The sequence below is a fragment of the Poecilia mexicana genome, unplaced genomic scaffold, assembly GCF_051168715.1.
Source record: "Poecilia mexicana isolate PSO_F unplaced genomic scaffold, ASM5116871v1 scaffold_22, whole genome shotgun sequence".
Classification (NCBI taxonomy): domain Eukaryota; kingdom Metazoa; phylum Chordata; class Actinopteri; order Cyprinodontiformes; family Poeciliidae; genus Poecilia; species Poecilia mexicana.
Window position 1 is genome coordinate 21,694,392 of NW_028263391.1, and position 288,358 is coordinate 21,982,749.

At 36.9% G+C, this 288,358-nt stretch overlaps 13 protein-coding genes and 2 long non-coding RNA genes across 26 annotated transcripts; 3 read left to right on the forward strand and 12 right to left on the reverse strand.

Annotated features, from left to right (window-relative positions):
- Positions 1–5,443: 5,443 nt before the first annotated feature.
- Positions 5,444–36,140, reverse strand: bahd1 (bromo adjacent homology domain containing 1). Of its 2 annotated transcripts, none has more exons than XM_014987850.2 (7): positions 35,738–36,140; positions 16,421–17,991; positions 12,173–12,573; positions 10,853–11,012; positions 10,702–10,781; positions 10,453–10,544; positions 5,444–9,733 (listed from the first exon to the last, which is right to left on the reverse strand). In XM_014987850.2, the coding sequence occupies exons 2-7, from the start codon at positions 17,910–17,912 to the stop codon at positions 9,541–9,543; spliced, it is 2,418 nt and encodes an 805-aa protein (XP_014843336.2). In that variant the 5' UTR covers positions 17,913–17,991; positions 35,738–36,140; the 3' UTR covers positions 5,444–9,540. The 2 variants fall into 2 exon arrangements, with proteins under 2 accessions (XP_014843336.2, XP_014843337.2); XM_014987851.2 differs by lacking the exon at positions 35,738–36,140 and adding an exon at positions 22,812–24,060.
- Positions 36,141–39,926: 3,786 nt separating this feature from the next.
- ivd (isovaleryl-CoA dehydrogenase) lies at positions 39,927–47,183 on the reverse strand. Its single transcript, XM_014987849.2, has 12 exons — positions 46,920–47,183; positions 45,439–45,528; positions 45,239–45,290; positions 44,336–44,505; positions 44,154–44,247; positions 42,476–42,606; positions 42,282–42,378; positions 41,640–41,733; positions 41,297–41,378; positions 41,110–41,214; positions 40,774–40,846; positions 39,927–40,504 (listed from the first exon to the last, which is right to left on the reverse strand). The coding sequence occupies exons 1-12, from the start codon at positions 47,073–47,075 to the stop codon at positions 40,371–40,373; spliced, it is 1,278 nt and encodes a 425-aa protein (XP_014843335.2). The 5' UTR covers positions 47,076–47,183; the 3' UTR covers positions 39,927–40,370.
- A 1,932-nt stretch (positions 47,184–49,115) lies between these two features.
- itpka (inositol-trisphosphate 3-kinase A) lies at positions 49,116–67,743 on the forward strand. Of its 2 annotated transcripts, none has more exons than XM_014987847.2 (7): positions 49,116–49,845; positions 61,033–61,129; positions 61,670–61,883; positions 63,834–64,038; positions 64,650–64,751; positions 65,179–65,250; positions 66,024–67,743. In XM_014987847.2, exons 1-7 carry the CDS (start codon positions 49,429–49,431, stop codon positions 66,273–66,275), a joined length of 1,359 nt encoding a protein of 452 aa, XP_014843333.1. In that variant the 5' UTR covers positions 49,116–49,428; the 3' UTR covers positions 66,276–67,743. The 2 variants fall into 2 exon arrangements, with proteins under 2 accessions (XP_014843333.1, XP_014843334.1); XM_014987848.2 differs by having other exon boundaries at positions 49,117–49,836.
- Positions 67,744–70,788: 3,045 nt separating this feature from the next.
- On the reverse strand, positions 70,789–142,102 carry ltk (leukocyte receptor tyrosine kinase). Its single transcript, XM_088002853.1, has 30 exons — positions 141,967–142,102; positions 136,291–136,391; positions 113,492–113,624; positions 110,546–110,695; positions 109,193–109,409; positions 105,339–105,478; positions 103,085–103,222; positions 98,826–98,975; positions 97,773–97,873; positions 97,511–97,671; positions 96,050–96,144; positions 94,922–94,987; positions 93,859–94,033; positions 92,651–92,801; positions 92,432–92,560; positions 91,359–91,515; positions 89,453–89,638; positions 88,388–88,486; positions 83,795–83,956; positions 83,470–83,589; positions 78,975–79,161; positions 77,372–77,462; positions 77,054–77,118; positions 75,631–75,760; positions 75,464–75,561; positions 74,206–74,298; positions 73,908–74,009; positions 72,824–72,958; positions 72,412–72,502; positions 70,789–71,817 (listed from the first exon to the last, which is right to left on the reverse strand). Exons 1-30 carry the CDS (start codon positions 142,100–142,102, stop codon positions 70,837–70,839), a joined length of 4,740 nt encoding a protein of 1,579 aa, XP_087858979.1. The 3' UTR covers positions 70,789–70,836.
- Positions 142,103–144,210: 2,108 nt separating this feature from the next.
- LOC106907598 (uncharacterized) lies at positions 144,211–167,315 on the reverse strand. The gene is made up of 3 exons (XR_001415639.2): positions 166,889–167,315; positions 166,754–166,802; positions 144,211–144,600 (listed from the first exon to the last, which is right to left on the reverse strand). It is a non-coding gene; the product is annotated as an uncharacterized LOC106907598 (long non-coding RNA).
- A 3,407-nt stretch (positions 167,316–170,722) lies between these two features.
- On the reverse strand, positions 170,723–191,735 carry rpap1 (RNA polymerase II associated protein 1). Of its 2 annotated transcripts, none has more exons than XM_014973399.2 (27): positions 191,646–191,735; positions 190,544–190,734; positions 190,317–190,465; positions 189,906–189,998; positions 189,286–189,418; positions 188,429–188,575; positions 188,100–188,330; positions 187,338–187,453; positions 186,431–186,529; positions 186,255–186,356; positions 186,009–186,176; positions 185,180–185,359; positions 184,970–185,104; positions 184,724–184,894; positions 183,976–184,133; positions 182,859–183,020; positions 182,577–182,772; positions 181,881–181,990; positions 181,607–181,802; positions 180,674–180,820; positions 180,403–180,545; positions 179,312–179,741; positions 178,538–178,656; positions 177,856–178,087; positions 177,606–177,782; positions 174,295–174,351; positions 170,723–171,345 (listed from the first exon to the last, which is right to left on the reverse strand). In XM_014973399.2, the coding sequence occupies exons 2-27, from the start codon at positions 190,728–190,730 to the stop codon at positions 171,205–171,207; spliced, it is 4,179 nt and encodes a 1,392-aa protein (XP_014828885.2). In that variant the 5' UTR covers positions 190,731–190,734; positions 191,646–191,735; the 3' UTR covers positions 170,723–171,204. The 2 variants fall into 2 exon arrangements, with proteins under 2 accessions (XP_014828885.2, XP_014828886.2); XM_014973400.2 differs by having other exon boundaries at positions 190,544–190,731; positions 191,646–191,726.
- Positions 191,736–192,361: 626 nt separating this feature from the next.
- iah1 (isoamyl acetate hydrolyzing esterase 1 (putative)) lies at positions 192,362–195,490 on the forward strand. 2 transcript variants are annotated; one of them, XR_015762005.1, is made up of 7 exons: positions 192,362–192,479; positions 192,581–192,633; positions 193,505–193,656; positions 193,745–193,906; positions 193,984–194,105; positions 194,244–194,355; positions 194,514–194,745. XR_015762005.1 is itself a non-coding variant. In XM_088002799.1 (6 exons), the coding sequence occupies exons 1-6, from the start codon at positions 192,417–192,419 to the stop codon at positions 194,688–194,690; spliced, it is 729 nt and encodes a 242-aa protein (XP_087858925.1). In that variant the 5' UTR covers positions 192,362–192,416; the 3' UTR covers positions 194,691–195,490. The 2 variants fall into 2 exon arrangements, 1 of the variants encoding a protein (XP_087858925.1); XM_088002799.1 differs by lacking the exon at positions 194,244–194,355 and having other exon boundaries at positions 194,514–195,490.
- A 49-nt stretch (positions 195,491–195,539) lies between these two features.
- adam17a (ADAM metallopeptidase domain 17a) lies at positions 195,540–224,916 on the reverse strand. Of its 2 annotated transcripts, XM_015002051.2 has the most exons (20): positions 224,680–224,916; positions 224,309–224,441; positions 222,958–223,091; positions 222,747–222,835; positions 221,984–222,170; positions 218,977–219,104; positions 218,132–218,218; positions 217,043–217,165; positions 204,925–205,069; positions 204,743–204,834; positions 204,104–204,253; positions 202,654–202,853; positions 202,480–202,583; positions 202,236–202,370; positions 201,754–201,881; positions 200,503–200,581; positions 200,307–200,395; positions 200,158–200,214; positions 198,932–198,968; positions 195,540–197,414 (listed from the first exon to the last, which is right to left on the reverse strand). In XM_015002051.2, the coding sequence occupies exons 1-20, from the start codon at positions 224,783–224,785 to the stop codon at positions 197,017–197,019; spliced, it is 2,601 nt and encodes an 866-aa protein (XP_014857537.2). In that variant the 5' UTR covers positions 224,786–224,916; the 3' UTR covers positions 195,540–197,016. The 2 variants fall into 2 exon arrangements, with proteins under 2 accessions (XP_014857537.2, XP_014857539.2); XM_015002053.2 differs by lacking the exon at positions 198,932–198,968 and having other exon boundaries at positions 224,680–224,914.
- Positions 207,414–208,233, reverse strand: LOC148152845 (uncharacterized). Its single transcript, XR_015761961.1, has 3 exons — positions 207,999–208,233; positions 207,535–207,753; positions 207,414–207,461 (listed from the first exon to the last, which is right to left on the reverse strand). It is a non-coding gene; the product is annotated as an uncharacterized LOC148152845 (long non-coding RNA).
- LOC106917376 (uncharacterized) lies at positions 208,237–215,598 on the reverse strand (the record flags this gene model as incomplete). Its single annotated transcript, XM_088002810.1, has 7 exons — positions 215,067–215,598; positions 214,818–214,980; positions 214,535–214,727; positions 213,893–213,982; positions 210,344–210,449; positions 210,156–210,214; positions 208,237–210,075 (listed from the first exon to the last, which is right to left on the reverse strand). Coding segments are annotated over exons 1-7 (2,556 nt in total), but the record flags the coding sequence as incomplete, so codon positions are not given.
- Positions 224,917–225,889: 973 nt separating the features above from the next.
- ywhaqb (tyrosine 3-monooxygenase/tryptophan 5-monooxygenase activation protein, theta polypeptide b) lies at positions 225,890–236,004 on the reverse strand. 2 transcript variants are annotated; one of them, XM_015002054.2, is made up of 6 exons: positions 235,898–236,004; positions 235,112–235,495; positions 228,733–228,856; positions 228,453–228,616; positions 228,275–228,370; positions 225,890–226,778 (listed from the first exon to the last, which is right to left on the reverse strand). In XM_015002054.2, exons 2-6 carry the CDS (start codon positions 235,403–235,405, stop codon positions 226,707–226,709), a joined length of 750 nt encoding a protein of 249 aa, XP_014857540.2. In that variant the 5' UTR covers positions 235,406–235,495; positions 235,898–236,004; the 3' UTR covers positions 225,890–226,706. The 2 variants fall into 2 exon arrangements, with proteins under 2 accessions (XP_014857540.2, XP_014857541.2); XM_015002055.2 differs by having other exon boundaries at positions 235,112–235,428; positions 235,898–235,980.
- A 3,263-nt stretch (positions 236,005–239,267) lies between these two features.
- lrr1 (leucine rich repeat protein 1) lies at positions 239,268–245,527 on the forward strand. 4 transcript variants are annotated; one of them, XM_015002048.2, is made up of 6 exons: positions 239,268–239,628; positions 239,759–239,953; positions 240,950–241,048; positions 242,077–242,329; positions 243,205–243,679; positions 244,505–245,527. In XM_015002048.2, exons 2-6 carry the CDS (start codon positions 239,771–239,773, stop codon positions 244,758–244,760), a joined length of 1,266 nt encoding a protein of 421 aa, XP_014857534.1. In that variant the 5' UTR covers positions 239,268–239,628; positions 239,759–239,770; the 3' UTR covers positions 244,761–245,527. The 4 variants fall into 4 exon arrangements, with proteins under 4 accessions (XP_014857534.1, XP_014857536.1, XP_014857533.1 ...); XM_015002050.2 differs by having other exon boundaries at positions 239,268–239,621; XM_015002047.2 differs by having other exon boundaries at positions 239,269–239,628; positions 239,712–239,953.
- A 1,279-nt stretch (positions 245,528–246,806) lies between these two features.
- On the reverse strand, positions 246,807–249,677 carry dnaaf2 (dynein axonemal assembly factor 2). The gene is made up of 2 exons (XM_015002042.2): positions 247,946–249,677; positions 246,807–247,312 (listed from the first exon to the last, which is right to left on the reverse strand). Exons 1-2 carry the CDS (start codon positions 249,593–249,595, stop codon positions 246,947–246,949), a joined length of 2,016 nt encoding a protein of 671 aa, XP_014857528.2. The 5' UTR covers positions 249,596–249,677; the 3' UTR covers positions 246,807–246,946.
- Positions 249,678–251,299: 1,622 nt separating this feature from the next.
- klf11b (Kruppel-like factor 11b) lies at positions 251,300–256,896 on the reverse strand. The gene is made up of 4 exons (XM_015002045.2): positions 256,716–256,896; positions 255,751–256,047; positions 253,513–254,446; positions 251,300–252,912 (listed from the first exon to the last, which is right to left on the reverse strand). The coding sequence occupies exons 1-4, from the start codon at positions 256,728–256,730 to the stop codon at positions 252,611–252,613; spliced, it is 1,548 nt and encodes a 515-aa protein (XP_014857531.1). The 5' UTR covers positions 256,731–256,896; the 3' UTR covers positions 251,300–252,610.
- Positions 256,897–266,494: 9,598 nt separating this feature from the next.
- On the reverse strand, positions 266,495–287,198 carry grhl1 (grainyhead-like transcription factor 1). 3 transcript variants are annotated; one of them, XM_015002057.2, is made up of 16 exons: positions 287,020–287,198; positions 283,874–284,063; positions 283,632–283,699; positions 282,351–282,487; positions 280,879–281,114; positions 280,278–280,360; positions 278,951–279,104; positions 278,730–278,841; positions 277,809–277,903; positions 275,682–275,925; positions 274,228–274,355; positions 271,291–271,319; positions 271,102–271,187; positions 269,137–269,222; positions 268,624–268,688; positions 266,495–267,662 (listed from the first exon to the last, which is right to left on the reverse strand). In XM_015002057.2, the coding sequence occupies exons 1-16, from the start codon at positions 287,037–287,039 to the stop codon at positions 267,548–267,550; spliced, it is 1,848 nt and encodes a 615-aa protein (XP_014857543.1). In that variant the 5' UTR covers positions 287,040–287,198; the 3' UTR covers positions 266,495–267,547. The 3 variants fall into 3 exon arrangements, with proteins under 3 accessions (XP_014857543.1, XP_014857542.1, XP_087858476.1); XM_015002056.2 differs by having other exon boundaries at positions 271,102–271,190; XM_088002350.1 differs by lacking the exon at positions 287,020–287,198 and adding an exon at positions 286,771–286,992 and having other exon boundaries at positions 271,102–271,190.
- Between the last annotated feature and the right edge of the window lie 1,160 nt (positions 287,199–288,358).

A 288,358-nucleotide genomic window follows, 5' to 3' on the forward strand; every position in this document is an offset into this window, starting at 1 on the left:
TACTTGGAATTTAAATTCCCCAAGTCAAACTCTAGTGTAATTTATTTAGTATGGAGCTACATTTGAGCCATAAAGTTTGTTCAAAAGAAAAAAAAAATGAAACTAGGAAAAAAAAAAAAAGATTTGAAACAGACAAAAAATAATTAAAAACAATTTTTCAGCTTCAAGGTTTTTTTAGGCTTGATGACAAAACATGTCAGATTATTTAATTTACAAGACATTTCTCCCATATTACAAGTGAAATAATCTGCCAGTAGGATTAACGCATTTTCATCAATAGTAAGGATTTATTAATTAAATTAAGCTTCCATGTCTTGCTGAAAAGTTACTTATAAGTTAATTTTGTCTTATTTCAAGTTTACTAAGATAGTTCCTCTAAAAACTAGGCTAAAAATTAAAAATACACAAAATAAGATTTTGTGTTTTTGAAGTGAAGTAGCAGTTTGTATCAAATTAGGATTAGGGTTAGCAGCTATGTTCTGTTGTTCAGATTTACAGAATACACCGGAGCAGAAACAGATTGCTGAATAAAGTTAATAATGTGATTCAGTATCAGAATAAAACAGAAAGCTCAGTTTACCAAATTAATATAGGAGATTCTGGGTAAATATAACCAGATGAGTAAGTCTTAGCAAAGCTTTCATTGCATTTTATTACAGCAGGGTTTAATTCAAATATGAATTTTACCAATATGGGAAAGTTGCATCTGTGTGAAGCTGATACTGCAGTTTGGATGAGAGTTTACATCAGAAGAAGATTAAAAAAGACGACTGCTGTATCATATTATAAAGTGGAGCTGCTGTCGCTTCAGTGGAAGATGAAACTGAAACCGGCCAGGCATAAAGCATTGTTTGCAAATCTCCCTCCATCTTGATATCCAGACATCCGATGGCAGCGTGAGCATCCGTGATGAAAATAAAAATGCAGCTATGTTCTGGTTCAGCGGTCTCAGTGAGCAGATGTCATCGCAGTGGCATTTCTGTACAATTTCCGCAGAGATGATGACGCTCTCAGCAGAGAAGCTCTTACTGCTGCTGCTCTGAACTCTAAGAATAAGTGATCCTTAACTGCAGATAGATGATGGATGGGAAGGATGACATAAGAAAGGCAGTGAAAAGAGCTGAAGGAGTGACTAACGCTCTGAAGTCTGTGCTTAACGGTGAACTATTATGCTTCCTTGACCAGGTTAGGTTAGGTTTATGGGCGATACAAAACATGTTCCTTTCAGCTTTTTCCACAAAACCATTCTTAGAAAATGAGGTTTTAGTTGCAGTTCTGTCTATTTTGAGCTGTTTTAGGGCATCTTGTCACTTTACATTGAAATAAGCTGCTGGTGGCCACACCCCCAACTCAATGTTTACACTATCACCTGAAAATGACTGCAAACAGATGCCCAATTATGCAACCATACAACTTTGAAAAGCAGAAGTAGAACCTCCTGCACAACCAACAGGAATGCAAAGAGTTTTAAGTCAACAACAAAACACTTGACTTTTCCAGCAGCCATTGTACAATGCATACAGCAATAAAAACCAGCTAACCAAATGTGCTGCAGCTCAGCTTGGGTTGCTAGGTGACAGGATGTGCTTTTGTGGTTGCTAGGTAACAGCACAGTGCCCTTCGAATGTGATTCCAAAATCAGGAGGTTTTTGAAACAACTCATTTTCCAAACAACAATAAACAATTTTCTGCCAAAAACCCTGGGCTTATGGGGTTTTTTATGCTTACAATGTTTTTAGAAGCAGTAGAGACCAAAAATGAAAATATAAAACCAGGCAAAATGAGAATTTTGCATAATAGGTCCCCTTTAAATAAAATAGGCCTCCTGCAAAATCAGCAAGAATGCAGCAAGTGGTTTCTGGATAGTAAATCAACAACGAAACACTTATCTTTTCCAGCAGCCGTTGTACAGTGAATACTGCGGTAAAACCAGCTGACCAAATGTGCTGGAACTTGGCTAGTGTATCTAGGTAATGGTGCATTCTGATTCGTTTTCTAGACTCCAAAAAGCATGAACATTTTGCCAAAAATCTATTGGATGTTTTTTTTAAAGTGTTTTGGCTTTGTTTGTTAGAAGAAGTAGAAACCCAAATGGAAATATAAAAACATGCAAAATGTGAAATTAATATAGATCCTCTTTAATGTACAAAGACACACAAAAAAGAAACAAAAATAAAACTTTTCTAACAAATTTTCAGGTTATTTAGAAGGGAAGAAGACATTTGACAGACGTTTGCACTCTGTGCCGCTGTTTTTTTTACTTTGTTCCAGCAAACTGGAACCTCCTGTGGTGGAGTCACAGCTGCACAGACTGATGGCCTGAGGGAAGAGTTTGGGAAATAATTACCAAACATCTTCACAAAGCAATCACAAACATCAGGGATACTTCTCCTGAAAATTCATTGAAAAAATGAACTCTTCTAATATATAAATCTAAAAATAATAACGGCAAATAAATATGCTCTGCTGTCTGTGATTCATCGGTGTGTGATAGCATGCTGAGAGCAGGAAACAAGAAGAAACAGGAGAACCGCTAGCTCAGAATCAGTCAGTAGATGAAAGGTGAAAGGCCTTATAAGTGTGCAATTTAGACGCCTCAGGACCTCCACTGGGACACACCTGTGGCCGCCACCCTTCGTGTTTAGAGCTGAAGAGCAAGAAAGAAAGGAAATCCCATTTGTAGCCATTTCTTCACCTCCCAGGCAGTTCTGACACGTGGAAACTCTCCAGTTGGAAAGAAAAAAATCATGTATATTCACAGATTTTAACCATAAATGTAATGTGCACTGTAAAACCACAAAATCTTACGAAGTATTTTGGTCTAGTTTCTAGTGTAAATATCTTATTACACTTGAAATAAGATAAAACAAATTTACAAATAACTTTTCAGCAAGATAGAGGAGCTTGTTTTAAGTGAATAATTCCTTAATATTCGTGAAAAAGTAAAATAATCTGCCTGCGGAACTAGAGCAGGGTTGCTAGGTAACGGGTAGGGCTTGGCTGGGGTTGCTAGGTAACAGCGCAATGGAATATTCTACCAGCTGAACTAGAACTTTTTCACCAACATTAAGGAATTACTTACTTAAAGCAAGCTCCTATTTCTTGCTGAAAAAGTTAATTTTAACTTATTTCAAATGTAATAAGATATTTTCACTAGAAACTACAAAAAAATACTGTATTTTGCTTAAGTATTCACACCTTTACAACTTCACATTTTCACACATAAATCAAACTGTTTTATATTACAAACCAACATAAAGTGGGGCATAATTGTGGCAAATGATGCATGGTTCTCTCTCGTTGAACATCAACTTTTTTGTTCTTTAAAAAACATTTAGACATTTTCACATTTCTCCATTTTTACACAACGTTACACTGCAAAAACATAAAATATTACCAAGTATTTTCGTTTAGTTTCTAGTATAGATATCTTGGAACATTTGAAATAAGACCAAACAAATGTACAAGTAACTTTTCAACAAGAAATGGCAGCTTATTTTATGTTAATAATCCCTTAATATTAATGAAAACATATTAGTTCCACTTATTTCTCTTATAAGATGGGAAAAATGTCTTGTTCTAAATTAATTCATCTGTAATGTAACAAGAACAAGTACCGATTTTTCTCAGATTTTTTGACAGTTTATTTACAAAATAAAGTACCAGTTTACAATTAAAACATACACATTGTTATAAAACTATGCAGTCAAGCTCAGTCCGTTTTTCCCACTAGTAAAAAAAAAATCTACTACATATGAAAAACCAGCTGATTACAGAGATTCCCTGATTTCGCAGCAACCCGTCTTCCTAAACCGGCATGTGGCAAGAGTGGTTGGTTGATTGCAGCAACGCGTCACACTGGGCATCCACGTGTCGACAGTGGAAAGAAAAACACGCATTTAACAGGAGGAAGCCTGGAGGAAAACATTAAATCCAAGACTAGTTTCTGTTTTTTAGTCTTTTAGTGACTTAATTTTGGAGAGAAACAGCTATAACATGTAAACTAGTGACAAAATCTTGTTCTTGAAAAACTTTTTAGTGAATATTAAGAAATTATTTACTTAAAACAAGCTGCTAAATATTGCTAACATCCTACTTATAAGTTAGTTTTGACTTATTTCAAGTTCTGAGATGTTTGCATTAGAAATACTTGGTACGATTTTATGTTTTTGCAGTGTAAGGGCACTTCAACCTTCCTGCAAACTGAAAAAAATGAATAACTTCACTGTGCCAAATAAACACAGGAAAAACAGCAACAGGAATCTATCAGGTGATGAAGAAAAGACTAGGAAGTGGGACAAAAAGAAAAGCCTTCACTAAACCTAACATGAAATATTAATGTTCTAATAAGAAGAAACTAAATAAAATAATGCAAAATGGTCTGCTGGAGTGAAACATTGCTGCAGTAGAAAGATCTTAGCAGTTAAAGCAGCAAACTCACAAATTCATTAAATGAATGTCATAGATAAGCTACTCTGGAAACCGATGTACACGGATAATCAAAACAGCCGATGCTCTGAAGAGACTCTCTCTGCCTCTTAACCCAAACACTTACATCATTTTGTCACCACTTATAAACTTCAGAGTCTGATTGAACAGCACCTGAAACTTCGTACATAATCACAAAACCTTGATTGTCGACGGAGGCCTCCTTCTTTAATTTTTCAAGATGCTCCACCTCTCGTCTTTGCTGCTTTGAATTAGAACTGCTAACGGCTCACAGCCAGCTGTGTGTGGTGGGTAGCCAGGTAGGTGGGTGACTAGTGGGTTGGTTGGAAGGTTGGTAGATGAGTGGGAGGATGGGTTGGTTGGTTAGTTCACTGGTGGGTTGGATGGTGGGTTGGTTGGTTGCTGCTTTGAGTTAACACTGGTAACGCCTCATAGTCAGTCGAATCAGGAGTTTTTCTGCTGTTTAAGCTCATCAAGTAGCAAGAAGAAGCACATTTTGCAGCAAAAACACATTGAGGTATCCACAGCTGTGGTGAAATCTCATCACAGCATCTCAAAGTCTGAACTTTGAGTGGGCCACTGTAGCCAAGTCATTCTGTTGGTGCCGATATAAATATGCCGTTTACATTTCTTTAAACATGCTGATGTTTGCAAATATCTCAGTAAATTTCAAATAAGATCAAACTAACTCATAAGTAGCTTTTCAGAAAGATATGCAAGCTTGTTTTAAGTCAATAATTCTTGAATATAGATTTTAAAAATAAAGTTACTCATTCCACTAGCAAACATTTTTTATATTTTGAAAGAAAAAAATTCTGTCATTTTAATGTTCTTTTTGTACCTATTTTAAAAATGATTGACTTAAAAAAAGCTCTTATTTCAAGTGTATTGTTGAGCTTCTTTAAATCTCTGTCCGATAGCGCCCTCATGTGGACAACATTGATTCCTGCAGCTGAAGACAACCACACGAACAACGAAAAGATGAGATACAAAGTTTGAACTCATATATTATTTATTACAATATCTTATATCTAATGTTACAGAAGTTCATTTGAATCCATACAAATAATCTGTGATGTGATTAATATTTCCAAGATATTTCCATGCAAAGAATACAAAGGAAGATCCACACAAGGACTAACATTCAGGTATTTCTACACCTGGGAATGAGTTCCACTCTCGTCTATTTATTTGGTGCAAACATTTCTTTGATTCAAGATCAGACCAGGGTCTTTCAACAAACAAAGAAGGCATTTGGGAAACTACTCAGACGACACGTCCTTCTCCTCAGTAAACTCCTGGAATAGGAAGTTAATGGAAACAGGCACAGAGAGCCAAGTGAGACAGAAAATCTCATAATTCCTTATTACAGATTATCTGTGAGTTTGCTTTCTGTCATTTTGCAGAGTTAACCTTTCTCAAAATATGAATAATGGAAGAAAAAAAGGTAAAAACAGAAGTTTAACAGCAACTTAAAGGTGAAATATGGATTCTTACACAGTCTTATTTCCCCTTCAGGTCGTTACTGTGGCAACACACGCTTAAAATTTCACATGAGAATTTATAGAGACCACCTCAGTTTTCAGTGTAAATAACTTCAGATTCAGAAGAAAACTAAGCTGTGTCTATGTAAAGAGAAGAAGCCGAGTTACCTGCTGCAGGTAAGCTACTGACCCATCATGCTCTCTCAACAGAACCCCACTTCCAAAAATATGAAGAATCCCTTTAAATTTGTGTCTGATTAAATGAATGAATAAACATGAGTGTTGATAGGAGGAAGGGTCTCAGAAAAACACTGATTAAATGCAGTGAAACTATATTATACCATCAGAATTACACAAGAAGATAAATAAATTGTTAAATTAACTTTTCGTTTAATAATTTGCTGAGATGCATCTTCGTTAACGTTGTAGATTAATAGTGCAGGGTGCCGTTTTGCAGTGTCGTCAAACTTTAAGTCCTTATTTTATTTCTAAATCATAAATGTCCTTAAAGGGCTGGTTGTGACAGATTATACTGATACAAAACTCATTCAAAAAAGGCTAAAATATTAATAAATAGTTTTAAGTACTTCTTGGAATTAAATATTCTTTAACATCTTTTCACTTTGATCAGTCCATTCAGGATTTTCAGATTGTTTTTGTTATAATTTGTAACTAAAAATTACAAATTTTGCAACATTTGCTTAAAAGTGACTTTTTGTTACTCGGAGCAATAATCATGGATTATAACTTGACATCAAGTAAAGCTGAGGCAGCAGTTCCGTAAAAGTAAGAAATACTGCCACCTAGAGGTGAGAGTTAGCATCACTCAAACTAAATGTTTTTAAACATTTTAGTGGAAATTTTCCATTAACTCGTTTAAGTTTTCGCTGACAGCCAATTTATTAGCAACACCTGAAATACACGCGGCTTCCAAAACTTTCTGTTGAGACTCGTTTTCACTCCAAATCATGTTTTTGCCATCACATATAGTCGAGTTATTAAAATTGTGCTCAATTTGGTCTAGATTCCAGTGCAAATATTTTAGGACAGATGAAATAAGACAAAACTAACTTACAAGTAACTTTTTAGCAAGATATAGGAGCTTGTTTTCAGTCAATAATATTGGTGAAAAAGTGCTAGTTCAAATGCTAGAATATTCCGCGGCGCCGTTACCTAGCAACCCCAGCCAAGCGCTACTTGTTACTTAGCAACCCAGGTCAAGTTCCGCTGGCAGATTATTTTACTAATAAGAGTAAATGTTCTAAGTGAAATAATCTGCCAGTGGAACTAGTGCTTTTTCATCTATATTTAGGAATTATTTACTTAAAACAAGCTGCAACATCTTGCTGAAAAGTTACTTGTAAGTTAGTTTACATGAAATTAGACAAAACTAAGGTATTTACACTACAAACTAGACCAAAATACTTGGTAAGATTTTGTGTTTTTGCAGTGTGGCAGAGGCAAAAATCATCAATGTTAGAAATGAACTGTTACTCCACTGGAGCCTGAAGCACTAGAAGCGTTTGGAAAGCAACTCAGATTAAGACGAGCTCATCTTCCTCAGCGAAAGGCTGGGAATAAGGCAGCGGGCTGAAGGGCACAGGAAAACGATAAGGTGGGTTTAAAATCATTGTAGCATTCAGGTGAAGAGGAAAAAAGTTTCTTCTGTAAAGGAGAATGAAACCAAAGTACATTTTGGTCCTGCAGGTTCATCTTCTGACTTTAACATGTCGACAAAAAATCCTTAGAGGCTCATTTTGCAACTCAAACAATGAAAGCCGTATCATCTAAAAGTCTAAAAGAAGTTAGATTTTGGCCGTACAGAAATAAATACACGTCTTAAATTTGTCTTCATCACATATTTAAATGAGACACAGAATATATCAGCTCACTGAACGACGCTGTGAGGAGGCAGAAATGGCCGAACGATAATCGGCTTTAAGTAAAATACCTCATTGTAGATATGATGGAAAAACTTTCATCTTTTGTTGCATTTCTACTTTATAGTTGTTGTTGAAAACTCAGGTGAGTTCAGGTTACATCCACAGCAACAGCTTCCTAATAAAACTGAATTTCTCTCATTTTCAGGTTAAATTAATTGGTCAATTTTTAATTAGTAAAATAAATAAAAAAAGAAAGATCCAAAAACCAATTGGAAGACTTTTGTTGAAACTTTTTAAATTAAACTCTTAAATCTGCTGACTGATGATGTTTTTCTGGGAATAAATGTTTGACCGGGTCACTTTGCATCCATTCATGTTCAGACTTTGTGCTGCTGTCCAAATTAAATAAATAAAACATTTTCAACTTATTTGTGTAGATTGGAGCCTCAAAGTACCATAAAAACATGAGATTGCACCATTATTATTAAATTATGTTGCAGCCAAGCAGTTGTTTCTGCTTGATTTGTTCTGTAGCTAATGTAAATGGATAAATAAATCAAATTTTATGCCATAAAGAGTGATTTATTATTTACTTAATTTATATATTCATTAAGTTAAAATGTTTAGTCTACATGATTGTTCAATAAAAACAACCTTATAGCCCTCCCTCATTGTTTATTTCCAGCTCACGTCAATTTTAAAAAAATGTAAATAATAAGAGCTTGATTATATATATTTTATATGCTAGAGCTGGAACTTTATAGAAAAAGATTCTATTTTAACTTTTTAAAATGTTAACATATTTTACATTATGCAAAAGTTTGTTTTATAGAAAAAGCTAATAAAATTAAATAAATTGGAGGACAATAAGTCCATCTCTATGTGCGATCAAGTGTCACTCATCAATCAACTAATTGCAAAATTTATTTGATTAATTAGAAAAGAAAATGAAGGTTCCCCCCACTATTTTCATATTGGGGGGAAATATTAGAGAGGAGACTAGAGATGTGGAGTCGTTATAAAGGTTTGTTAATGTTTGATCGATTTATTTTCTCTGTTGTGACTTTGAAAATCTTTTTGAGTTTTTCTCACTAAGTTTACATCAGGAGGTTCTAATATGCTCCATATGTGTTAAAACAGCAGAAGGCAGATTTATTTAAATGAAACTGTCCTTGTGGATGCGTCCTGACCTGAAAACAACTTTTCTGTGATGTCCAACTACAGCAGCAAGTTTTAACTCCGCAAGTTGACTGCTAGCAGCTTAAAGCTAAATAATTAGCTATAACTCAAAGCAGACTTTTAAGACAAGCCAGTAAAATCCACTCTTGGATTCTGTGATATTTAGCATATTCAAATCAGAGGGAAATCAGATGAGATGCGGTAAAAATGATCAAAGCTGTCCGATATCCCCCAGGCAGACGACAGCAACACTCACAGGAAACATCAGCTGCAGGTCTGTCAAACGTCACATTTCTAAGAGCTACAGTAGCGTTTTTTTTTTTACAGCAGAGTAACTTCCATGTTCTTCAGACAGCTGCTACATCACCACAGGCCGTTCACACCGCCATGTAACTGATGCATCACGTCAGATGACTGCCGAGCAAAATGCAAGGTGTTCAAACATAAACAGTTCAAAGCTATTTAAATTCCCCGTAAGAAGTCGATTAAAACTCATGGAGGATGACAGTAAGGTCACACGATCCGCTCCTGTGCAGCGCCGCGTACTACTGCAGGTTCTTCAGGAGGCGTCCGTAGCGGAAGTCGTAGACGTGTCGACAGAACAGAACCAGCTCTGGGTCGACGTCATCGGGCACACAGTGGTGGGTGGGCATGGCGTTGCTGAGAACGGGCGGCACAACGAGGGAGGCGGCGCTGTCGCAGACGCCCTCCCTGCGGCGTTTTACCAAGGCACAAAATCTGCACACAACAAACACAGGAAGGTTTCAGTGCACTGTAAAAACACAACATGTTACGTATTTTTGTCCAGTTTCTACTTAGTTTAGAAATTAACTACAAAGTTACTTTAGTTTCAACTTTAGAAACTAATTTCTAGTTTCTAATCTAATTTCTAGCTAGGAAATTGTTTCTAGATAGTGTAGAAACTAAACAAAGTTAGTTTTGTGTTTAAAACTGAAACAAGTTTCTAGTTTCTAAACTAGTTCCTGGCTAGTTTTGTGCTAGAAACTAGCTAGTTTCTAGTTAGTGTAGAAGCTAACTAGAAAGTTAGTTTTGTTTCTAGTTTAAAACCGAAACTAGTTTCTAATACTAGAAACTAGTTTGGAAACTCTTTTATCCACAGTTTCTGTTTTTTATTTTGTGGTGAAACTTTAAACTGCTGCTGTGCAAATTACTCAGCAGGGTGTTGCTAGGTAACCACCAGTTACTCTACAAGTTGTTGCTAAGTAACCACCAGTTACTCTACAAGTTGTTGCTAGGTAACCAAAGAGTGAGCGAGTTAGTTGATTCCATAAATTTTCCTTAACTGGCTGAGAGAGGTTGATCCTTTCATCTGCCTAAATCTCCTATATCGTTATTGATTTATTGTCCAGTGCTTCAGAAAATGTTATTTTTTAATCAGCAGAACGTCTGAAATAATAAAAAAAAAATACTAAAACACAAAAAGATGCCCTTCTTACCGACAATACTGTGCCAATGTTAGGACATAGCATTTGTCTTCAATACAGGCCACACTGCTGACATCCTGGTGACGGGAGGCAAAGATCTCATTCTGCAGAGAGACGCTCAGTTAGCACAAAAGAAGAAAAGTCCAGCTTTTCCTTTTAGTTCCTACTTTCTGCATAGCCAGAGTGACTTCTTCTGTCACGCAGTCATGCTCATTTTAGCTGGTTTTATTTAGTGTAACTGTAAACATGGCAGCCGATTACCTCACAGTGCAAGGTGGGGTTGCGCCCTCCCTGCGTGTGTTCTGGACGATAATACCAAAACAAGCTCATCATCAGCTCTCCTGAGGAAACACAGACTGGTCAGTTCTCCCTCACCAGTTCAGCTTCCTTCACCTGTGTGATGGAAACGTACCTGACTCCGGCTCCTCCCACAGCGCAGACACCTTGGCCACGTAAGGCAGAGACTTCTTTCTGGGCCCAGACTTCAGCAGAACCGTGTCTCTGACGCGAATCTCGTCGCCATCCCTGCGGATTCCCTCAAAGCATTTCCTTAACACCGGAGCCTCCTCTCCCTGAAAACACAGGGAGCAGAAAATACCCATGAACACAAACACAGTGAGACCTTAGAGGCAAGCTGCTGGAGAAATTTCTTTTGTCTTTTAAAGAAACATTCGGATAAACATTCGGTTTATTTAAAGAGGAACTGTTTACATTTTGCATGTTTTTGTACTTTTATTTGGATCTCAACTGTTTCTCAAAATAACTCAGAAAAACCCATCCAGCCATTTTATGGCAATAAATTAATGTTTTTTGGTGCCATTCCAAAAACCTTCTGATTGTTCAGTCACATTCCACAGGCGATGCGTCGTTACCTAGCAACCCCAGAAGCCCAGGCCTGTTACCTAGCAACCCAACTGGGACCCCAGCATGTTTGTTCAGCTGGTTTTACTGCTGCATGCGCTGTACAATGGCTGCTGGAAAAGACAAATGTTTTGTTACTATCCTTAAACCACTTGCTGCATTCTTGGTGGTTAAGCAGCATGTTCCACTTCTGCTTTTCAAAGATGTGCAGTTGTGTAATTGTGCATCTGCTTGCAGTTATTTTCACACGCAAGTGTAAACATCGAGTTTCGGGGGTGGCCAGCTGAAGCTTATTTTGATTTAAAGTGACAGAGACCCTAAAACAGCTCAAAACAGGCAGAATTGACTAAAATCTCATTATCTAAGAATAATTTAGTGCAAAAAAATGTAATGAACACGTTTGTATAGCATGTAAACTTATCCTAAATTGTTGAAGTATGAAAGGCAACCTTTAAACAATCATGAAAAATATTTTGATTGAAAATACCCAGACAAAAATAAAATAATCTCTTCATTCCTTCTTAAAAATAAAAGACAGCCCTCTAATCAGAAAGAACTAGTAGTTTTTCATCAATATTAAAAAAGTATTTACTTAAAACAAGCATGTAAATCTGGCTGAAAAGTCACCTACAAGTCAGTTTTGTCTTATTTCAAACATCCTAAGATATTTGCAAGAGAAACTAAACCAAAAATACTTGGTAAGATTTTGTGTTTTTGCAGTGTCCAGGCTAATTTGTGAGTGGATACAAAACTGATCCGACTTATTTTACCAACATTTTTCCTCCAGCTGGAAGAAAGAAAGTGAATTTGAATCTAATAGAGAATGTTTGAAGGATGCTAAAAGACTTTTGGCACGACTGTCTCTACTTACAACAACAAAGACCTCCTTCTCAAAGGGCTGGCCCAGCGACCTCCAGCCGTTGGTGGATTTCTGCCGGCTGTTCTTTGGCTGCTTGGGAACCGTTTGCCCTCCAACTGAGGCAGCGCTGAGCCTCTGGTTCTTGTCCCGGTTCAGAGGCGGGACGGCCAGGCCGCCGCGGGCTCCGGACCTCGAGCCGCTGCTGGGCGGCTTGGCACTCTGCGGACACTCCTTCGCCACCTGCAGCGGCGGCTGGGGTCGGCTGGGGTCGGAGGGCGGCGTCTGGACGTGGGGCACTGATTGGCCGGCTGGAGGCACAGTGGGAACGGGGCAGCCAGTCAGGACTCTGGGGCTGGGACACATGGGGATGAAGGATGGGCCGTGGTGATCGCCGAGGCTCGGTGAGTATTCTTCTGCAGGGAGGAGCAGGAAACGATTAATGGTTGGCAAAATACCTAAATTTGGTACTCAACTAACAGGAGCACTACTTCAACATATTTTTACTCAAACGTAAAAAGTAGCCGTCCAAGAAATTACTCGAGTAAAAAAGTATTGAATATTATATCAGATATATTATCGATTGATATTGATCATGTCTGAATCACAATATATATCGTTATTGTTTTATTGCCCAGCCCAAATTCATTGTGATGAATGAATTTTTGAAATAATCTATAATGATTAATTGCTAACTGGAACATGTAGACTCAAAAGGTGCCATCTGCTGTAAAAACCACACTCAGAGCGGTAATTCAGCCAAAATTGTACAAATCCTTACGTTTTGATTTATTTATAGACAAATAATTATGTTCTACCCAGAAGAAAAGCTGGTTTTTCAGAATAAAATTTTCAACATTTGCATTCATGCAAGGAATTAAAACAAAAAGCTTTTTATTCATGCAAAGCGTCCAGAGGTGCCACAAAACTGACAGGAGAGTTAAAGAGACACAAACCAAATCTGTAAAACATCTCCCAGAAAAGTTAGAATAAGCGGCAGTAAAGTGACACCGCAGCGTGGGCGGACCGCCGGCTACGTCCACAGCAGACGTGTCAGAATATGAAAAGAAAAGGAATTACTAATGACATTTAAATATCACCTTTTCCATTTCTGTGCCCCAGTGTGACAGCAAGCCAACAGACTCGACAGCGTGAAAATTTGCTGCATAAAGCTCAGGCATCATTACCTTTATTATTGCTCACACCTGTTCTTTCCAGTGTTTAAGCGTCTCATGAGAACAGGGCCAGAGATTTCCACTGAGATTAAAGTCGGGCCCTGCGGTAGACGACAGCGCGAGCGTTCACACACCGAGCCGCAGAAAGTGACAAACGACTTCAGTGTTCAGAGGAAATAAGCCTGTTTTTTTTTGTTTTTTTAAATGGAGGTCACATTCAGGTGCTTTAACACACAAACGTTCATGTACACATCCACTGTTTCTGTTCTGACTAATTTCTCGACTTGAGCTCATTCAGTCGGCTCACCAGGTTTCGGTTCAGTCTGCAGCCGCATGCATTCAATCTGAGACAAAAGAGGTCCTGCCCCGTTTCTGATTTTTTACTTTTTTCTGTCTCTCTCACCAACTTCCCATTTGACTGACATTCTATGAAGGGTCAGATAAGGCAGCTATTCTTGGCGCACTGCACCGCTTTGGCTGCCCAAACAGGAAATGCATTCAAAGTAACCTTGCAATTAAAACATGCAACATAAAAGCACAATCCAACTGCGATGGGAATGTTTTCTAAATGACTACTGGCTCACTTTTAAGAGCTTTTAAAGCACTTACACTGACTTTATCCCCTGATTTTTTATCAATTATAAATAACCAGCGAAGTTTAAGTTGTCAAAGGTGGAATAACTGCACCGAATTAAAGAGATAAAAACGCACAAAAGCATCATGACATGAGCTGCAGCACCTTTCTACCTCAGAGTTCAGTTTCACACATTTACATTTGCCACCATGAATCATAATGTTCAACCACAACCAAGGTGCTTAAAAAACATTGTAAACAGAATATTTCAGAGGCAGATAAGGAATGAGGGAGTGAGGAGTTTAATTTGTAAAAATGAAATTAGTTTATCCACTCCTAACAATCTGTGGTACACATAATTTGTCTTATATGCAAATTATTAGAAAAAATCTTTTTCTGCAAGCGTAAAACAATAAAACATGAGGAATGTGGGGAGAAAGAATCAAATTATAACTTTAATTTATTTTAAAAATGTGGAATACCAATTGCTCAATGTAGTTATAAACTACATTAAAATGAGTCACAAGAAATACTGTAAATAATACTGTAAAGTAAAAGTGCATCTTTTTAGTAGGTGTAGATCAGGGGTCCCCAAACTACGGCCCGCGGGCCGGATCCGGCCCGCCTCCTCATTTGGTCCGGCCCCCTGAACAATACCAGAGAGCATTCAGTGTTTTATTTCATATATATGTGGATTTTTCTTCAACCACCAGGGGGCTCTTGAGCAGATATGAAACTTAGTTTCCCTCAATGGAATATATACTAGTCAGTACCAGTCACCGTTTCGCTCACGGTTTTTTTCCATTTGCATTCTGGGTAAAAATCTATCTACAAACGCAAATATGTCGTCTGAAGTAATCCAGCCCCCCCGTCAACAAAAGTTTTCTAAGGTTTCTTTCTCGAAAAACTAAGACCGGCCCCCGACCAGAAAAGGGAACAGTTATGTGGCCCTCGCAGGAAAAAGTTTGGGGACCCCTGGTGTAGATGGATAAATGGTTTTCTTGTAATTGTAAATAGTTTTTCCACCATTAGCACACATTGAGCAGCGCAAACCAGAGATGGATTGGCAGCACTAAGACCCGCCTCCTGGCTCTGATTGGTTGTTGCAGACAGCAGCAGCAGCAGTGGGGGGAGGATCTCTGACTCATATTCGGTCACGACATGAAGACAGTTTTAATAAGTATGGGAAAAAACCCATATTTTTGTAAAAGTTACATGAACAGAAACCAGATTAAATCATATTAGGGAAATGTATTTTTGGGGAAATAGGAAACATTGCAGAGTGACGTCTAAGTCTGTCACAATAAATTTTGCTGGACGATAAAGTTATTGTGATAAACAATAATATTGTAATATTGATTCAACTGGTTCGAATCGTCCTTAAAGAGCAGGCATTTCTTTAAGTTGGTAATTTTTCTTCCAAGCGGACATAAGTCACATGTGGTGTTCCCCAAGGCTCAGTCCCTGGACCCCTCTTGTTCAATATCTATTTGATCCCACTGCCTCAGGTCATAACAGGAAATAAGATCAGCTACCATAACTATGAAGATGATACACAGCTCTACATCACGATGTCACCAGGTGACCTTTGAACCCATCCAATCACTGAACAGATGCTTAGAACAGATAAATGTGTGGATGTGCCAAAACTTTCTCCAGCTGAACAGAAACAAAATTGAAGTTATTATCTTTGGACCTAAAGAGGAGCGAACTAGAGTCAATGCGCAGCTTCAGTTATTACAACTGAAAACCAGCGATCAGCCCGAAACCTGGGAGTAGTGATGGACTCTGACCTGAACCTTCAGAGCCACATTAAGACAGTCACAAAGTCGGCCTTCTATCACCTGAAGTACATCTCCAGGATTAGAGGACTAATGTCTCAGCACGATCTAGAGAAACTCATCCATGCGTTTATCTTTAGCCACATTGATTACTGCAACACCGTCTTCACAGGTCTGACTAATAAATCAATCAAACAGCTGCAGCTGATCCAGAAGCTGCTGCTGTTCTCACTAAAACCAGGAAGATAGAGCACATAACACCAGTTTTAAAGTCCCTACACTGGCTCCCTGTAGCTCAGAGGATAGACTTTAAAATACTGTTAGTTTATAAATCACTGAACAGCTTAAAGATCTGCTGTTGTCATAGCAACCTTCCAGACCCCTCAGGTCTTCAGGTTCTGGTTCTGCTCTGCATCCCCAGAACCAGAACCAAACGAGGAGAAGCAACAATCAGCTTTTATGCACCACGAATCTGGAACAAACTTCAAGAAAACGGTAAAACAGCTGAAATACTGAGTTCCTTTAAATCCAGACTAAAACCCTCCTGCTCAGAGTTGCTTTTGAAACAATCAATGAAAGGACAAAATGTAAAGTTTAAATTTTTAATTGTTTCTATGACTTTGTATTTTTATGATGTAAAGCAGCTTTAACTGCCTTGTTGCTGAAATGTGCTCTACAAACAAAACGTTAGCGATTTTGATAATGCATTATTGACATCCTGATGTCTGCCTACCTCTTTTGATGCCTTGGTTGCATTTGGCGCAGTCTTTGGGGGTGTAAGGGCACCCCCCTCTGGTGATGGCAGGAATCACACTGGGATAGGAGAAGCCGTTGATTCTGCAGGGCTCTCCGTAGCACGCCTCCACGGAAGTGCAGCAGTAAACTGGATGTCTGATCCCTGAGGGTTGTGGGCCGGCGCTGGGGTGCAGCTTCGGCCTCTTGCTGCTCCTCGGGCACAAAGCCATCGGCGACGGCGGGCCGTCCGGATGGGTGAAGTGGACGTAGTAGCCCGGGAAGCAAGTGTACGTGTGCGGGCTGATGGTAATGGCGGCGGGGTGGGCGACAGAATGGGGCGACTGGAGGTGGTGGTGGTGGTGGTGATGATGGTGATGGTGGTGGTGGTGGTGGTGGAACACGTCGGACATTGAGCCGTCCTCCGGCTCCTGAAAGGTCTTGTCCTCCAGGAAGAGGGCCAGTCTGTGACAGTACTCCACACATCTCTCTTGGGAGCAGCAAAAGCAGGAAGTGACTTCTGCCTCCATCTGCTCCTCTTTGATTGTTTTTAAGGGGAATCCCAGCGACGAGCCGCGCTGGAAGCCGTGCCCCGCCGCGGCGCCCGGCTGACACAGACCGCAGCAGCAGCTCATTTTGGACTGAGCCGGGAACTCTGCGTCCGGTTGTCTGTGCTTCAGCGGCTCGTCTGATTTGGCGTGCGGTCTTCTCGTTTTGGTCTGCGTTGTTCCTCCATAGACAGGGTCAACGTTTGAGCCGCCCTGACCGGTCTTCTTCTGCCGTTTGGTTTTGTACTGGGAACCGGTGAGTTTGAGCAGCGTGGCGGCGGTGAGGCCTGCTTGACGTCGTGGCGTCGGTGCTAACAAACTCAACCAGTCGATGCTCTCCGCCTGATCCTTCTGTTTTTTGGCTCTTTTCCCTCCTCCAGAAACATTTTTGGCTTTTGGATCCCCGTCTGCGTTTTCGCCTGACGGCTGAGATTTCTTTGTGAGGTTGGCCATCATGGAGCCGTCTCTGTAGAGCAGCAAACTGTTGACGGCCTCGGCGTTCAGGGAGGCCATTCTCCGCCTGCGAGGCTCGACAACCGGGGAACCTAGCATGAGTAAGGCGTCCTCTTGGTTGGTTTTTGGTTCTGGAGTTTGCTGATTGGCGGTGGAAGTTGACACAAGTCCAGATTTTGTCGATCTTGAAACGGAGAGCTTTTTCTTTTTGACTTTGACGCTCTTTTGCAGATTATATTTTGCATTCTTTTCCTTGTTGACTGGTTTCTCATCCAGACGGGTCAGCAGAACGCAACAGGAGAAGGAATCTCCTTTACCGAATCCTCCAGTCGTCTTCCCGTGATAAAAACCTCTTACGTCCCTCTTTCGTTTTTCAATAATCTCATTCTTTCCCACATTTCCCTTCTGTTTGAGTTCCCCTTTCTTATGGCAAGCATTCTTCTTCTGCAGTTTCCCGCGCTGCAGCGGCTGGCTCTGTTGAGCTTTCACCATGATCTCAGCATCAGCAGCAGATGTGCCGAAATCTCGTCATCCACAGGTTGGCAGCAGATGGTTTCAGGTCGGCATTAATCTGTGGAGAGACACAGCACACGTTCAACCGAGAGCAATCAGTCACATGAAGTGAGCCTTTCCAGTTAGAGTAGAACATTAAATTACCAAAATGCCATCAGAATTATAAAAACATGTAAAACAGAAAATTTAGTACAACTAGCTTCTTCCAGGTTGTGTGTGATGGATGGATGGAAAACAAGACGGACAAATAGAAAAATGGATGGATTAAAAATATGTGCAGGAGAAAAAAGGATGGAAAAATAGAAGATGGATGGATAGATGGACTAAAAAAGGACAGATGGAGGAAAATATAAGAGGACAGAGGGATGATGGATGAATAAATAAGGAAAAGAGAGGACAAATGAATAAAAAAAACAATGGATGGATGGATGTTTTAGAAAGCGGGATTTGAGATCAAATCTGGAAAAATAGTTTCCATGTTTTTTTTCTGTCCTTAATCAGCCACAGAAAAAAATCTTAAATCAAATTCCATATTTTTCCAAAAAATGAAATTATCGGTAATCTGAATCATCCTGATGTTCAAATTAAAAACATTCAGCCTCTCAGTGTTTCATCAAAGGCGAAGGGTTTAATGTTCACACATAAACATGTTTAATCAGACTCTTTTCATCACAGATTTGTGGATCATTTATCTAGAATTCAGCAGATTTTTAGATGATTCTCTGCCATTTTGGAACTTGAGCAGCAAATCTGCACCATTGGAAGCAAAAACAAGCCAGAAGCTCATTTATACAAAAACTGGTGGCAGAAACGCTCGTCAGCGCAGCGGCCGCCTCGGTTTCCATGTCAACAAGCTGCTGTGGCGCACATCAAACCGTCTCTGGCAACTCCAGAGGAGAAAGCGCTCCACCAAGCTCTTGATGCAATGCACTCATCTATCTGAGATCACAAAGGAACCCAACGTGCCAACCCGAAGGCCTTCGCAGCTCCTGATGTTTCAGCTGTTGCTGACTTTTCTGTGTGGCAGCAGCAGGAGGAGACAAATCGCTCTTCCTGCCGCGGAGCAACACAATTATCCTGCTTGACCTCCGAGAAGTCAGTCAACATGCTCGTCTTTTAATATGAAGAGGCTCTTTAGCTGGAAAAGCACCAAAATTTCACAATAATGCTTTAGATTCAAGATGGAGAAAACTTAAAGGTGATCTGGTTCCTTGAACAGGTTATGATCAGTCTGTGAGAGGAACAGAACTTCAGTTCTTAAAGCTACAGGCACTTCATTATGCCTGCAGTTGTACGGAAGATGATTACTGCCACCGATAAAAGGAATTTGGATTTTTGTCTTAGAGAAAAAAAAGAGAAAATTATTTTTAAAAAGTCAGAATTCTTATAGTCAGAATTCTGAGAAAAAGTCAAAATTATGTGGAAAAAGAAATTTGTAGAAAAAAGTCAAAATTCTGAAAAATGAGTTCTGAGAAAAAAGTTAGAATCCTTAAAGTCAGAATTCTGCCAAAAAAAACATTCTGAGAAAAATAATTTTGACAAAAAAAGTGAAAATTCTGAGAAAAGAAGTTAAAATCCTGAGACAAAAATAATTCTTAGAATAATGTGAGAATTATGAAAAAAGTCAAAACTCTTAGAAAGAATTTTGAGAAAGAAAAAAGTCATAATTTATTTTTTCAGTAGCCCTAATCTACTTTCATTAATCTGATCTCTTTCAGAATGAGCAGTTTTAGGGTCTCTTGTCACTTTAAATCCAAATAGGCAGCTTTACACTCGCACATGAAAATGTACGTCTTTGAAAAGCAGAAGTGGAACCTTCTGCACAACCAACAAGAGTGCAGCGGTTTGTTTCTGGATGGCAAGTCAACAGCAAAACACCTGTTGTTACAGCAGTGCATACAGCGGTAAAACCTGCTGACCAAACTTGCTGGAACTCTACTTGGGTTGCTAGGTAACGCAGTTGGGCTTGGCTGGGGTTACTAGGCAACACCGTAATGCCCATGGAATGTGACTTAGCAATTTGGAGATTTTTGATACAGCTCATTTTCCAGACACCAAAAAACATTCATTTATTGCTGAAAAACTTTTGGGTGTTTCTTTTAAGCACTTCGGCTGTTTTTAGAAGCAGCAGAGACTCAAATGGACGTACAAAAACGTGCAAAAAGTGGATTTTGCTTAAGTTGCTGTTGTCATTGTCGACTTTTTCTGCTTTATCACTTCAGTGTTTACCTTCAGCACTTAAGCCTTTCCGTATTTGCAGCGGAACATGCCCCATAAAAATGGATAATGTCAGGTTATTGCTGAAAACCTGTTGCTGTGACGCATAAAAACACATCTGACAGCCAGCGAGCGAATTCAAGTGTCACACCACTTCATTTACCGACCAACTAAGCAGCAAATTGCTGTATTTTTATGATGACAGCTTGCAGTCAGGCGACACTAAATGAAGGGTTTGAAAACCAAAAATGAGCATAGGCTTTGCCCTGAGAGTTTTTAAGATTACAGAACAGACAGCAGATATTTTCTCTCCCTCACAGTGGAAAATGCTGAGACTTTCTCACTTGAAAGCAGCGGCCTGTTTCAATAAACATTATTCCCGATCACACACAGAGACACACATGTAAACAAACGCAAACCCGTTTTAACTGCCTGTGGTGGACATTTCCAAACAATCTCACTGGCCCGTCTTCAGCCCTTACTGCCGAATAACTCGGTGAACCATGAAACACAATCTATGAGGGCGAAATTTAATTTCCACATAATAAGCACACAGAAGGAGCCTCGCATTGAGTTTCTGTCTGCGGATATCAAATCAAGTTGCTCCATTTGAATAGGACAAGCGTGCAGCTGAAGGACAGGAGCTCAGGGAGAGACCAACCAGAAACAGCAACTACAGATTTTTAATTTCTACAAATTCCACATTCACATTTTGGGATATTTGCTTTTGTTTTATGCATATAAAAGAAAATATATTGCACAACAGTAAAACCTGCAGCTTTTTGCACTAAACCACACTCCATAACATTAACCACTAGTGGTGTGGTTAATTAATTAGCCTGTCAAAATTAGCAAAAAGTCAGTTAATTGCATGATAAATTAAAACAAGCTCAAGAATTTCCATTTTCATGATTTATTGTTTTTCTCTTTCCCTTCTCTTTCTACCAAAAACTGGAGACTTAATAATTTATTTTATTTGTTGTTTTTTATATTTAAAATGTCTTTCAGTAGCAGTGTTTAATGTTCATTAAAGTTTGAACTTTATTAATCCTGAAAATGTTCTTCAGGTGAGAGAAGGCTGACTTTGTAACTGTCTTTATGTGGCTCTGAAGGTTCAAGTCCATCATGATCAATGATGGACTTGAACCTTCAGAGCCACATTTCTAGCTGTACTTTCTAGTGAAGTTCTGTTTTATTGGTGCATATTTGTTTAAGGAATCTAATTTAATTTATTAATATTGCAGCAGTTGACAACAAATGAATCCAGCTGAACAGAAACTAAACCTAAAGAGGAACGATCACACACCGGCATATTAGGGCAATTGTAAATAGAAAAAAAAGTAAAAAGGAGGAGTAAATTTCAGCCAAAAAAATTTAAAGTTTGAGATTTGAAAGATTTCCTAGAAAAGCTAAAAAATGTTGATATTAATCTCAAATATTTTCTAAAAAAAAAAAAAAAAAGTATATTTCTGGGTTTGAAAACTCAAAAATTTACTAGAAAAAAAATTTGAAATTTCCCAGAAAGAAAAACTTGGGAATTTTTTCAGTTTGAAAAGTCAAAGAAATTTCACTTCTGAAATTCAGAAATGTTCCAGCTTTTTCGGATTCTCAAATTCCTTCGTTCTTCTATTCAATGTTTCAAGTTTTTTTGCTAGAAATTTTTCAACTTTTCAAACACAGAAATCTCTTTGTTTTTCTAGGAAATTTCTGAGATTAATCTAAAAATTTCTGAACATTTTCTTGCAAATTTTCCTCTTTTCAAACTGAGAAATTTTTTTATTTTTCCAGAAAATTTATGACGTTAATCTCAAAATTTCTTAATTTCCTTGGCAGAAATTTCCTCCTCCTTTCTTTTCTCATCTAATGGTCCTAATACACCTTTGTCAGTAGAGTCAGCACAAAGCTTCAGTTATTTAAAAAATTATATTTACATGCATTTTTTTTAAATTTAGCATCACATTTTAACCATTTGTAACAAATGGGTTCTCTTATTAGGGACGGAAAGCAAATTGCAACCGCTAAATGCTCATGATTGAGCTCTTCCTTGGGTGATTAACCCTCAAGCTGAGAGCAACTGTAAGTAAATAAAGCCCCAATGACAGATGAATTAGGTGGCGCTCGGTCTCTCTCCTGTTGATGGCGTATTAAACTGGCTGTAGCTTCATCTCCAGGAGGAAGAGGATGGAAGGGAGGACATGGTGTAGAGCTGTCACCATGAGAGCAGAAAGCCCCGAGGCTGGAGCTCTCCTGCAGGAATCCGAGCCGATATCTCCACTTTTCTGGAGCGGATCAGCAGTTCAGCAACACCAACCGCCATCCTCCACGCTCCAGCCAGTCACAAACACACCCACATCCACGCAGGAATCCGAATCACACCGAGCAAAACGTTTAAATCACAAGCTTGAGACCATAAAGAAATAAAGAGACTCGCCTCGGAAGAGCGTGTAGTTTTCAATCTGACAGCATGCAGGACGTTACAGGAGAAGTATCAGAAAAGCAGAAAGGGGGGTAAAACACCCGAAACATCTCGGTTCCGACGGACTTGACGGAGTAAACCGCTCGGTACTAGCGGAACCAACAGCAGCAGCAGCTCGGATTACAGCAGAGTTGTTGCAGCAGACCGCGATCATCTCCAGCTGGGACTGAATTCAAGCCGATTACCTCCTGCGTCCCGCCGGGTGACCCAGCCCGTCTTCAGTTCCGAACCTCGGCTCGGACCCGGAGCGAGGCGGACGGCAATCCACGGAGCGAGCAGCCCGCAGCAGCTGCAGACATGGTGCACGGATCGGCGGAGCGGTGACCTACTTCCGAAGCGGCATGCTGGAGATAATATTCATGCGCTGTTTGCGTTCACATGCGTGCGCCGGGACATCCCTCCGAACCCCGCGTACTGGTCCCTCTGGACCGAGCCGTCACCCACGGATTTCACTATCAGCAGCACATTTTCAGAGAGTGAGTTTGCTGATCTGCTGGAATGGGTCTATTTTAAGCCAGCAGTCAGCAAACTTTCCGCTAGGAAGTGATCACATGAGAAACAAGAAGTCCGTAGCTACGTTTCATAAAATTGCAAAAATGAAAATTGAGAAAATAAATTCTTTAAATTGAAGCACAAAAAAATCAAAAGTTTTTCGAGCTTCCATTGCAGTTTTATTTCGAAACACTTTCAGCCTTATAGGAGTCACGTGATCAACAGCTGGACGTTACTACTGGCGAAAACGCAAAAGAAGACAACAGGAAGTAGTAGGAGGAAAACAGATTGTTTTCTTATGGGTTTTTCTTCAGACAGTTTATAAAAAGTTGTGTGGAAACTGTAATCGCTGACTACAGTTTCCCAAGTATAAGTGTTTTGAATACACCTGAATAAAATCCTAGCGTCTTCTCTGATGGCTGATAGATGATGAGCATTAGTATCTATGAACAAGTTTATTCACATGTAATTTCATTTCATTTCTTATTTAGCAGAAATGTTGCAGTTGCAAAATTTTGTTTTTTCTACATTTGCAGGACAGAAAAAAAGATTTGTGCACATTTGTAATGGAAAATGTTTCTGTTTGTCCCTACAGCAACAATAAAATATATGAAAAAACAAACAAACAAAAAAACAAGTAAAACAGCAGAAACACAGTTCTCAGATTAAATATTATATCTTCATACATGTCCAGGGCCAGCCCAAGCCTTTTCTGGACCCTGAGCAGATTTTCATTTGGGCCCCTCCACACCATCAAGTCAACACCATTTGCTTCATCATTGCTGCTATCATTACCATCATTTGTAATTAGCTTCCATTTTATCTGTGTTATTGTGGATATGGATTTTAACCTCACAGCAGGTGCAGAAAACTAAAATTATTTGGATTTTAAAATGCAGAGTGGTATTTAAGTGCCATATTATTTTAACTATTTGAAAGTAAGATAAACACTGAATTTACAATACACAAGTTAACGAGCCTAACATCTTAGTTATACTATATCTTATATTTATGAAAGATAAAAATAAAAAAGTTGAAAACTGAGATGCATTGAACTGCTTTCTGTCTTCTTTAGGAGCTTGTCAATTTCAGGGATGAGAAACCATTAAAAACTTAAAGAAAACTCTTATTTGCGGGCGGCTTTTGCATTCAACTTGTCGAAAACGACGTTTTGTTAACAGCAGTAAGACATCCACACCCAGGCCTGGCACTAGCAGCATCCTGCCATTTCCCTCACGTTCGGTGGAGAAACAACAGATGTTGCAAAAACTGACTTAGCAACGCAGAAAGTGCCAACTCTGCACACAGGAGCTCTTCAATGAACGTTTTCCTGCCTAAACTTAGGCAGTAAGGAGCTTGTAAAGTTCAAACCGCGCCGCGTGTGCAGCTGCTCCTCGGCTGATTATAGGTGCTGCTCCTGAAGCTTCCCCGGTTAATTAGCAGCTGTTTATTTGCTCCTAACGAGCATTACTAATTAGCAGCTTTGTTTCCTTCATTCCTGCCAACAACCTCATCTCTGTCTACTTCACTAGTAGTGAGATAAATATATGTAGAGACAATCACTAATAATCTCATGTCGCTGACAGCAGAACATGGAGAGATGTGTCCCTTTGGATTAGGCTCATTTACTGCATCCTCTGCTCCTAATGACACATTTAGTCCAATTATTCTTCTATTTTCTGATATTTTTCCACAAAACATATAAAACCCAGTGCTATTGAGGAACATAGCGTTGATAAAACTCTCAGCTCATTGACTCACTCAAGCTGTTTAAATAGTTTCACCACTTAAAGGTCACTTTTTTCCACTTAAAACACACTGATGTAGTCAGTGGCGCCATGTTGGCGTGCCATCAGAATTGAGCTTAATTGGTGTAAACGCTGATTGCCCTTATCAATATGAGCTTTACGATGTGTAATTAACAGCAGTAAAGGAGCCGAGTGTGTTGAGTTAATGAGGCGTGAACGCTGGGGGAGCGAGAGGAAAGGACAGGCTGCCGAGGGCTGACCTGCGCTGCAACAAACACACGGCCACACGCTACTGGAAGCTGCAGGAAGCTGCAGAACTATACAGGAATGTGCAGGAAGCTGCTGAAAGCTTTAGAAAGCTGCATGAAGCTACGGGAAGCTGTAGAAAGCTGAGGAAAGTTGTAGAAAGCTGCAGGAAACTACAGGAATCTGCTGAAAGCTTCTAAAAGGGAGCTGTTGAAAGCTGCACAAAGCTGCAGAAAGTTGTAAAAAGATGTAGAAAGCTGTTGAAAGCTGCAGAAAGTCGTAAAGAGCTGGAGGAAGCTGCAGAAAAGTTTTAGAAAACAACAAGAAGCTGATCTTCCTGCTGGCTGTAGCTCACAATAATGATGCAAATGATCTGCTCAGGATCAGAAAGTTCAAATGGAAACTGACTTTAGCTGAGAGTTTAACATTTTCAATGGATTGGTGGATAGGTGGTTTAAAAGAAGAAGATGGATGGGTGAAAAAAGAGGAGTGATAGAAGAACAGATGTATAAATAGATCATGAAATGCTGCAAAGGGCTGGAAATGTGGAAACTCCTACAAAACTTTACTGGTTTCCAACGTTCCCATTAAAGAGACCAGATAGTTTTCTAGCAGCTCTTATTTCAGAGGAACGACTCTGAAATAAAAAGAGTAAAAGAAGTAAAACTGATCCCAGATCTGACCTTTATTTCTGGAAATAACATTTTCCTTTTGAGCGCTGTCTATTTGTTTTCAAGGCTGTGACTTTGTTCAGGTGAATTTCCTCTGATTATGAGCTAAACTCCACAGAGACTCCCCACCTAAAGAAAACACCGATGAAACTGCGTTTTGTAATAACTGACATCAGATATCTCCAAAATGTCCTGCATTTATCTTCTGTTTGTATCTGACAAGTCCTTTCCCCCAGAAACTCTGATGTGAGGAGATGTTTACTGACGATGATGAATTTTGTATTTCGGAGGTGGAGAGATAACATCAGACAGAGAGAAATAACGCCAGGTTATTTTATTGATCTTCCTCTCGGCTCATTGCTGCCTGAAAAGTCAGCACTTTGGTTCTTTCAGTCCAAACAACTTCAGGTCTCGACAGATCAAAATAAGGGAAAGAATAAAAACATAAGTAAATACATGCATAGTTTGGGACTTTTTTAGCTGAATAGGAAGTTTTAAATGTGCGGTGTCAATGCTTTATTAGAAAAATAATAGTTGATTGGAGATATGAATGAAAATTCAGACTTTTTTGGTAAATTTGATCAGATTTTAAATGAAAAATCTGATCTCCTTGTACTTTTGACTTCTCAAACTAAGAATTTTTTGTTTTTTTCTGGAAAATTTCTGAGAGTTTTTTGGCAGAAATTTAATAATTGTTTTTCCAATATGTACAATGGTCCCAATACTTGGATGTACGTTTATAAACCTGTTCCCCCCCTGGCCTGTGGTGGCGCTGCACCAAGAATGACTGAAGAAAATGACATTAAAACCTCTGTAGGTAAGACATGAGATCAACTTCCTCCTCTACAAAATGTAAACAAAAATGGAGTGGAGTCAAATCAGATTTCTGATTTGTCTTTAGTAAAAGACAAATCAGAAATTCTACCAATGTTTTTTTTAACCGTTATAGACAGAAAAAGATAAAAGGAAGAATAAACTGCCACCAAAAAACTCAGAAAACTTTAGATTAATCTCAGAAATTTTCTAGAAAAACATGAAAATGTCACGTTCTAGCAAAATTTAGACTTTTAAACTAATAAATGTCCTTATTTTTTTTCTCAAAAATTTTTCTGGGATTTTTGGCAGAAATTTACTAACACTAATATGCTGTTTCCCCTCCTGACCTGTGGTGGCGCTGCACTAAGAACCACTTAAGGAAATGACAGAAAAACCCTAGAAGAAGACACTGAACGTAACTTCCTTCTTCACGAAATGTAAACGTCAGATTTTAGGATTTCTAGGTTTTCTCTTGCCAGCGATAGACTGGCACATTTGTTTTGGTTGTTTTTACCCAGAATGCCCTGCGCTGTAGTCCACTTCCTGCTTTTGGAGGGGTCTTACCCGAGGTTTTTAGGCGGACCAGAGTTTAATTTCGCATTCACACCTCCCCAAACGAACCATACTGTCTAGGAAGATGAACTAGAGTTTGATTAAAACAAACTGAACAGCACCATTAAGACTTTGTGAGGATTTAAAAATCAAACCGTTTTTATTCTGCAGCTGTTCTGCTTGCTGCAGTGTAAAACTAATCTTCAGACAGAAGCCAGCGGGGTTTCAACAAAAGGCCATGAACTCATTTTAAGTCATAAAAGCAGCGTGTTTGTAGGTTGATGAATCATTCAGCAGTAAACAACTTAATCCCATAAAGTCGGGGTGTGAGTCTTTATCGCCTTCAGCTGCATGTCATGAAGCTGCAGTGAACCTGCGTCTTCACATACGTCTCAAGTGACCACTAGTGATGAGATATCATTAACCAGTGACTCGGCCCCCGGCAGCTTATAAAAACTGGATTATCATCCTTTACGCTTTTTACTTAAGTAGAGGGAAAACATGAAATCATAAAGCCAAAAAAACAAAAACAAAACATTACGAGTGCTTTTATATTTGGAGAGGGCCTATATGTTTTATTAGGATCGCACCAATTAAACATTCAAGCATCAGATTGAGGAAATGAGACTGTTCATAAAAGTTTTTAACATATCCCAAAGGCGCTCCAAAGTATTTCAAGTTAGGTAATGATGGACACAGATTTAAATGCTGTGAGGTTTTTATGAACCACAGCAGCCAAAGAGAAAACAGCCATTAGAAAACACAAAGCCAACGTTTGAGTATTTTTAAAGCTGCTAAATGAGATTTTTGAAGATATATCAGCTACACTTTCATATAAATAAATGTTTACGAGATTACTTAGACACTCCATTAACTTTGTGCTGCCGACCTTATAAAATTAAGTCGATCCATTTTAACTGGGGCTTGCCATAGCAACGCATAGGAGGAAACATGGTAGACGCTCCACATGATAGCCCTCATGCTAACATTAGCCTTACAACTAAACTAAGTATTTTAGTTAATTTGTTGTGTATTAGCTTCATGTAGCATGCTAAATGCAGTAAGTCAATGTTAACATCCTATTGGTAGTGTCAACATGTTAGTCGCTCTACATGCTTATGATAGCCATCATGCTAACCTTAGTCTTAAAGTTAAAATAAGCATTTTAGTACATTTTTGTGTATTAGCAACATTTAGCATGCTGAATGGAGTAAGTCAATGTACATCAGCATGCTTGTGATGACCCACGTCCTACTGGTTCTGGTCAACATGCTAGTTTTTGACACAACAGCTAGCATGTTGTGTCAATGTGATAGCATTAGTCTTGTAGTTAAAATAAGCATTTCAGCTAATATTTGAAATGATAGCTAAGTTTGCCATCCTGAATGGAGTAAGTCAATGTTACGCAACATGCTACTGATGACATTTTAGCTAAACTTGGTTAGGATTGCTGCAAATTGCAAGTGCTATTACATTTTGAACAACAGGTTCTCTTTGGAGTTGCACTCAAATAAACTCACAACTTGAATATTCAGATATTTCTACATATTTTCTAAATTCAGAAACATTAAGAACTTAATGTTATATTTTTCTGTGTAAAGTGACGTCATCAGAGGCGTATCTGCTACAATGTTAACTAAATCTGAAGTGAAGTTGATTGATTTTAGCAGCTGGTCTGTTCTCTTAACAGATGGTCTGTTGCAGCACATTTTTGCTGAGAAACGTCACAATCAGTTTTTGATCCAGCATCCACCTCTATCTGTTCATTCCTGGTTTAATTACCCGTATGGATGTTAACATCAGGTGTAAACATGTCTCTGTTGGTCTCCACACAGTTTGCTCCTAACCGTTTGAAGGTTAATTATACTGTGCTTGTTTAAACGACAAGTAGCATTTAAAAAAGAAACAAATCACATTTACTGCACCAATGTAGAATTAACTCACGATAATACAATGGCATAATAGGGGAAAGAAACAAAGGAGGAGTAAATTTATGGCAACAATCTCAAGAATGTTCTTGAAAATTAGTTAGAAATTAACAAAAATTATAAATTAATGGCTTAATAAATTAATAAAAAAATAATTTTCTCATTTGAACACTAGCAAGAAAAACAACAGAAATAAATTTTCTAGAAAAAAAAATTGGAAACTTTTTTGTTTCAAGTTCCAGATTTGCTATAAAAACTAAAGTTTTCTAGAAAAAAACAGGACATTTCTGTGTCTGAAAAGTCAAACATTTGCTACAAATTTCTGAGTTCCAAAAGTTGCATTCGTCTTAAATTTTGAAGCTCTGAAATGTTCTTTTTTTTTCCAAAAAAAATTCTGACAATCTAAAAATTTCAGGGGGGTTTTTTCAATTAGGTTTTGACTTTTGAATCTCAGAAATTTTTGTGGATAATTTCTGACATCTAAAAATTTCTGAGGTTTTTGATTGAAATTCACTCCTTATTTCTCCTTTTTTTTCTACGATGGCTGTAACAGACCGTTGTATGTTCAGGTGATGATCAACACTAGAGACAGGAGGTCTAATTATCTGCTTCCTGATGCCAGACAACCTCAATAACAACAGAAGATGTAAGAGGAGAAAAGCATCTACAGATGATGTCTGAAAGCATCTGAATTCAGGAAAATCTAAGGGAGATTTTCTTTTCCACATTCAGCCTCCTGTTTTTCCTTCAGAGCGCGAACCAGAAAAACAGGAAGGATTTGTGAGAAACAGCAACACAAAGGAGGAAAAGATAGAAGATGTAGCTTCTGCTGAACTGAAGGACACCTGGTGAAGGATGTTTCTCCGTCACACTGAAAGCTTCTGTTCCGTCACAGCCAGAAACAACACATAAAACACACACTCTCTCTCTCTTGCAGAGCCCCAGTGTGTGTGTGTGTGTGTGTGTGTGTGTGTGTGTGAGAAGTGAGAAAGACCCCAGCTCTGAATGCGCTGCTGCAGCTGTGGAGCGGCGGACAGCTGACGCCAGTCTGTGGGTCTCCTTGTCTCTCCTACAGAACAAGCCCTGCCTCCTCTCTTCTCCTGTGATTCCACGAACCAGACCTGCAAGTTTCCACAGCTGCGTCAGAAACACAGTGCAGCTTTTCCTGCCCTGATCCACACTGCCTGCCTCCCAGTCTGACCAAATGTTTGGAAAACTTTCTCCGGTATCACAAAAGCTGAAAGTAAAATGTTTGTTTGGATGTTTTAGTCTTTACGTTTTCACACCTGATAGTCCGTAGACCGGACCAAAATTGCAACATTTGTTTCATTTTAAGCTGTTCATTTTCAAACCGCACTGAATCAAACAAACCAAACGATTGAAAAACATGTTCTCCTCCTCGCCTGCGGGGGCGCTACACCAACGACACAAGAACCTCTGAAGAAGACATGAACGCAACTTTCTGCTTCACAAAACGTTAACAAAAATGAGTAGAGTCAGATTTTAGCGGTTGTAGAATATTTGTTTTATCTTTGATAAAACATCACAAGTTATTTTTCCTGCTAGCGCTAGATTAGCATGTTTGTTTTGGTTGTATTTACCCAGAATGCCCTGCGCTGTAGTTCGCTTCCTGCTTTTGTACCAGAGTTCGCTGTCTCCCTCAAACGAACCAAAATCTAGTTTGTTTTTCTATGCAAATGAATTCGATTTTGATTAAAGTGGAATAAACAGGGCTGGTGTGAATGCAGGCTTAGTTTCATCAAATTTCAAAAAAGACATTCTTAATGTTTTGAGAGATTTAAAAAACAAAAATCAGTTAAAATATGAACTGTCTCAGTCTGTATCAAACGCCTGCAGCCTTAAGGAGTGAATCTGAAATGGCTAGCAGGTAACTCAGAACTCCAGTCATCAACATCCACTTTGTTAAAGCCATAAAAATTATAGGTTGCTAAATTATGAAGTGTAGCCACTAAGAGTTACTTGCTCTTTTAGTACAATGAATGTATTTGGCTTTATGAGAGTCACAGACAAAGAGGCATGCAAATCCAGCCTGGTGAGTTAAACTGGAGCTGCTGCGTCAACATGCGGCCTGATAAAACAAATTATCATAATAATAATAATAATAATAATAATAATAATAATAATAATAATAATAACCAGACAGTAAAAATAACAAAAAACAATCATGATGAGTTGTTAGTTTCTGTTGGGGAATCGCTTTAATTAAGTTTGTTTCGCAGTAAAAATGGTCACAGGTGCTGCACGGTCGGCTGCACAAACAGACATGGACACAAATCAAACTTGTCAGTTTATTGTATAACTTTTAATGAGGAAAGATACGGCAGCAGCCAGCAGCGTTAATCATAATGACTGTCAGCCCTCGGTGTAACCGCTGATTTGCAGTGAACTCTTTTCACAAGGTAAGAAGATTAACGTTCATATACTTTATAAGTAAGTATTATTAGAAACATGTAAAATGTCATATTATGGCGAAGGTGCGCGTCAGTAACCATGGAAACAGTGCCCCACCGTCATGTAGCCTAGCTTAAAAAAGCCGGCTATCGTCTCGTCTTTTGTACGTTTTGAAGGCTGCTCCGGTGTAAGCGGAACCGCAGTTTATGACGAAGAGATTTAAATCATGTGGTGTGAATTCATGCAAGTAGGTAATTTGATCAAGACATCAGGAGGGAGAAGATATGGGTCGGTTTCTAAGCTAGTTATATCAAGCTTCGGTAAATACCGCCGTCTGTGAGCCTCGACCAAGTGAGTTACACTCAAAGAGAAATTAGCTTGACTCAGAACAAGCAGAAGCCTTGAATAAACTGACAAAAACAACTTTGGAAAACAATTTCAGTCGTTCTGTTCAACACTCCCGATCCTCACCTCCGACGTCCATCATGATTTAGTGATGTAGTGGCTAACGGTCAATTAAAGAGCACCTCCCAGATTTTTCCTGAAAACTGGACATCTCGTGTCGTCCCTTCCTCTGGGGACAGCTGGGAGGTCATTGTGTGTCTCCTTATCCCTCTGAATGTGTGTGTGGCCACAGAGGAGAGCAGTTCATCAGGAATAATGGGATTATGTCCAGGATTGATAACCTGCTTTATCTCTCATGTGTGGGCGGTGTGTCTCTGTTTAGCAAGCCGCATTCGGTCTGCTGCTCCAAGGAACTGATGGATTCATTGTATTATGAGCGAAAAGGTCAACTCCAGTGTTTTATTTATACATTTTAAGCCTTAAATGGGGGCTTGGGGTCAGGGTTCCCACTGAATGTCATGAAACAATTTAAAAACTGACCACTTTTGACACATTCTGCTAGAATAACAAGATAATATTTACAAATACATTAAAAATAATATACTAGCTGCTTCTTTTCTGAGGCATTCTGAGGCAACTTTTACCATTTTAGATCATTTTCCATTCTGAGGATTAATATTTTTTGAAGGGCAATTTTGTTTACAGAGACATCACAATCCATTTTACTTAGGGTTTCAGTTATTTATTGTTTTTGGTTGTGTTTTATTTTGGGTATTTAAAATAGCTTCAAGTTCCACTGTAGAGATTATGTGCGAAATTGAGAGGGCAAACTTGCATATTCAATATGAATATATAATTTGAAAATGGTCTCAAAACAGCAATATTATCATTCATCACAATCATTTCTTGAGTAATTTATCGTACTGCAATATTTGTTCTTTGAAACTGCTATAAAGCTAGACACAAAACAACTTAACATAATGGCTAGCCCTAACCCTACCCAAAAACCACAGCAAGCATTAAATATCTTTGTACTCAGGATCAGAGTGTTTGCTTCAACACCACAATTAACCAAATGTTGACATGACTGTGAAAAACAGAGTGTTTCTGCTTCATTTTGCTCTCAAAATTATTATATTTACGTTTTCCTGCTTCTCTTCACTGCAAAAATACAAAATCTTACCAAGTATTTTCAGTCTAGTTTAAAGTGCAAATATATCAGTACACCATTACACTGAAATATGATGTGTGTGTTTGTTCATTCATTCTGCTAAATGATGTAATCACAATAAAACTTCTGGTTTGACACCAAAGCGACTCAGAAGCACAGAAGCAGAACGGTGACGTCAAACAGCTATTTGTAGTGGCTAACGGTCAAACAGTTTCACGGTGGAAACAGTTATTCAGCAATAGGAACCAACAGTATTGTCACAAGAGCATAAACTAATAAAAATAAAGCACAACTACCAGCAACAACCTTCTGTAGAGAAGATGTGTAGACGGAAGTGGAGAGATCGTGAAGTCAGGCGCTTTAGTGATGCAGATTTCTTACATAATTTAATAATGATAATTTTCAGCCATTGTTTATGTTCAGATTTATCATATCTGGCTTCTTCTGGTGCATAATTATGATAAAATGCAGCATGACTGTTCAGATTGCAGATGATATGAAATCTGATTAAGTATGGAGATATGGAAGTACCAAAAATCTGATTTTTTAGCAGGTTTTTCAGCTTAAAAACAGGCTGTACAGAATGAAATGAAAAAGTTAGATATGTGTTAAAAAAGGGAAAAAACTGATTTTGGTCTAATTTGTCTGCTGTATGAACTTAAAGGAGGGTGCATAAAAATTTCATCCATCATTATGCTGAAGAGACTAAAGTAATTGGTTTTGCTCCAAAAATAAAGGTTAAAGAGCCTCAATTAGCCTCAATAAGGCTAAAAGTAGGAGTGTGCAAGAAACAACACTGTGGTTATGAGCTCAGATCTAAAAGAATAAATGGTTTCCTTTTGAAACAGGATAAAAAGAATCAATTGGGCTCATCCCAGAGGCCTGACCAACACCAGTGGGTCAGATCAGGTCACAAATCGCTGCACTGGCTTCTTGTTTGATCAAAATATATATAGATATTTCACATTTGAGAGTTTTAACCAAACATTTATCATTAATAAAACTTAGTTTCTATGGTTTTCAGTCCTGAAACCCAAGATCTTCAGAAAGTGTTGGCTCCTCCAAATAAAGACAAAAAAAACAATACTGTTTAGCTTTCCAACAATATTTCTGGTCAAAAAGTCTTCATAAAGCATTGCCAACCAAACAAAACAATTCAAATCCCAAGCAATTATATGGCCACAAAGCATAAAGACCACAAAAACAACACATGTACAGCTTAGCATCTCTGCTAACTTTACCATTTCAAGCGAAAGGTGGAGGCTAGCCTGCTGACTGACCCACAAAAACTGGAAAGCCAAAGAACGGCAGGACAAAAAGTCAAAGTCATACAGCATGTTTTAACTTTGCTGTTTTGTGGTTAAGATTCAGTCAGACTCTAAATCGAGATCCATTTCAGCTTTTCCACTATGACTCTACTGTAGTTTCACAAATGAATAACAAAAAAGCTGCTAGTTTTCATAAAAAAATGAGAGGATTTTAGACATTTTAAGTTTTATTTTTGTGTTTTGCTGAGTAATAAATGGCATAGGTTACCAATAATAAAAATAACAATAGGAAACTTCTGTTGTATGGTCTTATTTGAATTAGAAAAAGAACAAACTAAAACTTAGAATAACAACATAATCATAGATTTTATTGACAGATTTTCCATTAAGTGTTAAAGGCCAAATGCCATAAACAGAGCCAAAATGTTTCCAAATGGCATGTTTTCTTTTGTTCCTCGTAGAAATAGCTAACATATCTGCAGACTACACACATCCTGGACACAAATTGTTCAGATTTTTACCATTGGGTTGGAGCTACAGTGAAAACCAGCATCTACAGAGACAGTTTCTTCCTGTCTCTTTGATCAACACAATGAACATTACCTGCCTGGTCAGATATTCAACTGGGAAACAAAATAAAAACAGCAAAAAAAATCTAACTTTTGTTTTTTGTTTATAACTAAAAATACATGCACACACTGGTATCCTTTAATTTAGAAACCAAAGTCACAACCTGAAGCTGAAAAGCGCCGTTTAGGACAGAAATAGTTTAGAAATTAACCAAAACTGCCTGAGATCCAAGGATATAAACCACTAAATAATAAAAACACTGCAAAAACACAAAATCTTACCATATATTTTGGTCTAGTTTCTGCTGCAAAATTCGTAGTACACTTGAAATAAGACAAAACTCATAGCTAAGTGAAATAATCTACCAATAAAACTAGGATTTTTTCATAAATATTAAGGAATTATTGGCTTACAATAAGCTCCTATATTTTACTGGTATGATAGTTTTCTTTTATTTGAAGCATACTAAGACATTTGCACCAACAATACTTTGTAAGATTTTGTGTTTTTGCAGTGAGGTGATTCAACTTGCGTCCGATCCGAATTAAAACGAAACAAATACATTTAAACCATTAATAGTCTTGGTTTAGACAGAGAGAAGCTCTCGGAGTGAACTTGGTAAGTCCAGCTGAAGCTACTGAAGCTGGAGTGACATTTTCAGCGATCATGAGCCGGAGGATCAGCCGAAGCTCTGCCCACCGATCAGGCGACAAACCTGCGGAGGAAACCCTCCGGAGCTGTCCGAAAGTTGGACCCGAACTGACAAATACTGACGGATTGTCGTTATTTACAACAATTATCGTTATTCCAGCTGTCTGGACGCTCGATCGTCGCTCCTGTCCTGCTCGACACTTTCAGTTTTACAGATAAAGAGTTGTTGTTGTTGTCTTACCGCTTCGCAGCTCCGGAACACGCAGGAAAAGAGCGGATTGATCCTTTAAAAATAAAACCACGATCGGTTCCAGGGGAAGAGGGGGACGGACGGAGATGCGTCAGGTGTATGAGCTCCCCACAAACGAAGGAGGAAAACCGAGCCGAGGGCGACTCATGTTGAGCTGAGCTTATCTGAAGCAGGCTGTTTTATTTCCTCCAAACTCCACGCTGCGAGGAATGGGGAAAAAATACCAATAAATCCACCCGTGACGCTTCGAGCTGCAGCAGATGAGTTTAGAAAGCAGCCGAGGCCCTGAACGCAGATCCTGCAAACTCCGGCTGACTTTGGCATGTTTTACATAACAGCATCATCCGCTTTTTATGTTGACGCATCATGAAGCGAAAACATGGAGCGCCTTAAAGGGCCACGCCGCAGCGCAGAGGCACACGTCCCCCGTCCCCCAGCAGCAACAGCAGCGGCCCCGCTGGGCTGACAGATGGCTCCTGCACACATTATTACGTCTTTAAGACCCTTTTATTCTGACACTGGAGATAAATGTGACAGCAGAGGAGCAGGAACTCAGCGTTTCACCTCTGGATGAAGACTACAGCGCCCGCTTCAGAAAACTAAACTTTGACTCATCTGGTCATTAAAAAGTTTATTTATTTAAGCAATTTACCTCAAAATGTCAAATTTATGTATGTGATAGAATATAGAAATCCATAATCCAGTTTTTCATAACGTTAGAGCAAGTTTGATTATAACATTTTATGGTAAAAGTGGGGATACAAACTATTGCTTTTTACTTAGCTGTATGGTTGTAGTAAATATGTTTCAACAACTTATTTGTTGATGTATGTATTGCGTTATATTTTGGATTTACTTATTGCGATTTGTACTAGTGTTGCTTTTTTTTTTTTAATCTCAAGAGGTTATCCCTGAAACAAATAAATATTCCACTCATGTAAAACAAACAAAAACAAAACAAAAAAAAAACACAATTTTGCAATTACAATGTCTCCATTAATGCAATTAAAATGAAACATATGTTTTATTTTTTTTATCAAGTTATTAAAAATTATGCTTCTTTGCCATCGCCCTCCTTCCACTTCCTGTTTCGTCTTCTTTGTGGTTTACGCCAGTTGTTGATCATGTGACTCCCTTTTACCCACTGACAGGATCAGTGGGTAAAAATTACAAATTAAATTATCCAGAAATAAAACCAAAGCCAAATTGAGCAATATCAACTTCTTTTTTTAATAGAAATATACTTTAAAATAAATGAATGGAGGATTTTGAAACTCAAGAAGCTGCATCCTTCTCGTGAAAAGAAAACATTACATTTTAGGATAGTTTGATGATTTTATAGATTTTTTTTAGAGATCTCAGCTGCAACACAACCCCCTCCACACCTATTGAAAGCCCTGGTGAAAAGACCCTTAAATCAATAAATCAATACCTTTTTAGGTCTAGCTTTTAGTGTAAACATCTTATTTCATTTGAAATAAGAAAAACTAACTTACAAGTAACTTACAAGTCAGTAAGTTTGTTTTATGCCACTAATTTCTTAATATTAAATTTAAAAAAGTTATAGTACTGGCAGATTATTTAACGTATAGTCAGACATTTTTCCCATGTTATAAGTGAAATAATTTGTTAAAGAGTTACTTGAAAGTAATTCTTGTCTAATTTCAAGATATTTGCACAAAAAAATTGACCAAAACACTCAACATTTTTGAAAATATTATGTTAGGCAGTGATTATCTATATAATCATCAGTGCAACTTGAAATTAGAATAACACTTAAGTTTTTTATAACCTATAAATTAAAATTTAATTGCAGTAACAAAGTATTTCTTTAGTGAACACTTGTAGCAAAGTTTGCATCTGCAGGTAAAAAATACTTCTAGCATCAACATGTGAAAACTCAGCTCTCATCTTTGATTAACAGATCAATAATTGGATAGCAAAAGATGCTTAAGAGAAGATTTTTTTAAACATAATTTGAACCAGGTGAAGCTAAAACTGCAATTTGAGGAGTTAACAGATTTACATTTGTATTTAATCTTAAAAGTAAATGTTTATTTATTTATTTTTTTGCTTAATTACTGCACTGAATATTATGTCGTTTCAGAAAATATAATTATTTTATTGTCTCTATGCTTCAGTTAATTAAGTTAATTGACAATTATTTAAAAATCGATTAATCTGATTAATTGTTTCAGCCGTTGTTTATATTACTCGAGCCCTGAACAAAAAATTCATGACAAGCAGGAAGTTTAAGGCTGTGTTCACACTGCCGTCAAAGTGATCCAATTCAGATTTTTTTTGGTCAAAATTGGACCTGTATCTGACCTTCTTTTTATGAAGGTCTGAACAACACAGCCCGGATTTTTTCCGAATACGACCCAGGCCACTTTTAAGATATCCGATACGTATCTGATCGTTTCAGATGAGACCTGAATCCTAACGGTCAAGTCCTGAACGTCATTGATGCTCGACAAACGTCACTATTCTGCGTCCTGACGCGCAAGCGGGAAGAAAAACAACAACAATGGCGGTAATGAGGATTAAGTTGTTAAAGTGCTGGCTGCGGTCGGACAACAACTTCAAAATCGCAAGCTATGCTCCACCGTTAGCATCCATGTTTACTTCCGCAAACACTGAGCACGCTCTCTATGTGTGACGTCATCGCGCCCTCTACTGCGCCTGCAGGACATTTTCATGTCATTTGCAGTCCACATACGGGTCGCATGTATTTGTAAGTGTGAACGACCACACCAAAAAAATCCGATTTGACCAAAAAAAATCAAAAAAATCAAAAAAATCATCGGATTTGGGTCACTTCAGGCTGCAGTGTAAACGTAGCCCATTATGTCATGTCTCCCTGATAAAGCTGCTGATGTTACGGTTTGCAGCACCTTCAATCATTTTAACTCGCTCTGCCAGCTGCAACATTTCAGTGATTTTACCGTCTGAACCTCATTTGTTGGCTTCCCAGCCTGAAACTGAGTTCCCATGTATTATTCAAATGTGCTGGGATGGTTCCACTATTGTCTGGACTGCTGTCTCCTCTCTCGTCTGCAAACAAGAGGCTGAGTGTTCAGCACTCACTGAGGCGTCATGAGCACGTTCTTATTACTTTCTATTTCCAATGCAGGGAGGCTTTTGCGTTTCAGAGACTGTTTTTCCTTTAATCAGAACCAAAACTTTACTCTTTCATTTCTGGGTTTCGGATTAAACATAAAGGCGGGGTTAAACTTTCAGTTTCCGTCACAGAAAACTGAGCGGCCAAGAAACAGCTGATGGATAGAAACTACTTTAATGCTTGTTTAAAACTACAGAGTCTTTTAATGTGTTTTATTATTATTACTCTTATCGGGAGAATTTCAAGAGCAAATTTTTTTCCCCATTCCTCTCCACCACATTCACTTAGCAGCTATGATTCACTTTTATGTGCGTGTAATTTAGGCTTTAGTCCATAAAAAAAATCCAGTATTAACCAGAGTGAGGTCAAGACATATTTGGAATCAAATAAAACTTGGTAACTGGTCTAGTATTACATTTTACACTGCAAAAACACTAAATCTTATTCTATTAGCTCCACTGGCTGATTATTTCACTTATAACGAGACGTTTTCCCTAAATTTTAAGTGAAATAATCTAAGTAACATCCAAATGGGAAGGAAATGGTAACAGATTTTTTTTATATAGTTTATGATTCTTTCCTTTCAAATTTCATTTTTAAAAACTATTACTCTGCAAAAACAAACTCTTACCAAGTATTTTCTGGTGCAAATGTATCAGTACAAACTCAGAACTCCTCAACTAGAGGTTATTCTACCCACAAATAAAACAGTGGTTTGGTTAAGTAGTAGTTTATCCATCAGATCGAAGTTTTTATCAGTATGCTGCTACATCTATCAGTCCCTGCAGTTTTTGGTGCTAATGCATAATTGAGAGTTTATTGCAATTTTCCAACAATAGTGACAAACATTATGTTTATGTAATGCTACCTCCCACCTGCAGGTGGCAGTATGTCTCACTTCTGCTACTCTGCTGCCTCAGCCTTATTTTCAAAACTTGACAGTTATTTGTTAATATTTTAACAGTTTGTAAATGAATCAATGTTTCAGGAACAAACATTCATTATCTTAATTTACCCCAAAATGAATGAATCTGTGTTGCAGCATTACACAGACAAATGTTAGAAACTTATTGATTTATTTATTGCAAACCTGGTATAGTTCATACATTTCTACATAATGATGACACCTACAATCAAGAACAGACAAAATATTCACAGAAAAATATGTTAAAGATATTTGACAGTGTTTTGTTTACAGAAGAATATTCATTAACAGAATGAGTTTAGGGAAAACCTTCGATAATCTGTCAAAGATGATTTTATCCAAATCGTTTTGAGTAAGAGTTTAAGCTTGAAATCCAGAAATCTGTTCATTACATTATTATCATCTACCTCCAGCTAACAGGCAGCTAGCATAGCAAAACTTCAAGGCTGCTCGGCGAGGATCAATATGTAATTTGTTCATTTATCAGCTTATTGTCTGAATGGAAACAACAACAACTCATCCATTAAGGTCCTGGGTGTGAGAAACGATGCAAACAACAAACCGAGCGACTGCTGCGTCTATCTGAACATGGAGTTGAAGGCTCGGCCGATGATGATCCGGCGGACTTCGCTGGTTCCCGCCCCGATTTCGTACAGCTTCGCGTCTCGCAGGAATCTCCCCACCGGATAGTCGTTGATGTAGCCGTTCCCGCCTGAGGGTAGCGCCAAAAGTTTCAGTTTCAAACCAAATCAGACAACTTATTCAGGAAAAAACAATACACTGCAAAAACACAAACTTACCAAGTAGATTTTAGTGAAAATATCTTTGTTTTATCTCATTTAAAGTGTACTAGCTTAAAAATAACTTTTCAGCAAGATATAGGTGCTTAATTTAACTAAATAATTCCTTAATATTGATGAAAAAGTATCTTATAACACTAGAAAAATGTCTTGCCAACAAAACTAGCACTTTTTCACTCACCTAAACACTGAATGCCATCCAAGGCAACCTGAGTGGCATTCTCAGCGCAGTAGAGAATCACTCCAGCACAATCCTAGAAAAAAACAACATATTTTTACCACATAGCCTTAATATTCAAATTATGTAAAAAAACACAAACTCAGCATCACAGAATGGATTATAGGCTGGTTAACTAGGAGAAAACAAAACTATTCAGGTCTTTAACATGAGAAATAAACAAAAATCTGACTTAAATGCTGAACAGGTTCCTTGTAAACATATGTTTTAAGTATATACAGGCAGCCAAATTGATTTTCTAAATAAGAAAATGGATTAAAGAGTACTAAATGTTCCAACCTTTGCACTGAAATGCCCTTTGTCACAAGCTCTGGCGACGTTGTAGAGGTACTGCCGACAGGAGCTCAGTCTGGTGTACATGTCGGCCATCTTGCCCTGCATCAGCTGTGGAAAAAGTTTACATTTCACCAGATTAGGATCTGTCAGCTGTTGAGAGCTTTGTCCAGGTGAAAATCAGCAGTCAGACCTGAAAGTGTCCAATCTTCTGTCCAAACGCTTCTCTCACATGTAGGTAGGGGATAGCAGCATCCAGAACGGACTGCATTATGCTGAAAAACAAGATTTAGCACCAGCATGCAGCTTCCTTTATGTTTATTTTTACAACTTCACAGCAGAGTTTTAACAAGATTTAACAGAATCTCTAACAATCACATTTAATTTTAATCTCAAATCCTTAAAATGAGACCAAGATTAATACACGAGCATATTATGCTAGCTTCTTCCCTTTACATTGTTCTTTAAACTTCTCCTGACTTTTAATGTAGCTATTGTTAGCCTGAAGAATAAAATCTGTTATTTAAGAACCTCACCCAACAGGTCCAGCAGCCAACACCAGCCTCTCCAGGTCTAAGCCGCTCATCATCACATAAACTCCTTTATTCAGCGAACCCAGAATGTTCTTCTCTGTCAAACAGGACAAATTCACAGGAAAACAATCAGTCCGAGTACCAGCACTGCAAAAACATAAAATATTAAAGTTGTTTATAGTGCAAAGACTTAAAATAAGACAAAAGTATCTTACAAGTAGCTCTTTAGCAACCTAACAGAGTTTATCCTTTAATATTAATGAAAAAGTACTGAGATTATTTCACTTATATTTTCCCCACATTATAAGTTAAATAATCAGCCAGTGGGACTTTTTCATAAATTTTCAAAAACTTCTGACTTTAAAATTGACTTGCTAAAAATTACTTGTAAATTAGTAGTTTTTGCTTAACTTGTACTATAAACTAGAGAAAAATACTTGGTAAGATTTTGTATTTTTGCAGCATAAACAACCAAATTTGATTGTTTTAATTTAGATTCAAGCTAAACGGAAGCAAATTCAGCCTTTTGGAGAAAAACAACATAAATTCAATTCAAAATGACTTTTAGTTTTTTATAATATGTTATCAGTGGTTCAGCCTTACATGGATTTAAAGGTGAAATTAAATCTTTAAAACTCTTCATACCTGGAATTTTACAGTCTTCAAAGATCAGTTCACAGGTGTTGGATCCCCTCATTCCCAGTTTGTCAAGTTTCTGCGCTGTGGAAAATCCCGGCATTCCCTGTAGGAGGGGAAAATAAAAACATTTTCAGGTTATCTTTTCTGCAAAACCGTGAACAGAGCTGACCCACCGACAGGAAAAGACGAGTTAGATTCACCTTTTCCACGATAAAAGCCGTGATTCCCTTCTGATGCGCCTCCGGGTCGGTCTTGGCGTACACGATGAGGACATCGGCGTCCGGCCCGTTGGTGATCCAGAACTTGTTGCCGTTTAGAACGTAATAATCACCTGGTGAAAAAATAAATAAAAAAAATTACAGAAAGCAGGAAGCGCAGAGGATCACAAACAGAACAGATACCTCAGATGTTTTGTTTAAAACTGAACGGAAAGGAAGAAATAAAAGCAGCTCAGAGTGGAAGAAGATCACAGATAATTTTAAACTTCTGTGGAAACCAAAACATTTAAACTTTCTGCTTTGATTTCTGAACTGATTAGATTACTGTCCTCTGTTCACTGCTTCATGTTTATCTACAAACTCATTATTCTTTTCCATCGGCTTTCATAAACAGATTCCTTTTTTAAATGGTATGTTTATGATTTATTTCTGATTTTAACATCGAATGCAGACATTGTTTGAGTCATACTTAGAATATTTTGGAGAATAAATACAAACCAATAAATGACAAAACAAAAACCAAAAATAAATCAAAGCACACAAAAAAATCTAAATAGTGATAAACTTATAAAGTTGGCATGTTAAACTAACACTATATTAAGATAAAGTGTCAGTTAAAAGTCAAAACAAAAAACTAAAGATTAATAGACACATTTTAAAAAGAAAATTGTAGAAAAATGAACTTTTGTCATTAATAACAGAACCTGGAAAATGGGAAAAAGAGAATTATTCTAAACTTTTGTTTTTCTGTTCATTGTTTTTTTCTCATGTTTTCTGACTTCGTAGAAGAAAAAATAAAAACTGTACAAATAGAGAAAAAAAATGCAGTCATGTAGATTCTAGAACAGAACCAAATAATTCAAAAAGGAAATTTATCAAGATCTGAAGGATTATTTTGAACAAAAAAAGTTCAAATGTAAGAAATTTGTCAGACAAATGACTAACTGTGTTCATAACTTTTTTCTCCTGAAAGCTCGTTTCCTTATCAGAGCTTGTAATCGCATCAACATAAAATCAGACGCCACAGTTTGGTTTTTAAAACTCCTCCTGCTCAGATTTACAACTCTACAAACGTAGCTGGAAACTTTCTCTAAGTTATTTTTAAAAGCTGACAGCAGCAGGAACTTTGTCATTAATAATCCATGACTTCCGTTTCCAGGGGTTTAAATATGATGTGACACAGAGATTTAAGTCACGTTTGAACAACTGGACTTCTTAAACATACGGAAAAAAATTCTGGGAAAAACAGGGCGACTGGTAAAAAAACTAAACGAATCTGACTTTTGATCTCAGAAGATAAAAGTCGGGACTTTGAGAAAAGTCCCGACTGAAATAAAAGTCAGAATTTGGAGGGGGGAAAAATCAAAATTCAGAAGAAAAAAAGTCAATTCAGAAAAAAACATCAGAATGAATTTAATACTTTTTAAAGATGTACAGATGCACATCTTTTAAAAATAAAAGGACAAATAGAAGCCATACAAGAGTTTTCCGAGACGTTTCTGTAGAAAATCGGAAAGGAAAATGAAGAAAACATTGAAAAAAACAACTAAAAAAAACAGTGTTCTCCATACTTGCTAAGAAGATGTCATTAGTTTAACTTTTTTATGCTTTCGCATAAATTTTATTTCAAACTTTTGCCTTTGTAATTACTTTATACTACCTTTCTTAACAGCTTTGAGTTTCATGGAGACGACATCAGATCCAGCGTTAGGTTCACTCATGGCCAGCGCTCCAATGTGTTCACCTGTCAGTAACTACCAAAAACAAAATAAGATAAAAAAAATAAATCAACTTCATGCTTTAAAATGATAATTTTCCTCTTTCACGCTGTGCAGCCCTGACCTTTGGCATGTACTTCTCCTTCTGCTTCGGGTTGGCGTGACGCACCATCTGGTTGACACAGAGATTGGAGTGGGCGCCATAACTGAGAGCGATGGCTGCCGACACCCGAGACATTTCCTCCATCACGATGACGTGGTCCAGGTAGCCCAGTCCCGTTCCCCCGTCTTCCACTGACCGGAGCAAACGCAGGGCGAAGCGGTTCAGATAAAGATTAAAACTCTACACATGGATTTATTCAGTCACATTTAAATGTTTCAGATTGGCGAATTAATTTGCAACTAATGGTTTATTAGATTAAATTTAATACCAATTGATTAATAAAGTCCAATTACTCTTCTAGTGTTTAGTTTGGCTCCAGCAGAGGGCGCCACTTGCCATTCCTAAGCAGAGTTGATACAGAAACAAAGATGGCAGTGGTGTGCCAGGATGGTCCAAACATAGTTAGTTTTGATTTATTTCAAGTTTACTGAGATATTTGCACAAGAAATTGTGTTTTTGCAGTGTATATTTTATGCACTGGAACAAAATATAATAATAAAAGTTCCACTTGATGTTTTCTACCAAATGTGAGACAGTCTTTGTGTTATCTGTGGTTGTGATCTTTTAACTTTTGCATGGAGGCCATCTTTTCCTTAATTTAATCGTGAACTTTGACCTTTAATAAGACAAGTGAGGCTTTCAGAGCTATAAATGTTGGTCTGGATTATTCTGTATATTGGAGTAATGTTGGTAGGTTGGCCAAATCTGAAAAGTTTCATCACTGTTCCATGTTTCCTCCATTTGAAATGAAAATACTTACACAGCACTGCATGGTTCAAGCAAGAACATATAACTGTAAGCCCCCCCCCAAAAAACAAAACAACAACAAACAAACAAAAAAACACTTTAGCTTCATAGTTATACCTGGAGCAGTAATGCCCAGCAGTCCCATCTCGCCCATTGCTTTGTAGTAATCCTGGTAAAACAACAACATTCCTCTCATTACCCAGAGTTAATTTTTACCTAAAAAACATACAAATGGTTTGGTATTAACCATGTTTAATTAAACACTACTGCACGAGTTGTATATAGGCAAATCATTCACTGAGTGGGTTTCAACTCACCCGCAGTCCTGGGAACTCATTTTTCTTGTCAATCTCATCAGCATAAGGTGCAAGTTTCTCTGCACAGAATTTACGAACTGTGTGCCTAAGCTGTGGAAAAAACAAAACAAACAAACAAAAAAAACAGATATCATCAACATAATGATATCTGGATAAAAATTTGGATAAAATTTTTGGTAGACTATTAAAAATGTTCTAAAAGGTGTAAACTTCTCACTCCTTTTCGAACAGGAACTGTAGCTAAAATGATTGGTTCTCATGTTACTAAACATTATTTTTGTGTATGTTTTAAATGCATATACATGCAGAGATGGACAATCAATCAATAATACACATCTCAAAACACGTGATCAATATGAATAGATATATCTGATAGAGTATTCAATAAATTCACCGAATTCAACCTCACGGCTTCAACTAACTCACTCGCTCTTTGGTTGCCTAGCAACAACCTGCAGTTTTAAGTTTGAGTGTTCTTTACAAAATTCAAGATTATTGGTGTTTGAGAGCGTGAACTTGCATTATTATTATTATTATTATTATTATTATTATCAACATATTGCTTGAAAATGATCTCCAAACAACAACATGACAGATTCAGTCATGAGTTCAAAGACACCAAAACTGATCGTTTAAGCGTACCGATTAAAGACAAAATGCATCTGCATTCCCAGTGAACAATAATCGATTAAAAGTGACCCACAGAAGGAACTGTGACGAACTGGAGAAAGGCTCATGGGTGGCCTCATCTGGTGGATGCAGCCCAGTGCAACAGATGATGTGGTGGAGAGGCATCAGGACACAATATGTTGGTTTTTATACAAGAAACATGTTCTGAAAAACACGTCAGATCCATATTATAGCTTCTAGTACCTAACAGGATCATCACCAATCCAATGGATCCTATAGAGTCAACAAAGAGGAAATTAACCCACTAACAACCAAGTGGTCATAATGTTATGCTGGTACTAAATCACGAGGAAGAACCTTTTGTCCAATCAAATAGCCTACATGAGACCCACCTCCTCCTCTATTTGTCGGTTCTTATATAAAATATCAGTGAAACTGCTGCAGAAAGCTTAACAATAACATATTAATTTATGAATGTGATCTTTTACAAACCGTTATTGTTGCAGTAAAATCAGCTTTAAATCAAAAGTTTAGCCATAAAAACTGATTGTTGCACGAATTTTGTGTTTTAATGTTTACGGAAGTGTTTAGACACAACTTACCTGAATCAATAAACACTAATATTTATGTTTTGTTTACGTATTCCCTGCCAGTTAGCTAATGTTATGTCATCACGCCATGTCAGTTACGACCTTTCACCGACATCTTCTGAGTGGAAAAGACTCATCTTCTGAGTCTCAATTTGGTGCACAATGCAGTTCGTTTCCACGTGATTATTGTTGAATTATTTCTAACAGTTGTTCCTGTTTGCACCCCAAGTTAACCTGTGATCGTAGCTGCAGCTAGCTAACCTGTATCTGCTCCTCTGTGAGTCCGTTCACCACGTCATCCACCTGGATAGCAGCACCGGAACATCCCCTCCGCGCCACGGCGGGGACGGATAACCTGGAGCCGAGGCGGAGAGCGTTTCTGACCGCAAACATGACGCTGCTAGCGGGTGAAAACATAAAGCTGGGCTTCAGATGTGTTGGTGGGACTGTCCTTTGTCCCAGGGCAAAGAAGAGGTCTCACTCTGATATTAATTTGACGGAAAGACGAGGTCTCACTCTGATGGACTTTCACAATACCGAAGCATCCACCATTTTGTGTGTGGCAAGCTCCCAGTGAAACCAACAAATTTGCTTGGAAGCTTTATTTTTCAATGAAAGAAAGTTTACGATCAACTAATATTAATAAAAAATTTTTTTGCATGAATAAGATATTAATTTTAGTATTCAAAATGATTGAATGTTTTTTTAAGTAATGCATTTAAAAATGACAAAACACAAGCGATAAGGAAATTGTATCGAATTAACGTACTATTTTTGAGTTTAATAACAGGACCCTGATTAATATATCAATGTCATGGTATAATGCCAATTATGATACAAAACCACTCAAATATGTGTAGACATAGCATAATCAGAATAATCAATATACAATTTGTAACATACTAAAAGCTAGTTATTGTCCATAAGAAGTGGTTAATTTGCTGTAAAACCCATAAAAATGCTACACTTCATAATATAAAATAAAAATATGACATGTCATATGCCACTAATAACATGGCGGTGATATTGACGTACGACGTAGAAACGTGTTTGACGTCGACTCTTTTTCTTCTTCTATGAATTTTCGTCAGTGAAACGTCTCTTTTTCTTTGGTAAGTTGGTTGTTAGCACCATCTGTTGGTGGAAACTGGTAAAGCAACGCATTTCAAAACTTCAAAATACATTATTTATTCAAATTTCAACGCTAAATTCACATATAGTTCCGCTGAATATTAAAATGTGCTTCTATATAAAATTATGACGTTTATTGTGTGTGGCTGCATTTTTTTTTACTGGAATATTTCCTGCACTGCTGAACCTCATGGAGCAAACAAGACCTTTGAAGCATTTAATTAAATCTGCTTATTTGCTTAAATCAGATCAGTGAGCTTTTGGTGTTTTACAATGGCTTGTTTTATTAAATACAATTTACATTCCTTTTTAATTCCTATTTGTTTCAGAAGTCATTTGATTATCTGTTGCGGATTTATAAGAAAATGTGGTGTGTAAAAAATGTTTTAGTGGAGTACAATGTGTTTCCCAGTTCAACTCCAGGTTTTATTGACATGGAAGAAAATAGATTACAAATTTTTCACCTTGACTTAACTGTAAAAAGGGAACCAAAAATTGTTTTCTATAAAGCCGTTACACCATGATTGCACAGATGTCCACTTCTTTAAATATGAACTTTCGATATATTTTTAATCATTCAGTCGTCCTTGGTAGGCGTCCATCTTGGATTATGAGGATGGGACTTGTCTGAAAAGTTACTTGTAAGTTAATTTTGTCTTATTACAAGAGTACTAAGATATTTACACTAGAAATTAGACTAAAATTACTTGGTAAGAGTTTGTGTGTTTGCAGAGTAGCACTACTTCAACTTGTGTTTACTCAAGTAAAAGTAAAAAGGCGTCTCAGGTGCAGCTGATCAAAACATAACAAATATTTGCTGCTGTTCCAAAACTTTACATTTTTGGTACATGATGCTGCCACCACCATCTCTTGGTATTTTTTTCTGACCAGTTTCTGTATTTTCTCTATTTTTAGAGAAACATCCAATTTATTTAATATCACTGATGTTTTATACCATTTATAGCTTTTCTGCTAAAATATGGCTTTAGCTAAATGATACATATATGCAAATTGTATGTAAGCTGAAGTCTGTTTCATCAGTTTGATGTGTAAACAAGAGGACTAAATGTTAAAAGCTAGAAACAACTTCCCCAAAACAATGTAGGTCGATTATGCTCACAGATTATGCATGCAGAATAAATGTTTCATGGATTAATTTAGCTGGAAAATGTTTTAAAGTGATTAAAAATTTGACAATTTGACTCCTGGGATCCAGTGCAAATTGTAGCAGACAAGCAGCTGAAGGAGTGGAGTTTTTAGCTGAAGTGAGGCGACAGAGAGCCTGAAACTATGTCAGCAGCTCTAAACTGTTCAGTCAGGAAGCGAGAGCGGCAATGCGGAAGATAATAAACAGCGGCAGTGTGTGTGAGCGTGTGTGAGAGAGTGTAAAACCGCGCAGAAGGGCGAGCCACGCCACTAAAGAGGGGTTCCCCTTACCGACAGAGTCAAAGAGTGCACAGGCTGCCAGAGGCGTTTCCCAGCTCAGAGTAACCAGCGGAGGACCCGGGGAGGATCGGCAGGACTCCCGGAGTACCGGGGAGACTCCGTGGGAACTCTCACAGTGAAATGACCAGATTTGAAGCCTGAGCCGAAGCGGAGTTTCGCTTCTCGTCATTGCGCCTCTACAGCCAGATCTCAAATGCCTAAAGAGTGCCGGAGAAAGTCCTCCAAGGACTTCGGGTTTTCTGGGACTGGGATAAGCGATGGAGGCCGTGTAGAGAGAAGGGCGGCCGGGAGATCTCCACAGATCTGTGCGGAGCTCATCCAGAAAGCAGCAATCGTCGCCGCGCCGCCCGCCGCGCCGGCGCTCATGGATGCGCCCTTGGTGCCGCAGGTCACCATCACTTCGGATGCAGGCGGCACCTCCAGGGAGATCCAGGAGGAAGACCTGGATGGGGCTGTGGACGGAACCCTGCGCAGGAAGTTGTCCAACTCGTCCATCTCCTCCAACGGATCCTCCGCGGTGGAGTCTGAGGATGATCTGCTGAGCGACACCGAGACTCAGAGCAAAGGCCTCGTCACTCTGGAGCACCTGGTGTGCGCAGAGGTGAGCGAGGTGAGAAGCCTCTTTGGTTTTTACCCCGCAGTTATCTTCAGAGGTGGAAGGGTACCCCAAAACCTGTACTTAAGTAAGAGTAGCACTGCAAAAATACTAAATCTCACCTGGTTTTTGGTTCAAATATCTTGGCAGACTTGAAAAATGACAAAACTAACACGTAACTTTTCAGCAAGAAAAAGGAGCTCGTTTTAAGGCAGTAATTACTTAATATTGATGAAAAATTGTTGGATCTGTTGGCAGATTATTTCTCTTGCAGCATTGGAAAAATGCTCTTTGTTCAAAGTTAATTAATCTGCCAGTTTTCAAAAAGCAGAGTAAGCATTAAATATCTTTGTGCCCAGGATCAGTGTTAGGGTTTTGAACAATGAACCAAATGTTAACTTGAGCGTGAAAATCAGACAGGGTTTCTGCTTCATTTGCTCTCAAAATTATTACATTTACTTTCTTCTGCTTTTGTTCACTGCAAAAACACAAAATCTTACCAAGTATTTTTAGTTTAGTTTCTGGTGCAAATATCTTAGTTCACTTGAAATAAGACAAAACTAAGATATTTCACTAGAAACTAAACAAAAGTTGTTAATATTTTGTATGTTTGCAGCGTAGCTGTACTTCAACATATTTTTATTCAAGTAAAGGTAAAAATTTAGCCAAATTACTCAAGCAAGAGTGAAAAAGTATTTGATATTAAGGCTACTCAAGTAAACAGTCTTGTATTTAAAAACTGCATCATCAGACAGACCAAAATATAAAGTTGTGTGGAAACGTTGGTGTTTAAAATAAAAGAAAATCAGGCAAAACAAGCAAATCAGTTTCTTTTAGTTTAAAACTTATAGAATGTGTGAATATTTGATTGAAGCAAGTTCAGCCTAAATCGATGTCAGATTGTAGTCCATGATTTATACAGCGAATAATAAAAAGTCACATTTACCGTCGTAAATAAGTAATATTGCAAATATTTCCAAATTCGTCCACAAACACTTTTTTATCATGAAACTGAAAAGATGTTCACTAATATTTAATTTTAAGAATTCATTGATATTTTAAGTTTGTGAAGAAGTTTTATCAACACATTCTGGCACAGCCGGCCCTTTAAGAGCCTTCATGAACTTGATTTGGCCCAAAGCGAAAATGAGTTTGACCCCCCCTGACCTAGAGCTTGGCTCTCCTTTCTTTAGCTGAACTTTATTGAACTTAGTTTAGCCAACAATGACCTAATCTTGTAAGATAAAAAGCATAATTTCCTGACTTTGAAAGATGTTTTATTAATGTTGAAATGAAAACTTCCTGTAACTGATTTGGACTTTCTCATATGAGGTCAAACAAGGTGGGGGTCTTATTTCCTGAATATTGTGTGTTTGTGGAAAAGTTTCTTATCTAGTTTTAGTTAGGATGAAATCAAGTTTGTGAATGTTTTCGCCATTAGAGAGGAAGAACTCTGTTATCTTAGAATAATTTTAAAATACTGGCTGAGTAATAACACACAGTTTCTCTCTCTTTATGATCTCTTTATTGATATGTTAACCACAGGCATTGAACTCAGAGAACACTGCAAAAACACAAAATCTAACCACATATTATCATAGTACACTAGAAATAAGACACTCCTAACTTAAAAGTAACTTTTCAGCATAGTATAGGTAGGAGCTTGTTTTAAGTATTTCATTAATATTGCTGAAATATTTCTAGTTCCACCGATTATTTCACTTATAACATGGGAAACGTGTTGCTGCCAATGGAACAAGTACTTTTTCACCAATACTAAGGACATTTTTACTTAAATCAAGCTCCTAAACCTTACTGAAAAGTCAGTTTTGTCTTGGATTCAGCTGTACTAAGACATTTGCACTAGAAACTAGACCAAAATACTTGGTAAGATTCTGTGTTTTTGTTGTGAAAGCTTTCACACTTTGCTGTATTATGACGATTGAGGAAAAAAAAGGAGGATTCAATTTCCACCAAAAAACTCAGGCTTGAAGAAACTTGGAAATTTCTGAGTTTCAAAACCTTAAATGTTTCGATTTTTGTAACTCAGAAGCTTCTGAGATTAATCTCAACATTTCTGAGTTTTTTTCTAGCAAATCTCCGACTTTTTAAGTAAATAAAATGCCAGTTGGCATTATATTCACCACTGGCTCACCATGCCAAATTACATGGATTTTGTACAAAAAAGCTCATCACTACTACATAAAATATGCAATTTTCTTTTGTACATTTCTGCCTCAAAGTCTTCAATTCTAGTTGACTAAACCAGCAGAACCCCTGAATGATTTTTATGTTTTTAATCAACTTAATTCCCAAAAGAAAAGATTGTTAGTTTTTATCTCCAATAAATTATGGGCAGCTAAGACAAAGAAGCAAGTTTGAATTTCTTTAGGTTGCTAATAATCTGTTTACAATAGTGGATTATTATTAAAAGTGATTTTCTATTCCTTCTTTAAAGCTAAAAATGAAAAAAAAAACTGTTAAAGGAGACATATTTTGCAAACTTCATATTTTATAAGTTTTTGTACTCCATTTGGGTTTCTACTGCTTCTAAAAATCAGCCCAAGTGCTTAAAAAAACACACCCCACTGTTTGTTGGCAATAAGTTAATGTTTTTTGGTTTGTGGAATTCAGAAAACTCCAGAGTGCACCGTTACCTAGCAACCCCAGCTGGCCCAGCCCGTTACCTAGCAACACAAGCAGAGCTCTAACACATTTGGTCAGTTGTTTTGCCACTGAATGTGCAACAGCTGCTGGAAAACAAATCCAAGAATGATTTTGTGTGACAAATGAATGAACATATGCCTATCCTAAGCAAGTCACTTTAAAAACTAACTGGAATGGCGTGAATTCGTCCCTTACATTAATAAAATGTTACTGATAAGCTGGTCTTTTGGTAACCACGAGGTTGTTTAGTCGACGGACATTAAAGGTTGTTTAAAATTGCAGAGAGTTGGAGCTTTCTGTCACAGGAAGGAGCTGATTTTTAGAGCAGAAGCAGCTCTTAAACATCAGCCAGCAACGCGTTTCCTGACAGAAGACCTCTGGGAATTACCGGAGAATTACTGCAGACAAGACACAACTACAGAGCGATAACAGATTTCCCTTTAAACCGTTCAGTTCATCTTCCATTAACTGATAAGTTCAGCTCACAGCAAGCACTTCTCATGGGGATGAGTCATTTTGGCAGCTCAGGAGTTATTTTGGGAGCTTTTGAATGAGAAGGGCTCTGGAAGATTTCACATGAGATTATGTTCCCGTCACACAAGTGTTGGGTTTTTCTCTCACTTTCAAAGCTATTTCTCAAATAAAAAAAGGAAAAAGGAAAACCTGTTTTATAAAGCTTGGAGAGCTTGTCAGAGGAAGGATGATACCCAGAACATCTGATTCTCCTCCCTGAAATAATAACATTTTTTAACATCATCTTTACGACATTTAAAATGTTTAATGGTTGTAAGTTTGTGTGTGCAACTAAAGTGTTAAACATTATAATCACAAACCTTACTGCATTTGAATCTGATTTTGTCTGACTAACATAAAGTAGCACCATCATCACTATCATCATGCTTCTTTCATGGTGTGTCATGGTGTTTGAACCATGACACACGTCTGCATGAAATGAAATCGGAGTGAATGGAAAATAACGGGTTACGTAATCATGTGTCATTTTGCTTTTACATTTAAATTGAAGATATTTTGCCTCATATTTCCGATGCTTTTCTTGAGTTATCCTCCAGTGTGAGATGAGTTCACATTAAAAACATTTTTACCTTTCTGCTGAAAGACCTGAGCTGAAAGGATGAATTGACTAAGGGTGGAAACATGCGATTACTTTCTGTCTGATGCAGCTCAGCTCTGCAGGAGAGGCTTAAAGGTGTGGCAGAAAAGTATTTTCCCCCGTATTCCTTCTATGTACATGAAACGCCTTCAAATATTTTTTATTTATTAAAAAAACCCAGCAATCCACGCCAACATGAAATATGCCGATGGGTTAAACATGTTGCAATCAATAAATTTGATAACAGATAATAAAGCCATCTGCTGATCTAGAAGTTTCTGCTAAGGATGAGAAGTACGGACTCAAAGTTCTGTCATGATATTTTGTTCTACAATTGTGATAACAATAGATAGACGTGACAGTAAGAGCTATTTATTACTTCTTTTTTAAGCAACGAGACATTTTTCAAATATTATAAGTGAAATAATCCAATGGTACTAGAACTTTTTCATGAGTATTAAGGAATTATTGGCTTAAAACAAGCTCATAATTGTTGCTGAAAATTTACTTGTGAGTTAGTTTTGTCTTATTTCAAGTGTACTGAGGTATTTGCACTATAAAATATGCGAAAAATACTTGGTAAGATTTTGTGTTTACAGTGTAACTGGTAGAACCATAAATTCTGCTCTCCCGCTGAACGTCCTGAAGTGCAATGTTACATTTCACTCATTTTTATTCTCAACTGCTTCTAAAAACAACTCAAGTGCAAAAAAACAACAACAAAAAAACAGCTGTGTTTTTGCAATAAGTTGATGTTTTTGGTTGTGTGGAAAATGAGCTGTTTCAAACACCTTCTGAATATTAAGGGGCAATGCGCTGTTACCTAGCAACCCAAGCAGAGCTTTAGTACATTTGATTGGTTAGTTTTACCACTGTATGTGTTGTACAATGGCTGCTGGAAAAGACAAGTGATCATTTTTTGGCAAGAAGTTATTGTTTTTTGGTGTCTGGAAAGCGAGTCACTTTAAAAACCTCCCGAATGGTTTTCAATCAACTGTTGATTGTGACTGTTGAGTCACAAGCAATAGGCGCTGAGCTGTTACCGAGCAACTGTATTCGCTGCACAATGGCTGCTGGGAAAGACAAGTGTTTTGTTGTTGACTCACCATCCAGGAACCACTTGCTGTTTTCTTGTCGGTTGTACAGAAGGCTCTACTAATGCTTTTCAAAGATGTACAGTTGTGTAATTGTGCCATTTTCATATGTGAGTGTAAACGTTGAGTTGGGGGGCGTGGCCAGATGAAGCTTGTTTGGATTTAAAGTGACAGAGACCCTAAAACGGCTCAATAGGCAGAACCGACCAGACTGAAATCTCATTATCCAAGAATGAGTTTGTGCAAAAAATGTAATTAACATGTTTTGTATAGACCAGAGACCGAACCTAACCTGTTCAAGATATGGCCTTTGAAAAAACAAAATAAAATTCTGGAGTGGCTTAGTGAAAGCAAGAACTTAAACTCAACTGAGATGCCGTGGTGCCGTGACCTCTGAACTAATTATTCATGCTCTAAAACCCTCCAAGTGGGTGAAGTAAGACAATTCTGCCAAGAAGAGTGGGTCAAAACTCCTCCGCAGACCCTTTGAAAGCCCAACCAGTCAGTTTTTGGAAGAACTGAAACATTTAATTGACAAGAAAGCAAAAGCAGAAGAAAGATTGAAGGAGCCGACAGGGTTTCTTGAGCCTCGTTCTGTGTAAGCTGTAGGGAAGTTGAGCTTAATCACAGTGAGTCACCTGCAGGTTTCTGCCTCCGTCTGCACCGTCAGACCGATTCTGCCACAAGGCCCACCACTTCTCCATGTCTGGAGCCGACGCCGTTTAAACTCCCTCAACAGGCACACTGTAAAACATCTGAGACACATTTAGTTGTGTTTACCATCTTCTACTCTTTAAGTCAAGTACATTTAGTGAATTTCAGATTTTGAGCTTAAATGTACGTTTGTGAAAGATAAACTTGCAGCAGTAAGTTGTGTTAACTTTTATTCATTTTGTCAAACCTCTAAGAGTTTTAGGTTAGCACTTTAAAAAAACTGACAGAAGGAAAAGACAGGAGTGGGAACTATTTCCCAGAATGCTTAGCGGCATGTATCCTGAGATGGAAGTGCGTTACATTAATCTGTCTCGTGTTTATTTCTATGTCCTGTTCTCACTAAATGTTTCAACAGAATTTATTGTGATGTTTAATAAAATTCATTATCAGATCAGAAATGTTGTTCATGTAATCTGAAACAAGAATTTAAATTATTTTAAAGTAAAATAACTTGTTTTAACTTAGCATTGTGAGTGAAACAATAGAGAAATGTGACTCTTTAACTGGCAGTTTTTTCTTGCATATTGTGAAATAATTATTTGCTTTAAGTTAAAACTCACAAATCAAGATTAATGAACTTACAAAACAATGTTTAGACAACTTGTTTCTGGCTTTTAAATCAACTTCATGAACTTTAATTTCTGAGTTAAAACCAAAACAATTTTCTTGTTGACTTAAGTTGCATTTTCCAGGCAGCAGGTGGACTTTCATTTTCAAGTTAAACCACCTTCAAATGTTTTACAGTGCAGAACACAATGTTTCCTGACAGGCGCGGCGTTTAGCAGACGCTACCCAGGCCGATCTTTCAGCGGTTTTTCTCTCATTGAATCAATTCCAAGTTGGAAAGGAAACAAGACGATCATGTCAAAATACGCACCTTGATGCTCTGACGGAAAACAAGCAAACAAGAAAACAGAAAACCCACACAGAGCTCAGCACATGCTCACATGTTCTTGTGTAATCATGTTTTCTTTTGCGGTCGGTTTCCAGTTTTAGTCTTGGCCTTTGACATTTAACAAAGAACTGCTTCAGGAAGTCAGACACTTGACAGACTCCGCTTTAGCCTTTTTCTCATTGACGCTCCGGCTGTGTCGAACAGCCGAATCAAAGACGTTTTCAGAGAAACACAGACAGAGAAGCATGCAGAAAACGGGTTGGCTGCAGGAAAGAGTTTCTAGCTTATTAATTATCACCGTCAGCCTGAAAATTTGGCTTCAGTCTGCGTGTGGTTGCTACGGTAACTGTTCAGATCAGCGCGTCGATGTCTCCGTTGTACAGCACGTCTCATGCTTCAAAATAAAGCAGCGTCAAAATCCACAAATCAGCAGAGGGCACAAAGCCGTCTGATAAAGTCAAAGTTCAGATTTAACACATGATTTACTCTCACACTGATTTGATCTGCTAGTTTGCTACAGAGGGATTTTACGAGCACAGTCCGTAACCATCCGAATGTGACAAAGAAACAATTTATGTCCTTGTTAAAACAAGGTCTGCTATTTATCAGTTTCAAATTATGTTCTCTGAAAATATAATGCTTGAAAATTCTCACCCTTTAAACCGTTTTTCATGTTATGACTATAAAAATCAGCTGAATTTAAAAACATATGAGCAAATTCTTGTTGTTAAATATAATTTGTTTGTGTTTAGTGAACAAATGCAAAATAAAGTTCACTGAATGTTTGCTTTGTCAGACTAACAAAAAAATTAATAACTACATAGTAAAAGGATATTAATCACAGAATTTGAACCAGGTGAAGCTAAACTGGGAACTTGATAGAAAAAAATAACAAAAAAAGCTTTTTTCTTATCTTAAATGCAAAATATATATGTTTTTGTTGAATTTTAGCTTTATCACTGCTCTGAATATGTTGTGTTTTCACCAAATGCCCTATTTTTGAGTCCAGTTAACGATTAATCGATTACTAAATTAGTTTATGATTATTTTAACTCATCATAATTAATCCGATTAATCATTTCAGCCCTAAAGGGAAATTTAATTGAAATAATCTTAAGTAAACATGATCAGGAAACATCTATTGAGCTAATATTTAAATATTAGTCTTGAAATTACTGGTTTTAAAAGTATTCACACCCCTGAACTTTTCCACATCTCGTCCCATGAAAGCAAATGTGTGAAATTTAAACTCGAAGTCTTTGTGTTTATCTTTAGTTGCATTGATTACTGCAGCAGCGTCTTCACACATCTGATTAAAGTCAGTCAGACTCCTGATAGACTTTTTAATCAGAAACGCAGATTTCAGTTTTTATTCTCCTCCAGAAAACTGCAAAACTGCTGAAACACTGAAAACCAAAAGTGAAAACTTACCTATGTAATTTAAATAATGTAAATTTGCAGAATGTGCCAATTTTTTTATCCCAATTAATCAATTAATCGTTACTAAAATAATCGTTAGTTACAGCCCTACACTCAAAGAAATGAATCATTGACTTAACATATTGTTTTTATTTCAACAGATTCCACATGATTTTATTTTGTTAATTTAAAGCAAAACAGATATAATAATCTGACGATATAACCTTATTTTTAACTAAGATAAAAAATTAAGTATAACGTATAAAAAAGCTAGATTGGTCAATAACTAAAGTTATTTATTATCACCATTAAAGCTGCACCAGACAGAAACAACAGCAGCAGCTCAGTAAATGTGAAAACCTGCAGTGTGAAAACACTGGCGAAGGTCTGCCGCCTTTGGCAGAGCGATGCCGTCAGTAAGCAAGCAAGTGAAGCGAATCATCTGACATTTAGGAGAAACCCGGTTCTGCTCTTACTGACGGCCATGAAGAGTGATGAAGTGTTGCCTCACCGCGATCAGAGTCCCCGTTTCATTTCCTGTTTTACTCAGAAAATGACCGCTGTGAAGCCCGGAGGGGACAGAAGAAACACTCTCCCATGACGCACAATCTAGTTTTCAGATCATCGGCTTTATGGCTGATGAGCTTTCTTCTTTAGCGAAAACAGAACATTTTACCAAGTATTTTTGGTCTCGTTTCTAGTACACTTGACATAAGTCAAAAGTAAAAGTACTAATTACACTGGCAGATTATTTAATTTATAACATGGAAAAATGTCTTGTTATAAATTAAACAATTCATGAATTTTTCCATGAATATTAAGGAATTGTTTACTTAAAACAAGCTCCTATATCTGTCTGAAAAGTTACCTGCAAGTTAGTTTTGTCTTATTTCAAGTGTACTAAAATATTTGCACAAGAAACTAGACAAAATGTTTTGGTAAGATTTTGCATTTTTGCAGTGCACAACTAAAACATACATACAATACTATTATTATATACTAGCATACAATAATAGTATTGTATTATTGTACAATAGTATGGTATTATACAATAGTATTGTACAATACTATTGATGTTAATTTTTATCAACAGTTTATTGGTTCATAAGAAGTCCAAAGTGTTTTAGAGCCTAGAATTAGGTTAAAGTTTGTCTAAAAGGGGTAAGACTAGAAAAAGGAAGATACATTTAATTGGATTGGATCCATTTTGTAACATCAGAACCAAATAAGGCCAAAAATACTTGGTAAGATTTTGAGTTTTTGCAGTGTATGTGTGCCTATTCTTTTGCGTTTTATTGGTTCATCTCAGTAAAACAGAATACCAGTATATAAATTAAATCCATACTGACTGACATTAAAACAGTTTTGAATAGAGAACTGATACGCTTCGCCATGTCGCTGTGATGTAATCGCTTACACCACCATGCGGAGGATCGCTGACTCGGCAAACAGTCACTTTTACCCAGAGCCACAAAAACTATTACCAAACTGTTTGGGCTGCATGATAAGAGGAAAACATGTTGGTGAATAAAATATGCTAATTCTTAGCTAAACAGTTCTACTTTAGATTATTTGTTACTTTTATATCCACAAATCTGGAATAAACTTCCAGAAAACTACAAAACAGCTGAAATACTGAGGCTAAAAAGCAACCTGCTTAGAGTTGGCTTTGATTCATAATAACTGGAATAATGGCCAACATCTATGATGTATAATGCTAGGCCTGTTGCAATGAGGAGTAAATCAATTAATCACATGATAAATAAAACAAACTCAATCATTTTTATTTTTTCCTGATTTATCATTTCTGTTTGGTGCTTTGGTCTCAACCATCAACTTTCTTTGAAGGACAGTTTTATTTGCAGACTCAGTTAATTTTATTTGTTGTTTTGTTTATTTATTTTAGATATTTAAAGAGTTTTCCAGTTCCAGTGTTAAATGTTCATTAGAAATTACACTTTACTGATCTTTGAGAATGTGTTCTTGCATTATTATTACCATTATATTACTTTAAAATAGTCTCCGAAGAACAATATTATCATTTATCTGGGATAATTTATCATCCAGAAACATTTGTTATTATGACAGGCCTATATATTGCTTGATGATTTTGATAATATCTCATAAAATGTAATTTTTAATGGTCTGTTTCACAGTTGGTGACTGTATGACGTTTTTATGATGTGAAGCACTTTGAGCTGCCTTTGTTGCTGAAATATACAATACAAATAAACTTGACTTACACTCATGCTACCTTTGCTTAAGGTGGAGAACTCGGTGTTTGTGATAATAAAAACGGACGAGCTCAGCAGGCCACATGGAGATGTTGAACACAGATAGGAGTTTCCACAGAAATGGCATTTAGCTGACCCAGATTGGAAGCTTCACATCGGGGAAAACAGAAAGCCTGGCATCAGATTGGCTGGCCAGGCCTGCCGATGTGATCAGATTTCCATTCAGATGCTGCAAAAAGGCCCCGAAGCTGTTTCCAACTATCGTACACTGCCTGCGAAAACACAAAGTATATTTGTTATATATATATAGTTTCTAGTGTAAATATCCTATTACATTTGAAATAAGACAAAACGAACAAAAGTAACTTTTCAGCAAGTTGTAAGAGCTGGTTTCATGCAAATAATTCCTAAATGTTGATGAAAAAATTTTAGTTCCACTGGTAGGATATTCCACTGTGCCGTTACCTAGCAACACCAGCCAAGCCCAGCCCGTCGCCTAGCAACCTAGTTCCAATTCCACTGGCAGATTGACATTTTTTTTATGTTATGAGTGAAATAACCTGACAGAGGAACTAGTACATCCTTTTTAATAAATATTAAGGAATTATTGTCTTAAATCAAACTCCTATGTCTTACTTGGAAGTTACACTGCAAAAACACAAAATTTTACTAAGTATTTTTGATCTAGTCTTTAGCGCAAATATTTTATTACACTTGAAATAAGACAAAACTAACTTACAAGGAACTTTTCTGCAAGTTGTAAGAGTTTGTTGTATGTAAATAATTCCTAAATATTGATTAAATGAGTACTAACTCCACTGGTAGATTATTTCACTTTTAATTTCTATTAATATTAAGGAATTATTTACATAAAACAAGCTCTTATAGCTTGCAGAAAAGTTACTTCTAAGTTAGTTTTGTCTTATTTCAAGTCTACTGAGATATTTGGACAAGAAACTAGAGCATACTTGGCAAGGTTTTGTATGTTTGCAATATTTTTCTTGATGTTGAAGAAATAACAATTTATCTTTACAACATTTTAAAGTTTGTTTTCTATGTTTTCAACAGAGTAAAGCTTGGAAGAAGCTGAAGACGTACATCCGCTGGCCCTTGCAAGCTTCCCAAAAGAAGAAAGTAAACTGGGTCCAGCTAGCTGGGCATAAGGGTGATTATAATTTATTAAAAACAAAAATTTTGCAGCAATAATAAGATGAAAAAAGAGCAAAGAAAACATCCATTTCATGATTTCTAATGGAAATCCTCCCCTGTCACGCTAAGGAACATTTCCAGGATTCCACCTTTATTTTTCTTGAACATCTGCCAAGAACAAGAGCAACATTAACCAAGCATTTCTCTTTTCTATTCTTCACAAGAAGTCAAAACAACCTGAGAGATGTTTCTCTAATGAAAAACCTCGAGCATGGAAGCAACACTTTGTTCACATTCCTCAGAATGAACTTGGTGTCTATAAGGAAGCTGAGCTACTGAAAGCAATAAAAAAGCTTTGATGAAAATGGAGTCATCTGTTATGGATGACAGAAAGAAGGCTTGTTGCTTTCCTTCATGGTCTACTTGTCTCAGCCTTGCAACATGTTTCAGGAATTCACATTCAACTCTATTCAGCGATTGTACTTTGCTCCATTCCTATGCAGGTATGTTCTTTGTCTAACATGAAGAATGAGAAACCATCTTTCTCTTGTCTCAGGAAACTTCAAAGCTGCAGAAGAGGGCACCATCCTGAAAAAGCTATCAGAGAACGAGAAGAAGTGTTTTGAGGATCTGCAAAACGACGCGCTGGTCCATTTTGTGCCGCGCTACCAAGGAATTGTGGAAAACGACGGAGAGTTCTTCGTGCAGATGACCGACCTGCTGGCTGGCTTCAACCATCCAAATGTGATGGACTGCAAAATGGGACTGAGGTGAGAAACTAGGCCTTTCAATCTGCAAACACTGGTTTTTCAGTTTTTAATCATTAATTATTCGTCATTTTAAGGTGTAGATGAATTACAAAAGCAGAGATAGGCCACAGCACAAGCTGCCTGTCTCGGCTTGCCTCTTTAAGGGAACACCTGTTGTAACTGCAGGCTGTATGCTTGGCTTCCTGCCACAGCGGGTGGAGGGCCTCACTGTTAGTCTGCACAACTCTACACATTCATATACGCATGAATGCATGCATTAATTCATGCATGCATGCATGCCTTTTTTGCATGCACAGACATGCGGATGCATGTGCAGCATCTGACCAGACAGGTGAACGCTCATGCACAAACCTGCAGCAAAGCTAGGGGCAGGCGAGCGATCAAGTACGTGCAACAGCGTTACAAATGTACTTTACCACAGGCATGAACTATTTGTTTTACTTATCTACCTCTGTGAAAGTTGGTCTGTACATCTGAGATGTTTATACACACACATTTGCACGCTCAGGGTGTCCCTGGAGACTCCCCTTTGTCAAAAACGCTCTCAACCACAAAGTTGCAAAACCACCAACTTGCACAAACACACACTCAGGCTTTCACACAGCGACGTGCTGCACACAGGAGTCTCCTCGTAGCTTCCCTCTTTAGCACAGAGGAAGTGGAGCTAGCAAACTGAAACTGAAATTCACATCTGTTTGCTCAGAACTGTTTGCTGTGAATATAAAGACGGTGAGTGCAAAACCTGTCATTGACAGGGTGACTCCAAACATTGAAGATCATTTTGTATGGTGTCGTTTTCTGACCTGCGTAAAGCAGCATCAACCTCAAAAACCTTTTGACTTTTGTGCAGCAAATGTAGAAATGAGTTCATTTAAATGTCTCTGTAGAAATTCAGGAAGCACAGCTCTGGTTGACCTTCCGAATTTATGTCGCACTCAAAGGTTTCACATCAACAGACACATTTTAAAATCAGAAGAAAGATAAGTTGAGTCATTAAAAGGTGACCCGGTCCAAATTAGGGGACATTTTGATGGGAGGAGGATGTTGACGCATCGGTTTGACACCTTCAGCTGAAACGTGCTAAAGAGGTTTAAACAAAACTAAATAAAGGTTTGGAATGGATTTAAATCTGAGACACTGTTGCATGACGTTAGACAGGATATTTGTCATTGAATCCCCTCAAAAAATCTAAACAGAAGAGTAGGCCAAAATCCTTCAACTGAGGTGTAAGATTTCTGTTTAAGACAATGTTAGATGCAAGTTGTCTGTGAATCCAGAAAAAGTTTTAAATTAATGTAACTAAAACAAAAACATCTTAAATTCATCAGAAGAAATGTAACATGGCCTCAAATACTTACATTTTAGCTTTTTTTTCTGATATGTGTGGTTTTCTAACAAGCAACATTTTGAAGAGCTAGCCGCTAGCTAGCCGCTAGCATTTTAAACCTTTTGAAAATACTTGTCTGTTATTGGTTCTCACAAGTGCTGACTATTTGAAGTGTTTTATGTTTTCACGATCTAAAATACTGAAATGTGCTGTACAGGTAGACTTGACTGATTTGTTGACCTGCAGTTGAGTAGCAGAAACAGCAAACATTTCACAGTATCATCTTCCACCCATTTACTATATTTATTGTTTTATGTCTTAAACTTAATTCAAGGTGGCATTAAAAAAGTTTTACTTGCTGAAACCTGCAGAAACTCTGTTTCTGGGTGTTGCTGCCTGTAAGGCTAGAACAACCGGTTTAAAGGATTGTTGCCTTTTCACAACTGGGCAGAATGGTTTGCATAGATTTACCCTTGTTATCCTAAATTACCATTTGGAAAATTTACAGGTTTTACAGGTTATTTTGGTCCATAATTAACTTATTTGATGATTTGAAGCATCTAAATGTGGAAAGACAGCTGAAGAAAACTTTCATTTTATGACTTTTTCACCCTGTGTTGAAGGACGTACCTGGAGGAGGAGCTTGTCCGGGCAAGAGAGCGGCCCAAGCTTCGGGAGGACCTGTACAAGAAGATGATGGAGGTGGACAGGGAAGGCCCAAGTCCTCAGGAGCATTTCCAGCGCGGCATCACCAAACCTTGCTACATGCAGTGGAGGGACAGCATGAGCTCCACCAACACGCTGGGCTTCAGGATAGAAGGCATCAAGGTGACGCGTTACTCACGTCTTTACTGCAACAGACAGGAAAACGAGGCGGCTACAACAATGGCTGGGTTAATTAAACAGGATTAACAGGACGGACATGAGGGACGAGTCAAACTCAACGGCCAGCGGCCAAATCCAGATTTTCCAAAAATTAAATCTTCAAAAACCAAAAAAATTGATTTATCACACAGCCCTACTTTTACACTTACTGAGTAATTTTAATCTAGTTTCTAGTGCAATTATCTTCGGACACTTGAGATAAGATTATACTAACAATTAACTTTTCAACAAGACATAAAAGCTTGTTTTAAGTCAATGTTTTCTTAATATTGATCAAAAATTACTTGTTACTTGGCAGGTTAGGTTTCCCATGTTAGACAAACAATCTGCCAGTGGATCATCAATATTAAGGAATTATTTACTTAAAAAGGTTCTTTGCTGAAAAGTAAGTTAGTTTTCAAGTGCACTAGAAACTAGACCAAAAATACTTGGTATGACTTTGTTTTTGCAGTGTAACTGATGTTGTTGAGGCCTTAACGTGTAAGCAGGACGCTCAGACTGATTTAATCCGACCGCTCGGTAATATCGTCCTTCTGCTTCTCTGCCCTCTTCAGAAATACGACGGCACGTGTCGGACTGACTTCAAGAAAACCAGATCGAAGCAGGACATCATCAAACTGTTCAAGGAATTCGTCGAAGAGGACGTCAGCATCATTGTACGTGGCAGTCATTTAACTTCCTGTGAATTCAGTCATGCGAAGACACAGGCGAACCTTCTTTGCACTTCTGTGCACATCCAAATAAACACTGGAAATGTCGCAGTAGGCGTCACCTTAATGTCCGTCTTCACCCACGCAGAGCACACAAGCTGTGCAAGCGTTTACATCCGTGTTCAGAGTTTGAACAGTGATGGGAAGAATCACTTTGTTGTCTCTGTGCTCACATTTCAGACCAGCTTACGATAAATTTGTAAAGAAAACACATTCAAAGTGTTTAAATTGCAAGAAGAGAATGTAAATATTCACACTGTGAATCTGTTTGAGTTTTGGTTCAGAAATGGTTTCTGCCCCGCCTTGGTGTACAGTAGCTGTTTAAGTGATAAATTCAAACATTGTTTCCTGCTTTTTTCTCGTTGAAATGCAGAAGTCTTACCTGGAGAGGCTGAGGGAGATCCGGGAAGCGCTGCGAATATCCGACTTCTTCAAGAAACACGAGGTGACGACCGATTTTTACTCTGAAAATCATAGACAGTTTGATGGAAACAAGAAAAGTCCTGCAAAAAAATTAACCAAAGTCTGTTTGGACTGCCTGGTTGCTGAAATGTGCTGTACAAATAATATTTTAGAAAAGTTAAAAAGTGTAATTTATGATCATAAGGTGGTTGCACACAATGCAATACACCTTGTAAAGCTTCATATTACAAATATTGTCATCTTTAACTTTATATTTCATTTAATTAAACTTTATTTAACCTAAAGTAACTTATATATAAGTTTTCAGCAAGATAATAGAAGTTTGTTTTAAGTCAATTAGGCCATAGTATTGATTTTTAAAAAGTAGTTTCACTGGCAGATTATTTCACTTATAACTAGTATGTTTTCCTCAATATTAAGGAATTATTTACATAAAACTTGCTGAAAAGTTATTTGTAAGTTAGTTTTGTCTTATTTCAAGTCTACTAAGATATTTACAGTCGAAACGAGCCAAAATACTTGGTAGGAGTTTGTGTTTTTGCCATGCAGGACCAAAATGATCCTTTTCTGAACTACAAAAACACAAAATATCAAGTATTTTAGTCTAGTTAACAACAAATATTACTACTATTAAATCGTACTTAATCAAAATTAAGGCTTGATTGACTTAAAATAAGCTCTTATATCTTTCTGAAAAGTTCATTGTAAGTCAGTTTTGTCTTATTTGAAGTGAAGATTCAGTTTTTTTGCAGTGAAGCCTCATTTTAACTTCTCTGTTGTTGTTTTCCCCACCAGGTCATCGGCAGCTCTCTCCTCTTCATCCATGTCTGCGGCCGTGCCAACGTCTGGATGATTGACTTTGGGAAGACTTCAGCTCTGCCTGAAGGTCAGACTTTACGGCACGACGTTCCCTGGCAGGAAGGCAACCGAGAGGACGGATACCTGCTGGGTTTGGAAAACCTCATCCTCACGCTGGAGGCTGCTTACAACGAAGGGAGCGGAGAAGAAACCAAAAACAACAGCCTAACTACAGACAGGGACTTTTAAAGGTGGAGGGAACTTCGGTTATTTTAAATGGACGCCACAAAACGACTCTTCGGGTGGGGTTGCATGCCTTGATTTGCTTATATTGAGCCTTTGCACGTGACGTCACGGTCTTCAGAAATCCGCCCGCTCCGCCATGATGGACGTCGAACAACCTATACGCAGTAAACAGACATCTGAGGTCTAATATCGCTTTTATCTAGTTGATCACACTTTAAAATGGTCGCTGTCGGCTGTACAGACAAGCGTGAAAACCTAACTTGACATTTTATTTATAACTTTTAATGAGGGCGGTCACGGCAGCGATGGGAAGCCCCTAACCCTAATCATAACGTCCGACTGCTCGGTGTAATCGCCAAGCTAGTTGTAAGTATACTAAAATATTTACAGTCGAAACGAGCTGTTCATATAGTTTATAAGTAAGTATGATTAGAAAGATGATATGCAATGTCGCATTACGGAGAAAGTACGGTAACCATGGAAACAGTGCCGCGCCGTCATGTAGCCTAGCATGTATGGGGAAAAAACTGGCTAGCATCTCGTCTTTTCTACGTTTGTAAGACTTCTTCGGTGTTAAGACAAACGCCGTTCATGACGTAGTGACATAAATCGTCAGGCAAAGTCGACATGAAATTTGATCAGCACGTCAAAGGAAGGTGCAGTCGGTTTCTATGTTACAACTTTTATTGGGAATTGGCGTTACGTTTGGTTACGCCTGGTTACATAAGCAGACACGCCAAACGCTTGGTTTGGCGTTACGTCTGACGCCAAACAGACAAATTAGTTGCTTGCCATAAAAAAGAAGACAAATTAGCCTTACTCGAACAAGTAGAAACCACTGGCAAAAACAATCTGGGAAAACAATTCCAGTCGCTCTGTTCAATACTCCCATCTCTCACTTCCGACGTCCATCATGGCGGCTCGAATCATGTAGTGACGCAGTTGCAAACGGTCCTGTGCCGATTGGGCTGCTACCGCAGCAGAACTCGCTAAGTACAGACACTGACAGAAACGGGCACAATAGACGCAGAACAGAGAGGAGCAGAAATATTATTAAAATAAGTTAATTATTCCTCCAATGCACTGACACTAATTCATCATCCTGTGACGTGAAAGCGCGGATTTCCTGCTTTCACTTTAACGGGATGAAAGGGAGAAAATCCAGACGAGAACCGGAGGAAAACGTTTGCCACCACGCACCGCAAAAGCCTTACGTGTAACATGAACTACTGACAGACCTCACAGTTACTACAGCATTACAGCACAGGGAGGCACCGAGTAGCTCATGAGTTGTCTTTTCGAACTCTTTTTACATTTAATTCAATTTTGTAATAAGACTCCATCACTGGATACATCACCACATGTTGCAGCACATGGTTCATTTAACAAAATAATAATAATAATAATAATAATAAAAGTATATAATTGTTGTGGAAATAAAATAAATCAGTATATATTAGAAATAAAAAAATGACTTGGTTTGTTTTCTTGAAAATAAAACCAGCAGGTTGAATCCACTTTATATTTTATATTAGGATCAAACTTACATTAAAGATAATGTTTTACATAGTTAAATGTCTATTTAACAGTTTTTTTAAAAGAAAAATATGGAGATTTTTGATGCCTATAGGTGATTTAGAGTCCATTAAAAATAGGTTTTATTAAAGCTAATACACATCACAGTGGTCCTTTCTGACCAGGACATTTCAAACTTTGCAAGAAATAAAATGCAGAACTATTGAGAAGTTTGTCTACTGCAGCATTTCTATATAATAGCTGTCATAAACTGCACAAAAACAAAGTTCAGCCCACTGAATGATGTTTATTCCTGCAGCCGTGATGGAAATAACATGGTTTTCTGTTTGTAGTCGCCTTTTATTCTCCGAAATCTACTTTTAGATTTTGTGTCGGTTGTGCAGCAGCACCAAAGCTGATATGTTCTTGTGCTTTTCAACAGAAAATGATCCAGATGGACTCTGGATTAGCTCTAAAAACTGCAGAATTAATCAAATTTGCACTTTATAGAAAGGGATTTACTGGCACATTTACAGATTCTTAAAGACTTTATTTATGAGTCAGCAGCTGGAAATTAAGACACTAATATTAGCAAGCCTGAGCACAATTTATACAAAAGATCCAACAAACCTCAAAATTCAACAAATTATAACATATATGAGAGAAACAGTTGAGGTTATAAATGATAAAACTAAGTAATTTGCCACATAAAACAAAAAAAAATTCAAAATGTAAATGGCAGTGATTCACTACAGAGTCAACATTAACAATAAAACGACGTACAAAATGTAAAGGGTTAGTCCAGTGTACAGACGTGAGTATAAAAATAAAGATTTTCACAGCTGCATTAAGCCAACTAGAGACGCCTACTGGCCAAGACTAGGAAAAAAACATTCAAAATATTTTTATTATAAGTAAATTAATCTCTGCTCAGTTGCAGCATTCTTTGTTTTCAGGGTTTTTGTTTATAATAATTAAAAAATTACAATGAGGCATCCGGAACTGGTGTGAAAATGCATCTTAGAAAAATAGGTGAACATGAAATAAAATCTTATTTAAAACAAAATTAAGATTTTACTAAGTTAGATTTTGTTTTTAGATAGAATTTGAAACAGTTTTGAATATTTTATAATAAAAATAGTCAACAAAAACTACAGCAGTTTACAGTTAAAATATGGTACAAAAAAGATAAACAGAATAAAAATAAAATTACTGACGTCATGTTAACGTATGAACACCTGCCGCCCCCTGCTGGATGAACGCAGGTATCACACCCTCCACATTTCTAATGGCAGGAATTAAAACGTTCACAGCTGCAAAGTCCTAGTCAAAGTCCAGTGATTCATTTGTAAATCAGAGAAGTAAACAGTGAGCCAAGAAGGAGGAGCTCATTTCATTAATGGCTGAATAAATTCGTTATTTTTAAATTGTTTGAGTATTTATAATGTTGACTTGTCATTCTCTCAAGGCACCAGTAAAACCGGCAGTGGCACAGTCCCACAGAATAATACTACCACTACCATGGTTGACCATTTTCAGGGTGTACTAAGCTTTTAAATATCAACTTTAACTTTTTTTCTTTTTTAAAATAATCACAGTTTCATGTCATGTCAGAAATTAAAAGCTCAGAATTAGCTGGACATCCCTGATGACAACAAGTGGATGTAAACTTCTGACTGGAGGTGAAAAAAGGTTTCAACAGGAGGAAAAGCACCGAAATATAAAGCCAGGTGCAGATCTAAGTAGAGTTACTTTCATAAACCTTATTCTTTTTGATTATAACATCATCTGAAACATTAGTGGATCAAAAAATTAGAAAAAAATCAGGGAAAGAGTGAAAAATGTGATTGCAGTCATTAAAAGTTCACATTATGCAAGCGAAAGGAGGTGAGAGGGAAGCTTGTAATTTATATAACGTAAAAAAAAGAAGAAGAAATTAAGTTTGTGTTCATGTTAATTAAAATTAAACATAAAAAATAAATTATTTTCTCCTCACTAAGTACTTTAAGGTAGCAAAATGAAGGAATAGAAAAAAAGAAAGCAAAGTTTCATTTTTACTAGAATCTATTTGGTAAAAAATCAAAATAAAATAAAAAAATATTTTTCTTTTCATGATACTGCTACTTTTTTGTATTTGAATATTTTTATTTCTGTTCAGATTAAAATCAATCAAAGTTGGGGCTAGATTGCAGCAATCTCCTTTTTGGCCACTAGATGTCAGTATTTCCCAAAACAAATCGTTACAAACTCCTTTGCTTGAGGTTAAACATATATTAATATGAACACACTTCTGTCAAAGCATTCATGGAACTACAGCAGGATAAAAAGATAACTAGGTAGCAGTGAAAATATCTCAGCATCAGTGTTTGGCTACCTCTGCACCAGAAGCCCAGGACGGGGCGCTAAGCACACATCGGACTCTGTATGAAAGGTGACCTATTATGCTAACTTTATTTTTTTCATGTTTTTACACTTTTGTTTGCTTCTAAGCACTTAAAAAAAAACACAGAGCCATTTAAAAAAAAAAAAAGTTGTTATTTTTTGGTATCTGGGAAGTGAGTTGTTTCAAAAACCTCCCGAATGTCGAGTCACAATCGACAGGCACTGAGCTGTTACCTAGCAACTGTATGGGTTGTATAATGGCTGCTGGAAAAGACAAGAAGTGTTTTGTCGTTGACTTACCGTCCAGAAACCGCTTGCCGCATTCTTGTTGGTTGTGCAGGAAGCTCCACTTCTGCTTTTCAAAGATGTACGGTTGTGTAATTGTGCATCTGTTTGCAGCCATTTTCATATCATTCTTAGAATCTAAGACTGATTTGGTGCAATAAATATAATGAACAGGTTTTGTATAGGCCATAGACCAATCCTAGCCTGTTCAAGGAAGCATAATAGGTCACCTTTAAGGTACAGTGACGTGTTTGTGTGAATGTCAGCATTTCATTGGGTTTTCCAGCATATCAGGAGCTGCATTCGTTTGATCTTTGCAGAGCTCATCGTCCAGCTGATGGATTTGATCAGATTCAAAGTCTCTGTTGCCACATGCTGACTTCTAGATGTGAGCGACGCTCAGGTCCTCGGACAGAGAAAAGCCAGAGTCCCGGTCGCGGCTGAGCTTCTCTGCTTTGGCGTGCCTTCTGACGTCCTCGTGTCCGTAGCTGGCATGGCGTTTCAGCAGAAGTTTGGGCATACAGGCTGAGGCGGTGCTGAATCCCAGTGCCAGACCCAGGCTGGTTCCCGCTGAGACGCTCGGCGGGCCGATGCTGCATGTGATGGCTTCTGAGGCTTTGGGCTTCACCAGCGGCAGGCTCTCCGCCTCGTAGCTCTGCTCATCATAGGCAAAGTTGACGTTCCCGCAGGGGAAGCTGTGAAGTTTAGCCAGGTCCACCCCGGCTTTGGAGCTGCCTCCTGTCAAGGCCTTGTGGGCGGACGCGGTTGGGGCAGCTTGGACCTGACAAGCTGGGCTGAGGTAGGTGCTGCTGGTTCCGTCGCAAACAACTTTGTTGTTCTCCTCAGTCGAGTTGCAAGAGAGCGGCATGGACCGAGTGTGAGCCAGTGTCTTCTTTGCCCGGAAGCTTTCGAGGACCCAGGAGCCGTATGTTGGGTTCCAGAGGTTCTTGGTCTTGTTTTTCAGCCTCTGGCTCCCCGAGGAGGAGCTGTTTCTGGAGCAGGGCCGGTGATGAGGAGGTTCCGGATGCAGAGAGTTTGCTACGGATGACAAACCAGGAGCAGGAACGGTCTCAGCCCAGGACGGCTCCAGCATTTCACAGCAGGACGTCACTTCCTGGTGGACCGGTTGGGTTCTCTGTAGCAGAAGGCGAGGTTTGGTGGGCTGCGGTGGAGGGACTGGGGGACTGAAGCCCTTGGGGGAGAAACCAAGCTGGGAGGGTGAGTCCTTGCAAACAGGGCGGGACACCAGTAAAGGAGTGAGACTGGTGGAGTTGGGGGCAGTGGGACGCATCACCGTTCCGCCATCATCCTCTGTGTTGGGGCCATATTCAACAGGCAGAGGGGTATTTACCACATCAGGGTCCTGAGTGAAAAATTACACATGCAGATATAATTATTTCATCTAACTATCCATCCATCTATCTATCTATCTAATAATGAGTCTAGCTAGCCAGATAGCTCGCTAATTTGATAGATGAAGCAGATCTTCAAATGCATATTTATGCATGCTCTACTGCAGGGATGCCCAAGTCCAGTCCTCGAGAGCTACCATCCTGCAACTTTCAGATGCATCCCTGCTTCAACACACCTGAATCAAATGAATGGCTCGTTATTAGGCCTCTGTAGAGCTGATCCCGGTCTATTGGAGTAAGGATACTTCTAAAACTTGCAGGATGGTAGCTCTCGAGGACTGGACTTGGGCACCCCTGCTCTACTGGAACCAACAGTGATAGTTGGAGAAAGGTTCCTGCCCACTTCATCTACGTCACTCTGGCTAGCTGACTAGACAGACAGCTGCATAGCTAAATAGCCATCTAGCTAGCTATGTACTGAGCTAGATAGAGTGATATATGTCAGCTACATCACTCTAGCTAGTCTGAGTGGCTTTGCCCTATGACCTCAGATCAGACAAATGAAAAGAAACTAACAAGCGATGTGCTTAGAAGAAGAGATGTACCTGAGTGCAGTAGTTAATTCTCTCCAGGATTGTGGCGAAATTGGGCCGGTGGTCCGGACAGTGCTGCCAACACTGGGTCATCAGCCGGTAGCTAAAAAACAAAAGACGCCAACTGATCAACTAAACTCAAAATGTTTCATTCTTATCATTTTATGATTCTAAACTTCTGTTTCCTGATACCGAGATCTTCAGAATATGCAGTGCTGTTAAAAAGTAAAATGTTTCTTCTGTTTTCACATTTAAGAATTTCAATCCATCCAAACCAAACAAAATTTGACATTTTTTATGAACTAAGGTTGAATTAAAACAAAAACCGTCAAACGTTGTTGAACTTGAGGCTTTTTCAGAGGAAAACTGAACTAAAATTGTAACCAAGATATTTAATAATCATGTGGAAGGATGTTAAACTCACACAGGGCCTGGACAGCCCTTTGGTGGATCCATTCTGCCTCCGCTGGTGACAAACTCCAGAACCTCCTGGTTGGTTTTACAGGGGTAAGGCATGTAGCCCAGAGACAGGATTTCCCAGAGCAGTACTCCGAATGACCTGCAGGGGGAGACACAGATCGTCAAGCGGGAGGATTGTTTTGATTTCAGAAACTTTTCCAGCTTCACTCCTCATTTAGACGTTAAAGAAATCAGAAGTAAGTTTGAGTAGCTTATAAAAATCGTCACTTCTTATGCCAGAATAAAAGGTTCAATCAGGAAACAACATAATGAGAATCATTACCAATGAATCTAAGCCACTTTCTAAACTTAGAAGTACAGCCAGCACTCATGATGGCAAATAAAAATAATTTTCAAAGCTTAAAACTGCAGTGTGTAACTTTAAATAATTTTATAAAACTACTTCTTTTTACACATTTGTTAAAACCTTTACTGTGTCTGACAGCATGGTAAACAAAAAAAGCTCCTCTGCGAACTAAAATCAACCAATCAGAGTCAGGAGGAGGGTCTTATCACTGTCAATCATGCTTGTTTACATGCCGCTCCCCGTCCCATACCCACTTCCTCTCTGCTTTCTGCTACAGCTTCTTCCTGTTAGCAGAGCCTACCATGAATGCTAATCTTAGTTAGCATGGCAGACAAACTGTTTTTCTGGACTGGTAAGTTGTTTCTCCGTTGTTAGTACATTTAGCAGTGCGTTCACAAGGTTGATTGACAGCGCTAAGACCCTCCTCCTGGCTCTGATTGGTTGTTTTTGCAAGGAAGTGGAAGAGCTTGATCTTTTCACAGATTATCTGTTTCATTTTGTCACGACACAGTGACACTTAAATAATAAAAAAAAACATACTGCAGCTTTAAGGAATTAAATTTATTTAAATAATCCTGTTAGATCAATAATACATGTTTGCAAACTTTGGATAATAAATATAAGAGAATTATCCAAAACATAATTGCAACATGGTTTAAAATAATTCACGTACTTAGTTTTCAGCTTTGGTAACCTAATCAAACTGACATAAAGCTGTGTTGCTCAGTGGATTCCTGCCTACCAGGTGTCGGTCTTGCAGGTGAAGATTCCCTCCATGAAGGCCTCTGGTGGCATCCATTTGACTGGCAGCATGGCTCGGCCGCCTTTCCTGTAGTAACTCGCCCTGAGAAAAACAGATTTCTCTGTTTAGCATAATTTTGAAGCACAAGGTCATGAACTCCACGTTTGGCCCAATTGTGGGAAAATTAGATTTAGTTTCAAATTATTCCAACAAGGCCCCCATCAGACTAATTCTTGCTCCCAGGAGATACATGATGGTGCTTTGCTGCATAATCAGAGTGGATCCTGCAGGTCCAAACCTGTAAATGTCTCGGGCCATGCCGAAGTCTCCGATCTTAGCCACTCTGTCTGGTCCGGCGCAGGTAAGCAGGCAATTCCTGGCAGCGATGTCTCTGAAAAAACAAGTGCAGTCAGAAGTTTAACACTAACTCTAGATTACTTGCATTTAATGATTAATTTGAACAGTTTCCTTGCTGGAAAATGAGTGTTTGTGTACTTTACTTTTTAAGATCAAGAAATTAGGATTAATTAATTCCTGAACACAGATTTCCTTCCTTCTAAAACTCAGACAGACTAGTTTCTGGGATAGATTAAGCAGGCTAACACTTAGCTTCAATTTAAAAGCCAAGTCTTTATTAAGAACTCTTATTTTGACAGGTTCTGATAACGTTTTGCTTGGTTTTGGTAAATCTCAAGATGACCACTAAAGTTAGGAACAGATTTGACTGACTTGAACCAACAAAACTTATATTTGACATGTAATCTCCAAATAATTACATAAAACAGTTTTAAACACAATAGCCACTTAATATTTCTGGCATTTCAAGTAGCATTTTGCTTTTACCCTTAAAAATCCAAAATCAAAGGCATTTTAATGAAAAATATAATGTAGCAAAGCAATTATGTTGCAAATCATCTTTAAAGTTTTGTGGGTCATAACATTTTTTCATAAATTACAATAAAAAGAGAAATGTTTGATGGATTTGACCCAAGTCATGCAGTTTAAAACGGTTCTAAATGGTTCTGACCAAATTTATGCAAACCTTTGAATTTATGGAAAGTCACAAATAAAAATTCTCACTAAAAAATGAAAAATGTTCTCATTAATTTTATATAATTTTCTGACTGACCTCAAACAAGAAAAGTTTGGTTTAACTTCAGAGAGAGAAAAAAACAACTTTCATTGGTAGATTATTTCACTTATAAAACATTTTGTTAAAAGTGAAATAATCTGCCAATGGAAGTAATAATTTTTAATCAATATTGAGGAATTATCGACTTAAAACCGGCTCATTTTTCTTGCTGAAATGTTACTTTTAAGTTAGTTTTGTCTTATTTCAAACACTAAAAACTAAACAAAAACTACTTTTTTTTGTAAAATTGCTTATACAAAGAACGATTTAGATGAATCTAAAAATTAATCAGATATTTAGATAAAAACTTCTGACAAGACTCATTACTCCTCTGCAACCTTCCTCATCTGTTTTATCAAATTATGATAGAACATGATAATTTTATTGGTTTGAGTTTTCACTCTGACTGATCATGAGTCTGGACCTGTGGATGAACTGGTTCTCCTCCAGGTACCGACAGCCGCAGGCGATGTCTCTGGCCATCTGCAGCAGATCCCGCATGGTGAGAGAAAAGGTCTGGCCCTGGAAACGGCACAGCTCCGATCAGCAGGGGCCAAACGTAAAGATACAAACCATGCAGAGCTGCTGTACCACTCGCGGCCTGTTCTGCCTCAGGAAGCTTTTCATGTCTCCGCCGGTCATCAGCTCCAGCAGAATGAAGCGAGGCAGGATGTTTAGACTGACGCCGACGCAGCGCACGATGTTCAGGTGGCTGAACTTACTGAGAGGAGAAAAAAGGCGTTTGGTTGAGAAGAGGAAAGTGCGGGAAGAGGCTTTTTTAAGGATGATATAAATGATTTTGCTGTAAAATATACATTTCTGATGTTTAAAAAATGAGACTAAGATGAAAAATGTGTTTAACATGTAACCTTTACAACTTTTTAAAATCTGTAAAGGGGAAAATATAATATATGTGGATGAGCACACTGAGCTAACTTGTGGTGAGATCAGAATAAATCACCACATTCAAGCGGCTCCGGTCCGTTTCCCAGGAGTTTGGACCTGCGGACCAAAGGTGTTCAAAAGTACGGAAGAGCATTAGTGCCACTAAAATATAATAACAATAAAAAAAGAATTCTGATGTCTGATCTCAGGAGATTAAAGTCAAAATTCAAAAATTTAAATAAGAATTCTGAGAAAATTTTCCCAGAATTTTTTTCGGTCATAATGGTCACTTTTCATTTGAAAACTATGAGGGCCGTTTATGAGGGGTTTTTGCCAAAAAACTACCTAAATTTTGAGATTAATCTCAGAATTTTTCTAGAAATAACGTGGAAATGTGGAAAGGTTCAAAAATAAAAAAAATCTGAGTTTCTTTCTCATGAATGTTTGACTTTTGGAGCTCAGAAATTTCCACTTTTTTTCTTGAAAATTTCTGAGATTAAACTCAAATTTTCTAAGATTTTTTGGTGGATATCTCTTCCTGTTTTCAATCTACAATGGCCCTTACATGCTGTCACAGAAAACACTTCCTGTGCTTAGTCGAAGTCTATTAAAGTAATTAAAAGAAGACTTTTGTTAATTTGAGTAAAAGTCATTGGATAGATCTGGTTATACTTACTATGAAATAGTTTTTTTTCCCCAACATGTACAAAAATTACAGTATAACGTCAAACTTTTGTTTTACATATTCAAGAAAACGCAAAAACATTTTCACTGCAATAATATTTCAATTTGTAAGGTTTTGTCTTAATTAAAATAAAATCTGTAACTCTGGAAAAGTAAATAATGTCAACGAGTCGGAAAAGAACAGATTCCCTTAATAAAACAGAAAGATGCTTCCACATTATTTCATTTAGCTGAATTTAATAAAATGATGCTAGCTATTGGTCAGATTAAATCAGCGATCTATCATTGTCGTGATTATATTTTACAAGGCCGTCTACACTTTGTATTAGAATCATAGTTAGTTGATGATTTCTGGTCATAATATTAATAAGACAGAATCTGTGCACTGTAAAAAGGAGCATTAAGAGGCAGCGGCGCAGTGTGGGTACCGTTCTGCTGGGCTCACCTCATAATCAGAGCCTCCATCAGGAAGTCCATTTCGTCCTGCTCGGAGCAGATCTCTGGAAGCGTCTGCAGCCGACAGAATCAGAGCAGCATTATCGCTATTGTCAAAGGAGTCCGGAAAACAGAACCTAATCAGCAGAAAGGCTGGCAGAGACCAACCTCCCACTGCTGTGGACCTGAGTGGATATCTTGACAAATATTCACTCAGTTGGTGCACAACTGGGATTTTTTTTAACACAATTCTTCCTAAAACCTTGTTTTTTTTATGGAGCAGGTCCATGTGGTTTTATGAAAGGTTTATCCTTCGGTTTGAGCTGACCTTTATTGCCACCTGCATGGGGCTGCCATCGGCGCTCAATCCCAGAATTTGTCCCTCGTAGACTTCACCGAAGGCGCCGTGGCCGAGAGCCCTGAGAAAACAAGACAAAAACTTTTAGAAGAAACTGAAACTAAAAATAGACAGGTGGTACCAGAGTACCTGCCTTATTTCCTCTGGAGGAAAAAGAAAGGCCTATTTTGATTTTTTTTTACAATGTGTGTGTGCCCCACATTTTTGTAATTTTGCCAACAGTTTTACCTTCAATCTGTATTAATTTTAAATTTGGCTTTTTCCCCTTTGGTTCTCATGTCCCCGAAGCCCTTAGTATTTATTATGTGGTACATTTATATCTCTAGGTTTAAGTTAATTGTTCTCATCTGTTTTATTTGAAAAGTCTGTTTTTTTAAAGGTAACCTGACCAGATTATGACGGGTCTACAGTCTGTACAAGACCTGTTCAGTACAAGTTTTTGCACAAAATTATTCTTAGACAATGAGATTTTAATCTGCTCAATTCTGCCTATTTTATGCTGTTTTATGGTATCTTGTAACTTTAAATCCAAATAAGCTGCAGCTACGTTACTAACATTGTACAGTGAAGAAGGAAATTATCACAAATATGAGTTTTTCCTTCCTTTCTTCTGTGTTACTGTTACAATTATTCAGGGTTTCACCCAGAAAACTTGCTAAGCCCGGTGGTACCAAGGCGATCCATTAGTGATCCACCATGTTTTTATATTAAAAGATGTTATGTAAAAATATCACTGGGTAATTAGATGTTACGGTAAAATATCTCCTGTGAAACGCTATTTAATCCACTATAGAATCTTAAAAACAACAAATAAAAAAAAAAAAATACAGTTAAAATTAATGTCAGTTATGTGCACTTCTCTTTAATCCAGATTAAATCAGCAGCTCCACCAGGGCCTCAGGGCCCCATAAATAATATTTTAACACAAACCACAGATACATGAATGCAGCATTTGTTTGTTGAGATTATCAATGCTGCTAAATTTGATTTTACATGGTTTCAACAAAGAATTTAAATTGTTTAACATTTAAATTCAGAGGCTTCGGCTGTGATTGGTCCGCTCTGCCGGCTTTAAGTGCATAAAGTATAAAGTATCTGCTATAAACCTATAATTTAGGAATAAATATGCTCCGCCAGTGAAACGCTCAGAGCAACAGAGAAGTTTGCAGTCTGGCTTGATTAAGAAAAAAAAAATTAAGATTTTTTTTTTCATTATTATTTTCTTTAAAAAAAACAAACAAGCAACGCTCATCCTGGCGGGCCGCCAGGCTTATAATACACTCGTATTATAAACCCCGATAAAGGGTCTTAATCTGTACATCACTGCTTTCTAAGAGTATATATTATTATTACTAAGCAGCCAGTGAAGGAGAATATATATATATATATATATATATATATATATATATATATATATATATATATATATATATATATATATATATATATATATATATATATATATATATATATATATATATTTTGCAGTGACATTAAGTCAGTTGTCCAGAAGTAACAGTCAAATTTCCCACTTGAGCACCTGTCGCCTAAACGTCTGTGTGTGGATCAGAACCTGAGCAGGGTGATGTTCTTGCGTGGAACCTCCTTCAGGTCGCTGAGCGACGCGGCCTTGCCTGCAAAGCAGTAGTTGGGGTTGTAGTCGGTCATGATGGTGGAGGAGCGGATCTTGCTCAGCTTGTACTCTGGGCTCTGCAGACGCCGTCGTACTGCGTGCAGGTCGTTCTTCCTGCGGTACCACACTGCAGACAGAAGCAGAACCAGACGATAAACGGTGTTGCTTTTACTTCTGAGCTTTTAGAAAAGTCCAAACCTGGACTTTCTCAGGGAGCCCAGAGCTGCAGAGGCAGCCTCTGATCTGCCCGGGTAGGAGTGTTAACGCAAGGAGAGACCAAGCCACGTCGTAGAGTCACAGCAGGGCATCAAGCCAATTTAACATCAAGTACACTGCAAAAACACAAAATGCTGCCAGGCTTTGTTGTTCAGATTTTAGTGCAAATGTCTTATTTACACTTGAAATAAAAGCAAAACTAACTTACAAGTAACTTTTCAGCAAGACATAGGAGCTTTTTAAGTTAGATTAGTTCAGGAGTGTCAAAAAAAACTAATTTCCGTTTTGGGCCAAATCAAGATCATGAATGCTCTTAAAGGGCCGGTGGTGCCAGAATGTATTGATAAAACCTGTCCACAAACTGATAAAATATAAATGATTTCTGAAAATTAAATATTATTATTGAACATCTTTTCAGTCCCTCCAGGATTTCGTGATTGTTTTTGTGATTTTTTGTAATAAAAATCAAAGTGTTGTGGGACTAATTTGGAAATATTTGCAATATTTGCGCTTATTTATGATGGTAAATGTGACTTTTTATCATCTACTGTGTAGATCATGGACTATAATCTGAGTATGAGGCTGAGGCAGCTGTTTAGTACAAGTAATGTTTTTGACAATTTTTGAGAAAAATCTGCAATAAATTCCCAATGATGTATTAGCGCCAAAAAGTGCAGGGATTTGGTGATTTTGTGTGACTTTCTACGATAATTCACAAGAAACTGGAGGGACTGATTGATATAGCTTCACAGTAAACAGATAAAAACTAAAATTTAAGTACACTTTGTGTTTAGAGGGCCATATAAAGCAACGGCAGGCCAGATTTGGCCCACAGGCCTCGAGTTTGACACGTGGTTTAGATATTTCTGCTAGAATAAACCAAATATTTTGTTGATATTTTGTGTTTTTGCAGTGTAGGGAGCATTAGAGCTGCTGATGTGGGATGGTTTCTCCTCGGTTAGCGCTCCTAGTCGCCCTTGTCCCTGTGAGGTTGGACTCACCCGCCGTGGAGGGGCAGCCCACGTCCCCGATGCAGGTGGGTAGTCTGCCAGGGAGGGGGAGTGGCGTGCGGGGAAGGAGGAGCCGTCGAGCCATCGCCCGGTGCAGATGCTGGGGACTCGGGAGGAGGGTGGAGGTAAGGACGGGCAGGAGGTGAAATGAGGAGGAAAAGGCAGGACGGGAGGAAGAGGAGGAGGAGGAGGAGGAGGATGAGGAGGAGGAGGAGCACCCAGGGCACAGACTACCTCCCTGCATGGGGGAGAGCTCAGGTGGAGAGACACCATTAGGCTGAAGGGAACGTGAGGATTTCATGCTGCTTTTACAGCCACTGATTCACAAAACGGCTCAAAACTTTAAAGAAATATCTGTCATTTATTCTCTGCTTTATTTACTTACAGGCGCGCAGATTTACCCACAATGCAGCTGGTTAAAAACATCACTCAGACACTCAGTTTTCTCTCAAACACCTCTTTCTTCAACCCATTTTTTATTTTAATTTCCAATTGTTCCAGTTTTAACTGAGCAAAATGAAGGATGAGTTTCTTTTTATTCATAACATGATTTTTCTAAACTGATTGGACTAATTTTAAAAAAGACCTTGCTCTGGTAATTCTTAGTTTGCCGTGTTACAAACGCAAACTTCTGTGTATTTTACAGAAAATTTTGTTGTGCATTATGTTTTTTTCTTTTTTTTGCAAAATAAAAACAGAAAAATGTGATGTGCTTTGCCCCTCAAGCCAATTTTAATCCTTTAACATCTGCAAGTTGTTATGTTAAACTCCACTAAAAATATATATTATCTGGATTAAATCTCACTGTTTTGCTTTGCGACGTACATGCAGTATTTAATCTGTTGTCTTTATTTGATTTAAATGTAACTTATAAGATCTTATGTGAACACTGCAAAAATACAAAATCTTAAAATCTTGAAGTAGAGCTACTCTTACTTGAGTACAATGTTGGGCTACAAGCAACTTTAATAAGATGTAGGAACTTCTTTAAGGTAATAATTCCTATTAAAAATTACAGTTATATGCGAAAATAATCTGCTAGCAGAACAAGACATTTTAACTTATTATATGGGAAAAATATATAGTTTCATTGACAGATTATTTCACTTATAACAAGTACTTTTTAAATTAATTTTAAGGAATTGCTGACGTAAACTAAGCTTAAATATCTTGCTGAAAAGTTACTTGTAAGTTAGTTTTCCTTTATTTTAAGTGCACTGAAGTATTCTAGAAACTAGATCAGAAATACTTTGTGTTTTTACAGTGTAGGCTGTAAGTTTAAGTAAAACAGACAGAAAGACGTTTCCCCAGCAGAGCTGCTTAAAATTCACCCAGGTTGTTAGTAGAGAACCTGCTTTTCATGCAACCTGAAAATTACTCCTCTGAGAATCAGACGAGTCAAACTTCAGGCTCTGCCTTCCCAGTTTCATGTTGCAGCTGTCAGAAAGTTGGTCTTATTTTCCCAATAATCCTTCACTGTCCTATTTTACTGCACATGCAGTTCTGTGCACAGCTGAATCTGCACTTAATAAAGGTTTCTACTGTGTAGCGGCTTATGAAATCAGTTCAGAGTCTTCAGGTCCGTGTCATGATGAATATTCACAGTGATATGCAAATGTATTCAGGTCCTTTGAGCTTTGGCACATTTTGCTACAATCCAGCTGTAAAAATAATCATATTTTCAATGGATTTTGTGTGATAGATCCACACAAAGTAATGTATAATTATAAGGTGAAAGAAAAACAGTCTTTTATAAATAAAAACCTGGGAAGCATGTCATGCATTTCAATATTTAAGAACCACCTTTTGCTTCAGTTTTGACAGGTTTTGCTTTTTCATCCACATGATTTTCTCATTTTTCTTTGGAAAAGCTCAGATTGGATGGAGAATGTCTATAAACTTTTTATTTCTGGGGTTTGACTAGGACATATCCTGATGCATGTTTCGGGTTGTTGTCCTGTTAGAACAGGAGTGTTCAACTTCTACACTCTAAATAATCATTTTTACTTCCAGGTCGGCCAAATAAAACTCGTTTAGAGCCGCAAAGGTCAAAACTTAGGAAAAAAAAAAGACAACTCACAGCTCTTAAAATGTATCTACTATCCAAACTGTGTTATTTTTAAAGATATATCACCTTTTCAGATTTTTATGATTTAAAATAAAGAAAAACAGAAAATTTAGCTACAACAGGATAGATCTTATTTTACTGCAGGACAGAAAAGTACAAGAAGAACAGATGTAAAAGGAAATTCAATGTAACTTCTGAGTTAGTTTCGTCTTAGTGTGCTAAGCAGAATTATTTTGTAATATTTTGTGTTTTTGCAGTGCATGATGCTGGATATGGATGCATCTCATATTTTTTGGACTTCATGCACTTCCATTTGTTGGCTTAGTCACATAAAATCCCCCCCAAAATCAAATTTCTGGTTGTAATCTGAAAAAGTTCAAAATACAGGAAAATATTTGCAGATTTATGTTATGAAAAACACAATTTTATGCAATTTTTGAATACATTCTACTGCCTAACTGGACCGGATATAACCTCCAACATAAAAATATATATTTTAAATATTCTGGCACTCCCTCTTCTAAATCCTACATCACAATGTGCAATTAGTGCTGTTCTGTATGGCATTTGCAGGTTTCAGTTTCGTTCTCCTTGTCCCAAAACAAGTGAGAGGTCAGCCATGACTCTTTGGTTTTAATCTTTACGTTCTGATAATCATGATTATTTTCTCCACTGAATCGTGGGGGATGACATTTGCTGCTGTTTATTTTCAGGTTGTACGTAACCAGGAAGTGGTTTGCAGTTAAATGTCAAAGCTTTCTGCTCTAAAGACATTTATAGCATGTCATGCTTTCATCAGAACAATCGCTAAACTACAGGCACTAAATAAGACTTTGGTTTCTAATCACCACCCTTTAATCTGCCGTTTACTCCTCCGTTCTCTTTGGATTGTATTTACATTGAGTCGACATAAAAGAGAGCATCAGCAGACTGACATGCTGTAATAAAAAGGTTCAGACTGTTGGCAACCTTTAACTCAGAGCAAATGCTTTCCGCTCCTTTAATCTTCTGGCCGCTGAAAGGGTTATTTTCAAAGTTTCTCAGCCCTTCCAGTGGTTAGTAGAGTCTGAAAGCTCAGGCGCTCACAGCCGGTGGAAGGAGGAGGGAACCGACTGAACGCAGAGCTGCAGGAGTCTCTTACTGAGGATGACGCCGGCGCAGACCAAAGCGACGCCGCTGACGACGATGGAGGCGACGACGGCCAGGATCAGCGACATGGGCAGCTGGCCTGGAGGGACGGGGCTCGGCGGGGCTGGAGAAACTGAAATAGAAAGGCTTGGTTTGTCAGTTTGTAGGTTTATTTTGAGCCAAACTCAATAAAAAGTAACAGGTAAAATATATATGCACACAGTTAGTTGCTTAAAAGTTACTTGTCTGTTAGTTTTGTCTTATTTTAAGTGTACTAAGATGTTTGCAGTAGAAACCAGATAACTTTTTTAGTGTGTGCTTGCGGCGTAAAAACTCACCTGCCGCACCAACACACGTTACGTTGTCGCTGGCCAGGAATTCATCGTCGTCGCAGAGACAGATGACGAGGTGAGTGTCCTCTTCCCGTTTGCAGCTCTGCGTCCGACAATGGCTGCAGTTCAGCTCCACCTTGATCTCACACTCACCGTGACCCTCCATGGCTGTAAGGAGCAAAAACGGCACAGATCAAATACCTGAGCAAAAACGGTAAAATTAAACTCCCGAGCAAAAACGGCACAGATTAAACACCTGAACAAAAACAGCACAGATTAAACACCTGAGCAAAAACAGCACAGATTAAATACCTGAACAAAAACAGCACAGATTAAATACCTGAACAAAAACAGCACAGATTAAATACCTGAACAAAAACAGCACAGATTAAATACCTGAACAAAAACAGCACAGATTAAACACCTGCTCGTATTTGGAACGATGAATAAACAACCTGAAGCAGTCCGGACGACGGAGTATTAAGGTTGGGATAAGAAAAATAAAACGAAAATATGAGAATAAAGTTAGGATATTACCAGAATAAAGTTGTAACATTGTGAGAACGCTGGCATATCGTACAACTGTGGTAAAATGAGGAATGTTGAGCATCTTGTGAAGTTATACTTTGGTATCTGTTTTACAAATAAGTAAATACATAATCTGTAAACACAACAGATTAAGTATTTACTGATGTGTTTACTACAACTTTATTCTGGCAATATCACATCATTATTCTTAAAATATTATAACTTTATTCTCTTATTATTTTGACTTTATTCTCGTATTATTTCTACAACTTTATTCTGGTAATATTACAATTATTCTCAAAATATTATGACTTTATTCTTGAAATATTGACTTTGTTCTCATATTATTCCGACTTTATTTTCATAATTTTACAATATAATTTTATTTATTTTATCTATTTTCCTTAGCCTGGCCCTAACAGTCCGTCATAAAAACCAGACCTGAACCAAAACAAAAGCAGTTTGAAGAAACTTTGCTGCGTTTTGACAAACTGTGACGTTATTATGAGCTAAACTGGGTGCAAAGTGAGTGGAAACCAGGGATAAAGATGGATGTTAGTGTGTTTAATCTTAACTGCCTTGGACAGGAAAACTGCTGCTGAAGTCTGATTTAAAGGCGGACAGAGAGAAACCGTGTTCCTGTTTCTCCAGAATATGCTTGGTGGTTTCAGCTGCATGTTGTTTTCATTGTTTCTCTTCTGGTTTTCCATTTTTATCTCAGATGTTGCTCGTTTCTCCGATTGTTTCCTTAACATGATGACAGACGCTCTGAGGTCCAGTGGTTTGGAGTTCCTGCATGAGGTTTTTCCACTCCACAGTCGGCTCAAAAATGAAAACAGTCCAAAAAAACAAAAACAAGATAAATAAACGAGTGGTGAACATGGTTTGTGGGAGCTGCAGCAGCGATCAGGTTGCAGAACATCTGAAAACGCTTAAAAACCGCCATGACAGCCTGGTTCAAACAGGGAACAATAGTTATGTACAAGGATATCAAGCAGCTTAAATAACAATCTATTTAGTTTTCTTATCCATTAAAAAATTAACCATTTCAATATGTAAATTGTAGCATTCATAACTTTGCTGTTACCTTTGGATTGTTGTTTTTTTAATATTTTCTTAGCAAATATTTACAAAATTCTTGAGAAAATCATTTTTGACTCACTTTAAACATAATTATGTGCACATAAAATAAAGATTATACTTTAATCTGAAGAATATGTTGAAATCTTACTGCTTAATTTGGGATTAAATTTATTTAATTGGAAATGATTTGATATTTTATTTTACTGACTGGTTTAAATAGAATAATATAGTTGTGTTGTCATAAAAAACACTGATTATTATGTTTTATATACAAATGGTGACATATTAATGACTAATATTTTTTAGCTCTTTTATACATGAATTTATCAGTGAATTTATTTTTTGTAAGCTATACACTGTAAAAAAAAAAGTCTGTAATTTACTGTAAAAAATTGGCAAATACGGTAAAATCCGTATAAATAGGTAAAATTCTGGTGATCACAGATGCAGGTATTTTACCGTAGATTAGAGACTTTTTTTCTTTTTTTAAACAGTGTTCTCACTCATTTTAGCGTTTTTGGCGTTTTAGCATCTTGCGGTCTGCTTTTGGGGTAAATTTATCTTCAGGGTCTTGCAGGGGCATGTTTGTGATTTTAAAAAAATATTTTCTACTTCTAGACTATTTTCTGCACAGTTATAAGCTGCAGCAATCTCCTTTCTGAAGGCTTCAGTCAGCTCTTTTATTCTCCACATGGCGAACTCAACTGTAATTTTTTTACATTTCTAATGTGAATAAATGTGTTTGTCTTAAAATGTTAAAATTTACGACGCCCTTTGATTGCAACTGCAACTTTTTAAGTCTTATTTTGTACCTAATCTTATTATCTATTTTAATTTTATGTCTGTTTTTATGTTAAATTATGTAAGGTGACGTTGAATGTCGAGAAAGGCGCCTACAAGTAAAACATATTGTTTATTGTTATTATTTAAATGTTTTTATTCTCTTCTCTAATTTTACATACGTCTGTTTGTTAATAATGTTTTTTGTATGCACTAATTTTTAAATTAATAATAGTAATAATTTTAAAAATTTTAATCAAATATCCATGTGTCCATTTATTTGATAAAATAAACAAGATTTACAGAGTTTCTGAATATATTTCACCTCCTGCTGAACTTTATAACTAGTCATTTCTTTAAAAATCAATTTCCTCTGAAGGTTAAACTACTAATTGTTTGCGTTGCCTTTATTTGCCATTCAGCCCCAGTGACATGCATTCATAGCCATTTTAAATCTAAAATTACAACAAAACAGAGCTTTGTTGTTTCTCCACCAACAGAGGGGAATATCATCTTGTGTCTTGTGTCGTATAATAAACTTCACCCTAAATTACAGACAAGAGGACAACTGAAGCACATGACAGATAAACATATTGGCTTCCAAATTGAATTATCATGATAACGACCCGCTTTTTTTCATAGCAGGCGTTTTATGTTGCTGATCCAGTCGTTGTGTTTGGGAGCAGCGCTCAGCAGAACAATAACGTCTTTCAGGGGAGGAAGGACGTCCGTCTGTCTGCCGGCGCCGGGGGCAACCGGCTGCATAAGGCCGCGAATTAGCCGACTGTTTTCCTGTTCCTCAGCCGGACTTAATGAGAATCAGATGGCCGCCGATCTCAACATAAACAACGGAGAACGCCATACATCCAGGCTGCTGGGCGCTTCGGAGTTTACTGACCAAATGAGTTTAGTTTTACAGGAAAATCTTCTGGAAGGATAAACTTCATATACAAAGTTTATTTTCACATGTTGGGACATACAGTGTAAAACATTTGAGCTGCATTTAGTTGTGTCTGCCATCTTCTACTCTTTAAGTTAAATAAATTTACACAGAAGACACAGAAGAACAGGCACACAAACACTGCAAAAACACAAAATCTTACCAAGTACTTTTGGTTTAATTTGGTTCCAATGTTACAGAAGGGATCAAAGTTGGCTCAGATAATTAGATTTGTCTTTCTTTTTCTAGTCTTACCCCTTTTAAACAAACTTTAAGTGCAATAACTCCTTATTCTAGGTTCTAAAACGCCTTGGACTTCTTATTAACCAATAAACTGTTGATTAAAATTAAAGTTTATTCAGTTTACATGATAACTTTTTAATTTTATCCCTCAAATATCATGTTTAAGCTGCACACTGCAAAAACACAAAACCTTACCAAAACATCTGTCTACACTGTAAAACATTTGAGCCGCATTTAGTTGTGTCTACTATCTTCTACTCTTTAAGTCAAATATATTTAGCGAGTTTTAGATTTTTAACCAAAACGTGAAAGATAAACTTACAGCAGTAAATTGTTTTAACTTTTTATTAATTTTAGTCGAATAAACTAGAGATTTTAGGTTAGCACTTAAAAAACTGACAGAAGAAAAAGACAGGAGTTGGAACTATTTCCCAGGATGCTTAGCGGCATTGAATACTAAATAAAAATGTATTTTAACAAGACATTTTTCTTGTTTTAAGTGAAAAAATCTGCCAGTGGAGCTAGTTTTTTATTTCAAGAATTATTGACTGAAAACACGTTCTTATATCTCTCTGGACAGTCATGAACATTTTTTATTATCTCGCAGCATTTCTGACTGAGCTGCTCTGCAGCTCTGCACTTATCGGAGAACGTTGGCATAGTTACAGCTGTAATCACAGAAGCTACGGTCGCCCGCAGTGCCACACAATTTTTATTTAATTTACCCGCTGTGACATTCTTTAACCTGCTGCCTTTTATGCCAGCTTTGCCTCTGTTTCCACTTATTAATATTTGCAATCTAAGTGTTTCCAGGAAACTTCGGTGAATAAGTGCACTCAACGTCAACTTATCGCTGCAAGGTGTCGTTAATATTTAGATATGCATCGACTTTAGTGCTTTTTATGAGTCCGACTCTTCAGTTTTGCTTTAAGACAGACAAAAAGAACATAATAGAGAAATAAAACAGAAGGCACACTAATTATTGTAATTCTTAGACAGTTGCAGGATGTCAGTTTGAGTCTCACCTGCCAGAGGTTGTAAGAAAATCTCTCCCATCGGATGAATGAAGGAAACGCCGTTCTGGCCGTCGGCGTTGATGTCATCTGTCAGCGCAGCGTCGCCTCCTGTGAAGAAGAAAGTTCCGACAATGTGAGGCTGTTGGATTTAAAATGTCAGTCCAGAAGGTTCAAATCTCCTCACAAAGCTGTCATAATAATTAAACGTCCAACTTCCATTTCACAACCCGCTTTTGTTTTTTTAATTGTCCCTCTGAGTCTCATTTTCTTACAACCACAAACATTTTCACCTCTGACCTCTTGGCACATGAATCATTCAGAGTTTCAGTTTCTCTGCTTCCATCTGTTTTATTGCTTTGATGAATTTTTTTGCACTCCTTAAACTTTTCCACGTTTTATGACGATGCAGTCAGTAACTTTAATCTCTGATTGTGACATGGAAGGACAGTTTAAAGGTGATCTATTATGCTTCTATGGCCAATACAAAACATGTTCAATACATTTTTTGATCAAAATCCTTCTTAGATAACAAGATTTCTCTCTTCTCCGTTCCGCATTTTGAGCTGTTTTAGCGCATCTTGTTGCTTTAAATCCAATTAAGATGTAGCTGACCACACACATATACACTTCTATATGAAAATGGCTGCAAACAGATGCACTATTATACAACTGTACATCTTTGAAAAGCATTAGTAGAGCCTCCTGCACAACCAACGAAAACGCAGCAAGTGGTTTATGGATGGTAAGTCAATAACAAAACACTTCTCTTTTCCAGCAGCCATTGTACAGCGTATACAGAAACCAGCTGACTAAACAAGCTGGTGCTCAGGTTGGGTTGCTAGGTAGCAGGCGGAACTCTGATGAGGTTGCTAGGTAACAACAACAATTGGGAGGTTTTTTTGGAATGACTCAGACACCAAAAGCCATTCACTGCTTGCCAAAAAATGGCTGGGTGTTTTTTTTTTTTTCTTAGGTTTGTTTTTTAGGGATTTGGGATGTTTTTATTCATCCGGATGAAAAACGGACAAAAAAACAAAAACAAAAAAAAACAACTCAAATAGAGGTTCTGCTCACCTCTGTATCCGCCGCCGCCGCCTCCTGCTGTGCAGGCTCCTCCTCCTCCTCCAAACCCGCCATACGTTGACCAGCTGAGCTTTGACAGAGCCAGCGGACAGGAAGTCCCGCCCACTGCTCCTTCCACCAGTGATCTGCCGGCGCTCTGATGAAGACTGAGGGTGTCCTTCCAACCACCTCCTCCACCTTTCAGGAAACAAAAACCCCTCATGACTCAACGAGTATACCCAAAACACTTACTCAAGTAAGAGTAGCAGTACTTCAACATATTTTTACTCAAGTAAAAAGTAAAAAGTAGCCAAGGGTAAAATAGAAATTCAGGTACCAAATAACTAAACAAAACATGTCAATTAATGTTTAAAGATTACATCAAACAAAGCAAAATGTGTGAAAATGTTTGTATTTTAGAGAAAATAATTTATATAAATAACAGCTATGAAATAAATTTTCAAAATCAGTTTCTTTCAATACAAAACTTATGAAACTTTAACAGAAACTGCAGGTGTGTCTGGTGAATTTTTGTTTAAAATATCATATTTATTAATTCAGTGAAGTTCCTCACAGTAACTGAACTCAAGTAAGTGAAGCGATAAATCATGGTAAAATTACTCAACAATAAAAAAGTAGCAAATACATTTTTTACATTTTTATACTTTATCAAACAACAAAAATCTAATATTCAAAAGTTAGATTTTTAAATATCTATTTTAAAAAATCTACAAAATAAACAACAATAAATAAAAAACAAGTAAAAAATATTGTTGTTCATTTAGTGAAGTTACTGACAGTGATGTAGAAATTTTACTCAAGCAAAAGTAAAATGTACAGCGAAATAAAAACAAAGCAAAATGATAGTTTTTACAAAAAAGTGGAAGTAACTGAGTAGTTCCAGCTCTGAAGGTTTTTTTCATATTCGCCTCTTTGTCACTTTCCTCTCCCACGGTCAGTGAATGTTTACCGAATCAGAGTGAAAGCTTCGTCTCACTGAGGAATCTGCTTCTTTGTGCTTTAAACGGTTGAATGAACATGTCATAAGAGGAAATTATATTTTGATATAAAAGAAGCAATCATCTTTTCTGAATATATTTCAGCAAAATGTGACCATAAGTTACGGAGTCAGAGCTTTAAAGTTTTTCTCTTTTTGTTTGTTTATGTGTGACGACAAAAAAGCATCCCTCACTATTTTCTAACTAGAAACCAAAAACTTTATTTTGTCGATGCATTAAAGAAAAAGTATTTAGCTGTAGCCTTTTTAATAAAGTGTAAAAACTTACTAGAGTGCAGTAATATTAAGAAATATCCACTAGATTAGGCACAAAAAAAATGTTTCTCCTTTTTGTTTTCTGCTAACTACCAGTTTACATCAAGCAAACACGTTATTTAAATTACTGAAGTGGATTAAAACTGTTTTGTTTGATAAAACTCTGGAAAGGAAGATTGGAATCAAAAGAAAAAAACAGCAGGAAAATAATTTATGGGGTCATAAACTTCAGAACATGTCAAAAAACAGCAGAGCCTGTAGCAATATTTAATAATTTAGGCTGTAGCATTCAGTCATGCATGATGCAATGACAGCCCAGGATAATGAGACCAAACAGCTGCACAGCCTTGAGAAAAGCACACAACATCAAAACAAACTGATAAAGTTCAGAGATTGAAATAGAAATTTTTGATGTTGTGCTGAAACGAAATGTAGGAAGGAAGTGGTTGGTCTCTTCTTTGTTCAATATTAGATCCTGGTTGTTTACATTTCAGGTGATCAGAAACACTCAGGACAAACGCAGTAAATGGTTGGTTTTGACCCAATGCAGGTTTGTTATCACTGCGGTTTTTCCCTTTTTTTTTTTGTTTTTCATAACATTAAATGCTATTAAAGGTATAAAACTCAGATTAATTGGCGGCCTACCTGCGGCTCCACTCTGACCGTTGGTGCCGCGGGCCGCGGTGCTGTTCTCAAACTGCTCCGGAGGCATCTGGTCCAGACTGGACTCCGGGTCCTCCAGGTAGGCGTTTCCTCCCCCACCAGCTGCAATCAGCAAAGGAACCAGCTCACCACCCTCCATCTGGAACAACAAACCGGTAAGTCTACACCTATTCTGCACTGAAAAACATTTCAAGGTGGTTTAACTTGAAAATGAAAGTCCACCTGCTGCCTGGAAAATAACGTTTAAGTCAACAAGAAAATTGTTTTGGTTTTAACTCAGAAATTAAAGTTCATGAAGTTGATTTAACAACAAGAAACAAGTTGTCTAAACATTGATTTTTAAGTTCATTAATCTTGATTTGTGAGTTTTAACTTAAAACTAATAATTATTTCACAATATGCAAGAAAAAACTGCCAGTTAAAGAGCTACATTTCTCCATTGTTTTCAATCACAATATCAAGTTAAAATATCTACTTATTTTACTTTAGAATAATTTAAATTCTTGTTTCAAATTGCAGTAACAAAATTTCTGATCTGACAATGAATTTTATTAAACATCACAATGAATTCAGCTCAAAAACATTTAGTGTGAACAGGACTTAAATATAAACATTTATCTTAATAAAACACAAGAGTCAGATTAATGTTACGCACTTCCATCTCAGAACACAAAAACACGCCGCTAAGCATTCTGGGAAATAGTTCCCACTCATGTCTTTTTTTCTTTCAGTTTTTTTAAAGTGCTGACATAAAAACTCTAGTTTATTCAACTAAAATTAATAAAAAGTTAACACAACTTACAGCTGTAAGTTTATCTTTCACAAACTCACATTTAGGTTCAAAATCTAAAGCTCGTTAAATTTATTTGGCTTAAAGAGCAGAAGACAGCAGACACAACTAGATGCAGCTCAGATGTTTTACAGTGTAACTGCAGGACAAACCAATTTATAATAAAGAAGAAAAGTTGATTTGCCTGCATGATCAACAAAATGTGTGAGAGTCTTTTATTATTACAAACAATCACAACCAGAGAGAGCAAAGTGATTTGTGCCACCTTGAAGATGTAGGTGGCTCCTCCGCCGCCGCCGCCTCCACCTGCACGCTCCATGCCCGTCTCAGATCTGCGGTTGTCTTCGATCACAGACGACTCTCCCAGACATATTTTTTGTGTAAGTGGATTTCTCTGGCGTAGGAAGATGAGAATCAGACTTAAGGAGAAGGCGTTGTATCTGGGTCAGCCTCTGAACGGACGCATGTCAGCTTTTCCACTCACCCCGGGGCAGGCGTCCTCTCCCTGGTGTCCCACCAAAATGTGAAGTATTTCTCCTTTTTCCAGGGGAAATATGGCGGAGATAAACACCCCGTGGTTTCGTTTGTTGTGGTTTTTGGCTCCTTTTCCGCCTGCAGCACCGTACGCTGAGATACTGAGGGAGATCGCAGCAACACAACGGGATTAAACTCAGAAAGAAATTACACTTTGGCTCAAACCTCAGCGAACAGCTGTGCAGTCGATTTCTTTCACAGATACAAAATAAAGAATATTTTACCCTGAGGATCTTCCTAACCTTTTTACCTACAAATACAGAGCATGGGGATTGTGTAATGTAACCTACAAACCTTTTCTGTTCCCTTACCTCATGCTTCCTCTGATGAAGATAAGTCTTGACTGACAAATTAGATTTAATAGAAAAACAGTTAATTATACTGAGTATGAGCAATAGGATCACAGTCTTTGACCTTTAGGTCATTAATAACAAATATAAATGGTAAAGACAGAGTAGAAATCTAACTTTTACTAATATCAGTCTTCCATATTAATGAAGAAAAGAAGTTTGTGAACTTTTCGGTGACTAACAGCAGTAAATCTGGGGGTAAAATGTGCAGTACTGTTAGGCCACTTTTTAGTACTACAATTATTTTGTTTAAAAATCTCATGAAAAAATGAAAAGATCACGGGTAAAATGGGTTATAAAATGTAAACGTATTTAATAGGAATTGAGGTGCAGCACTGATTCTTATTAAAGTATTTTTTTCTATTTTTTTAGACTGGTTAGACCAAAAAAAGTGTATCCATATTCTCTTGAATTTATATTTTAGAGATTGAATTTCAGGATTTCAGAGCATCCACTTGGAGAAAAGTGGAAAATTCTTCACACACTCATGTATCTACACAGCAGGAAACCAGTGATATTTTTTCTTTGTTTTATCTCTCTAAAAGCACAAAAACATGTTAAAAAATGTTTATTATGTCACGTCTTTCTTTACTGGATCATCTGAAATAAACCCAGAATAACTCAATCTTTGCCACAAATGAACTCTTAGCCTTAATTTAGGCTAATTTTGTTATGCACATTATTCTACAAAGGTAAATTCTGTTGGACTTCAGATTTAAATAAAGTATGTGACGTGTTTCCAATACTAGGAACCAAGTGTTTTTGTGTCTAATAAAAAGGTAAATGTTTGTGTTTCATTTTCACTCACTGGTATCGATTGGTAGCAGGAACCTTCCACATCTGGACTCCTTTCAGGGGGCCCTCCTTCCCCACAGTGACACTGACGTTTTTGTTCCTGTAGGTGCTGTCGCACTGGGCTTGGGTCGGGCCGTGGGGGCCGCTGGCACCGCACGAGTTAAACCACCACGTCATCAGAGAGACTTCTGTCCATATGGAGAAGATAAACAGTTGGAATCAACTGGAATATTAAGGACATGATGTGAAAAAGACAGCGGGAGACTTTGGTAAGGTTTTCAGAGAGAATGCAGTGGCGCCCATAAAGGGGGAGCAGAGGGGGGCATGGCCACCACTGGAAAATAAAAATAATAAATATTTATTCTAAACCACCCTGAGTCTAGTCTGGCCAACCCTAAGAAGATTAAATGTTGACCAAATATCTTAAAAAATTAAAAAATTTAAAGTTGTAAAGTTGTAAAGATGTAACTTATAAAAAATATAGATTTTTTTACTAATTTGTCCAAAATGTCATGACAGTATGGCTTGAGGCAGATAATCTATGAAAATAATTCAGCTCCTTGCCTTCGCTCAGTTATATCTAGAAACAACCAATTTGAGCCAGGGGGCGGGTCTTAGCGTTGTCAATCAGGAGGGAAAGCGGCGGTGCTCATTCCCTCCTTTTCTCTCTGCTACGCTGCAGCTTCTTCCAGACAGCAGAGCCTGACATGAATGCTCAGGCTATTTAGCTTGGCCAACAATAACAGCGGATAAATAGTTTTCTTGTAACGATAAGTTGTTTCTCCACCACAGCACATTTAGCAACACATTTATGAGGTTGATTGACAGCGCTAAGACCCTCCTCCTGGATCTGATTGGTTGTTTTTGTTTGGGTGCTTTTAACAGAGGAGGAAGAGATCGACCTGTTCATTTGTCTTGTACTGTTTTAACAAACATGTAGAAAACATATCTTTAATAAAAGCTACATAATGCAGCTTTAAGTAGAATTATCTGAAATGTGAGTTCTGTATGCATTATTCAATATTTAAGCTAAAATATTAGACTTTGTGAATTCTCCAGGTGTTTCCTGTACATACCTGTGACTGACGGCTCAGGAAGCGGACTCAGGAAATCAAAGTCAATTTGCTGCAGCGAGTTGAGATCTGAGGACACACAGAAACATTCAATTCTGACTGGACAATCGTCCAAAAGAATACGACCTTATTAAAACAAGTGTAGAATAATAAGAAAAGATGAAAAAGAGAGATTTTCTTAGCAGGAAAACAACGTGGATGGCTGTTTGATTGTCCTCCGGTCTGCTTTGCATGCTGGCTTAGAAATCTGCCCACTTAGTAGCGGGAATGTTTGTGATGGGCTCAGCCAAGCTTTTCCCTCAAACCAATTTTGTGTTTTTAAATTCGATTAGGAAAACGAGGGCTTCAGATACAAAAGCACGGTGTTGTCGAGCACAGAGCAGCACAAATGTTCAGTTTAGCATTATTCAGATTTACTCAGAGGTGGTAGAGTTCCTAAAAGTAGCACTGCTTCAACATATTTTTACCCAAGTAAAAAGTAAAAAGTCAGTTCAAGTACTGAATAAATGATCAAAACAATCATTTAATATTTAAAAATTACATCAGAAAGACCAAAATATAAAGTTAAGGGGATGTGAAACTTATGAAACCTTAACAGAAACTGCAGAAACTTTACTCAGGTGAGAGTAACGAAACTTCAAAATAAAATTACTCAAGTAAAAATAAAAAGTACAGTGTAGTAAAAATAGTAATTTTTCCCCTAAAAAGTTACTCAAGTAAATGTAACTGAGTTAATGTTACTACCAAACTCTGCATATCCTTACTGAGGAAAATAAAGACTCTTATTTTCCGCTGTCGTATAATCAGTTGTCTCTTTTAAGGTTTTATCTGCATTTCTCTTAAATTATGCCTAAGCAACACCAGCTCCTTCACAGCTGAGCATAAAAAGGTTTTGTAAGTGTGGGAATTTAAACCCGGAGTGCGAAAACTCTCAGAGAGAAGAATGCTGGCACTGACTGCTGCCATACTGCGGTGAACGATTCATAGCAAATCATTTGAGCGCTGGTGTCACAGCCAATCATGAAAACAAGGCGTCATACAGGAGACCAAACACATCACACTGTCTTTATGAAGCACATTTATCATTTCTGAAAGTTTATGCTTTGACAACGGCGGCGTGTTTACGCCTACCTGTTTTGAAGCAGGCCGCGCCGATGGCGATGTTATCAAACGCGAGGTCAGCGTTGGAGTTTCGTCCCCACGCGGCTTTGACGTGGACGTGGAACCTGAAGGGAAGCAGAAATCAGAAAGCAATAGAAGCTCTTACAAAGGAATAACTGTAACATGAGCAATGATAGACCAGAAAACAGAAACAGATGACATTTTGTCAGATCCCTAGTACTTTGTTGTGTTTTATTATGATTGTGTGTGACAGTTCAGAACAGAGAACTGCGGCTGACAACTGGTGGGAAAATGAGATGTTGTCTCTACAAGCTTTGAGGATCTAAAGATTCAAGTTTTTCTCTGTTTTTCTTTGCAAAAAAGCTTAAAGGTGACCTTTAATGCTTCCTTGAACAGGTTAGGAGAAGTCTCTGGGCGATACAAAACATTTTCTTTACATTTTTTACAAAACTATTCTTAGATAATGAGATTTTAGTACTTCAGAGCTGCTTTAGGGCCTCTTGTCACTTTAAATCCAAATAAGCTGCTGCTGGGCACAAGAAAATAGCTGCAAACAGATGCACAATCATACAACCACACATCTTTGAATAGCACAAGTGGAGCCTCCTGCACAACAAACAAGAATGAAGAAAGTGATTTCTCAATGGTAAGTCAACAACAAAACACTTTTTTTCCAGCAGCCGTTGTACAGTGCATACAGCTGTAAACAAGCTGACCAAACATGTTGGAGCTCTGCTTGGGTTGCTAGGTAACGGTTCTGGGCTCAGCTAAAGTTGCTAGGTAGCTATTGAATGTGACTTAATAATTGGGAGGTTCATGAAACGCCTCACCAAAAAGTAAAAGAAAAAAAAAATTAAAAACATCTGGTTGGGTGCTTTTAAGCACTTGAACTGTTTTTAGATGCAGTTGAGACCCAAATGAAAGTATAAAAATGTACAAAATGTGAATTTGAAAACAGAACAAAACAAAACTCCAGACAGAATTTCAGTCAATAATCCATCAAAAAAATCAAACATGTCTATTAGATGTGATTTCTTTCTATTAGCTTCCTTCTTGTTGTTATGATCTTTTGGCGATACAATCAGCTCTCAATGCTGAATAAACATTCATTATTAATACCAGGGTTTCCCTCCGTGTATTATAAGCCTGGCGGGCCACCAGGCTTAGCATTGTTAATTTATCTTAGGTTTTATTTATCTTAGGTTTTTGCCTCTTTTTAAGTCTTTATAGTTGGTGTTTAGGTATTAATCTTTCAAATATGCATAATTATTAAGAAATATTTATACATGAACATCTCCATCCATTATTACTTCCATAAACAGTGCGCTGTTAACCTGCTGAAAATGTGGGTCGTTTCAGACACAAAACACTAAAAAATCATAATTAGATTTTAAATTGAGCATCAAGACCGACGACTTGAACACCTGAATTTAATGATTTGGTGAGTCACCAAATACTTTTTCTACATACCCATGACTGAGGTCAGTCACTTCCAGTGCAACTGCTTTCCAGTCGTCCGTCGACTGGCCTTGTGTCTCCCAGATGAGAGGCGTATAGCCGGTCCCCTTTTCCTCAATGGCAACTTGCAACGAGCCGTTAAACAACCCGTACAAGTAGAGAGAGAAACGCATCTGCACAACCACAACCAGAAGGTGTTTCAGAAATTAGTTACAATAACAAAAGAAACAGAAAATAAATGCATGTGACTGGATGACTTTATGGATGTACTGACCTGGCATGCAGAAGTAGAGATCGGCGGAGGGAAGAAGGAGCTGTGAAACGACGCTTCTTTAAGGGAGCTGCTCCCTCTAACCTGCAGGTACAAGAAGTGTCCTGCAGACGTACAACAAAACGTCACAATGTGGAATCTTTACCATTTATTCATTTATTTATTTACAAACTGCACAGTTCAAGCAGAAAATATAAACACTGCAAAAACACAAAATCCTACCAGGTACTTTTTGGTCTAATTTCTAGTGTAAATATCTTAAAACACTTGAAATAAGACAAACTAACTCAAAAGTAGTTTTAAGCAAGATATAAAGGCTTGTTTTAAGGAAATAATTCCTAATTTTTGATGAAAATGTACTTTAGTTCTATTGGCAGATTATTTCACTTACAACTTCCCATGTTATAAATTAATTTATCAGCCAGTGGAACTAGAACTTTTTCATCAATAATAAGGAATTATTTACTTAAAAAAATAATCTACATCTTATTGAAAAGTTACTTTTAAGTTAGTTTGTCTTATTTCAGGTACATTAAGATATTTGCATTAGAAATTAGACCAAAATTACTTGGTATGATTTTGTGTTTTTACAGTGTTGACAATAAACAATCACCAAAAAAAGTAAGAGTCTAGGGCTACCCAGAATGAATTACTTATTTAATTATCACTGTTGTATTAATGTTTCTAAATAGACATGAATCAAATATGAAATTTACAAAAAATAGTTTGACCTCTTTTAATAAACCTGTACCTTCCAGCTTGAGTTAAGCGTTAGATAAATCCTTAAAAATAGTTAAAACTTGTCAAAGAAATGTTTTGTATTCTGACAAAAAGAGGAGTGAACGGTGGAGAGGAAACTGGGTCATTTTTGACCGATTTCCTCGGTGCAGTGATTAGTTTTAATAGCAGAGGCGCAACGGAGTCCTCCTAAAACCAGGCTGTAAATCACATACGCAGAACACACACACACACACACGCACACACACACACACACACACACACACACACGCACACACACACACACACACACGCACACACACATACACACACACACACCTGGTGTGCGCTGAAGAGTGACGCCCTGCATGTCTTGTTTCTGCAGAAGCTCATCTCCAGCGACTCTCCTCCATCCCGAGTGCTGACTGGACCCGGCCCAACCGCATGAATCCGACTCAAACGAGCAGTAAGAGCCAAAGGGAAGAGCGTCTGCCAGGGAAGCAGATTATTATATTTCACCGAGACGCCGAACACAGCTGCAAGAACATCCACAGCACAAGATACAGTTTTACTAACGCAACTAAATCTAAGTAGGACTTTTGGCCAGGCAGGCAAAACTAAACGAACTGCTGCGACTAATTAAACACAAAAACATTTTTATTGGATAATGTTCTTATTTTTACCTGATTGACAATAAACCATGGCATATTTTCTGTAAAAGAGTCATTTATTAATAACTGCAAATCTAAGAATTAAAGGAATCTTGAATGTTTGCCTAACAATACAGCTCTGGCAAAAACAAATCAGTACTGCTGTTTCTAAATGAATATGATTGTTTTCTTTGCATTATCTGAGGTCTGAAAGCAATGCATCTTTTTCGTTATTTTGATCATTTCTCATTTTCTGCAAATAAAAACTAAATTTCTGCTTGGAATTTCAGAGGCATGTTGTCAGTAGTTCATAGAATAAAAGAAAAATGTTCATTTTACTCAAACATAAACCTATAAAACGTAAAATCAGAGAAACTGATCATTTTAAGTGATCTTAGTTTTTTCTAGAGCTGTAGCTGCATTTCCACTGACCATATAATTCCTCATAATTGCACAATTTAACATTTTGAAAATAAATTTGTTTAATGAAAACAGGCCAAAACGTTTTTGGGCTTGGATAATGGTATTGAAATTGGTTTATTTTGCAAAATTGCAATAGAAACACTTTATTCAGATCACATGAGTCACATGATCAACAACCGAATGTTGCCACTGGCAAAACCCACGAAGAAGACGACGACAGGAAGTAGTTGGAGGATCGTGGTGCAGGTTTTTAATGACTTATCGGGTGACCAAACTGATCCCCGTTTGAATTTAGTTGCATTTCTAATTTAATGGAAACACCACAATTGTGTCATTTTTTGACATTAGTAGAATATTGACAAACTTTTGTAATGTAAAACGCTCTGAAATCTTTGTATCAATTTTTTTTTCTGTCAACAAGAACAAAATAGAAAGGCGTTTTTTTTTTTAAAGAATGGATGCACTCAAGTCTGCTTTGGAGAAAAAGTTGTTGGATATTTGTCGTCTTATTTATAAGCAAAAAACACATTTAGTATTAAATGACAGGGCTGTCCAAAGTACAGCCAAGTGGCCGTTTTCAGCTCCTTGATTGAGTTTTAAGGCTCCTGACAGAAATTAAAGAATCCTACAAATTTTGTGCACCACTTTTGTTGAGTTAATTAAACTTGGTTAACCACAGCGAGAATTTCTACAGAAAGAGTGAACCAAATCCTGTAATCAGGGCTGAAAATAAACTTCATTTGTAACATTTTGTAACAAGGCACAACAGTTTTTATCAAGCTCAAAGCCTTTTTTTTAAAGTTTTGGCTCTATGATGAGTTACAAAATCCTTTCCTACAAAAAAGTCTGACTATATTTGTTTAAATAAAATATCGTAAACGTAGTTTGCTGTTGGGCAGGTGAAATATTTACATGTTTTTGGCTTTATTTTCAACTTACAAGTCAAGACAAAAATTAAATGTAGGAAATAGTAAGTCCCCACATGTAATAATAAATCTAACAGGCAGCTAAATTAATAAAACAGATATTGGTAAATAATGAAACCTGTGATTACATGTAGATTAGCAACTGCTGCATATTCACCATGTGTTTTTAATTTTCTGTCTTGCATGTTTTTTTCATTATGTCATTTATTATTGTTTGCAGAAAAAGGACACTGCATGGATGAACAATTTGAATGACAATTACAGACGAGGCTGGCTGCCATTGTTTGTTTGCCAGATGGTGCAGGCTAAAAAAACTTAACAACAATAAAACAAGCATTCAAGCTAAAAACAAACACACACAAATAAAGAACTTAAATTTACATAACAAAGGGGGTACATGACATTGCTTTATTTTTCAGTGTTTTGTAACTTAATCATGTGATTTATGTTTTAATCTTGTTTTTTAGCAGCAACTTGTCGAGAGCTGCAGCTGAATTTAGTAAAACAGACTGAAGCGCTCACCTTAAACAACATGGTCCCTTTTAAACAAATAAATAATCCTTTCCATTTTATAAAAATTAAATTAAATTTGCCCTGAATCTCATCTGAAAGGGCCCCGTTGCTTGAAACTTCACCTGAAATGAATTCACAGACATAATCTGTACTTTTCTCAAATTATGGTCACTTGAAATAAAGATTTATGTGAGAAATTTATGGGCATAACTCTGGGAGAGATGAGGAAGTGGAGTGAGAGGGAGTTTCCATCTTAAATGGAGACCAAAGCATTTGCATCAGATCACAACCTAAAGGAGTAATGCTGCTCTTAGAGCACCAGAAACACCAGGGGAGAAATCAAAACAGAGAAGTGAGTCCAGTAATCTTGTAAATATGGGTGGGATTAATTTCAGTAAATTAACTACATAGATTTTAATTTTAGAAGTAGTTCATTGCTGTCTTTTCCAAAGCTGGAACCTTTGTTGTGTTTCTGGTACGACGGTAAATCTGACGGACAAGCTACATCCGCAAAGCCGTGGATGAAAAAGCCTTTCGTTTGGGGAACTCGGGTTAATTATTGCTTCAAAAACGATCTGAAGGGACTGTTGTTGTGTTCATGTTCTGCTTAAAGGAGTTAGCATATCAGCGAAGCTATTCAAGCCTAAAATAGCATCTCAATGCTAACCATGGTGTAGCAGCGCAAACGTCCTAAACAAACTAATCCACACTTCTATGTAATTTTAAATTAAGTTAAAATTTATTGTCAACATTCAAAAACTGAAAACTTTGCACCAATCTGACGTTTGAATAACAGAAACTGTTTGTTGTTGCGCTCACATGTCTATTCATTCAATAATTTGGCAGTAAAAAGCTTTTCTGATTCAAATATATGGTGTACAATTAAAATCTGTTTAACTTAAACAGGTTAAAAACAAATATAATTGTTGCTCAGCTTGTGTGTCTATTCAGTAATTTAGCAGTAAAAACGGGTTTTAAATTATAATTGCTTATTTTGTCGAGAAATTGTTTTCAGTTAAGAACTACACACCCTGCAATTAGTATACTCTAATACTCATGCTCACGCTGTCAATTGTTCTAATTTATTCTCTTCTCAGCTGGACATTTTCTTGAATCTCAGTAAATTATTTTTATGAACAGCACAATGTATTTTTTTATGCTGTTAATTTGCCTTTACTGTCTTTTCACAGACTATTTTTATATTTTTACATCTGTGTGAATCCACATGCTTTGGCTTTTCTTTCATTTTGCTGCTGGCACACTTGAATTTTTCCTTGAGGAATAATAAATGTTATTTCTAATCTATTCTTGGTACCTTTTGACCTTTGCAGGTGTGGGTAAAGGTGGGATATTCAACAAGTTTAGGATATAGTAAGGGTGCACCGATTGCAGTTTTCCGGCTGATTACAGATCTTTTAAAAAGCCTGACCTGCCGATTCCAATTTTGGCAAATAGCATTTTTTTTTGTCTAAAATGTTGCTCAATATAGCAAGAAATAATAATAAAACATAGCACGTTATTTTTCTGTTTCTTGCTGTAGTCTTGAGAATTTACTTTTCTTACTACGAGCACAAAATATTCTCTTCTGATTTACCTTAAAGTATATATTAAAATGAACAAAACAAACCCTTTACCTCCCATTTCGCCTGGAAAAGGTGGTGTAGAGTCAGTACTGAAAAGCCGGAGTTTATTATAATCACTTACAGGAAGTAAAATAAAAGGATTGCTCAGCACGGTGACCCGGTTCCTTCCCTCTGGGACAAACAGCCCAAGGAGCTCTGAGTGCTTCGGCTTCATTACTGCCTTTTGAGTCACAGCAGGGTAAAAATGTTTCTTTACACGGCATGATTGATGTTTTCAAATCTAAGAGTCGATATGTTTCTTAGGAGGTAAAAAGTAGCAATGAATCTTTAGGAAAGTTGTTTTGAAACTTCCTTTATTTACTAGGAGTTCGATATCTTAATATTAGGCAATGCTAACTAATCATTATTAGCTTTATTTGTCAAGATTGTAAGATTTGCCACAAACAAGGAATTTAACTTAAGATGACATTTAAAATGAGTATAGAGAAGGAAGTGGCGCTCACCGCAGATCAACCCCTCGTCTTCTCCTAGCGGACAGTCGGTGTGGAAGTTACACACTTGGCTCTGATCGATGCAAACATCCGAGTTCACGCAGTGGAAAGATTTTCCACACATGCGGTTCAGGTCCAGGGCCTCATCACCTGCAGTCACACAACAACTCCATGATTACTCAGCTTTCAAGATGAACAAGGAAACCTGTCTGTAGGTAAATGTGATCTAAAATACAAGCGCTAACTCTCACCACTGAGATTATATTTGACCGCATTTTATTAAACTTTAAGGTGGAAAAGAGAAGTTAGTCCTTCACACTAGATGAACAGACTTAAAGCTACATCATGCAACTTTTATTAAAAAATGTTTTTTTACATATATTTATAAAGACTGTCACCATGTCGTGACAGTATGGTTTGAGACAAATAATGCAATGCACCACTCCCAGTCAGAAGTAACCAATCAGAGCCAGGAGGCGGGTCTTAGTGCTGTTAATCATCTTACTGTATGCTGCTCAATGTGCTAACAGTGGAAAAACAACTTAAATGCTATGCTAACTAGCATTAGCATTTATGGCTGTAGCAAAGCAGAGAAGAAGGGGAGGGGGGAGCATGAGGATGATTGGCAACGCTAAAACCCGCCTCCTGGCTCTGATTGGTTGTTTCTGACTGAGTGGTGTATTTCTGCAGTTATTACTGGGAGAAGACATAATGACAAACATGATGATAATTTTAACAATTATGTTTTATAAAAGTTACATACTGCATCTTTAAATCATGATGAATAATAAAATATTCTTTCTAAATAATTGAGAATAGTTATACAGATTAAGACATAAAGTCCCTCTGCAGGTGTTTTCGTCTTGCCAACACAGCAAAAGATTAACAGACTGAACTCTGGAGGTCAGGTAATGCTTTGGTCCTGATCTTAAAATATGCACCGACGACTTAAAGCAGCGTCTCAAATTCAGAAAGCACTCCAGATCTGGTCCCGACAGTGAGGAAATATAATCCCTGGCAACAAGATTTTAGAGCAGTGATGTGAAGCAGATGTTTAAAGAAACTGGGCAGGGAACATCCTATAGACGGGGAACTTGAAGAATTTAGTAATTTATGGATTTGTTCTTTTAAGTGAGGGTAAGACTCAAGGTAGAGAGAGATTTGGAGATTTTAATTTGATGTTTGAGCACCAGATGATTTGCAAAAACACAAAATCTTACCAAGTAATTTTGGTGTAGATTAGTGTAAATATTTTAGTACACTTGAAAAAAGACAAAACTAACTTACAAGTAACTTTGCAGCAAAACACAGGAGCTTTTTTAAGTAAATAATTCCTTAGAATTGATTAGAAAGTACTAGTTGGAAAAATGTCTTGTTATAAGTGGAGCTACTACTTTCTCAGCAATTTTTAGAAATTATTTAATAATAAAAAATCCTAAATTTTCTCAAAATTTACTTGTAAGTTAATTTTGTCTTATTTCAAGAGTTCTAAGATATTTGCACTAGAAACCAAAAACAGTTGGTAAGATTTTGTGTTTTTGCAGTGTAGGGAGTCAAAAAAGCAAAAAGATTTAAAAAAAAATTATGTTGAAGAAGAAATTTCAGAAATCTTGTTTTTAGGGAAACACTGATTTTAAAATTTGAGTCAATAACCAATATTTCCAGCTGTTATACACAGGTCTGTAAAAAAAAGTAAGAGACCACTTAAAATAATTTGTTTCTCTGATTTCACTTTTTCTAGGTTTATGTTTGAGTAAAATGAACTTTGTTCTTTTATTCTATGAACTACTGACAACATGTCTCTGAAATTCAAAGCAGAAATGTAGTTTTTATTTGCAGAAAATGAGAAATGGAAAAATAACAAAAAAGACACAGTGCTTTCAGAGCTCAAATAATGCAAAGAAAACAATTTCATATTCATTTAGAAACAACAATATTAATGTTTTAACTCGGTTAGAGTTCAGAAATCAATATTTGGTGGAAGAACCAGGAGGTTCAGTGCAGTGGGCTCTTAGTTTTTTTTCCATAGATGTACATTTTCCAGCTTTTAAACAGTGAAAATAAACTTAATTGATGCATAATAATGTATATTTGCTGGTTGAACCATTAAATTAAGCTGCAATAACTGTTTTTAGAGGATGTTGCAAGTATTTGTGCATGACTGAGTTTAAATAAGCAGGAAAAAGAAAACTATAATGAAATTATTAAACATTTTGAACAAGGTTGCATAAAAAACAAACTGAGCTGCAGAATAAACACAAATCACCTGAGCCACAGTCGATGAAATCCAGAGAGTCCAGAGCCACAGTGGCTTCCCCTTCACCCACAGAGGAAGTGTAGAGCAGCGTCACTTGAATCGGTTCATCCATCTGACCAATCACAGCTTTATAAAGCTGCCATTCATTCCTGGTCAAAGGAAGCAGAGAAAGGATTTTAGTAATTCATTACTAGAAACTTCTGTAGTTGTAAACATAAAAATATAACTTACATTTTCATTGTCCTGTTTTCAATCAGTTAGGATTACCAACATTTATTATGTTTACCAAATGGCAGAATAATAACATTTCTTAGAGGTTTTCTCAATAGTTTGCTGGAATCTTTAATAAACAGCAAGAAATGGGAAACAGGAAATATAAACAAAACAAAAACCCTGAAACTAACATAAACAGAAAAAAAAGAAATGTTACTCAAAGGAAATCATTTTAAAACTCAAAATATGATAATTACAAATGGTCTAATACACATGTGTCTGGGGTCTGAACGCACTTCCTCCTGGTTCCCATCTGCAGAAAAATTTGCGCTAATTCATCAGCCAGTTGGATCTGTCTGATCCAAACAGATCAACTGAACTCTGTGAGTGTTTTACCCTGCGCAGTCCGGTGTGTGCTTTTACCAGGATTTTTATTTTTTTAATTTTTTTTTTGGTGGTTTCCTTTCTCCAAAACGGACAGATGTTACGTCTGCAGCTCCTCCAGAGCGCCGCTCTCCTGGGTAACATGAACCCAGAAGGCTCCGTTTGTTAAAGCCGCTGGATGAGTTACTTCCAGCGGTTTCTAATTCTTCGCAGTCCGCAGTGGTTGAGCAGCGGACTGCGCATGTTACAGTCTAATTAACTTTTGCATCGTCATTTATTTCCTCAAGATAAACTGCCTGCTCCTCAAATGGATTAACACAACGTTACATTCTCTTTAGTTTTCTCTGGTCTATAATGGAGACTTGAATTTAACGCGCCATTTCAACCAAAGGTTTGCAATGGTGCTTCCTAACCATTTTTTATTTGTAAGTATTGATTTTATTTTTTAGCCATGTCTCTGTAGAACCATTTGTCTCTGCTAATGACATCTTCAATACATTTTTTGATCCCAGGCTTAGTTTATGGACTGAACAGACAGAAACAGTTACCATCATACAGTTTGAATGGTTGATTTTATTTTTGAACCATTTTTAATTTTGAGATGTTAATTTTATTTTTGAACCATTTTTTATTTTAAAGTGTTGATTTTATTTTTGAACCCTTATTTATTGTAAAGTGTTGATTGTATTTTTGAAACCTTATTTATTTTGAAGTGTTGATTTTATTTTTGAAACCTTATGTATTGTAAAGTGTTGATTTTATTTTTGAACCCTTATTTATTGTAGAGTGTTGATATTATTTTTGAACCCTTATTTATTTTGAAGTGTTGATTGTCTGAAAGACCTTACACACATGAATTGCCCCATACGGGGTTTGAACCGACGACCTCAATGTTTCCAGCGAGGTGCTCTAACCTGCTGAGCTAACTCACCTACCTTACAAACTGTTGAGTTTAGATGGATTTAAGAAGAACTCACATAATCTTGCCACAATGAAGATTTGATAAAAGTGCTTATATTCTAATGTTTTTCAAAACAACATACATAATATTTTTTTTCCAGAGATTTTGTATTTTGAAGTGTTGATTGTATTTTTGAACCATTATTTATTTTGAAGTGTTGATATTATTTTTGAACCATTTTTAATTTTCAAGTGTTGATTGTATTTCACAGATATTTTTAATTTTAATGTGTTAATTGTATTTTTGAACCATTTTTTATTTGTAAGTATTGATTTTATTTTATAGCCATTTAGCCAAGTCTCTGTAGAACCATTTGTCTCTGCTAATGACATCTTCAATACAATTGTTTGATCCCAGGCTTAGTTTATGGACTGTAATGTGAAATTAGGCACAAGTCTGACAGTTTGTTCACCAAGTTACTGTGCTCTCTGAGAGGATCTGTGGTTTAAGTATTTGACATTGTTCCATGCCCATCGTTGACATTAGTCTCTAACAAAATGTGGATCATCTACCAGGAACACTGTAAAGAGCCTGAGTTTCCGTAGTGTAGTGGTTATCACGTTTGCTCTACATGCAAAAGGTCTCTGGTTCGAAACCAGACAGAAACAGATTTTGCATGTTCTGTTAATCACAGGTGTTTACTAAAGGTCAACAAGGATCTGTGGTGTCATGTTCTGTACTCTGAATCCAGGCATCTGAGTGCAAGCCTCAGTTGAAATTTTCATGCGTTGCATCTCACATCATCAACTTTGGAACCTCAAACTGAATCAAAGCAGAGAAGTTCAGTTCCTGTAGTGTAGTGGTTATCACGTTTGCTTTACATGCAATTGGTCTCTGGTTTGATACCAGACAGAAACAGTTTTTGTAGGTTATGCATCTCTTGGGGTGCAATGAGACAACAAGAGCCTTCCTCTTTGGTGATGATTCATTTGCCAATCGACTTCAATGTAAGCTTCTTTGAAATCCAAGCTACTTTACTTCAATTACCAATTGGCAGTTCTATGGTGTAAAGCACATGTGTCAAACTCAAGGCCTGCAGGCCACATGTGGCCCCCGAGCATTTTATAGGCCATGGAAACTCAAATGTAATATTTAAAACTTCAATACATAAAATCAGTTATTTAACAATATGAGGTGTTTAATTTATTTTTAACATTGTATTTTATACATTTATGCTAGAGCTGCCCAAGTCTAGTTTTCCAGAGCTACCATCTGCAGCTTTAGATGCATTCCTTTTCTAACACACCTGGACCATTGACTCATTATAAGCCTCTACAGAACTGAATGAGGGAAGTCAACCTTTTGTCTGGGGTGCACTCCTGATTTGTACCGTCAATGTGGCCCATTGAGGGGGGCCAATATGCTGAAGTGGCCCTTGGTGAAACTGAGTTTGACACCCCTGGTCTAATACAAGGAAAAGATTAAATCAACAAGATCAAAACACCCACATCTGTCACCACGGTACGCTGTGTGAAGCTTTTTCCACCAAAACACTGATTACTAGCAGAAAAACTTCAAGATTTTTGACCCTGAGTGCATTTTTAAATTGTAACCTGGTTTTTAATGTCGCTTACTGAGTGACGGCTTCTTCCTCGTTGAGTGGCATTTCAGGCCATGTCAGTGTCTTTTTACATATGAAGTCTGGAAATGTTTACCTATTTGAGCAAATAAAAGTTTCACCTTCAGGTTTCTGGAAATTTACATTTTGCTGATTTCCTTACATTTTTCCATTTACCTTAAATTCTGTGAAAAAGTGTTTAAAAAGTTTCAGTAAGCGACGTCTGCTCACTTCTTCTGTACGACATGAATGACGAGCTGAATAAATGGAAACGCTGTGCGCGCGTGTGTGTGTGTGTGTTTCATAATGAAATTGCAAAGTCCATTACCGCAGAGATATTAATAAAGCCAGCGTACCGACTTACTGTACATGCCCATCCATCCTCTCTTCTGTCCTCACCAATTACATCTAAATAAATCTCCGGCCCACATCCAGAGACACGAATGCTTTTAGCTGGTCTAAAAATGGCTGCACTTCAGCATCGCATCAATAGGAAATACCTGCCCACGGTTTCCAAACAATACTCAAGGGTCAGTCTGTTGTTCCACAATACACAGTTCTGCCTCAAATTAAATCTTCATTTTCTTAGCTCTGCTAGCATGTTGACCTTGCTCTCTCTGGAGGAATGTCACCTTTCTTTGTTTGAATCTGGACGTTGTTTACTTTCATTTTACTAGAGAAACACAAAACAAACTAATGAGCTCAGAACAACATTATTGAGACAAAGACGGACTTGTTCATGGCTACCTGTGGGTGTCTGGTCTCCTCTGGTTGAGAACCTCGGAGTGAACGATCAAATCTGACAGAAGAGGTTTGATCAAGACCGTGAGGTTGCCCAAAGTCGGACCGGATTCATAGAGAGCAACCTGCAGAATGCACTGTTTGTTGCTCCCAGGCAAGACCGGACTTATTATTTGGTGCTCACATTTCTCTGCATCAGATGGACTCAGAAGAAGAAAATGCCCTGAGGGGACAAAACAAAGAAGCATCTATTTAGATGTATTTTAAACAGGAACTATGATGCAAAATTTAGCATGTATTTGTACTTCCATTTGGGTTTCTACTTTGCAAAAATACAAAATTTTACCAACCACTATTGTCTTGTTTCTAGTACTCTTGAAATAAGACAAACTACAAAACTTCTCAGCAAGAAAAGGAGGCTTGTTTTAGGTCAATAATGCTTTAATATTTATGAAACACTCAAAGTAAAAAGGGAGATTTTAATTTTGATGTTTGATTTAGATTTAGAGTAACTACACTGAAAAAACACAAAATATTACCAAGTAATTTTGGTCTTGATTAGTGCAAATTTTTAACATACTTGAAATAAGACAGAACTTAACTATTTCAGCAAGACATAGGAGCTTGTTTTGAGGCGATAATTCTTTAATATTGATGGAAAAGTACCAGCTCCACTATTATTTCACTTATAATAAGATATTTTTCCTATAACATAAATAATCTGGCAATGGAACTAGCACTTTTTCATCAATGTTGAGGAATTGTTTACTTAAAATAATACCCTATATCTTGCTGAAAATTTACTTATAAGTTAGTTTTGTCTTTTTTCAAGCGTACTAAGATATTTGCTCTAGAAACTAGACCAAAAATATTTGGTAATAATTTGTGTTTTTGCAGTGCTTCTTAAAACAACCCAAACACTTAAATAAAAGCACCCAGCTGGTTTCTTGGCAGTAATTTCACGTTTTTCTGGCGTCTGGAAAATGAGATGCTTCAAAAACCTTCCAAATGTAACGGCACAAATCAGCAGGCCCAGCCTGTTACCTAGCAACCCCAGTGGAACTCTGCCCTGCTACCTAGCAACCCCAGCGAACTCTGCCCTGTTACCCAGCAACCCTAGCAACAAAAGATTTAAAGTGACAAGAGACCCTAAAACAGCTCATTATGAAATGAACTCAAAATGAGACTAAAATATAATTATGTAAGAATGATTATGTGTAAAAATGTTAAGAACATGTTAGTCCTATCCTAACCTGTTCAAGGAAGCATAATAGGTCACCTTTAAAACATCTTGGATCTCACATTTGGTCAAACTAAAATTAGTGAAATGCAAATCGATAATTCATCAGTGAGTCTCACCATCAGATCGGCCCAGAGAGTGATCGATTTCAGGCGTCGTCCTGGCCCCAGTGCCTTTGAGCTGCTGAGGTGAAACCACTGACCAGTCGCTGTGAGTGTTGTTGTATGTGAAAGTCCAGTAGCACAACGACTCAAAATCACAAGAGGTAACTGCAACATAATCAGGGGTTAGTCATCTTCAGCATGAAATGCTTTCAACAAACCTTTAATTTTCAGAGAGGAGTGATTATGCAATGAAAAACTGTGATAAAAAACAAACAAAAAAAGATTTTCTGCCTGAAACAGAGGATCTAAAACACATGTGTCAAATTCAAGGCCTGGGGGCCAAATCTGGCCCACCGTAGCTTCTTATGTGACCAAATTACATCAATAAGTCCCTCCAGCTTTTCACAAATCTGCAAGATTCACGCAAATTTCACACAAAATCAACAGAGCCCCACATTTTTTCTGATTTTACTGCAAATTTTTCTCAAAATCGGTCAGAAACATTGGATTTAAGTCACAGCTGCCTCAGCCTTACTTGATGTCAAATTATAGTCTGTGACTAAAAAGTCACATTTAGCATCATACATTAGCGCAAATATCAGAAAAAATTCCTTGCAAGATTAAATTTCTAAATTAGCACCACAACATCTGTGATTCAGAAGGCAAAACAACACAACAAGAATAAAAACCCACACGGGATTGATCAATGAGAAAAGATGTTCAATTTTATTTAACTTTAAGAAACGGTTATTGATTGATGAAACAAACAGCTATTTATTAATATTTTAACATTTTAATGGGTGTCAATACATTTTGGTACAACTTGCCCTTTAAGAACATTCAGATTATTGATTAAATGAAAATGAGTTTGACTCCTGTGACCTAAAGTATCTTTGGGTTTGGTCAACAAGTAACAAAAGGATAAAGCAGGAGAGGAACGGAATAATTGAGGCAAAGTCTGCAGTATAATGGGGAATATTTTGGTATGTTATGCTAAAAACAAAATAGTTAAAAGGATAAAAAAAACACTTTACAACCCCCAACTGCTAGACAAAGATGTGTGTTTATTTGAGCCTGTATGTATAATTCTGACCCTGTTTGGTTTAGAGAAAATCTACAATAAATTCAAACTGAAGCACCCAGTTTTTTGTTTTAAAAATGTTTTCTCTCTTTCATCACTTAGCTCTGGAGAAAGGAAGATCTAAATAATTTATAATCATCAAATTAGCTCGACATCTGTGCCTCTGATGAGTGAATGTAAACCTTTGACCAAATCTGTAGCTAAACTAAAAACAGAGAAAAGCACAAAAAGCAGAAGCAGAAGCAAAACAGAGGTAAAATCTATGTTGGCAAAAGCAAAATAGCAAATAAAAAACAACTTGGTCCAACTCCACAGTACTTAAAAACATCAAAACATGTCAAAAACCTCATGATTAACTAATGGTTTACATAAGCTGTGCGGTTTCACCCGACTTAAACTCAGTTTATGGCAGGCAGGCAGGCAGACAGGTCGGTTGTAAAGGCTGAGTGATTGTGAGTCTGTGGGGGGCTGATGAACAGGATCAGAGGAGGAACTCATTCAAGATGTCATGTGATTAATGAAGAGGAAACAGCCACCATAAAACTAATAACACTAAATCCCTCTGGTTCCAAAAAACCACAGAAATACGAGGCGTATCATTAAACTGTTGCTTCAGATGCCCTCTGTCAACACTTGAAGCGTCCTAAAAATATCCGCCCTCTGATTGAAAGTGTTTCTCTCTCTGCTGAGCTACTTCCATGCTGAGTTTTCACGTAACAAAGAAGAAATGACACATTAACTTTTAATTCAGACCATGTATGTTTCATTTCGGTTTCTAGTCCCCAGAAACGCATTTGGAAGTTATTTCAATGTTTTATCTCTTCATTTTATGAAGGAGGTCCCTGAATTTCAGGTCCCTTTTCATTGCATAAAGCACAAAAACGCCCTTCTAAAGGTAATATATTACCCTTATTTATTTATTTCTTTGGTCAAATGCATTGATTCTTGATTTTTCTGAAATTTAAATTTTCCATTGATACCAAGTTAAGTTAAAGTCTAAAAAGATTCTGCAGATTTCTCCCCAAATATGCAAAATTGACATTTTAAGTATTTGTTTTTCGGTTTCAAAACTGGAGTAAACTTAGATAATTCAAATCCATTTCTGTTTTTTTTTTTATTTTATTTAGTTTTTGAAATGAATATACAATATTTATGTTGTAAATTACATTGTGAATTTCACAGTTTGACATTAAATCAGAATAAATTGAGAGTCATATCAATAAATTTGAATATATATCCCTGAGTCTTGTTTTTCAGATTAAAAATACCTTAAAATAACAACAGTTAAGCAGGTATTAAATACTCTTTTTATCAAGCCCACATTTCTGTAATAAAATGTTATTTTTTTAATTGATTTGATGTATTATTTTTATTTTAAAAGTCATGTTTTCATTAAATGTAAGGGGGAAAAAAAATCAAAATTAACAGAAATAAAGGCTTTCAAACATTTATCGGTGTGTAAATAATGTATATGATATGTTTTATTTAGTGATTAAGTTCTTGAAATAAATTGACTTTTCAATAATATTTTAATTTATTGGATGTGTCTGTATGGAACAATCTAGTTTCAACACTATCCCAAATATTATGCATGTTGTGGCAAAAAACATAAAAGATCAAATAAAAATGTACATAAAAAACAATAAAAAGACATTAATTAGAAACACTGAAGAGTCAACATAACAAAAAAATAGAAATATTGATAAAAGAAAATGTAAAATCTACTAATATTAAAACAACCAAAGTTATAAAAAATAAAACAAGAAAAGACTAAAACGGTGCCGGAGCCTGGGGTCAAAACGCTCAGATTCACATTCATTTAATTATCTCAAATCATCGTCAAAATATTCAGTTGAACTGTGTGAACACATCAGTCTTACTCTGGGTGTCGTCCTCCAGGTGAGGCAGAAACTCATCTGAGAAGTTCTCGTCAAACGTGAAAGAAAACGTCTGCCAGGCGTTGCTCACTGCGAACAGACAAACAGAGAGGAAGAGATTTTTTCCACCGTTTGGCTTTGGTTAAAAAGACAAACAACATTCTGCCTGGTTGAAGGAGAAAATACTCAAGTCAGATAAAGACTGAAGAGACGGCGCATCGAAAAACATTTATTAGCTGAATGTATGCACAAACAGACTGAGCGCAGGGTCAGCCTTCCTTCTTCACTACTTCCATTTCCTGCCAGTAAACAAAACCTTTCGTACCGTTCATCCTCAATGTTTGTGTATCACTTTATTTTCCTCTGTAAAGTTTTACTCAGATTTCTGGTTTAATTGAAGTTTATTTCAGCTCTTAGAATGAGTTTGTGTGGTCCCTGAAAAATGGTTCAAATTTGGCCTCTGGCATATGGAGCCGATGCTGATGACACTTTTTAAAACTGTTTTAGGGGGAGATTTCCATGGCAAGTTTACATCTTACAACATGAATATTTTCTCTTTCATTAGCAGATGATAGCATGCAACAAACATCCAACAACTTTTCACTCAGAAATTAAAGTTTTAAAAGAAAATCCTCATTTTTTACTGCTGGAAATGAACCAAAAACAATTTATAGACCAAGAAAGAAAATGGTAAATATTTGGCTAAAAAAGCTAAATAAATGTAAGCATTACTGCTAATTTCATATCAATGTTGGTTTCAGTTAAAGAAAAAAAAGTAACTTTTTCAGTTTATTGTTGTGCAGGTAAAGGAGAAACAACATGATTTTTGCATGTTTTAATGGAGAGAAAAGGATAATTTTGTCCCCTGAAGATTTTCAACTTGGGGATTTTGGCCCTTGATACAAAAGTTTGGACATCACTGTCTTAAAGTTAAATACTATTTAACAACTTTTCATTTGGCAGAATGTAAAGAAATAAACACAACTATTTATGTGTCTCTCTACAGCCTAAAAGGCCAAATAACAAGTTGAGTTTGAACTAAAATAGACATTTCAATCATTTAATGTGCATAAATAGAGATACAAACTTATCTCGCAGATTAAATCTTTCCTGCTAGGCTGGTTAGGATTCCTAAAATGAATATTTTACATGCTGTTTAGCAAATTATATATTATAAACCCTCAAAAATGAGAAAAGCTTTGAGCTGCTGACTGAGAGTGACGGACTGGGCTTTGGACACGTGATGTGACTTCGTCATGCTAACTAGCATGACGAATGGACCAAAGAGGACAGAGAGGATTACATCTCTGCCACTTCAATCTGGCGCTGATCTTTGAATAGTAGCATGACTGTTTCTCTGCTGCCTGTAAGGCGAAGGTCAAACAAGTCAAGCAGAACAAACTGAGGTTTTCGAGAACAGCGGTTTTCCTTTTTATCCTAATCGGTTAGAGACGTTAATGACAAGGAGGTGAAAGGCGGCCGAGCTATTCATTGACAAATATGGAATGAAAGCTGCCTTACACAGACTGCTGAATATCGTAAAAATAAACTGGAAAATGTCAAAGATCTAAAAAAAGAGGGTTAAACATTGACAGACTTTTATTGCCATAAATCCCTTTAGCAGTGAAGCTGCTCTACAACTTCTTTCTTTTCTACCAATTCAGTAGAAAAAAACACTTTTATACAAAGATATCATTTACAACAGCAACAAATGTGATGAGAACTCAAGGCTTTTGGAAAGTGAGCGAACATCCAGCTCTTTGATCAGAAACACTGAAACATTTGAAGATGGTTTAACTTGAAAATGAAAGTTTACCTGCTGCCTTGGAAATAAAAGTTAAGTCAACAAGAAAATTGTTTTGGTTTTAACTCAGAAATTAAAGTTCATAAAGTTGATTTAATCGATCAATCAATCAAATTTTATTTGTATAGCTGCACATTTCGGCAACAAGGAGAAACAAGTTGTCTAACCATTGTTTTGTAAGTTCGTTAATCTTGATTTGTGTTTTAACTTAACCATGTAATTATTTCACAACATGCAAGAAAAATCTGCCCTCTACCAGTTAACGAGCCACACTTCTGTTATTTTTACTCGCAATATCAAGTTAAAATAACGACTTATTTTACTTTATAATAATTTAAAGTCTTGTTTCGAATTGCATGAACAACATTTCTGATCTGATTAAACGTCATGATGAATTCAGCTCAGAAACATTAAGTTTGAACAGGACATGGAAATAAACACAGGAGTCAGATCAATGTAACGTACTTCCATCTCAGGATACAGAAACATGCCACTAAGCATTCTGGGAAATAGTTCCCACTCCTGTCTTTTTCTTCTTTTAGTGTTTTTTAAGTGCTAACCAAAAACTCTTGGATGTTTGACGAAATTGATAAAAAGTTAACACAACTTACTGCTGTAAGTTTATCTTTCATAAACTCAGATTTAGGCTCAAAATCTAAAACTCACTGAATTTATTTGACTTTAAAGAGAAGACAGTAGACACAACTAAATGCGGCTCAAATGTTTTACAGTCAAAGAGTAAACTTTGCAATTAGTTGCTTAAAAGCAGAGATAAAACTAAGCAACTTCTAATAATATTCCACTTCCTCGTTCTGTTAGTGCCATTTGTTCTATAAAAGGTAAGACTGTCTGAATAGCTTCATCAGTTTCATTCAGCCATGAAAGGACAGATTCACAACCTCTGTGTGTCTCACACATCCCTGATTTATCAAATCCACTTTCTCTGCACACGCAAGTGGTAAATAGATACAAACACAGATGTGTTTTCAGCTGAATGATGCAGAAAGAACAGAAAATCAGAGGATCACGCCATGCACTGCTCATGTTCACAGCAGATTATGTCACTTATAAAATGCAAAAATGTCTTGTAATAAGTGAAATAATCTGCCAATGGAACAAATACTTTTTATAAATAGAAACTATTTATTGTTGAAAAGTTATTTTTGTCTTGTTGTAAGTGTACTAAGATATTTGCTCTGTGAACTAGACATAAAAACTTCGTTTTTATTGGGTTTTCTCAGCTGTTGTATCTTGTTCTGTTATTCTGCATCTATAATGTATGAAGGAGAATTAAAAACATTGTAGATAAAAGAAGAAATGGTCACAGAGAATACATTTCTACCAAAAGGTTTAGAAAATATAACCAAACTAGTTCCATTCATACTTTTTCCTTCAATATTATTGACTTAAACAAGCTCCCATTTCTTGCTAAAAACTTAGTTTTGTCTTATTTCAAGTGTAGAAAGACACTTGAGATTTTGTATTTTTGCAGTGCTGTAATTTTAACATTTTTCATCGCCATTGGTGGGTTTTGTTTTTTAAAGATAACCCATCCTACCATGACTCAGGACTTAAACATGAAATGCTTGAATTCCTCTGCTTGAGGCATAAACTGACCCCCTAGAGAGAGAAAACAATGGCCTCAGACTTAGAGGAGCTCACTCTCCACCCAGCATCTTCACACTCAAAAGGTCACAATTCATTTCTCCACCATATAGCATCTAAAATCTGTTCCTTTCGCTCATCCTTTCTGCTGACATTTCTCGGCCACAGCAGGGCTACCCGCTTTATCTCAGAAAGCAGAGTTTTCCATAAATGGTTTCAGACGGTCTACGTTTCAAAGAATTATTCTTGTACTTTCTGCCTGTGGTCCAGATGTCTAAAATATTGCAGTTTCAGATAGAAAAAAAAGCAGTTTAGTTCTTAAAGATGAAGAGTTTCAGTTTTTGTCCTGGATCCATTATAAGGCACAACCTTACACAAGTTCCACAATTGACTTTTAACTTTTTTAATGTGAAAAGTAGCTAAAAGATGTAAAATAAACTGAGACTCGGTCATGGCGTAGAGCCGTTCAAAGGAATCAAATCGCTCATGAATGACTCACCAATGCTCTCAACAAATATTTCTTGACTTCCTCCAATCATATAACCTTTAAGTGATTTGCTTTCCACCAGCATCTTCTGCTTTTCTTTTGAGTGACCCGGTTTTAAGCCACTTATCTATTATTTTTTAAGCTAGCTTTAGCGTTGCTTGTTGAGCTGATGTCACGGCTAATAAACAGTCGTTTCCTTGCAGTACCTAGCGGTGCACGCTTAGCACTGGTTATGTCTGTTTTTACAGCTGCAGAAACAAATCTGGAATCCTGAGACTGGTTTTGTTTTGACTCCAATGTTTGATGGACCAGCCAGAGAAAATTATTATGTTTGACTCCTTATCCAGCACTTCAGACAAAAAAATAGCAAAATCCGTAATTTATGCACCATCACTTTTAATCTAATAACACTATTTCGACATGATTCCTTCACTCAGATGTTATTCTTCAAGGTCAGGGCATGGAGTGTTCTGATAATGAAAATAATATTCAAAGATTTTGTTTTTAATCACTTTGCTGTATTACTGTGTTTGTGGCTGCAGAAAGATAGATTCCCTGAGTGCCAGTTTGTTAGGTATCCAGGCTGCCATCTCTGATTGATGGCAGCCTGGAGGCCGTCCTGACTTCCTGTGTCATCTGTGGTTTATTATTAGCATGACAGCAAACATATTGAACACAACCACGTCTAGACGGTGGTTGGAGTTAATCTGTTATAATCAGTGTGCACCAGATTCACCAGCTCTTCACAGTCTGTGGTTTCCTACATGGAGTGTGTGGTAACTGGCTGCATGTAGACACACCCGGTATGCATATAACAAGTCTCTCTGTTCCCTACGGGGCTGCCCACAATCTCACGAAGTCCAGCAGGAGAGGAGTCCAGAGCAACATAATTGAATTTACCAGAAATTTTAAAGAAGGCCGCAGGTTTTTAAATCTGCTGCCCTGCCGTGACTGTGTGCATGTTCTCACAGGCAGTGTCTGCATAAGTATGTAAATACAGACGGAAATAATGCTGCTGAACTTCTTTGGGAGATAATACGGCCACAGAGATATAGGTACCAGTTCAAAATCTGGGCAACACATATCCATGTTTTCACAGAGATTTAGAAGCCAAAAGCTTTTAAAATACATGAGTTACTCTGTAGTTCCTGCAAGCTTTTTTACCCTTAAATATGATGAATCCATGCAACCTGAAGCAATTAATCGTGATTAATTGATAATTTAAATAATCGTCAAATAATTTAGTAATCGATTAATCGTGAACTGGAGGGTAGACTCAAAAAAGAGTCATTTGCTGAACGAACAACATATTCAGAGTTGTAATTAAGCCAAAACTGTACAAAGCACTATATGCACACACATTTTTAATTTAAAATAAAAAGTAACCCTTGCCTGTAAATGTGTTCTAAATAAAAGTCCTCAGGTGGAAGTTTTAGCTTCATCTAGTCCAAATTATGTAAAAATTATTCTATTAAGCACATTTTTCTATCCAATTATTAATCTATTAATCCAACAATAGTCAAAAGATCAGCCCTTCACTATAATGGTGTTAGCTTTCACATGTTTTAGCTGCAGATTCTTCCTCTGGTGTTAATTAATGCTGTTGTTGCATTTTAGGCAATAGCATTTTTATTTTCTTATTTTCGAAAGGAATTGAATTATTTGCTTATTTGCATATTTTAGTGTATTTCTAATACTGTATGGAGGGATTATTTGTTTGTAAACACAGTGGATGCGCACGCAACTTGACTGCAGGAAGAGCCGGCCCGCCTTTAAACGCTCGCTCGTTGCCATGGTTACACGCATTCATCTTGCCGTTGTAACATTAGTTAGCTTTTCGTCGCAGCGTTATAAAATACGTTGTGCTACTAAATTCACATTATTCAATGACAGAGTGTTGAGGACCGTAAGCATTAAGGGCAGGTGAGTCAATAAATGACGAGAGAAAAAGCCACAAACGTCGGAAATTAGCTAGCTAGCTATTTTGTAAAAACTGGGTAAAGTAACTCGGTGCAGATTGTCTGGAAAGGCTGCAGCATCTACAGCCGGTGGATGTGAATCTGAGCCTCTAGAAGTGATTGCAACTGTGGAGATATGAGCAAATTAAAGCTCTCTTGTGAGTATTCATTCCAGTTATAACTCTGAAGAGCTCAGCTTCTGTTTTTTTTCTGATCAAAGAGCCACTTTAGAACTACGGAAAGACACCAGTGTCAATTTCTGTAGTAAGGAAATTGTGTTTGTGTCCAGTCAGCATTAATGAGTCTGCTAGTGCAGCAGGGGAAAAGTGAAACAGAGGAGGAGTTGTATTGTATTTTATGTGCCTTTATGTAATCAGTTTTCTGTTTTCTTTGCTCTCATTTGTCTGTTCTGCTTCCCTCAGAGTATTACCATAAGTACACATGTCGGATGTAAAGAAAACAATGCATAAGGTCAACATATTAGGCAGCTGAAATGAAAACAAGATGTCTCCAGGAATCAAATCAGGGTGTTAAATGTTTCCCAACACACAGAAAACTAACATCAGTCTTTGCTGAAGTAGCTGTTTGATGTTTCTGTAGTTCATTTTCAATTCTGATATATTTGAAAACTGTTTCTTGCTTTTTAAAAACTTTTATGAATGTGGAAAATAAAAAATCAGAATATAAACCTTATGGTTGTGGAATGATGCAACAAATTACATGAATTGTGAATTTAAGAAATAAATCCCAAATCCAATTCAGTATTTTTTATTTGTTTTAAAGGTATTTGGAAAAAATAAAAATATATAATTTGAAAAGAAATATATACAATCAGTTCAATCTAATCATGTTGTCTGATTCCAATTTTTTCCTAGCTATAAAAAGCTTGTGCAACATATATCAGTCTTTTATTAAAATTTCTAAAACATTTCCAATCAGCCAAGCGGACAGCAATGAATCACTGATTTTAGAGCAATCACAGCTGCTGACCGAGTTTGTTGCGTCAGTGGAAAACGATTACATTAAGTTATTAATTTTGCAGCAATCTGTCATACTGAGCATAACAAAAATCCTCATTTTACATAACAAAAATATTCATATTTATTTAATTTAACCCCTTAAAAGTTGGTTTAAGCAATTAATGTTTCTTTAAAATAAACAAACTATATGAAAAAATACAAGTTAGTTTGTATCCACATAATCACAAATAATCCTGAAGGGATAATAATCATTTTATTTAGTTTAAGAACTAAAATTCAATAAAATGACAATGAAAAACTTAAAATTCACCCCAAATACAAAATCTGGTCAACAGCCAAAGTAATGCAAAGATAAAATAAAATTCAAAAAGAACCCAGAAGATAAAAAAGCAACATTTTTCTTCTGTTTCTTTGAATTGTATCTGAAAGATGCAAAAATATGTGCATTTGTCCTTTCCGCTTTGTGTTACACAGCTTTACAGTTTCATTACCACTCCGTTACCAATGTCCCACTCATTGTGTCCTGAATGAGCGGGACATTTCAGCATATAGTGAAGAAAATAACATTCAGTTTCTAGGAATCTTTGTTCTGCCTCATCTTACATACCCTTTTGTAAAGAAAGAAAAAAAAATCCAATGCAAGCAGGAATGAATCATGCGCTAAATGCACAACAAGATGCATTTTCTTCACAGCTGGAACATGTACAGCTGTGCTGAGAGCATGTCGATAACCCTCGTCACCTCCATTCAAGCGTGAGTCACTGTGTGATCAGTTCATGGTGTTTATTCCCCTGCAGAAAGATGCATGAGTGGACCAGAGCTGTAATTCTGTGTAATCATAAAAGCTGTTCCTGTCAGATCTGAAAAGAAAATGCAACAAACCTTGAAAGTAGGAGCAAAAACGAAGAAATGTGAATAGCTTGACAGGTAAAACAGAGGTGATGCTCCACACTAATTAATTTTGAATATAAATTTTAAGGAGTATGCTTGGGAAAGTAATTCACCTACAGCACTCCCAGCACTTCAGCCTGAATACATTTTCAAATTAGTTCCTTGCTATAGACATTATGCAAGACGTTCATGAACATGTCGCAGTGTGTGCCACTGTGGAAAAGCATTTATTGGCCTGATTACTACCAGACCTGTGTAATAATAATAATAGTTAAAAAACATCAAAGTAAAACCTGTTTGACACCATAAAGTCGGGTAAAATATATCTAAAACAAACTCATTATTTTTCAATTAAAAATTGTTGATACCTAGCAGTTTTGTGACTTCAGAAAACAACAGTTGATGCATTTCCATTGACCCTATAATTTCACAAATTGGAATTACGAAAATAAATTAGCTTAATGAAAACACGACAATTTAAAAAAAAAATTGTGTTTCAAAGTTTTGTTTTTCGGATGTATCAAAGTGAGTTTAGTTTGCAAAACTGCAAATGAAAACCTTTTTTTTTTACATCACACGAGTCGTAATCAACAACAGGATGTTACTACTGGTGGAAATGACAAAGAAGACAACAGGAAGTGGTAGGATGATGGCACTGCATATTTTTTAATGACTTATTGCATGAATAAACTTATTCCCCTGTGATTTTATTTGTATTTCTTATTTAATTGATACATCGCAATCATGAAACCGTGTTTTTTCAACACAAAGTCTGGCACACACTAGCAAGTAAAAGGAATAATCAAATTTTACTGAAGATCTCAAAATGTTTTTTGCAGGAAAAAAAGAAAATTGTTACTGTTTAGTATCACATATGATTTCATCTCACAGATTCAGCTTAAAAAGGGCGCTAAGGCATTGTAGTGATTGGTCAGAAAGGAATGATATGCAGAAAACATTGGGGTGATTGGTCAAGTTTGCAGCAAAGTTGTGAAATGTGAGAATGACGACAGAGTCTGCAACTTCCTGGAGGGACTGAATAGAGGTGAAGAATCAACCAAAAAGGGGCAGTTGTACCTAAATTACTCAGAGAGTAACAATGAACCACCCAGAAGGTCAGAAAGGAACAACACTTGCCTCTGGTAAGGTCAAAGTTCAAGATTCAACATCTAGAATTCATGTCAAAACCACTGCAAGCCAAAATCACACAAACTCCATTCCACCTGGGCCAACATGGAGGTCTAATGAAATAAAAGTGAAAAAGTTAATCTAGATTCATGACAACAATGTGTCCTTTTGAGTGGGAAGATAAAAGTATGGTCTGAATTTTAGGAAATTTAGGACATCTCACTTATCTCATAACGGATTTAGGCACCGAGCCCCCACACAACTCTGCAGGGAAAAGCAAGTATAGACAGTAGGTGGATGGATGTTGTTAATAAAGGATTATATAAGGGTCTTATAAGTTTAAATTTCTGTGTAGGAGAACTAAAAGCATCTTTTCAACTCTCGAAAGGCCTCGACAACACTGATGACATTAAACGGAAAGGTCACTATCAGTAATTATGTTCCTGAGATGAAGGAGAGTCGGTGCGTAACGCTGCCATCTTCATCTGCTCCCCAAACGTCTTCCTCAGTGATGTCAGCTTCACCCACACGGGAAAACTAATAGCACCCATCACATGACGGCAGAAAATTGACCTTTTCTGAGCTCCATCTGATGCCAAAACTAAAGCTAAACTTAATATTCAATAAAATGCACCTTGCTCTAAATTACATTAAATGCTAAGTTACTGAGAGAAGAAGTCCAGAAATGCATTTTTCATAATGTACTGATGATTGATACAAGAATTCAGCCAATTATAAGGCTGAGTCCTTTTAACATTCCTGCTGTGTCTCTGAGCAGCAAAGGCTCTTCTTACTTAGTGTCTGAATAGATTTTTGCATGAGGATTTCCAGATAGTCGCCTTACAGTAAAACTCCATTTGTGTTCATTACTTGAAATAAAACCTTCATTTGTCAAGTTTTATAGGAGGAGTTTATGGTGGAAACCTAAAACTGGTTTGATGCTTATCCAATCAAATAAAAAGTAAAAACCAGACAAGGTTTTATCAGACTCCCAGTTCACTCTTTTTCCATAACTCAGATGTATTTTGAAAGCGTCAAACATTTGAACTCTTTTGAACAAATACAAAAGTAACTGGAAGGCAACTGTACATACCAGCACAAACATGAGCCATAAATATACTGTGCATCTTTAATTTTCTGCCAGCCAGCTGTAGACTTGTTAGTGATTAGAGGCATTCGAACACAACCACACAAAGTGAGAAATCCACAAAATGCTTTTAAGCCGTCCTTAATGAGGTCATTCACACAACGTGGGAACGATTACTGACAGCTTTTGTTAAGTCGGGAGGACACAAAGTTCTTGGCTTCTGCTCAAAGGCAAGTTCACACTTATTTTATAGACCTGCAGACCTCCAACTTTTATATATTAGCTGCAGAGGATTATCAGTAAAGTCTCACTCGTAAAATATTTTATTACTAGTTTCAGTTTGGCTCTTCAGCTCTTTTGCTTTGACCTGTGCGGTTTTCTACATGCAGCAAAGGGGAACATGAACACATCAGATTTGACCTTTAACCTACAAAGTTTTCTTCACCCACATATGAACTGAGCTGTCAGTTTTTAACCCATAGGGAATTAAATCTGCCCATCTTTTTCAGCTATAACAACTTCTGGAACAGCTTTCCGTAACGTTTTGTATGGATATAGGTTAATATATGTTCAAGTTGTCTCTTGAAAGTCCTGAACGCATTATTTCATGGTTAGTGGTTGGAAAGAGGCTAATAAGGGATTAGCCAACCCATTTAAAGGACATCCAGCATGCCCACATCTGGCTAAGGAAGTTCACCCTAAAAGCAGACCACAATATGCTGAGGAAAGTCCAAGGCTCAAACAGTCATTTTTAGGAGTGAATTTACAGAAAAGTATATTTATAAGATTAACTTTCACAGCATGTTTGAAAGAAGGAACCTTTTGATCCACAAAAACATAAAGATCAGACTTAAAGGTGACCTACACCTTTAAGTCCTAATTCAACAGATTAGGATAGGTCTATTGACTATACAAAACATGTTTGTTACATGTTTTTCTTACACAAAATCATTCTTGATAATAAGAATTTACTCTGCACAGTTTTGTCTATTTTGAGCTATTTCAGGGCGTTTTGTACCTTTAAATCCAGGTAAGCTGTTGTTGGCCACGCCCCCAAATCAACATTTAAACTCGTACGTGAAAATGGCTGCAAGCAATTATACAACTGTAAATGTTTGAAAAGCAGAAGTGGAGCCTCCTGCACAAGCAAGAAGAATGCAGCAAGTGGTTTCTAAATGGCAAGTCAACAACAAAACATGTGTCTTTTCCAGCAGTCATTGTACAGCGGTAAAAACAGCTGACCAAACTTGCTGGAGCTTTACTTGGGCTGATAGGTCACGGTTTTGCCAGGGTTGCTAGGTAACATTGTAGCATCTGCTGATTTGTGAAGTTACATTCTGGAGGTTTTTGAAATGACTCATTTTCCAGACACCAAAAAACATTTTGCCAAAAACCAGCTGGGCTTTTTCTACTGCTTTTTTTAGAAGCAGTAGAAACACAAATGGAAGAACAAAAACGTGCAAGATGTTAATTTTGTCAGAGAAAAGTTGACAAATACAGCCTTTAGGGTTATCCATATGACAAACTGGTGGTGAAATCTTCATGGTTTGGGAAGCTTTGGACGTTACCATAAGATCCACCATGTATTTGAGAAAAATGTGAAGTCATCTGCAAGAAAATTAAAGCTAAGACTCAACTCTGCAACCTGACAGAGAGATGGATGACATGGAAGAAGATCCATCAAAGACTTGGTGGGAAAAAAGAAAGTCCTGGACAAAGATAAAGCCCAGATATTTATCTCACTAAGATGCTGTGGAGTGAGTTGAAACAGGCTGTAAATTCAAGAAACTCCTCAAACATCTCACAGCTAAGATAAAAGAGAAACTTTCCAAAGGCCAAAGAAGCATCTTCCTGATGGTTTTTCAAAAAAGCAACAAAACACATTTTTAATCCTCCAGTGCAGAGAGAAATTATTTATCCCTCCGACTGACTGATTGTTTACAACCTCAAACAACGTTAGAGAAAAAACGTAAAGATTTTTGAAGCATCAAAAGAAAGTTCAACTTGATACTAAGATTTTATCCGCCTAGGAGATGAACTTTTACGTGGATCAGATCCTTAAGTGCTCCTGGAACAAATCCATTTGAATGTGAAGCTCACACACTCCCACAGTTAAAGCGTAAAACATTTTAGAAAAGACGTTTGACCTTGTTCTGTCAATATCTACAACTAAGCTAACAGCAACAGCAGCATAGACTTTCAGTTTTGATCACACTGTTCATTTTATGGCATAAAATGTTTGTAAAGTTTATACACACTTTAGACACATTTTTAAAACTAGAAATTTGCTTCTCAGAAGCTTCTACTCTTGAAAAAACAGCCTCAGAAAATAAGATGCATTTAGTTCACATTAATGCAATAAAACGGCAAAAATTCCCCAACAGTTGGTCCCATGAGAAACTACAACAATTCTTTAAGTATTGCAGAAATATCCTCTGGTAATTCAATTTAAATATTTATTTCCCAGGTTACAAAAACGCTTACCTGAAGATTTCAAGATCTGACTGATTCCCATAACATTTTCAAAATGGAGGCTCACATTTTGGATCTTGCATTTTTAGTTACTACTGCTGATTAAATGCATGTTAAACTCAGTTTCAACACTAAAAACTTGTTTCTTTTTGGAAAAGAGTGACCTCTTTTCTCATGACCTATCAAAAATCAATCACTGACATTATTAATTAAAAAGTGACACTAAACTAAAGCTTTATGTTTTGTATTGAGTGATCGCTATCAAGACTGGGAAACTTTTGTAGATTTCTCTGTTGTTATTATTATCAATATTATTATTCAGACTAACATATATTGTCTATTATCAACTGATTAGATTTATTAAAAACAATCACTCATCTGAAGGACCACCCTGACTACAGCACTTAGTACTCAAAATATTAAAGAAAAGGATTAAATTTTAAGATTTATTTAGTTTATTGCTCTCTCAGGACTCTAAGGAAAGAAGTTTGTTTCTAAGTTTTGTCTTTAATCTGAGGTTTGACAATAAAATGAAGAATAAATTCAAAGTCTCCACCTACGATTCGACAGCTTATAAAACCAGAACCTCCAGGGACAGAACTGGAAAAAGTACCAGTTAATGTCCTCCATGACTTGTTCCTTATTATGCATTGAAAATTGAAACCAGGTGATGTTTAAAGCACAAATCTCAGGTGTTGAGCAAAACAAAAAACCTACACCAATAGAACATTTTAGGATAAGTAAGAAAATAATTTTGTGCACAAAAGGAAAGTTTTATAAATCCCACTGTGCTTATAAGACTTTGTAAAACAGTAGTATTTTAACTACTCAAGATATTAAGTCATTTTTTTGAGTGTATTTAAAAATTGAGTTGCGACAACGTCAAATATTTGTGCTCAATTTTGAAGTTAAATTTATGTTATCCTATTAATGGTTGGTAAAAAGTGTTTTCCACTTTTACATAAAAGCTTAACCTTGCACTAAAATGTGGTATTTTTTCCACCTCAAAGTCCAATATGGCTGCCTCAGTAGAGCTAAGTGAAGTAAAAAACAAGTTTATTTGGAGTGCCTAACTACAACAGTTTGAAAAAGAATGATTTAGACCAATGTAGCATGGTACATGATGCAAACAAACAAAAAACAAAGAAAAACTGCAACCGGAGTTATTGGGGAAGGAGACATCAGGAGGGGCTGATCAGCCAATCAGAGGCAGACATGAGTTAATACTAGAACTGTGTAATTTTGATTACAGAGTGGAAATATTTATTCTATTAATTCTAATAATGATTTCATAACAAGCTCCTTAGACTAGAGAGAGACCAACAAGGTCAGTCTGTTACTCTTCAGAGGGCAACTGCATAATTTTCACATTCAAGGTTTCATTCCGGTGAATAAAAAACAGGCTATTTTTTTTAAACATACAAAGTTATAACTACTCACTGACTATTTGAATACTTTCTAAGTTCCTATTGCTGAGTTTGGTAGAACATTTAACAGAAAATCAACCTGCATAAACAGTTAAATTTATTTGTGTGCACATTTTATATTTGACCATCTATATTCTCTTTATACATATATAAAAAACTTATTTCCTTCATACATTTAAATATCTTCACTGAGTGAAGTGGCGCAAAAGTCAAATTTCTTGTTTTTGCACAAAAATTTGATGATGAAAGTTGATTCTGACTGTTTTCGTCTAAAATAAAACCAGCTTCAAAATGATTGTGCCCAACTTTTTATAATTAAAATATAATTATATTTGGAAATATTTCTCTTTTCCAATCACTTTGTTGTGAACTAAATCCAATTTAAACTTATTTTTGTTCTTGAACGCCACCTTTTTGGCAGAATAAAGGTTTAAAAATACGAATGTTTTACAACCAAGTGTAAATGAATGTAATTTTCCACTCCGATTCATTAAATGTGGGATGTTTTTGTACTTTCTAATTGATTTTGCTCTAACAAAAAATGTGTTGGTGACATAATTGGCTCTTTATTAAGGTTTTTAATTAGTTTCAAAATAATCCATCCATTTTTTACTTATTTTTTTTCCACACAAAAACAGTTTTACTATTGTTTGCAGCCAGATGCAGATCTAAAGACGCGTTCATGCGCTGTGAATCAGGCTTCCAGCATTTAACAATTAAGCCCCATAATTCAATTTATAGTTTAATTGGTTGCAGCTTGGCTCCATTTAACTGGTTTACTGTAAGAGACGCACAAACATGTCACCCTTTCACAGAAAAAAGAGTTTTTAAAACATACCATTCAGTTTTCTCCTTTTCATAGACAAGAAAATACAAAAACAGGGCTTTGAAGGCAACGTCCATGACTTTTACATAACATATGAATTCAATATTGTCACAATTCAGCTGACATAAAGAAAAAAATGTGATTTTCATAAGAAATGTTCTGACTGAATGGCTTTTAACACTGAAATGTTTTCACTTTGAAAGAAGATGGTGGCAAACTTAATGTGTTTTCACATAATGGGTTGCAAAATACATGTTTAGAAATGTACTTTTATTTTCTCGCTGCAAATATAGAACATACAAGTGTCACGATCCGTGTTTCTGTGTGTTATTTTTGAGTTTATTTTGTGTGTAGTCCTGTTCCCTATGAGTCTCTGTCCTGTCCTTCCCGTTGATTGTTCCCAGGTGTGTCTCGTTCCCTTGATTACCCCTGTGTGTATTTAGTCCCACCTGTTGTCTATGTTCTTCGTGGGGTCCTTGTCTATTGTCAAGTGTTTGCCGCTGCTGTCCGTCGTCTCAGTTGAACTGATCAAGTCCTGGTCGGCGTTAGCTCAAGTATTGTCAGTCTTTGTATTCAGTGCTACCGGCTATAGCTGTGCGCTTATCTGGACTGCTCCGAGCTTCTTCATTAAACTCATCAAATTCATAATTTCACCTGGGTCTCAGCGTCATCCCCTCACCTCACCAAAACCACTTCATGACAAGTAGTTTTCATTATTGGGTTGAAGACAGTCTATTACACTTTTACAGTCGACTGTAGCTACATTTCTTACATGGTATATTGAAATTTAAAGCCTAATAAAATAGATCTAAATAAAAATAATTGGTACTTTGAGGAATTATTAATGAAAAAACTGAAAAATAGCCAAAACCTGCATTTATTTATATATATTTTATTAAAAATTAATTTGTTTCTTTATCATTTTTAGTCAAAGTTTTAAGAGCCATTGTGGAAGGTCAGAATGTTGCAGGTTGTAGAGCCGTCATACAATAACTAATGACTTGAGTGACTTATTCAAATTCATTTACCCAATTAGAAAACTCTTGTCACTGGAAATCACCAATTAAACTAAATGCATGTACTAAGCTCACATCTAATGCACACATTATCGTGAAGCTCAACAGCACTTCTAAACCGTGAACCCGTTATTTTGTGGAACAAACAGGAAAATGGAAAATGCACCGAATCAGAAACTTGGTGAATTTTCTGACCTGCAGAGTTCATCCTCACCGTGACTCACCACTTTACTGCAGCTAAGTGGAATCGGCTGTCCTGCGACTTCACAGAGATTACTGCTGACATAGTGCTAATTTAATACTTCCTGAAATATGGGGAAAATTAAAAACACAAGGATGACTCGGTAACGGTTGCTTTGAGAGTTGTTTGTTCTCTTCCTCTATCAGGACTGTTCCAACATGTTATTGTTTTTGCACTCTGACGGGATCTCCACCCTCTGCTATTGGAAACGATCTGTGCAAACAGAAAGGACATGTTTCGTATTTCAAACTAACAGTTGGCAAGAGACGTTACTTAGAGAAACACTTTACTGCCAAAAGTATTCGCTGACCTGCCTTAACTCACACATGAGCTTAAGTGACGTCCCATTCCTAATCCATGGGGTTCATTCAGTATGACACTGGTCCACCCTTAGCAGCTTGAACAGCTTTTACTCTTCTGGGAGGCTCTCCTCGAGGTTTAGGAGTGTTTATGGGGATTTCTGACCATTCTCCCAGAAGCACATTTGTGAAGTCACACACTGATATTGGACGAGAAGGCCTGGCTCTCAGACTCTGCTCTAATTCATCCTAAAGGTGTTGAGGTCAGGACTCTGTGCAGGCCAGTCAAGTTCATCCACACCAGGCTCTACCATCCATGTCTGTATGGACCTGCTTTGTGCTCTGGTGAGCAGCCATGTTGGAAGAGGAAGCGGTTACCTCCAAACTGTTCCCACAAAGTTGGGGGCTTGGAATTGTCCAAAATGTCTTGATATGCTGAAGCATTCAGCGTTCCTTTCACTGGAACTACGGGGCAAAGCCCAGCTCCTGAAAAACAAGCCCACAGCATAATGCCTCCTCCACCGAACATTCATGTGGCACAATGCAGTCAGACAAGCACCGTTCTCCTGGCAAACGCCAAACCCAGACTCATCCATCAGATTGCCAGATGGAGAAGTGCGATTCGGCAAACCACCCAGGAGGCAATGTAGTGTATGTTAAATGAGGATAGGAGGCAAATATATATAGAATCAACCTTTAAAACCATTGTTTTCCAACATTAAGTTTGTCAAAATGTATTTTAAAATATGAAAACTGAACCACAGGTAAGCTGTTTTCTGTATCATTTGTCTGCCACAAGTTACTTACTCGCTTTTAATGGTTTTTTTAAGTCCAAGGTTGTGATATAGTTGCAGATGAAGTTGACATTTCTGTGAGTAAAACAAGTGAAATCCAGATCTTGTCGTAAATTGTACCATGAGTGTTGTGTTATAAAGACAGATGATGTTAAGTACAACAGGTTTTCAGCCAAAAAAACAAAATTATGATGTCCACTGTGTGAGATTTAGGTGTTTATTCTGGTGTAGGCGGTATTTCTTTTATTTATTGTAACTGTCTGCACACATGTTTGAAGATTTGCTGCTCTCAAAGAAAGGTTGAAATACAAATACAGTCAATCAATCAGACTATTTATGTAGGACTTTTTATGCTAATAAAAATGCAAAGAATGTTGCAGCTTAAAAATAAAAGTAAAAAACAACGGTAGCCCAATACACACACCATCATTCGAGGAAACATTTTAAATCTAATGAAAAACTTTCTAATCAACTCCTTACTTTATGAAGAACCACTGATAATCTTCATAAGATCGTTTGCATTTTATTTTAGGACTAATTAGAACATATCTGAATGGTATGATAGTTGGAGACATACTAATGTTTATATTTTGATATAAATGTTAGATTAACTTGGTACATTCAGGCCTTTTTGATAAACTCAATGACTTTAAAACAAAGCGCGACTTGGTTTTATTGCTGGCAAAAAGCAATAATCCACGCGCTGCGCGCAGAAAAATCATATCCTAAGGTTATTGTAAAGTTCATTTTAATGTACAGACACAGTTCTGCTCTGATCCTGAAAGAAAGCACACACGTCTTAAAGATAAATAACACATGCCATCTGTTCTACTTTTAAAAGTTCACAAAGCAGCTCAAATGACATGATGAGATCCAGCTCTGAAGGCCGACATGCTGGAACGGAGCGCAGCGGTTTAATTACGGTTTTCCAAAGGGAGCCTTCCAGGTACAGTTTCATCAGTTATGGTCACTCCTAGAGTTCACAATGTTTATCTAGATAATTATAATCCACTGGGGGCTGCCGCTCGTTATGCATGCACAGCATTAGACAGCCCCAAACATTTAATTAAGAAGCTCCACAGCAACAAGTCGGTTTAAAATAAACACCTGCAGTATTTGAGGTGTCTGCGTGATTCAGCCATTGGTGCTGTATGAAAGATGATTCTTCGTTACAGATTTAGTACCAAGTATTAATAAGTTGAGTAAATACACAAAACTTTATTATTAAAGCACTGCAAATATAGAAAATTGTACCAAGTACTTCTGGTGCAGTTTCTAGTGCAAATTTCAGTGTCTTAATACTGAAAATAAGATAAAACTAACTTGAAAATAACTTTTCAGCACAAAATGGGAGCTAGTTGTAAGTCAACAGTTCCTTAATATTAACTCTAAAGTTCTGGTTCCACTGGCAGATTATTTTACTCATAATAAAGAAATTTTACCCACGTTACAAGTTACATAATCTGCCAGGGAAACTAGCACTTTATCCTTCTGTTGTAATGTGATCAGCAACAGGAAGTTACTACAGGTGGAAAAGACGAAGAAGACAAACAGGAAGTGGTAGAAGGATCAAGTGGCAGCAAGTTTTTTATCGACTTATCACGCAAACAAACTTATTCACGCTTGATTTTAATTGTGTTTCTTATTTAATGGGAAAACAGCAATTACTAATTTGTGGTTTTCTTTTGACATTAGCGGAATATAAAATACGTTTTGTGCACATTTGTAATGGAAACTTAGCTAATAATATAAAGCGCATGAGAAAGTTTGCTTCTTAAATTTGACTGTTTCCCAAAATTCATCCAAGATTATTTAAAAGACTAAAACATTATTCTAATGCTTTTTGTTTTATTTACTCTGATTATCTAGATCCTGATACATTTCTAACGTGATACGTTTTCACACAACTGTAAATTAGAATATTTTTTATTCTCAAGGCCCAATAGAAAAAAAAAGGAATGAATGCATTTCCAACAGTCAACACCGTCCACAATAGTGGCATTGTTTACTTCCTCTGTCTATCCTATTTTCCTTAATTATGCTTTTTTTTGCCCACAGTTGTTCACATTTACTAAAAGGCAGAAAACATCTTGAAGCCACAGTCACACTTGAAAGGAACTTCAGCACAGCTGGGTTATCATCTATCTGCTCTCCAACCAGGTCAGAAATGGCCCTCAGGCGTCTCTTTGATCCTCCATTCTCGTATTTTTACGAACACCGCGTTAGCATCATTACACTTAACTACGTGTGAGCAGCAGAGGTACTAACCCTCCGTCTATTCCTTCTTTGTGGGGCAGATGACCAATGGAGACTTCAGGGAAACAAGCGGGACAAATGGAGTCTTTAAATGTTAGACCCACCACCAGACAATGGAGATTTTATGTAATCTGACTGAAATATGGGTCATATTTTCTACAAGTAAAGTTTCATCACTGCAAAAATACAAAATCCGAGCAAGTATTTTGATCCAGTGTCTGCAAATATACTGATATTTGCACCAGAAAGAACTATTTCCATTTGCATATTATTTCACTTTTAACATGAGAAAAATGGAAAGTGAAATAATCTGCCAGTGAAACTAGAACTTTTTATTAAGAGATCATTTACTTAAAGCAAGTTCATACATCACGTTGAAAAGTTACTGGTAAGTTTGATTGTTTTTCAACTGTGCTGCAACATTTGTGCTAGAAATCAAAGTTACTTGGTAAGATTTTGTATTTCTGCAGTGCAGAGAGCAAATCCATGTTAAGTCCAACATTTCTGAGCGGAAAACCGATCAAGTCTCACATATTTGAGGAAAATCCTGGATAAACCTTAAGTTATTCAAAAGAAAGGTTAAAAAAATGATTTAATATAAAAAAATATCCAGTAAATCCAAATCTTGTCTTTTTTCGATGGTATTTTCACGATCCATATCCAACTTTTTCTACATCTAAAAGAAACAATTCCTATTTTTTACCCCCAAAAATCTAAATTGGGCCACTTCAATATGTAAATCAGATATGTATCTATTTTAATAATGTCTGCAATCTGAACTCTTATGTCGCATTTTATCAGACTTTTAAGCCACTGATGTGAGATATGCATCATAATTCTGCACCAGATGAAGCGAATCAGAATGTAAATGTCTGAAGACTAGAATTATGAAAAATATTAAAGAAGTAAATCGCACATGGACATTTCCCAGCAGCCACCAAAGATGCTTCACGCGTAGCATCTGCACCGAGCCAAACACTGATTTCAACATTTCCCTCTTGTTTTGGGGAGACTTCAAATGCGCTTTTTGTTAAATTTAGCAGCGTTTAGATAATTTCCTCCATCTTCTGTCTTCTCTTGATCAGTACAAGAGATTGTTCCCACATGTACTCCCTTACCTGCCTCAAATTCCTGCTGCTCATTCTGAATGTTGCTGTAGGCCTCTTGGCTGCTTTCCTGACCAGTTTTCTTGTTTTTTCATTCGTTCTGGAGGGACTTCCAGTTCTTTACGTCACAATGTTCTCCGCTTAAATAGGACTGTCTTCTAAACTTTGGAAAGTTTTTGTCAATGAGATGCTATTGGGAGCTAATGCGATGTTTGGAAAAACAAAGAATAATCGGAAGCACATTTAAATGATGGGTAACTGATTTTAAAATGAGTTTAAATTAAGTGGTTACTTATAAACACAGTGACATTCTAATTATGGCTATAATGATTAATCAGATTAATCGTGATGAGACGATTATTTCTCTAATCGTCAACTATTTTAGCAAACGATTAATCGTTAACTAGAGTATGCAGACTCAAAATAGTCTATTTGCTGATAAAACAACTTATTCAGAACAGTATTTAAGTCAAAATTGTACAAAATATTTATATATTTTGCATTTAAAATAAAAACATCTTTGTGTGTAAACATGTTTTAGCTTCATCTGGTTCAAATTCACTGAAGGAATGCTGTTTAATTACATTTTAGGCAATAAAATATTTATTTTTTTATTAAAAACGAATTGAATTGTTTGCTTATTTCCATATTTTAATGTATTAACATGTCTTTCTTCTCTTTAATGTGTTTTTATATATTGATGTAGTTATAAAGCAGTAAAATCTCCACAACCTTTGACCTCATCAGGTCATTCCTGAGTCTTGGTAAATCTCTGCCAAATCAGAGGAAACTCCCCCTTTGCTCATAATATTGAGAGATATGAACGGATGTCGAGGAAATGAGAAATAAATCGCAATAACTCGAAGTAAAGCTGAACTTTTAAAGAAACAATATAAGCGAAGGAGCGGAAAGTTCACGTCTGTAATAATGCGTACCTGCGCAGCGTCGCATTTTTTCATATAAAGGTTCAATAATCGCACTTCATCATGTAGACGTTGCCATTTTCATAAATGTGTTTATATCGTTCCCTCTTGACTGTTTATACTCTTTTTAAATCATAACTTTTCCAACTTTATGTTTGATCATCCTTTGATTTAAATGTCTCCTGCTGGAAGAGAGTAAAAAATAAAAAACACTTCAGTTTTTGTGTTTTTCTGCTTTCAGAAAACAAGTTTGTGGTTTTAAAAAGCAGGTGGACATGAAAATGAAGAAAGTAGATTAAATTATATTTCAAATGTGTTAATTTGACAAGGCAGGTCAAAAATATTGACTATTGACTCCTGTCAATACCAACTGTGTTATTTTGACAAGCTGCTCATCAATGGATATGAGATCTTTAGTGAATAAACGTCATTACAAAGAGGAGAAAGAATAAAATGAAATTAGAAAAAAGCAATGAAAAGAAATTTAATTTTACATATTGAAAAAAAAATTAATTAAAAATGTAAAAGGAAAAATATAAACATATAATAATTATTATTAAATAAAATTTGGCAACTTTTTCTGACTTCATCATCTAGTTTTTAGTACAAATATATTATTACATTTGGAAAAAGACAAAACTAACGTACAAGTTTTCAACAAGATATAGAAGCTTGTTTTAAGTCAGTAATTTTAATATAGATTTTTTTAAAAATGGACAGATTATTTATCTTATAGCATGAGAAAAATGTCTTGTTATGCAATAAATAATTTGTCAGTGTAACCAATACTTTTTAAACTCAATATTAAGGAATTATTGACAAGCTCCTATGTCTTTCTGAAAAGTTATTTGTAAGTTAGTTCTGCCTTATTCCAAGCTCAATAAGATATTTGAACTAGAAACTAGTGAAGGATCTCTGTGTTGTTTTGGTGTGAATGACGAGCCACGAGAACGACGGCACAACGGAAACATCCAGAAGGAAACGAAGAAAACAAACGAGTTAAAAACCATGGCAACGTGATTGAACAATCATCATAAAACAGAGGCAATAATTAATCATAAAACATGAAAAATCTGAATTACTACACAAATTAACAGCAATAATAAACAGAAAGATTCACTGAATAAGTCCAGAGGAATGCAGGGAAATTAATTAACACTAAGGAAGTTGAACTAATATTCAAATAGATTTAAATTTAAATCCAGAATATTTGGTAGCCTAAATATAAAACACAAGAGTGAACCAAAACACTCAAACATTGTAAAACATCTCTCTACTTTTATATTTCCTGTCCTTTTCAGGCTTCATTTATATCTTTCTTTCGATTTTCCTTGAAAAATTTCAATTACCTTGAGAATGAACGGTGATTATTTATTTATGTTTTTGTTATTTTTTTTATAAGTGCATTGAATCGCACAGTGGGATTCGTGGTAAATGTGCTGATTGGTGGGAAGGTTGTTCAGATCGTGAAGCTGAAGTGGACCAATGAGCCCCACACAGACCCAGCTGAGTTTTTCCACTGCGTCTTTCTGTGGCCAGTCAATACGGAGTGGGTGTCCAGTGGGCTGTGGGGGCTGGAGCTGGGTGCATTTCATCACATCCACTGCAAAACCAAAACCACCCGGTGGAGCTTAACCCAGAGAAACTGCTTTTCTTTTCATCATCATGGTGTCACAAAGCCTCGTCGGATCCATTTTAATGGGATTTTAGATGCCTAAGTAAATTATTTAGATCTAATTATGATGAAAAGTAGCTTGAAAGTGTAAAAACAGTATGTATAGTGCTGTCTGTGCAAACAAAAATGCATTGTGAAGTCTGTTATATTCAAAATAAAAAACAAATTTTGCACTTTATGGAGCTTTTATGTTATTGGTCAAAGATTAAAAAAGTGAATATCAGTGAAAGATAACCTGATTAAACACAAAAAGAGATTTAAAATTACTGTTTCATGTTTAAAGAGAAGAAAAAGCAATCCAAACATTTCAAAAACAAAATCTTACCAAATATTTCACTCTAGTTTCTAGTGCAAACATCTTAGTAAACTTAAAATAGAATAAAATAAAATGTGCTGAAACGAACATACAAGTACGGTAACTTTGAAGCTTGTTTTCAGTGAATGATTTCTTAACAGTGATGATAAAGTACTAGTTCACTGGCAAATTATTTCACCTGTAACAAGATATTTTGCCCATATTATAAGTGAAATAATCTGTATTGGAACTAGAACGTTTTCATCAATATTAAGGAATTATTAACTTAAAACAAGCTCCGTTATCTTACAGAAAAACTACTTGTAAGTTAGTTTTGTTTTATTTCAAGTGTACTGCGATATCTGGAGTAGAAACTAGACAAACAAATTCTTGGTAAGATTTTGTGTTTTTGCAGTGAACCAATGTGGAATCACTGATACTGACTCTCGTTTGTCGGCTCACTGGGGTCTCTGTTACTTTGGGTTTTCTTGTAAACCACATTGAGCTCCATTATCTACAAATGGAGAAAATATGGAGCGGTGGTGAACAGGAAGCCAAAATCACGTCAATCAACTCATCCAGGATGTCACAAGGGAACAGAAAACAAGATGTGAATGTACTGCAAGCCTAATTTGAAGTCAACCATTAGAAAGGAGGATTTTGTTAAGGTGGCATCACTGGAAAAGATCCAAATCCAAAACATCTGCTGACCCCAATCAACACTAAGCTCTTTTTCACCAACAAACTTATTGATGAACTTTGAGACAAAAATAGAAATGTATGTATTTATTTTTTGTATGTTAAGCAAAGTTTAACATTGCAGTGAAGTTTCCGTTGCTTCTTGGTATTGATTGACCCTTGAATTTATTGCCTCCATTCGTATAATGCATCGCTGCAAAATAAAAAAAATCTTACAAAGTACTTTTGGTCTACAGTGAAGAAAATATCTTGGTAAATTTGAAATAAGACAAAAGAAACGTATAAGTAACTTTACAGCAAGATACAGGAGCTTGTTTTGAGTCTTTAATGTTGATGAAAAAGTAGATTATTTCATTTAAACATTTAAAAATCTGCCAGTGAAAAAAGAACCTTTTTGTCAATATTAAGGAATAATTGACTTGCATGTCTTGTTGAAAAGTTACTTGTGTGTTAATACACTTAAAATAAGAGAAACCAGACAGAAATACTTAAAATTTTGTGTTTATGTTGTGAACATGAACTTGTAGTGTTTGAATTAAAACAGACTCAATTTGTCACTGAACAGGAACAGCGAACAAATTCCTCTGGTTTTTCCTGCGATGACGTCGTAGGAAGATGTTTTATTTGCAGCATTAACTCCTTTTGTTGTCCTGACAAACATTCACACATGCAGCTCAAGACATCAAGCAGTGCAGACTGCAGGAAAACAACTGATGTCATAGAACATGACTTTAAAACATAAACACCCGGATAAAAAAATTCCTTAAGCGCTTGTCAGAACTGGAAAACCAATCGCAGTCTGTGCTGCATGCCGCATTCGCCCCAGGACTTGGACGGAGTGGGAGAACTGACTTAATGCTGTGAAATTTGGCAAACGCTCACCCTGGGCACTTTTAAGTGACTGACTGCAGTAAGAGCCACTTCCAGAGATCCATGCAGCGACTGTAACTTCCCAAGCTGCAAGGGGGAGGACTTGCTAATGTGAGCTCTGCTTGTTAAACTGGGGGCTTGTTGAAGAAGAAAAAAAGTTGACTCTATATGCCAACCGCCCTCCTTAGAATCCATTCGATTGGCTAAACTATTTCTCAGCTAAAGAAATTGTACATTTTTAAGCAGTGATTGAGATAACATGGTAGCTTGATTGGAAATATGCACTTATATGTGCAGTAAAGCAGGCAAACCCAAATTAAAATGATGCTCTTAAACAAAAACATTCTGGCTTAGATGTTATTTATATCTTCCTATCTAAGCTGAAGTCACATTTTCTCCATTTAGTCCAAACAAACCCAGCAGCGGTGTGCTTTATGCTGACAGGCAGGGAAGCAGTTTTCGTGCCAAGTCTTGTCCCCCTGCTGCAGTGTAAATGAATGTAAATCAAATTCTTTCAAGTATTCCTCTTGGGGGAAAATGACAGCTACACAGATGCCAGGATTGTTATTAATATGTTTTTGTCACAGTGCGTGGAAACTGAGGTGAGAAAGGATGAAATCACGCCGCAACAGGAGAACAAATAAAACCCCAAATCCAGGTTACACATTTAAAAACTTTAAATATTAATAAAAAAACAACTTTGATTCTTTAAAGCTATAGAAGTTACAAATAAATGAGAACTTACTTAAGAAAATCACGATGGGGAGATGCTTCCTCCTAAAATCCATGACTTTCCTGGTTGCACGGCCACAGCGAGCGGAGCTTCTGGTTCATTTACTCCCGCATCAACGCGTGGGTCTGACCGCCTGGACGCGCCTCGGCAGACGGACACATGCGCGCTCCTCCGGCCGGACTGTGGAGTTATTTCTCCAAGTTGCGCACTGTTGTTGCCTTTACTCACTCCAGTGATGCTGATGCTGCTGCTGCAGCTCCCGGTGACGACAGAGCCCCAAACCCTCCCCCTCCGTTAGTCACCGCTCCTGCGGGGCTCTTCAGTCCCGCAGATGTTTCTGGTGCGTTTTAAAGGTTTGATGGCAGGATGTGTTCTTGGTCTCTGAAGAAAGCTCCGAGATCATAAAACTAATCTCAGTTAATGAGGTGATAATCTAAGAACAAACCGGAAGGTTGATAATAAAAGCGTCTGCTTCATTTTGACTATAATTAGAGTAGCTGAAAAGCACAATTGCGTTTTTATGAGGCTAAATATGGCTCTCACGCAACTCCTTTCCCAGCTTTTAAGGCTGGGGCTTGTTAATGGGAATCTGATGTAAAGCTGCCGGTCGGCCAGGGGCGGTTCTCGTCTGAATGGGGCCCTGACGCGGCCCCACTTCCTTCAAACCACAGTTGGTAGTAACTGGTTACATTTACTTAAGTAAAGTTTTGGAAAAAATTACTTTTACTAGAGTAAAATGTCTGGATACTCTATCCACTCAGTAATTCTACTGAATGAAGAAAAACCTCATTTTAACCACAAATTCACCAGACACCTGCAGTTTTTGTTACAATTTTATTGGTTTTAAACTGAAAGAAAAAAAAATTATTTTCCTGATCAATTATTTTCATTTTGGCTTTTAAAATACCCCAGATTTCTACATAAAAAGCCCAGTCTGATGATGTAGTTTTAAAATATTAAATAATTGATGTTTTGATTCTTGGTCAGATTCTCTTTTTTTATTAACTTCTTTTATTTTCATTAACTCTTACTTAAATTCATTTTTGAATCATTTTTGATAAACAAAACAAAACCAACACATTAAATATTCCTTACAATAAAACTGAAAAACAATGAAGACACAAAATAAAAAAACTTGTGTTGAAAATGAACTTAAACTATTGTGCAGAATTATTACACAACAAAATGAAAAACATTTTCCCATCTGCTTTTTTTAAGTTAGATTTTTAAATAAATTCAAATTTCTACCATTCAAAATCAAAAGCGCTCAGCCTCCTTTCTTTAAAAACAGGGAGAAGCTTTTTCTTTATGGAGTCTGTCATTTTTCTGATTTGTTAACGATCAACTCTGTGCAGGAGAAACCACAACCTCCCAGACACCGTTCAGAGAAAAGGATTGTTTTCTTTCACCGTAAATCCCGTCTAACAACTGGGTTCAGTTCAGGTGAGGAGAGCGGCTGTTAAAAATTTAATTACTTTACTGCATTGCTGTTTTGACCATTTAAAATAAAAATGCTCAAACTTTGGAACATGGGACAAATGTTTGGAGTTAACAGAAAAAAATAAAACGCAAATAATTTCAATCAAACACATACTTTATAAGTAGTAAAATCAGCAAGTAAATGTTTCACAATTTCAAAATGCATGTTTTTTTTTTTTTAATAAATAGCCCAAATATGGTCCAGTTTCTTTAAATATGTTTTGAAATTCCCCTTTTGGAGGCAAAGCCTACAATTTGATACTGCTGTTTGAGTGAACAGCACAGGGCAGCAAAAGATATTTATTAAAATAACATGCAAATATCGCCTGGTAAAGTTATTCTGGGTTGAAGGGACAAAAACGTGTCACCCCTACCACACTGCTGCCCTGGGCAAACTGCCATATCGCCTTTAAAAATATCTACAGCTGCTTTTAAATATCAGCAAAATCACCTGAAAATCAAACAGAAAATCAAAGTAAATAATTATAATAAAAAGTAAGCTGTTAAAGTTACGGCTGGTAATTTACAACATTATGCTCAACAACAAACTGCTGAGGTAAAATGCTCCAACAAATGCTTTTGGTGTTTTTAAGACAGCTTCCTTTTGGGGATTTGCAGGCTCCACCGCATGCAGAGCATGATGTTAATGGCAGAGAAATCAAATGGAAATATTTTCTGTGACCTTACAAAAAAAAGTGAAAATCAGAACCAAGGTCTGATGAAATGACTGGAGCACTCTAGGAGTAGAGTGCAGGTTTGATAGGAGGGATTTTCATAAAAAAGAAAATCCATTCTGGCCAACATGACTGATTTATAAAGGCACCAAGCCACAGCAACGGGTTGCTGCTATTGTTGACGATTCTGTTAGTGATTTCTTTAGAGTATTTTTAAGGCCGTCTATCTTTACCCACATTTACGTTCAGTTAAATCTCCCTACTCTCAAGTGCTGACCTGTTTGTGCAGCTGTTTTTATATCTGTTTTCACATTTTACCATGTTACAACCTGTCCATTCATTTACCTTATGCTGCGTTTACACTGAAGGCGTCTGATGCTTCACGTTGGATTTGCATTTGGAGTCATTTTGCTCCAGACGCGTTGGGATGAGTCGTCGTTTCCCCTTGCCGGTCTCTTAATACTCTGGCCGATGAAATTAAGAGTGACACCAAAATATAATGTTGTGAAAGCTTCTGCAATCGTAACTGAGGCTCCGATGTCTTTGCTGAACATTTTGCGTTTTGTTTTTATTAAGCGAACGGTGACAGTTGATAACCACAGGTTAGGAGCCGCTTACCTCTTTTTTTCCTCTCCTGGATACTTTGATCCATGGCAGATGAAATAAATTTTGGTGGCCTTAGAATCACATCTCTGCTTTTTGCAGATGATGTGGTTCTGTTGGCTTCATCAGGCCGTGATCTACGACTCTCACTGAAGCGGTTCGCAGCCGAGTGTGAAGCGGCTGGGATGAGGATCGGTGCCTCCAAATCGGTGCCTGGATCTCCTAGCAGGACATGAACTACGGGCCCCTTCGTCAGGTAGCAGTCTCTGACTGGCTGATGCTCCATGTCAACCGCAGAAGTTCAGTTTTCTACTCCAGCATCCATGTTAGACCACTGCGCTGCGCGAGACACAAACTGTGCCGTGACGCACATCGATTCTGAATGTTAAAAGCAGTCGCCCAGACGCTCAAATTGCGTTCAGTGTGAATGCAGCATAAGTGAAATCTTGTCAAAGGGGAATTTCTGTCACCTTTGGAACAAACAAGAAAGCCAGTTTTGTCTATTTCAGTCTAATTTATTGGCATTTTGTGAAACAGTAATGAATAAAAGTAAAGTGGATGGAAAAATACTCTGTTTTCAGGATCTTTAACAGCTAAAAAGCATCAGTGCCTCTGCTGGGCTACATATTTGCCATTTTGGGGCACTTCTCAGCCTGTTAGCGTCATGATTTATTTTTCTTGCTAGTTTGATTGCACTCCTCTCTGTTTTTCCCACTCAGCTAACTGATGTCATCTAATGTGTTTTCCATCCCAGCGATCCTGTACTTATGCTCCTGGTTTGTTCTCAGATGTCAGGTTCTCTAGTTCAGATTTGTCACCTTTAAGGGTTTTTTCCTCATCAAGTTTAATAACCCCTGGCTAAAAATGAATAGACAGCACTGTTTGAAACCGTTTGAAACAGAAAATTAATTATTTTCATCCTCTCATCTTTTCTTGACAGTTTTGTCTTCTCTTCTTGCCGATTGCTTAATTAAAAAACTTATAATCTATGTAATTAATCTTACACCCTAATAAAACACATTGTTTTAAAGTTCACATGACAAAAAAGAAAGAAGAACGTTTTGTTAATTTGAAATCCAGCGAGTTGCTTCTTTCTTCTCGTTTCCTTTTGCGGTGCGTTTTAATTAGCTCTTACAGGTCAGATCAGGTAATCGAAATGGTAAAAGAGCAATTACCATCATTTGGATAATCTGTATTTTAAAACAGAAAGGTATCCTTGGTGGCTTCAGGTATTTTTGTGAATTTAAACAAGAGTGGTGATGATCTGATGACTGAATCTTTGTGAAATGTCAAATTAATTTCATAAAGTAGATCATTAGTGAAAATGTTGGCTGGATCGTTGACATTATCAAAGGGTTCAGTGATATATTTGTTTATATAGTTTAAAAAACTTTATTTTCCCTGGAATGGTGGCGGCTCCAACGTTTACGTTTTCTTTGCAGACTAAAGACAGTATATATTGTAGCTGAGTTGTGTGATTTGCTTTTTTTATTTCAGTATTCTGCAGTTATACAACATGTGAATTTAAATGTGAAAATTTAAATGAATGACTTTTGCCTTTAAACTCAATTTTTAATACTATATCGTATTATTATAGACAATAAAGTGTAGAAATTAGGTTTTTTTTGCAAATATTTTCAGATGTGGATATTATTCGTATTATGTTTCGGTTTTGTGTCACTAAGGTCACATTTTCCCTTTCAAACAAAACATTTATTAAAGTAATTATTAAAAGTTTGTCATATCCTAACAGATTATTCTTTTCATAACAACAATCCCGATAGTCCTCAACTCAAGCCCAATTTAATTTAACAACAGTCTTTGGGAATTAGCAACTGTTTGAAACAGAAAAATAATCAATGCATATTTAAAAAAAATAATTTAAAAAATAAGATTAAATGCAAACATTTTTAAAGACCAAATTGTAGATATGGTCAGGTAGCAAGCAAAGACACCAGAATAAGTGGCATGTTTTGATAATTAAAATACTTTTCAAAGCATTTCGCTATACCTACAGATAAAACTGATTGGTTACAGTCTGGTGACTAAAAACTGCTTCATGCTAACCACCAGAACCCCTTCCATTACATTCGTCACAGTCTCCATGCTTGTCTTTGTTCGTTTTTCAAAAAGCAGTGATTTATGGTTTCCTTTATACTGAACAGAACATCAGCAGATGTTTTCTGCTCATGGTCCTTTGACTTGAGGATTACAGGCTTAATGCAGTTGCTTCTGGTATGTTGACCTTTATGTTTTCATCTGCAGCAGTATATAAATCATCTCAATTAACCTCCTCGTTTCATTCATGAACAGTCGTCTAGGGTGGAAGACAAAGAAAAAGTCTAACACTCTTGTTAAGTCCGTAACTTTCATAAAATATTTCTCTAGTTGGGCTTTTTGAGGTTATGTATTGCCTTTTTATTGCCAAACCTCGTTCACAAAAACTACACTGTTTCCAAAAGTAATTACAATCCTGACTACTTTCCCATAAAAATAAAAAAAGGTTACAAGATTTTTGAATTATTCCTCTTGGCAAACTATACCGCTGTAAGTTCTGGAAAGATCGATGACAGTGTGTCCTTATGTGTCCATCTAAGACAAACATTGCATTACTCAAGTTTAGCGTGTGGTTTCAGGCTTGGGGTAATCAGCCACGTCTGATTATCTGAAAGAACAATGATGGTTGGTTTTCTTGTCGTTCCATTTAGGACGATTGGAGACGTTACCCAGAAACTTGATATGATTCTTTGGGGAAGCATCTGGCTATTCACATAAGGCTGCCATCTGCCAAGAACAAAGAGAAAGTATTTCTGAAATAGATAGTTTTGGTAATTTCATGGTTATCAGTCAAGTGTTGCATATATAATTTACTTTTACATTGGCTGCACTGCTGGGATTTTGGAGATCTGGGTAAATAATTTCTTCTTTTATAAGAGCAGTGCTTGGATGTCTTCCTTTAGGAAAATCCACATTTTCCTGAAATGCTAACTGAACTCTGGTCTTCTGATCAGGCAGAGGCAGACCAAGTGAAACAGTGCTGTGGAGCATCTGGTCAATTTTCTGAGTTCAACTTGAATCAAACAGTAGTGAGATTTCTTTCAGCTGAAATAATTGTCTGGTTTCTTCATTCTACTCTTACTCACGAAGTGCCGGTTCTGAGTCAGGTTTGGGTTCTTCTTCCACTGGGATGTGCCCTGTTCCTCCAGAGGGAGAAATCCTGCCCAGAAGCCCCACAGGACTTCCGCCGGGCAGTATTTTGTTTAGATGGAAGAGCAGCTAGAAACCACGGAAGGGGATTGAATCAGATCCAGATGATTTAATAATTTTCAGCTGTTTGGGGTAGCGTGCTGTGGGTAGAGCACACGGCCCAAATATGGAAGCTGTTAGTCCTTGAGTGAGCTGTCCAGAGTTCAACTCCTGACATCAAGACTTTTGCAGAATGTCAGTTTCTTTCATGTTTGATTACCAATACAGAAATCCATCCATTATCCTCTGCTTTATCCAGAGTTGGGTCATGGGGGCAGCAGACTAAGCAGAGAGGCCCAGACTTCTCTCTCCAGCTACCTGGGCCAAGATGATCCCAGGTTGGTGAAGAAGCATTGTCCGTCCAGCATGTCCTGGGTCTTCCTTTGGGTCTCCTCCTGACTTCAAGGAGGCATCTTAACCAGATCTGGGAGCAGCTCTACTCCGACTCCCTCCTGGATTTTTGAGCATCTCACTCTTTTCTCTAAATGAGAGCTCAAACACCCTGCAGAGGCTGCCTGTATCTCGTCCTTTGGTCATGATCCAGACCAAAGATGAGAGTAGGAATGTAGATCAACTAGAGGTAAATTGAGAGCTTTTCCTTTTGGCTCAGCTCTCTCTTCACCATGACAAACTGAAACAGAGCCAGCATCACTTTAGAGACAGTATCGATCCACCCATCAAATGCCCACTCCATTTTTTCCTCATTCATGAACAAGACCCCAAGACACTTGTGCTGTGTTCACTACTTTATTTTAGTCTACTTTAATCAAACTCTAATCTGTTTGCATAGAAAGTCCAGTTTGTTTTGGGAGGTGCGAATGTGCAGAAAACCTAGGTCTCAGTTCAAATGCATATGTAGATGAGAGCGGACCAGAGACCACACGAAAAAAAGTGTTAAAATTTGTGTCAAATGTTAAGAAAACAATTTAAAGGGTAAAATGGAGCAGTTAATTTGGATCCATGTGTTCCTAATTGTTTTGTGACGTGTCTTCTCTTAAACTCTGCAATAAGCATCACTCATTCCATCACTGCCATTGGTCAGACGTGTTGACAGATATTGTCATGCAGCGGCGAACCTCAATGACTTGCTCTTGAAGTTCAATCTAATAAAAGTGAAATATGTCCGGGCCTTTCAGGATGAGTTTCACCATCAACCATGTGTCTGTGTTACCAGGTCAAATCTAGAAGAGTTCTCCAAGGGTAGGGTTAGCGGTTAGGGAAGGATTTGTGCTACCCCATTTTCTGGACACTGAAGAACTTTTTTCCAAATAACACAAAGAAGTACTTGAGAGATATCTGTGTGGATTCCACACAACTGTTTTCTGAAAAAACATAAACATTAAATAAATCAGTGAGGATATGGGACGAAGAAATGTCCCATATCTTCCTTTTTTCCTCTGTACAATGGTCGACAAAACAGCAATTACCAAGGAGATCAGATAACAAGTCCATGCAGCTTTTCCAAGGAACCACATGTAAAGTAACATAAATCCCATTCCTTACTTGCTCTGACAACTGTAGCAGATTTTAATTCCTTTGGGAACATGAACATAGCTGTGGGGACAGATCGTAGGGAAGGAACATTTGAAATGTCAATGAAAACTTGACAGATAAAAGTTATGTTCCAGCAGTCTTGTCCAGGACAGGAAGTCTTGACCTCTGCCAGTAAACCTCAGACAGGCCTGTTTTCTGCCATATGGCAAAACCATTTCTAAAACTGCAAGAATAATTGTGAGAGATTCCAGTGGAGAACAAGTGATGACCGTGAAATATATGCAGACTTTGGAGTACGAGTCACTGTGTCACATTAACCTACGTGCAAAACTTTCCAACAGATAGTGGCAGCCCAAGGAAGCAGAACACTTACTGCATCTAGTGACGCACCACTCATCACTATTGGCTAAAAGGAGCATACCGTTTAAAAATATGGTCTCTCAAACTTGCTGTTTTGCAATCCTTTCATGTGAACAAACCATAAGAGCTACAAAATATACACAGCAAATATTACCATTAGTAACTAAAGCCCCTTATTAACTTACCTGAAATTGATTATTTACCTTTTTATCCTTGACAATCTTTACCTTGAGTGCCATTACCACATTTTCATTAAACCCCTTTTAGCATTAAGTTTTATATTTTCCATGTACTATAACATAACTTAAAAGTCACAGACAGTCACAACTAACTTTACATTTAATCTTTGCTTTGCTGACTAAGCATGACTAATTTAACAAAGATCATGAGCACCCTCTAGTGGGCGAAACCATAAGTGCTATTCTTAATAGCAACCTGTTTGCTCCGTGAAATATATCTAGGCGTAAATTTGCACAACAAAACGCTAATACCAACCTTTTTCTCTCATCAACCAAGTGCCAAAGAACAGCTAAAATTACTCCTGGACAATATCCTTTTCTCGTTTTTAGCCGTGAAGCACATCTCTGTGCACGCTTGTGTTCCCGCTGCTGCTGTACATTTTGCGACAGTCGATTTACGACGCCTTGTTGTTCTAAGTCTTTCAAAATAAAAGCCTTAGCTACGTTACTGCTGCAGCAGAATAATAGCACATATGAACGCATTTACAATAAAAAAAATAGAGATGTAATTTAGACTAAATTCAAGGTAAAGTTTATGCTGCCTTGAAATGAACAAGCTAATATTAGCATCTGGTCTTTTCGTGAAAGGCGAAAGTGCGAGTAGCTTTAACTGAGGAGCGTTTTATTTATTAGCTTCTACATTTTGTATGTAAAGGTTAAATATAAAAACCTCTTCGTCAAATAACGTGATACATTTGTCAATAAAAAAGACGACTTTCGTTGCTCAGTATAACCTTATTTGCCTTAGCTAGACTTTAATAGATGTAAACTTTATTTTGTGAATAAAAGTATTCACAAAATACAACTATGACTTTATCAACAGGTGCTTCTAAAGATTGTTGATCTTTGTTGATCATAAATCCACCACATCTTTTTGAAAAATGTTTTTCCTTCCTCTTCAAAACCATGCAATATGTTATGTTGGTGTACCACAAAAAATATATATATATAAAAAAAAAGGAAAAACCTGTCACTGAATAAATACCTGTGTGATTAAACCTTCTAATAAAGACGTGGAATAATTTCCTGTTAATTGGCTTCATGCCTTTTTTTTTTTTTTTGCCTGGGGTAAAGTGTTTACAGCAGCAGGAAAGTTTCAATATCCTCAGAGATGATTTCTCTCATTAAAACCAGCAATTAGGATTATCCTCAGGTTGGTAAATCAAATTAGATGAAACCTATATGAGTTTCTACATTCAGATCAGAGACAGCATGTTCAGAGAATGATGACTCATGCAGTCAGTGAGCTAAATGGAGACAATGCACTCAGATCAGTTGTTCAACTTTGAATGAAAGATGGCATGTTGTTTTGGTAGCAAGACGGTTTAAACCACAGCCAGCAGAAAGTGACATCAGTTCTGCAATAAATCTGTGAACAGGATCTTTGGGTATCCCTGCTGAGTTTTGGCAGCAAATAACTCGGCTCCATAAATGCTACACTAATGCAAACAAGTGCTATGCAATGACTGTGTGCCATATTTCTCATCTGTAGCGAATGAAGTAATGGAAAAGAAAATAGCGTCCCAGTGGGCTACACATGACAAATGAGAAACCAGACAAGACAAACGGTCCCACAAATGTCGATCTAAGAAACGGAGATCTGGCAGGGATCTAAGGAGGCATGGCACCAATTAATCTGAACCGTGGGGTTAAAAACCAAAGACATCAGTCAGATTAGAGACAGAGGATCATTTTTAACATGTAGGGTCCTCCCCTGTCTCATATATTCTCATTTGCTGCACTGCAGTCAGATAAGGTTGATTTACTGTGGAGAAGGTGAAGCAATCAGGGGTCCTACATGTTCATTTTACTGTCAGAGTTCTCAGTCGCTGGTTGTTTGCTTTAGATACTAAAGTTCAGCTTGAAGCCTGTAATCAGAGAAAAATAAATTATAGAGAGTCATTCAATAAACTAAAGTATTTTTTTATAACTACAAAGTATTCATGCTGAATTTTTGTCCTTACTGTGTTTTTATTTTTCTGCCACTTTGAGTTACTTTGCTGCTTTTGCACAGAAATTTCCCCAATAAAGACATTTCTATTCTATTCTATTAATATCAGTAATGTAACTCCATAAGTGAAACATATAATATATATTTAATAGACAAATCAATATGAACTTGTTTTCTTTGCATTATTTCAGGTCCAAAAGCGCTGCATCTTTTTCGTTATTTTGTCCATTTCTCATTTACTATAAATAAATATAACATTTTTGCTTGAATCTTCAGACACGTTCATAGAATAAAAGAACAATGTTCATTTTACTCAAGCATAAATTTATAAAAAGTAAAATTAGAGAAACTGATCATTAACTTTTAACTTAACTTTTTTCAGAGCTAAATTACGCATTATTGGGGGTCAAGTTGTTTCCATTTTTAGATCCACTGATCATTTGGTTACAGAAATAAAAAAACTTTATTTAGAATAAAAATTATTCCCCCCCAAAATGTATTTGCCCTCCTACACATTTTTTTGTTGTTGCTCAGAAATGTTTAAAGTTGTCAAACAAATTGCAATAATTTATTGTTATTAATAGAGGTGGATATAAAAATATGTAGCCACAACTAAAGAAAACAAAAAAATCTATAAAATATGTTTTCAAGACACGTACATTCATGAGTCAAGATAAAAGTTAATTAAATTTTTAGCTGGCAGGCAATCAGCTAAATGCTAAAATATTGACCTATTCCTTTAATTATTTATTCTATTTGTGTTAAATTTCTTAATCTGGAACCTGAGTGTAAATTTTCTACCACAAATAAAATATGGTGACATGACAAAAAATAAAATCTTGAATCCTATTATGCTCAGATTATACAAAAACTAAAAACTGATCATGTATAAGGTTGTAAAAATGGGTTATATGTAGTGTATCCTGCTAAAAAGTCATTTTTATTTCTTTTTATCTTCCATCTCCAAATCTTTTGAGTAAGACTGCCCAGTAATTGTTTTTTCCCCTTTTTGACTGTTTTTTATTAAGTTTTAATCCTTTACAGTTCTGTATTACCTCCAGCCAGTAACACGTGGCTCTTCAGATCTCCACAAGGCATCTTGTAAAAAATGCAAAACTTCAAATAAGGATCCAATAACAGTTCGTCACATAGCTTTCAACAAGCTTTTTAAATTCTTATGCCAACTTTTTCAGAGGAAACAGATTTACCATTCAGCTCCTGAGGAAAACATCATTCTGGACATTTGCTGTCTGGGAAGAATATATATCCTCAAAAATATGTGAGTAATCTTTCATCTTTGATAGCTAAATGCAATTTATTTGAAAATGGTCTCTTGTTGTGAGGCAGCAACCTCTGGTTATGGAAACACCAAGCAACATGTAATGGTGTGTTTAAAGGTGACTTATGAGCTGTAAAAAATATGTTCATTACAAAAGAAAAATTACAAAACCCTTCTTAGATAATGAGATTTCCATCTGTTCAGTTATGCCTATTTTGAGCTGTTTTATGTCACTTTAAATCCAAATAAGCTGCTGCTGTCCACGCCCCCAATTCAATCTTTACACTCGCTCATTAAATTGGCTGCAAACAGGTGTGAAATCACACAACTGTACATCTTTGAAAAGCAGGAGTAGAGTCTTCTGCACAACCAACAAGAAAGCAGGAAGTGTTTTCCGGATTGTAAGTCAACACTAAACACCTATCTTTTTCCAGCAGCCATTGTACAACGAACACAGCAGTAAAAATAGCTGACCAAACGTGCTGGGGCTCTGCTTGTGTTGCTAGGTAACAGGACCGGGGCTCTGCTTGTGTTGCTAGGTAACGGGGCAGTGCTGGCCAGTTGTAACTTGGCAATCAGGAGGTTTTTGATAAAGACAGACACCAAAAAACATTAAGTTATTGCCAATAAAAAACAAACAACTAGGTGGTTTTTAAGCACTTTGGCTGCTTATAGAAGCAGTAGAGACACAAATGGAAGTATAAAAACATTCAAAATATGAATTTTGCACAATAGGTCCCATTTAACCTCAATCAATTTAGATAGAGAGCACTTGGAAATGTGAACTTTAAAAAAAATCTAAATCTGGAAGAAGCTAAATGTAGGGAAAATACAGAAAAGACTTGAGTTTGGAGTGGAGGTGCACCTTCTAGTAGGACACTAATCATCAGCCTTGGTTGGGAAGCTAAGTGAAGAAACGTTTTTGGACAGTTGGAGGAAGCTGGAGTACCTGGGGAGAACCCATACATGCACAGGGAGAACAAACAAACTCCATACAGACAAACCCAGAACCAGAACCTTCTTGCTGCGTGGGAAGGGCAAAGGGCATCCCCACCATTTCTTTTCAGCTTAATCTGCCTTTTGGGAGAGAAATCAAAGTTTCTGACAGTCAGCTGTAAAAAATCCTAAACAGATCAAACTTAAAGTAGTGGAGTTCTTCTCCTGCCACAGATCAAATATGTTTCTGATCAGTACATAGTTTTTCATTGCAGATTGATTTACTGTGACATCAGCAGCTTTAAAGCCTAATCTGTAGGTCCTGGGATGAAATGTGGCTGTTGCTCTTCTGTTCTGCGTTTTGCTGTCAGTTTATCCAGATAACATGATATAAAGCTCAAAAAAGTTCAATTTTGAATGATAACGCCTCTTTAAATTGCATCTTGGAGTTTATGTTTAGTCAAAATGTTGTTTCAATGCGATTTATTAGAATGAATCCTGAGTTGCAATATTGGACCTTTAGATTTCGGACACAACTAGAAAACTATGGAAGTAATGGAGGGAGGAAAAATCACTTTTTTACAAATAACTTTTAAGCAGGTATTTAACGTGCTTTTCTTTTAGTCAATTTTGATTTTAAAAATGTTTTTTTTATGTAGTTTTACCATCTTAAATGCTGTGTTTTCATTGGCTGTAAATGTGAGATTATCATAATTAACATGGACGGAGGCTTGAAAATCAATATTTGGTGGAGAAACCAGGAGGTTTTCAATGAGGTTCGCTGCAGCGGGCTCTTAGTTTTTACCAGTATTTGTTCTGAAAGAGGAATAAAGAGGAGAGCAAAACTGGGAGCATTTTGTGGTAAAAATCATTTCCATCTCTGGTACTGGTAAGGCAGAAAGAGCTGAGTCGGATCGTCAACATTCAATGTTTGAATTTGAATTTTGAACAGACTGGAGTCTGAAAGTCAAATCCAAACTCTGTCAAACTGTGTAAAAAATCCCTCCAGACAGATTTAGACAGTACCGTGAAACACAGTATGAGATATCCTTTGATGAATGTGACACTTAGTTTATTTTTCTTTCCTCAGGAGTAAAACTCTCTTTTTGTAATACTCTTATCCCACCAAGCTCAGATTCTGCTCAGGCAGCCACATTTAATCCAGTGTTTCTGAAGTCTTAGACATTCAGAGTCCTAAGTGGGCTAAATGAGTGTCACCAGGTCCTAATGCTATTAAGGTCTGGAGTAATTTACTGAAACTGATTATATTAGAGCAAAGACACGATGCTCCCACGATACCCCTAACAAAGTCCCATCTCCTCCGACTGCAGATAGAAAAACAAGAAAAAAAGATTTAACAGAAAAAAACAAACTTTTCCCAAAACTTTCAACTTTAATGCTCTTTAAATTAAGCGAAATGTGTGATTTAGCAGGGAGCATCATTCATGCAACATGGGTTTTTAAAAAAAGGAAAAGATCAGAGTGAATTATTAAAGCCGGGTCCAGCTTTGTTCACCAGGGCGTCCACATGCTGCAGACTTTTTGAAGGGCAACAGTCTGCTTCCTGCAAGCCGTTTGTTAGAAAACTAAGCAGACAGAAGGAGGACAGCAGATATCCTTCAACGGCAAAAAATCCACCGCCGTTAAATTACATCATGTGGCTGGTTCACGATAAAAGCTCAACTCGTCTTTGTTTGCCCGTGTCTCTCTTCGGCAGACTGCCTCGCTCTTTACTCCTGTACTTTGAGGGGTATTAAATATTAAAGATTTAGAGGGGGCTGTGTTTTTTTAACTGGGCTGAGACTCGGATCCCACTGTGATAAAGAGAGATTCACTCGTTTATTCTTTCAAAGGCCGGCTGGGTGATGAGAAGCTCAATATGAAAGAGGATTTTTTTAGCTGGAATCCACAGGGGGTTTCTTCTTCTCCTGTTTGTGTGCATGTTTTTAACTTTAGATATGTGCTACAGATCATGCAGAGCAGGAAGAAAAGGCTAAATGGTGGGAAAATACTAACATATGGAGAACCAAAAGCAGGTGTTTTTCTTTGCTTTTTTTTCATTTGCCCTGTCAGATGTGAACGGGAATGAAAATTTCCAGACATGGTATTTGAAGAAACAGTCAGATTTCACAGAATCTGCTTCACGTGCCAAGAAGGCACCTGTAACCACTTGACTTTCTGTTCCCCAATGAATCTTCAAAGGCTCAGACAGATTAGATGTTTGATGTAGACAAGGGAACGTCCTTTTACTGCAGCCTTCTGCAGACAAGTTGTGGATTATGACCTCGTAATTTCAGAAAACTAAATATTTATTGAGACAATTGAACTAGCGGCTGTTTGCTAGTGCAGCTTTTTAAGGTTTATGTTCCTATTATAAGTTTTATTTTGTTTTTATTTCAGCCTCAAATACTAAAATGACTTCCACAAGTCGATAAAAGGCAGACTGCTCTGCAAAAACACAAAATCTTACCAAGTATTTTGTCTAGTTTGGAGAGCAAATATCTCAGTAAATTTGAAATGACAAAACTAACTTACAACTAACATTTAAGCAAGAAATATTTAATTCAGTTTATTCCTCTGTTTTCTTTCTAATGCAGTGTCACATCCACAGCTACACGGCTTTCTCCTGGTTGTTGCTTAACCACCTTCCCTGCATTTAAAAGCCAGTCAGTCTTTTCACCTCTTTGCCAGATCCTTCAGTGCTTCAATGGTTTTACTGTTTCCATTCAGTTATTAGATCTGGTCAATCAAGTTTTTCTGTTTTTGTGCAAATGTTTTTCAATAAATCATCAACATGAGGATTCCTACCAATCATGGTAACAGTGTTTCTTCATTTTAATCAAACTTTTTAAAAAAAAAGCAACTGCTAGATGTAAGTACAGACGTTTCCTTCAGTGAAAACAATTTCAGCTTTTCTCCAGTCCGCAGCTTCTTCTACACACAATTTATTTTTTTTTTCTTTCAGAAACAGGAAAAGGAAAAATTAGAAGGATGCCTCAAAATGAGACTTTTGTACTTTGATATAAAAGAATGTGACATAATTTAATGAATAATCTTTCAAATTTAGTATTTTCAACCTGAAACATATTTTTATTTGTACTTGAGTAATTTTATTTTGAAGTATTTCTACTCTTACTTGAGTAAAACTTTTGGATTTTCTACCCACTGAATGAAAAACAAACCAGAGACAGACACACCTGCAGTTTTTGTTAAAGTTTAATCAGTTTTATATTGAAATAAACTGACCTGGAATATTTTTATTTTTGCCTGACTTTGTTAACTTTTGTTACTTATATGAATTATTGTTATTTCAGTCCTTAAAATTCAAACATTTGCATTTAAATTTATATTTTGACCCATCTAATTATGTAATTTTTAAATATTAAATGATTGATACTTTGATCAATTACTCAGTACTTTTTTACTCTTACTTGAGTACAACCTCTGCTCTGATGTATATCTATGTAAATACTGATGTATTTCAAGTGGCATTTTCTGTATGTTTTAGTGTCAAAACATGCAAAAATACACAAACTAAGGTGACATTTTCTTAATTTATTTTTTCTCAACATTTTCCCAGTTGTTTTGTGTTTCTACTATATTTCATATTTTACTTAGATATACTTATTTTACTCAATCATTTGATTTATTTTAACATTTTGTTGTGCTTTCTTCGTGCAGAATGACAACAGAAGGGATTCTGTTTACTTACATCACAGTGGAAAATTTAACAGGTGCTCCAACAGTTTTACAACCATTTTGCTTCCTTAACCTTATAATAAACGTCTCCTAACGCTCATGTTCCTGACGAAACCGTTTTGGCTGATAAGGAGGTTCAGCAGCGTCTGATTAGTCATCCAGCTGTCATGGCGGGAAATCAGCGTTCATTTAGAGATTTGCCTCTGGGCGCCTGGTGCATGCATGTCCAACACGCAGTCTCATTTTACCTCTGATTACGCTCGGTAACTCCTCGGGGAAATATCCGACTCTATTGCTGTTAAGTGCTTCCTTGTGTTTCAGAGAAATTCTCTAATTGTGAGGGGCTGCTGTCTGACACTAACCAAGTTTATTTTTGGTTCGTTTAAGTAAAATCCAGTCCCTGAACGCAACACACGTCCAATCAGAAGTGGCGGCGTTTACATCACTCTTAGTAATTAGATTTCTTGTTAATGTAAAAGCATAGATGGGTGCAGCTTTGGACTGGTCTTAATCAATGAGCGGTGGTGTTTGAGAAATGACTCTCCCTGCAGTTTTGGAAGGAATCCCATTTTATTATTGAGCTGCATAGCTTCAGCTGTTTTCTTTAATGTAAAATGTTTTAGGGCAAATCACAGGATGATATTTAGCAAGTTTAAGCCGTAATCTTGTGCAGAATCTACTTTTCTTATCGAGTTCTTTCTGTTTTTTCTGAAACACACAAGACTTATGATTTTTTTTATATGAACAATTTAGTTTAAGGAAATAAATCTGTATTAAACACAACTTTATGTAATCAGACCAGTCAGTTTAAATAAAATGAATAAAGTTTTTTTTTTGTCTTCAAGGGGCAGCAAGATGAAAACACATTAAAAACAGTTGTAAAATAAACGGAGGATTAGCTAAGAGTTAAGACGATTTCCTCTCTCTGCTCAGTTAGAATGACCAAAAATTATGTCTGTGGTTGAAGGCAGGAGTAAAAGTAAAAACATTCAGCAGGATTTCCTTTTAAAATGTATGACTTGGGTCACATTTTTGTGGTCTCCTCCCACAAACTTTACATAATAGTTTGCAGGAATTTTGCCCGTGTCTTTTGGAGTCGAGTCAGCCATGCAGGAGCAAACCTTTGGTTACAAATCTTTGGTCATTTAAAAACAGACAACAGAGAACAGTGCTGCAGTCCTGTAATTAATTTAATTATCCAGAGTAAGTTTAGGATTGATAAAACAAAATAGCAACTCAAAGTGGTAAATCAGATTCATGACAGCTTATTTTGGATAATTGTATTTTCTTTGACTGGCATACATACGGAAGCATATTGCTGTCACAGAGGAAAGCACATTTGTGAGCACTATCACGTTGTAACATAAAAATTATATTGTAGAAACGTGATAATATATTGCACAAAGATAATATGTTGAATTAAAAATTATAATTATATTGTTGAAAGAATGTGATCATTTTTTTGTAAAAGCACAATAATATGTTGAAATATCGGGATAATTTAATGAACAAACATAATAAAATGGAAAAACATAATTATACTGCATGAATGTGATAATTGTTTTATAAAAACATAATTATATTGTACAAAAATAATATTTATACTGTATAAACATAATAATTATATTGTGAAAACGTGATAATATTGTATTCCATGCAATATCATGGAATATAATTATGACCAAAACTTATGTCTGCTGCTTAAAGGCAGGAGTAATAGTACAAATATTTTTACTCCTATTAAGAATATTATTAATATTGTTAATTCTATTTATTAAGAATGGTTTTTGGTGATTTTTATGCTGATCTTATTGATGTTTTGTTCTCTTTTAAACATCTGAATTCAATTACGCTGCAGCAACAAAAACAGTTTAATGTGGTTCTTGTGGCGCCGCCATGTCAAACATCGACGGCTAACCTGTGCATGTGACCCATCGCTAAACCTCATTAACACCCACCTAAACGGAAAAAAGGCCGAAATCTAAATGAAGATTTTCCGCCGCAGCCATTAACCTACAACGAGGACGTCAGGTTGAGCAGAAGGTTGGATTGAATGAGTCGGTACGCACTTAATTAGAACAATCCCTGTGAGTGTGTGGATGTGTGTGTGGGTCAGTGAGCTTATAAACCCATTAAAAACATCAATACTGCAGTGATCACTTGACACAGCCTCTTTATGTTCATCATTAAGGCTCACGCACCGTTTGATGCGACACACACAGACACAGTTTAGACAGATTATTGACCATGTGAGCAGGAAAAACATGTGCAGGACGCTCATTCTTCACAAGTAAAGAGCCAAATGTGGCTTTCTGTGTTTGAGTGCGACAGCGAAACAGTTACTGGTTAAAAAACTCACATTTCTCACTTTGTAGTCCTGCACCATGAAAGCAGTTCCACTTGTTGATCTGTCAGAGCCGCATGTTGTTTTCTTTGGGGGTTTTTATAAGGCCTGTCGTTAAGAAAACTTCTGCATATTTTGGTAAAACTTTATTTGATTTGTGTACATCAGACTGACATCACACTGTCGGAACATGATGGAGGCTTCATGAATGAAACTTCAGACAAAACTAAAGTTTTTATCTTTGGACCTAAAGAGGAACGATCTAGAATCAATTATTAACATTATTACAGTAAAATGTTTTATCCATTTCAACATGGAGCCTCGTTGTCTCCATATTCCTGGTTTTCTGCAATGACTTTGCAAGAAGCAAGAAGTTATTTCAGAATAAGCAATTTCTCCCCCAGAGTTGCCGGTCTTAGGGCTGCACTATTCTTATCATCAGGTCATTAATAACCCCAGTTGCAGCATTTCTGTCAGGATCGCGTCATAAAGATGTGCTGCTAATGAATCCCACTGAGCGCAGGGGGCTTTCGCTAGCAGAGCAGGGTCAGATGTTTTTGTTTCCTCTCAGACCAAACATCTTTTGCCTCTCTGCTTCTCAGGTTCCCTGCACTTCATACTGTATGTATCTTCATTTGAGATGAAGAATCGAAAAACAATTAAAGGTGTACAAATTTTAAATTTAAACTTTTAAATAATTTGAAGGAATATTTACCAACTAAAAAAAAACACGTGAAAACAGATTAAATGTATTTTGTAGATGCTGACCAATAAATTGCCAGTATGTGATGTGAATGTGCACAAAGAAGATTGCTGCTAGTTCAGAATATCTCCACAAGTGTGAGATTGTTTGTCTGTTGGAAGATGCCCAGCAGACACAAAAGAAAAGTGTTGTCTTTACATCAAACTCTGAAAAAAGAAAATACTTTTACCATCTAATCTCACAGCTGCCATTTTCAGTATTGATTTGCAGGAGCTTGATGGTAATGTGAGGTTTCAGACACCATAATGGACCTACTGTATGTTTCTGAATATCTGTGTATCTGCATTGCACCAGCTGGTTGAAAGAACCAGGTCAGAGCATTGCTCCTACAGAAAGGCTAAAACAAATGTGGTAGTTAGATAAAGAAGAAGTATTTTACATTGCAAAACCTATATTTGAACCCGATTAAATAATAAGAACAAGTGATCTAAATCTTCAATAACTTTTGACTTCGGCTTTAAAACTCTGCAAAAATAAATCCTGTTAGATTTGATGCCAACATCTCGATCCACGGTGACGCCAACAGGAAGATTCATTCACCTCTTCCTTGTCAAAAATGCAAACTTTTCTACACTCCAAGTACAGTTAAGCCTGACATTCCTCATAGTCCTAGCAGGATTAGGTTTACAGTAATCTCTTTAATATTGATAATGTTTTTTCTTCTGCAGAGGGAGCTAAAGTCTACGGCGATGCCAAAGAGGCCTTTCCAAACTTAAGCTCATCGCAAAACACAAAATAAATGAAATGAGAGTGGAAACATACGAAAACCTGGATGGCACTGCAAAAACTCAAAATCCTACCAAGTATGTCAGGTGCAAACATCTTAGTACACTAGAAATAAGAAAAAAGTAACTTACAAACAACTAACAAAATATAGGAGCTTGTTTTAAGTAAGTAATTCCTTAATATTGATAAAAATAAAAGAGAAGTAGTTCCACTGGCAAATTATTTCACGTCTAATAAGACATTTTCTGAAACAATCTGAAAGTAGAAGTAGTACTTTTTTTATTTTTATCTAAATTAAGGAATTATTTATTTTAAACAAGCTCCTATATCTTGCTTAAAAGTTAGTTTTATGTTAATTGTGTCTTATTTAAAGTGTGCTGAGATATCTGCATTAAAAACTAGACCAAAAATACTTCGGAACATTTAGTTTTTTTGAGGTAAAAATGATCTGATTTCTAAATCACCAAGATTTATCTATTGATTCTTTTCTACAATGTTCTATTATTTTTGAGAGACATCAGTCTCATCCTGTGGGAAATAATCTTCTCAGCTGAATGAAACTATCTTTACATCTAAATCTACCAGAGGTACGAATATTTCTTTGGTTTAATTGTATTTTAATGGTTGAACTTTTTAGCCGTAATGGCTAAAACCCAAATTAAATCCTAGCAAATAGGCTCTTTAAAACAAAAACAGAAACAGATGCTTTTAATCTTTTCCACACAATGTCTTGCAGAATGGTTGCAACTAATCGATAAGCTATACACTTCACAGCAACATGCGCGCGCACACACGAACGCACACGCGCACACACACACACACACACGCACACACACACACACACACACACACACACACACACACACGCACACACACACGAACACACACACGAACACACACACACACACACACACACACACATTGACTCAAAATAACTGGCAGTAGCTCCTTTCATCACTTAAGGGGTATTTTTTGCTGATTTTCTGCTTTAAAGGCAAAGAAAGATGAAAATGTTCACAGTCCTGCCTGCATCCGGTCATTAATGTTCCCATTGCCTCATTACTCAACCGATCAGAAATACTTTTTTTATATTTTGACAAAACAAAACTAAGAAATCTCCTACATAGTTTAGCTTTTGGAATATTGTATTACTAATATATTTGATTTAACAGTCACAAATGTGTAATTCTTGTATTTCCGCCACCTTTTCCAAGATCTGATACTTTTGCATAAATTTGTGTTTTAAAAGTCACTGCAGTAACAGCTAAGACAGCAACCATCATTTCTTTTTGTTTTTTAAGGTTTTGTTGGCTCTAGTGGCCTTTATTTGAAAGTAGTTCAATATCACCAGGCCGGGAATCAAACCTGAAACCACCGCCACGAGGACCAAGGCCTCAATGTGTGGGTTGTGCTTTGCCCCTGCGCCACCACAGCAACCATAAATCTGTCTGTTGCTTTACATTTTGTGTTTTTACACTGCAAAAACAAAATCTTACCAAGTAATTCTGGTCTACTTTCGAGTGAAAATATCTTAGATCACTTGAAATAAGACAAAACTAACCTATAAGTAACTTTTCAGCAGTTAGTTCTTTTTAATCAGGATTAAGCTCCTAACTCTTTCTGAAAAGATATTTGTAAGTTATCTGTCTTATTTTGAGTGCACCAAGATACTTAATAAGATTTTGTGTTTTTGCAGTGTATTCAGTTCACTTAAATAAAAAAAAAAAAAGCTTTTTAATCCAGAGGGAAATTAAATCTTCTTGTAACTCATATTGTTCAGCTTTCTTCAAAGAGGATCTCCTGTACCAGTCCGTGTTGCAGCGATTCTTTGGAAGCCTCTGACTGAAGACTCGTGAAGAAGATGCCTGTAACGTTCTTCCCTCTACAGAATGAGCGTTTTTATTTCTTATACCTCCAGATTTAATAAACATCCTAAAATATCAGTTATTCCTTTCCACTGTCGCCATTTACATGCTCAGTAGGTTTGATGCACATTTTTATCCTTTTTATCCTGAATGGGCTTTTTCGGGGGATATTCTTATCTAGAATAGCAACTTAAATTTGACTGATTCTGAATCAGTGTAATAAAATGGACTTGATTAGATATTTCTGTTTGCTGTGAGTCGACTCCATCTAAGGGAACTGAAAGCTAAATGTTTCTCTGAGCGAAGCAGCAAGCTGCCTCCATGCCATCCCATTGACGTATTAATGGAGGTGCTTGTTCTAAAATGCAGAGGTTTTAACAGGTCAAAGGCCTTGTCTGACCCGATTTTAATTACAGCAATTATGTTAGCAGCTCCAAGCGAAAGGGAGCGGAGCTGCCATCGATCGTGAAGTGCAGCCTAATAAACACGGAGTCTGCAGACGATAGAACAGACAGCGCAGAAATAACAAAGAGAAACATTTAGAAACTGTTTATGTAAATGTGTGAAACACAGATGTAAAATACGCACTTCTAATCCTGTCATCTCACTAAACTGCGTTGTATATTCACCTGGCACATCTTCAGGGCAAAGAATGCAGCCAGACATAAAGCCTTTCCATTATGTCACTGAAGCACACACCTCTGTGAGCATCGATCTGTCTGATTTAGAGAACACAAGGTTCACATTCAGCTGCTTGTAAAACCAACATCAGCTGAGAGGTTACGGCTTCCTTTAACGTTCAGGTAGTTTTTAAAAGAAAAAACCTGGATCTGAACCGATCAAGATGATAAATCTACAAAAAAAAACTGTCAATGCTTTTCATTTTAAGCTCCAGGGTTCATTACCGTCACGTCAAGCCGAGCACATTTCTTCCAAACTCTAGTGGAAACGATCCAAATTTTTATTTTAAATACATTTTTAGTTGTTAAACAACATAAAATCCTGTTCAAAGTGTAACAAATATACCAAAACAGGAAACAAACTGTATTGCCAAAAGTCACTTTTGCAGGAAAACACAAATTTGGACTCACTCCAAAAGACTGCAGCTGCTTGAGGAGAACGACGTTAATAACTACACCTTTACCTACTGAAGTTTTCCTAAAAATTAGAACATTCAAAAAGCAGAAAGCCATTCCTGTAGAAAAGCACTGAATGCATCAAAAATTTATTTGTGGCCTACTTTTTTGGTTGAATCTATTTCACCATCTTGCATAGAATAATCACTTCAGATTATAAAAAATCTGGAAAATCCTATTTGACGCAGTGCATTATTATACTTATAATTAGGGCTGCAACTCATTATTGATTATTTTAGTTATTGATTAATCTGTCATTCCTTCAATTAATCTGATTTTTAAAAAAAATCACATTCTCTAGCATTATCAAGCCTGTTTTCATACAATATAAGAAATGCACTGAAAGATGCAAATACATATTTAAATTTATTTTTTAAATAGGAAAATAGACATTTTATTTTATAGCCTAAATGCAATAAAAACATTCAATCATTTTAAATATTTCTAACATTAACGTGAAAAGTCGGTTTGACTTAACAACCATGCAGTGTAGGGTTGATTTAATAATAATTGGATATTAAAAGGTGCTTGACTTTTTTCTTTCAGGGGAAGCTAAGGATAAGTTTCTTTTTTTATCTTTCATACAGATCTCTGTCTGATATCCCAGTGACGAGGCGGTGAGCAGCGCTGCGCCCCACGCTGACCAACTGCATCTTTACACCTAAAATAAAATTACTTAGGTTGGGCTGAAAGAAAATGTTTGTTTTTTTCCAACGCAACTCAAGTCTACTTTTCTTTTATTATGTTTCTAAATGCACACAACACTTGGCAGAAAATAACTTTTTTGATTTCCATGTGTTTTATATCATCTTGGAATCCATACTTTCAGGATCTGTAAATAATTCAAAATGCCCTGAGTCAGCTTTTTCATGGTTTTATTGTGCCCAATCACATTTACAAAACAGCGCCACCCTTTACTTTAGGAGGAACAAAGACAATGAGTTAGAGACTCACATTTTCATTTCGGGTTGTATATTTTAAGATGTTGCATTATTGTGGAGCTAATTTCAAGTTTGGTGGTCTGTGACTGTTTGTTAAATGGTCACTGATGTATAAGAGGGTAAACTTGGACTCATCAGACCAAACGATCTTCTTCTGTTCCCCCAGAGTCCAATCTTTATGTTCCCTTGGAAATTGAAGTCTTTTTCTCTGGTTAACCTCACTGATTAGTGGTTTTCTTACAGCAGTTCAGTCCAAATTCTTTGTTTTTACTTTCACTGTTAAAATACCTTCAAGTTCTACCAATTTCAGCATTTTCTTTCTTTCCTTTCTTTCGAAGATAATGTCACCACTATCCTTCCAGTTTTAACAAAGCGTTGGACTCGTTCCTGTAATCTCCTAGGAGGTTTTCTCTGCTTGATGCAAGCAAATTATTTGGACTTTTCTTAAAAAGACCAACATCTTTTCCACAACCACAGGATGTAAAACGTGTCTTTTTTTAATAAGATATTCATTGGATCAGTTGGGGATAAATAACTTTTAGTCAGCTGGAAGATAGTCACCCTGCAGTAATTATCCAATAAGAGGCTTGTGTCTATTTGCTTAGTTAAATCCATCCAGTGACTTGTTTTTTATCCATTATTGATGAGGCCAACAAAGACAGAAGTGAGACAAATAACAATTTAGATCAATTAAACTTACAGGCAATTATAAACTCTGCTGTATGTTTGTGGATTTTATATAATAGATCATCATAAAGTATTACACAATTAGAGAAATCATTCGTGGAAGTGCGTGAAGTGTGGTGTGCCTTTGTTTTTGGCCCCGTTGAGTCATTTTTTTAATAAGACCAAATGTTTCTGTTGTTCCAGCTGAAAGCACATCTGCAGACCAAATATTATTTTTTGCAAATAGCTTAAGTCATATCGAATTGAATGCTACTAGGAACACCAGGTTCAAATTTTGAAAAACCTGGACAGGATACAGGATCTTTCTGGGTCATTCTGACACATGACGACGCTTTGATCCAAAGCATTGTAGCTCTGGCTGCATATTTAGGCTCTTTGACCTGCTGCAACCTGAATATTCATCCGAGTTTCAAATCCTTTCAGACCCTGAATTAATGTTCCTACTAGACATGCTTTTCTGTTCCTGCTTGTGTTTGTGAGATTGCTTGTTCTGTCCATGGTGTACCCCACCTCTCACCCAATGACCACTTGAGAGAAATACCCACAGTCCTTCATGGTTAGGTATAGAAAATGGATGGATAGAAAGAAAATGACGAAAAACTTAATTTTCTTCCTATTTCTGAATTTTCCACTATTTTATGTAAGTTTATTACACAGCCTACAAAGATAAATGATTTTTGTTGCAGCATGTAAAAAGTTGGGATCACTAACAGAGTATGAATCCTTTTGGAAAGTATTTTAGATAGTAAACACTTTAAAAATACTTTAAAGCAGTACATAACTTTACAAAAATATGTTTTTTCTATCACAATGTCATGGTAGTATGGCATGAGAGGCAATCTGTGAAAAAAAATTAAGATCCTTCCAGTGCTTAACCAATCAGAGTCAGGAGGCGGGTCTTAGTGCTGCCAATCAACCTCATGTACACTGCTCAATATGCTGATAGTGGAAAAACAACTTACCACTAAAGGAAAACTGTGGCTATGCTAACTAGCATTAGCATTTGTGGCAGATTATGTTGTTGTTAACCAGCTTAGCACAGAGCAGCGGGAAGAGGAGAAACGTGAGTGATTGACAGCGCTAAGACCCTCCTCCTGGCTTTGATTGGTTGTTTCTAACTGAGTGGTATATTTAGTTTGTTAAATTTTTTCACAGATTGTCTGTGGAAAAAAAATTATATGTAATATGTAACAAATTACATATTACAACAAATATGCAATATATTGTTACGTATTTGTAACAAATACATAGCAACATATTATGTTGTTACAAAAATGTAACAACATATTTGTTACAAATATGTTGTAACAAATATGTAACAACATATTTGTACACATATTTATTACACATGTAACAAATATGTTACCATATGTAACAAATATGTAACATATTTGTTACATTACGTTGTTGTTAACCAGCTGTAGCTTAGCACAGAGCAGCAGGAGGAGGTGACACGTGAGTGATTGGCAGCGCTCAGACCCTCCTCCTGGCTCTGATTGGTATGTAACAGATATGTAATATATTTCTTACATATGTAAAAACCATTTTATAAAACATCTTCATGAACTGTCTGGGTCTGCTTTCCCTTTCTAGAAATGAAAATTCACATATTTGCTGTCCTCATTTCCTCAGAACAGCAACATGCTTGTAGTGCCTCCAACTGTCTGGATTGAATTATTTATCTGTGTAAACAATTGAAAATTGCAACAACTGGTCACATCTGTTGAAGAGAAAACTCCCAGCTATCTGTTATTGGTCAAACATTCAGAGTAGGTGTCAGCTTTCTTTTTTTTTTAGGGCAATTATGCCAGCAATGAACAGGACGAAAGACTGTCTTTAAAGGTTTATTGCTACGTGTGAATCGTGATTACAAACTCATGCGTTTCCTGCTGTTTTGCAATCATCAAACCAGCAGAGACAGAGTCAATATGTGCTGGGGGATATTTTAATGACGTAGGGGAAACTCTCAGTTGAGTCCTTCAGTGGGCACTGAAAGAAGCTTCAAGACAGAGAGCAATCACAGGCGCGTCTGTGTCATCCATAGGTTGTATTGTTGAACATTCGTTTTAAAGTGGCTGCAGTTTAGAGAAGAACTAAAATCTTAAAAGCTGCTGTTTTAAGACTAGGTCACCTTGATATTGGGCTTTTAGATCAGAAACTCTGCTTAACATTTCGTGAAAGTCTTAGGCTACCAGCTTTTAAAAATATGAATGATATATTGATTAAAATTTCATGAAAAGAACTTAATGTCATCACAACACAAATATGGTCAATCCAGGGTCAACAATGATTACTACATCAGACCAGAGACAACGGCATTGTAGTTCAGAAGTAGGAATTTCAACATGGCGACGCCCATGAACATTGCCTGTTATGCCTCTTACAAACATAATTTTTAGGTAGGACTGCAAGTAATGATTATTTTAGTAACCAATTATTATTTTGATTAATTGATTTATCAGATAAAAATATTGGCACATTCAGCAGATATTTTATTTATTATTTCATTTTTATATAGAGTATTAGGAATAGATTAAAATGTTTATTTTTCTAGAATAAAAGAATAAACATTTTATCACCTGAAATGTCATATCACTCATTTATTGTATACGCTTGACCATTTGTAACATCTGCAGTGAAAAAAATACTTCTAACATCAACATATTGCATCTAAAATCAGTGTTACATGTAGCGCCTGCAACTATAAAATACTAAAAATTGTGTTTGCTAATGGAAAGTAAAGCTTAAAATGATTAGAGCTGAAACGATTAATCATATTAATCGTCATGATTCAATTATTGAAATAATCGTTACCTAATTTAGTAATCAATTAATCATTAACTGGAGTATGCAGACTAAGAAAAAGGCAAGGTGGTGAAAGAACAATGTATTTAGAGCTGTAATTAAGTAAAAAATGTACAAAAAATATATATACATTTTTCATTTAAGACAAAAACCTCATAAAACTTTTGTATGTAAATATATTCTACCCAAAACTCAAAGGTAACTGCTACCAACTGCATCCCTGCGCAGCCTAGAGATGTTTTTTTATTTTATTTTATTCTTTCTGTATAGTTTTGTTCTCCTGTAAATTTAGGAAATCGGCCAACTTCAAATATGACTAATCTGCAGAAAATTCACATTTTAAATCAGAGTTTTTAAAAAAAATCTAGTATATTTTCAATGCCAATTGTAATTCAATTGAAGCACAGTCATCCATCTATTTTTTTCCTGCACAACATTGTGATAAAAATAAATTTATTGAGTTCACCTTGCATGCAGCACAGCGGATTTCTGAGGGGGTTTCTGCTTTTTGTCAGCTGTGGAAAAAAAGGCAGATTAAAATGTGTTTCATGTTATATGCGTTCAGTAGTATACGTTGATATTCAGCTTGAGTTATCCTTACCTTTTTATGTTATAGTGCATTGATGGCCGTCGGAGGGTGCAGAGATGCTATGGGAACCAGCCCACCATCTGTTCTTCTTTTTGGGTTAAGACATCGATCACCAGCCTTTGAGCGAGCAGATCCAGCAGTGTTCGTTTCTCTTTCAGTTTAAGATTTATAAGCAGAAGTGCAAACAACATATCCAGTAAGGAAGTGGCTGACAGCTGGGATTTTAAGAGCTCCGGGAAAAGCCGAGAGCTTAAGGTCAATTAGCAGAAACTGAAGCTGCTCCGCCACGTAGCTCTGCTAAATTAGCGCTATTGAGATATTAAATTTTAAAAGTTTGTCGAGTGTTTATATTTCAAAACAGAACCGCTTAAAAGTGACTTTTATATGTCCCACAACGGACTGTGTTTGAAGGGATTTACTGTCCCGATGTGGATTAGCCCAGAGGCCATATTTGTTCCTGTGTGTCGCTCCGCTTAAGGATGACCAGCGGCGCCCTCTGGTGGATGGCGGCCAAACTACAACATTAAAACAAAGTCAAAGCGGATGTTATTAGTTCGTCAATTGGATTCATTTTAAATTAGTAAACCATTAATTCACAATTAATCAGACGTCGATTAATTGTTTTTATCCCCACTACCTTTTTACATAACAATTTATTTATCATGATCACTGAAGCTCAGTTTTATTTATTAAAGCGTTATTTAAATCTTTATTTTGGTCACCTTAACGTGTTTGTCTCTGCCATTTAAGGCCACAGATTTCACATGTCTGATTAGTTTGCTGGTATTTTATGCCTTTTTGGACCCTAAAGAGGAAGAATTTGAATATATATCACTTGAAATAAATGGTTCAACAATTCCAATGTGGCATCTATTACTGCAACTTTATATCCTAACATCTGAAACAAATGAAATGAAACTATAAATTTGGTTTGTTTTATTGAATTGTAAGCATAAAAAAGTGCATCTTCCCTAAATTAGTGATTTCCCTCGGGGTAAACTTAACAAAAAGGACCAGTGTGCAGTGTCACTTCTCTGATATTACTTACAGCCGTTTATAAATTCTCTCCATGCTGCAGACAAAATCTCTCTTTGTTTCTCAGTGCCTTCTCGTATTATTGCTTAATTTGCTCCCAGATGTTACCTCTTTGAGTTCCTCTAATTCTGTGATCTCTGGACTTCCCCTTTCCCTCTTTTTTCTTGTCAATATCGATAAAACTGTTTCTTTTACATCCTTTTCTTTAGAAGTTGGATATCACATTGTTCATCTTTGAGTTTCGTCTTTCCTCTGTCTCTCATTCAGAAAGCAAAAACACTCATCAAAATATCGGAACATCATATTGCAGGTCGTTTTGCATTTCTCCTCGCATCACAAGGATGTTTTTCTCACATGAAACTGACATAAAGACAGATATTTAAGTAATTAAAATTTTGTGCAGCAACAGTACATGCTGAATTCTTTCAATTTGCAAAACTCTCTCAGGAGGTTTCGTTCTTCTAATTGTCTTGTAAAAATGTGTCTTCCTACTCTGAGAAATGCAGACAAACTGAAACCAAATGGACCCAAAGCAGAAAAAGCTCAATGTTTCTTTTCTAATCTGTCAACACAGATTAGTTTTAAGTTTCTGACACTTGCTCAGAGCGGCATTACACTTCGGTTCCCCTTCAACAACTTTTTTTCATTAACTTAAAACAAGTTTAAGCAACGTTGAGATGTTTCCTGATGCTTTATTTTGAAAATAAGGAAAATATTTTAAATGTTTTGTGCATAATTGTGCAAAGAATTTATTTTATTTCTTGTACTTCATGTTAGTTGTGGCGTGGCACAAATATAGATGCTTATTTTAAACATGTTTTTTAAATCATACACTGTAATCTGCACTGAAAAAATAACACATTTTACTAGTCTAGTGCAAGTATCTTTCACTTAGAAGAAAAATGTTACAAGTGAAATAATCTGCAGTGGAGCAAATACTTTTTCTTCAATATTAAGGAATTATTGACTCACATGTTGTAAATTTGTCCTCATTGCACAATTTATTTACAATTTTCTTTTACCTAATATTAAATATGCATTCTTCTACTTAATTGAAAACATATCGATCACTCATTTAAATGTGAGTTAAGGTATTATTAGAAAATATTAATGTCCACAAACTAAACTCTACTTGTATTTCCAATAATTTTAAGTAGTTTTCAGGTTTTACATGAACATTTAAAGCAGCTTAGCATCATATCTGACAGCTTTAACCCTCTGAGTCAAAGACACATTTATGCACTAACCAGAAGAGAAAACGTTACAGTTTCTACATAGAAACTTTCTTTTCTGAGTTGCACTGGACCACTTTAGGAGTTAAGTTAAAGCAGATTCCTCGCTTATCGTCTGCGGACCAGTTTTACATGTTTCACCCAATTTATGGGGTCAAATTAAGACCAGATGTGGAGCGAAGCTTGTGATCAGCATTAGCATCCACAGGCAGTCTTTGTCTTTAACCAGATATAAAATAATTACACCGCAGAGTCAGGATAAAACATATAAATACCAAGAATTTATAGAAATAGGTGAGTTATGGCTCATAAATTAATTTATAAGCATGTTTACTTTAATGTTTATTTACTGCTCACATACCAACACAGCATATAAACACAAAACACACCAGAAAGTTACCAACTAAGCGTTTTATGATGTTGTTTTGCTAATTAAAAATAATGTCAGAAATTTCTAAACATGTGAACATTTATGTTGCATGAAAAAAGCTCTCGTAACCAAGATAAATAATAATAAACAGATTACTGAAGTAATTATGGCAACAATGTAAACAAAACACTTAAATCGTTTTAGATCTACAAAATCTGGCATAAAGTTATAAAAACATCTACTTTATTTCACCTTTATCTTCATTTCAATAATTCAATATTTAAATTTGATCATCTGAATAAAACTGGATATTGATACATTAGGATTTAAACATTTTAATCTATTAAATGTGAAAATAAAAAACATTTTGTAATATATTATGTGTTGAATGCTGAGTATTTATTTTAGCATTATACACAGAGTTAAATTTATTACATCACAAAAAATATGAAAGAAATATTAGGAGAATTATACATTCTTTTTAAAATGCTTAAAATTTTTATATTATGCATATAATTACACATAATTAAAATTAGATGATTATTTAAAACTTTAATTAACTGACCATTTAATAAACTGATATATGGAAATATTTACTATACATATATTTTTGTAATTATTTAACACAATTATTTCATTTAAATTAACATGTTGATTTAACAGATTATTTATTAGATAGTGGCAATTTTGTATTTTAGATGAAAATACAAAAAAGGAAGGAAAAATAGGAATAAAATCAAAAATTAAAAATATATATCCATTTTTATTTCAGTACATTTACACAGTTCACAATTAAAAATATATAACTTTTTTGACATATAATTATTATAGAATTTGTGTTTTGTTTATTTAATTTATTGAGCCAGATGTTGATTAAGGCAGCGATGGGCCTCCATACTTCCATCTGAGAGGTTTTTAATGGCAAAACTGAACATAAAATGGCATTAAAGGGTGTTTCCTTCTTTATTATGTGATAAGACGTTAAAGCCACGTAATCAAACTGAACTTTAATCAAAAACACGTGACCAAGCTGGAGCCTGAAGCTGCATTTAAAACGTGGGTCAATGAAGTTTTAATGAATTTAGTTGAAACAGCTGTTTTCCAGAGTTTGGGGTTTCTTTTTCTGCTAGTTTTCACTTTGGTTTCAATTCAAATAAACGCTTTTGATAAGGTTGTAGTACAAACATTGAATAAAAACAAAATCTCACATTATGGTCGTCGGAGAGGGACGTTTTATTCACAGATAAGAACATTTCAGGCCCTTGCAGAGCAGGATATCAGACGCCAAACTCTGTCCTGGGCGGCTTTTCAAGTGCAAGAAACCCTTTGGCAAAAAGCTGAAGTCACATGGAGACGAGGACTGCAGCACCTCCGCTCTGTCCCATCTGCATTTCATTTCTCGGCGTTTGTATTTGGCCTTTGGCTGTCACTGAAAAGGGATTTTTCTACTTTGGTGTTCCCTGAATTATTTGTACAGCTGGGCCGAGTCCGGATAGGATTTGATTCTTCTCTTGCTCGGCTGCTGGATCAGGACACAGAAAAGTCTCAGTGACCGTGCCATTTCCAGGGCGATTGACATCACACAGTCTCCCACTGCTAGCTTTCCCTCCCAGCATGCAATTTCACATGTTTACAGCTTCGTCCCGTCTCTTTTTATTCCAACTCCCCTCATGTTACTGGTGGGCATCCAGTCAGGCTCCGCTGTCGTCCTGCAGACAGAGAACGGTCTCTAAACGCTTCGCCCTGATGGCGGGAAGCTGTTCATACATGTCAAAGCCGAGCTGGAGGTGCTGTTGGGTCAGACGGAAAAGAAGCAAGTGGTTCTTCAACACCTGGAAATGAAAAACAGAGTGAGAAGGATGTGAGGAAAGCAGCAGGTGTTCGTCTTTATCTGCTTTTCCCTGCATGAGACAAAGGAGGACAGAGACTTAAAGTGACCTCCTGAAATTACCGTGGAGAAGAATAACAAACTTCTCCACACAAATTGGTAAATCCCCCACACCGAGAAAAATACATATTGAATACTTCCAAGATTTTTCTCAGTTAAAGCTGCAGCAACGTTTATAAAGAATTTGCTTTTTACAGTATAATGTGAGAGAAATAATCTGAAAAAAAAAAACAAAAAAAAAAAAACAATCTCAACTTCCTCCATGAGCTACTATTGCTGCCTGAAGAAATTCACCGCTCCCGACCAAAAACAACCAATCAGGAGCAGGAGGAGGGTCTTAGCGCTGTCAATCAAGCTTGTGTACATGCTGCTAAACAAATTACCATTACAGGAAAACAGTTTATCTGCTGTCAGTAGCGGCTATGCTAGCTGCAGAGAAGCAGAAGTCAAATGAAATGGGATGATGTGCAGCGCCACACGAAGGTGATTGGCAGCGTTATGACCCTCCTCCTGGATCTGATTGATTATTAAGTAAATAATTTCCTTTTTTTAATACTAATAAGACATTTTACCCATAGCTTGTGTAAAATAATCTGACAGTGGAACTAGTAGTTTTTCATCAATATTGAGGAATTATCGATTTAAAACAAGCGCCTAAATATTGCTGAAAAGATACTTCAAAGTTAGCTTTGTCTTATTTCAAGTGTACTGAAATATTTGCACTAGAAACTGGAACAAATATAGATGCTTCTTTTAGACATGGTTTTTAAAATCATACTCAGTTGCATATTTCCTTTAATCTGCACTACAAAAACCCAACAATTTACCAAGTATTTTTGGTCTACTGCAAACATCTTATAATCCGCCAGTGGAACTTTTTAAAATTAATTAGTTACTTTAAATGAGCTCTTAAATCTTCCTGAAAAGTTACTTGTAAGTTAGTTTTGTTTTACTTTGAGATATTTGCACTAGAAACTGGACTGTTTTTGCAGTGTGGTGAACATTTCAGCTGAAAATCACGTCTTTTCACTCATCCTTGGATCAAAATGTCTGACATCAACCTTTTTCATTTCTTCGACGCGACTTTTATCTCACTTGTCCTCAGCGCCCTTCTGCACATCGCTCTCCCCTCTTTGAGTTTCAACTCTTGTTTTACATGTTTTTGTCCGGCTGAAGACTCAAACGCCTTTTACAAATCACTTCACCCAAACACAGACACTCCTGCACTCTTCCTGATTCTCACACGAACGCTTGAACGCATCAGGAAGACATGAGCTTCGGTGCTTCAACCAAGGACAACAACATGCGGAACGGATACGCTCCGACTCGAGCCACGGGCGTTTTTCACCCACAACTACAGGAGTGAAGGGCAAAAATAATCAGCATTGTGTCGGCTGAGTTACTGTTTATTCATAATAATTTGTTTCAATAAGCTTTCCAAATGCAGTTTGAATCTGATTTTCATAAAATACTGAATCGGCTGTGAGGCCAGAAGCCGTCTGGGATGAATACATTTTTTCAGTCAGTCACTAAATGTGATTACAGCGGGACCTAATGAGATGTCATGGAGGAGCTGGTGCATAAAATGAGGCAAATTAATTATTATTATAACTATTCTTACATCATAACCTTGTCTAACCACGCACAGATCCATCTAAATAAATCAGAATTTAAACACAAAGTTAAATTCTTTCAGCTCAAAAAGTGAAAACTCGCATTCATTAAACACAGCGACATATTTCAAGTGTTTATTTTTGTTAATTTTGATGTTTATGCTCTATAGCTAATTAAAATCTGGAATCTTATTTCTTTTTCAAGTACAGTATTACATAAGACCAATAAAAATGTATATAGAAATGGACCTTGGCAACTAAATTAAAGGCAAAACTTTCATCTGAACAGTAAAAGTTTGGACCACTGAGTAACAGTTCAGGTTTTTTTTATCTCTTTGCTCTAAATAAGATGCAACACCGGGAATGTGGCAGTTCTGGATCATGACCCGGTTCTGTCTAAGTGCTGTTAATACCATGCTCCACTTTTTCCTTCCTCTCAACTTTCCCATAATTTGATTGGATGCAGCATTCTGTGAACCTAGCTGAACGTTTGTGGTTTTAACACAACATTTCTCTTTTGAAAACCCTTTTTAAGTGTTTTATATATTTTCTATTATATTATTTTCATATGGAAGATTATCAGGGAAAATCTAGACTTAACTCTCAAATCTACCAAATTAATTTGGGACGGGCTTTGAGTGTGTATAAAGTTTACAAATCCTATAAAAAAGAAGAAACAGTTGTGATTATTTTGCCAGCAGCATAATTGACATGAAACTGATTATTTTTTTGTTTGGAGTTTTATATAATGATTTTTTTTTCTTGGAAATTAAACATTTTTAAAATTCAGAAATTTCCAAGATTTTTTCTATAAAATTTCTGATATTAATCTCAAAAATGGTGAATTTTTTTCTAGCAAATGTTCAACATTCGAAACTCTTCCATAATTTCCTTATGGAAAAATCATCAGATTGAATACTTCAAATCTATCACTTAATGATATAAATCTGTACAGTGTATTAATTTGGATTGAATTACTAAAATAAACTTTTTGATCATATCCTAGGTCAGTGTGTGTTTTCACTGCAGAACTAAAGAGACCAGCAAACAAACTGTAGATGAATAAATAAGAATAAAACTAAGCTGTGATATCAACACACAGCAAGAAAAACTGAGAAGTGAGGTCAACGAGCTGAGAAACATTGGAAAACAAACTCGTTTTCCACAAATGTGGGGAGAGGCTGAGAGGCCAGAGTCGATGAAATCAATGAACACCTAAAAGCAGAGGAAGAGCAGAGCGAATAAAAACAAGGAGACGAGTGCAGGAAGAGTAGGAGTACCTCATCAGTCAGGTAGTAGATCTTCCTCAGCATACTCAGTCGAGCTGCTTCGACCTCCTGCAAACAAAACATTTGAATCCAAGTCGCAAGGAGTCGTCATCATAAACCGGAGAAATGTCGGTCAAATTTAACAACAGGAAACAAACCGGTGCAGCAAATCTACATGGCATCCTTAAAAATTACATTATTCTATTGATTAATCAGAAACACAAAGGACATTCTGCTAATCTTTTTTAAACAATATTGGAACTGAAAGATACAATTAAACAACTAAATTCATTGTTTTAAACAAAAAAATGTAACATTTTATTGTCTAAAATACAATAAAATGCCTTTCCTGTAGTGAAGACTTGATCATTTGTAGCAAAAGACACATCTAGACTTAAAAAACTTCTTCTAACATCAACATGCGAAAATCTTTCTGCTTGACTTAAAATCAAGGGCTAATCTATTGATTATTGTTTTCCTTAAACTGCTTCATAATTGGAAAGCAAAAGGTAGATTTTTCTTTGTTAGAATTTTAACCAGGCGAAGATAAAACTGAAGATTTTTGCACCTCAAATGCAAAATATACATATTTGTTGAACAGTTTTGACTTATTTACTGCTGTTGAGTCAAACTGCTGTGTGATGTTTTCCTTCCACTTCACACTCACGTTGTGTCGCATAAAATTAAAGTTTGCATTCCAGAGGTGTGAACACTTTTTCAAGAGACTGTAGAAACCCAGTGGAAAGACCAGAAACAGGATCGAAGCGACCAATGAGGTCAGCTCCGTCTGAGACAGCCAGGTGCAAGACAAACTATTATCACTCCCTGACAGCAGCTCTCACCCTTCATTCGGTACAGAGCAACACTAAAACGCTGCAGGAAAACACATCAACATGCGTTCTTCCTCAGGTAAACCTACAGTCGCAATATCTTTTAATAAAACACATAAAAATGTACTTTACATTTGTTTTAATTGAGTTTTTGATTGTTTGTTTCCTCTTACACACTGTTAATATCTTTCTTGTTGTAAAGATTTGTTTATATATATTAAAATTAAAACATTTTTTTGTATTTTTAAAAACTTTCATCCTGAATGTTTAACCCTGTAGCAGCAAAAGATAATTTATACGTGAGTTTTTTTATAGCATCACGTATAAATTTGTACATTTATACTGGTGCCCTCTGGTAGACGATTTTAATACTACAAGTGGCAAAAGATTTTTGAGTGAAATTTGAGTTTTCCGGGAGTAAAAATTCACTTTTCTGGAATAGTTAGAAAAACTAAAAAGCCAAAACATAAATAACTTAATGATATAAATAAAGTGGGTAAAATGTGTAATGTGTAATACTTTAGGTATATAATTAAAATGGAATGTATTTACAAAGTGATTAGATTTGAATGTATTAATTATACATGTTTTGACTAGATTTTGAAATCAGTTTTTGTTGCATATTGTTTATTTAACTACATACTACAGCAACAATCATGCTATTAAAGCATTTTTTTTTCAAGAAACAACTGTTTTGACGTATTTTTCTGTTTTTAAAGGAGTTTCTCTCCATGTCTGATTTGGAAAAAGTTGATCAATGATGGAGCAGCTATGAAAACTGAAGGCAGTATCAGTGGGAAACTTAAACCCAAATGGAGAAACATTCCACGAAACGAGGAGCGTTTAAAGGCCCGAAGAGCCACCGAATGCCAGGATATGAAGAAGTCGTTATCAGCAACAGGAAGAAGACATTAAAACTCATCTAAATGTCGACTCTGTGAGTTTTTAATTTGGTGACATCATGTAAAATCCCTGAGGTCTGATCCAGCCTCTGATTCACTGCAGCAACAGCACCCACTGGATCGGAAATAATTACACGGTTTGCTTTAAGCTCACCTCACCGTGGCGTGTAAAAATAACCAAATTAAAACCTGGATCATGTGGCGACACGACTACATGTTCCCTTTTAAAGGGAAATAAAGATTTTTAGCCCAGTCTGGGAAGAAAATAATTTGATTAAAATTTACTCCAATCGATTAGCGAATAACGTCCACTTAGTCTTTCTGTTAGTGTGGCAGTTTGGCCTCCATCCAGCAGAGGGCGCCCTAAGGGCATCCAGCTGTTACAGAAACAAAGCTGGCGGTCATGCCAGAACAGTTTGGGATTAAAAATGCACTTTGTGCAGTTTTGTTTTGTAATACAAACACTCAACAAGCTCCTTAAGTTAAGTTTCACTCCTAATAGCGCTTATTAATATTTTATTATATACATTTACATCAATACTTTCATTATTATTTATTTTTTATTGGAGCCTTAAAACAAAATTTCATTTAATTTGTAAATTTTTTTTAAACGTACAACTGAATAACAATAAACTCCGTCTATGTCTATTTAGTGCCAACTTCTCATTCAAAAATGATTGATGTGCTATGAAGACAAAGATGTAAAGACAGAAAAGTGGAGGAAATAATACAGAAAAATTGCAACATGATAGAAAAACAACATGATTTTGATGGATGTGGAGCGTTAATGCACTGGAGTGAGCAGTATTCAACAGTATGAATATTTCCAATCATGGGGAATTATGTGCATTTTATTCTTTTCATGTTTTATTTTTCTATTCAGCAATTTAAGAAGTTCTTGTTTTGTTATATTTTATAAATATGTCTAGGTTTAATAATATGAGAAAACAAATTTCTTCTTATTTAGTCAGTATTTAAAACAACTGAAAATAATGTTATTATGAAAAATTTGGCCCTTCTTGATACAAGAGAAAACTCAATTAATCATTAGCTGATGAGATCAATCGACTTTAGATTAACTCAATCGAGGACTCACAGATCTAACCCATGTAGATACTAAACTACCATAGACATGTAAAGAGTAGACACCACACTGGCTGCTCTGGCAGGAAATATGGCGGCCATCTTGGAGTGGTCGTCCCTCCTACTTGGCTAAACCAAAACAGCAGAAGAAGCCTCAGCACTGCTGGATATTCTTGTTCAAATCAATGGACTATTGACGTGATGACTGCGGTGTTAACTTTTATATGTTAGATGAACAAATTATTGTTTATATTTAGTGAGCAGAATATTACTATCCTGTATTTATGTCCACCAGCAAAACGCCAGCTAATATTAGCTGTAGTGCTTGGTGTAATACACTATGAAGGTTAACTATTTCCTAACACTGAATTAGATTATCTGACACAAGAGCGCCACCTTAGAAAAACAATAATATTATATATATTATTATAAATATGACCAAGATGTCAGCAACAATAGGCAAGAGCATCTATTCTTTATTATGTCTGTGGACTAAAATGTGCTGTACCTGCACCGCGGCATCCTGGGAGAAGACGAAGGAGTTGATGTGAGACACGGCAACCACATATAAGACGGGACACCAGGACAACTTCAGGGTTCCCGTCACTAAAGCGCGAAAGTACAGGCGAAGAAGAGGGAGGGAGTCTTCAGGCGGCGAGGTGAACCGCTCGATGGGGACGGACAGCTTCAGGTCAGGAGAGAAAACATCAGGTTACAGCAGGTTGTTTTCACATTTAAAAAGCAGGTGGTGACCATACCTGGTCCAGAGTGACACCCAGCGATCTCAGCATCCCCACATGTTCTCCAAAAACAGCCAGCCTCATGGAGGCGCTGTACCTCCTCTGCAGAGGAAGGAGAACCCAGCAGCCAAACAGCCGGTCTCCAAACGACACGGCTTCGTACTGGGCCAGGAGGGCCGAGTACAGGTCCTGGAAGGAGGCCAGGCCTGGAGGAGGCACATCCAGGTCCAAAGAGTCCAACCTGGACCCCCTAGAAGCAAAGAGAGAAACGTTTACTCTAAGGCTGCAACTCACGATCATTTTAGAAATCAATTAATCTATAAATTAATGAGATTGGAAGTTATATTCATTTAACCACTTGAGCATATTTTATACAATATGAGAGATACATTAAATTATAAAGCAACTATAGATAGTATAGTTGCTTTCTTAAATAAGAAAATGAACATTTTATTGCCTAAAATGCGGCTGCATAGCTTTCCTTCAGTAAATCTGAACCAGGTGAAGCTAAAACTGCCCTGAAGTTTTTTCTTTCACCAAATGGTCTTTTTTGAGTCGATATCCTCCAGTTAACAATCAATTCATTGCTAAATTAATTAACACTTATTTTAATAATTGATTAATCACGATTAATCCAACCAATCGTTTCAACTCTTGCTTATTCGGAGACTGCAGTGTATTTAAGGTGAGTCGCTCTCACCTGGTGAGCAGCCTGAACAGACCCCAGGTCAGTCTCTGAACGGGTCTCTCCAGGAACAGATCGCTGGAACAGAGGAAGACGCAGGAAAGGCGGGCGAGTTTGGCGACAGGAAGGACGACCTGCAGATGAAGAGAAGCACCAGAACTAATCAGTATTGAAGACAATAACTTTACATGAACTGAACTACTGGCTGCATGATATAAAGATGTAAAATATTTATTTTCTTATTTTAAAAAGAAAGTTCATTATTTATTTGTATCTTCTAATGTATTTTACAAAAAGGCTTAAGTGGTTAAATGATGAATTTGCATAACGTGCCAATTTCTTTTATCCTATTAATTGGGGGTGCACTGATTTATTGGTGTCGATTTCCTGATCGGCCGATACTTACATGTGAAGTCGATCTTATCCACTGATCTCATCTACCTCAGCAAACATCTAAAATTCAACCTGGTTTCCTTTGAGAGAGCTTTGACTGACAGACCGGCCCACTGGGTCATGTCTGCATGTTTGTATTTAACAATAGTCACTCTGCTGTAACCAACACAGCAACTTTCTTGCTATATTTGGTGACATTTCAGACAAAAAAAATGCTATCGGCCAGCCTTTTAAAGATTGGTAATCGGCGATGGACCAAAAAACTGCAATCGGTGCAGCCCTACTCTTAATCAGAATAATGGATTGCAGCCATATCGAAAGCCTGAACTTTGACCAAAATATGAAAATCCCTTCAAGTCCTTTTAATAAAAATCGTTATTAAGATTTGACTTGTACCTTCAGAGCTTCTTCCCTCCAGACTTCCAGCAGCAGCAGCCACTGCAGACAGTGGGTCACCGCCTGCAGAGATCCATGAGGCAGCTCCTCCACCGCCAGCCCTCCGCCGTCAGACGCCCCGGCCCGCTCGTACAGCCCGATCAGCGGGATGAACGGCCAGTCAGACGGGAGCGTGGGGCCGGTGAGCTCCGGGAGCAGATGGGACCCGATCCAAGGGTTGCGCCCCAGGAAAACGTCCCGGGATGTGATTACTGATTGCTCCAGGTGGGCCAGGTGGGTGAGGTAGCAGCCTCGTATGGAGGGCAGCTGGGTGCAGGCTTCTCTCAGGAGAGCGCCGACAGTCTGGAGGGAGGGAGACGTCTGATGAAGCTGCGTGTGGAGCTGCAGTTCCCCGAGCTCCACAGCCTCTGGTCCGCCGCTGTGGCCCTCCCTGCAAACCAACACAGAAACTAAAGTCATTAGTCATTACCTAAACGTGAGAATATCTAAATGCTGAAATCAGACAGGTTTGGCTCTAGTTACTAGAGCTGAAACAATTAATCTAATTGTTTCTGAACTGATTATTTAAATAATTGTCATATTAATTTAGTAATTGATTAATCTTTAACCGGAATAATCAGACTCTAATTTCACTAAGATAACTCCTGAAAACACTGAAAACTGTTGATTTCGACTTTATAACAAAATAAAGCCGAGCTGCTGGTGTCACTTTAACCGATGGTTTAATTTGGCCTCTAATCCGTTGTCGCTTCTCCACTGCTTTAAGCTACGTTAGTAAGCTGCAGCTTCTGGTCATTATTTCCACCACATTTGAGTCAAATAAATCCAAAGAAGTGCTTATTGAAAATACTGGAGCTTTAGGTGAAGAAATGCTCTTTGTTAGATTCTCATAAGCATGAGAATCTTAATTTAACAAGGAAAAGATAAATGAATCCAGACTGTACTCTGCAATGCAGCTGTATTTCTCCAAAAGTAATCATGCCTTCTTTTCTAACGACTCTGCTCATTTAAAGACGGCTACACAGAGAACGGATGAGGCTTCCTGGAAGCTTTTCAATGATTAAACTGAGAAAATTAAAGGTCTGGCTTACGATATAAAGTCCTTGCTGAAGATAACAGTGGAAAGCAGCTCGTGTGCCAGGTATTCACTGCCTGGAAGTAACCAGGGAAGAAGCACCAGCGCCACCTGGTGGTAAAGTGAGGCATGTTTGGCTACTTCAGGCTCAACTGGAACCTGAAAATATAAAAATAAAGAGCAGAAATACGTAAAATATATGAGCAAACTATTTGTCCTGCAGGTTTGGACTTTGTGTTCACTCAACAGCTGAGCAGGAGTTGGGTTTAAATTGAATCCAGACTCACCAGTCTGTGCGCCAGCCGGAGCAGCAGGTACAGGAAGTGATGTTCGTGGCGAAGCAGCCAGGACCTGCTGTGGGACAGAGTGGGCGTGGCCTGGCTGCAGCTGCGCAGATAACCAATCACAGGCTCTGACAGCAGGAGGCCTGAGAACTGCAGAGGTGAGGAATGGATCAGAGCTGAAAGCATTGTTAAATCTGAGGCCCAAAATGGAGAAAACATGAACCAGAATAAGTAATATTGCAGAACTAAAATGAAATGTCAGATTTTTTTTCATTCTAGATGTGATTTTAATTCACTTTCTTCTCTAAAAAAGAGACTACAAATGACAGAAAATATTTGCAAAAGTGGCTTTCATTTCAATCATCCTCTATGTGAGTTGTGTGATGGAATATTAGAGACAGGCTCTGAGAATTTTTAACTCTGATAAGGAATTAGCAATTAGCAAAAAAAAGAAGAAAAAAGTTGTTTTTCTGAGAAAAAAGATTCAAAAGTTACGAGAATCTGACCTTTCAACAAAATGGACTCAGTTGTTTACACAGTTTTTTAAAAGTCCTACTAGTGATAGTAATTCAATGCTGATGTGTTAAAAGATCAAGTATTTCTATTAAGCATCATCTTTAAATCTTATACCAAAGTATAACTTCACAAGATGCTAACAAAAAATAGTAAATCTTTGTTATTTTTTGTTCCCATCCATCCATCTATCTTCTCCCACTTATCCGGATTTATTAATTTACTATTTTATTCTAACATCAGAACTTTATTCTAGTCATATTATGACTTTATTCCTGTAATATTTTAACTTCTGTCTTCTGTTGGGATCAATCAAGTATTTTGAATTTGAGAAAAATTCCGATTTTCCAAAATCTTAAAAAAACGAAATCGAAGTCAATTTATCGCCAACACGAATGCGTAGATAACATGACATAGATCTACCTTCCTACTGAGACCTTTATGGATCTCTGTAATGGTTTCAAAGACGAGTCCCAGTCCCATCAGGAGAGGGAAGGGAGAGCCGGGAGCTGCCAGTCCTGGACGATCCCTCCATCCTGAACACGCCAAACCAGGGAGGCTGGGCGCGATCTCTGGGCTGTGAGGACTGGACTGAAGGTTACACACAACCGAGGACGACCTAGAGTAAACACAAGAGCGTGTTGAATAAAAACATTCCTGAAAAACCGTTTCTGTGTGGTCGCTACTAGAGCGTTACCTGAGATTCTTCACCAGGTTTTGCACAACATCGTGACACAAGAGAGGCAGGAGAACCTCCGACGTCAGGAGCTCCAAGTCCTGAAGCGTCTCCACTGGCTTGAAGCAGGTCTGAGGAAAACAGTTTTAGTATTAACTGTGCAAATACAGGCAGTCTATAGTCTGTATAGATCATGTTAATAAGAGAAAAACTCTGAATAACTTAAAACACCCATTTCTTGTTTCTAAAAATAATTGCAGTTGTATGTTGTGAAATTACGATGGAGTATTAAAGCCATGCTGGAAGGTTTCTTATTACGAGAAGAAAGTAAAGTCATAATAATGTGAGGATAAAGTCATATTACCAGAATAAAGTTGTATTATTATGAGAATGAATTCATAATAACACAAGAATAAAGTTGTAATGTAATCAGAGTGAAGTAGTCGTTTCATAAAAATAATTCCAACATGACTGAGTTTATTTTGAAGAAAAACCCCGAACTTGCCAAACTTATCACATCAGATCTTGATAACGCTACCGAAGCTTTTTCATCATAAAAACAACTCTTTTCTCGTATTGCACCTTTATTATTATGACATTATTGACATAATTTTAAAAAGTCTTAGTCCGGTCCTAATACTTCATATCATGGAAAATAAAAATGTTCAAATAAATAATTAAAAACCCAAATTTCCAACAGCTTCCAGGTAAGCGTACCTGTCTGGAGAGCTGCTGGTAGTGAGCTTGTAGGTAGACTAGATAAGCAGGTATCAGAGTCAGGACGCCGTCTCTCTGAACTGGATTATCGAGGCCTTTGACTACGCCCTTCAAATGTCCCAACAGGAGCGGCTGCAAACCAGTAACGTGACCCCAGGACACGGGCGGCGGAGGCGGACACTCCTCTCCCTGAGCTCTGTGGAAACAACAGAGACAGCAGCATGTAGATGTGGGACTTTCATCAAATAAGGTCAATGTAGCCGCCTTGTCCCTCCTCAGTACCTGACCATGCCGGCCTGCAGCTCCTGATGGCAGCCAGCCGTGTGTGTGACCTGTGTGAGAAGAGACAGCAGAGCGGAGAGACGGTGCAGCTGCAGAGGATCTGAGGTTGACAGGATGCTGTTGAGAGCCTGCAGCGTCCGAACCAAGGCTGGGTACAGGTCTCTGGAGAGAGAAAAAATGGCCGACATCTTCAAACAACTTGTTGATTAATAGTTTATTGGATTAAGATTAGTTCCAATCAAGGCTCTGATTGGCTTAGAGCTTCTTTTAGTGTTGTAGTTTGGCCACCATCCAGTAGAGGGCACCACTGGTCATCCTTAAGCGGAGAAACAAAGAAATATAAACACTCAACAAGCTCAAGCTGTTTCTGCCGTACAGTCTGAAGACTGAATATCTTCCTGTTCAATTTTCATCTTTTCTTTTTCTGTTCAGCTGCCAGAGGTTTACATTTTGCTATATTTTCTAAACATGTCTAAGTTAAATAATGTGAACCCCCCCCCACAATTTTCTGTTACTTCCATCAGCACTTAATAGAGTTGACAATTAAAAAATAAAATATATATAGATGTGTTTTTTCTTTTTTTAAATTCAGCATATTATGAAAAATTAGCCCTTTGTGTTTTGAAAAGACGGTCTCTTAGAATTCTGCCGGGGTTGCTAGGTAACTGTGGTTGCTAGGTAACTGTGGTTGCTAGGTAACTGTGGTTGCTAGGTAACGGCGCAGCGCACATAGAATGTGACTTAACTATAGGGAGGCTTTTTGAAATGGCTCATTTTCCAGACACCAAAACACATGAACTTATTACCAAAAACCATCTGGGTGGTTTTTTTAAGCATTTGGGTTGTTTTTAAAAGCAGTTGAGTCCTAAAAGCAGAACAAAAACTTGCAACAAATGATTTTTTCTTTTAACTTTTCCAAATTTACTCTCACAAGTTGCACTAATTAATGTTTTCCATTGGACACTAATTTAGTGAGTTCTCTTCTCTGTGGTTACCTTTATCATGACTGAATGAGTACACTGAAGTTTCATAAAATACACAGCAAAAAAAAAACTATTGTAGCATTTCTGCAAAGATTTGTACCTCAAGCAGCCACTATAAACAGAAAGTAGCTCACATGTACAGTTGGCAGGCTTGTCCGTAGGCGGCTGCTGCAGCCCACAGCCTGTAGGCCTCCGTGGCGATCCGGAGGGCCTCGTTTGGCTCCATCAGCAGCTCATTGGGCTCGGCACTCAGGAGGCAGGACAAGCGCTCCCGCACTCCCAGGGAGTTTAACTGGAGAAGAAGAGCAGACGTGATGCATTTAAAATCAAGGCAAACTCATCAAAGGTGAAAAATAAGAAACAAATTTAAGCCACACGTAAGAAGGAAAGTATTACGTTTCTAACTTTAAAGCAGTAAAAATGTGATGAAAATGAACTGATGAAGCAATCTTTGACATCTATGCAGGGTTTGTAGACTTTTCAGGCAGCAGAAAAACAATTTTCAATTCACTGTTATATTATTACTGTTATTTAATGCATTTTGATAGTTTTCTACATTCTACAGGGGGAACTAAAATACAACAAAATCTTATGTTTTGAAGTGTCTCTTTCAGAGACCTGACTGGTCTGAGAAAGTTATAAAAAAATCTAAAAACAAAATGTTCTCACTACGTTTTCTGGCATTCAGCAAATAGAAATAATTTTAGTAATTCTAACAAACCCAAAACAAGAGAAATTTGATCAGTTTTAACTTCAAACAGTGAGAATAATTATCTTCAAATCTCTGGTTTCAACTGTAAAGAACGTTTACAGGGTTTGGAGATTAAAGACTTTCCAAACCTTGAAATCACCTTGAAATCCAAGCATTTTGATTTGACTTACCAATCTGGCGCATGCATGTCTCCCAGACGTCGCCAAAACCCTCAACAGCTTCATGGCATCGGCCACAGGACGTCCGTAAACAGACGGAGGACTGAGGGCTGATGGAGACGTCCAGGAAGTGGGAAGGAACTCGGACATCACTGTCTCCATCAGACGAGGACAGTCCAACACCTGAGTGAGACGCAGCACAGCGTAATCCAAACGTCCCGCGTGTGACTCGCTTTCTGTTGCTCATGTTCGTCTTACCTGGGCGGCAGACCATGAGGAGTGCCGTGCGACGCGCGTCAGGACGTGCAGGACGTCCTGGACCGCGCGCGGGGACGGTCGGACCACCTCCAGGATGTAGCGCAGCCTGGGCAGGAGCTTCATCCTCAACAAACCCTGAAACACGGACAGATTTTATCTGCAGAACATAAAAAAGTTACTAAGATAAGATAAGACAAAGCAGAGTGTTACCTTAACGACATCCTGCCTGGCAACATCATAATCACTCTTCCTTTCTTCTTTCTCCTTGGCTGTCTCCCTCACGCTTTCATCCAGCCCTTCGTCCTCCTCATCTTCCTCCTCCTGTGAGGATGGCAGCAGCGGGAAACACGCCAGGCCACGAAACCAGGAGAAGGTGCAGTCCAAGCACTCCTGAAACAAACCGGAGCGTCGAAAAGTAAAAATAAAATCTCCTAATATTATAACTTTATTCTCCTAATATTACGACTTTAATCTGGTTATATTGGGACTTTATTCTTGTAATAATATGGCTTATAGTATTTAAAATATACTGCTCAAAAAAATAAAGGGAACATTTCACTTTAATTTTGTGTGTGGCTCCAAATCCAGGCCTCCATTGGTTAATAAATTTGATTTCCATTGATGATTTTTGTGTGATTTTGTTGTCGGCACATTCAACTTTGTACAGAACAAAGTATTCAATGAGAATATTTCATTCATTCAGATCTAGGATGTGTTATTTGAGTGTTCCCTTTATTTTTTTGAGCAGTGTATTATGTAATATAACATTATAATTAAAAAAAAACATAGTCCAAGTAAATAAAAGCTGTAAACAAGATGGCGGACTAGACGTGATGAAATCTCTGTGAACCATTGAGACTCAAGGAGTGAATGGGTGAAAAATAAATCACAATTTTCCACAAATTAAACCTTCAAAACCCAAAATTCAATGAACTGATCAAATCAATTTATCACCCTACCCTGAGTATTTAAACTCAAAGATGCATTATGAATGAGCCAGGACGATGTTTGCAGTAATCTCTGTGTATCTGGATCTTACTTCATCTTCTGCACACACAAGCAGTGCTTTGAGCGCATGCACGGCTGCAGACATCACTCCTTCGATGCTGTCGTCCAGCGCAAAGCGGAGCAGGAAGAGCAGACCGGCATCGAGCAGCGTGGACGTCACGCTGCCTTTCAGAACCGACTGGTACACTCCACCTCGCGCCTGCAGGATAAAAAGTAAAACTGGGTCTCTGCAGGTTTCCTTGTAGCTATTAATCACTCCATGTGCTGGTTTTTATACTTTAGTGAGGATGCAGGCAAGAGTGTTGAGAGCCAGACTTCTTTGCTGGATGAGCTGACTGCGAGACAGAAGGAAGAGCTCCTGCAGGGAGTAACCGGCTCGCTGGGGGAAGAGCCATAAGTCATTGTCAGCGCGACACAGATAAAGATAGTCGTTGTATGTTTAATGCCACAGACCCCGGGCTCGTCTCCATGGTGGTGCAGGCCTAAGTGGGTCGGCAGATCTTCTGAGGGAGGAATTAAGGTCCCAGTGAAGTCAAAACGAGCCTGCATGGCCTTTAGGATACAGAAAAAGAAAACATGTCGACTAATACACACCAGGGCTGAAACGATTAATCGGAATAATTGTGATTAATTGATTAATTGATGACTGAAAGAAGAGTCGACTAATTTAGTAATAGATTAATCATTAACTGAAGTATATAGACTCAAAAAACGAAATTTGCTTTAAAAAAAAAACATTTTCAGAGCAATATTTAAGCCAAAACTGTACAAACCCATATATATTTAGCATTTAAGATTATTAAAAAACTTTGTAAATATGTTCAACACAGTTTTAGCTTCTCCTGGTTCAAATTCTGAATTAAGCACCTTTAGCTGTCCAATTATTAAGAAGTTAATCCAAAACATAATCAACAGATCAGCCCTACTGATGCTCAGTCAAATAGAAAAGATCGAGCTTTAAACATGTGGACGTTCAGTTAGAAGTACTTTTAACTGCAGATGCATCCTTTGCATCAAGTGTGAAATGAATTCTACGCTATTCTAGTATAACATTTTTATTTAGAAAGGGAATTAAACTACTTGTTTATTTGCATCTTTGATTTATAATATTACGTTATGCTAAAAAGGGTAATTGTTGGTAAGAAATCTGCAGAATGTGCAATTTTTTCAATCCGATTAATTGATAAAATATTCAAATAATTTTTTGATTACAATAAAATAATTTATTTCAAGACAGCACTTCCATACCAATATCTCCTAAGTGAAACAAATAGCAGTAAAAACACTTAACATATGAATGTCCACAGATTTGAATGAATAAATCAATAAATAAAGAAGTTCAGTGGAGGTCATTGATTACCTTTCTGGTTCCTTTCTTTCTGGGTGAAGGCAAATCTCTCATCCACTCCAACTTCTCCGGCTCCAAGGTGTCCATGTGGATCCATTCCTTCTGGGGTTTCACCGGCAGGTCCTCCTCTGAATTCAAACATACCAACACAAAATGAACCAAAAAAGCCCAACAGACAAAGATAAATAAATATACAAGAATGAAGCAGATGCTTTAAGAACGAGCTGATTTGTTGTTTAGCTAATTAGTGAACACCTAGCAGCTTAGTTAATGTTTGCTGCTAGGTTGTAATGTCAGTGAAGAAAAATCAATTTGTAATGATTTAATAATAATTAGGGCTGGAACGATTAATCGGATTAATCATGATGAACTAATTTAGTAATCGATTAATCATTAACTGTTAACAGACTCATAAAAAAACAACATATTCAGTGCAGTATTTAAGCCAAAACTGTACAAAATACAAGAACATTTATCATTTCAGATAAAAAACACCTTCATGTGTAAATATGTCCTACCGATTAATAGTCAGAATAACCAACATAATAACCGATTATTTAAATAATCATTATAGCTATATATTATTAGTTGCCCTAATAATAATAATAATAATAATAATAATAATAATAATAATAATAATAATAATAATAATGTATTAGATGCACGATAAGATAATTAAAATTATAACATACCGTACATATTATTAATTAGTGAATTTTGGTACTTTTGGACCGTATTAGAGGGAGATTATTTAACTAAAATGTAAAATCTTACCAGTAAAAGGTGGTGATTTCACCTCGGTTTCCTCCTCCATCTCCGCCTCCGGTGGACTCTGACCCGACCCGGCAGCGGTTCTGCAGGATTCTCTGCTCTCTGTGTGTTCAGCAGGAGGACCTTCTTCGCTGCATGTACCTGCTGCTGCTGCTGCTGCGTGTTCAGACGAGGAACCAGGCGACACGGTACTCTGAGATTTACGAGATCTGATGAACTCCACCAGCCTGGGATCTGGGAAGGAGGTTTAACCGTCAATAAAATCTGTTTAAGTTCAGGAAATTAATTCAATGCAGACAATATTTTTATTTCAAGAGAATTTTACTTCTCACCAAGCTGAGATAAAAGCTTCTTTTGCTCCTCTAGAATCTCAGATTTGGACATCGCTTGGAGCTTCGCCTGGTTCTCCTGGTGGATCCTCAGGGTTTCTCCAGAACTGTCCGGACCCTGAAGGCCTTCACCGGACACCAGCCTAGAACCTGAACCCAAATGCATTTACACCTGCTTCATACACTATTCTCACAGTAAAATTCAAGCACTTTTCAAGCATTTTCAAGGTAAGTTTTCAAACTTTTCCAGCACCACACTTTGAAGGTAAAAAACATTATTGATAATTATTATTATCAATAATGTTTTGTTGTAGTATTTTACAGTAGAACTAAAACATAACAAAATTTTAAGTTTTGAAAAGTCTCTTTCACACATCCTGTCTGAAAACAAAATAAATTTAACGACAAAAAAATCCCCCAATTTCAATAATGTTGTTTAACATACAAAATATAATCCAATCTTATGTTTAATTACATAAATTAAATATTAAAAAAAAAAATTAAAAACTTTCTCACTAAGTTTTCTTTTCAAATAGAAATAACCTAAAACAAGAACATTTTAGTCTGATTTAATTTCAGACAGTGAGGTTAAATCAGTCTTTTTATCCAGTGTTTGTAAATATCTGGTCTCAACTGTAAATAATGCTTCACAAATTTAGGCTTTTATTATCAAACGGTAGATTGAACGTTATTACAAAACTGTGCAGTTTGAATATCAAGCACTTTCAATGAGACACCTTACAGAAATGCAAACATTTTTAAGGGTTTCAAGCTCCCATACAAACCCTGATAACAGGAATGTCAACGGAGAGATTTAGTGAAAGAAAGCAGCTTTTAGAGGAGTTACATCATCTGCTCACCAGCATCAGAACGGAGGATCTGATCTGTGGGTTCAGACGAAGATGGTTTCAGTGTTTTGTCCTCTTTTAGTCTCTGAGCTGCAATCTGACGAGCAAAGATGCTCCTCTTCCCTTTGGATGACGAAGACGGAACCTGGAGGTCCATTAGAACAGAACCAAATCCGCTTTATTTGTGTAAATATGCTTTGGTATTTATTTACAAAATATTAATCTCTAGTAAACACATTTCAATTTTGTTTGGGAATATATTACTCAAGTTTCATTTACCAACCAGTAAATGTATTAAAAAATGAAGAAAAATTACTTCAAACTGATGTATGCACTGCAAAACCAAGTAGTTTCTACTGCAAATATCTATAATGATAAAATAAGGTACTGGTTCCACTGGCAGATTATTTCACTTATAACAAGGGAAAAACATCTTGCTTTTTAAAAAATCAATACTAAAGAGTTATTGACTAAAAACAAAACCTTATATCTTGCTCAAAAGTTACTTATTTGGTAGTTTCATCTTACTTCAAGAATACAAAGATATTTGAAAAACTAGACCAAAAATACTTGGTAAGATAAAGTGTTTTTGCAGTGTGAATTCATGTATTTATAAGAAATTGGGACAATACCTGAGTGCTGGTTTCTGAGCGGTGCAGAACTTTTGGAAAAGCCAGGCCTGTAACCACTGGTAGAGATATTGTTGCACAGCTGGTGTCTCTCTCCTTCAAGTAAACAACAACTTCATGAGGCCCAAAGCAAAAACACTGATGCTTTTATTTCATTTATTAAACTTGACTAAATGTCTCAAGCGTTGAACGAAAGAAATGTTGTTACTGAAATTATAGTTATTCAGTTGAGCCCAAAAGAATTTAAAAACTACAGCAGATGCTTTTTTTTTTTAAATATAAATATGTGCAAAATCCTTACATTTTTTATTTTGACCCAACAATTTTGGCCTACATGACAAAAAGTTTGGAAACTGCTGGCTCATGTCTCCTTATTCAAACCTTTCAGTTGGATGATTTTTCAAGAAAACTCACCACAATCCTGGAGAGAACAGCACTGATGTGGGTGTCGTGTCTGTCCAGGCTTTCTCCAGCATCCTCATCCTCAAAAGTGACACGACTGGCTTTAAATCGAGACTTCTTAGGAGGGGCTGGTGTTAAAGACGGCAGCTGGTCTGGAAGATCTGCAGCAGTTGCATTCAAAAGTTTAATATTTCTACCGATAGAACTTTAAATATTGATAGCAATGGCTCGTTTTCAACCTTCTATGGTGACCACATCCTTCTGATTCTCGCTGCTGTCCGCTCCCTCAGCGTCTCCAGCCTCTCCCCTCCTCTTGTCAGGACGGCGGACCATAGAGGCGGCTGACGGTGCTCCGGAGGTCAGGAAGCGCTCCTGCTCCCTCAGGAGGTCCGCCTCAGAGTCGGTCGGTTTGGGACGTCGCAGCATCCTGCTAAAACACACAGAAGATGGCATGAAACAGGTGACATTAAACAGCTTTCTCTGGAAATTATTTCACATTAACCAGGCATGCATTTAGTAAAGAGATACTTAAATATGTATATAAAGAATTTAAAATAAAAGTTGACAGCAAAAAGTAACACACCCTGTGTTAATGCAGCAGAACACTGTGTTTTCTACACCCTTGATCCTAATGTATATGTGTTATTCAGAACTGAACCAAAAGCAGTGCAGACATGTCCTGTCATGTATTTTAAATATCTATATTGCCTTTTATGTTTCACAGTATTCTTTTTATTTCCTCACTTTTAGGCCATGTACCACATAGTATGTGGCAAAAAAGGAAACTAAATCAGTTTAAAGCAAACGATAAACTAGATGATTACAAAGATTGCTCACTTGTTTCCGTTATAATTATTAAAATAAATAGGTACCAGTAACATCTCTCTTTGCAAATAGTCTAATTCATGTCCAAAATAGTTGACTGTCATAGATGTTTTTGTTTTTTTTTTTACATTAAGCGTTGCGTCTGCTTCTTTAAATGAGCTGAAGCCAGTAAAAACAGTTCCTTGCTTTTTATGAAATGTAAAAGTTTCGGATCATCGTTCCGTTCCGAAATGATGTTACAGTTCATCAAGGTTCACATACAATATATGGTATAAAAACCCAGAAGCTCAATCTGATCGGGTTAAAAAAAACAAATTCTCTTTTTAAAATGATGTTGATGATGTTCTGTTTTCACGTGCAGCTTTCATCTGAGCGCGAGAGCAAACGTTGGGCGAAAGTTAGCTTTAAATCCTAAAGACTTTCCGGTTACAGACAAAACACCCCACAACTATACTCCAGTTCATCAAGTAACATCACACATTCATAATATTTCTGATTAAGATAGTGCTATCTAACCTTCATTAAGAGTTAAATCCTGGAGGATCCTAACCGAGGTTGCTAGTTCACACGGAAGGTTTTTAGTGTAGGACATCAGGCCCCTCCTTCAAAATAAAAGCACACCAAAGGGAAGAGTTGAAGAGTTGTTTTTGCTATAATGTGTGGGTGTGTTCTAGTTAGTTATTCAAACAATTCAATCGTAATAATCAAAACAGTTATTTAATAGGGTAAATTAATTGGATATAAAAGAAAAAAGAAGAATTTAACTGGATGATTTGAAAAATAATTATTGATAATTCAGCTGGAGATAGGCACCAGCAACCCTCCCGACCCCACTAAGGGACAAGGGTGTAAAGAAAATGGATGGATGGATGGATTATTGATAATTCGTGATTATTATTTGTCCACTGTAATCTTTTATTATTTTTTTTTTATCTTTAAACATACATAACAATGTTTATCTAAAGTTTGTCTTAAAACCCAAACAGCACAGTGATGGTTTGGGGAATGAGCAGCTTAGTTCACTTAGGCCTTGGGCATTATTAGATAATAACATTATTATCATTATTATCATTAGTATTAGCAGTGGTAGTATTAGTAGTATTATATCAGTAGAAATTTACATAGTATTTATTGTTCCAGATTATAACGGTTATAACATTTAATTTGTGCAGATTTTTGTTAAAACTCCAATCCACACTTTAATCCACAAGGTGGCGGTGATTCGCCTGTTAGGTGTTTGCCAACCCCCAGAGAGGAAGAAGAAAATAAAAGGAGAAGCTTTGAATCATGTCTAAGTTCAGCACAGTAATTTGGCCTAAAGTCGTTTTATTTGGTGACTCCATCACACAGGTCGGTTTTCTGCGGTGAAGACGCAAAGTGTCATTCTGGTTGCTGTCTGCTCAGCGTCACCTGCAACATTCCTGTAACATTTCTGTCTGTGACTGTTTCAGTTTTCCTTTCAACCCAATGGATGGGGAGCAGAAACGGCAAATAAACTTGCAAGGTGAGGAGATGACAGATTCAGCGATTTCTTCATTTATTTCCAGAATCAGCAATTTGTTCTGTATAAAATCAGTTTGTCACAACAGAATGCCACATGCGAATAATGATAAACCAGGAAGCTTGATTTTGTTAAATTTCGACCTCTTTTAATTGTACCAGACTTTTCCTATATAAAATCTTCAGATGCATATTTCATACATGTAAATGTTTAGATTTTGGTGAGAAGTCTGCAGTTTCCCCCACCATTTCTGTTTCGGCATTGCGCTTCTACACGGTGTTTTACGGTGACATCGACAACCTTGTGGCGCGTTCAAGCACACCTCGTATACTACATTATCAATGTTAAAACAAATCTTAAGTGACTGATTTACGATAAAACGTCCCCGAGGTTGTGTTGTACTTTTAAGGTATCCATATCGATTTCCAAGTAGCTTCACTGTTTATTTTTTGTTTTATTAAATTGTAAAATATGCTTAAATAAAGGTATTCTTCAATTATGTTTTACACATAATGAAATCAAATTATATTTTAAACATGTAAATGTTCACATTTTGACGAGTTCGCTATTTCCCCCTCCTCTTCTGTTTCTTTGGATATTGGGCCTTTACACAGTGATTTACAGTCACGGCATAATGCTCATGGTGCATTCAAGTACACCTCGTAAACTAGATAACCAATGTTAAAGTACGTTTGACGTGATTGGTTTACTGAAATAATAATAATAATAATAATAATAATAATAATAATAATGATAGACTTGACCTGACCTGACTGCATTATGGAAATTGCTTAATTTTTAAGATATAAATTTCAACAAATCTTGTTAGTTTTATGTTTGATGGATCTGTGAATCTGAATCATTCTGTTTTTAGGAAATGTGATGTTGTGAACAGAGGATTGTCTGGCTATAACTCCAGATGGGCAAAGATCGTCCTTCCTCGCCTCATCAGCAGCCAGAATGCAGCAGAAAATAACATAGCAGCTGTTACCGTATTCTTCGGAGCAAACGACGCTTCGCTGGAAGGTACAGCCAACTCCCATCTACTTTCTTCAGGTTTACTACTTTATAGAATACAGACGTTTTGTGTACAGAGGTTTTCTGTCTCCTTTAGATAAGAACCCACAGCAGCACGTCCCCCTAACAGAGTATTCAGAGAACCTGAAGGAGATCAGCAGGTTTCTGACCTCAGCTGGTGTTCCGGCAGACAAAGTCATCTTCATCACTCCTCCTCCGATTCACGAGCCGGCCTGGGAGAAGGAGTGCGTCCTGAAAGGTAACCTCCGGACCTCTGGGTCGTCCTCTTCCTGGTTTCCTGTGTTGACCCTGACTGCTTCCTGTTGTCTCCACCAGGATGTCCACTCAATCGGCACAACTCGGTGGCAGGACAGTACGCTCAGGCCTGCGTTCAGGCAGCTGGTCAGTGTGGGTCGGACGTCCTGGACCTCTGGACGCTCATGCAGAAAGACGGACAAGTGAGTGCAATCTTGGACATGCAGTACATTTTTCCACATTGTCTCATTAGAGTCACAGATGATTAATGGTGTATTGGTTTAAAATGAGCTGCAATTGATTATCTAAAAGCCTCAGCTATTCTTGTTTTAATGTTTTAGTTTGGCTGCCACCCAGCAGAAGGTAGCACTGGTCATCCCTAAGAGGAGCCAGTTGATACAGAAACAAAGATGGCGGGGCCATACCACAATGGGAAAGAGAAACAGTCCAAATGTATGTGATACATTAAAGGTTTATCTACACGTTCAAATGGTTCCTGGGAGTTTGTTCAACAGGTTAATGGATGAAAATAAAACATTCAGTTTGCTAGAGTCTGATTGACTGTCTTGAAATTAATGAATAAATTACTGAATTATTTAAATGTTGTCCAGGACTTCACGGCCTACCTGTCTGACGGGCTGCACCTCTCCGAGAAGGGAAACCAGTTTGTGGCGCAGCGTCTCTGGAGCCTACTGGAGAGCCGCGTGGCTCACCTGCCCTTCATTCTGCCTTACTGGGGAGACGTGGACACCAGCAGCCCAGAGAGCAGCCTCCTCTGCTACTCCTGAAGAAGAGAACGTCTCGAAAGCTTAAAAACAAGCAGTGGACTTTAGACTTCCCAAAGTATTCACTCGTTTTTTTGGAATTACAGCAACTGGAGTCGAAACTCTCCGTGAAGTATCAGGACTACTGTGGGGATAAGAGGAAAAGGACTCTGAAGTTTGTAGACTGATCTCAGAAATGTTCTAGAAAAAACAAAAACAATTTGCTCGAAAAGAATCAGAAACTCAGAATCTCAAATTTTCTAGAAAATGGCTTTAAAATTTTCTAGATTTTAAGTTGAAATTTTGGTACAAAAAAAATCTAATTCAAGAAAAAAAAGTACATTTTTGAGTTTGAAAAATTGCAAATTTGCTAGAAAAATAAGAAATTAAGGATTTCAAATTTCCTAGGAAATGGTTTTAAAAGTTGAAAATTTGGTAGAAAAAAAATGTCAAATTTTCTAGAAAATTTTTTTTAAATTGAGTTTGAAAAGTTGCAAGTTAGCTAAAAAAAATCTGAAATTGAGGATCTCACACTTCCAAGCTTGAAAAGTTGAAAATTTGATAGAACAATTCAGAAATTTTCTAGACATTTGAGATAATTTATTTTTCAAGCAAGTTTGACTTAAAATACATAAAACCTTTGTAGAACATTCTGAGATTAAATAAAAAAAATAACATTTTCCAAAAGTTTCTGAAATTAATTAAAATATTTCAGAATATTTGGGTGAAAATTTACTTTTATCTACTATTTCTGTCTACAATGTTTGTAATACACTTCTAAAAATCAACGTTTAACATGTACAATAAATTTTTTCTTACCAAAATCTCATTCATACAAGCAAAAACACTCAAATGTAGAAAAGAGACTAAATATTTAATGCAAAATGTGTTATTTATTTTTACGCACAATAAATTGTTGTACAGCATTACGACAGCAGGTAACTGTGACGAGTCTGCAGACAGATGAATGTGCAGAGCTCACATTGGCACAAGTTTATAAAACCAAACTGAAGATCTGAGCACAAGCAGCTCTCAGCAGGAAACTCATGAAGGAATGAGGGAAAAAAAGGTTCATTTTTTACTAACTTAAAGCAAAAACGTCACAAAATCAGTGAAATACTTGCTGCTGCTGATATACATGTAAAAGGCTCAAATACACAACCTCAGAAAAACGACTGTGTGCAAAACGTAAATTCTCCAGTGTTTAAAAAAAGTGCTTTTATTAAAAAACAAACCTCAAAATAAGACCAACAATCGGATTCCTCATTCACAGAGTGACTGATATGTAACATGATACAAAGAAATAACATGATATAATAAAAGAGGATGTGGGAGCACACAAATACAAAGAACAGCTTTTTTGTTTTTTAGAGATGAACAATCGCATCTTAATGCATAAAGATACGTTGGGAAGATTAGGTGAGGGTTTTACCTAAATTATGTTTAATGCAAAAAAAATCACATTTTGTAATATTACAACTACAAACTTTAGTGCATTTTATTGGGATTTTATGTATGTTTTATAAATCTGAAAAGTGTGGCATGTGTTTATATTCAGAAACTGCCTGCTCTTTGGAAAGTAGCTAAAGATCAGAGTTTATTTTATAGACCTTTTATCTTCTTGTTTTTATGTTTGTGTTTTTGTGAAGCACTTTCACTGCAAAAAGAAAATCTTACCAAGTATTTTTGGTCTGGTGAAAACATCTTAGTACACTTGAAATCAGACATTTCAAAACTGACAAGTGACTTTTCCGGAACATGTAGCAGCTTGTTTTAGGTCAACTCTCTTTCACAGTTATCACAGGCAGTGATGTGCACCATGCTCCACTTTACTTGGTTAAAAGTGGCTGAACACACGTGGATGTAACACTTTTTCTATTTCTCAAATTATTTTTTATAAAACTTCACAATGATGCATAATTTAGTGTTGGTTTGTCACATAAAAACCCAGTAAAACACATCAAAACTTGTGGTTATGATGGGATGAAATGTGGAAAAGTTTAGTGACAGGTTGTCCAAATCTGGTCCTTAATCTACGGAAAAAAATTGACAAAAAAAGAATTCCGACTTTTTCCTCAGAATTCCGACTTTTAATATTAGAATTCTGATTTCACATAATTCTGACTTTTGATCTCTTCATATTAAAGTCAGAATTCCTTTTATTCCCCCGTGGCCATAATCCTCTGTTTCAGAACTTAAGAACCTACATCATAAAAAGGCACAGAAAAGGAACCCACAGCCTCAAAGTGGTTCCGTTCAACAAATCTAACCTACATGATTCCACGTGCTTTTTGAGGTTTTCTAAATCAAGATGGCGGCGGCGCCGTCATTCTCTCAGCACTCTGTCTCCTTACTGTCGAGGCGCTCCTGCCTGCGGAGGCGCCACCGCTCCTTCACTGATGGGTTCTGCTCGGTCAGATCCTCGTAGGAGGATTTCATAGCCGACGAGGAGACTCCTGCGGTTGTGAAATCGCCCGGCCGCGCCTCCTCGGCCAGGTGAGAGTCGTTGCTGGTGTCCTCCGGGATGGTGGCCATCCGCAGGTCCCCGGCGCTGTCCTGGCTGGCGCCGCAGCTCGGGCCGGGGTCCGGGGTACTGCTGGCCGCGGCCGGGGCCAGTGGCCGGACCTGCGTCGGCGGCTGCGGGGGCTGGAAGAAGGGCGCGGTCCGGCCGGCGGAGGAGGAGGGAGGCTGATGATGCTTGACGATGCGGACGGAGGTTGACTCGAGGTTGCTCAGGATGTCTTGAGTCTGCAGAGCGAAAACAGAAAGGTGAGGATGAAAGTTCACCAGGAGTCTCTGCTGTAGACTGAGGTGGGTCCATTCCTTGTTTACTCCATTCTGCTCACAGAACTTTCCCGAACTCCAAACTTTATGGCAAATATGAGTTTATGATCATAATCCTTATGTTTTAACCTCATATTCAGGTTGGAATGAGTAAAGCAAACCTTTCTGCTTATGGACATTTTGAGTTGACAAACATACAGTGATGTGGAAAGTATTTGCTCCATGCACATCATTTCTGTTTTAACTATTTGTCACACTTAAAATTCTCAATCCATTTCCAATTCAAAATGTATTTCCCTCTCTTTTTAGGGTGTTTTCACCTATGGACTCGGTTCGATTTGGTACAAAAGTTCCAACATTTGTTACATTTTTAGCTGGTGCACTTTCACACTGAACTTTATCAAATGAGCTAAACTAATTAGAAACCTATTCTAAAAAAAAAGCCGTTATTCCCGCTGCTGGTTGTATTTACCCAGAATGCTCTGGGTTGTAGTCCGCTTCCTGCTTTTGGAGTGGTGCCCTTTAAATGCAATTTAACAATCGCGAAAGTCTTTAAACTGCCAAAAAAGCATAAACGTAATGCCAAAAACCATCTAGGTGTGTTTTTAGAAGCAGCTGAGACCCAAATGGAAGATTAAAAACAAACAAAAAGTTAATTTTTCATAATGGGTCCCAATTAAAAGCTAATGGAGATGCCAGGGCGTTACTTAAAACAAGCCCATCAAAGCATCCAACATGGCGGAATTAAAATAAACCTACAAAGACGCTCAACCAGATTTTAAATTACGTTCAGTTTTTGTTTATGTTGTATTTTTCAACATTAGTAAATACAAAAAAATATTTAAAACTACATTAGTCTTTTATTTTCTTCGTCTGTTATTAGATCTGAAACATGTTATTGTGACAGAAAAGTAAAAGCAGAAGAAATCTACAAGGGAGCAAATACTTTGTGTTTCTGTGGGTTCTACTGGGTATTTGGATCCAGAAAACATCTGAATCAAATAGAGTCACTATAAACATCATCAAGCTGTGCTTATTGTGAACTGGTGGGTCAAAATGTCAACAGAAAGAAAGGCTACAGAGGAATGTTGCCTCAGTCTCGACACTGATCCAATCAAGCCTAAAGTCAGACAACAAATCCATAAAAATAAAGCCTCAAATAAAAAAATTTACTTTTTCTTGTAGCTTTAACAGAACCAGATGCAAACTTAAAATGGTGACACACCTGATACCACAAAAAGACAACATGTTCCAGTCCTCTTTGCTCTCAGAATACTCCTAAAATCCAGTCTTGCTTCCTTGAAGTAATTCCTGATCAGATCAGCCTTTGCCTACGTGTCGGACGAAGTGGAGTTCGATCCGGCGGATCAGTGATTACGTCAAAGAGAGCGTGAGTCCAGGAGTATCCCGAACCGGGGCCACTGACCATGCACTCAATGGCAACACATGGCAACACCAGGCAGTGGCACAGAGTCACTCACCTGCAGCAGGAGCTTTATTACAAACCTCCACCATCTGCTGCAGCGGCGGGGCAGAGAGCGATGGACAGGTCATTCAGAAGGCCCGGCATTATCTGACCCAGGTTCCAACTACCTCTTTTTAGACAGCGGGGGGTTATTTCCAAAGTTTTGACACTTTAAGTGAGCAATAACAAAATAAAAATGTATATTTTTTAATTATCTAAGCTGTTAACCAGTTCTTAGCCGGTTAATTTGGATTTGTAGTGATAAAAAACAACTTTATTAAGTGTTTAGGCTGAATTTACACCAGATTAAAACCCTCTTTTTTGTTTTTATTAATTTTTCTGTCATTTTTAACAAAGACGAAAAAAACACAATTTTTAAATTCCTGTCAATTGTAAGGATAGAAAGTTTAAACAGAAAAAAAATATTAGAAGAGTTATTAAATCTTTCTTAAAAATAAAATCTGATTTTTTTTCATACCAGACTTATTTATTATGTAAGGAATTAGAAATTAATTTCAATCCTGCGTTCTGTGATTTGTACCGCCCAGGCTATGAGAACTTTTATTTCAACATCGGCAGAATATTAGGAGAATAAAAACGCAATTTTACCAGAAAAATGTCTTGAAATTGCAAGAAAAAAATTTGAATTATAATACCATCATAAAGTGTAAATGATAAACTGTGCAGTGTAAGCAGTTATTTAGATAATTGCCCTGACTAAATTTTATTTATTGTTTTTTATTTTGGGTTGTTGACTGTTTTTTGTCATACATTTTTTCTGTATCCATGTTTATTAATATGCACTGTCCCTTTAAATACATTCAAATTCAGAATGGATGATGCTTCTCAATCATAATAATTAACCGCAATAATCTGCCTACATGCAAGAATTGTTCAAAAACATTGCCAAAAACCTGCGAAGAGCATCGTAATTTGGTCTTAATCTGGTGTGAAAGGGGCCCAACTATTAAACACTCACAAAATCCACTCATAGTTTTTAACTCCTTCATTTTTGCACAGACAGTTTTGTCCAAAAAAATGAAATAAATAATAGATTTAATAAACGAATTAAAAGCAAAACTTTAAACAGCTGATTTCTCAACAGCTGCATGCACTCTTTCCTTGCCTAGTAAAGAAGTCGGGGTTCAAAAAGGCATTTTTGACTTTGATTAGTTTGGTTAGTGTGGCAACAAGGCGAGTGCACAAGAATGCAAACAATCATTAAAAAGATAAGGAGCTTACACTGGGAGCAAAGTAAATCTTTGTGCTTTCTTCGTACTGCTGATCAAGCCGTTTGTCCTTCAGAGAGAAACAAAAAACAAGGTGAGACAAACGGCGATTTCAATTTGGAACAGAGGATTCACATTTAACTCAGATTAAAAGTTTCTTACCACACAGTGAACCAGGACGCTGAGAGGAATCCAGAAAACGAGGGAAAACACGATGACTGACCCCACGATGTTATCAGCCAAGAACTTCCCTGATGGTACGGATAGAAACAAAAGAAGAGTTAAAATACTCAAAGATGTAAAACTTATTTAACTCGCAAGTGGAAATATTCTCATTTTGATCTTATGACCGACTTACCAAAGGTGTTGATGTCCAGTTTATCAATGAAATCCCACAATCTCTCTATTACATCCTGCACCTGCTTCATGCATTTGCCCTGTTTTATCAAAGAATGAAATCAGTTGAATAAAGATGAAGCTAATCTGATATTAAAATAAATATTTTCTTTAGGACATGTTGGAAAAACTAAAAAAAAAAAAAGATGAAGATATTTTCAACAAAATCAGTAGGACTAAAACGATTAATCGGATTAATCATGATTAATCGTGACAGCTGATTGTGATTAATCACAATCCCACACAATTAAGCTTGATTAATCAATTACAGAAATTATTGTAAACTAATTTAGAAGATTAATTATGATCAAATTACTACTAAGCTTACGATTATTTCAAAAATTGAATTTATCATGATCAATTATGATTAAATAATAATTGATTAATTGTGTCTGATTATGCAAAAATGATTAATCGCAATTAATCATGACTATTTCAATTATGATTAATCAATTATTGAAATAATTGTCAACTACTTCAGTAATAGCTTAATCACAATAAAGCGTGATTAGTCACAATTAATAAAGTGCAATTATGCAAAAATTATTAATTAAATAAGTTTTTGCTTCAGGACATTTAACAATTTTAACAAAAAATTAATTAAATTTTTGTTAATTAACAAAAAAGTTAATCAATTACTGAATTAATCAACTAATTTAGTAATAGTTTAATTGTTAACTGCTGCACACAGCCTACAAAAAAGGCTATTAGCTGAAAGAACAAAGCCAGAGCAGTAATTAAGCCAAACCTGTACAAAAAGTAAATTCATTTTGCATTTAAGATTGAAAAGCAACTTTTAACTGTAAATATATTCTATCCATAACTGCTAAAGTAGCAGTTTCAGCTTCACCCGTTTCAAATTCTGTAGAAAAAAAATCTCCTAAGCACCTTTTGCTATTCAATTATTAAATATTTAACTCAAAAAACAGTCAATAGATCAGCACTACACTGCTGTCAGAAGTATTTTCTTTTGCTGAAAACAATCAAGAAATGCAACATTACTGCAAAAAAGTTTAATTTTCTTATTTAAAATGGAATTTCATTATTCGTTTATTTGCATCTTTCTAATATTGTATAAAAATATTAGCAGCTAATAATCTTTTTTATATCTGATTAAACATCAGCATAATCGATACATTAATTTATTACTGAAATAATAGTACAAATGAGACTTGTCCATGCAGCTGGGACACATGCAGATTTTCCCACTCACGTTTCCGTCACAGAAGCCCACAGTGCAGGGTTTGCCTTTGCGAAGGAAAAGGGAAGTGCCATCCCTCTGTGTGAACGGCGAGCAGATCCCGTCTTTCTTGCAGCACACCTTGCAGGAATCACTCGTCTCTGCAAGAGAAAAAACATCCAAGAAAAGAGAATTTAAACTTTCTCAGCACAACAAACACAACAAGGATGCCTGTCCAAAACAATCACAGTGAAGAGTTTGGCCTCATCAAAGCTTAAAAACTACAGAGGAGCGACAAATAATGAATATAAATAAGTAAATAAATAAACAAATAACATCTAGAAGATACAAATATGTTAATCTATAAATGAGAGCAGATAAAATTAGATTTAAGTTACTCAGACTTGGGTATAATGATTACTAATGATGTATTAACTATTAATTATTACTAATAATGCAACAGTAACATTTAACTCACATTTTTAGCCACCGTGTTTCTCAAATCAAACATTTACCGTTGCAGGCGCACGACTGCAGTTTCTGCTCCGCCTCACAAAACGGGTTACACTCTCCGTTGCGGCAGCGGCCTTTGTCCACACACTCGGTGTCGTCAGAAGCATTTTCAGGCGGCGGACAATCGCTGCTGTTGCCTGTGAAAAGAAGGAAATAGTTAGTACACATAATTTTACACAAAATGTTGTACCCCAACTGGGTTGTGGATGCTGCAATTCTGCAGTGAGACCAGCAGGAGGCGATCACCTGTGCAGAACGACATCCCTTTACAGGTGGCATTGATGGGCTCCTGGCACTTTGTTCTTGCTGCCTCATACTGGCAGTTCTTGCAGCAGGGGCTGTTTCTGTCACTGTGGAGACACAACGTTTATCCCACTACCACAGGCTCTTCTGAAGAATTTCACTTTTCTGATAACTTGCCTGCAAATAGCACCAGGTTTGAACTTGCAATCTTCAGAGCAACAGCTGTCATTGCTGCGATGCAGGAGCCCAGGATCGCAGTCTTCCCCTTCCTCCACTCTGGAGTTCCCACAGACTTTACTGTTCCTCTTCTTGAAGCATTTCGAAGCCTTCAGACTCAACGTCTTTGCCACCGAGTCCCTGCTGCATCTGGAGAAACGCTTTGGGGAAGGAAGAGACAAGTCAGATTTAAACCTACAATTTAATGTTTTATTTGTGCAAATATAGTAAAGCAGTTATTAAACTGACAAAAACAACTGATATTTAAACAATTTTCTGAGATTCCCCTGTAATTTTGCTACGTTTCTTATTGACGTTTATGCTCAGGGACTGATTTAAAAACCATTAGGTCTAAATTTAAAGCTGCAGAATTTAACTTTTACAAAAATATGTTTTTGCATATTTATTAAAACTGTCACCATGTTGTGACAGGATGTTATGAGACAGATAATCTGTAAAAAAATAAATAAAATAAATCAAGCTCCTCCACCTCTTCCTGGTGCTACTGGAAAAATGCACAGCTCTCGGTCAAAAACAACCAATCAGAGCCAAGAGGCGGGTCTTAGTGCTGTCAATCAACATCTTTGTGCACTAATGATAAAATTTACTAAATCAAATAGATTTTTGTTGCTCTCTATTAGCATTTTCTTTATTATAGTTGTTACTTAGTGAGTGACTCAGATTGTCAGATGCCACAAACTCAACTTATAAAAGAATCCTTATCTCCACCCACGGCTTGAACTCTGCTTTGAGTTTGATTCAAAAAGAGGCAGGCCCCACAAAACAGGAAACACAGAAGCTGCTCTAAAACTAACAAAAATAGAGAAGGTTGCTCTCGTTCTTCATCGTTATTCCACTTTCACCAAAAATCAGCCCATACATTTAATTAAAACCTCTGAAAAATGGGCCAAACTGCTAAATTGCTCTGAAAACGTTTTATCATTTCTGCTACCGTTTCTGCCCGTTAACGTCTTTGCAACAGTTGAGACACGTCCTGACTTGAAACTGGTGCATCAGAGTCTCCACAGGCTAATCCAGTCCTGCGTCTTTCTTGAAACGTTCCAGAAAAAAACACCGAAGGATTCAAAGTCGACACCAAAACCCTCAGCTTGTGCAGGGTTATCAGGAAAGGAAACGTGATTCTGCCTGCGACGTGCTGTGGAGGCCAATAGTGGAGGAGGCTGTTCACATTTCTATGTGTCATATTTCACAGGAACAAACTCAGCAGTCTAGCTTTTTAAAACGTTTTGAAAGAAATTTAAACCAGTGAAATGGACTCGGACACGCAGTGGCTAGCAGAAGTGTTTGTACTCCTACAACTTTCTGACAACACAATAAGATTTAAAATAAAAGTAGAGCACAGATGTATTCAGCCTCCCTGAGTTGGTAGGATTACAGAGCTGTGATGTACCTTGTTGTTGTCATGATCGCCGCTGACAGCTATGGGGTACATGACGAACTTGCCGCCTTTCTCGTCGCTGGGAGCGCAGTCGTTGTTGTCGGGGTCGTGTTCTGCTCCGAAGTTATGGCCCAGCTCATGAGTGGTGACCAGGTCCGCTTCCTGCAGAGCAACCAGGCCATCAGGGGAGGAAAACATGGGGTTAAAAATGAAATAAACGATTAAATCTACACTGCAATAGCACATTATCTTACCGTGTATTTTTGCTTAGTTTTTAGAGCAAATATCTTAATACACTTCAAATAAGACAAAACTTACTTAAAAGTAACATTTTAGCAAGAAAAAAAGTTTGTTTTAAGTCAATAATTCCTTAATACGGATAAAAAAAATAATAGTTTTACTGGTAGATTATTTAACTTATTTAGATTTCGTTTATTTAAAGTACTTTTTCCATCAATGTTAAGTAATTACTGACTGAAAACAAGTTTTTACGTTTTGCTGAAGTTACTTGTGGGTTAGTTTTGCCTTATTTCAGCTGTACTGAGATATTTGCACTAGAACCTAGATTTAAAAAAAACTTTCCGCAACCAAAAGAAATGTTAAAATTCTAATTCTAAAAGTGAAAAAAGCCAGCAGAAAAGCCTAACAGACCTTTGTGAGAATAGTTTTGCCGTAGTTCTTGGTGCTGGTCAGGCCTGTGTTGAGGTAACTGGGCTTCTTGGCGGTGTGAGATGGGTAGTAAGCTAAAAGCGAAACACAAACCGCAGAAATGTCTCAGGATTAATACCAACGTTTGTCACTCCAGGTGTAAATGTGAAACAGAAGCGACTTGCCTTCTGAGCAGATGCCGCCGAGGGGATGTGGCCTGGGAGGGGCGACGTAGGCCAGGCCCAGCGTCCCCTTGTCGAAATCCTGGTAGGTGAACAGGTGAGCCAGACACACTTTGGAGGCGGCGTCGGCGATATCTGAGCTGAATTGCTGTTGGACGCAATTGAAATTATTTTAATAAATCGAGTTTTCTATCAATTATACTGATGATTAATATTAACTGGATAAATAAAAATAGACACATTCTGCAGAGTTTTCATTTAGCTACAGCTTATTTTACACAATAGTAGAAATACACAAAAAATGCAAATTCAATTTCTTTTTTTAAAATAAGAAAATAAGCATTTTTTTGCCTTGCATTCCTTTAGTGTTTGCTTGATTGAACATTTAAGCTCTTTCTGCTAAATTTATCAATACAACAAATGGCTAATCTGTAGATAGTATTTTTTTATTTACAAAAAATTTTTTAAAAATGAGATTTTCCATCTTAAAATGCTAATTTTTGTACAGTTTTGGACTAATTACTGCTCCAACTTTGTTGTTCTTTCAGCAAATAACCTTTTTTAGAGTCTGTTTGGACCAGTTAATGATTAATCAATTACTAATTAGTTGACAATTATTTAAATAATAGATTAATCTGATTGTGCTCTCAGTAATTCTATGGTTTTAATAACTGTACAGTAACATTTAATTCACGTTTAGCCTCAGTGTTTTTACTCCAATGCAAATATTTACAAAAATTAGTTGACAATTATTCCAATAATTGATTAATCCTGATTAATTTGATAAATAGTTTCAATTATAACCTGCTACAAGACGGGATAACTTCAATAACTGCTTCAGTTTGATTCAAAGTTCTTCAGATTTCACATTTTAAATGCAATCCGATGTATATATGCACACACACACACACACACACACACACACACACCTATACAGGTATATGTGGTTTAGCCTGCCTTTTTCGCCAAACAGGCCCGGCGGTGGTTTAGATGGACTACCCTTTCCCAAGTAGCTAGAGCAACGGGAGACGGCTTAAAACACTGCAAAAAATCTGAAAAAAATTTAGCTCACTTTAGGTTTCAGATAGCAGCTACACAGCCTTTGTTTCAGCAATCTGACAACATGGTGGCTTATATGGACATCAGCATATTGTGGTTTATGAGAACAAAACAAAGTAATGTGAGGACTTTAAAGGGACAACTACGTCATATTTAAAAACCTGCTGATTAGCATAAACACACAACCTGACAGCATGAAGCATTAACAGAACATAATTTTATTAGGTAAATATGACCAAATAATTCAATTATTTTTCTTTAAAAAATAAAAATAAGCCTGAAATTGAAATGACCAAAGGAAAATAAATAAATAAAAAAATTTAAGTGTTGCAACAAAACATACAGAAAAGTAAAATTAGGGTGCAGAGTGTTACCAAGTATTCTGAATATAAATAAACAAGTAAAACAATGTTAAATTAAAATTCTGCCACTTTTTCCAATATTTTTTTTATGCTGGACAACAGAAACATGCCTCACCATTAGAAAAAAAGCTTTTCTGCCTATTAACATGACTACATGAAAACAGCCTCTACATCATGGGACTTTACAGATAATATTTGATAGGCAACAAAAAAAAATCAGTTTTAGTAGCATGAACAAAACAGAACCCTTTTGAATAAATGATTACTTAACATAAAATCTAGAGCTTTTTCTTTTGTGCCTGCCTTTTAGCAGTTATTCCACGGTTTCTCACAAAGTCCCTGATATTTTGTGCTGTTCTTTGAGCCAGCACAGGATCTTCAACCAACTTGCAGTGATTGCACTCATTTTTAGTGGCAAGTTTTCCTTTACCTATGTGAGCTTTAAAATGCCTCATAACAGCAGAAACCTCAGCACTTGACCATGGTTTTTTTGGTTGTCTTCTGGGTGCACCAGAGGAGGTCTCTGAAGGGGAAAAAAACGTAAAGAGAAAAATGACTAAAACAGTTTATTAAAATATAAAATGAAAAACATGTTACCTTTACACAGGATAACAACCTCACTACAAAGTTTAGAAGAATATTGTCCAATCATTAAAGTGAACTTTGTGAGAACAAACTACAGCTAAATGAAACCAGACAATGAAAAGTAATAAAGATGTAACAGTGACATCATTGCTATCAATGAAAATGGCTCTCCAAATTTGTAATTACCTTAACTACATTCTAACAGATAGAGAGCCTTATTAGTGGCCAGTTGCATCAAGATGGCTGCTGGGGAAGCATGTTTGTAAGTTTGTCTACAATCGACTAACTGAAAAAGTGAACAGAAATTTGGAATACAAAGCTTCAAAAATGTGAAATTACTGGAAATTGAGTGGAGAAGAAAGACAATGAGAAATGTTCAAGCAAAAACAAAAGGAATCTTCCAAATGGAGGCATGTGGACAAAAACAAGTTGCTTCAGTTTAGGAGTTGGGATCAAAACACAGCGTTATTAGGAAACTTGACTTGCCTTCAACAGGAGGGACAGTTTTGTCTGCTGTCGATGACACTGCTCCCACTAAGACATACAACAGAAGTTAGAAAAACAGGTAGACAAAAAGTAATACCATCTTTGGATTCAAGTAACGTACACAAATCATCCATATTCTTGCTTTGCTCAGGTTCCACAAGTTCCTCAGGTTCCACAGGTTCCTCGGGTTCCACAGGTTCCACAGGTTCCTCGGGTTCCACAGATTCCTCGGGTTCCACAGATTCCTCGGGTTCCACAGATTCCTCGGGTTCCACAGAATCGCCACCATCCGAGTCACTTAAATCCTCCTTTTCTTCATCCTCACTTAGTTCTATTTCATCTGAAAGTCATTATTAGAATACTTTCTAAAGTGAATGCCATACATAAAATTATATCTAAGCACTACCAAAATGAGGCTTAAAACACGTTTTGTATTTAGTAGTATTTTCTAACCTAGAGAATCACTATTGTAATATTTTCTAATAATAATCATTTATTTAAATTCATCAGTTTTATAAATATTGGTGATGTCAGACAAGTTCTACTAATGGCAATAAGATCACAAAAAAAGAATTTCAGTATAACCTTCGATTTCAATGTCATCAAGGGATTTCCCTTGCAGGGTGGATATGTGTCCTTTCTCCATGGACAAAAGTAGCTTAGAAATCTTTGCCAGTTGTGTTGTTGGCACAGGTAAGCGATAAAATTCTCTGTGGACACGAATATCATGCCCCAGGAAGTCAGCCACCTGGTCAATTTCGTTATTTTTGAGGTTGAGGACTTGTGACAATGTGGCAACATGCTTCCTGAGTTGTGTGGACCTGAGGAACTCGGGATGCTTCGCCCCACATTGGCTTCCATAAACACGCAAACAGTCTTGGCCCCTGTAGTGACTTTGAGATCTTGGTCGAGCAAAAAGAAAGATGTTTGTGGAGCAAACACCACATTGCTCTCTTTTGCTGACCAGCAGAGTCAGAGCATCCACCACATCTGGAGAAAGGAGAACCGCAACTTTTCGACCTCTTTTTCCAATTATTTCAACACGACTGAAGTAGCTACAGAGCTTTTTTTCAACCTTGGACAGTCCAGCAGCAACATCTTCATGGAGCTTGGAGTCATCCCTCTGCTGGAAACCTCTGAGATGCATCTTTGAGACTTCTCCAGCTCGTCTTCGATTGAACACAATAACCTGTGCAAGAGTAACTTTTGCAAGTTCTGCATAATTCTGGGGACTGACCTCATCTTTCAAGTTAGAAAATGCATTTTCTCCAGATTTCTTAAGATACCTATGAAGACTCTGAACATCTTCTGTGAATGGTAAGGTTAATGGCTTATTGTATTTGTCATGACTCAAAGTGTTCAAGGCAGTATGTGACACTAACTCAGACCACTTGGATGTATACAGCTTTTTGAAAGTGTCTGTTGACTTAATCAGTTCTTCATCTTCTGCCATGAGCGCTCGGCAGTGGATAATGTCACTGATTTTGTGTAGTGTATGTCCCAGTTTTAGTGCAAGACTTGGTGTTTGGTATGAATGCTTTTCTTCATCAAAACCGCAGACAATCTTTACTGCCTGGACAACTCTTTGGAAGTTAGCAGGTTTCACAGCTTCCTCCAAGTTATGTACAGAGAATTCAGACCGTAGACATATTAACAGACGTCCAATTTCACGGAGCTTCTGTCGAATGTACTCATACTTGGTAGGGTCTTGTCCATGTCTGTTGTAGAGAGACTGGGCCAACTGAATAATGGTCAAGTCATTTCTCACAACTGTGGCTACATCATCCTGCTTCATGGGACCGAGGAGCTTCCAAACCCCACTTGAAATCTCCTGACAGAATGCGGACTCTTGAGCCATAGCAAAACCCAGTACTTTGGTTCTTCCAGGTCCTGGGTTCAAATCTTCATTTTGTGGCTTACAGGGGCATCTTCGGACATGTCTCCATAGTTCCTTTCGAATATACATACCTTGGCAGTACATACAATGTATAAATGTTCCAGTCTTTGCTTTCGCTTTTGGCTTTCTCTTTACTTTCAACGATCCTTTCCCACTTTGTAAAACCTCAGAGTTATGTTTGAAGTTCCCCTTGTTTCTCATTTTCTCTAGAAGAACTTTGCGCTCTTTTGAGTCTTCTGGAAGGGAAAAAGCATAAGCAATTTCAGTATGTGTCTTGTGGGTTTTTAAATGGCGTGAAATTTTGCTCTGTGGTCTACCACATACAAAGCAGAAGTTCTTAACACCCATAATATGCTGTGAGGATTCCTGTTTGTGAGGCTCCTTTTGACTTTTTGGTTTATCGTTTGAGTCTTTTGTAGACTTGGCTGGGCTGAATGTTTCAAGTGTGTCATCACCCATATCATCTGTGTGAAAAGGAGGCCAGATATTTGATGTGCTAGGTTCAACCACGGAACTTGAGTCTGGCAAGAATGACGTGAGATCGGGTATTGTTGGGTTTCCTTGAATTTGTCCAACTTTAGACTTGATGGGCTGAAAGGGGATGCTAACATCTGAGTCTTCATCAGTTTCTGCAGATTCTGAATTTGGTATGTAGTCCATATCAGACTCATGGTCATCATCTGACATTTCACATTGTTTGGAAGGTGATGTGTTGTCGTCATCTGATGAGGAGTGAGCCATGGAATATTTAAAAAGTTCTTTTGCCTGAAATTGTGGGAAATATAATTTATGTTATAATGGAGACTTACAAGGCAAAGCTAAAAAAACCTTGTGTGGATATTCACCTGGGTTTTGTCATTTGTAATTTGTTTAAGGCAGTATGAATGCCAGACTTTTGAACAACCTGTGAAGAAATTTAAATGTAAAAAACACACAAGACAAAAAAAAATTCGACAGTCGACAGTTCAACAAAGACATAGATCCTATTTGCAGCACTTTTTAATTCACGGTACAAATTAACTAAATATCTTACCTTTACACTGGTAGCCAACCCACTTGAATGAAGAACAAGGACCAAAACACTGAATACACTTCTCCAAAGAAGATAATGTTGTGCACATCAGGTGATGTTTTTGACACTACAAGGAAAACATTAAACACACACACACAGACACGTATATATTATATATAGTATTATTGATATTTAAAGTATATTCAAAATCGGATAATGAATGAGAAAATATTTAAAGAGGGTGCCAATCATAAAAAATAACTTTCCTGCAAACTTTGAAATTGTTGAATTAAAAATATTGTGTGGTAAAGATGCAGAGAAGACAAAATCTTTATATATATATATATTTTTAAGTATGACAACATATAAAATTTTATTCTAATATATTCTGGGATGCCAAGTCAACGTTTGTCAGAGGTCAAACCAATATTAACAACCTCACTAGAACCAAAACAAATGTTTTTATCAATTCAATAACGCCAGGTCCCCATATACAATATGGTCCTCCTGTATCACATTGGGGCAGTTGACCATGAAACACACACATACACTCACTAAACTTACAAACTAAAAACCATGAGATGAGACTGTCCTTACAAACCAGTGTCTTTATAAACCACATGGCATTCAGGTACACACAAACACACTTAAGTAGAACAGGTTGGCTGACTGACATCATTTAGTTACACATTAATCATAAAATACCTCTGAATTGATTGGGAGTAGATCCAGAACTGAATCTGTCTCGTTTGAGACACTGGTTGTCATCTGATCCTGATCATTTTCAGCCCTGATCTGAAACAGAAAATAAATGCAAGTCGGCACCATATTCCCTTTGACTTATTTACGGACATATCCTCAATTAAGTAATGGTGCCCTATGACAGCAAACACCCATGGAAGGTAACTAGTTTTAAATGCAGCCAAAATGTTTGGTAAAGTCAAATTAAAAACCCAACTTCTGTACCTGTTCTGTGTTGTCAGTTGTAGAAGTTGAATGAGTACAGTCAGGATTTTGAGACATTTCTTTCTCCAACTCCTGTGAAAAAGAAGAAAGAGATTATTTTTTCCCCATAGAATATTTTCTGTCATATAGCAGAGAAAATAGCTTGATGGTTGACCCAAGTGTTTTGAATTCTGGAAGCAGCTTGACAGTCGAACACTAAGAAACAAGGTGAATGATAGCAAACTTTAACAAATATTCAAAATGTTATAATTTCAGCAGCACTGACCAAATTGAAGCCTGATTCCATGGTTAAATTAAAGTAAATTTCACCAAAATGTAATGTGTTTTCTTTAACTTTTAAGAAATTTAAATCTTTATTCTCCCAATATTTTCTGAGATGCCAAGTCAACATTTGTCAGAGGTTAAACCAATATTAACAACCTCACAAGAACCAAAACAAATGTTTTTATCAATTCAATAACGCCAGGTCCCCATATACAATATGGTCCTCCTGTATCACATTGGGGCAGTTGACCATGAAACACACACATACACTCACTGAGCTTACCACACTGAGCTTACAAACTGAAAGCCATGACATGAGACTGTCCTTACAAACCAATGTCTTTATAAACCACATGGCATTCAGGTGCACACACAGACACACTTAAGTAGAACAGGTTGGCTGACTGACATCATTTAGCTACACATTAATCAGAAAATACCTCTGAATTGATGGGGAGTGAATCCAGGACTGAATACGTCTCGTTTGGGACACTGGTTGTCATCTGATCCTGGTCATTTTCAGCTCTGACCTGAAACAGAAAATAAATACAAGTCGGCACCATATTGCCTTTGACTTATTTATGGACATATCCTCAATTAAGTGATGGTGCCCTATGACAGCAAACACCCATGAAAGGTAACTAGTTTTAAATCCAGCCAAAATGTTTGGTAAAGTCAAAATAAAAACCCAACTTCTGTACCTGTTCTGTGTTGTCAGTTGTAGAAGTTGAATGAGTACAGTCAGGACTTTGAGATATTTCTTTCTCCAACTCCTGTGAAAAAGATAAAAGATTGTCTATTTTTTCCTCACAGAAGATTTTCTGTGACTTAGCAGAGAAAATAGTCTGATTGTTGACTTAATTGTTTTGAATTCTGGAAACAGCGTAAAAGATGAATGTTAAACACAATGAATGATGGCAAACTTTAACAGATAGTCAAAATACTACAATTTCACAAGCATTGACCAAATTGAAGTCTGATTCTGTTGTGAAATTCAAAAAAATTCACCAAAAATAATGTATTTTCTTTAACTTTTAAGAAATTTAAATCTTTTCTCTCCCAATATTTTCTGAGATGCCAAGTCAACGTTTGTCAGAGGTCAAACCAAAATTAACAACCTCACAAGAACCAAAACAAATGTTTTTGTCAATTCAATAACGCCAGGTCCCCATATACAATATGGTCCTCCTTTATCACATTGGGGCAGTTGACCATGAAACACACATACACTCACTGAACTTACAAACTAAAAACCATGAGATGAGACTGTCCTTACAAACCAATGTCTTTATAAACCACATGGCATTCAGGTCCACACACAGACACACTTAAATAGAACAGGTTGGCTGACTGACATCATTTAGCTACACATTAATTATAAAATACCTCTGAATTGATGGGGAGTGAATCCAGGACTGAATCTGTCTCATTTGGGACACTGGTTGTCATCTGATCCTGGTCATTTTCAGCTCTGATCTGAAACAGAAAATAAATACAAGTCGGCACCATATTGCCTTTGACTTATTTACGGACATATCCTCAATTAAGTAATGGTGCCCTATGACAGCAAACACCCATGAAAGGTAACTAGTTTTAAATGCAGCCAAAATGTTTGGTAAAGTCAAATTAAATAAAAAAAATTCTGTACCTGTTCTGTGTTGTCAGTTGTAGAAGTTGAATGAGTACAGTCAAGACTTTGAGACATTTCTTTCTCCAATTCCTGTGAAAAAGAAGAAAGATTGATTATTTTTTCCCCACAGAAGATTTTCTGTGATATAGCAGAGAAAATAGCTTGACGGTTGACCCAAGTGTTTTGAATTCTGGAATCAGTTTGACAGTCGAACACTAAGAAACAAGTTGAATGATAGCAAACTTTAACAAATATTCAAAATGTTATAATTTCAGCAGCACTGACCAAATTGAAGTCTGATTCCATGGTTAAATTAAAGTAAATTTCACCAAAATGTAATGTATTTTCTTTAACTTTTAAGAAATTTAGATCTTTTCTCTCCCAATATTTTCTGAGATGCCAAGTCAACGTTTGTCAGAGGTCAAACCAAAATTAACAACCTCACTAGAACCAAAACAAATGTTTTTATCAATTCAATAACGCCAGGTCCCCATATACAATATGGTCCTCCTGTATCACATTGGGGCAGTTGACCATGAAACACACACATACACTCACTGAACTTACAAACTAAAAACCATGAGATGAGACTGTCCTTACAAACCAATGTCTTTATAAACCACATGGCATTCAGGTCCACACACAGACACACTTAAATAGAACAGGTTGGCTGACTGACATCATTTAGCTACACATTAATTATAAAATACCTCTGAATTGATGGGGAGTGAATTCAGGACTGGATCTGTCTCGTTTGGGACACTGGTTGTCATCTGATCCTGGTCATTTTCAGCTCTGACCTGAAACAGAAAATAAATACAAGTCAACACCATATTCCCTTTGACTTATTTACGGAGATATCCTCAATAAAGTAATGGTGCTCTATGAGAGCAAACACCCATGAAAGGAAACTAGTTTTACATCCAGCCAAAATGTTTGGTAAAGTCAAAATAAAAACCCAACTTCTGTACCTGTTCTGTGTTGTCAGTTGTAGAAGTTGAATGAGTACAGTCAGGACTTTGAGACATTTCTTTCTCCAACTCCTGTGAAAAAGAAGAAAGACTGATTATTTTTCCCCACAGAAGAATTTCTGTGATGTAGCAGAGAAAATAGTCTGATGGTTGACTTAAGTATTTCGAATTCTGGAAACGGCGTAAATACTATCATACTGTAATTATTTATTATACATTTGCGGGAAACTGGTTAATTTGCACAGCAATGTCTTGTACAGTCAGCCATCTATTGTTGTGAAAAGAATGGTAAAACAAAGAAGGTTCAGGTTGTAAATCATCATTATTAGCATATTAAATGAACATAGTCTTAAGATTCATAAATTTTGATTTTTTTAGTACCTTGAGTCGCCATGGCCAGTCTGAGTCCCCATAATTGTACGTAATCTCTTCTCCCTGATTGATATCTCGAGTTGCAAATAAACACAAATGTGGCTTCTGTTGCACGGTCAGATACTTCATTTTGGCATTTGGGCTGATATTGTCATCGTTTATAAGCCTTCCAAGAGAGCCATCTTCTTTTGCTGCATCAACACTGCAAATATATAACATTGCATTTTAAATATAAACACATTCATTTACATATATGCCATTCTAATTAGACTTCTGATACAAACATACTCACCACCAGAGTTTTCCATTAAAGTAGAATTCAAACAAGAAAACTTTAAGGTTGTCATGGTAAATTTTCTGTCTCCTCTCACATTCCTCTTTACTTATCAGTTCACCTTGATACTCACACAGAAAGTCTCCTTTCTGAAAAGAGGTTGTGGCAAAAATACCACGACCTAATGAAGAAAGCAAAAATAATAGTAGAGTAAACAATGTATAAAGGCTTGACTGTAATTAAACCACCCCCCAAAAATACCCATACCTTTAAAGGCACTGATGTACTTGACGTCAAGCCCCACTTTGTCCGTTTTGGTATCAATATAATATTTGGCATCTTCCTTCGGTTTTATGCGTCTTCGCCTCTGCATGTTTTACTGGCATGTATGAAAAGTTATAACAGTCAAATAAGGAATTACAGGCTTCTTTGTAATTCCTACAAGCTTTAAAGCTAAAAATTAAATTATCACTATGGAAACATGTTATACATTCAAGACACATACCTCAGATAAAACACCAACACTATAATGTATTTAATCACTGATTTAAAAAGTGCTTTACCATCTACAAATAGTTCATACAATGATCAGTGTTCAATATGTTGAGGTTCAGCCAATAGTACAGCCTTACAAGAACACTTGAGCCATAATTTAAGGAAAAAGGGTAGTTTTTTGCACAAATGAATTTTGTTAATCTTTTAAATCTTTTAGTCAGTCATCCAGGTACAATCTCCTCCAACTTTTAAATGCATCCCTGCTTCAACACACCTAAATCAAATAATGAGGTCAGAAATCTGGAGAATTTGGCTGTATGTGAGGTTATTCAGCCAATTAAGGTACAAATACACATTTAAAAGTTGAAGGACGCCTATATTTGCCTGAATTTGAGGACTCCTGGTTTACACTTTCAGCATTTAAGTTGCTGAAGTCAGCGAAGTAATTACAGTACACAGCTTTAAAGCCATCGGTGCACCTGCCCTATTGCATCCATTTATTCAAACATTCAACCATTAGTGCTTTTCTAAAAGATAAACAAGTTTCACAGAAACCTGTGGGTTTACTTCTTATTAATTTCCTGCTGCTCTTCAGCAGGACCGAAGGCAATCAAGCTTAACGAGCTTAACAAGCAGAACGTCACTACGCAAATAGCTAACATAAAGCAAGCAGTTTGCCAATATCATTAAATATAATGATGACAACCTTAGTCTATCACCCAGCTTTTACCACCGAAAGCTAGGTGGTACCTGTTTGGGGTATGGTACCACACAGATACCATCTACTCCAGACATTGTCAACTTGTCAAACACGTTTCGTCTAGCTACAAGGCTAGCTCTCCTAGCAAGCTAGTCTCTTACTTTAAAACACTCGGAATAAAAACTATACTGCTTCAGGTAAGTCTTTTCAGTCATAAAAGTATACATATCTAAGTTACTTGATGTAAATATCCAAAATAAGTTGGTTAGCTTTCATGTCACCTAAATTAAAATCTAAAATAATTAATTTTGCTCAAAATTCTTCATTACATTTGCACTTATTTACTTGCAAATAACTTTATCTAGGCAAAATGTATTTTTAATTTACCATTTATCCTTACCTGTGCACAGTTATTCCACCAACACGTCCATATTGAGAGTTGCGGCTTCAAATGGGGATTTAATTTTTAAAAACCTGGCGTCCGGGACTGTTTGGTAATCAGACACACCCACAAGATTTTTCCAGCCAATCAGATGATGACCGGCTAAAAGCGCGCGTAGTGTATGAAAAATGTGTGTAAAAGTGCAATTCATACACACCGCCACATGAAATCAGGCAGCGCTGTGTTATACACTGGAATACACAAATCTCAGGTCACATGGTATAAAAGGACAATTAAAGAAAGTGAGATATCACGCTGTTTATTCACTGAAAAGTACAAATACATGGTGCACATCATGCAAAAACTGGCATAGTTCCTATAAAACTTTAGATTTATGAGAAAAAGTGTTGTTTAGATACTCAAAATTTAAAATACACTCCTTGATTTATGAGGACATCAGCATTGTCCTTGTATTACCCTTAGGTCCGCGTAACGTAAGTGCGTATTCAGGTCAAAAGGCAGGCTAAACCACGTATACCAACACACACACACACACACACACACACACACACACACACACACACACACACACACACACACACACACACACACACACACACACATGCACACACACACACACACACACACACACACACAGCTTCCCACCTCCAGAAGCTTCTTCACGTCCCAGACTTCCTGGTCCTTCACTGGGCTGTTCTTCATGTTATAATGGGCCCATCCAGAACTGGCGTTGGGGGGCGGCTGCGTTGGACTGCTGTTAATGATGATCTGACAACACAAACCAAACAAGTAAGAACAGCTTGGAAAATGTAGCGCACAGTTACATTCAGTTAATCGAAATATTTTTGACGTTTGTTTAATTCACCATCATTTATGAATTACACAGTTTTATGCTTTTAAGCCTTTATTTCTGTTAATTTGTATTATAATGTATTACCATTGGAATTTTACATCAGATGCCAAAATAAAAACTGTACATTAATTAAAAATCTTGGTATTTCTTAATAGATTTAGACTACAGTGTGACTTTAAGGTCTACTGTAATTGATCATTTTTTAATTTAAAATATAACTGTCTGACAAACATTATTTTTGTTACAATTAATTTTGATTGATCCCAATAACCTCCAAGCTTCATTAAATGTGTAATGAAACTTGATTAAGCAGAAAATAATTTGTGAATCAGAACCATCTTTAAAAGATTAGACTTTTATATCCAGGATTTAGGATTATTAAACAGAACTGATGCCATAAATCCTTCTCTCTAAAATGTTTCTTCCATCACATCATCCACTGGATTCCCATAAATAACCTACCAGAGATCTATGGCAACACAGAAAACAAGATTAAAACAGACAAAGAATCCATTCATTTGGTGACATATTCTGGGTTAGACTGCGGTTCTGTCGGACAGAACACAAATTCTTCACATCTACGGGTCAGAATACAAAAAAGATAAGTAAATGCATAATTCTACTATGAGAAAGCGCCAGACTTGCAGCAGCACAACAGAGTTTCTATTCATTCACAGAGCAAATTAATCCGCCCCTCAGGGGTGCATAAAAAGCTCAGAGTTCCTCCTGTTCACACACTAAACAGCCCTTTAATTCGGAGCCGGGTTTCCAGGAGTGATGCTACATAAAACGAAGATATTATGCAGCTGAGACAACAAGCGTTTAAAGCGACAGCGCCGCACAACATGGCACGGCGGGAAAAATCTAACCGAGCTGCATACCTGGTGGATCTGGACTCCGTAGCCTGTGAACTCCGAATTCCAGGTTGTGTTTCTGTAAATGTCATCGACTCGATCCATCAGCTCAATCTGGGAAATAACAAAACGCACTGATCAGAACGGAAATCATTCCCTCCAGGATGCTGAAACATGTTTTCTTATTTTGGGATTGTTGCCACCTAAAATTACAGATTTTTCAACAATCTGACAAAAATGTCAGAACTGCTGCACATACTGTTGCCCCCCTGCCCCCCAAAAAAAGATATTTCAAGTAGAAATTAGTGCTTTCAATTGATTAAAGAAAGTAAATCAGATTAATCACGATTAATGACTAACTTTGTTAGTTTGTAATATAAAAGTGCACGAGGTTGTGCAGATTCCTGCCATGAGCAACTCCGTCCTTCTGCTGCACTCCAGCCAATAATTTTTCTTTTTTTGTAGCAGAAAGCAGGTAATTAGAATAACTAAGGGAAAGATAACCCAGTAGACATGCAAATGGAAGCAAATTTGTTTGGGATACAACTAACATAAAATCTATATTTTATTTTCTAGTTCTTGGCTGCCCCACCATTTTCTGATGTCACCCTGGGCAAGTGCCCACATCAAAAACCGCCACTGTATAATGCACGTTTTCAAAAAATGTTTTACTGTCTCAAACCAAACACATTGGAAGATGATCAGTTTTCTAGGAAGCCATTTTGTTTGTAAACATTAATTTAATACAGATAAAAATGACAAAAAAAATGAAAATTGAGATCGTAGCCTCCTGGAGGGACTGATAAATACCAAATATAATGTTTTCCTGCAGATTAGGGGAAATAAAAGCAGAATAACTGAGGATGTCCCACCAGGTAGTTGACCGTGGTGCTTTCCTGGCCGCGGCCCATGTGTTCGTAGAAACGGTAATCTGCTACCAGCAGCAGGGGGCAGGTGTTCAACTTGGGGTCGTGATTCTCTCGTTTCACTCTGTGATGGTCTGCAAGAAAAAGCAGGGAGGACAGTTCAGTCCAGCTTCAGTCAGAAGCTTCCATCAGAGCCGCTGTGATACAGACTGCTACAGCAAAACTGTCCAGCCAAAAGCCATCAGCATATACAAAAAAGAAGGAGAAAAACTCCGATGAACTGTGATGGATGAAGTATTTTCACAGCAAAAATACAAAATATTACCAAATATTTTCAGTCTAGTTTCTAGTGCAGGTATTTTAGTTCACTTCAAATAAGACAAAAATAACTTAAAAGTAACTTTTGGGCAAATTTAAAGCCTTGTTTTAAATAAATAGTTCCTTAGTATTGATAAAAAAGTAGATAAATTAATTTATAACATTGGAAATGAAATGTAACAAATTCTAATTCAATTCAAATTCAAAAATAATTTATTGAACCCAAAGGAAAATTAAATAACAAGTAGGTCTTTATCAATATTAGGGAATTATTTCCTTAAATCAAGCCTCTATATCTTGCTAAAAAGTTATTTGTAAGTTAATTTTATCTTATTTGAAGTGCACTAAGATATTTTCACTGGAAACTAGATCAAAATGACTTTGTAAGACTTTGTGTTTTTGCAGTGTATGAATTGAATAAATAGGCTCACATAACAATAAAATGACTTTAAATATGTGATAATAATGTCCCACAGAAAAAAAATACTTTGTGTGTTTAATGCTGATAAACACAAACCGTCACATTATCATCACGCAAACAGATTTATTATAATCATCAGATAAAATATTAACTTTGTCATATTTAACCAGCCTTATTCTGCAGCAAAGCTTTTGTTTTAAATATAAAAATGCTTTGAAGCGCAACGAAAGCTCCTTGAACAGCAGAGGAACAAAAGGACTCCATTCTGAGCGTTACATCACACACCTGCCTCCACATAATTCAGATGAGTGGGAGCGATCGGCTCCGGCCTCCGCAGCAAGCTGTGGGAGACCAGAGCTGACTCACTGAGCGCCGGGCTGCCGGCCGCGTCCTTATGAATCTTAATGCTTCCTCCACACGAACCCTCACCTCAGCTCAGCTCCTCTGTGGGCGATTTTCTGCCAGATTACAGTGGAGTGGTTTACATCTCCTCGGATACATAAACACGCCGTCATGTGACTCTTACATAATAACAACTCCTCTGAAGCAGGAGCTTACCACTTCTTACTGGAACCTTTAAACAAAACGTGAATATTTCGTTGGACCGCCTTTAGCTTTGATTACAGCATTTGTTTCAATCAGCTTCTGCAATGTAACAAGATTCATTTCCATTTTCTGTTGCATTAATTTTTCACAAAGACCTTTTGGGATTATGGTGACTTATAGCAAGACATTTTCCATGTTATACATGGCATTTTTTTATTTATATTCAAGAATTATTGACTTAAAACAAGCAAGAAATCTTGCAAGAGTATAAACTACTGCGATAAATTATAATGTTGTTGCTTTGAGACTATTTTCAAGTAATATATTGGTAATAACATAATAATGCAAGAAAACATTCTCAAAGATCAATAAACTTTAAATTAGGGATGCACTGATTTACTCTTTCACTTCCAATACCGACACCGATATCTGAGCTTTATTATCGGCCAAAAAGTTTCCGATCCGATACAGAAAAATTGCTGAATTGACTTAAAACACTGTTTTTTTTGCAAACACAGACATAAATGTACTGAATTATACATTTATGATAACTCTGCACCAGGACATCACACTTAAATCCACCAGTAACTTCACCAGCTTGATCAAACATGTAAAAACAGCTTTAATTTGTTCAGTCAGTGCGATTAGGAGTAAAACAGCCAATTTAAAACAAATAATGAAAAAACAGAAACCGGCAAAACGAAACATGTAAAATATAATCTGCAACTTCTTTCAAATGGTTCAGAAAGTGTAATTATGAATTCTAAACATGATGTAAAACAAATAATAAAGGACTCAGAAAACAACGTATAGAATCAGACTGAATAGATCTGCCTTTATGGATTAGGCATGTTGTCACTAATATTCGATCTATAATTTTTATCAATATTAGGACCGATACAGATATTTATATTGGATCAGTGCATCTCTACTTTAAAATCTAATAAATATTTAACACAAAAACTGGAAGGCATTTTAAATATCCAAAATAAATAAAACAAATCAAGCAACAAATGAATTATGAAGTCTTTGTTCTTAAAAAGGGTTTAATTGAGACCAAAGTGCCAGAGAAAAGAAGGAAACGACAAATCATGCAAATGGAAATTATTGATCTCATTTTATTTTATCATGTAATTAATTAATTTGTTATGTATTGAGACAGGCCTAATCTTGAAAAAATTACCTTGAAATAAGGCTAAACTAAGATATTTTCACAATAAACTAGTCAAAAATACTTGGTAAGATTTGTTGTTTTTGCAGTGAACTGTCATAATTCTTCAATTTGATTTTACTGAAACTTGAGATGATCCCCAAAGTCGATGGTTCCCCCCTTTCTATTAAAAGTTTTTATAACGACAATTCTTAACAGTTGATTTTAACCAGCTTTAATTATTTAAAATGTTTTTATTCATAAAATATCCTCTTCCAGAAACAGAAGAACTTTTTAGAGAATTAATAGACAGAATAATCAATTTAATTTTAGTAATTAATCTCTTAATCCCTAATTGCTGCTGGATGAATCTTAATCTGAAATATACAGTAATCTACTTCCTTCTTAAAACAGGAATTAAATCATTTCTTCCTTTAGAAATATTTTAATCAGATTATTAGGCAGATTTATTTATGGATGTTCTCATAGTTTATCGCATTTCATCTCTATTCTCCGACTACTCACCAACATGACCAGCTTTAATCCATAATCTGAGCAAACTGGGCAGCAGAACTCACCGTTTTCAGGAACCAAACGCTTGTGCTCTTCCTGTCTCCTGGCAGAAAGAGGTAAAAGGTTGTCAGCCTCTACGCGGATGTAGCCACAAACTTCAGGAGAAGCAATCCGGCTCAGGTTCTTGATGTCCTGCGATCGGTAGACCAGCAACCTGCCGTCAACCTGGGAATTTGTGAACCTCCACAGGGGCTGAAACGGAAAAATAGGAAAGTAAATTAATTAGAGATGTTCCCACTGCTAAAAGAAGAAGTAAATATACCAAATTATCATCTTGTATCTTCAAATAAATGTCAACAAATGACTGCAGACTTTAAATAATCAACATATTTATCTAAAAATTTAATTTAAAGCTACTCAGATAACAATGCATAAAATGTAAGGCTACTGTTTAGACTTATTATAGACTTTAAATAAATTAATCTTTAATAATTTCAGTGGAAATATATATTTAAAAATCCACTGAAACGCCGTTAATGTTTGTAACCAATTTTTAGAAATAACACAAGCCTTTGTTTCTTCATTTCATTTCATAAGGTTGGACCAAACATTCATGTTTTAAATGAACATTTCTGAATTAACAGATATTTTAAATGTTTGTTTTCATGGGTGTGACTTGCTATTTTGTACTTCTATTAACCATTTCCTGTAATTTGCTGTCAACTATGTGTTGTGTGTCTCACTTGTTTTTCTTTTTGTTTTACCATCAACCTGCTTGCCAGGCAACTAAAGATGAAAATTAATAATAAAAGTTGAAACATTTCATACCTCTACGTTGTATTCTGCTTCATCCGTCAGGATATGAGCAGAAAACTCGTCTCCGTCGATGTGTGCCTGCACACGTGAGTTTTCCTCTCCTGGAAATCAAATCGCGAATCTGAAATACCTCCTGGTTTGAAATTAACTGTCGGGAATTAATCTGGGTAATTCTGCACAAAGGGAAAGTATGTTTTAATTAAAAGCATCTCCACCAACTCACCAACAACATGCCCAGTGAAATAGTTCTGAAGTGAGACGTCGTATTTATGCTCCTCCCCGTTTTTATCAACGAACACGGCTTTGAAGTCATCAGTGAAGAGGGCAGTGTTGGTGGTCAAGTAAAGCTTGAAATTTCTGAAGATAAAAATAAAAAGACAAAAAAAAAAACTGTAGTAAGTTTAATGTATTTGAAATTAAAGATACAGTCTCAAAATACCGTCTGTAAAACTTAAAAACCTGAAGAGTTTTTCTTTTGTCATTACCGTGGTGAAAGAGGAATAGAACTAAATAAATTTAAAAGGCCTAAAATATGTTTATTCAAATGCACCATGACTTATGTGACATGTTAACTATTAAGTTTCCCTTCAAATCTGCATAACGTCCTTTAGAAACTGACAAAGTTTCTTCAGGTGGATGAAAAGATACAAAGAAACTAATCAGAATTTACTAAGATTTTATTAAAAAAAAAATGTTTTTTGGGTATTTTTTTCTTTGCTTTGCAAAACAAATTCAGCGCTTGCAAAAATCTCAGTCAGTCAGAATCAGAAAAGGAGCGGCACCCATCACTTCTATTGAAACTGTAACTTTAAAATTAAATGTTTAAAAGGACATTTAATAATGAATAACTATAACTATTCATTATAGTTGATGAAACTATAATTATTTTTGTGCAACTCAGATGGAACAGGCCATTTCCTAAAAAGAACAACACATTCAGAGCAGTAATTAAGCCAAAACTGTTCAAAAAATGAAAACATTTCGCATTTAAGATAAAAAGAAAACATTTGTCTGTAAATATGTTCAACCCAAAACTCCTCAAGTCGCAGATTTACCTTAACATAGTTAAAGACCTGATTTAAAAAATCTCCTAAGTATATTTTAATCCAAGAAATAATCAACAGATTATAAAATAGTATTGGTTTTTGCTGCAGATGCATCCTTCTCTGCAAATAATCAAGCGTTCACTAAAGTAATGTTATTGCATTTTAGGCAATATAATGTTTAGTAAGCTGTTAAATGAAAAAGTTACAGAATGAGCCAATTTTTTTATCCGATTGATGCCAGAATAACTAATTACTAAAATAATCTTTAGCTGCAAACCTAATTCAAACTGAGGGACTTAAATCACTGAGAATTTCCCACCTTTTAAACAATTTGCCTTTGTTTTCAGGTACTTTCTACCTGCAGAAATGAGGTTGGGTTTATTTGGAAATCGTTTTAATGCTTCTCCATGTGGAATAGTTAAACCCTTAAAAACTAAAGGCACCAATTACAAATGAGGGTGGAACATTTCTGATGTTCTGAAAGAGGACAGGTGTTGGTGTGAGGGAATCCATCATTCAATCCTGTACCTCTGCAGGGCTCTGAAGCTAACCAGGCGCTCCAGGTTGGACTGGGTGTGGACGTCCCTCTTTCTCACAGAGTGCAGCTGGAAGCCTGACACAGGCAGCACCTCATAGTCCGACAGCATGGAGTCCAGAGTTCCTGAAATGTGTGAATAGAAAACAGCTGCTATGAAATAAATAGGGAAGCATCGATAGTATCACTGAACTCCCGGGTCTGATCACAAAAAGATTGATTTAATATTTAAAACATCTCAAAACTGGGAATTAAAGACAGTAAACCTATGTTTTAACTGTGTTTAATAACAACTTCCACTTAACACCATTAAAACAGCGGTTTAAAATTAGCTAATGGTAGCTAAAGTCACTGCTATATTTACCAAACTCCGGCTCATTTTCGTGATTTTCCTCCGAGGTAATCCTTGATGTTATTACACCGTTCACCGAAAAACAAGCAAAAAAGACTACTAATAAAACGTTCATCATATTGAAGCAGCTATGTCACACTTAAAAGTGGAAAATTGTGCTGATTGATGGTAAGGATAGCAGAGGAGCTATCCGGAAGTGCTCTCAGTGGAAAACATCCGCCCGAAAGAAATGGGTTCGCTCGTTCACGGTTCGCCGGACAGTGAAGCGGCGGGAGATCACGAGCAGCGGCAGGGAGGAGTTTGTTCACGGAAATACGATTGACGATTGAGATTGATGGCTAATGAAAACTAAAAATAAGACAGAGAATAAACTCTTGTATCACATTATATAATTAGGTTTTCTATGAAATTTCTTTTTAAACTGAGCTACTTTGAATAACGTTTAAACTATATTGATATTTATGGCGATACACCAGATATAAACTTAAATTGTCTTTAAATAGTCTAAATCCAAAATAATATAAAAACATTCACACACTTATGGATAACAACTTTTAGATACTTTCTAACACTAAAACATCAACAGCCACTAAAGCAAGTTTAGATATTGTTCTGCCTTTTTATAAAATACAGGAATGTTCAGCCGCTTCTTAAATGTCACTCTGACTGGATGGTTACAAAACTGCAGGGAGACACCGGAGTCAGGGATTTGATCCTTTCTCATTATGATTAATGGAAGAAATGGTTATTTCTACTCTGTGGTTCAGCTCTGCAGCCATGAAGCATATTTTTCCAACTCCTTGTTGCCATGGTGACACATCACGACAGCCGTCCAAAAAAACAAAAGAGCTAAAATACCTTCAGCCACACAGCATCTAAAACCAAATGGGAATATTCGACCAAAAGAAGCAATGTCTCAACTAAAATGAATTAACAAGTCTACAAAGGCTTCTTTTTTTTATTTATTTTTATATGTATAAAAAGAGTTAAAGTTGCCATATGACTATTTTTGTAATTTTATTTTTTAAATGTTAGTGTAGCCCTAACATTCTGTCATACTCTGCAGTTTATTTAGGACCTAAAATGACTTCCATCTTAAGTCATTTAATGCTGCAATAAAATATGTAAACAAATATATAAAAATAAAGCAGTGATGCTTTGTGCTTTTAAACTAAAGATAAATCCTAAATCCAAAAGTATAAATGAAGAACGAACATTGACGTGGCTTATAAAATGTTTTATTCATGTTAACATAGTGGATGCATCAGGATTCAACAGTTCCACGAGGCGTTTAAGGACTACCAACTGAATTCATTAGAAAACAAAAAAGTGGTCCAAATCTCAACAAAAAAAAAAAAAAAAAAAACATGGTACATCACCAAACAGACCAACAAATTTCACTTCTGTAGAGTGGCTAAAACTAAATTTGTTCCCATTCCAGTGTAAAATTTCAAGAGAAGTGAAGGATCAGGAATGGCTTCTCTCCACTGACAAACTAATTGGCATCAGTAAGTTCACCCCAAGCAGACGTCAGTGAACGCATCACTGGGATCAGAACTGGCAGGGAGTGAACGTTCAAACCACTGGGCAGTACTTGGCTGTGTTCAAACATCTTCAGCCAGCAAGTGAAAGTGCACCGGCTTTTCCCTGAAGAATAAAAAATTACAATTAGTTCAAATTAAACCCAGAGCAAAAGTAACAGTACCACTAATCTGGTAGAAAAACTGCAAAACGATGCAATGAAATGATCAGGTTTTCAACTTTCCAGGGATTGGGGTCTCATACATCAGATTCCTATTTACTTTTCTACAGCTGAACCTGCATAAGATGGGAAGGCCGAGAGAAAAACTACAGGAATGGAAGGAAGTCTCCAAATCTGATCTGTTGAAAGACTTTATTTTGGTTGTTCAAGATCATTTTTCAGCAATGGAATGTAGCAGTGGAGTGTTATGAAGCATACAACGAGGAAAGTTGATTTATTCGTAATTTTTTTTAAAAATCATTTCTGTCGTTTTCCCAACAGTTGGGGCATGCATGCTCTAGTTCTCCGTCTCGCCGGCTTCTCCTTCTCCGGCGTTGCCCTCCTCAGGAGCGTTATCCGATGTCCATAGCTGTGGAGACGGAAAAAAATATCTGATTAAAAATCTAAACAGGAGCACAGGAAGTGTTTTATTTTTGAATTTTCAAATGCAATCATGTGTTTTCAGGATTTCAGGGGTTGTTGAACTGCAAAAACACAAAATCTTACCAGGTCTAGTTTCTTAGTTCACTTGAAATGAGAAAATTAACTTATTTGAAATAGAAAAACTAACTTACAAGTAACTTTTCAACAACATAAGAGCTTTTTTTAAGCTAATAACTTCTTAATATTGAGGAAAAAGTACTAATTCCACTGGAAAAACAAGAAAATTGTTATAAATTAAACAAATCTGACAGTGGAACTATTACCATCAAGGAATTATTGACTTAAAACAAGCTCATATATTTTGCTAAAAAGTTACCTGTAAGTTAGTTTTGTTGAAATAAGTCAAGTTTTGTCTTAGCATCCAGAGGAAATATAATTGCGGTAGAAATTAGACCAATTTCTACCGCAAAGCAACACTCTGGTTTTCAGAGTGTTGCTATAGACAACCCACCAAAGGTTTTCCAGTCAACCGTTTTCAGGCCAGTAGTGACTGGCAGATAACAGTGAATTAAAGAACGAGGAAACAAAAAGATAGAAGTGAAACCGGAAGGAAAACTTCACATGTAAGCAGCGTTCATGTGACCTCGATACAAAGCACATACTGCTGTATGTTACTTTTTTAACCAACAAGTCCCAAATAACTCAAAATAAATGTGGATATCATTGAAAAGTATTTAATGCCAGTTACTTAATTCAAAAGGTGAAACTCCTAATATAGATTCACTTCTTTAAAGCTTTATCTTTATTTATATTTATGATTGCCACAAAATGGTAATTGCTAAATACATTTCTGCATCCAATCATATTGATGGAAGGTTTAGTGGAAGGAAAAAAAAATCTAGCACATGCAGGATATAATATACAATCTATTCCTTGAGTTGAGTCTTTTTTTTTCCCCAGAAATCAATGTCACAAAGTTTGGAAAGGCTCATAATCCAAGTCACTTCAGGTGTAGTGTGAAGTTTTCACAATCAGAAGTCTGAAGTAAAAAAAGTCAGAAATTTTTATTTATTTATTTTTTCAGTGGAATAATCCTCTTCCGTTGGGTTATCTTGAGATGTATCCAAATTAACAGATAAAACCCTTGTAACATGACTTTCTAAAATATTATTTTCCATTTTAACTGGAATTATTTATTGAGATGCCCCTGTTTAAGAGACCTGCATCGGCTTATTAGGGTCACTGTACAGAGTCAAATTTGGCTTTTCAAAATTACAGAAATTTCTATGTTCTTTCTACAAATTTTTTTTTAGATTAATCTCAAAATGACCAAGTTGCCACAGGCAAATTTTCAAGTTTTCATACACTGAATTTTTCTTTTTTTTTCTAGAAAATTTCTGAAATTAATCTCTAAATTTCTTCGTTTTTGGGCCGTTCTAGACACCTCAATGTAATTAGAGTTCATTAGAAAGCAGCGCTTACTGTCAGGTTGTCTCTGAGCAGCTGCATGATGAGGGTGCTGTCCTTGTAGGACTCTTCATGAAGCTGGTCCAGCTCTGCAATCGCGTCGTCAAACGCCTGGAAAAGAAAAGATGCACGTTCAAGCGTTTCCATCTGACGTAGCGGAGAGACGGCGGCGGCGTTCGGGAAGCCTGCCAACCTTCTTGGCCAGCTCGCAGGCCTTATCTGGGGAGTTCAGGATCTCGTAGAAGAAGACTGAGAAGTTGAGGGCCAGTCCCAGCCGGATGGGGTGTGTGGGCTCCATCTCAGTCTTGCTGATGTCAAACGCAGACTGGTACGCTTGCTGTGAGTTTTCAATAGTTTCTAAAACAAACCAAAAAGATTAAAAACAATAACCGTTACGTAACTTGGTAAATAACTTTTAGAAGCAGATTAAAATGAAACAGATTACTGAAATTAAAGGAATGTTGTGGTCTTACTCGATTTGTTGTCTCCAGAGGCAACTTCTGCCAGGTATCTGTAGTAGTCTCCCTTCATCTTTAGATAGAAGACTTTGCTCTCTGGGTTTTTGGAGTTGGTGATTAAATAATTATCCAGCAGTTTCTGCAAAAAAGATAGAAAGATTTTAATATCAAATTGTACAGCAGTAATACTGGGAGCCAACTAATTTTAATAAAATTATACCAAAGCTACAGATTAATATTCACTTAAAGCTATTTTTGCACATCATCACTAAAACAGATAACAAAAATGAAGCTATGATGTGGAAGATCAAACATAAAGCTTTTCAGTATGGATTAAACCACTGGCTTTATCAGACTTATACGATTTATATTCTTCAGAAAACAAAAGGAGGGGAAAAAGGCAAGAAAAATAAAATTTTTTTTAGAAAATGATCAAATTCAATAATATTTCAGACTGCATAGGGATCCAGAGCAAGTTTTAGAAAACTGTCAAATTCGAAGTATTTGTGGGAATATTCTATTCCATTTTTACTTGCTCAACAATAAATTAAACATAATATTTCAACAAAACACAAAATCTGTAAATAATTATTGGTGCAAAATATATAAAGGCTCTTGCAGGTTTGAAAGAAAGTTGACAAAAAAACTGAATAAAATGTCCTAAACGCCGATCATCTTTGTTTAGATTTGGTTTCATTGGCATTTTCAGCAACAAGACCAGGATTTGGTTAGTTTTGATTTATTTAGCTTAACATACAGTTGAACCCAACATTTTTTTTTCAGTAAAGGTCCTATTTAACATTCAATTAAAAATAAATCAACTTGGTGGCGCATCTTACATTTTCCACTTTAAGACGACTCTGATTTGGCTTCATCATTTTTTTAACTGCATAATGTTACATGTTTTTGTGTGTGTATCTCATCTGTCAAATCAAATTCATGTCAATCCTGAATTGTGAATCTCAAACTCTAAACTTGCCAGGGAAGTTCAGAGTTTGTAGATTTTGCAGATTCAGAAAAATGCTGAATCTACAAAAACAAAAACTGTACTGCAGCTTTAAGAGACGCCTCGACAGCAGCTAATGTAAATCTAAAGGCTTGAAATAGCAAAATTTGCTGTTTTGGTACAAAATCACAAATCACATGAGGACTTAATCACTTCCTGAAATGACATCATTTATGCAAGAGTTGCCTTGAACTTGCATGTGAAACTGTATCTAATACAGAAGTTAAATAACTTCAACAAGAGAGAAAAATCAGTCGATTTGGGCAGATCAAACAGCTGAGATACAAAACAGAGAACATTTTATCCTTTTTTACAGTTTTAGAAATGTGAAATTATTTAAAAAAGGATTTTCAAGCAGTGATGAGGGAGGGAATTACTTTAGGTAGTTTATATAAAACAAGAACATTTCAGTTCAACTATGAAGTTACTAAAAACTTTTTCAACACCAACTCAACAGTAAATTTGTTAGGATAGCTGCAGCATGGCGTGAGCGTGACATGCAACATGCATAATCAAAATACTGTGACATGTTGTTAATGTCCAGGTATGTTTGGTATGCAGCTGTGCATGTGAAGAAAGCCCGGCTGCAGTTTGACGCTGTTGCTTCACAGCAGGAAGGTCTTCGGTTCAAAACCAAGTCAGAGCGTTTCTGAGGGTTTAGATGTCAGTCAGGTGTAGGGACTCTCCAGGTTTCACAATAATCCAAATTCCCCTCAAGCTCTGTTAGGTGGTCACTGTGTTGTTTTCCAAACTATTTCTGTCTTTATTGGAAGCCATGGTTCAATTTTAGAAAGGTTAGGGTCAAATAACACAAAACTAAAAATGCAACATGCTGGGTTTTTCTTTTTTAAATACATAAATCTTTTCATGAACAGGCAAGACAACGTTTAGGTGTGAACATAATTTCCAGTTGCTTGCTTTTGAATGTACAAGACTAAATAGTGTTGCCATGAAATGAATATAAAGGACATGCATTTAAATTTTGATGAACTTAAGACTTTTTAAGGATGAGCGGACACCTAATTTATCACAGTCATAAATCTTAATTTTTGCAAGCATCTTTAACTGAATTTAAGAATTTTAAACAGGAGATTATTACATAAAAACAGAATTACTGTCACTCACCTTTATTTTCTCACTCTCCATATGTATCAAAATACTAAATAAATTACTTAGAAAATACTACAACTTGTTTTTTGCTTTTTGTTGTGCATTTCTTCTGGCTCCAGGTGACTTTACAATGACTAGGTTTGAATGTTTCCACTTTATGATTAGTGCTAATTTACTCATCAAAAAATTTAATAGAAACTAAGTTTGAAGCTGATGCAGGTAATTCCATAATTAATTTATATTTAACTAAAACTAATGAAAACTGAAAGTGAGAAAACATTTTTGTTTAACTGTCTGCAATTATATTGTGAGTTTATAAAATTACCTAAAACAAAGAGAAAGTTGGGAGAAAACACCAGAGTCAGGTGGTTGGTTTCGAAAATAGTATTTCCAAATCAACACATGTATAATCAAAATACTGACATTTTTGAATTATGCACCTAAAAATTCACCAAAAAAACCCTAAAACTTCTGCTGTAACTAAAAAAAACAACAATAATTAAGTAAATAAAAACTAGCAAACACTCTAAAAACTAAATCTAACTGAATTAGTTAAAAAAAAAAGTCAAACTGCATTACAATGAAAAACAAAATTATCATAACCCTGCTGGAGACCCAAGCACCTCTGCAACATCTGGCTGCAGGAAATCAACACAGACGGGGAGAACCAGCAGTTTCTCCAACTGAGGGCGAAAAGTCGACTTGTCAAGCCTCTGAGAACCGACACACCCTCTTCTTCTCAACACACACACACTCACACACACACACACACACACGCTCAGATGGGATGAGCTGAGTCACAGGCAGCCCAGACGACATTCTCAGGTGTTGCTTGGCGATAGTCGGACCAAACAACTTTTCTGGGTTTTCCAAAATCCAGATTATCCTGATCCTACAGATACGTTTCCACGCAGATTTACTCAGACTGACACTCAGCAGGCAGAGGTGGATAAAGTACCCAAAAATTGTACTGAAGTAAGAGTAGAACTACTCCAACATATTTTTACTCAAGTAAAAGAAAAAAAGCATTTGGTAAAAAGTCTGAGTAACTGATCAAATTATCAATCATTTCATATTTAAAAATTACATATTCAGATGAACCAAAATATAAAGTTGAGTGGAAATTTTGGCATTTTAAGGGCCAAAATGATAATTATTCATATAAGTAACTAAAAAGAATAAAAAATTATTTTAATAAAAATGTATGAAATTTAACAAAAACTGCAGGTCTGTGTCTGGTGAATTTTTGGTTAAAACATGTTTTTCATTCAGTGGACAGAAAACAGAAATTTTATTCAAGCAAAAAATACTCAAGTAAAAGTAAAAAGTACAGTGTAGCAAAAATACTCCTAAAAGTAGATTTTTTTTCCAAACGTTACTTACTTGAGTAACCCAACTCTGACAGCAGGAATAATTTAAAGTCTGGGCTTTTCAAATCCAGCCAAAAGTGAAAATGCATCATCTGGTGATCCATTACAGCTAAATCTTGAAATGAAGGCTTCAGGAGGGCGTTGCATTGGTGCGGCGTATGAAACTGCTCTGACTCATTTCTACATGTGAATTCTTGCAATGGGGCAACCGCAAGAGGCTTCTGTCTGCCAGATGGGGCCCTGAGTGTCTTACACTTCCTGTGTGTGTGTGTGTGTGTGTGTGTGTGTGTGTGTGTGTGTGTGTGTGTGTGTGTGTGTGTGTGTGTGTGTGTGTGTGTGTGTGTGTGTGTGTGTGTGTGTGTGCTCAACTCACTCAGTCTATTCAGACACACCTTGCTGACTCGGTACCACAACCTATTGTCAGTTCACACCCAAAAAAAAAAAGCTTCATTGTTCTAAATCCAGATTCCCAACAGGCAGGAACGGGAGAGGGAAGGACTCTGTAGTGTTTCCTTATCCTGTCCGGATTCACACACTTTATTTATACAACAAGAGAGAAGTCACAGGAAACGCACTCAATACCATTTAACCTTACAAACAGGACTTCATTACTAGGATGGTGATTGTTTATGGTTTTCAGAAGGACATGAAAAATGAGCTACAGGTTAATCGATACAGGTTGTAGGTTTAACCCAACAAAAATAAAGAAATTACAAGATTATGTTTTAAAGCAAATGCTTTTCTAGAAATGAGTGTCGGCACATTGGAGTAGCTCTGTACTTTCATTGAAATTTTTTCTGTTTCAAAACTTTCTCTGAGTAAAATTGCTATTTTTTTTTTTTAACAACTGCTGTGATTTTTGGCAATATTTATCATACTTTCATACATTTTTATGATGCGTAACTATAGCAACAGGGTGGTTTACCACAGGGAGCAGCTGATCAAAATTGGAGAATTGATTTAATTTTCCTTTGGGATGAAAAAAAGTATTTTTTGAATTTGAACCTTTAAATGATTTTTAATAAACTTAAAAAATGTGGATTATTCTTGGTTACTGCCTCTTTAAACTGAAAACTTTGGGAGTTTTTAGCAATTAGTCCAATTTCGGCCAATATTTTTACATCTTATGATACAAAGAAGATATTTTACTCTAAGAATAAGGGAGGTAGATAAACCAGCCTTTTCTGATTCATCTTCATCTGATGATCTTCTGTTTTAAATGCGTATTATATCACATGTCTGATGACTCTTATAGCGCTCACACCCTTAGTGCACTGATTAAGTTCAGCATTTGTTCAGTAAAGATTATAAAGTATGTTCTTCTCCTCTTTTCCATTTTATTCTAAATTATTGGTGATTTTATTCAATTATGTACTCAGGAGTATCTATAAAAAACTGAATGTATAAAGTACAAGTTGATCTCAGTTGATTTTAATATAATCAATAGGTTATTTACAAAATTCAAAGAACATTAAACTCTGATATACATATATATTTTATGTTTCAAGACTATTTATGCTGATTTAGTGAAAACCCAAAATACAATTTCTAAAAGATCTAGACTTATAGAAGCTCCAGATGTCTGCCATCTTCTCCATGTTGGTGCAAACATCATTCAACTCAAATTCAAAAATGATTTATTGATCTCAAAGTGAAATTGGGTGGTGCAAGTAATTTTATCCAAGATTTTTCAAAACATTGGTGTTGCTGACAGCTGTATTCAAGAAGGATCTCCTGTAGCAGTCAGTATTACAGTGAATATGGAGAAGCCTCTGACTGAAGAAACCCTGTTACCCAGAAAATAATATGGAGAATCACATTTCTTTTGCCATTAGTCATATTTAAATTTTCTGAGATACTTAAAGCTGGAGAATGTGACTTTTACTTTAAATAAATGTTTGTTCTGTTTTTTTTGTTTTTTTTTACATATTTATTAAAATTGTCACCATTTTGTGACAGTTTGAGATGGATAATCTGTGAAAAGATCAATCTCCTCCACCTCCTCCCTGAGCTGTTATTGCCGTCTGTAGAAATGCACCGTTCCCAACCAAAAACAACCAATCACAGCCAGGAGGAGGGTCTTAGCGCTGTCAATCAACCTTAGTGTACTCACTGTTCAATTGGTGGAGAAACAACTCACAGTTAGAATAAAACTGTTTATTGATGGCCATGCTAACTAGTCTAGCATTCCTGACAAACTGCCCTAATGAGCAGACGCATGTGAGAGTGATTGACAGCGCTAAGACCTGCCTCCAGCTCTGATTGGTTGTTTCGTACAAGCACTGGGGGAAGGCAGTGGAGCTTGATTTTTTTTCACAGATTATCTACCTTACTGTCAAGACATGGTGACAATTTCAACAACAACAAAAAAAGTTATACTGTAGGCTTTAAGGTTTTGTTTCCATTAGCAGTAATTGTATAAAAGTTTTAAACATATCCCTGTGAATAATGAAAACCGCTCATCTGTTATCACTGGTGGCCATGCTAACTAGCCCATTATTCAACCAGGCTTTCCCATCAGGAAGAACTGAGCAAGTGCACATGAGGTTGATTGACAGCGCTAAGACCCGCCTCAAGGAGCTTGATTTTTTTCACAGATCATCTGTCACATACCATACTGTCAAGGCATAGTGACAGTTTTTATATATATGTAAAAAAACAACAAAAAAAAAAAAAAACAATATATATATTTTTAAAGTTAAACTGTAGCTTTAATGTTAGGCTTCCCTTAGCAGTAACTGTAAAATATAAAGGTTTTAGACATATCTTTGTATTTTTTAAAAATTTAAAAAATTTCCCCTTACAAAATTACTAATATAAATGTACTTTTGAAATCCAACAAGACCCAATATAAAGGACTTTCAAGACAGATGGGTTTTCGGGTAAGCAGCACATTTGCAGCACTCACCAAAACATTGTTGCAAATGTCTTCCAGCTCCTTCTCCACCTTTTCCCGGTACTCCTTGACCATCTGCTGCTTCTTCTCGCTGCCCTCGGTCTTCAGGCCGATGCTGGACATCACCCTCCAGGCGGACCGCCGCGCCCCGACCACGTTTTTGTAAGCGACAGAGAGCAGGTTCCTCTCCTCGTTTGACAGCTCGCCTCCCATCTCCGTCACCTCCCTCATGCAGTCTGCCATGTCGTCATAGCGCTCAGCCTGCTCCGCCAGCTTGGCCTTCTGGATCAGATCCGTCCTGTCCATTATTTTATGTTCAGGGGGGTTCTCTAAGATGAAGAAATCCCGGTGTCGCTGACAGTCAGTGGGGGTGGATGAGGAATATTTCTACACAAGCTGTAAATGAAATGTAACCATCTTTAAGAGTGATCATTTTAAAGAAAGAATTTTGTTATGTAAAATTAAAACGCATATCTATTATGTAAAGGGCATAAATCAATGATAAATAAATAAATAAATGTGGTTTAGCTTCACTTTAATCACAATCACCTCAATAAAATATTAGACTATTCATCTGTATGTAAAGCAGTGTGCTAGCTGACAGCATCAGATCTATAAGCAGCAGCAGCCGCTAAATCTGTATGCGGCGGCTAGCGTTAGCTCCATCAGCCACTCCTTTCCTTTTTAAATATCATGTCAGCTGCACCTTAATTAAATCTCTGAACAGACCGATACTTTATTAACTCTACGGTAAGCCAATAAATGTGAATAAAAGATATAATATGCGTTGTTTCTCACCGAATCGAGTCCAAATTCTCTCCCCGAACTGATCCGCGCTGAGGGATTGGTCAAACAGCACAAAACCGTAGTAGCCGAAAAAAAAAAAAACCGAAGTGATTGTGCTAAAAAAGAAGGAGGCTCATCTGGATTCTAATCCTCCAATCAGAAAGCGGGGTTTGGTTGGATTGACAGAGACAGTTGCTGATTTGAGCCAATCGTGCTTTAGCGCGGGGGAAGTAGGCGGGTCTTGGTTTGTAGGCGGAATCATGATCGGAGCACAGATATTGAAGACCAGACAGAGCTTTGGCTTCGTTGCCCCGTAGGAGTTATATGTCAGAGCGTCCGCCATGTTGTGAGTGGTATGAAAACCTTTAAGTCTTCCTGGGAATTTGGGTTTCTGGATAAATCAAACATAACTTACTTACCTTCCCGCTAGGGATATGTGGCATGTTTTTGGAGCTTTCTTTGTTTGGGTTTGCCCTTTAAACATTGATATCATCGTCAAAAACGTGGAGTAGTGCTTGATAACGGCCAGATACTGAAAGTTTCGTTGAAAAAAGCAGTGGGCATTCACTTTTTTAGTAATTAAACCATTTATTTATTTGTTGGTCCTTAACCAATTCTATGGACCAAACATTAAAAGAAATTCAAGTTGTCTGCATATATTTCTGTCATTAGTGGTTTTCTAGAATTGTAAGATATTAAAGAGTACACAAAAAATGAGCTAAACGTAGCGTTAAATCATTTTTAATAAACTGAAAACAGTATGGTGTACATGGTGTTGGTTGATGCCTCTTTAAACTGAAAATAGTGGGAATTCTTAGTGATATAAACCAGTTAAGGGAAAATTAGCTCAGTTCCAGTCTCTGGCCAACATCTGCACATCTTATGATCCCAAGAAGAGCCATATTTAATTTTATATAGAGAACAGTGGAGTTACATAAACCTTTCCTGGCTCATCTCCTGATGCTCTTTTGAGTATAAAAAATGTTTATATATCTGATTACTCTTATTGTAGGACCAAGCTTAGTATGCTGATTAAGTTCAGCACATGTTATTTACCAGCAAAGATAGGCCTTTATGAAGCAAATTGTACTCCTCTGTACCATTTGGTCCATCTATGTAGGTGAGGAACTGAGACAAACTGAATATCTGCAAATAATAAGACTTCAAACATAAACCTGTGTTTAGAGTGAATTTAAATTACTTTTAAAAACATTTAAACACTAAGCTTAATTCAGTTACAGTTGGTAATTTGTCAAGGTAAAATAAAATAAATGTTATTTGTTAAAACCCTCTTTAAATAGCAATAAAAATATCTGCAAATTAGAATATGACTTCTGATGTGCATTGTTTATTAGATTAAAACTACTTTTTGAAAACATCCTTTAAAGCTACAAGTTTTTTATTGATCTTATGTAATATTCTAATTTTACATGAGCACAAAAATCATAATTAATTGAAATACAGGCTTGAAAATATCAGCATGTATGTAATTAACGTATAGAACATGTTTAAGTAGTGAATTGAATTACTGTAATAAATGAACTTTATTAGCAATGTTTCAAATTTACTGAATGTGGCTCCATACTGACGGTCATGCGGCGTCCCTTCCTGCGGCGTCTATTCTTCAAATGTCTATGAACCGCAATTCTGCAGAGAACGAGGACTGCGGGGTTTCCTCCAATCAGAGCGACGTATGGAGACATTATCGTATTGCCATGGTGAGTTTCTTCCCTGCTCAAACACGCTGCAGTAAATAGACATTAGCGTAAAAAAAAAGACACGTCAACGCCTCCTCCATATTAAGAGTGGAGCGTTTAAAAACTTGTGCCAGAAATCAAGGCTTCCCGCATAAAAGAAACTCTAAAGTAACGTACAAAACATTAAAACATTTCAAGCAACTTAGATGTTTTGGTAACACTTTATTTGAAGGGGGTTGAGTAAGACTGTCATGACACCGTCATAAACATGACATAACACTTGTCATGAACATCAATAAGCCTTCATGAATATTTATGACTGTTGTCATAAAGCGTCATTCGGTAAATTATGACACTTTTAATACAAAGTTGACATAATTCAAAATGTTTTATTATGACAACTTGACATTAACCAAGAAATCATTACTGTTTAAACTTTACCTTTAATAACATAAAGTTACCTAATTTTTAAAGTGCAATCAGTAATACTTTTATAACAAATTTATATCAGTAATGATTTCTTGGTTAATGTCAAGTTGTCATAACAAAGACATTTTGCATAATGTCAACTTTGTATTAAAAGTGTCATAATTTACCGAATGACGCTTTATGACAACAGTCATAAATATTCATGAAGGCTTATTCATGTTCATAACAGGCGTTATGACATGTTTATGACAGTGTCATGTCAGTCTTATTCACCCCCTTTCAAATAAAGTGTTACCGATGTTTTTTTTTGTTTGTTTGTTTTTTAACCAAAACACACAAAAAACTTTATAACGTAACTGTACTTGCTGCAGGTGTCTCTTTGGATCTTCAAATGACTACTGGTAAACAACTGTTTTTAAAAATAGATAATACATATATCTATTTTTACAAATAGTTTAGCTTTTCCACAATAAAATGGCATGGCAAGTACCAGTAATATTTGTTTATATTTTTCTTGTAATTATGTTCAAAAATATGCTTTTTCTACATAATTTCCCACTTACTGAAGTAAAACACATCAAGCCCCTTTTGGCTAAAGAGAAACAGAAATATTATGGTGCTTCAGTTGAAAATAACACATTTCCTATAGTTGATATTTTAAATATGTGACATACGATTTTTTTTATGTCAAATTGAATTTTATTTAGCTGAACTAAGAACATAAATATCTCTTTTGACTATGAAGGTTGCAGACCCCTGAGTTAGAACTAGATAAAATAAAACAAAAACAAAAATTTCATTGGAACACATAAAGAGTAAAATCAGAGAAAGTCTAGTGAACACCCTCCTCCTGCATTGTATGTTTTGTTTTGTCAATATATCTGCCAGCTCTGAGTGTCTTATTGTCAGACATTATAAATATGTGTACAATATGACATGAATACATGACATAGTACAGCAGAACTTTTTCCCCTTTGTTATTTTGTTCTTTTTCTTCTCCTCCTCTTATGCAATGTGATGTAACAGTATAATGTACAATTATATATTCTTTTGTTGGTTAAACTAATAAAACTGTATTTAAAAAAAAAAAGAGAAACTGACATTTGGTTTTATATTGGTGTTTAGGAAAATATTGCTGTTTGTTGGTAACAAACCTATAAGTTCTTGTGTTTAGACTGGAACACATCACCTCTGAAGGTAACTGGTTGCACTCTGTTATGTTTTGGGGTTATAGGAGTAAATATGCTTAATACAAAACCACGCCACACTTTTCAGATTTTATTTTATTTTTTTTAAATATTAGCAAGCCAAGTGTTTGCAACGAGAACTTCCTGGTGCCTCTCTGTCGCTCTCTTGTGGCGTTCCTGTGTAACGCGCCTAGCCTACGTACTGAACGAGCCTCTCTGACGTCACTTCCCTCGCGCGGGATTACGCTAAAACTGCTGTTATCCAGCTGACAGGCGAGAACAATCCCGAACCCTAAAACAGCTTTTCGGTGTCAGCAGGCAACTCGGAGCTGTTCGGGAGTTTCTGATCGATCTTCTCACCGATGAAGCTTTTCTCCATTGCTCCTCGATGATGGAGGCTGCTAGCTGTTGACATCGTAGCAGGTCGGAGGTTTGTTGTTAGCAGAGTCCGCGACTAGACTTTTACTGCTTTTTTGTTTATTTTATTATTTTTTTCTCTTTTTTTGGCGGAAGTTTTCCTCTGGTATGCGCCTAACCCTCCATGCTCGGCCTGCCCTCAGCCTTCAGGAGCCATGAAGCTGCAGTGCGATGTGGAGGTGGTTAACCGGATGCTCCCGTCGTTCGGGATGAAAAGTAGGGGAAAGGGCGTGAGAGCGGTGGTCTCCATCGGGAAGCATTTGGACAAGTCGAGTCAGCGCAGTAACATCTACATGATGATCTGCACGGCCAAAGACAGAACTGGGTCAAAATATAAGGTCGGTGAGTTGTTCCTTTCGCAGGGTACAGAGTGTTCTGACAGTCCTCTGATTCCAATTGCTAAAACTTTCCAGCTTTTTTTGTATCGCTAGCATCCCATAATGGAACATTTAACATATTTTCAGTTGAAATCAGGTTGTGTTTATCACAATCTGACATGAAATGAGAAAACCTTTCCTGTATTAAGGCAGTCAGTAAAAAAATATTCGTATGTACGTGTTTGCATTTATCTATCGTGATAAATTTCTTATAAAAATTGTGATTTATTATTGTCAGGATAAATTCCAATTGAGGTTTAAAATCTCCCGAAGCTGTTCCTGTTGTCGAGATTATTAAATTTACTGTTTTCTACACTGTTTGTACAATGTGAGTATCAATAAATGTGCAGTTACTGTTTTAAAAGTCACACTTCTTTTAGCCAAAGCCTCTAATCACTTTAACTTTGAAGCTTTTGTTATCATAGGAAGGTTATTTTCTCTCCTAATGAAAATTGTTGCATATTCTACAATTGAAATCAAATATTTGCATACATTGCATTTTAAAAAAAGAGTTTATTCACCACAATTTGACATTAAATAAGACAAAACGTTTCCTGTTTTAAGTCAGGTAAAACTATCAAACCTATGTGTATACAGTTGTGGGCAGTTGTGGTTTGTTATTGTTTTCCATTTCGTTGGACACATTTTTACTGTTCTTGACCATGTGCTTGGGGTGCAGATCAAAATCATTTCAAGGTCCACTAATGGCCCCTGTGCCACATGTTTTGCACCCTTGATTAATTATTAATATTTCAAATTCTATAACTAGGATTTAAATGATATAATCTTTATCTACGGCTCCATAAACCTCTGATCTGATGATTGAAATGGGCGAAACATGTCTTAATTTGTTTGTGACGCAAGTTCAACACCTGTCAAGGAGTGATTCACTGTGATGTAATTATGATGCTTTGCTTTGTTGTCCGTCATACGGATGTTTTGCAATTTTTCTTTCAGCTGAGAAACAACATAGAGAAGTTCTTCACTTGGTTTGTGGAGGAGGGCAAAGCAACTGTGAGGCTAAAGGAACCAGCTGTTGATGTTTGTCTGAGTAAGGTATGACACTAACAGCTTGAGGAAGAAAGTCTTTCTTGGGGCAATCTTTTCTTTGTTCGTTTTTTCCCCTGGAATAGGGCTTTTTTATTTTCTATGCATCATAACGACTGTCCAAAAGTAAAAAAAAACAGAAAGAGCAAAACTTCTTTCTAGGTGCAGAGCATCCAAAAGCAAGGGGGGATTAATTGTCAAAACATGCAACAACTCAGCCCCCAAAAAATTATGAACACAAGTGTCCAGCATAAAATGTCTTCAAAAAGAACAAATCAGATAAATAATCAGTATTACAAATTTGGCTTCCGGTGAGAGACAGATGCACCAATCATGGCAGAGGAGTGGACCTACTTTCCCTTAATTCACTCTCAAGCTAAAATGTCTCACTTTTATTCAAAACTATTAAAGGCATCAAACTAAAATTTGCTACCATTTTTGGTCTGTAAACACATCAACCAACAGCATTGAGTTTAAAAAGACAGAAAAAACTGAAAATATTCTCAATTATTTCAAATTTTCTAGAAAGATTTGCTAGAGAAAACTCTGAAAATTTGTAGAAAAAGTTGAAAATTCCAGAGTTTCAAAAGTTAAAAATGTTCTACTTTTGAAACTCAGAAATGTCCTTTTTTCCCCAAAAAAATTTCTGAGATTAATCTTAAAATTTTAGTTTTTTCTAACAAAATATAAAGGATACTTTTCAAACTCAGAAATGTCCTTTTTTTTCTAGAAAATGTCTTAGATTAATCTAAAAATATCAGAGTTTTTTGGTGGAAATTTAGTCTTTTTTTTCCTATCTACAATCGCCATCATGCTTTACTCAGTAAAAAAGGTAAGAATGATTTTCTGCCATACTTTCCCTACTTTATCCCCAGCAGCATGGAACTATTACGGTTCATTTTAAAAGAACTGTCCAACAAAATCAGGCCACTTATTTTAAGGAATTCGGTCAAACACAACCAACGTCACAAGAATACTTTATGTGTCATCTGGCCCATATGCTGACAGACCTGTACCTCGTTCATATTTTATTTCAGGCCGATGCAAACAGTTTGAAGAACTTCCTGTCAGCAGCGCGTTTGGCCGACCGAGGGAGCGACACGAGCAGCCTTCCTCTGTCCACGCTTACTCCGGTTCGAGCCAGAGATGTGGAGCAGCCGAAGAAAAAACTGTCAGTCATGTCCAAGAAGGATTACCCACTCACCTCCAACTTCCCGTATTCTCTGGAGCAGCTGCAGGTGTCCTACTGCAAACTGTCCCGGGTGGACATGCGCATGCTGTCCCTCAAAGGTGCATCTGTCGTTTGCTACCTGAAGCTGATTTTTGTTTTAAATCATTTTCATTGCAGGCCACATCAAGATCACAAATACCCACTAACTCACTGGTTGTGGACAAATTTCTTAATTAAAACTAACTATTAAACTTTTAATACTATAACTTTCTCTGTATTCAGTGAATATGTCTTAAAACATCTTTTCATATGGATGTTCAATATTATTATTATTTATTGGCTTATTTATAGTTGAAGCCAGATATTTAAAGATAGTAAAAAGACGCATAAATATTTTTTTTTCTCACTGTCTGAAGTTAAATCAGATCAAACTTTTTTCTTTAGGTCAGTTAGAATTACTAAAATTAATACTATTTGTTAAATGACAGAAAACTTTGCAAGAACATTTTTTATTTTATTTTTTTGAATATCTATTGATCCGAATGACTAAATAACTTATTGATCTGTGTATTGAAATGAAGGTTAATTTACTTTGAATTTTATTGAAATAATTATTTTTGTTAAATTAATGTTTTGTTCTCAGACCAGTCAGGTGTGTGAGATTTTTCAATACATAAAATTTAGTTATATTTTAGTTTTTCTTGCTGTTAAATGTAGAATACTATCACAAGATATTACCAATAACACTAATAAATAATGTTATATAATAGTGAATTGAAGTTGTCATTTTTTAGTACTTCTGTATTGTTTTTTTTATCTTCAAGCAGTGAGTAGTGTTGGAAAAATTACTGTGAAAAGTGCTTGAATTTTACTGTCTGCTCTTAATGAAAAGTATATTTAATACCTGCTTAAATGTTGTTTTCAAAAAGTGCTTTTAATCTGACAAACAGGCTTCATCTGAACGCATATTCTAACTTATTGAATATGACTTTAGCTCTCCGCAGGCTGGATCTGAGCAACAACCACATCAAGAAGCTGCCCGCCACCATCGGCGACCTCGGCTGCCTCTCTGAACTCATCCTACACAACAACCACCTGGAGGCCTTCAGCGAAGCCCTGTGCTTGTCCACGCTGCAGCAGACCCTCCAGGTGCTGGACCTCAGCCAGAACCGGCTGCAGTCCCTCCCCGCCCGGTTCTGTCAGCTCAGAGAACTGATGAACCTCAAGCTGGACGACAATAAACTCGCGGGTCTGCCGCTCCAAATCGGCCGGCTCTCGAAGCTGAGGTTCCTGTCTGCTGCTCACAACCAGCTGACGGTTCTGCCCGCAGACTTCTTTAAGCTGAGTCTGGAGAACTTGGATCTGTTTGGGAATCCGTTTATCCAGCCCAACCCTTTGGACCACACCATGCAACTCGCCTTCCCCCTTCCACTACAGGAGATCGCCTCCAGAGCTGTAGCTGATCTCAGGTGAGGTTATATCTGTTGCTTTGTTAGATCTTCCATCTCTGTTGTTCCTAAGTTGTTGGACCTCTAAGTGCAGCATTTAACACTGTTGATCAGGATATACCATGGTGTTCACGCATCCTTAAAAAATCTCATGTATCTAAACTTAATGGGGATCTATTATACAAAATTCACTTTTTTTACTTCCGTTTTGGTTTCATCTGCTTCTAAAAACAGCCCAAGAGTTTAAAAAAAAAAAAAACACCCAGGTGTTATTTTGGCAATACGTTTGTTTTTTGGTGTCTAGAAAATTAGCCATTTAAAAAAGAAAAGAAATTTAATGTCACAAATGAGCAGTCACTGCCCATCACCTAGCAACCCCGGCAGAGCCCGGCCCGTTACCTAGCAACCCAAACGGAACTCCAACACATTTGGTCTGCTGGTTTTACCGCTGTTTGTGCTCATTACAGGAGCTACTTCTCAGTGTAATGCTGGTAGAAACCTTGTTAAAGAGGAGCCATGTTGTGATGGCTTCATGAAGGTGAAGTTTTAGAAAGAGCAGGAGTTTTTAAAGAGACAGAGGGCCAATTTCAAGACATTAAATATCGAAATTAATTTTCTTTTAAGTCATATTTTACATTTACAGCATTTTTAAACTAACTGAAGGTAATGTAACTTTATTCACTTTAAAATGATACTATGTGGCTGGAAACACATAATACCATCCCTTAAAATCAAATTATTGCTCATAATTACTGTATAATGTTTTTATGGTGTAAAGCACTTTGAACTGCCTTGTTGCTGAGATTTACTGTACAAACAAACTTGACTGTTTGATTCCCCTCCCAGAATCCCGTACGGTCCTCACCTCATCCCGGCCCACTTGTGTGGAGAACTCGAAGCGGCCAAGACGTGCGAGTGCGGGCGCGTCTGCGTCAGCTTCCACATCAAGACGGCAGTGAGCATGAACCTGCACCAAGTGTCTCACACGGTCGTGTTGGTGGACGACATGGGCGGCACGGATGCACCGGTGCAGCAGCACTTCTGCTCTCTCTCCTGCTACTCCGAGTTTTTAGACGGCTGTCTTCAGCGAGGCCTGAGATGAGGAAAGACACCTTAAGTTGTCAAAAACATTACAAAACTCTGCAAAAGACCTTGTTACATTGTTTTAGAGGATAAATGGAGGCAGCTGGGGTAGTTACAGCCTAGAATCTTCCTGACGATGGCTTTAGGTGACTCTTTTGTTTATTTTTAAAAGCGCTTTATTCAGCTGGTTTTACACCTACATGCTCGGTTTTATTAGAGTAGTGTTGACTATTAGAAACAATGCATTTCTACTGCACTGCTGTGAAAATCTCAAACGTTATCCTTCTCTCCTCCTCATATATCAGACTTCAGGTTCTTCTACTGACCTACATCTGCGAGACGGGGGAATAAAGAAATAAGCACAGCACATCAGGGTCCAACAAGGAGGCTATTATTAAAGCTGCACTCGTCAGGCTTTTCCTGATTGATTTTTTTAAGTAATTTTGTTAGGTCAATTACACATAAAGGAGGAAAACAAATGTTCTGCAGTTTTTTTTTTTATATAAATATATACGGAGTGTTGACCTTTTACAGATTTTTACCAAACCCAAAAAGTGCCTGAAAGTTCATGCTGTTGGTTTATGTTGTGAAGACTGAAAAACAGAGGAATTTCTTTGCTTTGATCCATTTAATAATTAGATAAAAGTTTCATATTTTTCCATATTTGACCTGCCCAACAAGGGGAAATTGGTCATTCCAGTATTTGAATGATTCATTGGTGCATCTCTAGTGATTAAGCTTGTAAAGTCCATGAATTTTTATAAAGAATAAAAGTATTCATTGTTATATGTGTGCGTGCCTTATTTTTTACATTTTAATTATGTGGGAATAAAAATGTAAAGTTTTATGATAAACCAGTCACTCAGTGGTCTCTAAAGTTTGTCCCATAAACTTGCATTATATAAATTATTTTCATCTTTTTATGCTTTTCTCCTGCACTTCCTGTCTAATAGTAGAAGATGAACACAATGCCTAAAAAAGAATTCACCCCCTGGGCTGATTTCCTGTCTTATTAATTTTATAAATCATTCATGATCAATAAAATCTGGGTTTTAGGTCTCTTTTTAATGCAAAAATGAAGAAATGTCTAAACATTTAAGAAATAAACATTTATATATTTATAACAAGATAACTTTTTTTTTTTTAACGTATCCTCTCCGACAGAATTGTCAAAGTGAGGTCCAATAGATTTTCTTTCTCAAGTGGAGCATTACAGCTTTTCCCATGATGCTTCACTTGACACATATTGAACTTTATTAGAAATTGCTTTTGGTTTATTTCAAATGTAATAAACAGAAGGATAAAGATGAATAAATGTGAGGAAAAAATGTAAAGAAGCATAGAGAGAATCCAAATCCACGCCCTGGGAGTCTGCCTCTACACCTGCAGAAAGAGAAAACTCCCAAGAAAACAAAACTAACAGTCTATACATGTATAACAAGGAAGACATAGTTACATTTAGTGGTAGCTGCATCCCAACTTAGAGTGTATCTGAAAACCATCTGTATCTAAATAGCAGTGTGTTTGTCTGGTTCTGTTCTTAGGGCGACTCTGGAACATCTGGAGATTATTGTGTGACAAACGAATCCTCATAAAATCAGGGACATTGCAGACAACCACATGTTACATGAGACACAAGTCAGAAGCTCCTTCAGAACCGCTGAAATGCTGACCTCTAGAGGAGATCCTTTGTAAAAACAATTGCTTAACATGATTTACATTTAATTTGCCTCTGATTCAAAAAGTATTTTTTATTTAAATTATATATAATTTTATCAGGATCAGCTGCCTCCACCAATACAAACAGGAATATGATGTGATGTAAAGTTTTTAAATAATCACACAAGGACAACCAAAGTCACTTAATCTGCATCGTAGCAGTGATTTGTCCCAAGCTTGAGCTTCTTTGGTGAATAAGAAATAATTTTGTACAGATAAAATGTGCGAGTTAGGATTTTTGATATGATGTGTTCCAGTTGTTTTTATGATCACGTAATTATTATTCGCAGAATAATAACATTTAGAATTGACATATTCAGACACGGGTTTCTTATGAATATTTATTATTAAATTGGTATTAGTTTATTAACTTTGGGAGAAAACTATTAAAATCTCACAGAACAATTGCATATCTTTGAAAACATCTACAGTATAATAGGAAAAAAAAACATTAAAAGTCATCATTCTTTTTAAAAACACAGCTTATCAGTCCAGCTCGTAAATAAAATTGTTCTGGAAATTGAAACGTGCAGATGTGGAATGATCAGTGATCAGCGTCTCTTTTCCATCAGCACCGATCTCCCTCAGTGGCCAGGCTGCTGCGTCTGCTGCTGGCTTCTTCTTTTGCTCCAATGTTTGGAGAACTTGATGTGCTGGCAGGTCATCTTCATCTGTTTCTCTTCCTTTTTCTGCTGCGTCTGCGGCAAACACCTGGTGGGACTCCATTTTCTCCCCTGAAGTAATGACTCTGCTCTGGTTCTGAGCGGCCTCAGTTGGTGGGAAAGACACTTCAGGAGAAATCTGGGGTTCCTCAATGGGTGGAAGTTGCTGGAGTGAAGCATCTTCTTCAGCCTGATGCAAAAAACGAAGAGGAGAAACAAAGTTGACGTTATTTTTTGATGCCCCTACTTGACTTTGCATAAATGGAGTCTTGATATATTTTCGTAAATATATATTTTTTTGAGTTCTTGTGAGTGTGTAAACTTTATAGACTCTCTTGCAAATTAATTGCCCCAAAGTATTTCAATTTGATTCAAATAGTAACTTTTCCCCCTTAATAAAGGAAATCATTATTTGAAAACTACACTTTGTATGATATTTGATGATCAAAAACAATCTGCAAGAGGGCAAATATATTTTTCACAGTACCATATATGTTTAGTGGCCTGGTTAATTGCTAGTTAATAACAATGTATTTTTTTGAATTTTGTAAAAGTGATGAGATAATGGCTTCCTGACATGCATGTGCTGTTTTTGCTGCAGTAGTTTTCCTATGGAAGGTGGCCATATTGGTTTTTAAAGACAGAATTGGTGACACTTCTTCATGTTTTCCAACTTATTTTAACTTACTTTTTCCAACTTAAACACCATGCTCCAACCAAAAATGCAGCATCTACTACAAACCAACTGAAAACTTTCTGACAGTGTTTTAAAATGTCAGTGTGGCACTACGTCTGAGAATTGTTGACCAAAAATTGTCCCTACCTGCATATTTTCCTGTGCAGTTTTTGCCTCCTGCAGTTCTGAAGTTGTTGTTTTAGCCGTAGACTCCAGACTTGAGGTCAGTTTAGCTTCTTTGTCCTTTTCTGAGGAGCTAATCTGTCCATCAGACATTAAAGCATCCTGGTTTTCCATTGCAGGAGAGGCAGCTGAAGTTTCCTGTGAATAAACTTCTGGATCGTCTCCTTTCTGATAGTAATATTTATCCAGAGATGATCCTTCCTCAGAATCTTGGTTCTGGTTTTCATTCATTGTCATTAGTCCACCTTCCTCATCATTCTCTTCCTTGCTCACTTGTAATCTCTGTTGCTGTTTGTCCAAATCCCAGTTTTGGAGCTCTGTTCCTGGCTTTTCCTCCTCTTTTTCATGGTTTCTTTTTATTTCCTGACACTTGTCCTCCTCTCCTCCACTTTTCTGTTCTTCATCACCATTTTCGACCTGATTTTTTTCTTTCTGTTCATCTCTTTGAACCTCTTGCTTGGTCTTCTCACAAATCCCTTTCTCCCCTTGCTCTTCTTCAACCTCATCTTCTCCTTGAAAATCGCTCACTAAAGGACAAGATCCAACAGACTGATGAAGAGATTCATCAGGTGGACGGACCGGCAGGGTGATGGTGAGCTGTCCTGTGTATTTGTTGAACTTGGCCTCTCCTTGGTCTTCATCCACAGGGTAGGCTAAAGGCAGATGTAGCCTGTAGGCAGGTTGTTTGGACTCTAGCAGCAGAGTTTTCTCCATTACTTCAAGGTTTGTGTCTCTAACTGACTTCAGAAGAGGCAGATCAATAGTAACCACAATTTCCTTAGGCCTGGGGCTCTGGACGGAGTCTCTAGAACATCTGAAGTCCTGTAAATCAATCTTAGATCGATATTTTATTCTATATTTTGGCTTTTCTGGCTCCTGCTTGTTCTGCGATTGGATTTGTTGCTGAGCATCTCCGCCGGTTGTTAATGGAGGCGACTCTTCAGACTTCATCCGTGGCTCAGGAACCTCTAACAATGGCAAGGGAGAACTGAGGTTCTCGGCATTGAATCCAGGTATGGGTCTTCGGATGATACATGTCTGAGGGGTACCTTTGTATTTCGTCTTCATTTCTCTCACATTGTTTTTGTCTAGCTTGACTTTATAAGCTTTTTGGACTCCATCAATTGCTGTGTCTTTCACCATATCCATGAATGGTTTGTTTTTAGAGGCCATGTGCAGCGTGTCAGGGTGGAAAATAACGTCATAGATCATGAATGTGCTGCCTTTAGGGTCTTTCTCTGTCCTCCCAGGATAAAGACTGTAAGGCAGAGTCCAATACTGCCCCCTGCGGCCATCATCTGACACTCCAATCTTTACTTCAGGGTTTTGGATTTTATCATTGGCACATATGTTGATGAAGCATTTCTGTTTTCCAGCTCCTCTCGTTCTGATCACCCTGAACGGTGTCGGCTGGATGAAATCCACACTGTTTCCTCTCTCCTGCTCCAACTGTCGGATTTCCTCTTCGTACTTTTTCCTGTTTTCAGGTTCAGATAGTTCTTGGACGTATTCGCAGAACATCTCCCTAAATTTACAGTCTTTGAAGGCTTTGGTAAATCTGCCCATCTCCTCCGACGACAAATTTAGCTCTTTGAGTTTATCGCCGATGTCCATTTTGAATATTTCGAGAAAACAGACTAGTTGAAATAAACTTTAAATGTTCTGAAAAATTACCTCAGTTTAAACACATCAACTGACACAATTTATGAAAGCGAGTTGCTGTCGTTTCAGGCCCAGTAGAAGTCCTTAGAAAGTGGGCGTTAGTGTTGTTGATGTCACCATGGTAACACAGAAGCGAAGGGAGGGCAAAGAACGTCCGGGTCATACGTCAACGTCGCCGCCATATTGCACGTGGCATTTTTAGTTGAAGCAGGTCTTAAAAGCTACACTAGCCAGTTCTTTAAGTCCGTTTTTTCATCTCAAATATGCTGTTTTTCAGTTAATAAAAAGTTGAAGCCTTAGGGGGAAAAATATATATAAATGTGTCCATCCACTATTATTATTATTATTATTATTATTATTATTATTATTATTATTATTATTATTATTATTATTAATTAATTAATTAATTAATTAATTAATTAATTAATTAATTAATTAATTAATTAATCATGTCTTCCCTTACATTTTTTCGGTTGTAACTACAGTGATGACTTGCTCAGGGCAGCAGGTGTCGCTGTGGATCACACTTCTTGTGGCATTCGGCCAGTAAGTAAGTCGGTCAGTGAGGCAGGTGGGCGGGGTTGCCGGGAAGAGCGCTGATTGGTCGCGCCCCCACCAATTCCCAGAGTGTGATTGGAGGAAGATGCTGTTAATGGTTGTGGTTCGACTGCTGATAAATTGTGCGTTAGAGACACGGAAACAAAGGAAGACTTGACGTTTACCTGGAGCTATCCTCGTTTTGTTGTATCTTATCCCTACTGAGACCCTGGGAACGTTTGTTTGGTGTGTTTTTAACTTTCTTTTTGCATAATTTTAGCTGTGTTTATTAAAACGGAATCAAATTTGACCAGCTTGTGTATTTAGTTGAAATTAATTCATTTCATTTTTTTTTCTAACTCTTACATCGTCTGTTTTCCTTACTTTTTGGTTCTTTCATTAAGCAGTACTTAAAATTACTTTTTTGATCAGAATCAATATGGAATGCCAAAAGGTCCAGAAAAATAAAATGTTCTTTTCCTTGAAACAAACTGGTGTCCCGGGTTAAAAAGTTCCACGTTGCGTGATTGTATGTTCCTTATAATAGCATTCATAAAAAATGTGAAAAAAATCTGTCAATACTTAATATTTTTTCCATCACGTTTATAATTATAAAGTCTCATGAAAGTATAGTGTTTAAATTCTACCAATTTGTGTGGCTAAAATATGAAAAAATGTCTCAATTTAATAAAGTTTGAGTGTTTTAAACTCAAATAGCAGCTTCATCTCCTTCTTTTCTCCAGACTGAACTAAAAAGTCCCAAAAGATTGGTTAATAAAAAGCAAACTTCTCACCAGTTGCTTCTGACTCAACCATTCTGGCCCGGAGATAATCAAGAGAACACAATGTTCCTGACAGAACTGCTTGCAGAGCTTTTATAACACACTCACACAGAAATCAGTTTAGGCCAACAGGAAGCTACCCACGGGGTAGTAAGCTCATTTGGAAGAACATGAGTGAGGCTCAGCTGACCAAAGAAGGCCGTGGTGAAGAAGGAGGTAGTGTGACACACAGAGGATGTGGGCTGACACCACTCAGTCTGTTTCTGAATCATTCGGCTGGAAAACACTGCTGACTACGCCTCGTTTCCACTCAGAAATAACACAAAAATAAAGGTCATTTAGGTGTTCTTTTTTAATTACAAACATGATATTAAATAATATGAAAAGTTAGGTGGGCAGATATATTTTACGTAGAATCAAAGTACTCATGATTAGCTTTAAAATGTACACTTTTTGTCATGTTTTACCCCTCAAATAAGACAAAAAAATGCATTTTATACTCAATACATTCACACTGACATCAGTATTATGACAAAGATAATGTCTTGTAGGAGAGGTGGACAAAATGAAATGTCAACAACTGAGTCAATACAAAAGCTTTGGCAAGGATGCATACAAATTATCAATAATAAAAAAAAAGTAAACTATCTTTTAGAGAAAATCCATGTACAAAATGAGCAGTAGAGAAGGAAGAGTCCAGTGCATGTTCAGTCTTTTTAGGTAAAACACAAGCAGCCATGTTTGCTGCTCACTTTGTCCCTCTGGTCTCAGGAGTGAGAAAGGTCCATGCATATTTTTTTTAGGTAAATTGATTTTCTTATTAGAAACCAGCAATAATTTTAAAAAGTATTTTAAAATACAAAATATTCAATTGAAATAAAGCCATTTTTCCCGATTTTGTAGTCAAAAACTATCCGAAAGAAACCTTTTTCTCATATTCTGACATGATTCACCCTGTGACATCACTGCCCATATATGGTAAGGGTGAGTGTTTTAGAGTATGTGCCTCATCCTGTGACATCCATGCCCATATATGGTACGGGTCAGCCAGTTGAAGTAGATGTTTTAGACATGCATCAGCATGTAATCCTGTTTCTCTGGATTAGCCATTTTGGTGAGATGTGGAGCTAAATATCTGTGGGGAGAAATAATGCTAACTTGTAACAAAAAAAAAAAAAAAAAAAAAAAAAAAAAAAAAAAAAACTTAACTCCACTCAGATTACTTTTGTGTTTTGGCCTCAAACCACTTCCAATCCCACTAATGCCAGTTGATGCATATTTCACACATACTGAGGATCTTACTAGAAGCACTTTTCTGCCATCTAGTGGTCAGAGCTATGCCTAATTAGGCCTAATTTTGCTAATTTGATAACAAAATACTAAAACTGACTAGAAAGACAAGAGGAAACCAAACAGTACCTTCTGGACTAGGGTATAAAAATGGAATTTTTTGAAATCTTAGACATGAAAGAATATTGAGCTAATTTGTCAACTTGCCTGTTGTTGACCTCAAAAAGGCGGAATGGCTCATGATTCAATTTAATACTTTGAAATCAAAATATTTCTTGGTTTTCATTACTTGTTTCCAATGAGAGCATCCACATACCAATGTATGCACAGACTGAGAAAGATGGCATTTGTTCAGCGTCTACTTGGAGCTGGCAGGTACTAGCATGCTCAGCGTGCCAATGGCAGCCTTAGGGGGAGGAGTTTTGTCTGCAGCCATTTTGCTCAGATTGCGAACATCCGCCTGCCAGGTGGGGATCTTCTTTGTGGTCATGTGACGGCGAGCATGTTTGGTCAGGTGGTCGCTGCGCATGAATCGCCGATCGCACACCGGACAGACAAATTTCTTCTCGCCGGTGTGCGTGCGCCGGTGACGAGACAACTCATCGGAGCGGGCGAACCTCTTATCACACCCGTCCCAGCTGCAGCTGAATGGTTTCTCACCTTCGGGAGGGAAACAGAAGGACAGACAGGAAAAACAAATGAGTCACGATGTTGTCATCAAAACTCAATACGTCAATTCTCATATAGAGCAATGATCTCAATCTTGTTTCTCTATGAAATACCCAGACACACAAGCTATGTTTCCATGAATAATAAAATTGCGCAAGTTGGAATTCTAAAAATAAACTTGCTTAATTGAAAAAAGCCAATAATAATAAAAAAAAAATCATGTTTTTCAATAAAAAAAAAAAAACCTTTAGCATTAGAGTTAGGTGGTGTTTTGGCTGTATCGAAAACAAAAGGAGACACTTTTTTTCCACATCACACTAGTCATGAGATCAATAACCAGATGTTACTACTGGCGGAAAAGACAAAGAAGACAACAGGAAGTGGCAGGAGGAAGATGGCCTGGTATATTTTTAAACAACTTATAGGGGGAACAAACTTATTCATGTGTTATATCAATTGCGTTTCTTATTTAATGGAAAAACCACAATTGAGAAATTGTGTTTTTTCAACTTTGCTGGAATATCAAAGTTTTGCGCACAATTTTAATGGAAACGCAGCTTGTGCCAGCCACCAATCAAGAAAGGGCCTCACCTGTGTGTGTCCGTAAATGAGCCTTGAGGTGTGAGCTCTTGAAGTAAGTTTTTCTGCAACCTGTAAAGCTGCAGATGTAGTTTCTCCTGCGAGAAAAGTCAATTTTTGTGGCTGCCGTGTTGCTGCAGGGCCCAGCCGGCATGTACACGGGGGCTGGGGCTAGAGGTAGCAGTTTGGTGTTGCCCAGGGTCATGACAGTCTGTTGGCCCTGAGGGGCCTGGGGGACTGAGGAATGAGGGAGGACCAGCATTACCGTGGCCTGTGGCACTGCTGAGCCCACAATAAGGGGCTGCTGGAGGGAGGGACTGTTGGCCGACGCGGGATGGGGGAGGATGGGTGTTGTGGCAGTCCGAATTCCAGTACCGGAGGTCTGACCTGGACTGGGGATGAACGCTGAGATTATTCCCGATTGGCTGCAGATGGGGAACATCTGGCAGATGATTTGTGGACTGCTCACTGAAGTAGGAGAGAGGGTGGGTGGGGAGCCTGTGGGTGGGCTTTGTGGTTGGGTGTTGACTGTGGATATGGCGATAATGTCCAAGGAAGGTTTAGAGGGACTGACAGGGTGCTGTGTTGCTACTGCAGGAAGAGACTGAGGTGTGTTTGTGATGCATTCCTGTTGCTGCTGCATGCACACTATTGTTCCTGTTGCAGTCACTGTGCTCGCAGTGTTCTGTGAAATGGAGGTGACTGGAATGTGGTGCTGCTGGCACAGGTCTCTATCCGCAGTGTGCCTGATGACGCTGGTCGCCATGGCTCTGCAGGGGTGTGGCGGAGCAGGCAGGGACAGGGTCCTTTCAGGAGTGTGGGCCAGGTTGGGTTGATGGAGCTCAGGTCCAGAGAATGCCGTGGACACAGTGGGTGTCGGGGAAGACTGGACCGTGCCGCTTGAAGAGGTCTCAACAAAGCTGGGGCTGTGGGGAGGTGTCATACACTGGAAAGAAATGAGGAAGGATTAATGCTATAAAAACACTTCACAGAAACAGTCCAGTGAAATCAATTGTATTATCAGACAAAGATAGCCAAACTAAATGTGTTTAGAGTTTGAAGACCCTATTTAAGCTAATCCTACACCAATTAAAGGAGATGATTTTAACTGGGCCAGTCTAAAACTTCATTTTTATTCTTTTTAACCACTCAGACATGGACTTGCTGGGTCATTTTCTTGCTGCTTAACCAAGTTTGGATGAAGATTTATAGTTTCACAGTCATGAAGCAACAAAACAGCCCAAGACATCATACTACCAATACCATGTGGTGAATCCAGAGTATGCATGATGATTTTCTAAACAGATCTAGTTTTCACCTTCCACCTGGAATTGCACAGAGTATTTTCCAAAAAAGGAGGTTTTCTGCAAAAATGTAAGACAGCCTTTGTGTTCTTAGAACTCTCCCATGGGTTTAATTTTGTTATTAAATCATGAGTACTACCCTGGATGAGTTGTAATTTTGGTAGGCCGACCAGTCCTGGGAGGGTTCACCACTGCACAGTATTTTTTTCCACCACCATCATTAACTGGAGTCCCAAAATGTGGAAAGAACAGAGACTTTGTAGCCAATTTACTGTTGTCAGGCAGGTCCAATGTAAGTGTTTCTAGAGTTCTTACTTCATGAACAATTTCCCTGGATGGTTTGGAAATAGGACTAGCCATTTATTGTATTGTTTATCATTTATTGTGATACATTTTTGTCATGATAAGAATTTTGATTTATGGTTTTCACAATAAATTCCAATTAATGATGTTTAAAAAAAAACTAAACTATTGTCAGTTTCTATACTGTTTGTTAAATATGTGTATCAATGAATACCGATACATTTGAAAAGTACAAATCACACTTTTTTGTCCTTAAGAAGAGTATTACAAATGGGAATGTTTTTCAACAGTACTATTTGTGTTTGTGGGTCTTTGATTCCCATACAATTACCTCAAAAAGAAGTTATAAGTAGTTCTTACTGTCACTTTTATCAATATCAAAATAGTACCACAAAATATTGCAATAAAACTTTAAGTACATATTGCCCACCTCTATTTTAAGTTTTTTCTTGAACTTCATAAATAAAATATGTGTTTGTAAACTGTTTCTTGTACTTTTCAAGTTGCCTAAGCATGACAAAAACCAAAAATCAAGGAACTTGTATTTTTTTTGCAACACTGTAAGTATCACATAAAATATACAGGTGCATAACATAAACTGTGATTTTATAGGTTTGCATCGCACTGTTTGACAAGCTCTTACCAGAGAGGAGAGGGACACAAAGTCCCTTGGGGACTCCTGGAGCTCCAGTGGCAGGAGGGAGTCACAGGAATCAGAGGCAGGAGTGAGGGGCCGGGGCTTGCAGGTGTTCAGCTTGTTGCTGCCGCCACCGAGAAACACAGGTTGACCCCAGGAGCTCATACACACCAGAGCTTCAGCCGCCTCCAGATCAGTGTACTCCAAAGCAGAAGAACAGCTGCTGGTTCCACTGGAGACAGATTGTTCGCTGTCGTGCCTTCTTCTCTTCAGGCACGGCCCACACTGATCCATATGTACAGCCTTGGAGGAACAAAGAAACAAAGCTGTGTTTTTAACCCTAATATGCCGTGGTGGTTGAGTTTAATCAGTTATGACTGACTAAAGGAAACTGAGTCTTGTACTGTAAAATACAGCAGCTGCATCTGCTCAGTGTGGCTGAATTTCCCGGCCAAACTGGATGATGCTACCACTGTGGGAGAGAGGGGGGTTGTTGGTGACTACACCCTAACCCTGCATGCACTCCCTCTGGACTGAAGCCAGAACGCCTCCCCTTCCCAAATATAGACCCAACAGTGACGTGCTGCCAGATCAGCCATGTGAAATCCCCATAAAGCGGTTCGCATCAGGAAGTAGTCTTGGCAATGAAACAACTTTGTCTTATCATGTATCAAAAAACACAAATTATTTTACTGAGTCACCAACCACTTTGATCAGACTGCCTTCTGGATATATAAATATATATATATTTTTTCATTTATACAATAATACATTTTGTATTAAAGACTGAAAAAAAGTTCCTTAAATAAATACATAGTTCAAGTATGATCAGTATAAAATATATAATTAAAAACTTTGACAATGTGTGTAAATTAGCTCCTGACAAGGGTTTAATAGCAGGGAGTAAGCAAAAGAACATTGTGTGACTGTTTGGAAAACAAAATAAACAAAGATTTTTTAAATCAACTCACCTCCTGTAAGTCCATGTCATTAATATTTCCTGACGCCTCTGAAGCAAACAGAGAAAAAATGTCCCGTTAATTTTGTTGAAGCCAGTGTGGAACAAAGGGAGCTTCAGCCTGGTCCAGGATGGACTTCAGATCGTCTCTCTTTTTTTCCTCTCAGCTGAGCTGTGTGTGTAAAACATGGGTAGGGACAGAAAAACAAAACTCACAACACGTACTCACGGGTGGCAACACTCAGCCAATCGCCGTACAGCGAGTGCGGCGCGCTGACCAATGGGAGAGCAGAGAGCGCGTGAACAGTGCGTGCTCGCTGGACGGTTGGAGGAAATAGGGTGCGTGGCCGTTGGTAGGCGTGGCCATAGAGTCAGCAGTGTCAGGGTGAACCCAGTGAACTGGCAGTCGCTGAAGTGGGCGAAAGGTCGGCTCGGTCTATGCTGCGTTTGAGGATAGTTGGAATAAATTTGGAAATGAATTCAGATTAGTTGTCAGGCGAAGTTTATTAATTTAGCTGAACTATTTTCAGAGCTGTGAACAAGTATTCGCACCCTTAATGATTTTTCACTCTGTAAAGGTGAAAAACAACTTTTACTATCAGTCAAAAATTACCTGAGTAACTTAGAATATAGGTTTTGAAATAATGATTTTATTTCAAAAGGAAGATAAGGATAAGGAATGTGGAAAATAAATTATCCAAACCAACCTAACTTGTATTTGGCCACCAGCTGCCAACATTTTCTTAGCAATTTTGTCAAAATTGACAACAGATAAATAAATAACTAAGTGACAAAATAAATGAGTACATAAGTAAATAAGAATTTTTTAAAAATACATGCAATTTGGTTAATTAAATATTTAAAACACATATAACTTGAGCATCACTTTCCCTTGTTACCAAAAGTTCTATTGAAAGTGTTATGAAAGAGATTCTTGAACTTTCAAATTGCCCTTGAACGCAACACTGACAGCAAGCAAAGCGCGGGTTTCTGACTCGTTTTGATGTTTGTGCAGCTCTCTAACAGCGGAAAGCAGGAGATCAGCTGGTTTGCAGTTAATTGCACCACCACAAATGAGATATTGTTGAAGCATGTACGTTACAAACTGTATAAGTCTTAATATTTTATGTTGTTTTTAATTTCTTTTATAATAAAAAATGGGATAAATATGCTGAGGGTTTGAGAAGACAGAGCAGACACATATCTTTTATATTTTCTGCATGATATTGCATGATATTGCAGAAAACAAAAACATAATTAATGTTTTGTTTCTCGTTCTTGTCATAATTTTAATAATTTCTTGTTATAATTTTTCTTTCTTTTAATAATTTCTTCAGTGTAATTCATTTGCCTGTCTTGTTCTTTTAGTGTCACTATAACATATAGTGTTCAATGTCACACTTTATCATGGGTAATGGCATTGCATACTATTATTCATATACAGTATATGTTTTTCTCTATTTATTATTTCAATCTACCCTTTCTGTCTCATGATTTTGCATGATCACATTTCATATTTCATTATTTATCTGTAATTTACTTGTTTTTAAGTATGTGAAATAATACCAAAATATTAAAGCTTTTATGTAGATGTTACGATGCATAAGGTTTTTATGGCCTAATGTCAGATCATTTTTATTATGGGCCCAATTCTGGGTTATAAAGTTTTTGTCCTTGGAGAGTTTATGGATGTTTGAAACATAAATCACATGGCCAACCTACATAAGCACCAATAACTGCATGTGGATAAACATAGTGTGTCATATGTTAGACTTCAGCAGTAGCCCAGGATCCCAATTTCCCTAATTTTTGGGGCCCCAAAGACTTTTTTTTAAATGAACACGCTTGGCATTGTATGCTATACTGTATAAACTCATTGGCCCATATCAGATGAATTAGAGACATACAAAATCCAAAAATATTAGGATATGTGCATGATATATCGATACTAATGTCGGTATAGGCCAACATTAGTCATTTTTTAAATGTATAGATATCAATCCAACAAAGAAATGGCAGATAAATATTTAAAATATAATATATACAATATTGGTAAATATCGTTTATCGGCCATAACAGCGTCAGATATTGATATTAACCCAAAATTCTGAAGATACTGTAATTTTTTTAGGATGCTCAGGGAACATATTAAACCTGCCTTGTACCAGTTCATTGAGGACTACCTATTAATGTATTGTAATTTGTATCAGTAGAGTCATTTTTCGGTAGTGAATAGGACCCAACACTGGCTGTAGCCCAGGAGCCAAAAGCCTGTAAATCCGGCCCTGGTCAAATGTTCCTTAAAATGCCAAACTGGTGGAAAATGAATCTTTATACACCCAAAATGAACTCTTCATGTGTAACTACAGAAAATAACATCTGTATCTGAACGTAACAAAGAACTCAACAACCCATGTGTGGACTTTATGAGCGCAGACTTGTGCTGCTTTTATTATTTTTCAGAGAGAAACCCGATTGCGTCTCGTGTCTGTCTTATTGTTGACCTGTTGTTTTGTTAGCAGCTTGCCTGCAGCAAAAAGGGGGAGTTCAGTAGGTGTGTTTTCCCGGCCCTGGCAGCGCCCGGATGCGAAGGAAGGCCATACCCAGGTATGACTCACATAAGCATGTCCTCAGTTAGCATTGAGGACGGTTTCAGTGCCAGCTGTTAGCGAGCAGTTGAGGGAGGAGCTACGGGGAAAACCAGTTAGCTCAGAGGAATGACAAGAAGTTGGGACTGAGTACAGCAGTCTGTTTGTCATATAACTGGGGCAGGCCATTTAGACGAGCCGGGGAATCTGGAGGAAAGGTTACACCGGCCCCAATGTGGGCCTCTGCATGCACACCTCCCCCATCTGGTCCACACCCCCAGTTCAGGAACTCCAGGACCTAGAAAAGGCTCAGTGGGACGTGAGTGGTTAAATATATCAGAGTCCAGACAGACAAACAGTGACCATAAAGGCACAAATGTCCAGCATCACATTTCACTTGTTCCAACAAGATCAATACATGGACTTTATCTGATATCTTCCTCACAGATTATGAGGCACATTTAAGATAAAATGTAATGCAGTTTAAAAAAATGAAGAGTCATCATGGTCAATTCTGCACTGTCATTGTTCATCATATTGTTCTTTTTATTTTGTTCTTACTGCCTGACCTTATTCTATATCAATGTTTTTTTTCTTGGAAGCATATAAGATGATTGAGAAAGCAGCCTCTGTTACAATTAAGGTCAAAGGTCATGGAAAGAACAGCTTGCATACATGCTTCTTTTGATTTGGGTTACAGCTCTGGTCAGAAGTTTCCACCCACTTATCATGGTCAGATTTGTACTAATTTTAGCTTTTTGAACTGTTCTGCTTCCAGGATTTAATTATTACCCAACATGAAACTTTATGGATTTTGGAAAGCGAACAAGTTTGGATTTATTCCAGATTTTTTTTCTAATTAACAGGCTCTATATAGAAGACATATAGAGCCAGACAAGTATTTGGTATTTGGTGCACCATGACCGCACTGTTTTTGTAACCATCAACAACCTCCTGCCATCTTTCTGTCTGGATATTTGTCCACTCTTTGTCACAGAATCATTGAAATTGGTGGATTTGCCTTTCACAAATCTAACTTTTATGCACAGTTCTTCAATTTTTAACTGCATATGATGTCTGGACTTTCCAAAGACCTAATATTCACTTTTATTAATTTATTTATTCCAAAACCAATTTAGATGTGCCTTCTATGAACAACCAGCTGTTAAATTGAGGTAACATTGAATAATTTGACATTTTTATTGTTCAATCCACCTGAAATGCACCTTTAAAAACATTTTGTTCTCGCCTGTGTTTGAGTAATGCTTGACAATGGTTTCCTTGGTTCACTTTGACGCCTCCTAACATTCTTCTTGTCCCTATGAACAAACATCTCAATCTTTGTCTCGTCTCACCATCAAACCTTTCTTTTTGAAGACATTTGACTTGTCCATGTTGGAATAAAGGCACAACATTATTCCACCATGGACACACATATGAACTAGTAGTGTATCATGGATAAAGCGGGCTGACATTAAACTTTCGGTCTACTGTAACAAAAGCAACATCTATGCCAGTAAACAAACCAATAAAAGGAACTCGACCAGTGGTCAACTATCCTGCTAGATTAATGCTCATTCCCTTGTAAAGGCTACAAAATGCATGTGGCCAATATTTATTATTTACACCAAAGGTTTCCAAACTTTTCCATACCATGAATAGCATTAGCTTCTGGGCTGGGATACCATTTCCAAACTCACAATATTTAAATAAAAATTTTGGTTTTATCTGTAGCAGGGAGGTTTTTCTTTAACCGCTTTTCTTGTCAGAAACTTCTCAAATTGCGCTTCCTACACTGGCTTGAGGAAAGCAGCTTGATAAATTTGCTAATCAGCTAGTCAGAAAAATGAGCAAAAAACATTTCAGTAAGTTGATGAAATGATAATGATAAAAAATTTATTAGAATTTTTTTTATTTTTGCATGTTTTTTCTCAACTTCCCTTAAACTTTCTGAGGCAGCCATAGCACCCCATAGTGAAATCCCACTTTGAAAAACACAATGCTATCAGGGAAGTGTCAATGTATATGAGACTTTATGTATAATTAATTGATGGAATCAGAGATAAACACACAAGAACTTCAAACTTATGCATCAAATTATTGCTTTTAAAACTCACTGACCTTGTTTGTTGTATCATTATAATTTTGCTAAACATCAGTTTAAAAAAATAAAGACAATGTGACAGCTTAACTGGCAACAGTCCAGTAAAATTACTGATAAAAAGAAAACATAAAAGAGTTGGTTAACTTAAGCTTGATATAATAATGTGTGCTTAACTAGCATGAGCTTTAACACATTTTTAAAGCTATACTGCTGTCTATGAATTTATTCCTGAAATATAAAGAAATGACTGAAAACTGCCTTGTTTTCCAAGAGTAAAACTAAATCCGTTTTGGAAAAAGATGCTGCGTCCAGCATGCTAACAGAGACTGAAAGCATCCAGCTGGTTATCAGTGCACAGTTGCGTGACAGGATGCAGGATGTTTACACGGCTTTAATAACTTAATCTCCCAAGCCACCATTGATTCTTAATGATTTATACAGTTTTTGGGGGCAACATATGGTGACATCCAGATACGTTTTTGTTTGTACAGAGAGATCCTTGAATATTTGTCTAAATGCAGTTGAACCAAATATTTACATACACTGCATAATGATCCTTTATTCTCCCTCTCACATTATATAGCTCATTTATTTCAGTTTGCTGAATGTCTAGACTAGTTTACAAACTAAATTGCCTGTAAGCTGAATGACTTTGGACAAACAGTTCAGGTTTTCTTAGAAAGCTCACAACAGTTTGCTGGAAGTTTGGCCCATTTCTCCTGACAGAACTGGTCGGATTTTTTACGTCGTCCTGCTTGTGTGCACACTTTTTAGCTCTGCCCTGAAGCTTTCTACTGTACTGAATACAGTAGCCTGTGCTTTGTGCACATGTTACTAAGTTGGTGGTATGTTTAGGGCTTTAGAGCTCCAGCTTTAACCTTCCTGTTTGACTTATTGCTTATCTTGCTTCATTATTTCCTTATGATGCCATTTATTTTGTGAAGTGCACCAGTTCCTCCTGAAGCAAAACACCAAGACAACATGATGCTGCCACCACTGCACTTTACAGGAATAATGATTTTATCAGGCTTCCAAGCTTCCTCCAAATATAACCAGTTTCATTATGGTTGAAAACTTAAATGTTAAACTCAAACTTATGTTTTTCTACTGCATTTTCAAACTGTATAGTTCTTGTGTTGCTTAAGAATTAAATAATAATCTTGCTTTATTTTCTTACAATTACAAAGTGAAATTCAGTTATGATTTTGGAGGGGAGATGTGTATTAAATGTTTCTGTTAGTGCCAATCAACAACATTTCTGGAAAAAGTAGACCTCTTAGTATCAGTATTAGTCAAGCTTGATAGCAACCAACGTGATGTCCTGCGTATACAGCAGCAAGCTTGAGCTATTTTTCCACTGAAAAGCTATTTTGATTCATAATTTTATAATTTCACATCATGTGCAAGTCTTCTCATACGTCCAGCACTTTGCTGAAGAATGCTTTGTGCACCATGCCACACGTGATTCCACCCCCTCTCCTCCTACACACCCAAATGGAGAGACAACAGGGATTTCTCTTCAAGTCTGCAGCTTCTGATTGGTCGGATAGTGAAACCAATCTGTTGCCATGAGAGTGTGGACTGTGAGTCTGTTGTCTTGTCAACAGGAGATGCAGGAGGCAGGTTTTGAGCGTGCCCTGCATGAGCTTCCCAGGAGGCGGTCTGATGGTGGTTAACCCGTCTGGTCACCTAAATCTGTGGAGAAATGGAAATGGATCGTCAACATGAAGTGAACTAATAAACCTCGTTAACGGTGGGTCAGTAGCTGTAGGAAAAGATTGGCTTTTTAATTATAACAAAAATTATATCAGTCCAATCAGGGCTGGATTTACAAGGATAGAAACTGTTCAGATGCCCTATTAACTAAAGAAAAAATATTTCACTAATACAAATGACAGTATATTAATAGTTCTTTACATAAAGAACTAATGGTGGTAGGTTTAATGCATCCATTGGTCAATAATTTCTTCTCGTTCCCCCAAAAATTATTATAATGTCATAATTTTCAAATACTTGATTGTTGCATATATTCATAAAAATCCTAAAATCTTACTGCAACTCACCCGATGTGGGCCTATCACTAATTAAATTACAATATCTGCAAACATGCAGATACTGCAGATATATTTAAGCAAAACATTAAAAAAAAAAAATCTTTGGGGCACCTCCCAAAATTTATATAAAATTTATTATTTTAATCGCCTCAAATCTTAGCATATTTTCTTCTTACAATCACTATACTAACACTTCAAATGTAAATCGAATAATTGCAATATACTAATCACTAAAAAGAATTAATATCAATAATATCAATAATGTCAAACATATTAGTTATTATTAGTTATTAAGTTAAAAAATAGTAGAAACAAACACAAAAATACACTATTTCATGTAACTGAACTTGATCGGTTAGATTATCTTTAACTTAACTCATCAAATTGTTTTTCTATCTCTGGAAAGTGAACTTGGGGACCTTTTTGGCGCATAATTTAGATTTTCTAAATAATTGATTAATCTTTAAAGAAAGATTGGAAAATAAACACAGAGGAATTCAGAGGAATTGGTCCGGCACATCCTAATCTCTAAAAACGTGGACGAGGAAGGCATCTCTCCAGTTGGGTCCGGTCCAGACTTCCAGCCTGTGTGGGGAGGCGACTCTGAGGTTCAAAGGTTGTTGGACGTTTGGCGCAATCTGGATGTCCACATGGTTGAGATCTCTGGATTCAGAACCAACTTGCTAGCAGTTTGAAAAACTTTGGCGAATAGATAAAAACCAGCGTCTTTCTCTGTGAATTAAGCTAGTCTCACCATGGTGATATCGTAGCCTGTGTTGATGTTCAGCAACTCAACCTGGAAATTGATTGGACTTTCTTATAACAGACAAAGCAAAACATTAATAATTTTTACAAAAAATATTGTATATTAGCTTTAGCGTTTAACATTTTTTGTGTGAAACTACTTTAATTACATGTTTTTACTCAGGAACTGGCTAAGAAATGACCTTTGTGTCAGAATTGATGTGTTTTTTTTTAATTATTTTTGTCATTTTGTTTAAAGATAAAAAAATTTATAACACTTTTGACATTTGAACAGTAAGATTTTATCATGTTAAATAGCTACATGTTCATAAAGTATCTTTAATGTGTAAAGCAACTCATACAAGTTAGAAAGAAAAACATTTTATTTTTGACCTTTCAGATGCCACAGAGAAACCTTTTTATCAGCGTGTTTGTTATGCTAAACTAATTGACCTTTAAATGTTAATTTTTGAATTTTACGCTCAGTTTAAACCTGTGTTTAAGCCTTCATGAACATCTGCAGACATTTAAGACCTCTGGACGTCATTTGGATGAAAAAAGAGTTTGTTTTGGCCCAACAAGGTTATTTATTGTTACAAGGTTATTTTGAATTAAAAAATAACAGCAGGTCTTGTAGGTGAAAGGTTGACTGTGATGTGTTTGAGAGCAACAAATACATCTGAGGAATCAAAAATACTCTGATAAAAATCAAACAAGACAATAAAATAAAGCAGATGCCGCACTGAAGCACGGTTGCATGGCAACGATGACGGAGAGTTAGTTAAATTGTAACCGAAAGAGATTCTCTCCTGATCAATAAACGGTGATTGTTTAGGATTATGACTGTACGGAGATAACAAGGTGTTTGACATTCAAATCACATAAAAAATGTTTATTGCAACTGAAACCTACCTTTGATTAATATGCAGAGTACCTAGAAAAGAAAGAGTAGCACTACTTCAATGTATTTTTACCCAAGTAAAAGTAAAAAGTAGCCATCCAAGAGTAAAAGCTATTGGGTAAAAAGTCTACTAAAGTACTGAGTGACTGACCAAATTATCATTTAATATTTAAAAATTATATCATCAAATGGACCAAAATATAGAATTAAGTGGAAATTTTGGTACTTTTTAATGACCAAAATAACAATAATTCATATAAATATCAAAAATATAATAAAATTAGGCAAACGAAAATGTTCCCAAATCAGTTCCTTTCAATAAAAAACTTAAAACATTTTAAACAAAAACTGCAGGTGTCTGTGTGTGGTGAGTTTTTGGTTTAAACATGTTTGTTCTTCATCAGTGGGTAGAAAATATAGAAATTTTACTCAAGCAAGAGTAGAGATACGTCATAATAAAATTACTCAAGCAAAAGGAAATAGTATGTTTTTTCACAAAAGTTACTCAAATAAATCTAACTGAGTCCAGGCTCTGTTAATATGTGGAGTTTGGTAGTGTGGTAGTTTGCACTGTTGGCTCCCGGTTAGAAGACGTGTGTGTTTTCTGTCCATGGCCAAAAACTGCATGTTACGTTAAGTGCAGATATTAAAATCTATTCAGTCTAATTCTATGATTCAGACTCTGAGCAATGTCATGCTTTATTATTTATTTTAGATTAAATGTATAATTCATAATTTCACTTTCTGAACCTTTTGAAAGAAGTTGCAGTTTAGTTTTTACATCTTTGACAAAGGTAGTCAACTGATTGTCAGTTTATTTATTTTACATTGGCTGTTAAGTTCCTGACTGAACAAATTAAAGTTGTGTTTTTATAAGCTTGACCAAGCTTGTGAAGCTTTTGGTGTATGTAAATGTGCTTCACTGGTGCAGTTATTTATGTCTGTGTTTCTTTTTTAAAAATAATTTTTAAAGTCAATTCAATGTTTTTCTGTATCAAAAACTTGAGATATCGGCATCAGAAGTGAGAAAAGTGGATTGATGTAAAAAAAAGCCTGTGGTTCCTTCCAATAAAGCTTGTATAATTTTATAATGTTGATCATTTTATAATCATGACAAACTGTAAGTGCTGCATATTTTGGCTTGGAAAATCAGCTTTATTTCCAAGTATGTGCACATGCAGCAGGAATTTGACCTCATTTCTGCTTTGCTCTTAAAGACATATGAATATATTTTAAAAAAAGTATTTTGTTTTTGTAACAGACAAAGAAAAGATTGAATTTATGCAAATATTTATGAGAAAGACAGTATGTGGCTTGTATTTGGAAATTGTACTTTCTAGCACAGAAAGTAAAAGTTTAAATGTTTCATCAGATCATTTCTGCAGAGAAAGAATCAGACAGTTTAATGGTGTTGAGCTTTTATTGGGCACTTTGTGGCACCCTCAACATGTCGCATTGCAGTGGTCATACTGAAGTAGTCATAATGGAGAAGTCATATAAAAAGTTAATGAACAACAATAGGAATGATAGAAAACTGGTTATATATGAAGAACCCACATCCATATTCTTAATAAATATATACACAATAAGTACTAAGATATAAAAAAGGGATTACACAGATCCTTTTCCAAATATTATGTACAATATTTCCATAAAAAAACAACAAAGATGAGAATGTATCTTATGGCAATAGAGGATTATTTTCTGGATTTGCCTGAGCCTGATTATTATTGCACTGCCAGGACAGCCGGAAGAGGCTGCTTGAAAGATACTAGATATGAACCGATCTACAGACATTCAGCATCAACACAAACTATGTAATACTCAACAAAACCTCTTATTTAAACTAATTTAAAGAAAAAAAAAACTGACTCCTACTCTAAAAAAAAAACAAACAAATATTTACAGTATTCTACGAATTGATGACATTCGAAATACTGCCATACTGTTTAGTAAATAATACACATTTTTGAGTGCGAATTTTCCAACTTTGCAGGCTCTAGTCATCAGTGCTATGACTTTATGGAGATAAAAAAGGGAAGTTAATTTTTTATATAATTAAATTGAAAACCTCTGAATAAAAAACTGTGCTGCTTGTATAGCTTGAGGTATAGCAGCTACCAAACTGTTCTCCAACCATCAACAGTTTGCATAAAGGTAGGCACTAATATATAGGCTCCAGTTCGTAATCTCATAAAACACAAATGCACATATATCCTCATTTGCTGTTTTTTATGCACAGAAAAAGCTTTGCAGTAAATGGCATGTTTAACTTATGTTTTTTCAAACCATCATTGTTCTCTTTTAAAAGCTCCGGCTTCGATGTACCAATTTGAGGGCTTTTCATTTTCTTTTTTTACATGATGTTATTGGAGTTTTATATCAAGTCCATAATCCCTGCAAAGCCAGGAGTGTAAACCTGACAGCTACAACCATCTTCCACCTCCATGTGAATCAGATTTCTGTGAGTGTTAGCTTGTACACGCCGCCCTGCTCCTCCATGGTGATCTGGAAGGTGTCTTCATTGGAGTAGTGCTTGATGATGTTGTCGTCCATGTGGACCAGAATACTAGCAAGAAAATAGGTAACGAAATATGTTAATCACTTCCAATCTGTGCAAATATGTAACTAGATAATTAACTGTAACATTTATAATGCAAAAAGTGTTATTATCCTTTTAAATTTGAATAATTTTGTTAGTTACAGCCACAAATTTCAATGTATTTTATTGGGATTTTATGCGATGCACCATAAAAAGCCAAGGTTTTCAGGGTTTGTGTCGTCTCTTTTTTTGTTTTTTGTTTTTTAACCTGATGTGAAATAGGAATATGGAAGAAATAACTTCATTAGAGTCAGACTTATTTTTAGAAGTTGAATTTATAGCACTGAATATTCACCATGTGCAATTACATATGTGATTATTTTATTTAAATTGACCAGCAAAAAAATCATCCTCAAAAAATTCATATTAAAAAATTAAACTGCAGAAATTTGCCTGCAAATGTAACTTTCTAGTGACCTAAGCCAAAGTGACCAGGATGAGTTCAACTAAAATTTTGAAGGCAAACACAAGTTTTCTTTTGCTTTTTCACCAATGTACTGTTATGAATCTTGTAATGTGATGTATAATAAATAAATTAAATAAGCCAATTTTCACAAATGATGTCCATCCAATATGATTGAGGCTCAGTTTTTATGTAAAGAAAACAGGAAAATGTGAGTTTGTAGCTGCGCAAAAGTGGTAGAGACACTGAAAAAAAATCTACTGTCTTTTCAGAATGTTATTTGTGAAAATGTTGAAAATAATATTTATTTCCACTTCACATTCATGCACTAACTGCCCTTTAATGATGTGTCATGTGTTGCTAACCGTCCATCATGCAGAAAGACTGCTCTGTCAGATAAAATCCCAATAAATTACATGCAAGTTTGTTATAATGTGATAAAACGATGAACTAATATTTTTCTTTCCATCAGACAAATTCATTGTTATATTCTTGATTTTTTGTGTAGTTTGGGGATTCACTCACCCTTTCTTGCACCTCTTGTAGACTTTTCCAATCTTATCCAGAGCAAGATCGTACTTCTCTGAAATCTGGTTCAGAAGAAAACGTGTTAGGTCGTTATTCTGCACACACATCCTTTTTTAACCACATTATGTGCTGATCTTACTTTGACCTTTTTAACCCAATTCTGGCCCTTAAACTCTCAAACACTCTGTAAGACTGTTGGGCCTCAAATGTACAGACCTCAAGAATGCAGAAAAACCAGAACACAAACAAACTCAAGAACAAGACGTTCCTGCGTTAAACCGGTTGAAAACCCTTCAAACTCAAATGCTTTACATAACCTCTTTAGCGCTGATAACATCTAAACTGACTTCAACTGTTTGTTCCGACATGCATATCTTTTTCCAGTCCGTTTTCCCAGCCAGCACGTGTGTGAGTGCTGGGCTTCTGGCTACTCTGAGTAAACTCTACACCAGCAACATGACACAGGAACATGTAGTCCAGTGCAAGCCGGACAAACCGAGAAGCACTCACAGCTTCCACCAGGCCCTGCAGCGTGGGATTCTTCAGCATGAGGGCGTCGAACACCTCGTCCGATTCCTTGCGCACGTACAGCAGAACTGTGAGATCGGAAAAAAATTAAGAGAAACATTAAAAATAAGGCGGCAGGATGTTCACTGGATGCATTTATTTGACATTTTATTGACTAGTTTGAAAAATAAACAGTTTTAAGCTCAAGGCTGAAGCGATTAATCGTTTACTGAAGTAATGTTCAACTAATTTAGTAACCGATTAATCATTAATTTGAGTATACAGCTTAAAAAAGGCCATTTGGTTAAAGAAAAACCTATTCAGTCATTAAATTGTACAAAAATATATACATTTGCATGTACAATAAAAAAAACAAACAAACATTGCAAGTATATTTTAACCAGAACTCCTCAAGTCTCATAATTAGATTCTAATTATTAATTGGTCATGCAAAATTTAATCAATGACTTCATAAATAAACAAGCACTAACAGAATGTTACGGTATTGTCTTTTTGGCAATAAAAATGTTTATTTTCTTCTTTAAAATGGGATTAATTATTTGCTTATTTTTATTGCATTTCTCATATACAGAAAGCCCAAAAGGGCTAAATGGAAAATATTCATAAAGTGCCAATTATTTTATCAGATTAATTAGTGTAATCGATAGATTAATCAGTTACTAACAAAATCTTTATTTGCAGCACCATTAGTGTCATTATATAAACAAGAGAACAGGTGCAGGAACAATGCTTCACAACAACATGACAGGAAAAAAAAGATGAATTAACTAATACAGAAGAAAATGAAGAATGATTTATTTCTGTGTATGAAGAAGGTGAATGTATGTGATATTAAAACAGCATCAATCCACCCATCCATCCATCAGACCCAAATGAACGAGGGCGGGCCCAGAGCATCGTGTTCCTCTCAAGAACAGTCTGTTCTTTTGGAGATTCAAAGGCCACTAGTTTTATTTTTTCTGTTTAAAAATATTACTTTGTGCAATTGTACAAATGTATTACTTTTTAACTTGATTGTTTTTAGATTTCTGTTTGAAATGAATCAACAATAGGAGACCTGAGGACTTGTATGAGTCTCCCAGACTGTCAGTCTGCAGTGAACCTGTTTGGCCTCCAAACCCTGGTGACCAGAGGAAAGGCAAGAAAGCAAAAATCACATTCACCAAATACAGAAAAGTGTAAGGATAATGTTGGATATTCAACTTAGTGCATGAAAAAAGTTTTTTCCAGTCAAAGTTAGTGGGGATCTGTAAAAAATACTTGTAAGTTAGTTTTGCATTATTTAAAGTGAACTGAGATATTTTCACTGGGAACTAGGAGAAAGATACTTGGTGACACTTCATGTTTTTGCAGGGCAGGATATCTCCTTTTGGAGGTTTTACACATTTTAACGAGAGGTCTAAACAAAGTAATTTCATCTTTTAAAATCTGTACTTTATGATTATTTTCATACATAGAATGATTTGTCCAAAATATAAATAAAAGCCACATTTTGCTTTTCTTCATGAAGATCTAAACCTGTATATCCCATTTTGAAAGATTATCTTCTTACCTAACCAGTTCAATTACTCTCTCCAATTTAAAACTAATCTCTTGATAACTTGAATTTACAAAACTAGATTAATCTTTTCAGTTTCATAAAAATGTATTTCTGCATTCTTATTGCGCGCTGCTGAATGTAGGGGAAAGGTCGCCAGCTTGTTTCCTGGTGCGTGTTCACCGGGTGATGGCGATATTTGTTGGGTCACTGAAGGTCTCAGACCTGTGTGTGTTTTGAAAGACCTGGAACAAACAAATGGCCCAGAGCGTACACGTGCACAGGAGAGGGGTGGAGGGAGGGAACATCAGAGGTTGACCGCAGCAAACGCACACAAAGACTTGCATGCGCCAACAGTTTCATAATTTAGTCCCAGAGAAAAACATCACAGGAAAACACTAATCTGGTACCTTTCTTGGGCTCGTCTGCTCTCGCCATCTTGTTCGGCGGAGACCCGAACTCATCATCGCTGAAGGGTAATCTCCTCATACCTGAACTGCTTTGGGAACAGACACATGTAGCAAACGGGATTTAGTGGGTAAAAGGTCAAAGGGGCACAGAGTTCAACATGAAATCAAGTGTGAAATCAGGAAACGTACCCATCTTCTCCCTCCTCTGCGGGGAAAGCCTGCAGAAAACACAAAGATATTTACTCAAATATGTCCATTCATAATGGTAGTTTTATATGTGCTTTTAACTGTGCAAACACTTGTTGTAACCCTTCATGGATGGAGCTAAATCAGTCACTTTGGTCAAAGGGAAAAGTAAACACCGGAATCATGTGTTGACCCATTTACTCCCTACCGCCATCAGCAGCAAGCAGCCGGCATGCAGACATAAAAACTGCTGGGTTTTACATAAATCAGCTTCTTCCAAGTCAATAGTTCAGGAATATAGGTACAGGAAGTACTAGTTCCACTTAAAACAGGAAAATGTCTCGTTATCTAGATCTATATTTAAGTATTGTTGATTTAAAACAAGCTGGTATATCTTGCTGAAAAGTGAATTTTAAGTTAGTTTTGTTTTCTTTCTAATGTGCTAAGATATTTCCATTAGAAACTAAACAAAAATAATTGGTAAGATTTTGAGTTTTTGCAGTGCAAGACATGCAAAACTTTGAAAAATGGCGGTGATGCTTTTTTTCAGAGAGTTGATACAAAGATGGATGAAACTAAATGCAGGACAAACCTTGAAGAAAACCTTTTAGATTAGAGCTGTGGTAGAGTCATAACATATCAATGTGTTAGAACGGCCTAGTCAAAGTTTCGCAAAGCTAAAATAAGAACTGCAACATAAAGGAAATACAAATGCACTCCGCACTAATCAAATTTTTCCAGATGAAAAATGATAAAACTTTGAGTCATTTCCTTCCTACTTCACAATTATTAAATACTTTGTGGTGCATCACATGAAATAGCAATGAAAAGCATTAAAGTTTGTGGTTGTTACATGACAACGTGAAAATACTTCTTATTAAAGGTTTGAAAATAGCAATAATTAATAAAGCATTATCTCTTTTTTTCTTGGAAAACTGCTGGGTTGGATAATGTGACTTTGTGTTGCGTGTGTGTGTGGATGTGGACGTGTGTGTGGATGTGTGTGTGTGTGTGGATGTGGACGTGTGTGTGTGTGTTAGCATTGATCGACGGCACTGCTGATAAAAAACTTTCTATTCTGGGAGCAAAGACATGAACTCAGCTTATCGGATGCAAATGTTTGGACACCGTTTGTCAAGTTCCCTCTCATCAGCGGCGCAAAAAATACCTGCAACCTTTCCCACCATTACAGCAAAGTAAACAACAAAAACAGAAAATATTTATTTGAGCTTTGATCGACTTTCTTAATAAAAACGACCAGCAGGGGGCAATCATGGTAAAACGTTTATTGTTTCTAGTTAATTATCCAGGCTGGGTTGTGAGCACAAGTGGGTAAAATATGCAAAAAATTTATTCTAATGAGAGAAAGAAGTAGTCATCCAAGAAATTAAAATGAACTCAGTAATTTCCAGTCTAATTGTTAATATTTTTTGAAAGGTAATTTTATTAATAGAGACATAAACAATTTTACTTATTGTTTGGGTTGTGTGTGATTCTTATTTTCATTTTTATTTATTTTTGAGGGTGTTTTATTAGAATATCTTCCATTTACAGTTATTTTTTAAGTTAAAGTTTATCCGTCTTCCATATTTATGCTGTTTTCAATATATTACTCTCAGAACAATATTATAATTTATTGCAACTGGGACAATTTATCATCCAGTAAAACCTGACCTACAGGCCACTAGCTGATTATTTCACTTATAACAAGACATTTTCCCATGTTATAAATGAAATAATATGCAAGTGTAACTTCTAGTTTTTCATTTATTTACTTATTTTGAACAGACAAAAAGTAAAAACAAAAAAAAAAAATTAAATTAAAATGAATTATAATGACATGCAGTTTTACCTTATCTGTTTGAAAGGAGCAGGCAGAAGATCTGATGATTTTCTGACCATCTCATATTTATCAACTTACAAACATTTAAATTTTCAAACACCAAATAAACTTAAATTATTTCCACATTGACTTAAATCTCACATTCTCATCCTTAAATGTACAAATATTTATACATTTTTAATATCACCAGTAGCATTTTTGATCGTTGAGACACCCTTCCTATATTTCCATCAATATTAAGGAATTATTTACTTAAAACAAGCTTCTATATCTTGATGAAAATTGACTTATAAATTAGTTTTATGTTATTTATTTGTACTAAAGTATTTACACTATAAACTAGACGAAAATTACCTGGTAAAAATTTTGTGTTTTTGCAGTGCATCACTGTGCAGCATATGGTTAAAGAAAAAAGTCAAATTTGTCAGTAATTAATAAAAGAAAAACCTAATTATTAGAAATCTGCAGGCTCTTTATACATCCCAGAATAAGTCCAAGAGTGCAGGTCAGGTGTGCATCCTCTCATACAGACCCATGCTGCGCATCGTGCTGTACGTGCTGCACCAAGGGTTCACTCTGGCTACTGGAAGCAAAGCTCAGAGTCCATGCACGCGGTAAAGACGTGCTGAAAGCTGATAAACCCCTCATCCATGCCCACAGCCTCTCAGGGCTGAACATCCTGGGTAACCTGTTTGCAAATCAATAAGAAAGCTGCACTGCTCTCCTTCCCTTTATGAGCGTTTATTCTCTACCATCGCACATTGGTTTTTTTTTAAGATGGGAACTTTGTTTTTCACTTGTGCTTTGTTTTGAGTCACTGGTGAATGATTCATCTTATGAATAAGCAGTCTGAAACTCTGCCATCATCGTGCAGGCCTCCTATCAAAGCTGCAAAGCAGAACTCTGCGTTCCTGCCAACATGCCGCAGGCGGGTCACCTCGACCCAGCTGGCAGATGGGGCGGGCGGAGGCGGACAAACCAACTGTTTATGGACCACCAGAATCGTGCTTATGTTTGGGAACACCATAAAAAAAACACCCAGAGGGACGGGTTTATTTCACTGTTGATTAAGACAGAAGTATAGAAGAGGGACTCACGTGGCGCTGGAAGGTGGAGAAGTGGATGTCAGGAATGAACAGGACGGGTTGGGTCTCAAGGTCGCCCAACGTCTTGAAGATGGTCACATCGTTTCTCTTCTGAAGGAGGGGAACTTTAACATCTGGAACTGTTGGGGAAAGATGGAAAAATGTGCTTTAGTACAAAAAATAAGAGCAAAGTTTTTAAGTTTCTGCCTTTTCTGACCAATAGTTGGAAACATGAGCAATAAAAACACTTTAAATGTCCATAAAATGTCCTGTTCACATATTTCTATATAATGTTATTGTATTCTGCATAGTGTACGTTTTATATCCGATATCATATTTTACATTTGTTAGCTGAATTTATTTTTAAAAGCGCAAAGAAATAAAGAACATTTGTGCTTGGTTAGAGCACCCCCTGCTGGCCATTTTGATGTATCTGCACAATTTCTATGGATGCATTTCAAAGGAAGCATATTATTTACACTCTGATTTATTCAAGTTAAAAAAACCCCACACAAAATTGTGTTTTTTTCTGAAAAGTTGTCATGTAATCATCAGGAAAATGACTGAAAATGACTGATGGGTTTCAAATGCATGTAAAATAAAAAGTCATTGCTAAAGACCTTACTCTTTTCATGGGATCAGGCCATTTTTGACCTAATCAAGCATAATAATAACTGCTGTAAAATGAAATCAGCATATCCATTAAAGCTCATCAGCAGAAAGAAACATGAAGTACTTCAAAATGTCTAATTAAAACTACACTGCAAAAACACAAACTCTTACCAACAATTTTTGGTCTCATTTCTAGTGCAAATATCTTAGTACACTTGAAATAAGATAAAACTAACACACAATGAACTTGTTTTAAGTTATTAATTCTTTAATGTTAATGAAAAAGTGCTAGTTCCAGTGGCAGATTATTTCACTTCATATATGGGGAAAATATCTTGTTATAGATTAAATAATCTGCCAGAGGATTTAAGACGTTTTCATTAATATTTAGAAATTATTAACTTTCAACCAAAATAGATAAATCACATTTGGATCCAGTGTTTTTTCTCCTTTGTCCTGTGAAGATGCTCCTGAAGTGTCGTGTTCAGAATAATAAAAAAAACAAAACAACAATTTTAATGGAGTCGTTTCAATATTGGCCCAAAATTTATTCCAATTTGCGCAATTTTATGGTAATTCGAAGCCAATGATCGCTGGATAAATGTCAAATTAGCAGTTTTCCTCCATCTTATGCAGATCAAAACGTAACATTTTGTCTTAGAAATAATCTCTTAAGAGTCTCATGTAATAGACAAGAGTCTGTTTAGTGAACAATTACTGAAATAAAAACACACTTTCAATAATATTCTAGTTATTTTATAGCGCTTTTAGAAACAATTCTTGTCTCATTTCCTTTATTCTCCACATGTCTGGATTTCTATGTGAATTTGTTGGTAGAAATGAGCTGAACTCACAGGCCAGGCTCTGGCTGAGATCCGGGACTTTCCCTTTCCGGCGGGACTGCTTCCTCTCCTCATCGCGGATCTTCCTCTCCGCTCCCTTATCGCAGAAGACTTTGATCTGGCAGAAGGCGCGGTGGATGGGCTTGTTGCTGCGGTTGTTGTAGCTGTACGTGTCGATCTGCAGGTTCAGAGGAAGACCCTTCACCCCCTTCTGAGAGGAGAAGTCGGTGCTCAGGCAGTTGACGGAGATGAAGATCTGTGGAGAGAAGAAGTGTGAGAGATGAGAAAACAGGAAACAGACAGAAGCTGTAGGAGGAGAGATGCAACTAATTATTCTGGTTAAACTGGAGAAAAAAATAGGTGCCAGCTTTTTTGGATAAGAAAAATAGACATTTTACTTTAAGGCCTAAAATTTTATAAAAGCTTTTTGTGTATACATTTGATCATTTGCAGCAAAAAAAAAAAAAAAAACTCTTCAAACAACATATAAAAACTCATTTCTGCATCACTCATCAATACAGTAATCTGTTAATTATTCTTTAGACTACCAAATTACAAACTGGATGGGAAAGGAGCCTAATATGAGAATTTTTAAAGAATTTGAAGCACGTGAAGCTAAAACTGCCACTTGAGGAGTTCTGGGTCGAACACTTTTACAGATAAAGAAAGTTGATGCAAGATCCAGGATGAAACTGCTGGTTTAGATCAATAGTTACTGGAGATGTTAAATATTTTGCTCCAAATAAAAACTTTTCCTTTTGTATCAGAAATAAAGATTAAAATCTGTCTGCAGTTCCTCTGTGCTGCCCTCTTCTGGTGAATTTGAAAACAACATATCAATTCCGCTTCTTTCTCCGGATGCTTTTACTAAAAACAGGTTCTCATTGTGTAAACAGAACCCGTAATCACAACAGAGGGTCTGAAAGCAGCTAATGGAGAGGATCAGTGAGTTTAGCAGAGCTCAGAGCGCTTGCCTTTCAGATAATTTAAGAAAAATTACAGTCAGTATGTTGTCTGCAAAAACACAAATTCATGCCAATTCCTATTAGCATTAAAGATTTTATTTTTAAATTGTTCTACAAAGAGTATTTTGAAACATTTTCTGGTTTTACTGTGCGTTTTAAAAGCTCCACCATCATTCTTTGGGACTTTTGTTTAAGAACGATAACGTACATCAGAGGGGAGGAGAAATTAAACCCCATGAAGACAAAACAGTCAGACAAAAAGCATACGAGGGGCTGCCCTTCGCAAATACACCACAAATACCCGTATCATGCTTTATTATCGCCCTGAGGGCAAACCACACAAACACACACCTGCACGTCTCAACTTACTTCAGTGCAACTTTATCAACTTGATGCCTAAACCCTGAATTTTACCGTCAACCTTCCATCATTGGAAAGTGAGCAGAAACCAAAACGCTCTCCTCTCTCATGTCTGAAACTGAGACATAAGGCAGCGTCAAACGTACATTTAGGACGTCCAGTTAGACGCGTCTTCGTCTGAAAGCTACCCTCCAACTGAAGCGTGTTTAAAACAACACGACAGCGCAGAGGTTAAACACATCACAAGGTGACAAAAACAAACAAGGATGAACATCCTTTAAACAGACTTCAAGTCAACATCCTGGACTCTGCAGAAAGCGAAGCCTTCATGTGACTTTGTGTTTTCAGCAGGTAAAGGTGATGAGCTGCAGGTTTGTTGTCTGTTTACTGCTGCCTTTTGCCACCCAGGGCTGTTTCTAGCTTTTTGGGGGCCCAAACCAAGATGCTTTTTGGGGGCCCAAACCAAGATGCTTTTTGGGGGCCCAATAAGTTTATCAATAAAATCTGAATAAATAGGTCTGGAGTCAGTCAGTCAGCACAGACTGTTGCATGTAGAGAAAACTTTTATGGAGCAACAATAAAGCTGAGTTTATGATGAAGAAATTCTAGATAGCTAAATAATGCAAAAACAAACAAACAAAAAATTTTACAAAGTGAAAATCTGCCTATGAAACGACTGCTCTTTCAAAGTCAAACAAGATGGCCGCCATGGGCAAGGAGGACAACAAAACCTCTAAAGTTTATCACCCATAAACTTTAGAGGTTTAGAGGACTGTTGTTTTAATCTTGGTGCTCAAGTGTCTCACTGTCTTACTTTGGCTTCCTCGTTCGTGTCCCACGTGAAGGAAATGGCGTTGTAGGAAATCTCCTCGATGTTGCCGATGGTGTTGAAGCTCTCTTTGTAGTCGGCTGAAAAATCGGACATCAGTTTATTGATTACTCAAAAGGTAAATGGTAGGAAATGGCTGCCAGGTTCAGCAATGACTTGAATTGAATCCAGTTTGGTGATGGTTAATTTCAAATAATGCCATAGACATGTTTGTCAGTTGGTCCCAGACTCTGAAATTTCAGAGTGTGCTCAATTTAAAACATAAAATACACTGAGGTTAAGTTCCCTTTTCATGGTAGATTCTTCTTCACAATATCTACCATGGAACAAATATGAAAAAAAAAAAAAACACTAAATAGAAAAAGGAAGGAAGGACAAAGAGGACACAAAATTACAGAAGAGATTCACGAACGAAGGATGGGATATGAAGAAGGGAAGAGCACGAGGAAAGGAAAAAAAGAAAAAGACAAATGGAAGAAAATAGGTTAGGAAGCAAGGAAGAACAAAATAGAGACGTTATAAATGCACAAGAAAGAAAAGACCAAAGGACACATGGAAGGACAGACAGAAGTCGGCAAGTAAGGACATAAAATGACCAAAACTGCAAAGATATAAAAAGGTAGAATTGGAAAAATAAAGTTCGAAAGTCTTAACAGCTAACTTCATGATAAGTTTATCAGATAATCAAATCTCAAAAGAACTTCCTGGTTTTGAGTTGCTTTATTTGCATTTTCTGCTATGCATACAGAGGCTGATTGAAAAGAAATGATTGGAAAATTTCATAAACTTAAATTTTTTTCTACTTCAGTTTACCAGAACACAGGATCGTCCTTTAAACAAGTTGAGTTTAAACCATTCATGTTTTGCTTCCTTATTGCGCAACAAAGTTGCAGGTGGGGATCTTACCGATGTCGAGACACCGCTGTTTGGCCGTGTGCTGCCTGGAGTGCCAGTACTTCCAGTGTTTCAGCTGATCATCCCTGCACTTCTCCTCTCCGAACACGACCATCACCACACTCTGACAAACAAACATTAATGGGTTTGAACATTTATTTCAGTAATAATAACACAGACAGCTGTTGCAGTTTTGTTTTTTTACATCAGGTATATTTTTTAATCGTTCCTACCCTGACTTTTGTGATGGGTTGCTGAATGCTCTTGTTGTCAACCTCCCTGAGTGTGATGGGGTAAAACTGTCCCTTGTTGAGGTACGTCATCGTCCCGTCACCAGTCTTCTGACGCAGAGATTTGGATGCCTCAAGAGAGTACTCAAAGTTACTCCTAGAGGACGAAATGACAGGATGCATTCATGACATAAAGCTGATTAAAGGTATCAATAAACAGGAATAGTTATGCTTTTCTTGTGAACCACTTTCAGACTGATCTGATGTTTATTGATCATTCTCATGATAAATACCAATTCAACAAGATCCCTGAAGTGTGTGCGCGTTCAGAACATACAGCTGGTATTGTAGAACCAAAGGGGAGTGGCCTATTGATGCTTTGTGTCCCATTACTATTATTTTACACTTCCATACTCCTGTCTTACCCTTTCAGCTCACAGCTGTTGAAGGTTTGTTTGTGTAGATCGTGTTTTGGAAGGAGGCTCTCAAAAGGGCTGATGTTAGCCTTCTTTAGCATAAATATGGTATTTGAAATGACGAACAGAGAGCCAGAGTTTTGGTAGACGACTATAAGGCTGATCAGAACACAGACTCTTGTCTTTAATTTCTAATGATTTTGGTTTTTTAGGAAATCTCAGAGCAATGGGAAGTGTTTACATTCTTCAGAGAATAAAAGCAAATGCAAGCCACACAAACAGTGCTACTCACTATGATGCTAAATCTAACTTAAATGTCCATTTTGAAGATTTTAAAGTAAAACCCTGTGCCAATTTTTTAATCCAATTAATTAATTAAACGTCAGAATTGATTACCAACATAATCATTAGTTGCAGACCTAAACCCTGTTGAATAATAACTGCTTTCAGACACACACAGTGTGACATCACCTCTACTTCTAATACAAGTAATTAAATTCTCACAGAATGCATACAAGTTATCTTACAGCTAACTTATATGCAACTTTTTATAAAGATATAGGAACTTGTTTTAATTCTTTAATATTGATGAAAGAGTACTAGTTCCACTGGCAGATTATTTTTTCCACATTACAAGTTAAAAAAAATATTTTAGTGGAATTAGTACTTTAAAAAAATATATACATATTCAAGACTTATATACTTAAAACAAGCTCGAATATCTTGGTGAAAAGTTACTTGTAAGTTAATTTTGTCTTATTTCGAGCGTGCTGAGATATGTACACCAGACAGACACAGGCAGTAAGACTTTGTTTCTGCAGTGTGGAACTGGCTAAAATCAGCACATGAAACTGAAACTGGGCTCAAAATTCTGTCTGATCGGTGGATCCGTCATCGAAAGCAGAGCGCCTTACCCCGGTGCCGTGTCAAACTGAGTGTAGTCATCGGGGGTCATGGTGGCCATGCGTAACTGGAGATCTCCTGGGAAGGCAAACATCTGCAACACACAGAGAGGAAAGAAGTAAAGCAAAGGAAACACACAACATGCTCTACCATTTAATATGCAATCATTATTTTGTTTGTGCCGTTCTTTTTCGTCTATATTTAGTGGGGTTTTTGTTTGTTTTATAACTCCCTGTTGGTACAGAAATGTAGAGGAGTTTGTTGGGATCCTCTTTTCTGAGGTAATTCCCCTCCAGGATAAAATAGAGAAAGAGGAGGTTGAAAAGACTTTGGCTATTGTACGAGAAAAGTACAGCACTTTATTGTGTTGGTGAGACAATGACATAATAACACACTGGCCACTATTTTGGCATGTTCAAATAAAAACCAGGGAAGGTTGAGCCCACCGCTGGCTCCCTGGGATCAGGTGAATATCCCATTGTTCGATGGGAGAGATCTGACAGAGGAGAGGGAAGTGGAGGAAAGTAATGAAGAGGTGGAGGGAAGGAGGGAGGGGGCTAGCAGGGAAACCATTAGGAGCACATGGAAGGAGGGGAGAATCGAAACACTCGCCTCCTGGGAACCATCCTTGAAGCTCTCGGAGAAGGTGGTGTCGGGGGGAGTGCGGGACTGGGCGCTGGAGTTGCACTGCACCACGGTCTGGGCCAGATGGCGCTCGAAGGCGCCAACGTGACCGTCCGTTTCGCTGCAGTTGTTCGGCACTGTGACAGAGAAGCCGTGGGCCGGCACCTCCGTCTTTACAGGCGTGTAGTTCGGCACAGTGGCGATGGAGACGGTGACGGTGGTGTCTGGAGGAACAGAGTGGGGTTAGCGGGAACGTTTTTTTCCTTTACGTGGCGTTTTCACGCATAATTAAAAATTTAGGACCAAATTGCAACATTTTGCATTTTCAGCTGGTGTGGTTTGCTTTCACACTACACTAAGTCAAGCGATCCAGAATATTAAAAACCTGTTCCCCTCCTTGCCTGTGGTGGCGCTGCACCAAGGACTACTGAAGGAAACGACACAAAAACCTCTGAAGAAGACCAGAGAGCGACTTCTGTCTACACAAAATGTAAACCAAAATGGGGTAGCGGGAGATTTTAGTGGCTGTAGACTTTCTCTCTTATGTTTGATTTAACCCCCCCCCCCCAAAACATCACCATCCATTTCTCCCACTAGTCCTTGACTTGATGGTTTGCTTTGGTTGAATTTACCCAGAATGCCATGCGCTAAAGTCCGCTTCTTGCTTTTGGAGCAGCCTCTGGTTCGCTTGCATCCACATATTCACTAGAACCACAACAAAGTTCACTTTAATGGAACAGACAGAGGTTTTTAGGTGGAGAGTTCGCTTTTTAGGTTCACATTGGAGTTTGATTGCATATTCACACCTCCTCAAATGAACCAGACTTTCTAGAAAAATGAACTGGAGTTCGATTAAAGCATACTAAACTTAGCTGGTGTGAATGCAAACATAAGATGACCTATTATGCTTCCTGGATCAGGTTAGGATAGGTGGTCGGTTCTGCCTATTTTGTGCTCATTCCAGAATGATCTGTTTTAGGGCCTTTTGTTACTTTAAATCTAAATAAGCTCCATACTCAGCGTTTACACAAAATAGCTGCACACAGATGCAATTATACAACTGTAAATCATTGAAAAGCAGAAGTAGAGCCTCCTTTACAAACAACACGAAAGCATCAAGTCGTTTCTGAATGTTACTTCAACCTCTATTTACAGCAGCCATTGCACACCGCATACAGCGGCAAAACCAGCTGACCAAATGCACTGGAGCCCCACTTCGGTTGCTAGGTAACGGTTCAGTTCCCTGAGGACTGTGACTCAACAATAAGGAGGTTTTTTTGAAAAGGCTAATTTTCCAGACACCAAAAAAAACAAAAACTTATTGCCAAAAACTGAGTGTTTTTTTTTTTTTTTTTTAAGTGCTTGGACTGTTTCTAAAAGCAGCTGAGAATCAGAAGTACAAAAAAATGTCCCAGATGTGAATCTGGAATCATAATCCCCTCTGATGAGTGTGAACAGACCTGGTGAAGGAAAATGAGCCCTTGTCTTGTCCTGGGCCAGCTGAAGAATGTTGACGGGCGTTTTGAGGACCTGGATCCTGTTCTCCATACCAGCTTCCTGCAGAGGAACTATTGGATGCCTGGCCTGGATCTGGTGCCTGCAACAAAGGAACGGAGATTTCTACTGTATCTGTGGGGCTTTGTCCTGATAACGCTGTGTGAAATGTAGCATCTTACATTTAGCAATAGATTTTTAACGCCTGTATCTTCCTTAAAGTGTAACTAACGCCCTTGTGAAAACATAACCCCGCCCCTGACAAATTTAGAAAAATTCCACCCTCAGTGACTATTGGGTAGAGCCAACAGTAACTGAGGCATGGCAAAATGAAGCAGAACTAAACAAATTTACACAAAAAGGTCAAAAACTCCACAAAAACACAAATATAGAATCCTAAACAACCTTTTTTAGACAGTTTACCAGCAAAAAAAGTTGATATAGGGCTAGCAACACTTTAAAGAGGATGTTTTATATTTTTACGGTGCTTTGATCGATGCAGTCCTTCCAATTACCACCAATTAGTCACTATGGAAATGGAACCAAAGCAGATTCTAGTTCTTATCAACAGATTCAGAAAATATGGAATAATGCTGAATATTCCCAGGAGTTTCCAGCCTCCCAAAATCTGAAAAAATATTCTATGGACTGATGAGACAAAAGTGGAAGACGTATAACCTCTTACATCTGGAAAAAGAACATTATACAATTAGCATGGTGGTGGTAGTGTGATGATCTGGGCCAGCTGTGCTGGACAACTTGCAGTAATTTATGAAGCAATGTATTCTGCTTAGTAACAGGAAAGTATATTTTCAGGCCATCAGTTCATCATTGGAAGCTCATCAGTTCTTTGATTACATCGCAAAAAGCACTTAATCAATTAATCACATGATAAATTTTAATGAGCTCAACGATTTCCATTCTTATGATTAATTATTTTGAAGGGTAATTTTGTTTACAGACATCATAATCCATTTTATATATGGTTTTGGTTGCATTTTGTTTACAACATTACAGTTTATTGGTTTCTGAGAGGGCAAAAATATTATTGTTTATTGCAGTAATTTCTGGGACAATTTACCTAATTGTTGCCGCCATCAATCTGCTAGAACGCCATTTGGCTATAAGTGTATAACATTGGATCCAAATATCTTTTTTTAAAATACTCAGAAAGTGGGATGTGTACTTTAGGCTGCTGTTGTGCTTTTATTCTTACAGGGTGGTATTAGGAGAGGTCCGCCGCTCACCTTTTGTTTGGATCCACATCAGAGACCAGCGACTCTGTCTTGGGTATTGTTCTCTTCTCCCTGGGCACCTGCATACGAAGGTAAACACAGCCGCTCACCACATCACATCCAACAACGTGGGTCATTCTGCTGCCTATATGAGCAGCTAGATCAGTTACCAACTCAAGCTCTGCCTGGCAGATGTTCCACAATGGTCAGGCGTCGGTACAAACGGTAACAGACCGTAAAAAGTTTAGTTTTACCTCATAGTAGTCGTAGAGGAAGCCGAGAGCTGCAGCGCTGTCCTCGTCTCCGTTTATGCTCATCATGGCCTTGGTGGCGACAGTCAGCGGGTTCTCCAGAAAGGACTTCCAGGCTTCATCCTCTGTGGTGAAGGGACGACGCTGGCCTCCATACCCCTGTTTGTTCTGGAGAACCAAGACCGCACGCTTACTGCGAAAGAGAGGCGAAATTTTAGTTAAAGGTGACCAACTATGCTTCCCTGAGAATGTCCAATACATTGTTTGCACAAAATCATTCTCAGATCCGGTCAGTTCTGCCTATTTTCAGCTGCTGGTCATGCCCCCCAACTCAATCTTTACACTCGCGTACTTGAGTATATCTTTGAAAAGCAGAAGTGGAGCCTTCTGCACAACAAATAAGAATGCAGCAAGCTGTTTCTGAATTGTAATTAAAATTAAAAAAATACTTTACTTATCCCAAAAGAAAAGTAAATAAATAATAAGTCAACAACAAAACACTCGTCTTTTCCAGCAGCCATTGTACAGCACATACAGCAGTAAGACCAGCTGACTGAATGCACTGGATCTTTGCTTGGGTTGCTAGGTAACGGGCTGGACTTTGCTGGGGTTACTACATGAGGGGCAGTGCTTGCTGATTTGTGACATTATATTTGGAAGGTTTTTAAAATGGCTCATTTTCCAGACAGAAAAAAAGTTAACTTATTGCTAAAAAACAGCTGAGCATTTTTTTAATGCTTGGGCTGTGTTTAGAAGCAGCTAAGACCCAAATGGAAGCACAAAAAAGCCCCAAATGTGAATGTTGAATAACAGGTCCCATTTAATCTGCACAGATCAGTAATTAGAGGGTTGATGTTTCTTTTGAAAACTTTCCATGCTGCTAATTAGGGTCACATTTAACACAGTGCTTCTAACAGGTACTTAAAAAAAAAAAAAAAAAAAAAAAAAATCACAGCTTCGGTAAAAACCGACAAACAGGTTGTAAGTGTGACAAATCGGCCGTAGGGAGGCTATTTATGCGAAGGACTTGTTGTTCAGGCTTTGCAACGGTTGTGCAACAAATCTCAGCCATCGCACCACAGATTTGGCTCAGAGAAAAAAGAGAAAAGACGCGATACAGGCTCGTCCAGTGGGACGACTCTGCGGCTGGGATTGTCATTGGCGGACGAGCCGATCGAAGGTGACGCAGCTGACCCTGCTGCATTCCTGCACTTCAACAACACTTTGCTTCTGTTGTTTTACTGTGACAGAACCTGTTTCTGAAAAAATAATGATGAGTTCTGGTGAAACGGTTGGCGTCAGTGACTTTTTTCCACTTCTTCAGAGACCTTTCAACGACTTTAAGACCAGGAACAAGGAGTTTTACCATTTCTTTTTATCCTAATGTTACATTTTACTATTATTTTTCATTTATTTTTCTGTAAATCACATTGAATCGCCTTTTGTATGAATGTTGCAGCACAAATAAACTTTCTTTGCTTCCCTTTTTGTGCCTTCTTTGTGGAATAATCCTCAGATTGCGCTGAAGATTAAGGCTTTTGGGAGAGTTTCAAGACTTATTCAAATGAAGAGTGAAACTGTTTCAGCTGGACCTTGTCCCCTTTTTATGTTGGCTTTAACATTTACACTACAGAAATAAAAGTATCATGTTTGGTACAAGTATTTTGGACCAAGGTATTGCTTTAAAACCCTGCTGCATCTAGAAACCATACGTCATACTTTCATACTCAGGATTGCTTTGTGTTTGAAATACATGAAGATATTAAAAGGTAATCAGTTATGAAACAATAAATAAATCAATTATGTTTGAAAATGTTTATTTTGTTTTGTTAAAGGCATGTAAGAATTTTGTACCACATCTTAAAGAGCTATAAATCAATCTTTTAGCCTTTTACAGCTTCGTCTTCAAAAAAGTGAAGAAATTAATACAAATCAAATATATATGAATTTCTATATAAAAAATATTTTTTAATGTTATAATAAATGTCCTCTAAGCACTAAAACCTGAATAAAGGGCAACTTTTAAAGAAGACTCAGCAGCTACGTAAATGAAACGGCTCAATGACCCGAGGTTGGCTGTTTACTGTAAATCTGAATGTTTATGGTCCTCCTTATTTTACTTAAACCCCAGAAAACACATCATGAAATAAACCTCCTGATTGTCCTTCACAACCAATTAATTATAAAAAGCATCTACAAAATATTCAGCTTTCACCACATCAGAGTAATAATTAGTAATCCAGTAGCTGATTGTGTTATTCTGTAAAACAGACCACTAAGATCAATTTGGATTTAAGTGGAGAAAACTGGTCAGATGTATTTTTTTAGAGTTGTATATAAAGACAAAAAACATGTTTTTAACTTAAAGGTAGCAGAGCATTTATTTCTTTGTGTTTCAAGCCTTTGGGATGACACAACATTTGTTTTCTGTAGTAAAACCCACCTGAGCTTGTGACAGTGCGCTGCTTGCTTACATTGTCTGTGTGGGGCCAACGCCTTACAGGTGTACAGTTTCACTCCTTAAAAAAAGTATCTTTTTTGCTGCACTCAAAATTCATACAGCGAGCTGTTTAATCAAATCAAACATAAAAAAAAAAATAGAAATAAAAATAAATAAGAATCCAACTTATTTTTTTTGGTTTTCCCTTTTTTTCTCGATAAACCTCCTTCCACTTTCTGTTACTGATCGCATATTCTTGAGCAAATACCACCGATACAGTTGAGTCCAACTAAACCGCCCATCCAACACGTTTTCCAACAGGCGCCTTTTGCTCTCACGACAGGTGGAGATACACCTGTACAGGCTTGAACATGACAGGTGAAATACGCGTCACACCATGGGAAACTATGAGCTCTAGTTATCTCAGCACCTGGCAAGCCAAACTATTGGGAAAACTTACCCATGGAAAAAAAAGAGAAGCTGATTTATGGTTATTTCTAATAAAATGATGCTTAGCAGTGCCAGAAATTAAAAAAAAAAATCAAACAAGAGCTCCAGGATAGAAATTAATCCTTAAAAATCCACAAAGCCAGAACGAATCTGCAAAAATGCTGTGAACATCCCTCAAAATTTTAAGAGTTGGTATTTAGAAGAAAATACTGTCAACATGGTCGTTGAGCAGGCTCGGAGTGGAGTCAGGACAACTTACTTGTCATGCTCCTGTGACATCTTGGTCGGTCGAACTGGACTTTCGAGTTGGTACTGAAAATCCGACCCGTCTTCTTTAGGCTGGAAAACTCCTCGGCTACCGCTGGATGAGGGCCGCAGCAACAAACACAGTATACCCTACTGAGAGAACGGGTTTTGTCGGCTTTTCTCGCTTTTTTTGAGGAACTGAGGCCGGTTTTACCTGTGATAAGGCCGCAGATTGGATTACAGGTGCAGAGGTGGGCGGGGCCTCGCTGTCAAATACCCCGATAGCGGCGCTGATTGGCTCTTGTTTTGGCCTATACCTGGAGCTGTGAGAGACTACAGGTAAACCAGTTAAACAATACTCTTAAAAAACTGTGATTTATGTTATCAAGTCGTGTTGATATGGGAAGTTATTGTTAAAACGCCAGTTTGGAAGTTAATGATTTTTTAATTTGTTCTGAAATTATTTGTTCTTATTAGTGTTTGTTAAGCATCAGGTCTGCATCACTGTGAATTTCCCACTAAGATTTATTCTGCTTTATTTTATATTTTTTATATATTTCTTTGTTGTTTTCTAGTATGTCTGTTGGAATTGAGACAATTTCACAGTAATATTTACACATTTCTTGTGCACAGTTTTGGAAAAATATGAAAAAAGTTGGGATAAAAAGAAAAACCATTTTGCTTTTTGTCTCAGTTAACTTTTCGGATTATTATATTTTTGTTTCAAAATCTGAAAGCTACACCCAGATCAGATTATGTTCAATCAAACAGAACCAGAGTGGCAACATGAAGTAGGCTGAAAGATAAAAAAGCATCTCATTATGCCCAGATCCCAGATGGAAAACAAAGTTGTTCACATTAAAGTGTTAATATTTTGAAAACTCTACAATTTTTCTTTGCACTCTATGTTTATTTTCATAAATATGAACACAGAGGCTGTTACTCAGGAGATTTTTTGGCATTCTTGTTGTTTGCAGATATCTAGAAACACTCTATAAAATCTTACAGTAAATATTGTTTAGATGAAATGAGGATTTGACTACAACAGATGTGAACTTTAAATGGCACCATTCCAAAATTACAGCAGGAAACTTACCAATTCCTTTAAATCTTACATTTAAATTTTAAACAATTTAATTTATCTATGATGAAATCAAATAGTATTCCCATTCACAGTAAGTAAATGTAAAAGTTTTGGATCTCTGTTAGTCTTTGCAACAGCAAAACTTTGCCTTCAGCGCTAACTTCTGACAAATATTTGAAGCTAAATGTTGTCGGTCAAACTGATGTGGAAAATCTGTTTTAATGCATAAAGTTAATGTCTGAAGGAGGTTGCTACTTCAAAGACTTAA

What these genes read in the sequence shown, in the direction of transcription:
- grhl1 (XM_015002056.2), bottom strand. Translation starts at nt 287,039, where the DNA reads ATGTCACAGGAGCATGACAA. An exon ending in GATGTGGATCCAAACAAAAG is followed by an intron (nt 282,488 to 283,631) that starts GTGAGCGGCGGA and finishes CCTTTGTTGCAG; the next exon opens with GCACCAGATCCAGGCCAGGC. An exon ending in AACCCATCACAAAAGTCAGG is followed by an intron (nt 278,842 to 278,950) that starts GTAGGAACGATT and finishes TTTGTTTGTCAG; the next exon opens with AGTGTGGTGATGGTCGTGTT.
- lrr1 (XM_015002048.2), top strand. Translation starts at nt 239,771, where the DNA reads ATGAAGCTGCAGTGCGATGTGGAGGTGGTTAACCGGATGCTCCCGTCG. An exon ending in GAACTGGGTCAAAATATAAG is followed by an intron (nt 239,954 to 240,949) that starts GTCGGTGAGTTG and finishes TTTTTCTTTCAG; the next exon opens with CTGAGAAACAACATAGAGAA. An exon ending in TTGATGTTTGTCTGAGTAAG is followed by an intron (nt 241,049 to 242,076) that starts GTATGACACTAA and finishes ATTTTATTTCAG; the next exon opens with GCCGATGCAAACAGTTTGAA.
- rpap1 (XM_014973399.2), bottom strand. Translation starts at nt 190,730, where the DNA reads ATGCTGCGACGTCCCAAACCGACCGACTCTGAGGCGGACCTCCTGAGG. An exon ending in GAAAGAAAGGAACCAGAAAG is followed by an intron (nt 186,530 to 187,337) that starts GTAATCAATGAC and finishes TGTATCCTAAAG; the next exon opens with GCCATGCAGGCTCGTTTTGA. An exon ending in CTGTTCAGGCTGCTCACCAG is followed by an intron (nt 178,088 to 178,537) that starts GTGAGAGCGACT and finishes CTTTGCTTCTAG; the next exon opens with GGGGTCCAGGTTGGACTCTT.
- adam17a (XM_015002051.2), bottom strand. Translation starts at nt 224,785, where the DNA reads ATGATGAACGTTTTATTAGTAGTCTTTTTTGCTTGTTTTTCGGTGAAC. An exon ending in CGAAAATGAGCCGGAGTTTG is followed by an intron (nt 224,442 to 224,679) that starts GTAAATATAGCA and finishes CACACATTTCAG; the next exon opens with GAACTCTGGACTCCATGCTG. An exon ending in AGCTTCAGAGCCCTGCAGAG is followed by an intron (nt 223,092 to 224,308) that starts GTACAGGATTGA and finishes TTTTATCTTCAG; the next exon opens with AAATTTCAAGCTTTACTTGA.
- bahd1 (XM_014987850.2), bottom strand. Translation starts at nt 17,912, where the DNA reads ATGGTGAAAGCTCAACAGAGCCAGCCGCTGCAGCGCGGGAAACTGCAG. An exon ending in GTGGGAGGAGCCGGAGTCAG is followed by an intron (nt 10,782 to 10,852) that starts GTACGTTTCCAT and finishes GTGTTTCCTCAG; the next exon opens with GAGAGCTGATGATGAGCTTG. An exon ending in ACATTGGCACAGTATTGTCG is followed by an intron (nt 9,734 to 10,452) that starts GTAAGAAGGGCA and finishes TGTTGTGTGCAG; the next exon opens with ATTTTGTGCCTTGGTAAAAC.
- ivd (XM_014987849.2), bottom strand. Translation starts at nt 47,075, where the DNA reads ATGTTTTCACCCGCTAGCAGCGTCATGTTTGCGGTCAGAAACGCTCTC. An exon ending in GCTGGGCATTACTGCTCCAG is followed by an intron (nt 44,506 to 45,238) that starts GTATAACTATGA and finishes TGCTCCGGTCAG; the next exon opens with TGGAAGACGGGGGAACGGGA. An exon ending in AGAAGATTGGACACTTTCAG is followed by an intron (nt 41,215 to 41,296) that starts GTCTGACTGCTG and finishes CTTTTTCCACAG; the next exon opens with CTGATGCAGGGCAAGATGGC.
- dnaaf2 (XM_015002042.2), bottom strand. Translation starts at nt 249,595, where the DNA reads ATGGACATCGGCGATAAACTCAAAGAGCTAAATTTGTCGTCGGAGGAG. An exon ending in CTGCACAGGAAAATATGCAG is followed by an intron (nt 247,313 to 247,945) that starts GTAGGGACAATT and finishes TTTTTGCATCAG; the next exon opens with GCTGAAGAAGATGCTTCACT.
- ltk (XM_088002853.1), bottom strand. Translation starts at nt 142,102, where the DNA reads ATGGAGCATCAGCCAGTCAGAGACTGCTACCTGACGAAGGGGCCCGTA. An exon ending in GAGCCACCTACATCTTCAAG is followed by an intron (nt 91,516 to 92,431) that starts GTGGCACAAATC and finishes TTGTTGTTCCAG; the next exon opens with ATGGAGGGTGGTGAGCTGGT. An exon ending in CGGTCAGAGTGGAGCCGCAG is followed by an intron (nt 89,639 to 91,358) that starts GTAGGCCGCCAA and finishes GTTTCCTGAAAG; the next exon opens with GTGGAGGAGGTGGTTGGAAG.
- itpka (XM_014987847.2), top strand. Translation starts at nt 49,429, where the DNA reads ATGCCTAAAGAGTGCCGGAGAAAGTCCTCCAAGGACTTCGGGTTTTCT. An exon ending in TCAGGATAGAAGGCATCAAG is followed by an intron (nt 64,039 to 64,649) that starts GTGACGCGTTAC and finishes TGCCCTCTTCAG; the next exon opens with AAATACGACGGCACGTGTCG. An exon ending in AAGAGGACGTCAGCATCATT is followed by an intron (nt 64,752 to 65,178) that starts GTACGTGGCAGT and finishes GTTGAAATGCAG; the next exon opens with AAGTCTTACCTGGAGAGGCT.
- iah1 (XM_088002799.1), top strand. Translation starts at nt 192,417, where the DNA reads ATGTCTAAGTTCAGCACAGTAATTTGGCCTAAAGTCGTTTTATTTGGT. An exon ending in TTGGTGACTCCATCACACAG is followed by an intron (nt 192,480 to 192,580) that starts GTCGGTTTTCTG and finishes TGACTGTTTCAG; the next exon opens with TTTTCCTTTCAACCCAATGG. An exon ending in GAAGGAGTGCGTCCTGAAAG is followed by an intron (nt 193,907 to 193,983) that starts GTAACCTCCGGA and finishes TGTCTCCACCAG; the next exon opens with GATGTCCACTCAATCGGCAC.
- klf11b (XM_015002045.2), bottom strand. An exon ending in TTGTGTCCCTCTCCTCTCTG is followed by an intron (nt 254,447 to 255,750) that starts GTAAGAGCTTGT and finishes ATTTCTTTCCAG; the next exon opens with TGTATGACACCTCCCCACAG. An exon ending in TCATTTACGGACACACACAG is followed by an intron (nt 252,913 to 253,512) that starts GTGAGGCCCTTT and finishes TCCCTCCCGAAG; the next exon opens with GTGAGAAACCATTCAGCTGC.
- ywhaqb (XM_015002054.2), bottom strand. Translation starts at nt 235,405, where the DNA reads ATGGACAGGACGGATCTGATCCAGAAGGCCAAGCTGGCGGAGCAGGCT. An exon ending in ACATTTGCAACAATGTTTTG is followed by an intron (nt 228,857 to 235,111) that starts GTGAGTGCTGCA and finishes TCTTTTTTGCAG; the next exon opens with AAACTGCTGGATAATTATTT. An exon ending in TGCTCAGAGACAACCTGACA is followed by an intron (nt 226,779 to 228,274) that starts GTAAGCGCTGCT and finishes CCGTCTCCACAG; the next exon opens with CTATGGACATCGGATAACGC.